Raw genomic sequence first — 217,619 nt, 5'->3', positions numbered from 1 at the left:
ACTTTACTGAATTCATTTATCAATTCCAGGAGTCTCTTGGCTGAATCCTTGGGGTTTTCTAGATATAATATCATATCATCAGCAAAGAGTGAGAATTTTGATCTCTTCTGCCACCATTTGGACGCCCTTAATTTTGCTCTCTTGCCTGATTGCTCTCGCAAGGACTTCCAGCACTATGTTGAATAGAAGTGGAGAAAGTGGGCAACCTTGTCTGATTCCAGTTCTAAGTGGGAATGCTTTCAATTTTTCCCCATTCAGTATGATGTTGGGTATGGGTTTGTCATATATGGGTTGTATCATTTTTAGGTAGGCCCCGTCTATGCCTATTTTGTTAAGCATTCTTATCATAAAAGGGTGTTGAATTTTCTAAAATGCTTTTTCTACATCTATTGAGAGGATCATACAGTCTTTGTTTTTACTTCTATTTATGTGGTGAATTACATTTGTAGATTTGTGTATATTGAACCATCTCTGCATCTCTGGGATGAAGCCCACTTGGTTGTGATGGATTATATTCTTGATAAGCACCTGGATTAGGATTTTGCTGAGAATTTTTGCATCTATTTTCATAAGGGATATGGGTCTGTAGCTTTCTTTTTTTGTTGCATCCTTTCCTGGTTTTGGTATCAGGGTTATGTTGGCTTCATAAAATGTGTTGGGGAAGATTCCAACCCTCTCAATGTTGTGCAATAACTTTTGCAGGATAGGCACCAATTCTTCTTTGTAGGTGTGGTAAAATTCGGGTGTGAAACCATCTGGTCCAGGACTTTTCTTTTTAGGATGGTTTTTTATTGCTGTTTCAATTTCAGTTCTTGATATTGGTTCATTCAGGAATTCTATTTCTTCCTGCTTAAGCCCAGGGAGGCTGTGTGTTTCTAAAAATTTGTCCATTTCCTCCACGTTTTCCAGTTTGTGTGCATAAGGCTTTTTGTAGAATTCATAGGTGATATCTTGTATCTCGGTGGCATCAGTTGTAATATCTCCTTTCATATTTGTGATGGAGCTTATTAGAGATTTTTCTTTTCTGCTCTTAGTCTAGCCAAAGGCATGTCAATTTTGTTTATCTTTTCAAAGAACCAACTTTTTGTTTCATTAATCTTCCATGTAATTTTCCTGTTGTCAATTTCATTTAGTTCTGATTTGATCTTATTAATTTAACTTATTCTGCTAGGTTTGGGGTCGGTCTTTTCTTCTTTCTCCAGCTCTTCAAGTCAATTCATTAGGTTGTCTATTTGTGATTCTTCTGTCTTTTGGATATAGACATTTATGGAAATAAACTTTCCTCTCAGGACTGCGTTAGCTGTGTCCCACAGATTTTGATAACTTATGTCTCTCTTGTCATTTAGTTCAAAGAATCTTTTGATTTCCATCTTGATTTCCTCATTTATGAAATAATCATTCAGGAGAAGGTTATTTAGCTTCCATGAGTTTGAGTAGAAATGAGAGGTTTCTGTTAGGATTGATTTCTACTTTTATTCCACTGTGATATCAGAAGATGCATGGCATAATTTCTATTTTTTTAATTTTTTGAGACAGGCTTTGTGGCCTAGGCTATGGTCAATCTTAGAGAATGTCCCATGAGCTGATGAGAAGAATGTATATTCAGTGGTTTTGAGGTAGAATGTTCAGTAAATGTCCGTCAGGCCCATTTGCTCTGGAGTTCTGATTAAGTCCATTGTTTCTTTGTTAATTTTCTGTTTGGAGGATCTGTCCTGTTCTGGCAGAGGGGTGTTGAAGTCTCCAGCTATTATGGTGTTGCTGTTTATCATTTTGTTTAGATCAATTAGATATGCTTTATGAATCTGAGTACTGTCATGGTAGGTGAATAAATATTTAGGATTGTTATGTCTTCTTGTTGAATTATTCTCTTTACTGTTATATAATGACCATCTATGTCTTTCATTACTTTTGTTGATTTTAAGACTATGTCATCTGATAGGAGAACTGCTACACCAGCAGTTTCTCTTGATTTCTATTTGGATGGAATGTTGTTTTCACCTTGAGTCTGAATGAGTCCTTATTGGTTAGATGTGTTTCCTGAAGACAGCAGATACTTGGCTTTTATGTTTTTCTTAATCCATTTGTGCAGCCTATATCTCTTCTGTGGGTAGTTCAAGGCATTCGCATTTATTGAAAGAATTGATAAGTGCAATGGACTTCTGTTCATCCTGTTGAGCAGATCTTTGTTGGTTTGTTTTGTCTCTTGAGACATTGTGGTATCTGGGCTTTGACCTTTAGCTTTTAGGTTTTACACTGGTGGGTGTCTATCGCACTGATTCGTGTATCATGCAGTTCTCAGTACTTCCTGCAGGGCAAGTCCTGTCTTGACAAATTCCCTCAGTTTTTCCTTGTCTGAGAAAGTCTTTATTTCCCCCTCATATATGAAACTTAGTTTTGCAGGATACAAAATTCTAGGCTGGCCATTATGCTGTTTGAGAACACTGAGAATGGGGCCCCAGTTCCTTCTGGCTCATAAGGTGTCTGTTGAAAAGTGTGCAGTTAGTCTGATGGGTTTTCCTTTGTAAGTTACCTGGTGTTTTCACCTCACTGCTCACAGGAGGGCCTCTTTCCTCTTTATTTTGGCCAGTCTGATGACTATGAGTCATTGAGTTTGCCTCTTTGCCATGAATCTCTCAGGAGTCCTTTGAGCTTCTTGTACCTGGACATCTACATTTCTAGCAAGACCAGGGAAATTTTCCTTTACTATTCCCTCAAGTAGGTTTTCCAACCCTTTTATGTTTTCTTCTTCACCCTCAAGGATACCTATGATTCTTCTGTGAGGCCTGTTTATGTAATCCCATATTTCCTATAGGCTTGGCTTGTTCCTCTTATTTCTCTGCTCTATCTCTGTGACTGACTGTTTAATTGAATGGTGTTGTCTTCAAGCTCTGAAATTCCTTCTTCTGCCTGATCTAACCTATCCTTAAGGCTTTCCACTGTGTTTTGTAATTCCTTGAATGAATTTTTCATTTCCAGAAGCTCTTTTTGGTTTTTCTTCAACATTTCAATTTCTTTACTGAATTTTTCATTCATTTGCTGCATGGTTTTTCCGCTTTCTTTGTGTTGGGTTTCCATTTTATCTTACATTTCATTGAGCTTTCTTACCATCCATGTTCCAAATTCTTCATCTGTCATTTCAATATTCTGATTTTGGTTGGTATCCATTGCAGGTGTTCTTTCACTTTGATTCTTTATTGTTCCAGGGTTCTTTCACTGATTCCTCATTATCTGGGGCAACTGTTGCTTCCTACATTTGGATTTTCTTTTGTTTAGATCCTGACATGTGCAGTTTAATCTCTGAGCCAGTACCTGGTACTTGGGGGTCAGAACTGACCACACCCTGTATGATAAGTCAGTAAATCCAGTAAAAGGGCATGCAAATTGACCTCCCTCACAGTAGGTGGCACTTGCTGGAAGGAACAAGCTGCAATGTTGTTTGGGGGTCCTGTGACCAGCTCTAGCTCCTCAGGAGAAGCACTCTAATGCCTCAGGTGGTGGGGGGTCCCTGGGACTTCCAGGTGTGCCCTTTTCTCCACCACAGCAGGGGCAGGTGGAGGAGTGAGGCTGGGCATGGTTGGGTTGGGTGAGCCTGACCTCAAGCTCCACAGATGCTTTTAGCAGGGACCAAAGGTCTGCTCGCCACCCCTGGGCAAAGCTGCCAGGGAGGGGATGAAGTGGACCCACTCAGCCAGAACGTCTGCATGTGGAGGTGGGGCTGTCTGAAACCCTCAATCTGGCAGTCTGGAGTAGGCCTCGCTCCTTTCCAGCCTCCCCTATTTTGTGGTTTCTCTCTGGCCTTTGCCAGCAGGCAGGACCTTAAGCCTGCTGAGCCCCCCACAACTTTGATGTGTGCTGGGAGGCTCCCTGCCTGGAATCCCGGCTGGCCTCCCATGGGAGGAGGGGCACCCCACAAGCACACAGCAGCTAGAACACATACTGCACTCTCCCGAACTGATGTTCCCCTGCAGGCACCCACGTCTTGTGAGACTAATTCACAAATATTCCTTCTGTCCCCCCGGGCAATGCAATTGAGACCTGAGTGTACAGGATCTGGCCTGTGGTCCCATCCCCGGGTCCCAAGAGGTCAATCCCCAACCACGCCCTGGAGAAGGATGCTGATCCTGAGTCACTCACATGTGCCCAAACTGTTTCAACGTCCCTCTGTCTCAGGGTGTGCCCCTCTCTGTTGTTGTCACCAGGCAAGCAGCACCAGGGAGGGCCAGCAGACAGGGAGCTCAGTCTGAGCACCCTTCAGTCTGGTGCAGGACCCCAAAATGAAAGGTGTGAGCTCCATTTCCTGGGGAAGCCTCCATGTAGTGGCTCAGTAGTCTCTCAAAGCAGCCATGTGTCGGGGAGTGGAAGGGGAGAAAGAGAGTCTGGATGGAGGAAAGTCCGAACTCTGGCCATCTCTAACCCTCTCTCCAGGAGGCAGTCTGCCCAGAATGAGGGGGCTCTGGAATCACGCAGATCACCTGGGACCCACTGGACCCCTGTGGCTCTTGCAGCCTGGGCCAGAGTTGGGAAATATCTGTGTAGAAATGAGCAAGATGGAACCTGAGGGGTTGAAGCCCCCTGGGGAGGTCAAAGGCGTCCAGTGGGTAGAGAAGCAATATGGTGCCTGCCAGCTGGCTCGGGTCTGTGGGGCAGAAGGTGCCCTGGGGAGGCTGGGAGCCTGGTGCTCTGTCCGCAAGGACCTCCCCGCTCACTGGCGGTTGCAGTCTCTGGGCTCCTGTGGTCAGAAGGCTTCTCTGGCAGCTTGGGAACCCACCAACAGTCTAAGATGTGAAGAAGGGGGACGTCAGCCACTCCACCTACTCTGCTTGCTGGTCTCCAAGCCTCTCAGGGCCTAATCCCCACTGACTGACTTTCTCCTTCCAGTTCTGCTCTGTAACCTCTTCCCGTGGAGTCTCCTGAAGGTTCAGGCACCTTCCTTCAGACCCTCGTCCAAATCTGTCTGTCTGTCTGTCTGTGTATTCTCTTTCATCTAAAACTTCTCCTTCGTCCAGAGACATTCTGGCCGGTGGTATCTCTGATATGTCATCTAAAGCCAGCGGCTTCCGGAGGGTGGGGAGGGGCAAACTGCAGCAGCCACCGGCGTCCTTCTCCTGCCGGAGGGGTGGCTGGGACCTTGAGGTGGGAAAAAGTACTCTTCAGGCATGATAATCCTAGCTCAGTCCATCAGTGCGGAAGTGTTTGTTCCAAGATTCCCAAAGAGTCTTTAACCAGGACCAAGATAGAGAAGGAACTGCCCTGTCCAGGCACTGCGGAGGGACTGAGATGGGAGAGCAGAAACATTTTCTGGCCGGAAGGACTGTGGCCCTGAGTCTGGAGCCAGAGAGGCTCAGGGTTGGCGAGCAGTGGAGATAGAGCATCCCCACAAGCGTTCGTTAATGAGGAACGTGAAAATGGACCTTGGCACAGCCCTACTCTGAATTAAGGTTCCTTAACTTTGAATGAGATTTAGCTTTGTCCGTACACTGGCTCCATCAGAGTGCTATGCTGCAGTCAACAGAAGAGAGAAATTCTCTACTCCTGGGACAAGTTCCCCCAGTACTGCGGGGAAGGAGGGTCTCATAGAGGGAATCTGTGCCATGGAAGGTGTGATCTTTACAGACACCTCCCTGAGCAGAGACAATGGGGAAAAACTTCGGTATCGAGACGGAGGTGCAAAGCACTTCACTTTGTTGTAGGCTCTGCCGGCTACGTGGTCCACATCAGAGGACGTGGGATCTAACCGGCCAGCAGTAGGTGGGTGCAGTGCCCAGGGCGTTTCACCCAGAGCATCCCAACAGCCCCGAGAGCCACCCAGCCGACGCGTTCCCACAGCGTGCCTGCAGACACAGGTGTACCCTTCATGCCAGGATGACTTCTGGACTTTTCTGAGAGTGCAGCCTCTTGGGTCAGCACAGGTGCTTATGCATCGTCAAACCTTCCTCCACACCCTGGCACAGCTGGTGTGACCTGCCTTCTGGACAAGCATGACTGAACCTGAACAACACCTGAATTACTAAAAGGGGCCTCTGCACTTACAGGTGGGGCCACACCAGGAACCGCTGGGTTGTTGCCTTGCTGTCCTCCCCCGCCCTCTCGCGCTCTGTCTTCGCTCTCCAGCCCCCGTCTCCTTGCAGCAAACTTGATTGGCATTGCGGGCATCACTTACAGCCCTGTGCTGTAAACTGCTCTCCTGGGCATTTGTTATGAAAACATGCACAAATCTTTCTGGAGACGTCCTTTTCTTTGGCCAGAAATGTAGGTTGTATAGCTCTGATTCTTCTTAATCTTACTCATTCCCTCTTTGGTTATCACAAGGCTTTGTTGGACAAGAAATGCGAGCACCAGGTATGGATGAGGATGTAGCTGTCACCAGGCTGCCAGGACCTGTTTGAGCCTGCTGCCTTCAGTGTGGCGGGCCCCAGGCAGTGGCGAGCGCTCTTTGTGTACAGTGCCCTGTGTACTGATGGAGTGGCCTTCCTTATAATGCCATCCGCTTAGAGGATCCAATAATTCAGCTCCTCTGTTAATAAACCTATGAAGAAATTAAGACTGAAAAGTTAGCAAATACTGGAGTGTCTCAACCTCTCCTGAGGTTTAACCTTCACATGGAAATTAAGTACAGGAGAGCTTGAAGAATGTCTGAGACCTGCTGTGAGGACAGCTACCACTAGCCTTCTCTTTGTAATCTTTGGTTTGTGTCACTTTTGAACTTGAGAGTTTCCCAGAGGATTTTGTCGGCAGAAGAATTTTAAGAATGTTAAATTTCCCGCCTTTTTTGGATAGGGATTTATGCCTGGTAAACTGACACAGACACTGCTGGTGTATTGGAAGATGGGTCTGGGAGAGGTTTAGTGCTTGTATCCAAAAATGTCAACATCCTAGTCAAATTGTGAACCAAAACTGCAAACAGTGCAAAGGCTGGAGAAGTTCACTGCGATCCTGTGGCTCTCCCTTGGGCAGGCTTCAGTGTCACCTGCAGGGCTCCTGGAATGCAGACTGCTGGGCCCTGGCCCAGAGCCTCCCAGGCTGCAGGTCTGGGGAGGGGCCTGAGGATTTGCATTGGTGACGCACTCCCAGGTAGATGCCCATGCTGCTGGTCACAGGCCTGTAGTTTGAAAACCAGCGTTCCAGCAGACTGGTAGTATTGTCCCCGTTTTACAAATGTGAAACTGCACCTGACGTAGCCTAAATTACTGTGAAGTCCCCATGATTACTAAGTGGCAGAACCAGGATCTAACGTCTAAAGTGTGGTACAGCTCAAAAACCACCCCAAAACTTCATTGCATCGTGTGTTCTCTCTGCGCTACACCATCTTCCCACCCAGATTGCTTCTTTACCCAAATTCCCACTTGCTGCTCAGAGCAAGCAGTGCTTGAATGGCTAAGAGCTTAACCCCATTCCCAAATCTAATGACTGAACATGCCTAAGAAAGATCAGCAGAAAGTTCCTATATTTGGAACTGGAAAGGAAGACGTTCCGGGAGGTGGGGAGGGGGGTTTTAGCGATTGGTCTGTCTCTCTGGGGTTACTGCATTGGCATTCAGCCCCCGTACAAGCTGTACTGTTGGGTTTAGCTCTGATCTCTTCAGTGTTCTCACGAACAGCCCACCCTACTAAAATGGACCTTCTCAAAGTCTAGAAAGCAAATGATTACATTTACAGGAGGAAAACTTAGAAGTTGAAAATCAGTATCCACCTCAAGATTCAAAGTAGACTCCTATCAGTGCTAAGAAGTAATCAGATTTAGATTTTTAGATTTTTTTCCCTCCAGTTTAAAATAAATCTGTAATATTTGTGTTTGTTCATCACTATAAAAGCCCCTCTGGGTGTTATGAATAGGAGAAAACTTGTCTTGACTCCAGAAGTTCTGATAAAATTCCTTCCCTAGACCACAGTGTGGCAGAATTCCTACTGTTGAAATGTCATGCCTTCAAAGGAAGACTCTAGAATTTTATGCAAATGTAGAATATTTTGATTTTTACATTAACTTTTCTCTACTGTGAGTATAGGTACTGTTTTGAATGAGTGAGTGCAGATAATTCCAATAAAAAATAAATTAACATGTATCTTCAGCATTCATTGTTAGGGTGTTGTTCATTAAAGTCCCTTCAGTGGGGCACTGTTTACTGTACAATCTCATATTGAGTTTGTTTACACTAAAGCTTAGTAAGGTAAATTCTAAGGTGTCTTGGAACCTGAGGACACGTTATAGTGATACTCTGAGTGAAACAGACATTTTCTACATATATCTCCTTCCTTCCTTCCTTCCTTCCTTCCTTCCTTCCTTCCTTCCTTCGTCCCCCCCCCCACCCCGTTCAAGGGTTCAGCAGATATTTATTTGTTTCATCTTCCATCCAGCCTTTTGGCCCATGCTTAGTGACTGCCTACTGTGTGTCCAGGGGCTAGTGCAGAGAAAAGACGCTGGGTTCTTGCTGTAATGGAACTTCTTTCGATCGAGGGTGAGGGCTAAATACAGGATCTGTTCGTTTCCTGCAGTGTGCTCTGGAGGGAGCAGAACTGCGTGGGGGGCCTGAGAGCATTTCATGGGTGGGGCGTGGGGCCTCCGGGACGGCCTCCTGTGTGACCTGAAACCTGGACGGCAGGAGCCCGGCCTGGAAGGTCTGGGGAGCTGCCTCCCAGGCAGAAGGAGCAGCAAGTGCCTGAGTCCCAGAGTCCGAAACTAGCTGGATGGACTTGAGGGACCCAGAGAGGGCGACTGTGTCCGAAAGGGCCTTGGGATGAAGAGTGCTCACTAACGAGGTCCGGGAAGTAGGTGGGGGCCGGGTTTAATTATAAGAACAGGAGCGTCAGAGGAGTTTAAGCAGGGAGAAGTGCAATTGGACCTTTGCTTTTTTTTTTTTTTTTTTTTTTTTTTTTGAGACAGAGTCTCGCTCTGTTGCCCGGGCTAGAGTGAGTGCCGTGGCATCAGCCTAGCTCACAGCAACCTCAGACTCCTGGGCTTAAGCGATCCTCCTGCCTCAGCCTCCACAGTAGCTGGGACTACAGACATGCGCCTCCATGCCTGGCTACTTTTTTGTATATATATTTTTAGTTGGCCAGATAATTTATTTCTATTTTTAGTAGAGACGGGGTCTCACTCTTGCTCAGGCTGGTCTCGAACTCCTGATTTCGAGCGATCCACCCACCTCGGCCTCCCAGAGTGCTAGGATTACAGGCGTGAGCCACCGCGCCCGGCCCTGGACCTTTGTTTTAGAAGCTCAGTCTGGCTGCTGTGTAGAGAACGGACAACAGGAGGGCGAGAGGGAAAGCAGAGTGGCCAGTCTAAGGTGTTAGGACCAGTGTCGTCATTAGTGTTTGTGCAGCTTATCTAGCGGTGAATTATGATGTTACATCAATCCTTGTATCTAGATTTTTTGCACACTTGTCTAATTACTAGTCCTTATGACAAATTTCTCGAAGTGGAATCACTGGGGCAAAGGACATACGTGTTTAAAATTCTGATCCTGTTGCTCAGCCACTTTGCAGAAAGGTGCCTACTGATCTTCACTCCCACCAGCACCGCGTGACAGTCCCAGTCTTCTGAACCACACCAATGCTGCGTGTCGTAAGATCTCCTATCCTTGCCAGTCTGGAAGGTGAAAACCCACCCAGTGACAGCTCAGTTACAGAGTGGGGGAGATGTGGTTTGACAGCACTTTGCACGAAGGATCATGGGGATCATTGTTGACAACAGCAGGAACTGGGGGATGTAGCACCCTGCCAAACACACACAGCAGAACCAACCCAGACTCCGTTTATGTAGCCTCTGGAGGACGTAGTCCCAGCTGTGCACCCTGGTGTTTGTGTCTGGATCCAGCATTTCTTGAAGGATATCTGCAAACTGGCGAGTATTCCAAGGTTAGTTAGCAGCCAGTGTAATTCGACAGACTCGCGGGCAGAGCTGGGGTAGGGGAGGCTGGAGTCGTTTAATTTTGGAAAGGAAAAACTTTGGAGAAATGCAGTCATGCCCTTGCACTGTTTGAAGGGCTGCCTCATGGAAGAGAATGTAGCAGAGGCTGTGTTGCCCCTGAGGACAGATAGACATTTAAAGCAAGGACAGAATCTCTGACTCAACATGGGGAAGATGGTTTTTAACAATTAGAACAACCGGTGAAAATGGAGAAGTCCTTGTTGCTGGAAGTATTCCAGCGGAAGTAAATGGTGACGTCTCCAGTCTGCTTCGGGACAGCACTTGCAAGAACTTTAAGAGAGGTTCAAGAAAATTATAAAGTTTTAAAAAGAAGTTACTGTATAATTTACACCCTGTATCTCTTAACTAAAATATTTTAAGTACCAATTCCAAATATAAGCAATTTGAAAGAAAGAAGTGAAATGACTGCTTTGTTAGATCACTGTGTGTGTGTGTTCTTTTCAGACATATGAAGATCCACGAGGACCCTAGCAGTGCCACAGCTGCAGCTCCTCCGTCTCCGCTGAAGCGCAGGCGGCTGTCCTCCAAGAGGAAACTGAGTCACGATGGCGAGTCAGAGAGAGAAGACCCAGCACCAGCTAAAAAGGTCCTCTCGGCTCCCAGCACAGACGCGCCTCTTCAGGGGACTGTTGTCGGCGTCCCCACCCGACAGCCGTCCAGTTCTGGGACTGGCCTTCGGGGCGAGGACCTGCTCCCGGGAGGGGCCGGGCTTCCCCCTCAGCACTGGATGCTGGTCGTTTGGTTCCCGGCCAGGACGGGGACCGTTCGGTGGGTCGTCAGGCTGGAGGCGCAGACGGGCCGTCCGGCTAACAGAGGAGGGTTTCCTCACCTCTTCAGTACTAACACCTGTGTTTGCTGAGGGCTTGGCTGGGAAGGTTGTGCAGCTTGGTGGAGACTCAGCCCCTCCAGGCAGCCTCCCATCCCCTGGCCGTGCAGCAGCTGGTGAGGGGACGGCTGGTGGAAAGAGGTCCCCGGCACCCATGTGGAGGTGAACAGCCCGTCCCCCGCCTGGTGGCTCTGTCTGTAACTGTTGCTAGGTGGGTGGGGTGCCGTCTGGAAACCAAAAGGAGTTGATTACAGAACATAATTTCCCTTTTCTCCTCTCTGCTCTGCCGTTCCCCGTAATAGCCTGCTATCGGAGGAGGCCCGGGGCCACCCGAGCCTGCGGGGCCTCGCCAGGCGGTGACCTGGGACGGTAGCTGGTGGGAGAGAGTGCTTGTTAACCCAGAACTAAAATAGACACCAGCTCCATTCCAAACCCCAAGGGCAGCAGAACCACAGTGGGATGCTCCCAGCTCAGACAGAAAGTTCGTAACTCCAAACAGCTGTTGCCTTCTCTCTCCTGCCCTCGTCTCCCTTCCCCACCCACCAGAGCTGGCACGGTGCCCGTTGTTCCTTAATAAAAAGCGTTGGAAATCCAAACTCCTGTAAACACCGAGTCCGTTTGCCCTCGATCCGCTGTGTTGCCAGTGAACGAAGCGTTGGTGTGGAACAAAAGGAAGACACGGAGCTGCTTGTAGAGATGCTCGCTCTTAGGGCCGGGTATTGGTTGCACCCTGGCACGACCAGCAGTAAATCATCCCCCTCCATACAGCTCCTGAGACGAGGGAAGAAGGCAGGGAAGGGGGCAGTGTCGGGTTTCTAGGGAGCTGGTGTTTGGAATCAGAGGCGAGGGACCGAGTGTTCAGAGAGCAGGTGGGTGCACAGAGGTCCCCTGTGTGAAGGCTTCCCTGGGCACTGAACACCTTGCTGGCTATCCGAATAGAATTCAGAGAAACAAGACATTGTGGGGTTTTTGTTTGTTTGTATTTGGAAAGTCCGGAAATTCCCCTGGTCTAGAACGAGACCAGCTTGTTCCTTGAGTTCTCTTTAGAGAACTTTAAAGTTTAAATGTTTATTCATTTAAGGAGGCTTTCCAACTCTGGGTGCCCATCTGTAAAGTGGATGCTACCAGTCCCCTTGCTTAGTTTAATGGCAAAGCCCTGAGGAATACAGAGATAGGGAGAACAAGGTGTAGCTGTCCCTCTCTCCCACCCTATGACCCTACCTGGCCATGTGGCCTTGATCAGGGCGGGGGCGCCTGCAGTGCTGAGGAATTTGACAGAGCAGCTCTTGAGGCCCCTTCCAACTCCCCTGCTCCTCTGATCCAAGGATACATTTGCCAAACTCCTATACCTTGGACCCTGCTGCCAAGAATTAAGCCGTCTGGGAATTGCGCCCCTTATCAATTTAGTGCCCCACAGCTCCAAGTTCATCCTTCATTGCCTGCTCTGAGAAAATGGATCTGGCCCCTTTAGATGTTGTTCCCTCACTGGCTGGCACAATGTTGAGCTCTGTCAGAGAGGGCAGTGGCAAGACCTAGCAAGAGGAGGGGTTTTCCCTCCTGGTCCTGTGTGTCCACTTGGCCTGGTCCTACCTTGCACCAGGCTCCTGCAGGGCACGGTGGTCAGCTGCAGCCCACAGCCAGCAGCCAGCAGAGTCCTCCAGCGTCCCACTCAAGTGGTTTGTGGTTGACTTCCTCCAGTAAGGCACTTCCCCTTCCAGGAACAGCTTACCCTGGCAGCCTTGAGCTGCATTTCCAGCAAGCCCCACCGGCGTGGCACCAACAGCAACTTCTCAGCCATTCAGCGAGCCTTGCAGTGGTCTCTAAAATGCAAGCTGATCTCAGCCTGGGGGGAGCGGCTGCTCCAAGTAGCTGTTATTCCTAGGTTACTCAGAGATCTCTTTACTTCTTCCTAGACAACCCCTCATTAATCCCCTGTCATAGTCACATCAAACTTCCCTGTTCAAACTGATGTGTGGTTTCCTCCCTGTTGATTGGACCCTGACTGGTACAGACTTGGTGCCATGAGTAGTCTCCGGACAAGACCTGCAAAGATGGCATTTGGAAATTGATTTGGTTGTGCCTTTGGGCTTGATCACAGTACTGACCTCCTTGCCTGTGGGAAATGGGGTGCTACTGAAAAAGACCTGTAATTTCAAGTGGGGCCCTATAGCAATGCTGTGTAGACTGCTAATAAACACCTCCCAACCTGGGACGCACGACCAGGCCCCAAGGGTGATGGCAGACACAGCCCTTCCAAGGGACGCAGGGGATTTCACCTATGACCCTGGGGGAACCAGGTGCAGGAATCTAGGCATTTCATGGATCCCTAGAAATGTTTGTCACTTACAGAGCCATGGGCCTCTGCAGCACTGCATGGGAGACAGCAGAACCCTGACCAAGGAACCCTGGCAGGGACTCCAGGACAGTTTGGCCCACGCTCATCTATCTTCAGGTCAGGGCACAGGGCATTGGTCACATGTCCAGAGTGCCATACCACTGTCACAGAGGGTTTAAAACCAGGATGTGCGTACAAATAAGAAGGCATATCTGGCCAAATCAAAATGCTTCCAATAATGCTACTGTCCTGGCTCCGCAGGGTCTCAGAAGAGCCAACAGGGCCTTCCTTCATTATGGCTAGATTCCTCAGGACCTCTCAAATCAATCTCCCTCTCAGAACTCTTGGGACCGGCAGTATTCGCATCATCCATCTGGTGATTTATCAGCAAAGCAGACCCCCAGGCCCTACTCCAGACCGACTGACTCGGAACTTCAGGGGTAGAATCCATCATTCTGTGTTTTGACAAGTCCTCCAGGCAATTGTGACACACAGGGAAGTATGACAATTGCTCATTTGACGCAGGTATGGACCTTGGCACTCCCCACTCAACAGTCGTTGAGTGGCTCCCAACACCTACCTGACAAGGCTTGCCTGCCCACACAAATACACAGCTGGTGCCAATCTTTGAATTCACTTGGAGAGTTTGTTCTAAAATGCAGGTTCCCGGGCCAGCTTCCCGAGATTCTATTTATTAGGGGTGTGTGTGGCGGGGGCTGGGGGGGGTGTTCCCAGTGATTCTGGTGCATGTGGTTCACAGGCTGACGTTGCGACACACTTTCTCCGTATGTGAATATGCCGTGCACAGGTATTAATAGGTCCGTATCGGCTGTCAGATGGAGGCATAACTCGCTTCCTGGCCTTCTCTTCCTTTCCTTAGCTGTGATGCACCTGTGTTCCTGCTTCTTCCTGGGTCCCCTGGGTCCTTCTTACCCTCACCTCTTTCTCTCTAAAATCCTCCCACTCTGTTCTCAAAGGTCCAGCTCAAAGATCACCTCCTCTCGAAGCCTCTAGAACCCTCCTCCGCATTCCCACCCAGCCACCCCAGGTGTGTCCCTGCCGCAAGTCCACCACGTCCCAGGTAGCGACGGGCCCAGCTAGCGCAAAGACAGGGACTGGCTCATGCATCTTTGACTCCCCAGGGCCTGGCACTCAGCAAGAGATTCATACGAACCTGTAGGCGTTTCAATCCAATTTATTTCAGTCCAATTCAATTTAATGCAATTCAACTCATTTCATGTGAGCACAATACAAGAGCCCCGGGAGCCCATTCCGAGCACCAACACAAAGACCGCAAGCCTAGAGAGTCCCGGCTGCAGAGAGCTCACTCGTTTCTAAGGTATGACACTCGTGTTCAAGTGAAGCATTATTCAGCCTGGACACCAACTTCTACCTCCACCCCAGGCCCGGCTGACTGCCACAGCTGCTAACCCTTCCGAAGTCCCCTCCCCGGCCTCCTCCTGAGGACTTTGAACACTTCCCCAAGATGGAACTGGAAGCTACTAAGGTATGTATTGCAACCGTCACATTGCAGGGTTGCTGGCTCACTTTGCACAGAGCCCTCTGTCTGCTGGCCTCAGGGGCCATCTACGTCATGCGGGGAGAGTAAGCTGACCCGAGTGAACCTTCTGCTTGGGTCGTGTGGTTCATCCAGTACTCACCGCAGGGGACCCACATCCTGTCCTACTGGCTAGCAAAGTTGCCCTGGTTTCCGAGAAATCTCCACCCAGAAACAATGCACAACAGCCGTTACTCATCAGCCACAAAGCCCTCGTCACACAGAGCCCCCAGCAGGGACTTCCCAGAGCCATCACACTGAGGATCCAGGTGAGTGAGTTGGTGCCATCCTAAGTTTCACAAATAGCAAAACGGTGCAGAAGATGGATGGGTCTCCAGAACTGCCTGTCCAGGGGACTTCCTGAAGCAGCCGAGGCGGAGGGCACAGCCCTGGCACCTGGAGACCAGAGGTGGCCACGCTGCAGGTGGGGCAGTCCAATGCCATCAGTGAGTCTCCCTTCTCCTGCGTCTGAAAGAGCAAAGGGAGAGAGTGACCTCCTGAGAGGCTTCAGGACGCCCCACTAGGCACTTCCCGACCGGTGTGAAGCGTGTGGCGGGACCAAAGCAACGGGGCAGGGGCCTGTCCCAGTGTCAGAGACTCTCTGTGCTGTTCTGCCCATAGTCAAAGACCCAGAGAACCTCCCCTCACTCCCACCCTTCCACCCATGAAGAAACAGATAGAAAAATCTAGGATGGGGTTCAAACGTTCTGAAACTGGTCCATTCTGTGATTCCCCAAAGAAAGGGTAAATACCATGCTTCTTCCTTGGGACTTAGTTAGAATTTCATGCTTTCAGTGAGAAACTGGCATAAAAAGAAACTCCCAAATTTAGCCGTGCTTCATGAGTAAAGCCATGAAAGATGACAAGACTCATCTGGAGAGATTGGGAGGTTTTTGCTTTGTAACAGAATCAGCTCCCAAGTATTCTCACTCATTCTTTCATTCACTCAACAAATATGTATTAAGTGCCTACTGTGTGTCAGGCCCTGGACCAAGAGCTGGGCCACCTCGGTGAGCAAGATGTGGCCCTTGCCTCCATGGAGCTTGCATCAAGCAGGGGAGAGGAGCACACCACGATGGCTCAGTCCGTGCGGAGCAGACGCCGCACCTGCCCGTGGCTGCCTGCAGGGTGGGCTGAGAAAGCTTCCTTAGAGGAGGTGCTATGAAAACTGAGGTTGTGAAAAATAAGACCCCACTTTTCCCAAGTCATCAGTGCCCGTGTCACCAATAACAGGACAACCCAGCAGCATCATGTGGCCCTGGAGATGCAGCTCAGAAAATGACACAGCACTACTTCAGGGCTATTCCTGCCAAAAAGGCAGAATCTGAATCGAATCTCAAGGAAACAGCACACAAACTCTCATTAGGCAACACTCTGCAAAACAACCAGCCTGTACTCTTCAGAAATGCCAGTTTCTTCTAATTTTTTTTTTTTAATTAGTCAGGCGTGGTGGTACGTGCCTATATCCCAGCTGAGGCAGGAGTATCACTTGAGCCCAGGAGTTCAAGGCCACAGTGAGCTATGATCCTGGGCAACAGAGCAAGACCCTGTCTCTAAAACAAAAATACCAATGTTGTGAAAGACACGGAAAAAGTGGTTGTTCCAGAATAAAGGAGACTAAGGAGACAACTAGATGCAACGTGATCCTGAACCAGTAAAAAAAATAGTTGTCAAGGGCCTTAGTAAGATAATTAGTGAAATCTGACCACAGCCTGTAGCTTAGGAAACATTGCATAAATACTACATTTCCTGATTTTGCTAACTGTAATTTAGTTATGTAAGAGAACATTTGTTCTTAGGAGATAAACACTGGTGTATTTAGGGGTAAAGGGACATGATATGTCTGTAATTTACTCAATAGCTCACAAAAAATAATATATATATGGTGGGCATGTGTGCGTGTGTGATACATGTACGTGGCAAAATGCTAACTATGCTCTGGGTGAAGCGGAAGGGCATGGGGAATTTCTCTGTACTATCTTGCAACTTTTGTGTAAGTTTGAACTATATCACAACTAAAGCTTACCCCAAACTGGGTGCTTGGCTAGGGGGTAGGGTTCCAGCCCTGCCACCTAGGGACAGAGGGCAGCCTGTGCAGGCACAGGGAACAGCGGTGCAGTGTGCACAGGAGCAAGCAGCCCCGCTGGAGGACAAGGTCAAAGGAGGACTAGGGAGAGAGGGTTCAAAGGGCAGGCAAGGCAAACCATAGAAGCTCTGGCCTTTGTCCTGCCAGCTGTGGGGAACCACTGGAAGGTTTTCAGCAGGGGGAGAGATGGGCTTAGAATGCCATTTTACAATGACAACAGCTAGTGGTAGTGGGCTGGAAAGGGACCAGACTGGCAGCTAGGAGGGTGGGACAAAGCTCTCGCGGTGCTGCAGGCACGGGCTGTGGCCCTCTGGCAAGCACTTACTAACAGGCAAGAACCAAGAGCTTGCCACGCGGGCGCAGAAGAGCTGGATTTAGGAGACTAAGACAAGAGGATGGAGGGAGTCTGCAAAAAGGCAGTTTCTTGTGGACTCGAGGTCAAAAATACTGATGAAGAAAGTGGTTTAGGGAAGGAAAATGACCAGTTCCCACACTGAGTCCCAGGTGCCTTTGGGACACGGGGTGTTTGGCTGCACAGGTCTGACACTCCCTGGAGCAGTCCGGGTGCTGTGGCAGAGCGTGTGGGGGCTGCTGGGGTCAGACCGCCTGCTTCTGCGTCCCGGCTCCCTCTCTCACTAGCTGGGTGACCCAGGCAAGTTGCTTAGTCGTTCTATGCCTCCATTTCCTCAGCTGTAAAATGGTGATATTAGAACGTATAGATAGAGAAATAAAAGAGTGAACACAAGTAAAATGCTTAGAAGCAGCCCTGGATGAGAGCTAAGTGCTCAGTAAGGGTCAGCACCCCCCCCAATTTCAGATGGTCTCTCAGCCATCCAACAAGAGGGTGAGAAATAACACGAAGGGGGCAAGGGATGCAGCCCCGTTTCTCTACAAGAAAAAGTCAGGTGGAGGCTCCTCACCGCCACCAGTGTGCTTGTGCCGTCCTGCCACATGGCCAGTTAGGGACATCATGGTGTAAGCCCCCGAACCCCCTGGAGCCACAACCCCTGCAGTGTGGTTGTGGGAAAACCAATAGTGCCTGTAAAAATGCAGATGCCTGGCTGGGTATGGTGGCTCACACCTATAACCCCAGCACTTTCAGAGGCCAAAGTGGGAGGATCGCTTGAGGCCAAGAGTGTGAGACCAGCCTGCGCAACATAGCAAGACCCCATCTCTAAAAAAAAAAAAAAAAAAACTTAAAAAATTAGCATGGTGGCGCACATCTGTAGTCCCAGCTACTCAGGAGGCTGAGGCAGGAGGATCCCTTGAGCCCAGGAGTTCAAGGTTGCAGTGAGCTACAATCACACCACTTCAGTCCTGCCTGGGCAACACAGCCAGATCCTATCTCTAAAAAAAATTAAAATTAAAAAAAAATTTTTAAATGGTAGATTCCTGGGTCCCAACCCAAAGGCACAGAATCAGACTTTCTGGGAATGGCACCCTCAACTTTGCACTTTAAGCAAGCCTAACCCCTGCCCCACAATCTTACAGGCAAGTCAATCTGCAAATGCTGCCTAAGAACAAGGACTAATTGTTGAAGTAACACATTTCATCTTTTATCTTGTCATCATTTGGACCGTTTCTTTTATATAACTCAGCCAGGTGCAGTGGCTCACGACTGTAATCCTAGCATTCTGGGAGGCCGAGGCAGGAGGATTGTTTGAGCTCAGGAGTTCAACACCAGCCTGAGCAAGAACGAGACCCTGTCTATATAAATAATTTCTATAACTCAATAAAATATGTGAGGTTTTAAGTGACCAGACAATTCCCATCATCTTAAAAAACACAGTAGTTCCTTGAAAACAAAATTATTCTATGGGAATATGTTTTTTAAAAGACGCAGGTAGGTTGAGGTGGTTGTTACTGCCTTTTACCTTAGCCTGGATGACAGATGATTTTTGACCAACGAAGTGATAGCTCTCTTCAGGCTGTGATAAGGGAGAGAAGGCAGATTTTTTTCTAAGATGTGCAGAGCAAAATTAGGACATGGACAAGGAACCTGATTTGTGTTTAAGAAGGAACTAATGGTTGAGCTGTCCAAAGACAGGACAGGCCACCTGGCCAGATGGAGGTGGCCAACAGCAGGCTATAAAATAGAGTCCTGCATTGGGCAAAAAGATGGACTGGATGACTCTTAAGATTATCTCCAGCTGGCCACCGTGGATCACACCTGTAATCCCAGCACTTTGGGAGACCGAGCTGGGAGGTTCACTTGAGGCCAGCTACAGCTGTGATCTACCTCCCTAGTGTTTCACTTCCCTTTGTAGAACTCCCCTAAGGGAACTTCACAGAAACCATTTACAGCGACTCCTGTGCACTTGGTTGCCAGTTTCCTCAGGCTTTGCTTTCGTAAATCCTTCCTGGTCGAGCTGCAATGTGCAACCAAGATGTACCTGAAACTTCTCACTCTTGTGTGGAATCCTCAAGGTGCAACCGCCTGCCCCACGAGTCTGGAAGTCCCCAGCCAGAGACCTGGGCATCTGTGAACCCACGGCATGGGAATTCAGCCTACCATCTCCTGGCTTTTCAGTGAATGGTAACCAGTGGGTGACCTGGAGAAAGAACCTTCCCAGTATGAGGCACCATGATCACATGAAGGCTCTGGACACAGACACACTTGGGTTCGAATCTCAGCTCTTCCACTTAACAGTTGAGTGATTTTTAGCAAGTTATTTAACCTGTGTACCAATTTCCTTATTTACAAAATAGGGATATACCTACTTCACTGTGTGGCTGTGATACATAATTCATATTAAACACCTACCATATGTGCCAGGTACTGTTTTAAGACTTGGTGACCTTAAATAAAAACTCTTGCTGTGGTGAAGCTTCCGTTTATTTCACAGGGGTGACAGGACAAGGTAGGAAGGACAAGGTAGCCTGACAGTAGTAAGGGCATGAGGACAACAAAGCTGGGTGTGTGACGCAGGATGCTCGGGTGATGCCTTCCCTGAGGGAAGTTGGTCAGGGAAGGCTGACAGCAGGAAAGACGGGGGCTGAGACCTGGGCAGAGGGTACTATGCCAAGGCCCTGCCCCTGGACACGCATGGCCGGGTACAGGATGGAAGGTGGCTGATGGGAAGCACAGGAGAAGGCGAGGCAGGGAAGTGCCAGAGCCTGGGGGGCCGTACAGGAGTTGCCCCATGAGAGCCAGAGGAGGGGCTCAGGCTGGGGGCAGGAGGCCAGAGAGGTAAAGGATGGGGCAGGAGGGGCTGCACTGAGCATGCACCTGGCACCAAATGGGCAGCAGCTAGTGGGGCTGATGATTTTACAAATAACATAGAGGATGCTGGGGTCCCTGCAGAGGAAAAACACTTTCAAGTGTTTTCTATTAATAATCTTGATTTTCTTTGAATATGTGAAGTGACAGTACATCCAAGTTTTAAAAAATTGGCTTATTTTCTTTTTTGGCTACAGAAAAGCTGTCCACAACCATTATGATTATTATACTCATCGTAGGAGGCTCAGATAAATTTAACATTGCATTTATTGCTTCCATTATAAAATATAAGCACATTACAAACATTTTGAAAAGGAAAATGTAAATCCACCACCCTAACACAAAAACTGCTTTAGCATTTTGGTGTATTTCTTTTTAAACTTTGGATTAATCCAAAATTTAATACTGAGGGTTTCAAGCACTGCAGAGAAGACATAAAAATGCTGGTTCTTACTGTCCTAATTTTTTTTAATTCTCAAAGCATTTTTTCCCTTTCAGCAGAAAAGACTGAAAACATTACATAGTTTACAAAGACTGATCTCTAACACATGTGCACAGCCTCTAATCAAGTTACTTATTCTATGAAGAACACATTCATTCAGTTCTACTGCTTTAGAATAAAATCTTAAACAAATTGTAGGTACTACTGACTCACTGGGTACAACCAAGAAAATTAAATCCAAGATCCATCTCTGTTTGCTTAGAAATGTTTAAATGGTCAGAATATTATTGGGAACCAAAACCCTCAAAGGTGGGCGGGGAATGGGGGCGGGGAGAGACCTTAGGGAGGAAGTGCCTTTATGGTCATTATCTGAAAAGCCAACTAGCTGACAGCCCAATAGCTCATGTAAAACTCATCTTAAATCAGCTTTATTCTAAACACCACTTTGTTATTTGAAATGTCTAAATTTTTTAAGTAGAGAACGTGTGAACTTTTAAAATAATTTCCAGGGAGAAATTCTGATCAATATCATAATGTTCTTTTTTTTTTTTTTTTTTGGCTTACTATTTTAGATTCCTTTAGTGCTTCTCATCGTCAAGACCAAGCAGTAATATGCATTGGTACTTTAGGAAACATTTCATGTTGCACAAAAATACTTTCAAGATTGGCTTTTTAATTAAGTGATACATAAATTAAAAGATGCATTTGACAGGACAGTAGACCAGTGTAAGCAGTAGGTCAGATCGATGAAAATAACCAAGAAAGAAAAGTGCTCACTTACATCTTGGGTTTACCAAACTTAAAAAAATATGAGATTTCCAGATAAACAGCAGGAACATTTCTCTAAGCTGCACAAAAATTTTAAGGATTCATTATTCCACTTTCATTAAATAGTCTCAAAAGATATCCAAATAACATTTTCAGACATAATTACCCAATAAAACTTCACATTGCAGAAGTTTTACCATAAACAAATCTGACGAAAATATGATGCCAGAAATCACATTTTGAGTTTGCAAGCACTAAAATTAAAATAGCAAACCCAAGACCTCCTGAAATCAATTAGAAAACATAAAAAAGTATTTTGAACCAGAGGTATTTTTGCCCAAACTGCATAAATTCAGATTTCCCTCAAGTTCTGTAAGTTGTTAGATTATGAAGTGGAGAGAAATGAAATCTTATTCACATCAGAGCTAAAATTAGTAATCATTTATTAAATACTTAACGTGCAAAATACCATAGTCAGGGGCTTTGTAAGATTTCAGGTTGGCTAAATGAGAGAGTCATGTTTCTGAAAAATGACAGGAAGTTAGACTGGGAAGGCTTATGGAGGAAAGTAAATATCTGTGATTTGTTGGTTTGGGGTTATAATAAGAACTTTAAGTGAAAATGAGTCACAGGCAGTTATAATGGCACTAAGGAAATAGTTTAGGTCTAAAAATCAGGAATGAATTAATCAAGAGTTAGCAGAGGAAGCCAAGAGAAGTACCGAGGTCTCTTAACACGCTAGTCCATAGGAGGGGAGGATGAGCCTGAGCTACCTTGGGGCTAGTGAACAGAATCGCCAAAAGAAAAAGAGCTCAGGGCAGGGTCATGCAGGGTCACAGAAGCAACGGTGAATTTGGGGGCCGGAGGTCAATGGGCTAAACGGGGAACTGAGACTGAAGTTGTTTCCTGCAAGTGGGGAGCCATGAGCTCCTAAGACAGCAGGTCTTCCTGGGCAGAAGCTAATTAGAAGGAAATTGAAAACAAAGTCTGGTAAAGAAAAGGAAGCTAATAGCATAGCAGCTGTTTTGACAAAGGGAAAAACAACAAAAAGCAGCTAGAGGCAGGAGAGTCGTGCGCAAGACTTAAGACAAGAGGGTTTTTGTATAGATAGCATGAAAGGAAAGAAGCCAGAGATGGAGAGGACATGGGAAAGGAGGTTTACAACTGGCGATAAGTCTTCAACAATCTGGAAGGGACAGGAGCTGGTTGGTGACAGCGAAGAGGTTCAACCATAAGGACTCAGCTCTGAGCACCTTGTGTTCACCTTTGTTGCAGTCGATGCAACAAAGTTCTCACCCTACAGAGATAACCATGAACGCCCACCAACAGGGTTATCTCTTGAAATCAAATCTCTGAAGCCGCCATTCGGTATGTGAAAAGCCAGTGTGACCAACGGGTCACAGATTCTTACAGGTGGTTCCTGAAATGTGACTACTTCTAGGCAGGAGGCTGCAGTATAAGCCAGATATGTGCTACTCAGGTGGACTTCACCTAAGGAAGAAGTAAAGACAAACATACTCATAGTCACTTAGAGTGGCCCTTTGGCCAGACTCTGCTTCAAGAGCAGATAGCAGCCTGCTCTGGATCCGACTTCCACCTGGGAGACAGCGGCATGGGCTCACACGGCCAGATGTAAGACACATCAATATGTTTCAGACATGAAAAGGTTGATGATTATGAACTGGATGAGATATTACATGCAAGACTTTCAAATGCACGTACTTAAACTGCTCGGGAGAGTTCCAGGGGATGAAATCTTGTTCTCATTATGTACTGGGGACCGATTGCTTTACATCTTCTACCAGGGATGATGGCAATGGGTCCTTTTATGAAAGCTATTGTCCAGACAGAGTATCTACAAATGTAGCTTGACTCTGGACTGTGATAGCATCAAAAAAAAAAAAAAAAAAGAAAGCACATCGGAGAATATAAAATCCCAAGCAAATCCTAAGTGTTGCAACGAGAACACAGGTAGGTGTATTTCATGCATTACTGTGAACGTGCTCCCTGTCAAACGATCTGTACACCTTATTCCAACCAAGCTGGAAAGAGCAATAGACCAAATGTGATCGGATGGATGCCTGGGCTCCTGCAGCCTGTTCATCATGTGATGATGAAATGAGGATCTACGTGAAAGAGGAGATGCTTGACAGACTCAATCTGAAACACCATTTTTGACTAAAGTACTTCTGATACTCCTTTCTAAAGTGCCTTTAGACGTTAAGCACCTATTTCCACAAATGTAAGATGGATGATCAGAGCAGTATGATTCCTGAAAAAACATTCAGAAATAAGACTGCTTTTCTTTGGGTGGTTCATATGCCGAAATTCTGAGAAACGAGTTTCAAAAATGATTTGAACACCAACAACTTCACTGGAAAATATGTGGGCTCTCCAAGTATTCTACAAAAGCAGCACTGGGCATGTAGGTGCTAAAAGATTTATCACAAAAACTCCCCTTGCTAGCCTTATTACTCTGGTTCATTGAGAAATCCACAGCGCTAGCCAGATTACATGGCCATCTTGAAACTTTTATTCTTTAGTTAAAAAAGAAAACTATTTTTAGCTCACATACTCAGAATTTAACTATTACTCCACATCAATGTCCAAAAAGTACCATATACTCTTTTCCCACCCCATGCTTCATGGGATGTTGTAAGAGCAGTGATTACACGGCTTACTGAGTGCCAGGCAATGTTCTAAGCACCTTCCGTGTATTAACGCCTAACAAACCTAGGAGGCAGGCACCAAAACCTGAAGCACAGTGAGGTTCTGCAACTTGTCTCCACCTAAGAGGAGAGGATCTGGGATTTGAACCCCTGCAGCCCAATGTGAGTTCTTTTCTGCTAAGTAAACAACTAACTTTAAAGAAGAACCATTTAATAACATTGCATTAAGGGTTTAGGGCTGACAATTCAAGTACCTCTCAATCTACAAAAGAACACGCTGAGACTCCAGGGATGAGCTACCTTTGGATAGTGGCCGAGGCAGACTAACAAAGGTCTCCTAATTCCCAGGCTGGCATACCGTATCACCTCTCTTTGTTCAGCCTCTCAGAATTGCCAATGACAATGGCTTACCACCAGGAATATTTATGAATCCCACTAATCACACAGAAGAATAGCAAATGAAAACTGGCCCACATTTTCTCTTCTTCCTTTGAACAGTAGTAAGTTCGTACATAATTGTGAGCTAGAAGCTAGGGATAAAAAACAAGATTCAGAGCTCCTAATACAGAGGGAGACAGACAGACTGCCACAGGTACTGACACAAGTCTACATAAGGGACAGCAGGGGAACAAACAAGGCAGTCAAATCATCTTTGACTGTGATTTAGAGACTTTAAAGGTTATCCTTCATGTGCTTTCCAGGTACACTGGATTCTTTTTTCAATGCCCCACTGTGCCTATTAAGGGAAATCCGTAACAGAACAGAAAGAAGACTAGAGAAGCCTAAACCTGTAACCACAGTTCTATCTGGTTGTATAACCCAAAAGCAGACACGTACGTCACTATCACCTCTAACATGAAGATGGACCTTTCAACCCTTTTCAGCTTGGAAATCCAATCAAGCAATTATTAAATCTAACTTGCAGAAAATGTTTTTAAAGACTATGATTCTGTTAATAAGGGAGATAAAGACACGTGATTAGTAGAGATTAAATAGGGTATTGTGGATAACTGAATGATTATAAACAAAAACGAAATGTCAATTTGAAATAACTATACATACATACCACAATAGACAAATCAATTTATAATAGCTCAGAAGACTCTTTGGGGTTTTATACACTATTATATCATATAGCAAGTATATATAGTATATTCAGTACTGAGGTTATTTGAACTTTCCATATTCAATATGTAACCTTGACCAAACTACTTAAAGTCAGGTTTTGTTTTTTCCATCTACAAAATGAGAATAATATCACCCTCCTTGAATTGGTATGAAGGTTTATGAGATGATAAATGGAAAGGCCCAAGGAACATAGCACATGACTGATGTTTAGTAAATGAGTTCCCTTTCTACTTCCCTAAAAAAGCAGCTAACTGGTACCTAAACCTAAGCACCATATCCCTAAACAACTCCAAAATCTTAAAAAAGAAAAACCCCAGAACTTCAAATCATATAATTAACACAGGCCACGTTTTTGTATAAATGAAAAAGGATAAAATCATGGAAATACTAAGTTCATAAGAGTCCTAAAGAAATTATTTAGATGATTCCAAGTCAGTTCTTAAGTGTTGTTCTTCCTTCCTAAATATCCTCTAAGGATGATCTTACAGATATACAGACCTCTATCTACATAGGTTTCTTAACAATGAAACCTAACATTTCACTTACATTAATAACAAGGATCTTGTATATGTTAGGATGCTCTTCACTAAGCTGGAGGTAGTAGTTCGAAGTAGGACTTTAAGAAAATCAGAACAAATTTATTATTTTTAGTTCTACAGCTGCAAATGATGCCATCTAAAACTGTGGAAGTACTTAAGTGTATCTGAAAATGTTTTTACATTTAAGCTAGTATCTAATTTTAGAACTAAAATAAAGGGCGTGGTCTATAAAAAATCTTGTTGTATTGGTGAGTTAAAAATTATTTCATTATTCAAATGCACTAACCAAGTAAATTTTCCTTCATACCAAGGGTATGGATATCATTGTACTGCAAAAGAAGAATGGTATATACGAGCCTTGCCTATTATTACATTTATCTACTGTACCTCCAAAATAATCCGTCATTAAGTAAAGGTTTCAATGTTACATTGCTACTATTTACTTCTCCCCAAAAGTCAAGACTACCGTTCTAGGCTGATGACCTACAAATGCACTCTTAAGACAGCAGTTCTTTAATATATTTTTAGGTCTAAATTTGCCTTTTCCTCCTATCAAAGTCACATTTTCTGAAGCTGCTTAAAATTAAAAACCTCATTAAGTCAATGTTTCTTTCCATATGATTTTTACTTTTACTCCTTCCCTAAGGCTTCTAACTCGGAGGTCCCATGTCCCTTTTCCCCTCCTTGGACAATGCTTCAGAGGGCAGGATTAGCCCTACAAGTCACTATGTAAGACTATGAAATAAATGATGAAGCTATACAACCAAAGCAAGATCCATGCTTTATGAACACATTATTCTCACACATTGAGGTGACAGGTTTGATACACAAGATCCTTAAGTTCATTTTACATATTCTGAAACCAAGTTGTTGAAAAGAAGAATTCTGAATCCATGGTTGGTGTAGCAAATGAATATATCAAAACAAAGAAAAACTTCATTCAAATATTTACATTTAAAAAATAGGCTACTTATTAAGTGTGCTTGAACAAACCATGTGTGGAACTGAATTCCATTCATTATGGAGTTAGTTTCTGCTAAATACTTACTGATGCTATAGACGACCCCTGGCATCTGAGCACTTAAGAGTTTTCAACTGTTCCCAATCTACACTAAAAGAATAAAACATGACAAATAATAAATTCTACATTTCTGAAGGCACTAATTTGAACCTCAGAAGTAGAAGGGCTGGTATGTAAGGCAAATTGCTTAGGAGTGAGGAGGGCTGGCAGCTCTATAGCTTGGTGTGATTTTGCAATGTATTACCACGTACTCAGTAAGACTCTCTACAGGCCATTGTACTAACAACTTGCTGCATTATATTCTAGCAGTTTCACAACTTAAATATTCACAAAAATGTTTTGGAATATATTCCTTGAGAATATGAAGGCTCTCCTATGTTACATTAAACAAAAAAACCATGCAGAGTTAGAGCTCATAGAGCTTTTTCAAAACAAACTACCAATCATACAGCCCAATTAAAAACTCAAACACTTTATAGTACAAAGTTTATAGTCCAGCAATGCCAATATAGGTAATTTGACAATTTAGGCTCTGCCTGCAAAGTGTTTAACAATTATACAAAAACTTCTATTGTCATTGGCTTTGGCTCAGATGTTTAAATACTTTAACAGCTCAGAAAGACTTTTTTTGTTTGTGTATGTATTTTGTTTTGTTTTTTGTCTGTGTGGGCATGGGTGTAGGGGGCATTGAATTGGATGAGAATGAAGAGAGGTCAGGAATTAATGAGCCACTAAAATTCCATTTACCATTTCCTTACAAAATATATGTGGGAGAATATGGCTTAAAGATAGAGAGGGAAAGCCTCTTATTTGTTTTTACTTTATCCTTTATCTAGTCTGACAATAATGCCAAACTTAATTTACTGCCTAGGGCAAGAATAACTCTCTAAGAGAATTTTATGAAGTCTAGTTTAATTTTGGTTCTAAGGTCTTAAGCACAATTTTTTGGAATTTTTTGAATTAACTGAAAAAAAGGTTATGTCAACAACCAAAACTCCCCAAAGTTTAGATTGGTTAGCAGCTTTAAAACATCCAACTCATTTTTTTTAAGACTAGGATTAGTCGGCATATATCTCTGTCCCCACAATTTAATTTTCTGCTTAATCTGTAGACCAAGGCAACTTTTCTTAAGAAGGGGTGCATCTATTAAGGAGAGAAAAATTATTTCTTTAAAAAAAAACTGAGTAGGTCTAAAATCATCCCAGAGCTATCTCTGGGTCAGAAGTACAGTAACAATGGACAACACAACCCAGTTTACACAAATGTACTGTTTTCTTTTTGTTAAAAAAGGGGTTAAGTTTTACATATCAAAGTCAGCAGAATTTTCATGTTTCACAATTTTGTTTGCTAGAGAGATCCCAAAATTGCTTGAATTCATTTGGGAAGTTTTCTGAAGGTGTGCATTATAGTAAACAGCAGCAAAATACCAAACAATTCTATTGCCAAAAAGCAGCTAATCCTGCTTGTGCCTTTAGAATACTAGTTGTTAAACAACAACAACAAAATACTAATTTGTGCCATCAATTGAAATTTGAGCTATTCCAAGAAAGAAACAAATTCTTCCCTTTAAAACTATTCAAGGCAGGACATCAACAATCATATAGAGCAAATATTCACTGAGTTTTGGGGGGGAGGAAAATCAGAAAATGTCAAAAAGGAAGAGACAAAAGCATAATATTTAGTATTCTAAAGGCTCATTTCAGGTAGTTCAACAATGATTCTGGTAAAACCAACTGCTCACATACACACACACACACACACACACACACACACACAGAGATTTTAATGGTTTTAAAAAAACCAGATTTTTACTTTAGAAAAACGAATGCAGTGCATTTTCAGCAATATTATCGCCACAGACTCTGATTTCTCAGTCCACACATAAGTAGTAGTTGCCTTCTATGGTGACATGGCTTCTCTGCACTAATTCCCATCAGGCTGAAAAACATTAGGGCAGGTTAAGCAAAGACTGAATTGTTGCACAAAGGAACATTTACTCATCAGATCCCACTGATCTCTTCTGTGCCCGTTTCTTGGGCAACCTTCTTGGTGAAGCTTTATCTGAAAGAAAAGAGAAAGTTTTGAGCTTGCCTATTACAAGTATATTAGATTTAAAAGACATTTAAAAAGTATTTTCCTTCAACTTTCCCACTAAGGTTAAAACACACAAACATGCAAGAATACTATCTATTAATAATAATAAATGTCTCCTATCTAGCTACAGGTTTTTAAAAGAACCTTTAATATAACCTATCAAGAGGTAACTATTAAAATGACACTTTTTTGCAATTAGAATAGGAAAAAGATCTAATTGTGGTTACTATACTATTGAAGATATCATGCAAAATCATCTTGAATTCTGTATCTCAACATGTTTATAACATGCACAAGTAAAAACTTTTAGAAACAGTTTAAAAGGCATGATATTTGAAGCTCAAAAAAAATTTACACTGGTTAAAAATTAAAAGATTTAGTATTTAAAAATGTAGTCATATTGTTTGCATAATTTTTCACAATTTCATAAATGTACCTGGAATAAGGAGCAGAATAAAGGACATTAGATAGTATTTCAATGCTAAAACTATTCTATGCACATAAGCATTATCTTTTTACTTCTTTCCCTTTATCTCCTATATAGACTCTTAGAGAGGTCTATTTAACAGAGAATAAATTTGTGGTGAGTTTTTCTACTTTTCTTCAGTAAGATGAACCATCTAGTTTCTTTAAAAAGTAAAAGGCTAGGCGGGGTGCAGTGGCTCATGCCTGTAATCCCAGCACTCTGAGAGGCTGAGGCAGGAGGACTGCTTGAGGCCAGAAGTTCAAGACCAGCCTGAGAAACAGCACCCCGTCTCTACTAAAAACAGAAAAAAATTAGCTGGGTGTGGTGGTGCGCCTGTAGTCCCAGGTACTCGCGAGGCTGAGGCAGGAGGATTGCTTGAGCCCAGGAGTTTGAGGTTGCTGTGAGCTAAGCTGATGCCATGGCACTCTAGCCTGGGCAACAGAGTGAGACTCTGTCTCAAAACAAACAAACAAAAAAAAAGTGAAAAGTTGGACATATCTTCTGACCATTAGTCTTTTTCTTATTTTCTAAAAATAATTTGCATATCAGGAAGATAAGCTCATTGTGGAATAAGTTAGAAATAGAAATAATTTTGCCAGTTGAAAAAAAGTGAAAGGTTGGAAAACGATCTTCACCAAAGTATGAGGTTTGTTCATACTCACCAAAACACACAAAATTCAGCAAAATACTGGTAAAATTGAATTTAAAATATCAGTATGATTTCATGATTTTAAAAATATGCATTTTAGTTCAGTTCACAGCAAAGGCTTAGAAACAATGGGCTCAGTATAAATGATATCCCTAAAGTCTAGATTTTAGTTTCTAGCATTATTAGAAACATAGCTAGCTTCGTGTCTGGGGCAGAGAAAGTACAAAATAAATTTGGATTATCTTGCTGACCCAGCAAGTAAGGGATCATTCAAAGATCAAAGGGATAAGATTAGGGGCAGTTCAAAAGGGCTCTCAACAGCTAAAACTGTCACAATTTGAGCTTAAGAAAGAATATTCTTGACTGAGACACACTGATCCTATGAAAATCTAAGTTTATATATGATTAAAAAAAAGGAGAAAAATGAGAAAAAACTCATCTGGGTGGATTTTATACTAACCCTTTACTTTGAAAATTGGTAAAGGGAAGAATTAAGCATCTATCCTGCCTTTTTAGCAGGAATTGTCAATTCGGTAACTAGAGTACCAACTGATGAGAGAAAACTCTACAAGTCTGACAGTTAGTAAAAACAAGAAATTACAACTGAAAACAATCAATTTCAACTTCTGACACATTACGGACTCATGCAAGGATTATCAACTGGTAAACAGTTCAGACAACTGAAGAAATTTGCAATGCCAAAGTAGTACTACACAGATAACCTCTAGACTGCATGAGGAAACATCTACTGGTTACAAGGAAAGATCACGTGGCTACCACCCTGACCTAATGCTCAATTCAGCTTCACTAAGGATGGGGCAACCAGAGACTGTGTTCCTTGATGTAATAAAGGAAAAAGTACTTATTAGCTATGATGTATGCTATCAGCCAAAATAATTAAATATAATCAAACCTATAGATTTAACATCCGGTCTAGCTTGAACTGGTTATAAATTTAAAAGGACTTCAGAGATATAATAACCAGATGCAGTTCATCATCCTGCAGTGGAAAACATCAATTGTAAAGGATATTTTTCAAACAATAGGAGAAATTTCAATGTGACTATTATATGTAATAAAATAATAACTTTCTAAATGTGATGTTATTTCAGACTGGCAAATGTTATTTCTTTACAAACTGAAATATTTTAGAGGTAGTGTGTCATAGCTGTAATTTAAAGTATCTCAACATTAAACAAGTTAATAAATGACTTTTGTAATAGAAAAGAAATCTACATTGTAAAACAGCAAATAATCATGTACAGCCAACTATACTTTTCATACCCTTCTCTCTCCTTGAACTCTAGCCCTTGGCCTTTCAGAAATGCTCTCTCATTGGATATCACAGCATGAGGACTCTTTGACTTCACAGGGTGAGGCTACAACTAGAATCACCCAGGCTCTAGGGTTTGATACAAGTAATAATAGGGAGAAAGGACTGTTTGTGTGTGTTATGTGTCTTCAGCTATTTTCAAATCATAAAAACAATTTAAAAATAACATTCCTCTCAATGATAAGCTCATAGAGGACAATGCATCAAAAGATTCTTGAATCTGATAAATATTTTATCATCTTAATTGGGTAACTAGATTAGCTTAATGCTTCTTAGAAGCTCTGTTGTTGCTTGTAAAGTTTTTTCAAAACCAGAGATTCATTTAAACAGGAAAAGAAAAGGAAAAATAGAAGTAACTTTGGTGGTAGATAAGTTCCCATGGTTCTAAAGCAAACTCAGGCTAAATAATCAGATTTTGAGAAAGATAAGCAAGTATTGTTAAAAAAAAAAACAGTGATGTTAACTCTACCCATCTTTAAGAAGTAAGTCTCACTGGGGAAAACATATGGACTTCATAATGAAACAAACCTAGTTGTGAATCTTGGCAAGGTACTTTTTCTTAGGAGCAATTTTCTCATCAATAAATACACAGCTTCTTATCTTGCAAAGTAAATGCCCAATGCACAAAGGGCATATAACATATGTTTAAAGTCTTTCCTTCATGAAGGCCTCCTCTGACTTCTAATAGGATCCTTTTTCTTAACTTTTAAACTGTCCATGTTATTCTAACAATCACATACTGCCTCTGACTATTCAAATTATTTTTATATGTACTTTATTTCCTTAAACAGAAATGTAAATTCCTGAAAAACCAGGAATATTCCAAACTTCTTTTAACATATCACTCATAACCTACAGAATAGTAGGACACAATAGATAGTCAATACTTGCTGAATACAATTATACTCAATCTGAATTTTGCTCTACAAGCGTAATAATTCTAAGCTTTTAAATTCAGGGACAACAATGTCAGAAAGAAAGGTACTATGAAACCAACTTCCCACACTCTTTGTCCTGTAACAATTCTTTGGGAGGGATGGCTCCATAGTTGTTACTTTGACTTTAGTTTTTAATTATATTTTTTATGCTTTTTAAACGCAGATTTAGCTAATTCTCTAAGACATTTAAAATTTAACTATTTTATGAAGAACTTGAAATAGGCCATGGTCTATACTTCTATCCAATTCTTCTTGCCATACTCAGTATCAGGACAGTATGTGTAAATATATAAGAAATTAGTAGCTACAGAGAAAGATTATTTCCTTCCATGATTTGAGCTGCCACCTATCCTATACATCCTGATGTCTCCAAATCGTGATTCATATATACTCTAAAGCAGAATTTTAAATGCTTCCTGGATATCCTCACCTGGGTGTCCCAAATGCTTTTCACACTCAACCTATCTAATCCAAACGAATCTTTCCCCATCCATATATGCTTCTCTTCCTTAGATTACGGGACATTTATGGGTCCCATCTTCCATCCAGTTCCCTAAGCTCAGAATGCTGTTTCATTCACTCCTAACACATCCTGTCACCAAAAGCCCTGTCGGCTTCACCTCTGAAGTACCTTTCTATTCCCTTTTACTCTTATCACCATTGGCTCTGCTTAGACCCTAATGATCTCTCCTGCGCTTTACTGAAATCATCTAAATTGGTATCCCTGCTTCCAGTAGTCCTTCACAAAGCTATCATAATTCCTTTTTAAAACACAAAATTGTAATTCCTCTGTTTTGAAGTGTGTGACAGCTCTCTTTTATCTAGAAGTCAAAAGTCCTTAGCACAGCACATAAAACCCTGAAGACTCCTTCTCACTCAACTTTTCAAGACTTCAGTCAAATGTCAACCCCTCCTGTGAATGATTTCCTACTCTCCTAGAGGGGGAAGGTCCCTCCAGTGCTCATATTACTTTGTACCTATTTTTATTAAAGCACTTGCCACGTTGTAATTATATTTCAAATAGAGAAAGCTAGCTCACAGAAAGCAATAAGGAAAACAATTCAGGAAGGGGACTGATCAGCCAATTCACAGGAAAGAAATATTAAATAGCCAATACAGTCGTCTCTTGGTATCAGCAGGGAATTGGTTCCAGGACACCCCCACATACCAAATCTGCACAATTATACTGCTTAAGCCCTGCAGCCAGCCCTGTGGATACAAAAAGTTGGCCCTCCCTATACGTGGGTTTTGCATCCCTCAAATACTGTATTTTCAACCCGAGTTTGGTTGCAGATGTGGAACCTGCTGATATACAGAAGACAGACTACATTTACTGAAAAAAATCCACATGTAAGTGGAACCTCACAGTTCAAATCCCTGTGGTTCAAGGGTCAAGTGTAAATACATGTGTAAAGAAGTTGAATCTCATTCTTAAAGAAATGTAAATGAAAAACAGCAAGATACTATTTTGTATCATAATGACAGATTAAAATATTTGATACTTAATACTTGAGAATGATTAGTGAGAATGGAGAAGAAACAGACTATTATTGCAAACATAAATTGGCACTTTTTAGGAGAGAAATGAAGTCCTTTCCATAAAAATTTAAATGTACATAATCTTTGACCTAGCTATTCTAAGTTATCTTATAAATTTATATGTAAAAATACTCATTACAGCATTATTTTTAAGTGAAAAAACTGGCAATAAGTTAATCATTCAATACAGAACACGTTAAATCTATCACAATACATTTATATAAAGAAATACTGTCTACTTATTAAGAAGAATGAGGTAATTATATATGTTGCTAGCATAAAGAGACATCTAAGACATGAAAACTGAAGTTGTAGAGCCATGTGGACTGCATGATGTCATTTGAACACTCACATAGAAACAACAGAAGTATATGCTTATAATGTATAGCAAATACTTGGGATACATAAACGTAACACCAATTATTTATGAAAGATGGGATTAGTAAAGGCAGGAGCTGACTTTAGTTTTTAACTTCTATATTATTTCATTTTTTAGAATGAGGCTGTACTGATTTTATAATAAATGTTTTTAAAAAGTCTCTCTACAATTGGAGAAAAAAATTCTACATTCCTTTATAGAGATCACTATTTTAAAAAATTGCATATATAACTGAAACATATCTGTTAGGTAAACTACCAAGTAACACTTTAGGTTTACTCTTTCAAACTGGAGTATGTATTTAGTAGTTTTTTAAATAAAATATAGTACTAAAAACTGTTCCATTACTCATTAAACTTACTATAAGGTATTTATGTGCTAGACAAGAGCCCCCAACATTCTATCAAACACCATTAAAAAATTTAAACACCTCACCTCTTCTACTTTGCACTGAAGCAAGGGGAAAGAAAAGAGACAGGAAATAGATTAGGAATATAGAAAATTCATACATTTATAAATAAACTGCAGATTTGGAAGCATTTTGAAATTAAAGCCTAAGAAATACTACACATAGAACAAATCTTCAAAGACTTCACTAATCATTATACTAAATTCTATACGAGTAATGGAAAAGACGCATCTTAAACAGTACTGACCAAGCACTTCTTGCTAAATCTATTTAATTTCCAGTTAAGAGAAAACCTTCCCAGCCAAGTTTGTTAGACTACTTACTGATCTGATTCAAAGTTTCCTGAGGAATCCAACTCATGTCAACGTCATTCTGACTTGAGGTACCCATTTCTACTTTCTGTATGGGTCTCTTGCGCTAAGAGAACATAAAAATAAAAAATATATAAAACTATATTTTAAAGTAGTTCTATAATATCGAATTTTCCCTTGCTATAAAGCTTCATATGTTACTATACCATTGGTAGACCAAATAAGACTGTCTGTCTATATAATGATTTTCTTTCCCTTTAGGAATCGAATTGTAATCAAAGAATAAATTTATTTCCACATTCAATAAAATTCAGGGTAACTGCTGAAATGTTGCACACAGGCGGTTCCTACATTGTAAGCTAAATAGAGTTAAACAGTTGGCACAGATAAAACAAAAACATAAAATCGCATTTAAGCTAACAACCTCAATTTAATGTAAGAGCCTCAAACTTTCTCCCTAGAGTATTTACAACAAAACTGCTAAAAAGTAAAAATGATTCATTTTTTTACCTTGCTCTAAAAAAACACCAAAAAACAATTAAAAAACTTAATTATCTACATAAGTATTATATAGCCCATAAATTAGATTCTGAATACACAGAAAGATAACTAAATAATGGTTTCATTCAAATGGGAAAAAAAGAGATGTAGTTATACCTAATAAATTTATAGCAAAAATTCCCACTAAAATGAGGCAATGAAGTTTTGGAAATTAACATTTAAGCACCTCTTTTAAAGAAAAGTGCTGGCCAGGTGTAGTGGCTCATGCCTGTAATCCCAGCACTTTGGGAGGCTGAGGCAGGAGGATCGCTTGAGGCCAGGACTTCAAGACCAACCTGGGCAACATAGTGAGACTCTATCTTTACAAAAAATTTTAAAAATTGGCCGGTGTGGTGGTGTGCGCCTATGGTCCCAGCTATTCTGGAGACTGAGACAGTAGGATCATTTGAACATAGGAGTTGGAGGCTACAATGAGCTATTGATCATGCCACTGTACTCTAGCTTGGGTGACAGAGCAAGACCTCATTACAAAATAAATAAATAAATATTTAAAAATAAAAAAGTGATTATTAATAACATTTATTGTTAATTTTAATATAGATTTGACTGCCTGACTTAAGGCTTAGTAAACATTCACTAAAATGACTAGCAGTTGTTTAGGGTCTAATAGATTATACCAACATATTATTGACACAATTTGCATTATACTTTCCCATTGAGAGGAACAGCAGAGCTATTGTTTTTGTGGGGTAAAAGGGAGAAAGAAAGAGATGGTGGAGGGAAAGAAGATGGGGAGTAAGGACTCAGTAGGGGACAACCAGAATGACAACCCAAGGTGATACCACTTTACTACACTGACCACAAAAACAGAAGTTTGACTTATAGAGCAAATATAGCCAAATCCTTTTTCTTTTTCATATGAAGAGACTCATCTATGAATTAAGAATTATCCCTGTAAGTATTAAGGCAAATATAAAAGCTGGACTGCTAACAGATAAACAGCATATCCATGCAAAAGTATAGTAAACAGAACAATGAAATCTTTCTTGGTTTGAGGAAAAAAAATTATAGCATAATTTGGAGTTACAATACCAGTAAGATCACTCTGGAGGGTACAGACAAAGGACAATAATTGTATATGTGCATGAAAGTCTAAATGAATCCAAGTTACATGTCCAGGGTCTCATCTTCAGGTTTTATTTTAAAAAGGTTCAACAAAGCTGTAAGTATACAAACCCACAGTCAGAAGCAGCCACAAAGAACTAGACTGTGCTTAATTCGGTATTGTAGTGACTTCTGAAGTATGATTGTAAGAGGTGTTTATCTATAATTACCTTTCTTGACTCTAGGAGTTGATGAAGGCCAACAACAACCAGAAGCCCAAGACCAGCAAGGAACATATACATAAAGATTCTGGCATAAAAGAAAATATAAACTGGCTTTAATTCATAAGAAATACCACAGCTAATTACAACTGTAATTCTAACACATGACATAGCTGTCCAAATAACTTGTAGGGAAAACGAGTATTTTTCACTCAACTTAAAATTCAGGCAATTAGTTTTATAAATTTAATTTATATTTGAGAGCAATTAGTCAATAAAAAAGTAATTCTATGATTTAAAATGAATAAAATTACATTATAATTTATGCTATTTTCAAAGCTCACAGTTTAAAATAATTGTGTTAGGTTTTATGTGCCTCAAACATTACATTATTTTGCAATTTAAAAATTACTTCAGGTGAATTACATTTAAGTCTGAAGTAAGAATGACTCTTCATTCAGAAAGAACATGTTTTTCAAGATAAAAACTTCTAATTTATGTTTTCAGCAGTAATTTTAGACTTAGCTTATGCTGGTGCATAACTTATGAGCATGGGGTAAAAAACAATTTAGAAGAGAGGAAGGACAGAAAGCCAACTACTATCTTTTAAAAAGATTTGTCAGTTTCACTTATCTTTCCTAACTTGATATTAATAGTTGTAACAATCATCTAAAGTAAGAATAATGTAGTAAGGATTTCACCATAAAGTCCATTTTCACCATTCAAAAAAAATTTGTTGAAATAGGAGCAAACCTTCCAGTCCTACCTTATGAGATGAAGATCTACATACTGTAACTTTCACTTACGTTTCTCCATCTAACCCATCTTCTCTTTCAATAACTGTAACTGTTTGATTGAAGACTGCATCTTGGAATACATTGCCCTATTTAAAAAAAAAAAAAAATCACAAAAATCTGAAATGTATTGGAAAGTATGAAAGCTTGTAAGATTTAAAACTGTTACCCTAACAGATATACTATCACTTTCTCATCACTTAGAAGGTCAGTAAACTCAACAGTCATATATAATTACACTATTCAATGCCAGGGACTCAACATTATAATGTTACTTTCGCCTATAAAATAAAAATGTCACCAGGCTGGGCATGGCAGCACCTGCCTATAGGCCCAGCTACTTGAGAGGCTGAGGTGGGAGAATCTCTTGAACCCAAGAGTTCAAGTCCATCCTGGGAAACACAGTGAGACTGCTCTCTCAGTTGTCCCCTACTTTCTTCGGGGTTGAGGTGAGTGCAGAAGGGAGGTGTTCGAGGAATCAGGAAAACAAAGTAAAAAATGAGATAACATTGCAGAAAGAAACAAAGATCACAGAGCATTCTTACATCAGCTCTACCTTCTGTTATCTGCAATCCTCCAAAACAAGGAAGGAAGCATGAAAACATACAGTAGTTGCAAAAGCATATCATTTTAAGAACCGGACCTGAGCAAAAGTCAAATTCATGTTCTAAACTGACAATGGGCTGGAAATCAATTTCTTTATAATTAATGGGTTGGTGATTTTCAGTATCAACATATTTTTCTGTTGTGGTCTTGAAACAATTTTGTCAGGTCAACACAATTTTAGTTTTCAAATATATCAGCATCACTGGGACAATACATAGCTCTGTGTTCGATGTCTCACAAAAATACAGTACTTTTTCAAAACTGTCGGTTACTGCTGAACTATAATTATATAAGTTTTACTTCAAGATCTTTCAGTTTGCATTCCTCTATTGACAATTCCAGGAATCAGAATAGACTAACGAAAATAACATTCAAAATGGAACTGAAACTACAAATATGCTTGTTGGATCACATTTAATTCTATGTGGAAGGAAGAAAACCCTTCCTTCCTGTCTACTAAGTAATTAGAATAAAAGGGACAATTTAATGGCAACACAAGAAATTTAACTCAGACATAAGGTAAACATGTTAACACTAGGGTGAATTAGGTTCCAAGAGAAAATGAAATTTCCTTCTCTGAACACTTTTTGAAAAGGGAATGGTTTAGAGGTGCTCTCATCTGAAGGAAACAACAATTAGCATACAGAGGTCAACTTCCAGCAGTAAAATTCTAGTGGGTTTCCTTCATTTAGTCACTGATGACTATATATAACACACAGTTTAAAAATCATAATATATCAGAGCTTATATTAGGACATTTGGTTCTCATAAATGAAAACTAAACCATAAATCTTGCTGCTAAAACTACCTTAAAAATATCTGATTATATCTTATCTGTGAGTGTATAAAATGATGGAAAAACAGTTGCAGAAAGTCTTTTTTTTTTTTTTTGAGACAGAGTCTCACTTTGTTGCCCAGGCTAGAGTGAGTGCCGTGACGTCAGCCTAGCTCACAGCAACCTCAAACTCCTTCCTGGGCTTAAGCGATCCTACTGCCTCAGCCTCCCGAGTAGCCGGGACTACAGGCATGCACCACCATGCCCGGATAAAGTCTTTAAAATTTATAAACATAAGCAGTAAAATGGGCAAAACAAGCAATAAAAGGAGGTACAAAACACATTATTTAATAGATCTTAACATCTAAATCAGTAGGAGACTACAGCGTGTGGCTTACTGCTCCTTTTCCTTTTAAGGTCCTGCTCAACTCCTTCCTCTCTCACACAACAGCACCTTATTGCACGTATCTCTAGTATGCATCCCTTATCACACTGTTTTACTGCCTGTTTTTGTCCATCTCCCCCACTGGATTATAGACTTGACAGAGATGTGTAATTTACCTTTGCCTCTTTGGTGCCTATCACAATTTCAACCACAAAATAGGCACTTGAATGAATAGAAGACTATTTATTAAACAATGTCAATTGTCCCCATTCATCTCTAACCTTTAAAAAAAAAAAAAGGTTTAAAGGCCTTACATTCAAATCTTTGTAGTTCAGATTGATGACCAGACCAAAGGGTCGTCCACCCATAGGCTCTGCAGGAATGAAGGAGTACTCAAAAGTTGCTTGTCTCTGAGGTGGCACTACAGTGTTCAGAGGAAGAGCTGTGAAATTCTGGATATAAAACTGGTAGTCCTGAGGATAACGGAATGAGGCATCTAAGGATTCAACAATGAAATCTTCGGTACCCTTGTTTGTAAAGCCTACCAGGAACTTCACAATGTTATTTGCTGGAAAATCTGAGAAACAAAATAGAGACAAGAAAATTTGAACACATACCAAGAGTTCAAAATAAAAAGATATTACTAATAGATTTTGACACCCTTTTCCTGCTGCTTATGGAGTTGGTTTCAGAATTCTTTTCAATAGAGCACTCCAGTCAGCCACTAAGTAAAAATTAATCAATTAGAGTTGTCATATAAGCTTTTTGTCTATACTCTAGCATTCCAACACGTGGGTTTAACTAAGCATCTCAATTTCAGACCAGATTACATTCAAATTACGTGGTCTCAGAAAGAGTTGTGTACTTTTAGCAGCAAGATTATCATGCAGCAGGGTTATACATCTTGGTGAAGTCACTTTCAACTCTAACTCAGTATGCTATCTGTGTAGATAAATGGAGAAAAGAATGATAGAAAGATAAAGTCCAAGAGGACCATCTGAAAACTAGTATTTTTAGAACATAAAAAATTAATCAGACAATCTATCTCTACTTTAAGCAAGTAGGCAAATGTAAATTTGAAGGTTAAGACCCAAGGAGGCAGATATAAAAATAAATGGAACAAAACTCACTTAATCAAATTATATTCTGCAGGCATAAAGTTGGAAAGTACATGGCAATTAAAACAAAAAACTTGAGAAGACCAAGAAAATTAATAACTTTCAATATTAAGTCTTCACTAATTATACTGTAGTCTACAGAGCTGAGTTTCATCCAGTACAGTACAGGCTGTGGGGTCAGACAGGCTGTCTCCATAATCTATTTATGAACTGGATAACCCTGGACAAGTTTCTTAACTTCTCTAAGCCTCAGTTCAACAGTAACTATGCTCAGAAGGTGTGTTAGGATTAATACATGCAAGGTATTGAGAACAGTGCCTACTGTATAGCCCTCAATAAATATCAGCCATTCAATTTATTTTCTTTTAATAAAATCTAGGCTCTAACCAAGGCATAATTGAAGAGATTTAATATTTCATTAATGTTTAACACTCAAAATATAATAAGTTACTTTGCTGTGGCAGTTTGAAAAAGTTTTAAACATTATCTTTGAAAAGAACATTTAATTTCTAGTCAAACTGAGCAGTATTTATTTTTCCCTTAGTTTAAATGCCAGCAATATTACCTTAAAGATATTGGTTTTCATATACATGAGAAAGTTTTTTCAAAATACTTGTTTGCATTACATTTGTTATGTAAAAGAGAATGTTAATAAGATCTTAAGCACTACCAATGCTTCCCAAAAACCCCAAGCTTGTCATTTTAAAATTCTTATATCTGAATAAAAACTAATACTTCTGTATTACCTTCTCCTTTTACAAACAAGATAGTAGTATCTGCACTTGGTGAAGCTTCAGGTTCACCAGATACATCTTCTTCCTCTTTATCTTCTGCCTAAGAAAAACAACATTAAAAATGGATTATTATGGGAGAAAAAAATGCATCATCCTTTAAGAATAAAGACTTCACTAGATTCTGGCAAAATATTGATTCTCCGTGGCTTTACTGGGATTAGCAATATGAATCCCACTGTCTCGTAATAGTTAAAATAGAATATCTAGGCTGGGTGTGCTGGCTCACGCCTGTAATCCTAGTACTCTGGGAGGACGAGGTGGGAGGATGGCTCAAGGTCAGGAGTTCAAGACCAGCCTGAGCAAGAGTGAGGCCCCGTCTCTACTAAACAATAGAAAGAAATTAGCTGGACAACTAAAAATATATAGAAAAAACTGGCCGGGCATGGTGGCGCATGCCTGTAGTCCCAGCTACTCGGGAGGCTGAGGCAGGAGGATCACCTGAGCCCAGGAGTTTGAGGTTGCTATAAGCTAGCCTAATGCCACGGCACTCTAGTCCAGGCAACAGAGCAAGATTCTATCTCAAAAAAAAAAAAAAAAAAAGAATATCTAGAGCAGTGCATCTTGATGGCAATGTGCATACCAATTCTCTGGGGATCTTGCAGATCTGATTCAGGTCTACACTGAAGCCTGAAATCCTTTATTTCTACAAGCACCCAGGATATGCCAAGGCTGCTGGTATTTTAGACCACACTTTGAATTGCAAGATTCTAGAGCAGTGGTTGATAAACTTTTTCTGTAAAGGCCAAATGGCAAATATGGCTCTGGAGACCATAAAGTCCCTATTGCAACTACTCAACTCTGTGACTACAGCGTGAAAGCAGCCACAGACAATATGTAAAGGAGTGGCCACGGCTGGCTTTGGCCTGTGGCCACATTTTACTCACCCATGTTCTCAAGCACCTTGTTACCAGCCTACAAAGATTTCCATTCACATAACAGAAAAATTTTCCTTTGAGAATCTGTCACATAATTTGCAAGAAATCATTAAAAAAAAAAAAAAGTTACCAGGGATCTTATTAGGGTAATAAGAATGTCCTAAAACTGAATTCATGTTGCACAACTGGGCAAATTTACTAGTTGTATGCTTAAAACAGGTGAATTTTACAATACATAAACTGTATCTCAAAGTCTTTTTTTAAAAGTGAACAAATTTTACATTTGAAACTCTAAACCTCAGTACAGCATCATTTTTCCAGGCATTAAAAAAGATTACAGAGATAATCGTATATTTGAAGTGTTCGGGCCCTAAAACTGAGATGCTTAAGGGCACCACTGTTTACTGGCAGTTGAATTTTCATTTATGTAAAACACTCCGTCCCCTAGTAGATAAGACTTCTCAAGGGCAAATACTGTCTTGTAATTTTAAAATTCTCCACATTGGGCTCATTCACTTGAAAATGCACTCAAACATTTGTTCAATGACTGTGCAACTGTGTTATAAGTTATATTTTAAGTATTCTTAATGATAGCATTCACTTGGTAAGAGTATGTCTACTTTCAGGGAAAGAGACTCATATCAGTAGGAAAAGAGACAGGGAAGCTGGAAATGTAAGCTGTAGGAATAAAGAAAAAAAGGTTTACTTGAGACACAGTTAAGAAAAATCATCCCTATGATTTCATTAACGGGTTTTAGAATAAAAAGAAATGAAAGACATAACAAGACAACAGCTCAAATCACTAGAGCCATATCAAAACAGGAAATAATTTATGGAGATGGAATGGATGGTAATACTGAACTCCATTTTGGACATACGAAATCTGTGGTACGTATGGAGCATCCAGATGAAGCTATACTGTGAAGAGCTAGAAATACAGGTATGGAGCTCAATAAGGTAGGTGGCTAGAAATCATATCTGAAAGTCACCAACAGAAGGTGGTTGTGGTTGAAACCACAGGTCTTACCAACATTAAGGGAGTGAGCAGAGGAAGAGAAGATAGTAGAGAGACCAAGCAGCAGCAGCTGGGCAGGGGAAACTAAGAGGGAGTGCCACAGAAGCCAACACGAAAGGATTCAAGGCAGGCATAACCAGCACATGCTAAAAAGAGCTCCAACAGGATAATCAAAAATAGGCCAGGAATTTAGCAATTAGGTTGCTTGCTGGTGACCTTAGCAAGAACAGTTGTACTAGGTATATGAGGTCAGACCATGGTTGAGAATGCATGTGAAGGGAGCAGACCAGAAGAGCTGGACAGACTATTCTTTCAAGAAGTAACTGGTGTTGGTGAAGATTAGAAAGCGGGTAGCAGTTTCAGGTGGATGAATAGTATATAAACATGTGTGTAGCTTAATATAACCAGTCACTGAGAAGGATCAATGCTTGAAGTTACAAAAGGAAAGATAATCTAACAAGATCCCACTGGAAGAGATGGGGACAATAGCACACATGGAAGGGTTAGCCTTAGAAGACACCAAGGACAACTCATTAAGGAGAAAATGCAGAAAGGATGGGTGAATAATATATTTAGAAGTGGACCATAGAAAATTTGATAAGAGTTCACACTTGATGGCCTTCTTCACTTTCCGAAACTGAAGGCAGTGTTGCTGCCAAGACTCAAGGACTGACGTTACGGGTTTAAAAGGGTAAAAGTCTGGAACGCTAGCTGTGGAAAACTGCAAAGTATATGTAAGTAAAGGCAGCTAACTCATTTATCTTATAGCTAATCAGCATATCATAAGATGTATAATGCTTACTACTTGCTACGTTGTAAAGCCCCCAAATATTTCAGCTATTACAAACTACCTCGGAAAGCAGAGTGAAGACACTGGTAGAACTGCCTACCTCTGGGGAGAAGGCTTCAGTGGCTGGAGGACAGGCATATGAGGAAAACTTCACTAAATATTGCACCTCTTAAATGCTGAGCCATTTGAATATATTATCTATTTTAAATAATAATTTTTAAAAGAGAGCTAGTGTTATTACTGCTATAGTTCTTGTTTTAATAAAAATAACAAGCCAGGTGCAGTGGCTCACGCCTGTAATCCTAGCACTTTGGGAGGATGAGGCAGGTGGATTGTTTGAGCTCAGGAGTTCAAGACCAGCCTGAGCAAGAGCGAGACCCCGTCTCTACTAAAAATAGAAAAAAATTAGCTGGACAACTAAAAATATATATAGAAAAAAATTAGCTGGGCATGGTGGCGCATGCCTATAGTCTCAGGTACTCGGGAGGCTGAGGCAATAGGATTGCCTGAGCCCAGGAGTTTGAGGTTGCTGTGAGCTAGGCTGACGCCACAGCACTCTAGTCCGGGCAACAGACGAGACACTGTCTCAAAAATAAATAAATAAATAAATAAATAAAAATAACAACAAAACTCACTATCATTTCTGTTTAAAAAAATACTTTCTGAAATGATGGCAAGCTACATTGCAACCCACAGCTTTATAGAGTTTAAAAAAAAAAAAAAACAGAGTAGAAAAGCCCCAAGTTACTCTTAAAAAGGTTTGTACTGTAAAATTTTATACCAATAACTTGTATCTAAACTAGCTCTTGGTATCTCACATCTTAAGAAAAACTTCCTTTCCTTCACTTGACTCCAGGACACAGGCCCAGCAGCAAAGGATCCTTCCATAATCTCCCAATTCTTTGATGCCTTCGCAACTGAGTATAAGCTGATAACACAGAAATCTTGGGAACAACAGGCAAAATTCTAGCTCATTCCAGAGGTGACTTCTGCAGCAGCTTTGGCTCTGTGGGCCCACTTTCTTAGACAGCCTACATACAAGCTTACCCCTGCTAGTATGGTTTAGTCCAAAGGAAGGAAACATTTTCCCTGCCTTCCTGTTTCAATCAACCCTAATCACTTTCTGATTTGAAAAAAGTAACAAAGAAGAGCTACTAAGATTTTTGTACTAATTGGCGAGGGTGGGAAGTGGACAATCGGAGTTGTTCTTTTTTCTCTAATGGTTCTCAAGGCACGGGAAATATTAAGGTATGGAAAAGTTCTGGCCAACATTGTAAGGATATCAAGGATCTAACAGTTCCCGTCTCTATTCTCTTCCTCCGCAATAAGTACATCCCAGTGTCAAAGAGCCTAAACAATTTCATATTAATGGTTATCACAATATAATCCATCACCAAATTTCTGTACATGCCCAAATTTCAGAGCCCCAAATATCATTTTTAAGCCTAAATTCCTAGATGAATTCCTTTCCAATAGTCACTCCATCAGCAGCAGTTTTAGAAAAGTCAAACATTTATGAGAAACAATGAAGCAGGAATGTATTGATCTAGTTTAAACTGTTCACTTAATGAACCAGTTTGAAGATGCAGAGCCCTAATATAAACCCTAAAAGCATGGGTGGGTATACATACATATGAAAGGCTTGACACACAGGTGATCAGTAAGGGGTTCCTATAGAAGGGGGCATTAGGACAAAGTACACAAATTAGTAAGGCTATTCTATTCAGATGAAATAGTTTGCCCAACGTATAAAAATAGTAACTCAAAAACATCAACAAAATAGTAAGCTGATTATCTTAGTTAGAAGGCATACTCCATAAAAATTAATAGAAGTCAAAAGAGAAACTGAAATCTACATATTAGGCTAAACATTTTGACACTGAAATAACAGAATAGGAAATGGGTGGTTTAATCTTGAAAGAAATGACAAAATCTAGAATTATGAAAAGCTCCGGGTTCAAGTGTGGTATGAAAGTAAAAGAAAAAAAAAATCTGTGTAGGACAGATTATAGTAGGAAAGAAACAAAACTGGCTAGCCAGACACATGCCGCAACAATCTTGATTCCACCCCAATATTCTTACTGTCATACTATAATTATACAGTAAAAATTTCAGAGTTGGATAACTTCTACGAGATCTTTCTCTAACTTCCTTACTCTTCACAGGACATATTTTACATATAGTTCCTCACCTCCTGCCACCAAAACACATATACCTGCCCCAGAAACGTTAAGTCCAAGACAGCAGAAAACAGTGCCTGGCACATAGCAGGGACTCAAAAAAATACTTACTTTTTAAATGAAAGCAAGCAAGCAAGAGGAAACTGAGACCCAGAGAGATAAGTCAGAAAGCTAAGCAGCATATATCCCAAATATACTATCTCATGGTCCAGTACTATGCCCACTACACTGTTACCCTCCTAGATTCCTGTCTATATGCTCTCCAATTGTTCTTTAACTATTTCATGTCTCCCTCCCTGTTCCAAAAAATACTTACGCTCCATCCTCAATGACTGGGCCCTATTTTCCCATTTCAATCCACTTGGATCACGTTAACAAACCTCTGAAGTCAAGAATTTCATATTTTTCTATAAAAAGAATAAATTCTACATGTATTATATACATTCTATATATACTAAATCCGCAGTCCCAAACCCCTGGGGCACAGATTAGTACTGGTCCATGTTCTGTTAGGAACCAGGCCACACAGCAGGAGGTGAGCACCAGGCCAGCAAGTGAGCAAAGCATCATCTGTATTTACAGCTACTCCCCATCGCTGGCATCACCACCTGAAATCCACTTCCTTGTCAGATTAGCAGCGGCATTAGATTTCCACAGGAGCACAAACCCTACTGTAAACTGCACATGTGAGGGATCTAGGCTGTGCATTCCTTATGAGAATCTAATGCCTTATGATCTGAGGTAAGCTGAGGCGGTGACGCTAGCACTGGGGAGTGGCTGCAAAATCATCCTGAAACCACCCCCCACTCCCAACTGCTTCCTCCCATCCGTGGAAAAAGTGTCTTCCATGAAACCGGTCCCTGGTGGTAAAAAGGCTGGGGATCTCTGTATTAAATCATATATAACACTAACCAAATCTGTGGGTTCATCTTCTTCGACCTCAGCTTCATCATCTTCATCTTCAATTATTGAATCTTCCACTGTTTCTTCATCCTCTGTAAGATCTTGAGCCACTGCTAATGAGCCTAATAAAATATAAAAGAGACAGTTAACCTTTATTCTGGAATACCAATGTTTTTTAAGATCAAGTATAGGCAAGAAAATTTTCCCCCTGGAATTACTCAATGCCCCAGTTCACCTGAATGATGCCAAATTACTATGCATCTAAGAATATTTATTTTATTTTACTAGTAGTTTTAACAACTGCATGTTGATTTTTAATGTGAAATGCTGTTGAATTTTAAAAAGTACCCTTCAGGTGTAAAAATGAACTTCCGAAACTAAAGATGACTTGAAGCCCAAATAAAGAACTTCAAGCAATTTTGTTAAGCAAAGTAAGGAAAATAAGTTTGTTGCAAAGATAAGAAACTCCTAAATTTAATCCCTGTCATTAACCATATACACCCAAAAAAACAGAGGTCTAAAAGAAAATAGCAACCTCAATATCTCAGCAAGAAACACTATTATTAGATTCTACTACAGGTGAAACTCTTAGGATTTGATAGCATATAATTCCTAGGAAAAAAATGTCTATCATATCCATGGTACAAAACTAGCTTGCACAAAATACATTGTTTAGTAAAAACTATATTGGTAACTTCAGGGGTGATAGCAAAGAATCCAATTATTTTTGCATACGGCTTCAGATATGCTTTAAGATTTTTTATTTTTACCCATACTTGTCACAAAGTATAGCTGTATTGTCAAAAAATATATAAATCATAGTTTTATAGGCAAAAGTACTCTAAATAAGTCACGTTAAAAAGATTTCGGGCAAGACGCTCAAAAGAATTTCCAAGTTCTAGTGTCTTCCAACATTTCTCAGAAAAAATGATGATGTGGCAATTCAGTAGAGAAAAAAATGTGGGAAGAGCGTGTTTGATACCCAGGAAAAATATATTAACAACCATGCATTTTAAGTCTTTTCCACATCTTTGAGTTCTTACTGGCTGCTAAGATTTCTACAAATATTAAAGAACATTGAACCATGCATTATAAACTGAAAAACATCTTCCACTGCTTGCTCAGCAAAGACTAAAATAGTGCATTCATAATTTACAAGTCATTTTCAAAAATCAAGTCATTTTCAAAAGCCAATTAAAAAGAAAATCCATATCTGACATGGTAATTTAAAGTTGTAGCTAAACTTGGTAACTTCTGAATATATATAACGGCCTTTCACCCTACATTTCAGTGGCTATTAAATAATTTTATTATTTCAATGTTAGCCAGTAACAACTTTGTCCCTAAAAATCTAACCAACTTTCAACTGGGAACTTGAGAAAACATTTTCTTGAAAGAAAAAAAAAATGTTTACAAGTTATTAATTCAGTTTAGTAACAAGTTGATTTTCTTAAAGAAGACGTTTTTAAAACCTGAAATATATAGCCTAAATTCTAAAACTAGAATCTAGTTTTAGTAGATTGGTCAAATTTTCTTTAAAAAGCTGAATGAGAACAAACCAGCAAGCAACTCCTAAAGGAAAAGAATCTCTATTTATACCTGCGATGAATTCCTTAACAGTTTTGGTTAATTCTCTCACTTGGTTTTCTAACCACTAAACAGAAGCCAGTCACTTCACTTTTCTTCCTAAAACAACTCCTGGGTAACTGTCACTATTGTTCATTAGGCCACACAGCTTGCTTATAGAATGGAAAAGCATTCGAGTGATCATTTAGACTAACTCCTTCACTTTACAAATTAGAATATCGCAGTTCATGACAAAACCAGGGCAAGAAACCAAGTTGCCACATCCTTATGTTCTAAGTTATTTCCACACCAGGTTAATGTTGGAAAGAATAAACCCATATAAAAAAAACAAAACTCGAAGTAGACTTTTTCCAACAATACGACGCTTCCACAAGCAAAAGACGGTTACATTAAAAGAGACGGACAGCAGAAATAAGAGGGAAATGCCACAGGGATTCTTCAGTCTGCCTTGCAGTAGGGGCGGATAAGGGGGTGAGTGAGGATGGGGAGTTTCCCTGAAATCAAGACTCCTGGTAATTCACAGGGATCAGGTGTTGGAAAAAGAGGCAGGTGACCATTAAAAAATAAAGCTCTAACAATTTCGATGTGTAGAAAACAAGGGTTTCAGCAAATGAATGAAAGCGGACTCCCAGCGTGGAAGCTAAAGACACGTCAGCCCAGAGCGCGAGGGGATGGGGGTGGAGCGGAGCTGGAGGCGGCCAGAAGAAACAAAACGGGCTGCGGCGCGCTCGGAGCGCAGCCGTGCCCACGGCCCCCTCGCTTCCCTCCTCGAGCCGAGGACCCTGTGGCTCTGGCCACCCCTGCAGGCGTGGGCCCTCGGACGGCCACGAAGCAAGGTCGCCCGGGCACTGCACCGGCGCTCCGCGAGCAAGTGGCAGAGGCCGCAGCGGGGTCTCGCCCTGGCGCGCGCTGCGGCCGCGTACTACGAGCTCGGGGCTGGGGAGGAAGAGCGGGGGAGAACCCGGAGAGGTGGACGCGGACACGAGGAGCAGGAGCCGCCGTCGCCTCCAACTTCAAACTTAACGTCGCCGGCGTCTTCTTCCGGGCCAACCCCCGCCGCCCACTCCCCTCGCCTTACCTCTGGGGCCGCCTCGGAGCAAGACAGTGGCGGGGAACACGAGCAAGAGAAGGAGAAGCAGGCGGGGCAGGAGTCTCATGGCGCGGCCAGTCCGGGGTCCAGTCCCTGTCCGCCAGGGTTCTCAGCGGCTCCGGCGGTAATGGCGATACTCTTCATCCGGGCTCCGGGCGGGGAGGGGCGGGGCACGTACCCCGCATGGCCTTCGCCACGCCCCTCCTCCGACCGAGGGGCGCCGCGACGTGGCTGCTCCAAGATAGGGCTAGGGGAGTGGCCGCCGCCGGCGGAGTCACGTGGCCGGTTGCCGGAGCTTCCGGAGTTCCCGCGAGAGTCGGCCTCCTGCTGCAGTCAAGGGTTGGACACGTGCGTGCGGTTTGCCGCTTGTTCTGCCCTGCCCTTTCCTGTCAATCAGTTAGCGTCCTCAGTGGTTACCTTATTTGAGTTACGGTAACAGTGATACAAGGATCATGAACTGCCTTTATGTGGCATTTAAAAGCAGAAAAAGAAATTGGTTGTTTTGGAATAGATAACATTGTTTCCCTCTCCCTAAAAAAAACGCGTTAAAATATATACAGTGGAAAAAGATATATAATGGAAAATCTTTTTCCCCTATGCGCCGGCACCCTGTCCCATAGTTAAGGACAGTTCTGAAATTCCTATGTGACATTCTAGAATTAGAAATCACCTAAGAACACTTGTTGGCATTTAGTAAGCATTTGGTAACTATATAGTGGGTTCAGCAATGGCTGTACAATCTTTAATTTCCTTCTCATCTACTTTGAACTTTGGGTTACTGCAATAATCTTGTATTTCTTGAAATTAATCTGAATACCAAGTAGGTTTGGATTGGACCAGCGTGAGTTGTCATGATGGAATAAGCTAGCTCTTATTAAGTCATTACTGTTGTCAATCACTGTTCCTTAGAACTGTGCTTTCATATATGCCTATGAGCTGTATATTATTACTAAGGAGAAGATAGACCCAGGGAGGTTAGTAATTTACTCACCCCTTCAAAAAGCTAGCAAATGGCAGGTGCAAGATTTGAACAGGACAGTCTGGTTCCAGACTCCACACTACTGGCCTAGGACACCTGCTGTTCTACTGATGTCTCTGCTTAAGGTCTCACTGTCCTTGGGTCCCTGTAAAGGCAACTTGTAGCTCCTGCTGCCACTATCTACTTCTGTCTGCTAAAGTCACAACCTGATAGTGCTGGGCTGAATCAACCCCATTCCAGCAGCCCAGCAGTGTGGCCACTGTTGCTGTTGCTGCTGCTTCTAGGGCACCCCGCAGAAGTGGAGGGCCTCCCCAAGAGGGCATCCTCTCACTTTGCTGCTGCCTTTGCTCCTGTGCCCAGCTACCAACTCTGCCACTCTGTCCAAAGCCACCAGGACTGCTGGCCCTGCTTTGATGTCACTGAACCTTGCTAAGTTCTCCACTGACAGGAGTAATCTCCCTCCCCTACTTTGAGGCACTTTCTGCTTCATAAGTTTCAAATGAGACCTGTTCTTAGCTCCTGATGTCTGATGGGTTGTTACAGAAACACAATCTTTTATTTAACTTGTGGCTTTCTCCTAGTACCAGAACCAAACTGATGGAGACTACATAGAAGGCAAAGTTATAGACCTCAAGCTGTACTCACAATCACCTCTGCTCTCCATCCCTGCCACGGGGATGTCTCACTGACTCTTTTTCCTTCAGAGAACAGACTTCTGATGGGAAGGACTTCTCATTCCTTATGTTCAAGAGATTCCTGGTAGGTCTGTCTCGCCAGTTGTCAGGAGATGTTTAGATGTAGCCTGAAGCTATTGTTCTCAAAACCACAAGGAAGTTTTGGTCTAGACCCAGTTGCTCATTGCCCAAAGATCCAATTATTGAGACAGCAAGGATTGCCAAGGAAGAAAGGAATTTTTTATACAACATATCTTGCCAGGAGAACAGGAGAAGTTGCCTCAAATCCATCTACCTAATGGAGATCATGGGCTTTTAAAGGAGAGGCCATGTGCCTTGGGGCAGGTCATAGTATAACTAACAAGGAGCTACATGCTTTGGGGCAGGTCATATGCATGGGGCATTGGGGCAGGTCGTGGGGGATGATGACTCTGGGCATCAGGAATCTTGCTGAGAGGCCTTTGGAATCTCAACTCCTTTGTCTTTCAGAACATCCACCATTTCTGGGAAATAACTCATTGAAATTTGTTCAATGCCTGCCCCCCCACCGCCTTACACTATGAGAAAAATTTAGTTTAGGCTTCAGCTGAGACTTCCACTCCCATGATGTTATCAAATGGTTACTGAAAGGACAGTCTTACTAATAAACTATCTAACACAGAAAAATAACTATCTAACTCGCTGTCTCTTAAGATTAACCACAGGGATCTTAACTTGCTGTCTTTAAGATTAATCACATGGGTCTTTAAAAATTAACTGCCCACAGAGATTGTATTATGGCATTTGAAAAGAGCTGAGCAGACAAAAAGGAAGTGTAATCCTCCTCTTTTACATTTGCCAGACAAGTTTGGTCAGACTACTGATAAGCCAGTCTCCAGGAGAAGTGAAAAAAAGGGGGAAAATGAACACCCTAACAACTCAACAGCTATCTCCTGTTAATCAGTCTACAAAATAAATTTTTCTTTACCCCTTTACAATCCCTACTAAAAAGCCCATGTCAGGCCGGACACGGTGGCTCACGCCTGTAATCCTAGCACTCTGGGAGGCCAAGGCAGGTGGATCGCTCAAGGTCAGGAGTTCGAGACCAGCCTGAGCAAGAGTGAGACCCCATCTCTACTAAAAATAGAAAGAAATTACCTGTCCAACTAAAAAAATATATATATATAGAAAAAATTAGCTGGGCATGGCTGCGCATGCCTGTAGTCCCAGCTACTCGGGAGGCTGAGGCAGAAGGATTGCTTAAGCCCAGGAGTTTGAGGTTGCTATGAGCTAGGCTGACGCCATGGCACTCACTCTAGCCTGGGCAACAGAGCGAGACTCTGTCTCAAAAAAAAAAAAAAAAAGCCCATGTCACTTGGCCTTGGAGTAGGCCAGCACTCCTTCTTTCTTTCTTTTTTGTGCTGAGCCCTTTTCCTTCTCTTTAGGAGAAAGCAAAATAAACTTTTTACTTCTTTTTATCCTAATCTTTGTGTTGAGAATTCTTTCTCCACCCACGTCATGAGCCCCCCCACGCCCTAACATCTGGTAGCCCATATGGGGACTCGCCTCTACCTCCATACGGGGAGGAAGTCACTTCTCTGCCTCTGTATGAGTTCACTTTTCTGCCTCTGTCTGGAGACTTCTCCCTCTTCTGCTACACAGCTCTCAGTACATCCTTCTTGGTGCAAATGTGCAAATGCAATTCGGAATTCAGTCAGTCTGTTGGGTTCTGGAAGTGGTCATATGCCCGAGGTTGGGAGTGGTAGCTTTTGTCTAGGTTTGGTCTGGAAGGGAAACCTAGCACCAGGTCTACCATTCAGGAGGGTGTCTTGGAGGGATGCCTCCTAACCACCCCCGCTGGTCTTCACCCAGACCCAGGGACACCTGGCTTGGGGGGAGAGCTCTTGGTCTTGGTCTAGGTCAGAACTCAGGGACTTGAGTTTTCTGACCAGATCTCTAAGTTTTAGTCTGACTCAGAGTCAGGGAAGCTGATGTCTGATCAAAATCCTGAAGGTCATCTGAGTTGGGGACACCCTTCAGACCTTTTTTTTCTATTAACATATGACCATCCCTTAAAGGTCCTTTTCTTTCTCCTAGTTGACATCAAGGGCAACCTTCAGTCAGCCCCACCCAAGGATTCCCCACTGGGATGTCTTCTTAAGACCTAAACATTTAGTCTTCTATTGCAATACAGCCTCACCACAATGTAAGTTAGACGACCAGGACGTTTGGCCCAACAATGGATCTCTTAATCCATTACTAATGGATTTTATTTGGGACTTGAATTTTAGACAACCAGCTACTAAATATGTAGCAGGAAAAAATAAAGTGTGCCTACTCTGGATGTTACTGATGGGATGAATTTAGAGAAAATGAAAACATAGACCTGCATGACTGTCCAATTAGTATAAAAAGCAGTAGCTTATAGATCAGGGAAGTAAAATGCTCACCCTGACTGGAGTGCTCACCAATTCTGCATCACTGTGCTTCACATTCTCCCATAATATGCAGCTTTCCCTCTGTGCCCACCCAGAGCTCTCCACCCAGTGGGTTCCAATCCTTAATTTATGGAATTAAGAATTCCATCTACTAATTTATTTAAGCCTTCCCAAGTATTTCCTCACAGTCTGGCACTCTCACCTCTGCACCTATCTCCTTGACAGTTTCTGTTTTCCAGGAATAGTCCACATCCTGGTTACTCTCATTCATGTAGCTCAGGCAAATCTGCCTTTGATTCTCCACTTCTGTCATTTTATTCCCTTAGAATTTGTAGGAGCAGGGAGTTCATTCCCTTTGATTGCTTAAGATTTCCCTCTGCATCCTTAGCAAATGTGTTTATTAAGCACTGGTTTTTGTCCTCTTGTGTGCTCCCAGGCAACTGTGTGGCCAAATAACTCCCTTGTGTCCTTTAAATCTTTGCTCAACTGTCATTTTCTCAATGAGCCTTATCCTGACCTCCCACTTTAAAATTACAACCCTCCTACCCTCAAACTCCCCATTCTCTCTACTCTCCTCTTGTTCACAGCAGTTGCTACCTTCTCACACAAGTTCAGTGTGTCTCCTGTTTTTCTCCTGTCTGTGAACAGCTTGCAGCCAAGGGACTTTGTGCCTTTGATTCCATGTTACAGAATAGTGCCTGATACCCAGTGGGAACTCAGTAAATATGTGTTGAATCAATGAAGGTATGATATTGTTGCAAGTCACATGTTTCCTCCATAAATATGAACCCAAGTTTGATTGTAGACCTAATAAGAAATGAAAAAACATTGAACAAAAAACCCAAAAAAGCTATGTTTATTTTTAACTTTGCAAGCAAAGACTTAAGTGCTCTTTCACATAGAAACGGCTAAAACAAGAATTGGGTTTTTTATACTATACCTCTGAGGAAAAAAATTCTTTTGTGATCCTTATAAAGCAGGGCACTGTGGGAAAATGAAACAGGAAATAAGGATGACTTTAAAGGGAGTCCAGCCCAACTCCTCACGGAGAAGGACGGCCTCCGGTCCTTCCCCAGCGCACACCTCGTTGAGCAGAGCAGATGAAATCACAACCACAGAAGCCCCCCACTCACCTGCATCTGCATACTTAGGCTCTGCCCTCCTTTCTGTTACAATAAAACACTATTTATAGGCTTATTTGTGGTTTAGATCCCATCTCCTGCTCAAGGACATGTGGTTCGGAAAATATCCCTCTCTCCTCTACCTCACAATAAATTTCTACTTCTCTAATTATTGCTCCCATCAACATACAAATACACTATAACATTGCCTGTCTTAAAAAACAAAACTCTTCCTTCGCCTCTATTCCCCTCCAGCAAGTCTCATTTCTCTGCTCCCTGGCATAGTAAAACGTCACTGTCTCACCTCTCCATTTCCTTCTTAGGCTATTCCAACTGGGCTTTCATTTTCTTTAACATTCCACTAAAACTTGCTAAATCTAATGGCCTCATCTTAACCTTCCCTCCTCCCATTCTTAAGCACTTATCTCTCTAGACTCAGTGGCAACCCCACTCTCCTGGTTTTCCTCCCACCTCAGCAGCCCCTCCTTCTCCTCTGTCTGGTCCCTGAACGTAGGCCTAGAATGCATAGAGTCGGCCCTCCGTATCCGTGGGTTCTGCATCCTCAGATTCAACCAAACTTGGGTTGAAAATATTAAAAAATTAATAAGTAAATAAAAATAACAATACAGTAAAAATAATACCAATAAAAATACAGTATAACAACTGTTTACATAGCATTTATGTCGGTTTAGGTATTGTAAGTAATCTAGAGATGACTTAAAGTATGCAGGACGATGTGCACAGGTTATAGGCAAACACTATACTATTTTATAAAAGGAACTTGAGCATCTGTAGATTTGGGTATCTGCAGGGGGTCCTGGAACCAATCCCCTTGGATAGCAGGGGATGACTGTATTACAGAAAGCTGGACACACCTGCTTGTGTTCTGTGAGAGGGCTTAGAGGACACTCCATTTACCAAAGGAATGTACTGGTGACAGGGGTTGAGAAGATCAGTGTCGGCCGTACTCTGGAGTTCCATAACAGCATCCCTGGCTGTTATGGAACTGAGCTGATAGCAATGAGGATGAGAAGATGAGACTGGAGCCCAGGTGGTACTGCTGAACTGTGAGAAACAAGGTGGGCACAATGATCTCAATGAGCTGTAGAACGGGAGTAGGAGGGAGGTGATGGGGAATGGCAGAGGCAGCAGCCTGCAGAAAGCTATGGTAATAGTGGATGAAGCATGCTCCTGGACGCAAGATAGATGGGCACCCAACAAGAGTATTGCCTAATTTATGCAATTAAAGAAATCAAGACAGACCAGGAGGCTGAGGGCAGTCATCCCAATAAAAAGTTATGATCCTGCTATTGTCTGAATGTGTCCCCTAAAATTCACATGTTGGAACTTAAACCCCAATGTGATAATATTTAGAAGTAGGGCCTTTAGGAGGTGATTAAGTCATGAGGCCAGAGCCCTCATGGATGGGATTAGCAACCTTATAAAAGGTCTGGGGGGAACTAGCTGGCTCTTTTTGTCCCTCCATCCTTTCTGCCACGTGAGGACACAGCATCCATCCTCTCTGGAGGACACAGCAACAAGGCACCATCTTGGAAGCAGAGAGTAGCCTTCACCAGACTGCAAACCTGTTAGCACCTTGATCTCGGACTTCTAGCCTCTAGGCTATGAGAAATAAATTTCTGTTTTTTATTAATTATTAAATCTCAGGTATTTTGTTATAGCAGCAGGAATGGATGAAGTCAGATCCTTTACTCAGCTGGTCCTGAGCCAATGCTCAATCCCAAAACTGAAACAGAAACTAGGTTCCTATGATGAAGAGCCCTGGCACACCACAACAATTGCCAATCAGTAGTTAATACCCATCCTTCCTCAAAGGGACCTATGGCCATTTACACACAGTAACTATGCATTGTGGAAAAGAGAACCCCTAGACCACTTGACAATTGTTGGACAGTCAGAATTGACATTATATCCAGGACCCAAAGTGCCCACATGGCCCCCTTTTGGAGCAGGATCATATGGGGGCCAGGTAATAAATGGAGTCCTAGCACCAAACTAACAGTGGGTACTTCAGGTCATCAGACCCACCCACACCTGGTCTCCAAAGGTACAGATGGAATGAATGGACATACTTGGTGGTTTAATGAACCCTCACGTTGTTTTCTTGACCTGCAGGATAAGAGCTAATAAGAGAATGAAAGGCCGAGTGGAAGCTTCTGAAATTGCCACCACTACTCTCCTCCCCAGCCAAGATAATAAATTAAAAACACAACTGCATCCCCAGGGAATGGTTAAGGTGTGTGTCACCTTCAGAGCAGTGGTGGTCTCTGTTCAATCCCAATATAATTTGCTAGCTAACTTCTACAAAAACTTGAGCACAGCCAAAACCTCGTTTCTACAAAAAAAAAAAAAAAAACAGAAAAACTAGCCAGGTGTGGTGGCATGCACCTGTAGTTCCAGCTGCTCAGGAGGCTGGGGTGGGAGGACCGCTTGACCCCAGGAGTTTGAGGTTGCAGTGAGCTATGATGATGCCACTGCACTCTAGCCCATATGACAAGGCAAGACCTTGTCTCAAAAAAAAAAAAAAAAAAAACTTGATAGATCATGGCAGATGACAGCAGAATACTAAAACTTGACCAAGTAGTAGCCCCAATGCTTCAAGCTCAAACACAGCAGTTGATCACAGTTTATCCTACTAACCCTTCTCTTGCATGTTCCTCAGGAGCAAGAATGACTAGAATCCTGGAGAAACACGGGGTAGAAGCAGTGATTGACTGCAAACAGGATAAAGGAGATTCTGAGTGGGGGTGATGGAAATATTCTAAAAGTAGATTGTGGTGATTATTACATGACTCTATACCAAAAATCATTGAGTTGTATACTTAGAACAGGTGAATTTTATAGCATGTAAATAATCTCTCAATAAAAGATTATATAAAAAGATACATTAGTCATAATAACTTCTCATGTATTTATGTACTATAGTTTTTATACCTATTCTTCCAGTTACCTAAGCTTTCTCATTAGGGATAATCAAATCCTCTCATCCAAACAACCAGAGGAGTGCTTCAGTGAGTAGCTGGGCTGTGAAATCTTTAAAATTCTCTTTTCATAACACCTTCTTTGGCCCTGGGCCCCATTTGTGATAGGAATCCCCCAACTGTAATATTACATTGAATTTTCACCATGTCATGCTCACTAGAATTTTTATAAAAACATATTCTAGGCCGGGCGCGGTGGCTCACGCCTGTAATCCTAGCACTCTGGGAGGCCAAGGCAGGTGGATCGCTCGAGGTCAGGAGTTCGAGACCAGCCTGAGCAAGAGCGAGACCCTGTCTCTACTAAAAATAGAAAGAAATTATCTGGCCAACTAAAATATATATAGAAAAAATTAGCCGGGCATGGTGGCACATGCCTTTAGTCCCAGCTACTCGGGAGGCTGAGGCAGTAGGATTGCTTGAGCCCAGGAGTTTGAGGTTGCTGTGAGCTAGGCTGACACCACGGCACTCACTCTAGCCAGGGCAACAAAGTAACACTCTGTCTCAAAAAAAAAAAAAAAAAAACATATTCTAATTGTTCTTTAAGCAAGTTTACCCTTGCTAAATTTAGGAAGATCTTTGTCCAGTTTGACCCCTGACCCCTGAGGTGCAATCATGAATTCATACTATTTTTTTTCAGACTGGATCTGTTAGGTTTGAATTATATATGGCTCACTCATACCAATAATTGCATCTGTGCAGGAAAATGTTAACAATCTTTTAAAGATAGACATAATATACAAAATATTTAGATTCTTTTATATTAACACACCTCTATAATTGTTCTTAAACTAGAGTAACCATGAACTCAGTTTCTCAAACCAGATAGTACAGAGGAGCCAGGACCTGAATCTAAATTTTCTGATTCCATGTTGTGTTCGTATTGCTTTTCCATACTGTCTCCAATGCACTATAATTTAGAGAAGAATGTGCTAAAAGGTCATGGATAAAATACTTTCAAAATGAGGATTAGGGTGATATTTGAATTAGGCCTTGAAAGATGCAAGTGTTTTAGATATGAGGAATGGCGTGGGAGAGATGGAAAGGGAGGACATTTAGTGGCATTTCAGGAAAAGGAAGCAATATTGGCAAAGGCACATAAGTAGTTTGGGAGACAGTGCACAAAAGGCAATGAAAGCTGACTATGGAGTAAAGACTTGAAAACCTGCTCGTAAAATAGAACTTAGTGAATTATAACATTTGTACTCCATGAAATAGTATATAGCCTTTAAAAATTGGAGCTGGGTGTGATGGCTCATGCCTATAATCCCAGCTACTTGGGAGGCCGAGGTGGGAGGCTCACTTGAGCCCAGGAGTTTGAGACCAGCTGGGGCAACAAAGTGAGACCCCGTTTCCACAAAAAATGAAAAAAATTAGCCAGGCATGGTGGTGTGCAGGATACTTAGGAGGCTGAGGTGGGAGGATGGCTTGAGCTTAGGAGCTCGAGGCTGCAGAGAGCTATGATCAGGCCACTGCACAGCAGCTTGGGCGACAGAGTGTGACCTCACCTCCAAAAAAATAAAAATAAAAATCAATGAGAGTTATGAAGACTGGAAACATGGGAAAACAGCTATCAGAAACACTAAGAGTTTAGATAGGTTACTTAATTAGGATAATATTTGAAGGTGCTTCATAAACTGTAAATAATCTTTCGCAAGGTATGCTGGGGAGTGAAAAAAGGGACCATGATAGCTTTGGAAGAGAAGTGGGTTGCAGAAAGGGTTTTTTAAAGCCAGGATAAGAATTCAATAAAGAGTTATAAAGTAAAATTGTGAGCAAGTGAAAATGACTGTTGGAGCAAGTCCTCAAGGAGATGAAATGCATCAGAGTCTAGGGGGCAAGAGATGAAAGGGACCTGAGGGAAGCAGAGAAAATTAGTAAAAGTCCACAGGAATCCAGAGGGGAGAGAAAACTGTGTCTCCTTGTAATCGGCTTCACTCTGTGAAAGCAGAAGCTGTGGCTGTCTCAACCTCCCCTCTCCCCCGAGCCCCTGCCACAGGAAGAGGCTGAAGCTTTCAGCCATGAGCTCCCTCAGCTTGCCGCGCCAGCACTCACAATTGCCCTGGACGTGCTGTCCTCATTCCCTGCCTTCCACCCTCAAAGGAAGAGGTGTCTCTACCCCCTGTCCTGGACTGTGTTGTGGAAGCCATGATCCCTGCTCTCTCCTTCATCTCAGTTCCTCCCTGCCCACTGGGGCCTTCTCAGCACAGGCGTCGCTGCTTATTAAATCTCCAAATGGATGCTTCACAGCAGCCGCAAACTGACCACCTCTCTCCCTGCAAACCAGCAGTCACTCTTGTATTCTCCACCTCCATTGATGTGGCCTCCATCCACCCAGAGCTCTTCCAGGCTTCCCAGACCCCTCTCTCTCTCCACTCTCTCAGTTAGGCCATGCCCATGTCCTTCCATTTCACCTTTGGAATCACTCTGCATCCACATCTTCCTTTTTATTTCCACTGCATTATTTTAGTTCCTGGCCTCCATTTTTCTTGCCTGGAGCACTGTCACAGTAGCTTACAGGTCCTCCTGATTCCAGCATCACTCAACATCAAACTACCCTGTCACTGTTAGGGCAATCTTTCAAAAATGCACACCGACCACTCACTCCTCTACTTAAAATCTGTCAGAGCTGGCCAGGCGCGGTGGCACACGCCTGTAATCCTAGCACTCTGGGAGGCCGAGGCGGGAGGATCCCTCAAGATCAGGAGTTCAAGACCAGCCTGAGCAAGAGCGAGACCCCATCTCTACTAAACAATAGAAAGAAATTAACTGGACAACTAAAAATATATAGAAAAAAATTAGTCGGGCATGGTGGCTCATGCCTGTAGTCTCAGCTACTCGGGAGGCTGAGGCAATAGGATCGCTTGAGCCCAGGAGTTTGAGGTTGCTGTGACCTAGGCTGACGCCAAGACACTCTAGCCTGGGCAACAGAGTGAGACTCTGTCTCAAAAAAAAAAAAAAAAAAATCCATCAGAGCCTCTCATCAAGATAAAGTTCAAATTTCTTAGCATGGCATATAATGCTCTTCAGGATCATCATCATCTCTTGCCCTGAAAAGTGTGGGTTTTAGACATTATTTGTAGTTCAGGGAATGTAAGAGAGTACTCAGGTCTCCACGCTGTGAGTGTGCTCTTGCTTTCCTCGTCTGTCTTGGAGTGACCTAGTCAGTGGGGAAGATCTGGCTCAGGTGTCGTCATTCCTGTCAAATCTCCCCTGAGGTTTTCTCATGTGGTCCAGGGCCATGTCCTCTCACAGTTATACCTGTCGATGTTCTAGAACAGTTTACTTCTCTATCTCCCCTGATAGTTTATGTGCTTCTTGTGGTCTTCACCTCATTTTCCTTTGTATCTTTGGCATCTGACACAGGCCTGTTACAAAGCTTATTGAACATCATTAAATGTTTATTGAAAGTAAGATTGGCTTAGACTCCGCATCCTTGAGCCATATGCCAAGGGAGGAACATTCATTTTGAGACAAACTGTATGTAAAAGATCATGAATGTCTCCTAATACACATGTTGAATGTAGCACTTAAGCACACAGTCCTGCTTGTAGACCACCTGTGTTAATGCTTCCCTTCCACCTGTTTCATCACATTTCTGTGCAGATTCCAGACACTGCATTACCCATTTTTATCTTAATAGCTGCCTTTCTCCTACCATATTTTAGTTTTCTCTAGAACATCCCATAAAACCACTACTGCTACCACAATAATGTCTCTTTTGAAAACTTGAATAACATCCAAAGCTTTCAATGCCTAATTTTCTAAAATGAAACACTGTTATAGCTGCAACTCACTGTGTATTTCTCATGGTTGAATTTATCATAAGTTATGTTCTAATGCTTTGAGCTTGAGAAATTAACACATTTTATGTTTCAAAATTCATATAAGGGGCTGGGCGGGGTAGCTCATGCCTATAATCCTAGCACTCTGGGAGGCCGAGGGCAGAGGATCACTTGAGCTCAGGAATTGGAGACCAGTGTGAGAAAGAGTGAGACACCATCTCTACCAAAAGTAGAAAAAATTAGCCGGGTGTGGTGGTGCACCCTTGTAGTCTCAGCTATTCAGGAGGCTGAGGTAGGAGGATCACCTGAGCTCAGGAGTTTTAGGTTGTAGTAAGCTCCGATGATGCCACTGTACTCTACTGAAGGCAACAGAGTGAGACTCTGTCTCAAAAAAAAAAAAAAAATCATATAAGACCCGTCTTAGAGAATTCCTCAATAAAAATAACATTGATAATAATTATTATAGTTAATAATATTAATACCATTTGTTTATTCAGGAGCAGATATAGACTCTACATATATTTTCCTCTTATATTTACCTGACTAATTTAAGTATAAAACTAACTTTGATGAGAGAAAATAATCTCTTCCCTTCCACTCAAGGCATATTTTGATCAATAATTTTACCTTCAGCCTGGTTCTGGGATTTATCAAAAAGATAATATGTGTATTATACACATTTATTTTTCTGATGCATCTCATAAAATCAGCTATCTCTGGCTCCTTTGTTTAAATTCAGAAGTAATTCCTCAAAACTATATTAAGGTGTTGAGACTATGCTCAGCAAGAGCGAGACCCCATCTCTACTAAAAATAGAAAAATTAGCCGGGCACAGTGGCACACACTTGTAGTCCTAGCTACTTGGGAGGCTGAGGCAGGAGGACTGCTTGAGCCTGGGAGTTTGAGGTTGCAGTGAGCTATGATAATGCCACTGCACTCTAGCAGGGGTGACAGAGGGAGACTTTGTCTAAAAAAAAAAAAAACTATGTTAAGGTGGACATTATAAGGGTTAGGTCTTAAGAGACCAGTCCTCTCCTTTCATCTGGGTTTTAATTCCAAAGGATTTCAGAATTAGTGTCTTTTAAAATTTGGTTGGTAGTAGAAAGAGCCTGCCTGCCTAGAGCAAAAAAGGATGTCCTACAGGGGAAACAAAACGTTGAAGTGAAATCCATGACTATTTTTGCACATCATTAAAGGCCTGGTAATATGGGAGTGGTATTCTGTGAGAATATTTGGAAAAGAAGCCATTGTAGTCATCTGTTTATGTGTAAGTATAATAGTTTTGATTGTTCACAGGAATAAATTATAAGAAAAGTATCACATTTTTTGGAATGTGAAACCACCGTTTATGCAGATTTTAATATATCATTCATATGTGTTGATTTGGGTAGTATACTTAGTAATGACTCTCCTGGAGTGGTTGACAAAAATGATAAAGATTTAATCTTCAGTCTTGTTTAATCTGAATCATTTCTATTTCCTTGTAAAGTATCTGGCATCTAAAAATGAAAGGAAAAAATATTTCATAAATTTTGGAAAACAACTGTCACTCAGTGACAAAACTCCCAAACAGCCAGGTTTTGATTACATATGGAAAGGTGTACAAAGAAAGCTTATAGATAGATGAACTCCATAAATAATACCAATAGTATATTTTAACTAATATTTTTGTTTGTTTGTTTCAATCTTTCTCCCACTAAAGAACACTATAAAGAAAAAGGCTGGCTGAGTTTCATCTTGCTTAGTTGGGTTGGAAGCTGGCAGAATGTAGAAAAGGGAATAGAAGCAAAAATCTGAATAATTCATGAGTGACTTACCAACACAGTATAATTAAAAATTGATAGTATTAAGGTACCCACATAAATCAACTATTAGAAACGCTGGTCTCAATCGGGTGTAGAGAGACATGCCCTATTGGTTATTCCCGTTTCCCCAAAACTATGTCATAAATAGGCCCTGGTATTTATGAAAACACACCCATGGTCTGGGCTGGGGCAAAGGTGGCAGCAGCTGCATCTTCTGTTTGGAATCACTCCAGCATCGGGCCTGGGTCCCAAGTCTAACTAAAATTCACTTCTGTTTAGTACCTATTATGGGATAGATGCTTGGGGATACCAAAATGAGTATGAGACAATTCCTGCACTAAAAGAGTTCTAGTCACATCAAGAGACACGTAAGCAGAAGAGAATTGCAATGACATGTTACAGGTGCTATTGCATCACATGGTACAGTGTGGACACATGGGAGGAAGCAAGTCGGTTCCATCTGGAAGACAGGCAGGAAAGGCTTCGGAAAAGATGCAGCTTGAGCTGGTAGATATTTGTGAGGTGGGAACTGAAGTACATGGGAGGAGAGAAGTTGAGGAAGAGCATACCAGGTAGGAGAAGCTGCATGGGCAGTAACAGGAAGGCACAGAAATAACACAGCAGGCATAGAAGTAGAGCATAGAATTGTAGTTATTATAGGCTGACAAGGGGAGCGGGGAGGGGTGGGTAGGAAGAGGTTGGCTAATGGATACAAAATTACAGCTAGATAGGAGGAATACTTTTTAGTGTTCTATAGCACGATAGGGTGACTACAATTAACAGTAATTGTGTATTTTCAAATAGCTAAATGAGAAAATTTTGAATGACACAAGGAAATGATAAATGTCTGAGGTGATTAATTTGCTAATTATCCTGATTTGATCATCACACATTATATACACATATCAAAATATCACTCTGTGTTCCATAAATGTGTACAATTAACACATCAACTAAAAATTAAAAAAGGAAATAACGTAGCATGTTTGAAAAACTACAAGTAGTTAAACATGTTTGGAAAACTACAAGTGTATGATGAGGAGAAAGCAGTGAATGATAATACTGATAGGAAGGCAAGAGCTACATCACAGAGGATGTTGTAGGCCATGCTAAGAAGCTGGGACTGCATCCAGAATGCGACTGAAAACCATCGAAGGGCTTTATGCAGGGGAGGGGCATGATCACACTTTGCTTTTGAAAGATCACTGTCTACTCTGTGGAGGAAGGAATGAAGGGGAGCAGAACCGGAGGCAGAAACACCAATTGGGAGGTGACTGACTATCCGAGGTCAGATGAAAAATGACGGAGGCTTGAAATGAAGCAGCAGGAGCGGGAATGGAGTTGAGGGGATCAGCACAAGTTCAGAGGGAGGGGCTTCCAAGGACAGGAGCAGGGACAGGCCCTCACCTGAGCGTGGAGGGGAAGGCTAGCTGAACATTACAGAAATGTGACTTCAGGAACTCATATTTAATCTTGTGTTATTGTCAAATTACATGGAAATATAACACTCTTTCTAATGACCATCAAGGTGACCTACCACGGTCATGGATTTCAGATGATTTTCTAAGCTTCTTGTTCTGTAGGAAATAGAAATAGAAAATAATGTCAAAAAAGGGGGGGAGGGAAGGACTAAAATAGTGAACATGATGAACAAGTATGCCATTATTTAGCAGTACATGGGAGCAATTGTCATTTAAGATAGAATTGCAAGACCCGGGTATATGATATATGGATCACTCTCATTGCACTTAAATAAAAATATTGAGCTACAGTCTCATTACATTTAACATTCTCTTAGATTTACTTAGGATAAGATTCTGGCTATCCCTTGAAAACATAAGAAATTTCTTTGAAAGTGATGAAGAACTAGAGGCAAAAATAAGGCATGACTCAAGTTGACTGATAAGGAGTTATTTTAAAGAATTAAAAAATAAAAATAAGACATCTGAGACTCTTAAAGTGCTCACTTTTATATCCCTATTTTCCACTATTTCCACTACTAAAGACAACTGACAAAAGCAGTACCATAATTTTGAGATGACACAGAGGTAGTCTAAAGCGTGTGTGTGCACACTGAATGTACTGAGACCAATCGGCCAATGGAGCCTTCAGAGACAGTGGAGGCTGCAGGCTCATGTAGGTCTGGAATCTTCTAACAACTGATCTTATTAGCTGGAAAGGGCCTTGAGAGCTCTTCTGCCCCATCTCACCCCTTTGCTTCAAGGACAGTCTAAATGAGCCTCGTATCCATCATGAAAACAGGCCAAGTAAACAAGTGGTTGAAGTGGTGAAACAAATGTATATTTATATTCAAATTTTAAAATAATTCTAGAAAAAATATTCCATAGTTTCTTTCAGTAACTTGGAAGATCCATATTCAGTTTAAATTAGCATTTACTGAGTATTTGTGATATCAGATCACGTCTCTCATATTAGGAAAAAAGTCATAATTAACCTGTTGCTTTGCAAACACTAGTTTAAATCTGCCAAGGGTTTCTGTTTTAAAAACATAGCTGTATTTGCAAATGGTATGTTGAACAACCATGACTCATGACATAATCAAAATACAACTTTAATTGTAGTCTCCTACTTCTACCTTAAGCTTTTTTCACTCAGGGAAGCTTTTCCTTGGCCATTGGGTGGATACACAGCAGGCCCAATGGCTTTTTTAGACACCCTAAGATAACAGTCCCCACCGTGAGGCACCAACAGTCTCAATTCAGTAGGTAGAACATCCAATCTTAATATTATTAATCAATCCTTTCATCTTCATTCAAAAGCAGGACTTCTCCTCCCCCTCTGTCAGCTCAGGCCTGTAGTTGGTGGACACCATTGCCTTTAGAGGCCAGTTTCTACCCTCTCTTTGCTCACCTCCTTTTCCATTTGCAAGAGGAGGCAGAAGAAGTGAGGTGGCAGGATAGCTCTTACTTGGCTGGTGGCTTCAGAGTCTCAGCTTGGCAAATGGCTAAAGCTGATTCTTTCTCTTTGGAGCTTGACATTGCTAGGAACTTCTGTCCTTCAATTCCCTTGACCCAAGCTTTTGCATTTCTCTTCCAGGTGGTCACTCGATGCTCCTTCCTCAGCCCCTAAGAGTCTGACATTCTATTCCAGTTTCTTGCTGCTGGTATCTTTTCACGCCACCTTTGGCAGAGCCTAAGGAAACTGACCTCTCACCTGCATGGTTCTTAGGGAATTATCACACCCATCCTTTGTCCTGACAGGCTCTAGAAGGAAAGCCACCCAACACAGCCCCTTTGCTGTGCTGCCACAGCTTGCCTTAGTTTTCTCAGGTGTGAATGAATCACCAGTCCTCTGTGTTTTGCAACTTTTAGGGAACACATTCCAAAACTCTGTAGGTGATTCCCTGGATATCTGTCATAAGGCTTTAGGTAAAAGAGGTAGAATTACCTGGGGGAGATGGGACCTCATGACATAATAGATCAAAGAAATCTCTTTTCCAATCTTCCCCGCTCTCTACACTTTGTATATCTTGGATCTGGCCAAGGGATAAGAGTCATGGAATGGGTTCTTTGAAATAATTTCCTTCAGAAACTCTGCACATGAGGAAAATTCACTCTGACTTTGGGAAATCATAACTGTTTTATTAGCACCTGAGGAACTGTGCCAGGAAACTCTCATTTTCATATCTTATTATGTTCCTAATGCCACAGGGTTTGTGCATATACCTTGTAGCATCAGATATTGAGAGTCTTCTAAAATAACAGATTATAAGATTTAATGTTAGTGTAAGAAAATCTGGTCATAAAATATACAGTAGGAGGTGGGAGGATGGCTTGAGGCCAGGAGTTTGAGACCAGTGAGACCTGTCCCTACAAAAAATAAAAAATTTAGTCAGGCATGGTAGCACATGCCTGTAGTCCTAGCTACTTGGGAGGCTAAAGCAGGAAGATTGCTTGAGCTCAGGAGTTCGAGATTATAGTGAGCTATGATCATGCCACTGCACTCTAGCCTGGGCCATAGAACAACAGACCCTGTCCCTTAAAAAAAAAAAAAAAAAAAAATACATAGCAGGGTAAGTAATTTTGTGGTAGAAAAAAAGCTTAGCTCATAATCTTTATAGTTTCTTCCTTAGAGGTGACTGTATGTTCCATAAGGGCAGGGAACCTGGCTTTCCATTTCAGGTTCTACAAAACATTAATCAAAGAACTATTTTATGCTAGGCAAAATACAAAGCATTTTTGTATAATTTATCTTAAATTGAGATAAGAAAAATAGTTTTTAAAAAATGTATTATTTAGTATATGTATTTTTAAAGTTAAAGAAATTGTTAATTTTAAAAAGGAAAACTTACCTTGGTTTCCTGGCTCTCTCTTTAGGCCTTCTAATTAAATCTTCCAAGTGTTTATTTCTCTCTTCCAAGCTGAAGAAAGAAACAATTGGATTTTATGACTAAAATTGACTTTTCTAGACTAAATTCTTTTAGATTCATTGGAGGATTTGAGTACATAAATTCAAATGGTAATCTAGTTATGTATACATCATCTATCCATCTCACCATATAGAAATTTGGGATCCTTTCCTAGCAACTAAAATTATTTGATTAGTTTTTCCCATTATAGGTTCCAGTGGTGAAGAAAGGAAGTAGATAGTATTATAGTAAATATATAAGTAACATTTAGATATTCTTCTATTTGTTCACACTGGGGTGGGTAGACAACTGATCCCTCTGTGTGAGGAAACCCAACATGATCCTGGGGGTAACATGTTAAAATCAACCCCCCTGAGCTGGGAACTGCTTTAACATGGGAAAATGTATGATAGTGTTACAGGATGGTCACAGCATTCAGGCAACCTACTAGAGATTTACTTGTGGTCTATTTCTATGGCTTTTTAGCAAGAGAGATACTAGTGTTTCATTATTGCCCCTAGCAGGACAAATTCAATTAAGATACTCTCCTCCCCAAACCCGTTTCCCATCCAGAGAGGTTGTGTGAGTTTTCTGTGGCTGCTGCAACAAATTACCACAAATTTTGTGGCTTAAAACAGCACACATTATTGTCTGTTGGAGGTCAGAAGTCTAAAATCCGTTTCACTGAGCTGAAATCAGGAAGTCCTCAGGGATGTGCTGCTTCCAGAGGCTCTGAGGGGAATCCTGTGCCTTGTCTCGCTCAGCTTTGGAGGCATCCTCATTCCTTGGGGGACGCACGGCTCCACATCACATCGCTTTTTCTCCCCCTGATTCCATTGTCATATTGCCTCTTCCACTTCTGTCATCAAATTTCTCTCTGCTTCACCCTCTCATAGAGACACTTGTGTTTGCTTTCAGGGCTGACTCACATCATCCAAAATAATCTCCCCAACCCAAGATCCATGTAATCACATCTACAAAACTCTTCCATATAAGGTAACATTCACAGGTTCTAGGGGTTAGGACTTAGATATTTTGGGGGGATATTCCTCAGCCCAGTGTAGAGGATAAACAGAACCTTAGAGGAGATGAAATTCTATTGCAGAGGTCTAAACTCAAACACCTATGGAAGGGTCAGGCAGGTTTGTGAAATGAGTGAAGCCAGCTGAATGGTGATTCAGACAAACCAAAGAGCACACACCGTTAGGCCTCCCCTAAAGGAAGAAGTTGCTCCCTCAGCTCTAGCCACATGGTTCCACGTGGGAACACTGGCAATGATGTCAGATCTTGTTTTTAAAGAGATTTTTATAGGAAAATTTCCCTTTTAAATTTTGACAATTAATTTTAAAATATTTTAAACATTATATGGACAAAACAAAACACATATGCCTCAGGAAATAACTTGTAGGTTGTCATTTTGAAACCTGCACACCTTTTGGTCCAGAGATATCAGGCTTTGTCTGCAAAGGGTAAAGAGGAGAAGCTGCCAAACCCAGGAAGAGAATATTGAACAGACCCTCGGAATACCAAAAGTCTGAGTCTATCATGCTTTATTATCAGAGAAATAGCTTGGAAGAAATCTTTTGTATTTCTAGAGTTGAAAATAATGGGCCCAACTCTTGGGGGAGGGAGGAAATCCAAAGAAAGAAAAAGCTTTTCTAAGCGTGCAACAAAGTAACAGTGGAATATAGTCACGCATTGCTTCTGCGTTCAGAGCTGAGCACAAAAAGCTACAACCGAAGTCCAGGCAAATGGAGCCCTTGGTTATTGTGGAGGAAGCGATGTCCTCCTCGGAGAGCACGAGAGGCCTGTGCTGACAGGTAGGCACACGAAGCAGCACCACTGAGTGGGGTATAAAGAGCGGTTTTAATTGGCGCTAATGATGACGAGCAACTTTTCTTTTTTTTTTTCTCTTTTGAGAGAAATTAAATGTTCCAATTTATTCCATCTTCATGATTATAGATATTACTGGGCAGGGTGGATAAACAAGGCAAATAAAGCAAAGGCCTTTTGTCCCCATTTAACCAAATGCAGCATTTTGGCATTTTTATGATATGCAGGTTGACTTAATTCATTGACTCGGGTTGAAAGCCGGCAGCAGTAAATCTTTGCAATTTAGGTTCTTCCTCCATAGCTACTCCAAGTATCTTAATTCCTGAACTACACTGTGAGCTCTGAAATGGTGTTCACTGCAACATTCTTGAAGCGTTCACATTTTAATCTGATGCCTCTCATTAAGGTAGGGAACTATCCATTAAAAGTTGTCTTCCTCTTTGCTACTCCAGGCCACCAGCCATCTTAACCATTAGTTACTATAATATACAAAAATAATACTGTGCTCCCAAGCATTGACTGAAACTGTTGTGCCCAGATCCCTTTTTACAGCCTTAGTTCCCTGAGAGAAAAAAAGAGGTCCTAAGCAATTGCTTTCATCAACAATGACCCCAGTACAGTGTACATAACGTCCTTTGCAGCAAAAATCAAGAGGTCAGGCAATCTTGATCATCCTGACTAGTTTATCACTGTCTACATACAAGGTATATTTAAAGCTGATCCAAGACTAAATATTGCAACCGTAAGCCCAAGAAATTATTCAATTTTAGCACATTGAGTTCCTGCCAGATGCCAGAGCAAGTGAAAAATCATCTCAAAGCAAAGAGTTCATCACCTTTGAAAAGTGAGAGGAAAACATCAAGGAGGAAGAAATAAAACTCCTCTCTCCTAAATTCCTTATCAGATCTGATGGCTATCTTCACAGCCTTAGTTGATAAAATCCGGAGTCCTCAATTTCCTAATTTGAGGAATCGTTTTCAAGGTGACCGTCAAAGTCAAGAAGAGTTTTCAGGCTTTTCTTTGCCATGGCCCATGAACTCCAGTCCTTCAATAGGAATCTCTTTCTCCTTTATTACTTTCTAACACATTACTGGTAATGCTTGAAGAGGTCGGTGCATGGATTCTCAGAGCTGTCCCCCCTGAGAAACTTCTTGGCAAACCAGCGATTGAAGCACTGGTCGTACTCGCACTTCATGTCTGCGCAAGCGTCCCCTACGCTGTTCATGGCGACCGCAGTGGCAGCAGCGGCAACGCTGTTGAGTATCTTTTCACGTGTTTATTTGCCTCCCATATATCTCTTGCTGATGTATCTGTTCAAATCATTGCCACTTTTTATTGGGTTGTTTTCTTACTATTGAGTTTTGAGAGTTCATTATATCGGGATAGAAGTTCTTTACTGGATACACGATTTGCAAAAATACGTCCTTTCAGACTGTGACTTGTCTTTTCATTTATTACCACTGTCCTCAGAAGAGCAGTTTTGAACTCTCACAAAGTCAAATTTATCAAAATTTTCTCTTATGGCTCATGCTTTTTGTGACATGTCTAAGAAATTGTTGCCTAACCCAAGGTCACAGAAATTTTCTCATACGTTTTCTTCTAGAAGTGTTATACTTTTAGCCTTTATATTTAGGTCTATTATCCATTTTGAGTTTATTTTGTATATGGTGCAGGGTATATTTCAGTACCATTTGCTGAAAACACCAGCCTTGTTGCGCTTCATTGCCTTTATACCTTTGTCAAAAATCACTTGTCCATATATGTGTGGGCCTATGTCTGCACTCTTTAGTCTATTCCATTGATCTTTTTCTATTTTTGTACCAGTGCTTCCTGTTTTGATTATCGTAGCTTTATGAAAAGTCAAAATCAGGGTTTCCCTCCCATTTTGTCCTTCTTAATCAGAGTTCTTTGGAATATCTGTAGGAGTTTAGTATCAGCTTGTCCATTTCTAAACAAGACAAAACATCAAAAAAACGCAAACCTGCTGGGATTCTGATAGGATTGCACTAAGTCTATAAATGAACTTGTGGAAAATCTTAACAATATTGAGTCTTTAGACCCATGAAAAAGGAATACCTCTCCATTTATTTAACTCTACTTTCTCTTAACTGTGTTTTGTACTTTTCAGTGTAAAAGTATTTTACGTATTTTTGTCAAATTTACCCTGATGTGGTTCATATTTTTGATGCTATCAGAAATTTTTTAAAATTTAATTTCTGACTGTCCACTGCTAATGTATAGAAGTACAACTGACTTCTGTACATTTATGCGACCTTGCTAATCTAAATTAAATGGTCCTAGTAGCTTTTTTGTAGATTCCATCAGATTTTCTACATAGATGATCAAGTTGTCTGTGAATAAATTCACTTTTGCTTCTTCATGTCCAATCTGGATGTGTTTTATTCCTTTTCCTTGACTGACTGCACTGGACAGAACTTCCAGTACAATGCAAACAGAAGTCTTATTCCTGATCTTGAGAAAGCATTCAGTCTTTCAACACTAAGTATAATGTTAGTAGGCTTTTTGTAGGTTCTCTTTATTGTTATTGTGGAAGTTCTCTTCTGTTCCTAGTTTGTTTAGGTTTTTTTCTATCAAGAATGATGCTGGATTTTGTCAAATGCTTTTTCTGTCTATTGAAATTATCACATGCTTTTTCCTTTATAGTTTTTTAAATATACTAACATTGATGGACACAATTGTTATTAGAGATAAAGCTGACCCTTTCTTGCCACATAAGGCAACATTCACAGATTCTAGGGATTAAGACATGGATCAGCCATTTATCTTTACCTACCCCTTTTCCTTATCCCAATGCTTTTTCACTAAAAAAGAAAAAGAATCAAAGAAATATAATGGTATTGTAACTACAAGTACAGCAGTATTAATGCTATTTTAATTTGCTATATATTTAAAAGCAGCTATTTTCTGGGGGTTACAAGTTTTTGAGGTAAACAAATATTCACCTTATTCTCTGTGATCAAGGTAATAAATACATGGATTTTTAATAGCATGTTCAAGGCAATCAAATATTTTGATCACCCTGTACTTAAACTATAATGAAACTTAGAAAGAAAGGTGGGTTTTTTGTTTTGTTTTTTTGCACTCTGAAATTTTCTGTGAATTTTGATTTGGTTTTTCATGGAAAAGCATTTACAGAGATTTCACGTGGGTAGAAACCATAGTTGCTGTGAAAGGGCAGTGAGCTGTCATCTGGGAATTCAGTGTTGTCTATAGGAGATAAGGCACTGGAGGTATTCTTCTAGGACTCTGCTGGTATTCTGTGGATGATGAATAGCAAATAAGTTAATGTGGAGGATATTGATGAATGACTTCAAAAACTATAGAATATGATCAGGGATCACATGATGCATAGGCAATGCACTAGAAGACAACCTTGCATAACAAGGTAGTGAGACTGGATAGGATGGGAGGATAGGGCAGGAAATGAACTGGAATATTTTTATGAGAGGCTCCACCTCTCACCAGGATGCTGTCAGAGTTGAGATAAATAGAACAAGTCTCAGACTTCACAGGCAGGTGTTCCAGAATCAGGAATGTATGGAGAAGGGACTCCCACCTGAAACAGACGTGGCCATAGGTGTTAGAGAGAAAGTGGTATTTGGAAAAGAGAGATGTAAGACCACCTGAATCTCTCTAGCCTTGTGGAAAAGCTACCTAATTCAGAGTTGGAAGACAAAGAATGCACCTCTAAGGAAATGGCATTTGAGCAGAGTTTGAAGGATAACATGAAGTAACTGGGGTGATGATCACCTGAGCATTCCAGGTGAAACAATATATGCTAAAACCCAGGGGCAAAAGGAAATGTGGTATATTTGAGAAACTATAATATCTCCATTGTTAAAAGCAAGTCAAAGAATGGTAACATGAGATTGGAGAGACAAGCAAGAGCTTGATCATGAAGAAACTTGAAGGCCATGTTAAGGATTTTTTTTTTTTTTTTTTGAGATAGGGTCTTGCTCTGTCACCCAGGCTAGAGTGCAGTGGTGTCAACATAGCTCACTGCAACCTCAAGCGATCCTGCCTCAGTCTCCCAAGTAGCTGAGACTATAGGTCCACACCACCACGCCTAGCTAATTTTTTTATTTTTTGTGGAGATGGGGTCTTACTACTCCCCAAGCTGGTCTCAAACTCCTGGACTCAAGTGATCTTCCCACCTTGGCTTCCTAAAATGCTAGGATTACAGGCATTGCCCCTCTGACAACTCTTTCAATAAAGCTTATAGAATTCAGATGCTGTGTCTCTTCTTGAACACAAATTGGATCAATCATTCAACTGAAATACATATTTAAACTTTTTTTTTCATTTTAAAAATAACGAGTAAAGCAATATTGCCAAAATGAGTTTGGTATTGTTTTAAAATATTAATTTATTTTTTATTTTGATATCAATATTTTTGGAGTCCATGATTATTAAGCATTGGCTGAATTTTCTTGGCTATGAGCTGAGGAGGGGTCTAATTTTACATCTCTTGAGTATACAGTGTCCTCTTCCCTGTTCAAATTTAAAATTTTCCTGCATTAGTCTGAAAAAATGGGAAAATTATTTTACCATTTGTTCTGCTTAGAAACAATAGTGAAAACCAAAGGCAAACTTCCCAAAACATAAATGCCTGCACTTTTAATTATCTTGTTATCTTAGTCCTATAGAAAGCTCATACTTTGGGAGGCACTTTCTAAGTAAGATAAGACCATTTGTTTAAGCTCTAGGGATAGCCAGCACTTATGCATAAACTGAGGATATGACAGAGGAAGAAGCTTGTTAGAAGTGAGTATCACAAATCAGTGGATAACTATGCAGAATTTAAGAACACTAATTTTGGAGTATTTCAAGCTGTACCTCATCCATAAGAGCATTTATCTGTATTTGATATTTGTATTGATATGTTTAATTTGGTATGCATTCAATAACGTTTCGTGAATAAATTCTAAGTACTGCAAGCTTATTTTACTTGAATACTATGATAACATACTCTAAAATTTTTGGATCTTTCTTACTAATTCCTTCATCACCCATCAAAATCAAAGGGAGCTCTGAGAAAGGAAGATGAAAATTTGGTTGCTTAACTCTGTTTGAGTAGTCCAGACATCAAGCAGATTAGCTATATTAATGAAGAATGGTCTTAATTTATAAAACTGTACATTTTTCCTCTTTCCAGAGTCTTACGAAATGAACTTAGAAGCCAGAGAGTGAAATAAAATGTTAGTAAATATTCACAAAATTAAAGATAAATTTGTTTTTTCAACTTACTGTGCAATCTGGGAGCGGGATATCTCAAGGCTTTGGTCAGCATATTCAATAATTTCTTCATATGATGTAATCTTGAAAAAATAAGCAAAGTCAGTTATTCTTTGATAAATTCTAGGATTTTTTTAAGATTTTTTTTTCCTTTTTATTTTTTTATTTTATTTTTTTTTGGAGACAGAGTCTCGCTCTGTTGCCCGGGCTAGAGTGAGTGCCGTGGCATTAGCCTGGCTCACAGCAACCTCAGACTCCTGGGCTTAAGCGATCCTATTGCCTCAGCCTCCCGAGTAGCTGGGACTACAGGCATGAGCCACCATGCCCGGCTAATTTTTTGTATATATATTTTTAGTTGGCCAGATAATTTCTTTCTATCTTTAGTAGAGACGGGGTCTCACTCTTGCTCAGGCTGGTCTCGAATTCCTGACCTTGAGCAATCCACCCGTCTCGGCCTCCCAGAGCTAGGATTACAGGCATGAGCCACCGCGCCCGGCCTTTTTTTCCTTTTTAAAATCACTAGAAGTTTAAGTTCAATTATTTGACTCCTATCAATGACAGTTTTACAACAGGGAAAACACCCTCCCTATATTTTGGGATCAGGAATATAAATAAAAATAGAATTATAACATGCCTATTCACCACAGAAAAAGTGTCAAAAGATGGCCAACTGTAGTAAGTTGAGTATAATCTAGTTGTCTTCCACACAAATAGTATATGTATCAACTAAGGGTTATAGTCCTTTTGGTTAAAAGTTAAGGCAGTTTTAAAAGGTAAACTAGGACACTAACTTGGCAAGATTTAGTGTTACCCTGAAAGTGAAATAGCAATACTAAGACTTTAAATTGCCTACAGCAGAATGGACAGATACACACAATGCTCCTTCCTAGCTTCTAGATAAAAGGCTAGTGGGGGTATTTTATAATGCCATTAGAAAGTAAAAAGGGTCAATATAAATGTGCTACATCATCACACAGACCTTTTTTAGCTCTAATATTTTATTATTCTAATATTCTATTATTTTAATATTTGTCATAGTTTCTAAAAGGCACAAATATTTCCATAAGAAAATATGTATCTTATTTATTAAGTTGCCTAAATGTCTTTGATACTTGTCATTTTCTTCAACAAGTCTGTTGCAGTGGTCTTCTTTCAACTCTAGAAGACTTCCCAATTTTGAGATCTATTGGAGAAATATCAGTAAAAATAATAACCTGGAAATAGTCATGAAAGCTATATATGGAGGCTAAGAACAGATAAGAACAATGAGTTATACTATATTCCAATATTCTCTTAAATTGAGTTCTACCACAGGTGAATCATGAGAATGCTATGAACCAGATCCAGATTAGATTCCACTTAGAACAGAAAAGTGCAATTATAATGTGGGTTTACCTTTTCTCTTATTTTATATTATGAAACTGCTTTGTAAACAGCTAAACACCTATTCATGCATGCGAATATTTACCAGCCCCAAATCTTCACTACCTTCTTTCTATATATGACCAATGCGTAGACATATTTGATTCTATCTGAAGTAAAGCATCAATGTTATGCTTCATTATGTATTTTCAGGTTTGAGAAATATTCTCCCCTGCATAAATGACTGCAAGTTTGTAAAAATATTTAGCTTAATCTGTTTCATGTCCTGACACCTATGGTCCAATTTTTACTTGCAAGAAAATCATTAAAAATTTAAAATCATATTTCTATAAATGACATCTATGACTACTTATCAGGATATAGTATTTTTTTAATTTCAGCATTTTACAGGAGTACAAATGTTTAGGTTACATATATTGCCTTTGCCCTGCCCGAGTCAGAACTTCAATCGTGTCTATCCCCCAGATGGTGTACACCATACCCATTAGGTGTGTATATACCCATCCTCTCTGCTCCACTCTCACCTGCCCAACCCCAATCAATGTTACTACTATATGTGCACATAAGTGTTGATCAGTTAATACCAATTTGATGATGAGTACATGTGGTGCTTGTTTTTCCATTCTTGGGATACTTCACTTAGTAGAATGGGCGCCAGCTCTATCCAGGATAATAAAAGAGGTGCTATATCAACATTGTTTTTTGTGGCTGAGTAGAACTCCATGGTACACATATACCACATTTTATTAATCCACTCATATATTGATGGGCACCTGGGTTCTTTCCACATCTTTACAATTGTGAACTGTGCTGCTATAAATATTCTAGTGCAGATGTCTTTTTTATATAATGTCTTTTTTTTCCTTTGGGTAGATGCCCAGTAATGGGATTGCTGGATCCAATGGTAGTTCTACTTTTAGCTCTTTGAGATATCTCCATACTACTTTCCATAGAGGTTGTATCAGTTTGCAGTCCCACCAGCAGTGTATGGGTGTTCCTATCTCTCCGCATCCATGCCAGCATTTGTTGTTTTGGGACTTTTTGATAAAAGTCATTCTCACTGGAGTTAAATGATATCACATTGTGGTTTTGATTTGCATTTCCCTGATGAATAGAGATGTTGATCATTTTATCATATGTTTTTTGGCCATTAGTCTGCCTTCTTAAAGGCAGAAACTGAAAAGTTTCATTCATGTCCTTTGCCCACTTTTTAATAGGGTTGTTTGATTTTTTTCTTGCTGATTTTCCTGAGTTCTATATAGATTCTAGTTATCAGCCCTTTATCAGATGTGTAGCATGCAAATATTTTCTCCCATTCTGTAGGTTGTCTGTTTGCTCTCATGATAGTTTCCTTGGATATGCAGAAGCTTTTTAATTTGATCAGGTCCCATTTATTTATTTTTGTTGTTGCTGTGATTGCCTTTGGGATCTTGTTCATAAATTCTTTGCCTAGGCCAATGTCTATAAGAGTTTTTCCAACATTTTCCTCTAGGATTCTTATAGTTTCCTGCCTTAGGTTTAAGTCTGTTATCTACCATGAGTTGATTTTTGTGAGAGGTGACAGGTGAGGATCCTGTTTCAGATTTCTATGTGTGGCTATCCTACTTTCCCAGAACCATTAATTGAATAGGGATTCTTTTCCCCAGTGTATGTTTTTGTCTGCTTTGTCAAAGATTAGATGGCTATATGAGGATGGTTTTATATCTGGGTTCTCGGTTCTGTTCCATTGGTCTGTATCTCTGTTCTTGTGCCAGTATCATGCTGTTTTAGTTACTATAGCCTTGTAGTATAGCTTGAAGTCTGGTAAACTGATGCCTCCCAATTTGTTCTTTTTTCTTAAGATTGCTTTGGCTATACAAGGTCTTCTCTGGTTCCATACGAAGCATAGAATTATTTTTTCTAGATATGTGAAAAATTATGTTAGTATTTTAATAGGGATTATATCAAATGTGTAGATCACTTTGTGTAGTATAGGCATTTTAACATGTTTATTCTGCTGACCCATGAGCATGGTCTGGTTTTTCACTTGTTTATGTCCTCTGTTATTTCCTTCCTCAGTGTTTCGTAGTTCTCCCTGCTGAGGTTTTTCACCTCCTTACTTAAATACATTCCTAGGTATTTTATTTTCTTTGTTGCTATTGTGAAGGGTATTGAGTCTTTGATTTGGTTCTCAGTTTGACTGTCGTAGGCCTATAGAAATACTATCGATTTGTGTACATTGATTTCGTAACCTGAGACTTTGCTGAGTTTGTTTATCAATTCCAGTAGTCTCAGGGAATAATCTTTGGGTTTTCTAGATATAAGATCATATCATCAGCAAAGAGTGATAGTTTGACCTCTTCTGCCCCCATTTTGATGCCCTTGAATTGCTTCTCTTGTCTGATTGCTCTGCCTGGGACTTCAAGCACTATGTTGAATAGAAGTGGTGATAGAGGGCAAACTTGTCTGGTTCCAATTCTAAGCAGGAATGCTTTCAGTTTTTCCCCATTCAGTAATGATGTTGGCTGTGGGTTTGTCATGTATGGTTTTTATCATTGTTAGGTAGGTCTCATCTATTCCTATTTTGTTTAACGTTCTTATCATAAAAGGGTGCTGAATGTTGTTGAATGCTTTTTCTGCATCTATTGAGAGGATCATGTGGTCTTTATTTTTACTTCTATTTATGTGTTGAATTACATTTATAGATTTGTGTATGTTAAACCATCCCTGCATCTCTGTGATGAAGCCCACTTGGTTGTGATGGGTTTTTGTTTTTTTTTTTTTTTTTTTTTTTGAGGCAGAGCCTTACTCTGTCACCCTGGCTAGAGTGCCGTGGTGTCAGCCTAGCTCACAGCAACCTCAAACTCCTGGGATCAAGCAATCCTACTGCCTCAGCCTCCCAAGTAGCCGGGACTACAGGCATGTGCCACCATGCCTGGCTAATTTTTTCTATATATTTTTTAGTTGTCCAGCTAATTTCTTTCTATTTTTTTAGTAGAGATGGGGTCTCACTCTTGCACAGGCTGGTCTCGAACTCCTGAGCTCAAACGATCTGCCCACCTTGGCCTCCCAAGTGCTAGGATTACAGATGTGAGCCACCACACCCGGCCTATTTTTTTTGATAATCACCTGAATTTGGTTTGCTAGGATTTTACTGAGAATTTTTCATCTATATTCATAACGGATATTAGTCTGTAGTTTTCTTTTTTTGGTGCATCCTTTCCTGTTTTGGTATCAGAGTGATATTGGCTTCATAAAACATGTTGGGGAGGATTCCTTCCTTCTCGATATTATAAAATAATTTCTGCAGGATAGGCACCAGCTTTTTGTAGGTCTGGTAAAATTCAGCTCCAGGACTTTTTTTTTAAGAAGGTTTTATATTGCTGCTTCAATTTCGGTACTTGATATTGGTATGTTCATGAATTCTATTTCTTCCTGATTGAGCCTAGGGAGGCTCTGTGTTTCTAATAATTTGTCCATTTCCTTCACATTATCAAGTTTATGTGCATAGAGGTTTTTAGAGTACTCATAGATGATATTTTGTATTTCCATGGTATCAGTTGTAATTTCTCCTTTTTCATTCCTGATTGAGCTTATTAGAGTCCTTTCTTTTCTGCTTCTCATTAATCTAGCAAAAGGTGTGTCAATTTTGTTTATTTTTTCAAAGAACCAACTTTTTGTTTTATTAATCTTCCATGTAGGTTTTTTATTATCGATTTCCTTTACTTCTGCTCTGATCTTTGCTTTTTTTTTTTTCTTCTGCCGGGTTTGGGGTTGGTTTGCTCATCCTTTTCCAGTTCTTTGAGATAATTCATTAGATTGTTGATTTGTGATCTTTCTGTCTTTTGGATGTAGGCATTTAAGGATATAAATTTTCCTCTCAGGACTGCTTTAGCTGTGTCCCACAGATTTTGATAACTTGTGTCTCCTTTATCATTTAGTTCAAAGAATCTTTTGATTTCCATCTTGATTTCCTCCTTAACACAATAATTGTTCAGCAGAAGGTTGTTTAGTTTCCATGACTTTGTGTAGAGATGAGAGTTTCTGTTGGAGTTGATTTCTAATTTTATTCCACTATGATCTGAGAAGATGCATGGTATAATTTCTATTTTTCTAAATTTGTTGAGACATGCTTTGTGGCCTAGAACATCATCAATCTTAGAGAACGTCCCATGAGCTGATGAGAAAAACATATATTCAGTGGCTTTTCAGGAGAACATTCTGTAAACGTCAGTCAGGCCCATTTGTTGTAGGGTTCTGTTTAAGTCCATTGTATCTTTGTTTATTTTCTGTTTCGAGGATCTGCCCTATTCTGTCAGAGAGGCATTGAAGTCCCTGGCTATTATGGTGGTGCTGTTTTATCATTTTGTTTAGATCAAGTAGGATTTGCTTTATGAATCTGGGTGCACCTGAGTTAGGTGCATAAATATTTAGAATTGTTAGGTCTTCTTGTTGAATTGTACCCTTCACCATTATATAGTGATCATCTTTGTCTTTCATTACTTTTGCTGGTTTGAAGACTAAGTTATCTGAAATCAGAACTGCCACGCCAGCTTTCTTTTGGCTACCATTTGCATGGAATATCGTTTTCTATCCCTTCACCTTGAGTCTGAATGCATCCTTGTGGGTTAGATGTGTTTCCTGAAGATAGTAGATACTTGGCTGTGTATATTTTTCTATTGGGCCAGCCTATGTCTTTTTAGTGGGCAGTTCAAGCCATTCACATTTATAGAAAGAATTGATAAGTGGGGCAGATTTCCGTTTGTCCTGTTGAGGTGAACTTTATTGGTTTGTTTCCTCTCTTGAGCCATTGTGGTATCTGGCCTTAGACCTTTAGCTTTTGTATGATTTTACACTGGTGTTTATTGTGCTGATTCACATGTAACGTTGTTCTTAGTACTTCCTAGAGGGCTGGTCTTATCTTAATGAATTCCTTCAGTCTTTGCTTGTCTGAGAAGGTCTTTATTTCTCCTTCAGATAAGACACTTAGTTTTACAGGATATGATTCTAGGCTGGACATTATTCTGTTTGAGAAGAGTGAGAATGGAGCCCCAGTCTCTTCTCGGTTGTAAAGTCTTAGCTGAGAAGTCTGATGGGTTTTCCTTTGTAGGTTATCTGCTGCTTTCACCTTACAGCTCATAGGAGGGCCTCTTTTGTGTTTATTTTGGCCAGTTTGATGACTATGTGTCATGGTGTCTTCCTGTTTGCAATGAATCTCCCAGGAGTCCTTTGAGCTTCTTGTACCTGGATATCTAGATTTCTAGTGAGGTCAGGGAAATTATCCTCCATTGTATCCTCTAATATTTTATCCAACCCTAGTGTATTTTCTTCTTCACCCTCAGGGATGCCTATAATTCTGTTAGACCTCTTCACATAATCCTAAATTTCTTGTGTGCTTTGCTCTTTTCTTTTATTTCTCTGCTCTATCTCTGTGACCGACTTGTTTAATTGAAAGGTGTTATCTTCAATCCCTGAGATTCTTTCTTCTGTTTGATCTACCCTATGCTTGAGGCTTTCCACTGTGTTCTGTAATTCCTTGAATAAATTCATTTCCAGAAGTTCTGTTTGATTTTTCTTCAATATTTCAATTTCTTTAGTGAATTTTTCTTCCAAGTCTTGAATGTTTTTTTTTGTTTGTTTGTTTGTTTTTGGTTTCTTTAGTTCCCCTAGCAGTTACTTTAATTGTCAAGTCAATTATAGAAGAAAAACTACAGAAACTTTCCCATTAAATAACAATGTTAAAAATGACTTTTAATCTTCTGATGTTTTAAATATACTTATGTGTCTGTAGCAAAGAATTTAATGAAAGCAATGGTAAGGTAAATTTGCTGCAGAAATAGCAACTTTCCATTTCTTTCCCTCTTATATAAATAAATTAATGGGAACAATATCAAATCAGTAGTCCTACTTCCCTGATTACCTACATTATTTAAGGTAGGTAGTACAGATATTATTATCTCAATTTAACAGATGGAAACAAAATGAAAAGAATTTTTTTTAAAGATTTCTGAAAAGATATATCTGTAAGTGTGAAAATGCTAGAATCCATATTTCTCAACCATTTCACAGGGCTTTTTCCATTCCATTCCATTGCATCTCCTCACTATATCCTGGAGGGTGGAGTTCCACTTTTACCTTCACATACTTCATGACATTTCACTGAAGCAATGTGGAATTCCTTTCCACTTCCTGTTTTTCATTATAGATTTCATGGCACATTTTGAACCTCTTTAATGGCTTTCAAGATCAAAGTAATACCCCTTTTAAGTCCATAGATTGAATTTTTTTACTTATTAACCTCAGAATAAAGAAAGAATAGCAAAATATTTCTTATACGATAATATGTATTTTAGAGATTAAAAATAGCTCTATAAAAGGTAGTTTTTCAGATTACCATGAAACGGAAGGAAAAAAATTTCAGTTTCTGCTAAAAAGCATTAAGTTTTAACTGCTTTAAGGGTATAACTGATATATGATAAACAGCAGATATTTAAAGTGTACAGTTATAAGATTTGACATATGTATATCTTTCTGAAACCATCACCACAATCAAGATAATGAACATTTCCATTACCCACCACCATCAAAGTTTCCTCTTGTCACTTGGTAATACCTCTCTTCTGCCTACCTGCCTTTCCTGACTCCCACACACTCTGCCAGTCACAGGCAACTACTGATCTACTTTTTGTCATTGTAGATTGCTTTGTATATTCTAGAATTTTATATAATGGAACCAACAGTATTTACTCCTTTTTGTCTAGTTCTTTTCACTCAGCATAATCATTTTGAGATTCTTCTATGTTGCATGTATATCAACAGTTCATCCCTTTATTATTGAGTAATATTTCACTGTATGGATATGCCATAATTTGTTTATCCATCCTCCTGCAGACAGACATTTGGGTTGCTTTCAGTTTCGGGCTTTTTTTTTTTTTTTTTTTTGAGACAGAGTCTCGCTCTGTTGCCCAGGCTTGAGTGAGTGCTGTGGTGTCAGCCTCGCTCACAGCAACCTTGAACTCCTGGGCTCAAGAAATCCTCCTGCCTCAGCCTCCCGAGTAGCTGGGACTACAGGCATGAGCCACCATGCCTGGCTAATTTTTTTTTCTATATATATTGTTAGCTGTCCAAATCATTTCTTTCTGTTTTTTTAGTAGAGACGGGGTCTCGCTCTTGCTCAGGCTGGTCTTGAACTCTTGACCTTGAGCAATCCACCTGCCTCGGCCTCCCATAGTGCTGGGATTACAGGTGTGAGCCACTGCGCCTGGCCTCAGGCTATGTTAAATAAAGCTACAAAGATCTCATATGTCTTTATATGAACACATCCATTTTGCTTGGGTAAATACTAAGAAGTAGAATGATGGAAGGTGTACGTTTAACTTTTTAAGAAACTGCCAAAATGTTTTCCAAACTGGTTGTACCGTTTTACATGTCCACCGACAGTGTATGAGAGTTGCAGTTGCTCCACATGCTCCTCTCCAACCCCTAGCATAATCAGTCTTTTTTATTTCAGACATTATAATAGGTGGGCAGTGGTATTCACTGTTGTTTTAATTTGCATCTTAATGATGCTGAGTATCTTACCATGTGATTGTCTGCCATCCCTGTATCTTTTTTTTTTAATTTTTTTATGAATATATAATGGTTGTACGTATTTATGGGGTGCACATGATATTTTGATACACGCATACAATGTGTAATGATCAGAGTAATTTGGATCTCTATCACTTCCCAGGTACCTTCTTGGTGAAGTATCTGTTCAAATCTTTTTGCCCATTTTAAAAATTGGATTGCTTTTTTATTGAGTTTTGAGAGTTTTTTATATATTCTAGATGCAAGTTCTTTAACAGATCTGTGATTTGCAAATATTTCCTCCCAGTTTGTGGCTTGCCTTTTCATTAAAAGCTCAATTTGTAAAAGTTAAAAAAAATTCAAAATAGAAAAGTTTTGGAAGGCACAGTCTATTAAAGTAAATCACTAAAAATACCTCTAAAACATTTATATAAAATCATGCCAAAAGTACGTTATTAAATGCAAAATAATATTTATGTAATAATTTATAGGGTGGTGAAAAGATTTTTCTTTTGTAAAGGAAGATACTACTAGATGATCTTGAACATAGGTGGTCAACTGTATCAATGAAAGCTGTCTTCTCTTAATGTGGTGTCTTTTCCTTGATGACTCAGAGGTGCTATACTGTTTCAGATCTGGATGCTAGGAAAACAGAACCCACTCAACGTTTTCACAAAAAGAAAGCAGAATTAAATAAAGAAAGAGAAAGTACAGATTAGTAAAGCAAATTGATATGCACTTGACCTCATACAGCAGCAGATACAGACCACTGTGAGTCAAATAGCTGATAGGTTAGGTGAGAATCAACATTCCAGAGCTTTGCTTTGCCCTGGACACTCCCACCCACCAGACAGTTCCAGAGGCAAGCCTTCTTCAGCTGGCTGTCTTCTACCTGGAACTGGATGTCTGGATCCATAGATACTGTGCCTGGTGCCACTGCACTCCCATCCCAAACTCCTACTTGGTACATGATTCTATTCTATTCCATTCTATTCTATTCTATTCTATTCTATTCTATTCTATTCTATTCTATTCTATTCATTTTTGAGCTAGAGTGCAGTGGCATAATCATACCTCACTGCAACCTCAACTCCTGGGCTCAAGCAATCCTCCTGCCTCAGCCTCCCAAGTCTCTAGGATTACAGGTGTGAGCCATATGCCCAGCTTCTATTACAATTCTTATTCTTTGAAAATATAATGCATGTGTTAAAATCTATGTTATATAAGAACTGTTAACATCTGCATGTAGCAAAATCTGCAGGTAAGACTTTCCCACAGATATGATTAGTAAAGCAAGATATTGAAAAATATTCCATCTCATAGACGTACAAATTAAAATAGTTTTATAATTTGTTTAGAAAAGTTTAAAGTGATAATATTTAATTCTGTCAAGGTTTGGTGAAATAGTACCACTGACACACTGATATCTGCAAGGTAAAGATAAACTCTTTTGAAAATTTACTTGATTTGTACATAAAGATCTATAGGCATATTTATACCTTTAAAAGCAGTAATTCCACTCCTGTAATTTATTCTAAGGAAATAACCTACAAAGGAAAAATGTCTCTAGATAAAAGTAGAAAAGAACCTAAATACCCAACAAGGGGAATGGTTAAAAAAAATTATTGTATGTCTACTCTCTGGAATATTATGCAACCATTAAGAATTATATATAGTCTACAAGGATTATACAGTAATGAGTAAAAATGTGTGATATATTAATAAAAAATAAAACTTAAGAGTATATGTATACTTTGATTTCAGTTCTGTAACAGCATGTGGACAAAGATCGGATGTGTCTGAAATGTTCCAGTATGCAGCTGTGATTTATTCACATATTAAAATATCACAAAGGAGTGAAAATGTGTAAATTAGAACTATAACTATTACAAGGAAGAATCTTGCAATTACAAAGTTGACCAAAATAAAACGTTACAAAAAGATATATAAGTTACTATAGCATTTACATAAAGAGAAAGACATGTAAAACAATATTATACATTGTTTAAAGATATGTATGTATGCAGTATATGAAGTAATGCATGGTAAAGGTAAATGCCAAATTCAGGATAACAGTTACCACTGGAGGGGTAGGGGAAGAATGCAATTGGAGAGGGGATATAGGGGCCTTCAACTATATTCATGTTTTCTTTCTTTTCTTTTTTTTTTTTTTTTTTTTGAGAAGAGAGTCTCACTCTGTTGCCCAGGCTAGAGTGCCATGGCGTCAGCCTAGCTCACAGCAACCTCAAACTCCTGGGCTCAAGCGATCCTACTGCCTCAGCCTCCTGAGTAGCTGGGACTACAGGCATGCGCCACCATGCCCAGCTGATTTTTTTTCTATATATATTTTTAGCTGTCCAATCATTTCTTTCTATTTTTAGTAGAGATGGGGTCTTGCTCTTGCTCAGGCTGGTCTCGAACTGCTGACCTTGAGCGATCCTCCTGCCTCAGCCTCCCAGAGTGTTAGGATTACAGGTGTGAGCCACAGCGCCCGGCCCATGTTTTATTTCTTAACCTGAGTGGTAGGTACATGTGTGCTTGTTATATTATTTTTTGTACCATTTCATTCAAAATATTTAAAATAAATATTTCTTAAAGTAGCATCACAGCCCGTCCATACGTGGAGATAAGATATAAGATCTAACAAGACTCCCCACCCCAGGCACTTGAAGGCGGGGAGTGGGTGCAGAGGTAAGCTCTCCCACCTCCTCAGCACCTCCTTTCCTGTGTGGCCTGCACATGTGTGCCAGAGCACATGGTGCACGTGCAGACCCACAGAAGTTGTGGTGGGCCTCACCAATCACCCTGTTGTAGACGCCAAGGGCAAAGCCAAATCAGACAGAGGGCTGTTGGTGTTGGATAAGGTCCACTCAGTCAAGCTGGGACTGCTCAGTCATGAAGCCCTCCAGAGAAAAATGTCCTGGGTTGGGTCTCCTCTGTAGTCCCCTCTGTATTCTGGATTTGTGGACATGGTTATAAGTTAATAATACTATTAACTGCCTCAATCCATTACAAGGCACTGAAATCCAAATCACCAAATAAATTTGAGGTCAACACATTTTGTTTTAGTTTTTTGTCGCTGCTAGAACAGATTGCCACAAATTTAGTGGCTTAGCACAACACAAAGTTACTATCTTATAGTTCTGTAGGTTAAAAGTCTGGTACAGGTCTCATTGGACTAAAGTCAAAGTATCCACAGGGCTGGCTGTGTTCCTTTCTAGAGGCTTTAGGGGAAACTTTTCCAGCTTCTAAAGGCTGCCCACATTCCTTAGCATAGGTCCTCTTCCTTCATCTTCAAAGTCAGCAAATGTTGTAGCTCTGAATATTCCTCAGTAGTAAAATCTTCCTCTGACATGGTTCTTCCTGCTTTTAAGGACTTGTGTGGTTAGACTGGACTCACCCTGATAATTCACTATAATCTACCTCCATATCTCAAGGTCCTTGATTTAATCACATCTGCAAAGTTTCTTTTGTCACAGCTGCCTATATTCCTTACTTTATTAAGGGATATAAAGTCCCTTCTGCCATGTCCTGGAAACTAGGGTGTGGACATCTTTGGGGTGCCATTGTCCCGCTACCACACACCTGTAAGAGGATCACTGAGGCTCCATGACTTGAAGTGTAAGTGGCCTGCCTGGATGGCAAAGCCAGGGCATTCAAGACGCTGTCCCAAAAAACAAAATGAAACAAAAAAATTAAACAAGAATGTACAGAGCAGGTAAAGAACAACATGCAGACCTGAAGACAAGACCTATACTACAATGCCATGTATTTTTGGTAATAAACTTCCTGGTAGCTAAAACAAAATAAAAGTCTGGTCAGCTACATGGTTGTCATTATTCATGTGATGAAAAGATACCTGTTTCTAAAGAGAAGCTTATCCTAGTAGGCCTGAGGCCTCAAAGGAAGTTCTCATCCAAGTGGCACTAAGTGAAAAAACAATCTCTCTGGAGCAAATAAAATGTTTCCTAAGATTGTTAAGGGCATAACACAAAAGCACAACTCAGTAAAAGCAATTCTGTGAGGGCCAAGATAGTATGTTCCAAGAAGCAGCTTTCAGATAATAAACATGACTCAAGTTGTATCTCTATTAAGTAATGAAATGAATTTATGACTAATATAAAAGATAAAATGGAATAGAACAAAATAGAATTTAAAAACCCAATGTTGCAGCTGTGTGTGTGCATGTGCATATTTGATCAAGATGTAAAGTGTATTTTTTTATTGAGGATTACTACTAGAGGAAAAAAAGAACTGCACAGATAATCCTTCAGAAATACAAGAGCTCTTAAATAATCTTTTGACCACTCTTAGTTGGTCAGCAAATAGATTGATATGATACATTCTGATGAGGGTCTGTCATACAAATATTGTTTCTTGTACTTGCTTTAGAATAGGACTCAGAGAAAACAGAACCAGGAAGGTAAGGAATAGGGTCAGAGTATCAGAAGGACTAGTATAAAATTCCCAGGATGCTTGAGAGGATGAGAAAACAGGTGGTAAGGTTGACATCTTCCTGTGGAAACTGAGGAACTAAGAGTCTGCCTGGCCAGACAGTCCTTCCACCTGTGTGATCCAAGTTCTAGTGACCCTACACTCTTCCTCAAGAGGTCAGTCAGCTGCAAAGAGGCCCCCACACTGTAAAGTATAATCAAGGTAACACTGTGGCAAATCAAGGAACTGATAGGTATTTTTCATAGTTCAGGTGGACTATGAGATACCAGGTCTTGATGGTTTTCTTTGGTTTACTTAGAAAATTTTTGCTAGAGCAGTAATTTCCTACTTTGCCTAACATCTGTTCTTTTCCTATTCTTGTGACTATGGAAGATGAATATGAAAATGAAAAGAATTTGCTACTTTCTAAGTATTTTCTTTTTTTTTAAACACACTTCTAATTTTAAAGGCTACCAAAACAATAAATCAGGTAAATGTTTTATGTAACATATGAATTGCCTTACTGAGGCAGCACATTCTAGGATAGCATTTGGTTTTGAAATTTTAACTAATATGTAATACTGGTTAGAGAATATCTTATTTTTATAAAAAGATTGTTACTGTACCGAAGTTGGGACCTGGGAGGAACTTACTGTAAGCCCAACTTGAACCGTGAACATCCATACTGTTAACTGGACTCTTGCCTTGTTCTCTCTGACCAAATTCCTCAATTTGGTAGACCTTATCAAGGTCTTCTAGGACTAGGAGACATTTTGCACTTGACAGTTAAATATCCAGGGTGCTAGAGCCAGTCAGAAGGCAAAGCTTCAGTCAAGGACCCTGTCTCAGGATGAGGAGGGCAGGAGGTTAATGTAGCAGACACAGGATCGCTACATGAAGAAGAACCAATGACAGGGGTCAGAAGAACCCCAAGAGAAGCACACAACAATGCCCTGGGACAGGGGTGAGCCATCACATTGAATTCCAGCAGACCAAGTCCTCCAGGCCCAGAGCTCCTTAGAGAATGAAGAGTGAGCCTTCTGGACCACGCTCTGCATTTCAAAAAAAAAAGAACAAAAAAATCCCCTTTTTATTTTGGAAAATTTCACACATACAGAAGTAGATTGAATAATATAATGAACCTTCATGTATACATCACTTAACTTCAACAATTATCAACATCTTTCCATTATTGTTTTATCTCTCTCCAACCCTACTCTGCCACCTTTTTGTTTTCCTGGAGTATTTTAAAGCAAACCTTGTCATCATATTAATTTATTCATAAATACTTTTCAATATGTATCACTGATAAAGGGTTTTAAAAACACAATGATACCACTATCACATCTATTCAAATTAACAATATTTCTTAATATTATGTAATAGGCAGACTGAGTTCAATTTTCCACTATTATCTCACAAATATATTTTCATAGATGTTTTGTTGGGTTTCACACACTGCCTTTGGGTCGTTTGCCCTTTAAGTCTCTAGTCTCTTTTAGTCTATAACAGTTATTCCCGTCTCCCTCTTTTCTCATGTCAATTATTTATTTATTAGTATTCCCCACATTCTGGATTTGTCATCACGGTGCCATCTAATATGCTTCTTTGCCCACTGCAGTTCCTGTTCACCGACAGAGAGGTCTAGCAAGCTTTTGGCTTCTGTGCTCTTGGCAAGAATGCATTGTGTTGTAGATGGTGTCGTGGGCTTTCTTTGCACCACATCAGGGGGCACAGGTCTGCCTGCCTCACCTTTAGCAGGTTTGGCATTGACCAGCAGATTCAGGTCTTTGTTAGTCTGACTCATTCATTAAAAGCTCCTTATCAGTCTTGAACCTGAAGGTTTCAGTAGCCATTATGATAACTGCTTACATTCCTTATTTTAATCATGGATACAAAATATAATTTTCCAGGTGTATCTTTTCTTCTGCTTTTAATAGCTTACATTACTCAATGAAGAACTCTCCCTCATCAGTTATTTGGTTTCTGTGAGATTGGTTTTGTGCAGCAAAGCCTGCAGCATGTTTTAAAGGTGACATGGTGTGTCCGACACTCTGTCATTTGTGACCTTGTTCCCATTCCAGCTCCCATTGCTGGGAAGATGAAGGTTCACTCTTGGCATCTCTGTATCACCAGGGCCTGAAGCACAGATGCTATTAATGAATGACAGAATGTACTGAGTGCTCTCCTCTAATCTCCCTATGCCCAAGTTTTACTGTTCTTCCAGGACCAACTACCGTCTCCTTCACAAAGCTGCCTTCTAGGATTCTCCCACTTAGAAGTCACCTCTCCCTCCTCTGAACTCCAGTCCTCTGACAACTATCTACTCTGTTAGATCCCAGTCACTGTATCTCTTTTCTAAAAACTTTCCCCTTGTAAAGGGTTATTAACGTATTTTATCTTCTTTCCCAGATTCCTTAGTAGCAGGGCTTATGTTTTATTTAGCTTTCTATCTCCATAGTTACTAGCATTGTTCAACCTTTTGTGGAAAGTCAATAATTACTTATTGAATGGGAAAAAATTAATAAATTAGAAAATAAAAACATTTGAACCTTCACATCATTGGATTTTTTTCTTTTCTCTTAAAGACGAATGGGTACATAATGAATTTAGTATAGAATGCTGCTTTTTAATAATTTAGAACTATGATGGTAGACTTCTCTAACTGCTACCAAAAAATCAGTTACTTTTCATTAGTTATTTTTCATTTTAGTGAATTGTTAAATTGCTCTATAACTATCTAGGTAGCAAGACCATATTTTCATTTTCTTCTAATACATTTTTCCTGTTTTATCCACCTTTATGTTTACATGCCATCTAAAGTAAACTATGGGCCAGGTGCAGTGGCTCACACCTGTAATCCTAGCACTCTGGGAGGCCGAGGTGGGCGGATTGTTTGAGCTCAGCAGTTTGAGACCAGCCTAAGCAAGAGCGAGACCCCGTCTCTACTAAAAATACAAAGAAATTAGCTGGACAACTAAAAATATAGAAAAAATTAGCCAGGCATGGTGGCGCATGCCTGTAGTCCCAGCTACTCATGAGGCTGAGGCAGTAGGATTGCTTCAGCCCAGGAGTTTGAGGTTGCTGTGAGCTAGGCTGATGCCACAGCACTCTAGCCAAGGCAACAGAGCGAGACTCTGTCTCAAAAAATAAAATAAAATAAAATAAAATAAAATAAAATAAAATAAAATAAAATAAAATAAAATAAACTATGAATGCTGTTTCCCAAAACACCCCTTAATCATGTTTGTTGTACAAAGCTATTATGGTAGCATATGCAACAACATAAATGTGCTTCAGGCACTATGAAAAATAGCACATATTTTTTATTGCTGCATTTTGAAAGAAATAAATCTGATTAGTCTCAATAGAAACAAGGTGGAACAATATTTAAAATTTCAAAACCCAAAAATGTAAACTTCTATTTTGACTTCTGTGGGTGGATAATACTCCCATCATGCCAATGTGTGACTATTTTAATAAGCAAATTTTTTGAAGGTTGATAACTTCGTAAACTTGTTAATAAAATGATGTTGTGTATGAAGATGACAGCAAGGCAATAAAAGGTCTTTCCTACCAAGAAAGCAAGCTCCTCATTAAGGTTGTGGTACTTGTCCAGTTTGACTCCCAATAAGATAGGTACATTTCTGACGTTCTTGGCTTCATCTGAATCAAAGTCTGTGACCTGAGATTAAATATATTTGTGCTCGCTTTCAATACTTTTACACTTTTTGGAACACTTGACAATAAATACTTTAATAGTTTAAAAATCAAAGAGATTATTGGTGCCTGCAATTATAGAAGTATAAAACTTAGAGCCATAAGGACTTCAACAAATTTACCCAAAGAACATAAATATCTGGAATTGTATTTTTCTACGTTAAAGTATGTAGTAAATGTTCAACTTACCTCAATGACATGATCCTGAAATGCTTTTTCATTAGCAATTAACTCTCTAAAGGTTATGATTCTGTCCTTATGTTTCAGTATCTAGGAAAAAAAGCATTTTATATTTCAGAGAAGGAGAGGAAATAAAACTACATTCTATAACATTTATAATAAAATCATCAAACCACACGCAGTTCAATCTCTGGTATCCAAAAGATAAACTGTTTTTACAGCTCTTGTGAGGAAAAGAGTTCACACAGCAGGCCTAAGACTAGCTGGGCTAAGAAAGGCCTACTAGCAAAGCTGCTCCTTGACTGGCATCTGGAGACTTGGATTGCAGGAGGGTTTCCATCATTCCCTGATATGAATGGCTCGTTGTGCCTAACCTGCTTGTCCGAAGCACCTGGTTAAAGCTAGGCATCTGCTTTCCTTATAGGGGGTCTGGAACTTCAGTATGTGCTAGGCAGAGGATGACTATGTGAACAGCTCCTAATAAAAACCCTGGGCATTGGGTCTCTAGCAAGCCTCACTGGTAGATAACACTTCACACTCACTGCTGGAGGGATGAATGCATCCTGAGTGACTCCTCAAAGATTCTTGGAAGCTTGAGTCTCATTTCCTCTGGACTATGCCCCAGGTGCCTTTCCCCTGGCTGACTTTGCTTTGCATCCTTTTGCTGTCACAGATCACAGCTGTGAGGACTACTCAGTCCCTTCAGCTAATCATCAAACCTGGGAGTGGTCTAGGTGTCTCCATGAAACTTATCCTAACATAAAATTGTTATTACAGTCAGGCTATTAAAGTTCTTCTTTAAAAGAAAAAAATAGCCAATTTTGTCTGGAGGCAATTTATAATCATTTCTTGTTTGTTCATTTGTTCCTTCATACAATAATAATCTTAATATTCAATATTGAAACTTCTTTAAGTTATTAGTGAGGTAAAGTGTGCTGCACAAAATGTTCTATTCTTTATTATGCAAATTTTCCAATATTTAAAACAGACAAAAAACATTAATGAAACCCCATGGAACTATCATTCAGCTTTGATAACTAACACCTAATAGCCAATAGCATTTATATCCCCAACCACTGCCCTCCCTCCTCCATCCCCCTTCACTGAATCAAATTGCTGACATCATATCATCTGTCAATATTTCAGTAACTAAACCAAAATTAACCAAAAGAACATAAATATCTGAAATTGTATTTTTGTATAATAAGATCCTCATTTGGGCTTATTTTTGATGGCTGTTTACAGAAGTGGAGGCCAGTAGTTTCTCTGCGTGGCTGTGTTTATGCCTTGGTCCTTTCTTCTTCAGGTTAGCTAAGAGGCAGAAAGATTCCCCAGAACACCTCCAACATGTCCATTCAGAGAAGTGGTACAGAACTGAATTTGTTATAATCCAAGACCCCAGGTTGTAATTTTACCCTTCAATCTCTATACCACCAACCCAAGAAAAGAGTAATTGAAGAAACTCCAGGAATCTTTGCCTTACCCTTCTCCCATCTGAGAAATAAAACTGTTTTCAGTGTTTTCATTGTCTCAAGTGATGAAGTTTGTAAGAATGCCAAAGTAAACTATTCTTCAGGAATCAGTAGTGTCATGCAAAATTAAAAAAATAATCATACCAATTTTTTTGTAGATGAATGAGATTTTCTAATACAGACTTAAGTTGTAAAACAAGTCAAATGTTGAACATTATATTTCCTTGATGAGGGGCATAGTAAAACTAATGTGGTCCCCAAAAATAATTCTTAAAAGAACCTAAACTTGAGGAGTTAACACTTCACTATCTTTTATTTTTCTCACCAAAAATAATACAATTTTTAGACGAAACATAAATATAGTACCTCTTTATCTAAAATTTTCTTTTTAAGATGAAAGCTCTTCAATTTTTGCAGCATTATATCACTAACGTTCTCACCCTCTTTTAAATGTTCAGCATCAGGATTGGTGATGTCCTAAGGGTAATGGTTTGAGAAACTATATTAAAAGGTTTTTAGTAAAGCTAAAAGGAAGAAGCAAAAACATAAATGAAACAAATCTCCCTTCCAAAATAAGTGACCAAACCAAAGGAGGTAATTGCATATTGAAGTTCATTCTTCAATTACTCATCAGAAGACATCTAATAAAGGGTTAGTATCAAAGACCATTAAATCACATCTGTACAAAAGTTGTTATTGAGACAGACTAATATAGTTGCTGGGAAGTTAATACTCATCTATAATAACTATGCATGCTTACATATTCATATATACATCCCCCGTTCAGCTTAGTCAGTTTACAAATCCTAATTTTAAACAAATTGCTATACCTAACACCAGAACAATCAGACATCCTCAACAATACTGAAACTCTAGATATTTCAAAGTTATCCTGAATAAAAGTACTTCTCCCAATATAACTTAGGGGTCAAAAGTGCATGGGTTTATATCTAAGTTGTGTGACTTAACCATATGTGAGAACTTGGACAAGAAACTCAACTATTCTAATTCTCAGTTTGATGAAAATCAGCATAGTAAACTTAAATGCCTCCAAGGATAAAGTGAGGAAGTCAGTGAATACTTGCTGAGTGTCTGTTACAAGTTTAACCCAGGCAAACCCTAACATGCCTACTTACATACCAAGTCTCAGAACTTAAAGCCTTATGTTCTAGTGGGAGGGTTACTTACACAGAATAGGCAAACAGGTAATATTTGTTTGGGGTGGGATGAGATCTACTAAGAAGGCTGATGACAAAATCTATCATTGAAAGATGTGGTAGAAAAGCAGTAGGCAGCAAGTAAGACTGTGAAAGAACAGTAGCCACCAGGGAGTCAGAAGAAATCCAAGCAAATATGGTGAACAAGGAAATGCTTGATGGGGCAAGGTGGGGTGGAAAGTTTGTAGCAAAGAAGAATCTGTGCCACATTCAGATTCAAGTATTAAAAAACAAAATAGTAGGTGGACATAGTCTGTGGGCTACCATTTTGTGATCTCTGCATAAAATGCTTAACCCAGTTTCTAGCATTCAATAAATGCTAGTGTTCAACAAATTTTAGTTAAGATAAAACAGAAACAGCATTTGTGCTGGATCAAGAACATTGGAAACCCATGCCCTCTAATCATGGCTCAGATAAGTGCACTTAAGATAAAAAAAAAAATGTACAAAAATAGGAGGAAGAGGAAGAAAGAGCTAGTTTGAGAACCTATCAAGTGTATGTCCTTTAATATGTTCTCTTTATTAAATGTGCTTATAAGCTCCCAGGACAGCAGAAGCATTTCCCCATCTTAAAGACTAGGAAACTAAGGCGGAAAAAGGTTAGGTTACTTGACCAAGTCACACAGCCAGGAAGTGATGAAGCTAGGATTTGAACTGACGAGAACTGTACTTTTCATTCTACTAATATACACAGCTCCGTACTCCCCTCCCTCCGCCCCCACCTCAAGCTCTATCTTAGATTGGGCTAAGAGCTCATTAATGTGAACAAACAATAATCACAAGTACAAGACTATTGCTCTAAGAAAGCATTCCTGAAATGTGAGAAGCACTAAATGAAGGGGTTCACTTGATGCCTTTATTGTTTACCTTATTACATTTTATCTTATACTTGTGGGACAAGACTATTGCTCTAAGAAAGCATTCCTGAAATGTGAGAAGCACTAAATGAAGGGGTTCACTTGATGCCTTTATTGTTTACCTTATTACATTTTATCTTATACTTGTGGGAATTAGATGTTCAAGAAGGATAAAGTAGGAGAAAAGAAGGGCTGATACATTGGTTTAGGGGTCTGTATTTTGTCTTCCATTTTTTTCTTCTGCAACTTAATTCTGTCACCTTTATTGCATTACTTTTCTTAGTCCAATCCCAATATTTTTTCCTCCCCTACTAAAAAATCTGATTTTTTTTTATTACTTGGCATGTGAAAAGTCCTACCATCAGAGGCAGAAGACTGTGCATTTTGGAGGCCAGCTGAGAAGTTCTCTTCATATCTGGGGAATTCAGGCCCTCTTCTTCACAAGGTGGGCAATTCAGGAACAGGTTAGAATTTATCATCTTTGTATCCTACATGTACACAATTTAGATTTGTCATAATAAAGATGAGGAACCCAGAATACCCTTTAAGTAAAATGCTGAATAAAAAAAATACCACTCTTAAAAACCTTAGGTGGTAATTCTCAAACTTTTTCATCTCAGGACCCCTTTATACTCTTAAAAAATTATTAAAGATACCCCAAACCTTTTGTTTATGTGGGTTATAGATATTAATATTTATTATATTAGAAATTAAAATGGAGAATATTTTAAAATATCTTTTTTCTAATTCATTTAAATAATAATACATCCATTATGTATAAATTTAAAGAACAATTTTTTAAACAATGCCACAATTTCTAAAACAAAAAATTAATGAAAATATTTTTGCAAGTATTTTTAATGCTGGCTTAATTGAAGATAGCTGGATTTTCATATTTGCTTCACACATTCCATCAGCCATGAGAGCAATTTACATAATCATGTCACATAGCTTCTGGAAAACTCCACTGTACTCTTGTGAAAGAAGGAGGGCGAAAAAGAAAAAAAGAAAATAATGACAGTGTAAAAGTCAATAATGTCTTAATAATACTATGAAAATACTTTTGACCTCACAGATGCTCTTAGGCCGTACTTTGAGAAAACTGACCAACAGTTAGTGAAACACAAATCTATAATCACAGTAAGTATGAATTTGGGGGTGTTAGAGAAATTGATTAGTCAAAATAAAACAAAAAACTTTACTTTTTAAAAAGAAAGCTCAAGAAGAAAATTGTATACCATACTAAACTTCTGTACAGTTAAGCTACTTCAATTCAGAGCTTACCAATTTAAAATTTGTCACAATTTGGTTAGGAGCTAAACTTAAGGTCATCTTTGCTTAGGTCAGTGGTTCTCAAAGTGTGGTCCTTGGATCAGCAGCAACAACACCACCTGGGATCTTGCTAGAAATGTGCATTCTCAGGCCCCACCCCAGACCTACTGAATCAGAAACTCTGGGATAGGACCCAGCAATCTGTGTTTTAATAAGCCCTTCAGGGGATTTTGATGCATGTTCATGCTTGCGAATCACTGGCTTAGATCATTCTTATTTCTTAGAGTTTAGAGAGATCTTAGAATTGTTTAAATTTAGGAGAACAATATTTTCCTAAGAAGCTTTAAAAATAATAGAATTTTTTTACTGCAAACAATACTTATAATGATTACAAATTCATAAGAGGGTCCACTAAGGACATCTTCAAGGTAACATCAGTTCAAGTTATTATAACAAATACAAAAAATAAATTTATACATTTTTCTAGTTCAGATTAGCCTTCTTTCTAAGCAGTCAAAGTTAATAGGATTTTACTATGCATACTTTAACACAGGCCTACAAAACTGAAATAGAATAGGTGTGCTCCAGGTTCTGAAAATTATCACTTCCAGAATGTGTTTTTCCAGGTTCCTGGCTACTAAAAAAGCTTTTTCAACTGCAGATAATAAAAGATTGCACCCTCTTCAAACATATCAATATGAGGTTCTGATGCTGTTTTTAAATGCTTTATAATTTAAATAATATATGATATAATATAGGTTTGTTTGCCTTGTAAACTAAATATGCAATCGTATTATTTAGTTCAGGGGTGGGGAACCTGTGGCCTTCTAGGTCCTTAAGTGCAGCCTTTTGACCAAATCCAAATTTTATAAAACAAATTCTTTTATTTTTATTAATATATTTTTGTTTTTTATATTTTTATTTTATTTTTAAAATGAATGTATTTAAAATACCAAAGAATAAAATAAGTTTCAACAAAATAATCCTCCTAGATTGACCGGCACAATCAGAACATTAGTAAGCCACTAAATTGACGGCTGCTACACTCATGATTTAGTTCTAACTTCCCCCACCTGACTAGAGCCACTACCATATGAGGCTGGTTGGCAAGAATTTATGGGGGTCGAGTACACCAGTCTGTTATCAGCTTTTGACAACGGTACACTGTGTTTCTGTTTGAAGTGTAATTTGTGAATAGTTGCATAGCTCTACACTATTTTTAAATTCTGTCTGCTTAACAGCTCATCATGTCAAAGAAGACCAAGAGAATGCCGAACGAAAAAAACAGATGTTTTAATGAGAATTGGAAATTACAATATTATCTTGTTTCTGCTAAAGACAGATTTGCTTGCTTTGTGGTACTGCAATATCAACATTAAATAAATTCAATGCTCATCAGCATTATAACATTCATAAGGACCACAAATATTTTAAATTAGAGAGAGAGGCACGAAAAGTTGTATTGCAGAAATTAAAGATCAAAAGCACAAGCAAAGATGATTCTTTCAAGCAGCAATAAGACCTGGAAATAATGCCATTGAAGCAACTTATAGAGTATTTTATATACCCAAGGGAAAAAAGAGAAGCCATTCGGTGATGAAGAAACTGTGAAAGAATGCATTGTCAAAGTTGTAGCATGCTTAGACTCTGACAATGTTTCAAACTACAAACAACTGCCTCTTTCAAGGAGAACCATAACTGATTGGCAGCATGAATTAGCCTTCAACTTAACAGAACAACTTCATGCAGTACTTCAAAAGGAAATATGTATTATTCAATCACTTTGGATAAATCAACTGATACTACTGACTCAGCACAGGTTTTATACTTCATTCAGGTCATAACAGAAGATTTTCTTTGCTACGAAGAGTTACTCACTTTGGCCACTCTTGCAAACAGAACATGGGGAATAGATATGTTCAACAACCTTCAAGATAAATGTCATAAAGTTGGGCTGAATTTGGTAAATTTAGTGAGTGTATTCTAGACAGTGCACCTTCCATGACAGGAAAACATGAAGGGTTTATTGCGCAGATAAAAAGAAGTGTTAACAGATCCAGATGCTCTCATTTCTTTTCATTCTATCTTGCATCAGCAAAATCTCTGTGCTAAAGCTGCTATTTTAAGTGACACTTTATAACAAGTTATAACTATTGTTAACTATATTTGTGCAAATGCAACATCAGTTTTGTAACATGCTAAAGCTGAATGATGAGGTATTCAGTGTGGATTTGCCATATCACTCTCAAGTGCATTGGCTATTGCAGGGCAGGTGGTAGCCAAAATTTTTTGTCTACAAGACCAGATAGTTAAATTTTATGAAGAACGGAATCAGCAATGTGAATTATTGAGAGGAGATTTCTATAGGAATGCAGCATTTCTGTGTGATATCAAGTTAAATTAAAATGACTTGAATATTTCTTTTCAAGGTAAAACTAAGTCTATATATGATATGTGGCAAAAAATTGAAGCATTTTCATAAAGGTTATCTTTTTTCAAAACACTTCTTCAAAAGGAAATTTTGGATGAACATTTTCCCCAGTTAGCAAAGGTCACTGATGAGCAGAATGATATATGTGAATCATTTGAAGAATATGCAGCTGTTATAGACCTATTAATTGGAGAACACAAGGAAAGGTTCACTGACTTTGAGAATCATGACTCAAATTAGCATTTCGGCCTCACCTAGTTGATACCACCAAGGCACCTAAAGAACTACAGATGGAATTGATTGAGCTGTCAGTAGATGACATTTTAAAGTCTTTGTTTGATACTAAGAAAGATCCAGTTGAAATATGGAAAAATGCAGAATATTCACACTTTCAGCAACATGCCCAAAAAATGCTTTCTTGCTTTTCAACCACTTACTGATACAAATCTATATTCTCCTACCTAACCCAAATCAAGATACCCTTAAGGTCACAAATGACTGACACCCATCTAGAGAGGATCAAATGAAACTGCAGACCTCCATGCTGCAACCAAATATTCAAATGGTTTCCAATAAAAAGCAGGCAATACAAAATCATTAAAAGGTTAGTTAACTTTAAAATTAACACATAGTTTTCATTTTTGAAATTATTAAGTACATAATAGTTAGATTTTTACAAAATAATGCACATTTTTAAGTATATCTAATTGAAGTTTCTTGAATGCAGCCTTATTTGATTACAGCTAAAATTAATGCAGCCTTCCAACATGAAAAAGGTTCCCCAGCCCTGATTTAGTGTTATTACTGAATAGGACTGACCACCACACTTCGAAAATCTTTTCTCAAAAGTCACTTCTGGGAGATGCTTCAGATGATTGGTAATGGGTACCCACATAATTCCCAGGTTAATTGTCACTTCTACCAAAATAATCACAAGACGCCATGAATGGCTTTAAGTTGAGTACTCATGAACCAAACTTCTCCAAACCTGTGATGTATCTTCCTTTGTATATCTGTATGTTTTTTTGTTAATAATTCTTTCTGCAAACAAACGTGTAAGTGGCATGGCTAAATATGCATCACTAGACTACTAGAAACTCTTGAAATTCTGTATAGTAGATTTGTAATCTGCATCAATACCTTGGCAATATCTGACTCCATCACTTCCGCTAATTGCTCCTTTAACTGAGCTCTCTCAAATTTTGGGACACAACTTTGCTCCTCACTTCTTGCAACCTGCTGCTTAAGTTTTGCATTTTCATTTTCTACTTCGTTGATGTGCTGCTGAAGTTTTGCATTCTTAGCCCTTTCATTTTCAGATACAAAATGCAAATTTTTAACTTCAGTGAGCAATTTCTCATGTCCAGATTTCAGTTTCTTTCTTTCTTCCAGGTTTTCCTTTTCACGTTTCTGGAATTCCTCCTGTAAAGAAAAGAACTCTTGTTCTCGGGTCTCTTTTTCCCTTTTCAACAAGTCCAAAGCAGAAGCTGTGGCCCTTTCCAATTTTCTTTTGAGTCGGTGCAGCATCTCTATCTCTTTTTCTTTCTCACTTAAGGTTTTGTCCATCTCTAAGCACTCACTCACAGATTTATTTTTTTGTTGCATTTCAGTCATGTACCTTTCCTGTAAACGCATATAATTGGCCTTTGTCTTCTTACATTCAAGGTGTAAGGCTTGCTTCTCATTTCTAGATTCCTGAAGATGTTTTTGGGTGTTAGCTAAAATCTCTTGCAAATTCTGCAATGTCTTTTTAATATCATGCTTCTCAAGGATTACTTTGTATTTGTCTTCAATTAATTCTTCAAAATTCTCCTTTAGCTTACTTATCATGTCAACGAATACTTGCTGTTTGGTCATCTTCAACTGTAGTTCTTTAACCTTCTTCTCTAAATACAGGTTACTACACTGGAGGTCTTGGATTTGTTCTTGCTGCTGCCTGTTAGTATGTTTTAATTTCCATAAGACTTCATTTAAAGCCACATACTCTTCGCGAGGTTGTAATCTTTCAAAGCTTTCCTCCATGTCAGGTGTCCTCCAGTTCTCCTGAGATGTTCCACTACTCCAGGAGATGCCTGCTAGAGACCAACTTGAGACAATGCCCGGCCTCTCCACACCCTCCGCTGTAACTTCATTTTGGTAACTGACTGACATCTCAGGAATCTCCCCAGAATTCTGTATTTCTTTTGAAGAAAATGCACTCTGTAAATGATAGTAGACAAAGTAGGTGTAAAAGAGTAGAAAGATCATGAGCTTTGAAGTCAGACAGAATTGACCTTGAATTCTAGATCCCTTTTATGGTTTCCTCAGCTATAAAATAACAATAATGCCTACTTCCAATAAAAATACCTACTTAATAAAAATTAATATCTAAGTATCAATCGCTAAAATGTATGTACAGCACCTAACAGCACAGTGGAGCACAAGCAGTAGGTATATAACGAGATAGATATATATTCCATTTACTTTGACAAAAGAAAAATTAAACTTTTATACTTTCACCATTTTCTATGATACAAGCTTTTTTGAACACATACAAAATGCTTTCTTTGACTTCAAATGAATTAAAACAAATAATAAATGTATCAACTACCTTACAGACTACAAGGTCTTTTTTGAATACTTTTTTTATTCCTTATGTAGATCATTATCTCATTGTGCTGTGACTCCTATGAACATTAGAATAGCAGAAGATCATGCCTCCTAACTGACTTTATGCCCCTAAGACAGGTTTTAGGGGATTTAATAAAGGACAGTAAATTGTGGTAAGAAACGCTAAAATGAATATAACATCAAAAACCCAGTAAAAGGTATCTGTAGGAGTAGACTGTATAATTCCCTAGAATTTAGAGCTAATGGCCCCCTGTGCACTTTTTGTTTTTGTTTTTTTGAGCCCATCCATCTGTAGAATCCTGTATTTTAGTGGTTTTTCATTATTCTGGGATAATGGCCTACAAGGCCCTGATATCTGCTGTGGTTTGAATGTGCCCCCAAAAGTTCATGTGCTGGAAACTTAATCCTCAATGCAAAAGTGTTGGAAGGTGGGGCCTAATAAGAGGTGAATAAAGATGGCTAAACGTTGTTATTGCAGAAGTAGATTAGTTATTGCAAGAGCAGATTTGTTATAAATGTGATTTTTGACCCCCTCTTACTCCCTCACTGTCACCCTCTGTTGCCCTTCCACATTCCACCATGGGATGACACAGCATGAAGGTCCTTACCAGATACGAGCACCACGCTCTTGGACTTTCTTGCCTCCAGAACTGTGAACCAAATAGATTTTTGTTCATGATAAATCACTCAGTCTGTGGTACTCTGTTATAGTAACATAAGATGGACTAAGACAATATCTGGCCCACTCCACCTCTCCATTCTCATCTACTACACCCCTCCTGCTTCCTCTAACCCTGATCTTTCTGGACGCCGGGCTTCCTTCAGGACCTAGTAGGTACCATGCTTCCTGCAGCCACAAGGGTTACAGATGTTCCTTCTGAATGGAATGCTCTCCCACCCACAGTTGCCTAATTAACTCCTACACCTCCTTTAGAACTCAGCTCAATGACCACTTCTTCAGGGAAGCCCTTCCTAAACTCCCTGACTAGAACGGTGTCCTTATCACAGACACCTATCCTACTTATATTTACAGCACCTATCATAGTTGTAAGTTTAAATGTAACTTTACATAGAATTATATACACTCTACATACATTTTATATGTAAATTTTATTCATGAAACTTAGTTTCAAGTTTACATCTATTTGTGTAGTTATTTCATTAATATCTATCTCCTATAGCAGGATGTTATTTTGCTTTGTTTTTCTTTTTTTTTTTTTTTTTTTGACAAGGTCTTGCTTTCTTGCCCAGGTTAGAGTGTAGTGTTATCATCATAGCTCACAGGAACCTCAAACTCCTGGGCTCAAGCAATCTTCCTGCCTCAACCTCCCAAGTAGCCGGGATTATAGGTGCATGCCACTGTGCCTGGCTAATTTTTCTACTTTTTGTAGAGATGGGGTCTCATTCTTGCTCAGGCTGGTCTTGAACTCCTGGCCTCAAGTGATCCTCCCACCTTGGCCTCCCAAAGTGCTAGAATTACAGGCGTGAGCCACTGTGCTGGCCACAATGTTATTTTCATGAGGACAAGAACCACATCTTTTTTTGTTTTTTAACCTTTATATAACCAACACATAGTACAGACCTGGCACATAATAGATGCATGAAAGTACCTACTGACTGACTAAAATATAACTAAATGCAATGGAAAGAGAAAGAACAATCTTGAGAAACCCTAATCAAGCAAATTTTTAAAATGCCGTTTTCCAGAAATCAACATGGGGAAATAAAGTTCTCTTTTAAATGCTGCCTTCTACTTTCAAATAAATGAAAAAACACTACTCACACTTCTTAATGAAACATAACAGTCATAGCTCTTTGCTCATTAAATTCACATCGAAAAAACATTATTTATACTATTCTTGAATTATATCTATTTGCCCATACCAATTCCTAGAATCTTTATTTTTTGTTCAGTGAGTACATGGAATTTATACTGTTGATACCTTCAGTGCCCTTAGGATACTTACTACATGTGTGCTCAGAATCAATAAACCAAAAGACAAATTAATGTTTTCACTTTGGTAGAAAAATTAATACTTTTTGCTTGTTAATAGAAGTCCAACATGATAGAAAAATCTTGAGCTTTTCTTACCAAATAATTTAATTAACATTGCTGCAAAACCTTTCCATTACTGTGAACTTCACTAATTCCAGCCAGTTTGATTCAACAAATATAATAAAAACTTATTATATATTCAAGAAGCCATATAGATGCTATGGTGCATAAAAGGATGAGTTAAGACAGAGTCCTAATCCTCATTTGGTACAGCTAATCCCAAATAGGGACTTGAATTTATTAGAAAACTTTGTTCCTGAATTGGTTACGATTTCAGAATGCATTTTCCCCAGAAAAGTCCCTCATGCTGATTAGATGATTCAACACTATTTAGGGAAAAGACTCAGATTATATACTTGTATTTTTTAAGTCCTTTAGTACTCCACAGGCTTTATTGACCATCAACAATCTTACCTCCTCTATTTCATAATTAACTCTCACATCAAGCAGGTTAAAGCTATTCTCTTTATAAAATGGTTTTTCAATGTTATTGTGTACACTTTCCTTATAGAAGAAGCGTTGAGGTTGACTAGGGGTGAGGGCAGATTCCTTGAAAGCACTGTTAGCCAGTGAGTTTTCTGTGAATTCCAGTGTCTCTTCACCACAGTGGAGTAGAGGTGGGCTTTCAGGAGGCTGTCTAACACACTCCTTAGCAAGTCTGTCTTTATTTGTAGAAATGCTAGCTTCCATTGGATTTTCTTCATTAAAGGAATCTTGCTTCATAATGGTATCTTTTGCATTATAATACACATGGCTTTGCAATTCTGTCTTCTCTGTCATTTCATCATTAAATGCTTCTGTCCAGTGAAACTGGCAGCTACGTTCAAATTGTATCAAGGAAGAAATGCTAGTAGTGTCAACTGGCTGAATTAGTACCTTCTGTGAGTAATTTTCAATGTCGTTATCTTATAAAGAGAAGGAAATAAAAATGAGTTGGTCACAAATTTATGTGGTAACAGTTATATTTATGAAATAAACTGGTGTAGCCATTTAAGAATTATATATTATTTCAACCTTACTTGTGTGGATTTTGGCATGGCTTTGTTCTGGCAAACAAAATAAAATATTTTACATGAAGGAAAGTCATACCCAAATGACTGCTACAAAAAAGCTTGTTATGTAACATTCTGGTTAAATACCATTACAGGAAAGGTGAGGTGGCTCACACCTGTAATCCTAGCACTTTGGGAGGCCAAAGCAAGAGGATCTCTTTAGGCCAGAGGTTCAATTCAATACCAGCCTGAGCAAGAGCGAGATTCTGTCTCTACAAAAAATAGAAAAATTAGCTGAGCATGGTGGTATATGCCTGTAGTCCCAGCTACTCAGAAGGGCTGAGGCAGGAGGATTGCTTAAGCCCAAGTGCTTGAGGCTGCAGTGAACTATGATGATGCCACTATGCTCTAGTCCAGGCAACAGAGCAAGACCTTATCTCAAAAAAAAAAAAATATATATATATATATATATATATATATATAATATACATATCTATATTACAGGAGCCAGGCATGGTGGTTCACATCTGTAATCCTAGCACTGTGGGAGGCTGAGGTAGGAGGAGGATTGCCTGAGCTCAGGAGTTAGAGACCAGCCTGAGCAAGAGTGAGATTCCATCTCTACTAAAAATAGAAAAAATTAGCTAGTCATGGTGGCGTGTGCCTGGAGTTCCAGCTACTCGGGAGGCTGAGGCAGGAGAATCGTTTGAGCCCAGGAGTGTGAGGTTATAGTGAGCTGTGATGATTCCACTGCACTCTAGCTGGATGACAGAGTGAGACTCTGTCTCAAAAGGAGAAAAAGCCAAAAAAAAAAAAAAAGAAGAAGAAGAACCATTACAACAAATGCCAAGATAGCTTCAAAATTCATTTGTTGTACTGTAATTATAAACTATTTTAAATTATACAATATTTCAAAAGGATAAAAAGGCACAGAGGATAGTATAATTGCAAACACATAGAAACCTATTTAATCTCACAACAATCCAATGGGATTGGTACTGTTATTATCCCTATTTTATAGGAAACTGAAACATAAGAGATATTAAGTCACTTACGTAATATCACAAAGGGCTAAGCAGTACAGCTGAGATTCTAGAATACTACTTATAAATGCTACGCTATACTGTTTCTCAATACGACAAGTTATGCAGATTTAATGCATGTTTTAAAAAATCAGAAGCAAATAAAACAAAATAAAAATAAAATGTTATAAAGTTAATTAGTAACCTCCCCTTCTAATTTTTGTCCTTTCCTCTTCCACAGAGATAACCACTATACTGAAGCCTATATGTATTCATTCTCCCCATCCATATTTTTCTACTTTTACTACTCATTTATGTACCCTAAATAATATAATCAGGTTCCTAAATAATCAAGTTCCCAGACTTCCTCATTTTGTGACACCCTTAATGTCTCAGTAAGTTTTTCATAGCACTTCTAAACCTAAAGAAATACCTAACAGTTCCATTTAACAAGTAGTTGAGCTCAAATAAGTATTCATCCTAAATTATCAGCTGTTTTAAAATACACACAAACTAAAAGAAAAATATAATATTTTATTTTGTTCTTAAGCAACCACACTTACTACTTGGATGTACACTGTTGGGCACCACACAGCATCTCAAACCTTGGAATTGGACACCACCACCCTCACTTCCTATTTCACATTGATTTTCACACAGGACTTGCTTTTTATCATAACAACCTTCAAAAACTTTAGCTTGTTAAATAAGACATCACAGGAAAGACCATAGTATAGGTTTGCATTGAAATAGTGAACTACCTTGAGCTAATAGTTTAAAGGGTCCGACAGATGTCTGTTTCCCTTAAATTCCAAAATACCCTGCAACACTCCAGACAGATATTATTTTATGTGTTTTTCTATTTTATATAAATAGCATCACATTATATATATCCATATAAAAGTCTTTATTTCACTCAAAATTTTGCTTTTGAGATCTAGTTCATTCTACTGAAAGATTATTATGTATTGCCTTTTTGTTAGCTATTTGTTTCTAATTTTGCTCTTAAAGACAGCACTGCAGGCTGGGCAAGGTGGTTCAAGCCTGTAATCCTAGCATTTTGCAGGGCTGAGGTGGGAGGATTGCTTGAGGCCAAGAGTTCAGTTCAAGACCAGCCTGGGCAATACCAAAATTCTGCCTAGAAAAAACAAAAAATTAGCTGGGCATGGTGGTACGCCTATACTCCCAGCTCCTCAGGAAGCTGAGGCAAAGGGTCACTTGAGCCCAGGAATTTGAGGTTGCAGTGAGCTATGATGTGATGCCACTGCACTCTAGCTTGGGCAACACAACAAGATCCTGAATCTTAAAAAAAAAAAAAAAAAAGCACTGTAATGAACATCCTTGTACATGTTTCTTTGTACACCAATGTAAGAATTTTTGTCTAGGCTCTGCGTATATACCTAGAAGTAGAATTTCTGGGCTATAGAAAATATGTATCTTCAACTTTACTAGATAGTGCAAAATTACTCCCCAAACTGGTTGTACCAATTTATATTCTGCCAGTACCCTAAGGGCTCCTTTGCCCTACATCCCTCCAAAACATGTAAAACTGGTATGCATAAAATGGCATTTTATTGTGATCTTTTAAATAAACAAACTTTCACATATTTAATGGTCTTGCAGGTTTCCTTTTCTGTGATCTGCTTGTTACATACTGTTATGGGCTAAATTGTGTGCCTCCAAAATCATATTTTGAAGCTTTAATCTCTCGTATGCTAGAATATGACTATTTGGAGTTAGGGATTTTAAAGAGATAATTAAGATTAGATGAGTGTTGCCCTATAGAGACATGTAAGATCTCAGGAGTTTTGCAGGGCTTTGACCTGAAGGAATATGTGAACGTGTTAGTTCACATATCAAAAGCTGCCTCGCCTCAGGAAGGCATCTCACCAATCAGTGGCACTTTCCATGGTGATGCTGTCTCAGATCTGTCGGATTGTGCCTGATGCTTCTGTACAACAAAGCTCAGTATGGGGCCACAGGTTGAGAACTGATCAAAGAGTGCCCGCCTAACAGACACCTGCGGCTAAAAGTAATTAGCCTAAGGGACAGTTCCTGCTTCACTCCTGACTACCTGTCTCAATCAACAAAAAACTAGATTAAGAAATATAGAGCCACCATATTTCTGTTTAGCCTTTCTGCTAAGTGATAATTTTATCTTAGGACTTAGAAGTTTGTCATAGAAAGATTTTGTAACCGTTTGCTCACATAGAGTTAATTAAGCGATCTCTAGAAGCTTTTTGGGAGACTTTTAACCTAAATGAACCACCTGTTATGCAAATCTATTACCCCTGGCAACCAATCGCTGTACCAATAAATACTGATGGAGGACTTCACTCATGGCCTCACAGCTCATGGGAATGCTGGAGGTCCCCCAGCTCCCATCTTTATAAAAACTGTACTTTTGTCTCTGTGTCTTCTTTTATTTCTATATTCTCTATTTTCTATTTTCTATATTTCCTTATCCCTTGTGATGACCCCTGCAAAAGGGACTTGATTTTTGCTGGGAGCGTAGCTAACTCCTCGCAGATGAGCTCATAAGGCAGGCTCTAATCCAGGATGACTGGTGTCCTTGTAAGAAGACAAAGACACCAGAGAGATGTGCACACAGAGAAAAGGTCAGGTGGGAACACAGTAAAAAAATGGCCATCTGCAAGCCAAGGAGAGAGGCTTCAGGTGAAAGAAACCTTGACCTCACATTTGCAAACTCTGGAACTGTGGGAAAATTAATTTCTGTTATTTAAGCCACCCAGCCTGTGGTGTTTTGTTATGGCAGCCCTAGCAAATTAATACATACTTTGCCTGTTTTTCTGTTATATACCTTTTTCTTGACTTGGAGTTCTTTATTATAGATACCAATTCTTTGTCAACTATATTTCTGCATGTATCTTCTCTCAGTCTGCAGCTTCTTTTTTACTTTGTTGATTATACTTTGGTCATATAGAAGTTTTTTTATTTTAGTGTAGTCAAATGTATCAATTATGATTTGTATTTCTCATGTTTTAAGAAATCTTTCTCTTTCCTGTCATCATAAACGCATTTTCTAAACTTTCTTTTAGAAAGTCTTTTTGTAGTTCACATGTAGGCTTTTACCCACAAGGAATTTACTTCTATATTTTGTGCGAAGTAAGGTTCTAATCATTTCCTACATTTAGAGGGCCAACAGTTCCAGCACAACTGAATGAATTCCCCCACTGGTTTATAATGACATTGCTCTCAAATATCAAGTATCCACATATATAAGTGGGTCTATTTTTGGTCTCTGTAGTCTATTTACTCCGCTGGTTTGGTACTTTTCTGCTTATTAACACATTGTTATAATTACTATAACTCTATAATAAATTTTATTATCTAGCAGGACAAGTCTCCACATCTTATTCAAAATTGTATTGGGTATTTAACCTTTTTCACTTCTAAATGTAAATGTTAGGACCACTTAGGATACTCGAAATTGCATTAATTCATGATTTCAGGAAAATTGACCTCTTTATAATATTCAACATGAAATATTTATTTTTTTATGTCCTCTGGGAAAGTTTTATAATTTTATTTCCCATAGAAACCTTACATACCTTTTGTTAGATTTATTTTTAGGTAGCTTAGTTTGTGCTGCTACTGGTAACAGTAAGTTTTTGGCTTTTTGTTTTTTGGTTTTTTTTTTTAAGATAGGGTCTCGCTCTGTTGCCTGGGCTAGAGTGCAGTGGCGTCATCATAGCTCACTGTAACCTCAAATTCCTGGGCTCAAGTGAACCTCCTGTTCCAGCCCTCCCAAGTAGAAGGGACTATAGGTGTGCGCCACCACGTCTGGCTAATTTTTCTGTTTTTTGTAGAGATGGGTCTCATTATGTTGCTCAGCCTGGTCTCAAACTCTTGGCCTTAACCGATTCTCCTGGCTTGGCCTCCCAAAGTGCTGAGATTACAGGTATGATTCACCATGCCCTGACTGCTATTGGTTTTTCATATTGATCTTACATCCAGCATTTTTCTAAACTTTCTTATTATGTTTAATAGCTCATCTCTAGATACTTATGAATTTTCTATGTATGAAATCAAATATTTGCAAATAATGATCATTTCTTCTCTTCCTAATACTTGATACCACTTACTTTTCTTTAGTACCTACATGTACTGAATTCCATAATTTCAATAAGGCTTACTGAATCTTTTAATTTTAGTATTATTTACAATTATTAAAAATAGAGACATTTCTATACAGTATTTGTGTTTGCTTTAATGAATATGACCAATGTGCCTCATTATATGATTAACTCCTAAATAGCATTCAACTATCAATTTAAGACTAGAATAAGAGTTTTTGGTTATATCAACACTCATCTTTTAAGATATTTGTATAGTGTAAAATTCTGGCGTCTGAGACTGGGACTTGAATCACAGCTCATTCACTTAAAGCTACATGATCCTGGGCAAGTTACTGAGTCTCATTTTCCTCATCTGTAAAATGGAGATAAAAACAGCCCTTATTTCAATAGGATTGTTTGTGGATTAAATGTGATAATGTATATGAAGTACTTAGCACAGTACCTGGCTATTATTATTGTTGTTATCACAAGACACACAAAAAAATCTGTTTCTCTGTTTTGCATATTGCCAACAAAGAGATACTTACCACCTAACAAATTATAAACATCTTCAGAAAATATGGAATTATGGTCATCTTCCCTTTTTAAATTCTTTATTTCGCTCTGTATTAATAAAAAAGCATTAACATTAATACTTCAAGCAAACATCACAAGCTTCTTCTAAAGGTGCATGTATACTGTTATGTAATTTTGCTGCTAGAATATTTTGTTGTACGAGTAGAATGTGCTTTCTAGTATCTTTCCTCCTTTACATTTGGCTCCCTTTTAGTAAAACTATGCTATTAGAGTCACAATTTTAAATGACGATAAAATAAATGGATTGCTATTTTAATATTTTGGTAAGTCAAATCATGTGACTATACATAGGGTTATATGATAGCATACATAGCTTACTGATAATTCTTTAATGTTTATTAAATCTGGTCTAAAAAGGATTAAGGTAGTGGTTATTCTAGTCTTTTAACATTGAAGATACATAAAACAGGATTCTAGTAACAAGGTGATATCTCATTCCACTAAGCAGAAATTTACAAAAATTCACGTGAGGCTTATTCTCAAAGTTACTTTAATGTTATCTAAGATGAAAGGGTGTGTTAAGTTAGTTACTAGTATAAATTAGATAGTAAGGAAAATATTTTAAATGTTAAACATTGGTTTAATTTTTAATAGTATATCAAGTATGTAGACCTAAATGATACTCTAAAAGAATTCTTCTCTTATTAAAATCAGCTGGCTACAAGCCTCTGTTCAATAATGCTTTTCTAAGACTCTTACAGACATTGGCCTAGGCAAAGAATTTATGAAGAAGACCCCAAGGGCAATCACAGCAACAACAAAAATAAATAAATGGGACCTGATTAAATTAAAAAGCTTCTGCACAGCCAAAGAAACAGTCACAAGAGTAAACAGACAACCTACAGAATGGGAAAAAATTTTCACATGCTACACATCCGATAAAGGACTGATAACAAGAATCCATTTAGAACTCAGGAAAATCAGAAAGAAAAAATCAAACAACCCTATCAAAAAGTGGGCAAAGGACATGAATACAAATTTTTCAAAAAAAGATATAAGAATGGCTAACAAACATATGAAAAAATGCTCAACATCTCTAATCATCAGGGAAATGCAAATCAAAACCACAATGAGATATCACTTAACTCCAGTGAGAATGGTCTTTATCAAAAAGTCCCAAAACAATACATGTTGGTGTGGATCCGGAGAGATAGGAACACTCATACACTGCTGGTAGGACTGCAAACTAGTGCAACCCCTGTGGAAAGCAATATGGAGATACCTTAAACAGATTCAAGTAGACCTACCATTCGATCCAGCAATCCCATTATTGGGCATCTACCCAAAAGAACAAAAGTCATTCTATAAAAAAGACACCTGCACCCGAATGTTTACAGCAGCACAATTCACAATTACAAAGATGTGGAAACAACCCAAATGCCCATCAACACATGAAAGGATTAGTAAAATGTGGTATATGTATACCATGGAGTATTACTCAGCTGTAAGAAGTAACAGTGATATAGAATCTCTTTTGTTCTCCTTGAGAGAGTTGGAACCCATTGTACTAAGTGAAGTATCCCAAGAATGGAAAAATAAGCACCACATGTACTCACCAGCAAATTGGTTTCCCTGATCATCACCTAAGTGCACATTTGGGAATAACACCAATTGGATGTCAGACAGATGTGGGGGGTGGGGGAGGGGATGGGTGTATACCTACAAGATGAGTGCGATGTGCACTGTCTGGGGAATGGACACGCTGGAAGCTCTTACTGGGGGGGGGGGCATGGGCAATATACATAACCTGAACTTTTGTACCCCCATAATAAGCTGAAATTAAAAAAAAGCTTTTCTAATATGTTCCACATATTGAATGTATTTGAAGTGCAATAAAACCAGAGTTATATCTTATAACAATGTTTTTCAGACTTGTCACTAATTCAGACCATTCCTCATAATTAGATTTTAAAATATCAAGAATAATGTATTTGAAAAATAAAATAGCACCGCTCACATGCATTGCTGTAATATTTTACACAACTTCTTGGGACTCTACTACTTACAGAATTTCAGAGGTAATTTCTAATTCTAGTCTTCCCAGATATTACTGTTTTAATTAAAATATGCTTTTTGTTCTTTTGGTCTATAAGTTTATTATAAAGTATTCTTTATATGCTTTTAATGCTCAATGAAATCCAAGAGAGAGGACTTCTTTACATAAGATATCCATTTTTTCAAATTTTAGTATATAGTATCTTGGACCCTGATTAACACTGTACTACTGTGACCCAATTTTTTTCAAAATGAAAAATTTTTTATTGTAACTATAAAAAAGAATCCTGAACATTGTTTTAAAAGAGAGATAAAGTAAAAAATACTCAAAAGCTCACTACTCAGTAAGAAACAATGTGACCAGTTATCTATGTTAACAAATTTCTATTATCATCTTTAAGGTTACATGTCCACTATATATCCGTACAGTAACTTAATTTTCCCCCTCCTGGTGAATATTTAGGTTATTTCCAATGTTTACTTATTAAATATCTTATTTGAATTCTTCCTAGAGAAAGAATTTTAAAAATGCAGTTTAACTCTTGACTTCCTATCACTAAACAGCCCTTTAGAAAGTCTTTGACGATTTATAAGCTGAATCACATGAAATTGTCAATATTTGTCCGTTTTGAAGTGCAAAAAGGCAATTTCATATGGCACAACTTAATACATTCCTGTTATTTACCTACAGTCTTGCTAATAACTATCAAACATTTAGAACATTCATGATCATTTTGGGACATTACGATCTTTTATTTTGTGAGAAAGGGCTCTAGGAATTTTCACGAAGATAGGAAGGGAGTCATTTACATGCAGGGAGCTGTCAACGTCATTATGAATGACAACTGAATTATTTGCATACTGACATAATGGAAGATACACTAGACCAGAGGTAACCCCTTAGGCTTTAATCCTGCCTCTGTGACTGAGTTGTTGTGGCCATGTCCCTGGCAGCACTCTTGGGACTTCATAAGGAAGCTAGAGAGGATCACTTTTAACACTCTGTAACATTGTGCCCTTCTTTGTTCAGTAACAGAACTGAGAAGACCAGGCCCTGTATTGTCGTTGTTTGTGTGACCACTGGAGAGTCTTTTATTTTTCCTTATATTTTTTGAAGAAACTTTCCAATGGAAGACAATGTGAATGCTGAATACATCTGAACCTCCCAGAACTTGTAAGCAATGCATACCTGAAGCGAGTCAGAAGTGATACTGCTGGTTTCTATACCGATGGGAGATTTCGAGAGAGTTAAACCTGGAAAAAGACTGCTGACATTCAAGGCATCCGATTCTGACATGCTTTCTAATTTTTCACGAGAAGTATCCACTTCAAAATGTATGGGATCTGAAAGTGACAGCCAAAATTTTTGATAGTCCTTATTCCTAACTGTTCAATGATTAAAGGCCTCTTAAAAAAACATAATTTTAATGTCTATCAGTATGTGGAAACAAAAACGGTTTTTTCCCATCCCTCTTCTCATTAAGAAATCAACAAAGTTTACTGCCCTAAATTTTATTAATAAAATGTTTTTTGTCAAGTTATTGGAAAAATCAAAAATGTTAGTCTATCATGATAATTTGTTGTGGTTATAAATACTGGTTTGGACAAAAACAAGTCAACATACGTGACTACTATCCAATAATTCCCTAAAAGGCTTGGGACCTAGAAGGTGAAGGGATTATCTCAGCTACTTAATCAAAGGATATTTACAAAATACTATCAGAAACCTATTAGGTTCCACAAAATGCTGTTATTTCTATTAACTTGATACCTTTTACTTGAACACCTCATTATCAAGTCAAATCCAACATTGTAAATCAGTTTTCTCTCCTCACTTCCCTCTGGCACACCTACTCTCTCAGGTACCTGGGTTTGAAAATTTGCAGGTGTCTTGGCATCCCTCTACCTCATCCATGGCTGCTATTCAGTTACCAAGTCCTGTCCATTTTCCCATTAAAAATGTCTTTCAGGCTGGGCGTAGTGGCTCGTGCCTATAATCCCACCATTTTGGGAGGCTTGGAGTTGGAGACCAGCCTAGGCAACACAGCGAGACCCTGCCTCTACAAAAAACAGGAAAAATTAACCAGGTGTGGTGGCACACTTGTAGTCCTATCTACTGAGGCAGGAGAACTCCCTCGAGCCCATGAGTTTGAGGTTGCGGTGAGCTATAACGACACCACTACACTCTAACCTCTGCAACAGAGCAAGATCCTGTCTTCAAAAAAAAGCTTTCAATAATCCATGCTTTCTCTCCATCTCCTCTGTCATCTCACCCTGGTTCATATCCTTGTGACCTCCTCAGGCCTGGTAGGAGCTGAGAGTAAAAAGGATGCCCAATCACACCAAGTCCAAATTCCTCTACTTGACCTTCTAGGCCTTCCATAGTCTACAACCAGATTATCTACTCAGTACACCCCTGCTTTATTCAGATCAGGAGCATTTCCTTTAAATAGATAATGTTCCTTGCCACTTCAGTAATCTGTCCTGGTCATGTTCGTCTCCCCTAAAGCCTTCCCATCTACCCATTCATCTATTTTTATTATTCCTGCAATGTCTTTAGTCTTTAAATCTCTTACAACTCAGCACCTATTCATTTAATGTTTTAAAGCTTTACCACAGTATCCAGGGTTCTAAGTGTTTGTATTTACAGATTATAAATGCCTTCAGAGTGGTCCACCTATGGCTTTTCAATCCCCTCACTGCAATGTTGTCTACACAGCAAATATTGTTTTCAAACCTTTGCCATCACTCAACAAACTATAAAATAGTAAGTCAAGCAGCCTAATCGAAACTGGAGAAAGGCCCAACTTCATGCTCTCCTTTTTCCTGTCTTCCAAACACATAAATGCTGCCTAAGTTGTGGTAAAGGGGATTTTTTTAAATCCTTGCTTTGTTTTTCAAATACAAAGGGCAAAGACCTTACTTCTTACGGTTTTTTTGTTTGTGAATCCAGCAATTTCACTTTTACAACGTCGTTCATCCCAGGCAGTTGGGCTCCAGCGCGCTGGACGGTCCCTGTGTAACGTCCCCTGTGTGACGTCCCCCCCCGCGCCAGCCTATCCGGGCTGAGAAACGAGCCGCCCTCGGGGCCGTCCGACCCCACGGCGGGTGCGGCGTGGGGGGCTTCGGCGTCTGTGTTCCCAGAGTAGTGACGTTATGAGGATATGACCCTCCCCCCAGACCGAATAGCCCGCAGGCTAGCCAGCGCGTCCCTCTGCGGGAGCGAACACAAAGAACAGCGCAGACAACAAGAGCTGTGCGAGGAGCGGCCGGCACAGGCCCTGACCAGGAAGCGACTCAACACACCGGCCTGACACTGCCTTCGGTAAGTCCTCCCCCCGCACCGTCCCGCGCGAGCTCCCGATGCGCCTCCTGGCGCGGGGGGCGGGACTTCCGGTCGAACCCGACTTCCGAACGGGGCGGGGCTTCCGGGCTGGGGAGCCAGGGCGGCGGCGGCGGCGGTGGCGGTGGCGGTGGCGGTGGCGGTCCAGACCCCGGTAGCACGTGGCGGGCGTAGCTGGCGTGCTTCTGAGCTGTTTGCGAGGCTGGGATCCGCGCAGGGGCAGTTGGATAGACCGCGGGTAAAGCCCTGTCTGTGCCGTTCCTGTCCCACCCCAGAAGGGCGGCTTCCGGTGGCGCCGAGAAGTCGGCGCGCGTCGGTCATGGACTACCGGCGGGTGCTGATGAGCCGGGTGGTCCCCGGGCAGTTCGACGATGCGGATTCCTCCGACAGGTAGACAGACGTAGAGCACACCGACTCTGTTCGGATTCTGCTCTCTCCCTCTCCGCCGTCTCGAGGAGTTGACACTTATTTGTGGTTTACAGGGAGGCTGGTGGTTCATCACTCAGTCTCTTGATAGCCTTTTTCTTCTTTGTGCATTCCAGTCGGGTCTTTCGTCCCAAATCGCGGCAGAGTTGAAAGCCACCTGTCAAGGAAGTCAGGGGTTCCCAGGTCATTTAGCGTCACTCAGGCAGAGTTGGATAGTGATTGGAAACATAGGTTTTTGCAATTTAACTACATTCAGTGTTCAACAGATGTTTATTGAGCACTTAGTATGTCTCAGGTTCTTTCTTTGGTGTTGGAGATAATGATGAACAAGATGAAGCAAATCTCTGCTGTCATGGAACTTTACCTTCTAGTAGGGAGGGCATACCATTAAAAAAATCAAATAATGTATACGACACATATAATTAAAATAGGTTGGTGTACTAAGTAATGACTGAGTGGTCAGGAAAGGGTTAAGGTCCAGATTTGAATGACAAGAAGGAGCTAATCTCGGGAAGAACGGAGGGAACTGCATTTCAGGCAGAGTGGACACCAAGTACAGATGTCTGACGGTGGGATCCTTCTTAGCTGTGTAAGGAAGACCAACCACCAGGAGGCCTAGAGCACAGTGGAGGATAGTTGAGAAGATTGGTAGGTGATGATAGAGAAATGAGAAGGGGCCAGATTATGTAGAGCTTTACAAGTGATACTAAGAAGTTGAAATTATTCTAGGTCTTATATTAATAGAAAGCCATAGGAGAATTTAGCAGAGGAATGACATCATCTGATTTATGATTTATGGGAATCATTCTGCTATGAGAAGATGGTCATGGGGGGCAAGCGTGGAACAGAGAGACCAGTTCAAAAGTAATAAAGTGATCAGATTCAAAGATGGTAGGAACTAGAGCTCAGGTCCTAGAGATATGTTTGGAGGTAGAAGTGGTAGGGTTTGGAGGTAGATTGGGTGTGGGATCTGAGGAAAGAGGAATGAAGGATTACTCCTACCTGAAAGTAAAATGCAACATAGAATTATTTTGAAATTCTGAAACAATGGTTTGTACTTTCTGTTTATAGTAAGGATTCATTACATGCAGATTTTCTTAACCAATTGGGGATATTTTCAATAAATATTTGTTGACTGCTTTCTGTGTGTCAGATCTAGTCTTAGGTGGTAAGTGTACATTGGTAAACACCACCCTGATCGACACAGAGCTTGCACTCAACTGGGAAAACTGATAATAAATATTAATAATTGGACAAACTATTTGTATTAGAATTAAGTAGTACAAAGAAGAAATGAGTGAAGAACAGGGAAAACTTCCCTGAGCAACTGACAGTAAGATGATATTGGAAGGATGAGTAGGGGTTAGCCAGAGAAATGTGAAGGACATTCCAATTTTGTGGTTGCAGATGAGTTTACAAAAGGCCTTAGGGAAGAAGTTAAGCAGGAAGAAGAAACAGCCAGTGTGGCTGGTAATAGTTAATGGTAGTGAGAGTGCACTAATTTACCATCCACTGCAAGATATTGTGAGGATAACTCAGTGGTTCTCCACTGGGGGTGATTTTGGGTGAATTTGCCATCCTCACTCCCACCCAGGAGACTTTTGGCAATTTCTGACTTTTTTTTTTGGTCACAACTGGAGGTGGTGGTGCACTGGTGGTAGCCGGTTCAGAGATGCTGCTAAACATCCTACGTTGTATGAGACAGTCTCCCACAACAAAGAATTATCTGGCTGAGGTTGAAAAGCCCCTGTGCCAATGCAGTTATAACTTTAACATGCCACCCTAGGTTATTGGCAATTAAAGGATCAATTTATGGATTATATTCATGAAGTCCCAGTAAATAGCAGGTATTTAGTGATAATTTTGTTTTCTTTCTACCCATGTCCATGGGGATTTGGAGCCCTCCTAGCCGTGACTAATTAATAAATCTGAATTTACTTAAACTCATGTCCGACTGTTAAGCTGGTAGTCCATATTATCAGTTGTTTTATATAGTTTCTGTCTTTATTCTCTACATGAGAGGTCAGAACTGGCAAGGACCCCTTTTAAATTTGGCCTGCAGATATATTTTGTTTGATATGCACAGTGTTTTGTAAAAAGTAAATATGTCAATTAAGTGGAAGATTTTACACAAAAATCCAGATTTCTGGCTTCTCTTAAAAAACTAAGATCTGGGCCTGATGCTCACATGGGGGAGAGGGGCAGGGAAAGACATTGTGTTTCCTTTATCCTGGACCTCTTCTCCCAGTTGAACAGTCTCCACTTCTGCTGTCTTACTGTACTCACTTGTAGTGCTTGGACCCTGTATTGACCATTCCTTCCCTTCATGAACAAGGGTGATTTGGAGTTTTGTGTAACACATCTCTTGATACAAACTTCTTTTGTTGCAAATGGTATTGCGCTCAAGGTAAGGCTGGCTGCCTTAGACTTATTCCCAAATTTTGTCAGAAAGGTTTTTTTCCCCATAAAGTAGCTCTGTGAATGATTTTCCTAGAGTCAAGTCTGGTGTACTGATCAAAGTTATTCAACAGAGAAGAGAACAATGTAAATTCTAACTTCACCAAAGCAGAAGTGGATTTAACTCTTGATGTACTTCTTCCTTAGTAGGCTTTGGGCATGGAGAATGAGCAAACAACTGCAACAGAACTGAAAAATAGGAGAACTTGGTATTAAGAAGATTGAGCTTATTGTGAGATATATTGTAAAGGAATCTTTTAGATTTACTGATATATGTTTAGTTTATATCTTAAATAAATATGTGAGCTCAGTTAGATTATGTCTAAATATGCCAAAACGTTGTTATTTCTAGTGAAAACACAGACTTGAAGATAATCAAAGAGGAGGATGACATTCTAGTTAAAGACCTTCAAGATAATGTGAGTGAGAAGAAGGATGAAGGTGAGATAGAAGATGATGAAGAGGAGGATTATGATGATGACGATGATTGGGACTGGGATGAAGGAGTTGGAAAACTCACCAAAGGTTATGCCTACAATGGAGGAAGTAACCCACAGGTATTTTATAAATGATTCTATACATCTTATATCTTCTTTTTTTAACAAACATTTTGTGATTCTCGGGTTGAACAGGTGAAAGATTTTCTTCGGGTTATATTGTCCTATAGCCCCAGCCTTTATTGATTTTCACTCTTTATCCATTCTATATTTCTGATAATTTCCTAGGTGTGGATTCTTTCCAGAATCAGTAAATTAAAAAGAGTTATTTAAGGCATCATAAGATTATGAGCTTAAAAATCTGCATAGGAAAGGACATGAATAGGCAGTTTACTACAAATCATTAATCATAAGTGAAGAAGTTCAGCCTCATTAGTAATTAAGGAAATGCAGATTAATTATGTACACATGCCATTTTTTCATCTGCGCAGCTGACAAAGACATAAAATATGTCATTGAGTGTCAAGTAAATAGGTGTAATTATTTGTAGGATAAATTGGTATGTGATAAAAACTTTAAAAGTTTACAAATGCTTTTTATTCAGCAATTCTAGGAGTATACCAAGATTTAGCTACAAGAATGATCGTTTAGGATTGTTCATGGTAGAAGAACATTGGAAACAACCTTGAACCTTGATTAAATTTACTGTGGAACTAATCCACACAATGGGACATTGTGCAGTCACCGAATGCATTGCAATGGAAGACTGTATTAATGACATGAGAATATGTTCACCATCTGCCATCATCTACCATATGCAGCAAACAAGTGACCAAACCATGCCTGCTTCTTAAACTGGAAGTACCAACTATGTTAGGAGTTTGCAGAGCCATAGGATTAACATGGTATATCTTCCTGGAGCATAAAGATTACTGAAAGAGGCCAGGTGCGGTGGCTCATGCCTGTAATCCTAGCACTCTGGGAGGCTGAGATGGGAGAATCTCTTGAGGTCAGGAGTTCAAGACCAGCCTGAGCAAGAGTGAGACCCCATCTCTACTAAAAATAGAAAGAAATTAGCTGGACAACTAAAAATATATAGACAAAATTAGCTGGGCACGGTGGTGCATACCTGTAGTCCCAGCTACTTGGGAGGCTGAGGCAGTAGGATTGCTTGAGCCCAGGAGTTTGAGGTTGCTGTGAGCTAGGCTCATGCCACAGCACTCTAACCCAGGCAACAGAGCAAGACTCTGTCTCAAAAAAAGATTACTGAAAGATATGGCTGGGGGAAAAAAAACAGTGATATTCCTTTGACTATTAAAACAGCTAAATCATGGACCAGATGCATGTGTTTGTTTATTTATTTATTTTTTTTAAAAAGCAATTTCACAGTTACTTATTGCCTTGTTTTAGTAACTCCTCTATTGATTCATGGTGAAGCTTTGAGCAATTTCAACATAGAGCATGATGCCTTTTAACAAAGTTTGAGGAAAAAAACTAGAAGTATATATATTTAAATGTTATCATTCTACATTTTCTACTGTGAACATGTGTTATTTTAATTTAAAAATTATTTTAGAAGGTTAATAGAATTTTTTTAAGTTCTAGCAAATAAGAAACAACTCAACCTCAGTGTTCCATGCTAAGATAAGAGGATTGATTCAGTAATTGTTATAAACTCTTTTTGATCTATTATTCTCTTATCTAAGTGTTTTGGATGTCGTCTCTCCTTTTTTCTCTTTTTGCCATTATTTAAGTTTGTGCATAGCACCAGTCCAAGGGCTAAGCCTCATACTTAAATCTTTCTCTTTCTTGAGATATTGGGCCCAAAATTAACTTATGAACCAGTTTAATGTTGATCTTAGCTCTTTATTATACCTGCTGGAGGAAAATGAACATTCTCAAATTTTAAATCTATAAACCAGTCAAATTACAAAAATGCATATAATTTTAATTTATTATTTTTAATAGGAATACGTCATAGAGAAGTAAAGAAAAAACAAACAACAGATTATGCAGACCCTTCTAGCTAGCATCTTTAACCTTCTATTTCACATGCCTTTTAAAAAAATTTCATGACCAAATTTGATTGATTTTTACCTTAGGATACTCCTCTAAGTATGAATGGTTTAATACCTAACTGTGTTCTAAAAAAAACCATGTGATCACGAACTTTAGGTTTGTGTTTCCAACTAGTGCCTTAGACTCTGGAACTCATTTCTTCTAGGCAAATCGACAGACTTCCAACTGCAGTTCAGCCAAGATGTCTACTCCGGCAGACAAGGTCTTACGGAAATTTGAGAATAAAATTAATCTAGGTGAGTTTACAAAATATATTACCTCACCGGGCTATGAGGAAATTCTTCGAAAACCACAGTGTTACACAATTATATTAGATCAAGAAATTAATACATTCAAGTGTCACTGACTCAATAATGTTTAGAGAAAATAAAACTTATAGTGATTTAGAAACATGGCTTCAAGGAAAGACTTTAGCTTGTCCTTTTTTAGTTCTGTTTTCTCACCCTGTTGTAGGAATATGCAGTTAACAGATACCTATTCAAGTTATTGTCTGTTCTGTATTAGATTTTGTAGTAGTAGGGTCATCTTGTAGTAGGATGTTAAATGCTAGAGTTTTAAATATAGTTACATTTTGTTTTACTGGAGACTTTTAATGTAAGTGTTAATTGTTTAGTGAGTTGTTTAATGCAGGGAATGAGAATGTTGATTTGAATCATCACCTCTTAAAAAGTACAAGGTCATATTTCTATTGTTGCAGACCTCACTTGTTATTATCAGCTAAGCACAGTGTCTGTTGTATAAGCTGTCAGTGCATGCTGAATTAATGTATTTTAGGGTCTTCATTGTCTATCATGTACCTATAGCTTGAAATGAAACTAAAGTTTTTAGAATTAAACTTGGAATTCAGGCAGTTATATTATCGCTATTAGTCCCAGAATATTAACAAGTATCTGAAATTTAACATACAGATACAGTCTTTTTGAGGAATTTCTGCATCTGTAATTCTGTGGTTCAAAAATTATAACTGTAGTAATGAAAGTAACACTTGTTATAAAGGAAACCGCTACTTAGTTCTTGCCTTTAAAAACATTAAAATTTTTTTTCATTACTAAAATATATCTTGTCTATAATAAAACATTTAGAAAGTATAGGAGAGAAGGAAGAGGAGAGAAGTATTCTATTCAGCAAAACTGTTAATAATGTCTTTTTGTTTTACATATTATTTACATTGTGGGTTTCTTGTATTTTTAGATAAGCTAAATGTTACTGATTCTGTCATAAATAAAGTCGCCGAAAAGTCTAGACAAAAGGAAGCAGATATGTAAGTAATGTTTTAATGATAAAACATGGATGATAGGGACTAAGTATCATCTTGGTCATAACTCTTTTACAAAGGATGTTCATTTGTATACTTAAACCAATTTCTGTTTGTTTTAGCTTAAATCAGGGTAGCCAGTGCCTTTGTAAATTGAAAATATTAAATGAATCTTCTTAAGAAATATATGGTGGCTGGGTGCCATCCATGTGGCTCACGCCTGTAATCCCAGCACTTTGGGAGGCTGAGGTGGAGGATTGCTTGAGGCCAGGAGTTCAAGACCATCCTGGGCCACACAGCAAGACCCCATCTCTACAAAAAATTTAAAAATTCACTTAGTGTGGTGGTATGCACCTGTAATCCCGTCTACTCAGGTGGCTAAGGCAGAAGGATCACTTGAGCCCAGGAGTTTAAGGTTGCAGTGACCTCTGATTAACACCACTGCACTCTAGCCAGGTCAACAGAGCAAGACCCTGTGTCAAAAAAAGAAAAAGAAAAATATATAATAAAACTGTAATCTTGCGAAATTCACAAATGTGCTCTCATTAGAATAATGATGTTTATAAATTTCAGTTTAAACTAAAATGTGTAAAAATGCTCCCTTTTTAAACTTTATTAAGAATTATTGGCCGGGCGCGGTGGCTCACGCCTGTAATCCTAGCCCTCTGGGAGCCCGAGGCGGGTGGATTGCTTGAGGTCAGGAGTTCGAGACCAGCCTGAGTGAGACCCCGTCTCTACTAAAAATAGAAAGAAATTATCTGGCCAACTAAAAATATATAGCAAAAAATTAACCGGGCATGGTGGCGCATGCCTGTAGTCCCAGCTACTCAGGAGGCTGAGGCAGTAGGATTGCTTAAGCCCAGGAGTTTGAGGTTGCTGTGAGCTAGGCTGACGCCACGGCACTCACTCTAGCCCGGGCAACAAAGTGAGACTCTGTCTCAAAAAAAAAAAAAAGAATTATTGGCCGGGCATGGTGGCTTACGCCTGTAATCCTAGCACTCTGGGAGGCCAAGGTGGGTGGATGGTTTGAGCTCTGGAGTTCAAGACCAGCCTGAGGAAGAGCGAGACCCCATCTCTACTAAAAATAGAAAGAAATTAGCTGGACAACTAAAAATATATGGAAAAAATGAGCTGGGCATGGTGGCGCATGCCTGTAGTCCCAGCTACTCAGAAGGCTGAGGCAGAAGGATCTCTTGAACCCAGGAGTTTGAGGTTGCTGTGAGCTAGGCTGACGCCACAGCACTCTAGCCTGGGCAACAGAGTGAGACTCTGTCCCCGTACCCCAAAAAGAATTATTCTTTTCCATGAAGCATTTTTTAAAATTCAAGGGAAGACTGAAAACTAAAACTAAATAATGATATAACTGAGAACTGATTCTGTTTACAGTTCTGTTCTCAAGCCATTGTCTAAGATCTGGCTAATTTCTCTTATATGCTAATAACTCTAAAATATAATCACTATATTATAGAAGATGACACTAAGATCATACAACTAACATTGTTAGAATTAAAAACCAAGTTTCTTCTGATTTACTGCTGTGTCCAAGAGATATCAACTTGTTGAGATACACTGTAGTCATTTGTTGTTTCACTGGTATCTGAGTCTTTGTCCATGTTTGACCCTGTATTAGTGACTAGACTGAGTCACTCTTTGTGAGCTGAAGCAAATCAGAGTCTACGTTTGAAGACTGTCTTGAAATGATTGAAAAAAAAACCAAAAACTTTGTATCTTTATACAAAATAATTCGAAAGAGAAAGCCTTATAAATGACTTTAATTCCACTGGGAGGTTGAGATGAAAGGATTGCTTAAGCCCAGGAGTTTAAGTCCAGCTTGGGCAACATAGCGAGACTCTGTCTCTTTAAAAGAAAAAAAAAAAGACTTGACTTCTGTACTACTAAAATCATTCAATAATGTGAAGGACAATACAGATATACTTGATGTTTTCTCTTTTTCAGAGTACTTCACTTTACCCTAGCTGCTTTTTTATTTAATGCTTCTGAAATATGGGTAGATTTTTTCTTCTTACTACATACGTACTCCTTTTGCCCTAGAGAATTGAATTGCATATTCAGGGGAAATGAAGGAAGTTTCACTGAATATTCAGTGAAGAATCTACAATCAGATCATAAAATCTGTTATTAAAGAAACTACCTATTTAGGAATTTTCATGAAATAAAGTACATTTAGAAGTTTTTGACTTCGGCTTCTCACTCAATTTTGAATATGTCAACTACACTTTTTTGTTTTTGGTTAGGTATCGCATCAAAGATAAGGCAGACAGAGCAACGGTAGAACAGGTACAGTTTAAATTTATTGCAAGCTCTTATTTTAAATTAGCATTTCTTTTCTCTTTGTAGTTTGCTTTCATCTTTCTTGCTTAATGCTAATGTTACTTAAAATTACTTCTATATAAAATTACTCCTTTTTGTAGTTTTGAGTTTAGAGATCTACGTTTTGCTTTATAATGGGACTATTGGTAGATTACCATAGCCATGCAAAAACCACCTTTCTTAGGGGAAGCAGAGAGATTATTAGATAAGGAATCTTTCTTAAGCAAGGGCTGCAGGAATTTTATGAGCTTTCCCAGAAGATAGGTTGGGTTATCTGCCACAAAGCAGGAGGTGTAGGTATGAGAGAGAGAGAGAGGCAGGTGATGCTTTCAAATTTCCAATTAGAAGTTCTTTTTTTGTTGTTGTTTAGAAATTATGCTTATTTTATTTTTTCTATTCAAGAAGTGGAAAAATGTACCCCTAATTTTTGTTCTGATTGGAAGTTAGCATTGGCTCACATTTTTGATGTGAGGAAAGTAATAAAAAGGGTCAGAACATAGCTATTGCCACCTACCACTTCTCTCTCCTTCCCTTACACATACACACAAAGACACATTTTGAAATAGAGTAGCCTTTTCTACCTGCAGATCCTTGATTTAAGACATAAGCACCCTTTCTGTCATATACCTAAGTCGCAGCACCTAAGCTGAGATACAGAACCATCTGTGCAGTTGAAGAATTCCACAGGTGGGCAGAAGCAGGGGCTGGGGTCTAGGTCTTCATTGTCCAATTCATTTTATGTGATTTATTTCTGTGGTTGAAAATAAAATACAGTCACCTCAGAGAGATGAGGCAGCTTTAAGTTTCAAAGACCATAAAATAACGTAGGCAGAAAATCCTTTGTCTCTTTCAAAATTAATTTTGAATGGTAGAGTATATGGCTTGAATCTTAAGTCATCTTTTAAAAATACAGACTTGTCCATAAGTTTATCATTTCTTTTTTCCTATTTTGTTCTTAAGCCGTTTGTTATGTTGTTCTTTCCTATGCCCCTCACTTGTCTAACTACCAGTTTTGCAGAAAGACAGGTGTCTACCTAGATTCCTGTACTCAACCAGCTGACTCCCCCTCTTTGCTTACCTTTGCAGTAGCAAGGAAATGGAAATCAGTGCCTATTCGCTCACTTTCCCTTCTTTCTTCTCTGGTTGCAATGGCTGTGGTTTGGCTTTTAGTCCTGCGATCTTCCAAGGTGGTTTTGTTTATAGCCTTAGGTTTCTGGCATAACTGGAGCCAACTTGTTGAAGGATAGACCCTAAAGTATTAGTTGAGTTTGGCCAGTTTACACTGTCTCACCCCGGGAGCTGGAGGGGCCCCATGAGCCAGGAGGAGCTATTGGCAGGTGTCCCTTGAAATTGCATTGAAATATTTGGCTACTTAGTTTCAGAGATGGATAAGAACAGACCTTAAATTCATTGCCTTCTGTTTGTTAAAAAGGGTTTTGAAATCCTTTTTACTGAAAATCAACTACTCTGACTTGGAAGGAGACTTACCCTGATCTACTCATCTATAATCACAGGAGTCTGCAGACTCCTGCAAGGGCCAACTGATAGGTATTTTAGGCATTGTGGCTCACATATTCACATACAGTTCCTGTTGAATATTCTTTTTTTTTTTTTTTTTTTTTTTTTTTGCTAAGGAGCCCTTATAAAAACGTAAAACCAATTCTTAGATTGCAGGCTATAGAAAAACAAGGAGTGGGCAGGGGGCAGTGGCTCACGCCTGTAATCCTAGCACTCTGGGAGGCTGAGGCGGGTGGATCACTCGAGGTCAGGAGTTCGAGACCAGCCTGAGCAAGAGCGAGACCCCGTCTCTACTAAAAATAGGAAGAAATTATATGGCCAACTAAAAATATATATAGAAAAAATTAGCCGGGCATGGTGACGCATGCCTGTAGTCCCAGCTACTCAGGAGGCTGAGGCAGGAGGATCGCTGAAGCCCAGGAGTTTGAGGTTGCTGTGAGCTAGGCTGATGCCACAGCACTCACTCTAGCCCGGGCAACAGAGCAAGACTCTGTCTCAAAAAAAAGAAAAAAGAAAAGAAAAACAAGCAGTGGCCTGGACTTGGCCCATGGGCCGTAGGGTGCTGACCGCTGGTTTAAATACAAGAATTCTGCCACAATTCATTTTTATTCAGCAAAGCTAGATCCTTTGGAGAGCCTTGTCCAATGCAGTAACCACTGAGCATTTGAGATGTGGCTAGTCTGAACTGAGATGTGCAGTAAATATGAAAGACATAATGGAGTTTGAAGGCTTAGTGTATAAAACAAGGTTAAATATCTCACTAATCACTTTCTAGATTGATACATGTTGAAATGGTAGCATTGATATATTGGGTTAAATAAAATACTAAAATAGTTTCACTTGTTTCTTTTAATGTGGTGACTACAAAATGTACTATTACTTTAGTAGTTTGCGTTACATTTCTATTAGCTAAGGTTGGCTAAGAGTCAATTTCTGTTTCTTTTGGACTTGGTGGACTTTGAGTTCCATGACTGGATAAATTTGTTGGTTTGTTGTCTCTGATTCCTTTGACCTTTATCTCACATTTTATTTGTTAAAAATTAGAGTGAATAAAAGCACCATAATAGTGACTCTCACTACTCTCTCGTAGTCAGCCAGGATAGTGTACTACAATTAAGCTCTTCAGTTTAATAATTGTCACAGGATTTAATGGGAAAGTTTTGGTACCATCTTTCTAAATTTTTAATTTTTTGCATTTCTTTTTAGGTGTTGGATCCCAGAACACGAATGATTTTGTTCAAGATGTTGACTAGAGGAATCATATCAGAGATAAATGGCTGCATTAGCACAGGGAAAGAAGTGAGCATTTCTTTGGATGACTGAATGTTCTCATGTTAGTTTTCTTATTTCAGATACGAAGTGAAACTAAGGCACTTAGTAAATGCATTGTGCCTTTAAAAAGAAAAGCAAAACCAAACCATAACACAGGTCAAGAGAGTTTAATACAATGTTTCTGAAACTGGCTTTATTAATATTTATGGCTAGGTAGAAGGTCATGCACATAACCATGCCTTTTCACTACCATTAATGCATTGAGACTAACTAGTTGTGCCCAGCAGTAAGCTTAGATGGTCAGCTTATTACAGGTGTGAGTCCTAATCAGAACATTACTGTGGTCTCATTTCTATGAGTCAGTGAGTCTTTCTCATTTTTTTCTTTATATGTGGATATAGAGAAGGATAGATGTGGTGTTTTTTAATTAGCTTATTCTGTGGGAAGCAGTTCTCAGTAAAATTCAATTTATAAATTACGAGATGTAAGAATGTATTTAAATATTTTCTGTATACTTGAGATATTAAAAAAGTTTGAAACCACTTCTCCCGTATAGTTAAATTGTATTTTACTGACAGTCTTGCGTTGCTTAATGACAGGGACACTTTCTGAGACATGTATCACTGGGCAATTTTGTTGTGTAATTACACAAATGTAGGTGGTATAGCCTGCTACACCTAGGCTATATAGTATAGCCTACTGCTCTTAGGCTGCAAACCTATACAGCATGTTACTGTACTGAATACTGTAGGCATTTGTAACATAATGATAAGTATTTGTGTATCTAAACATAGGAAAGTTTCACTAAAAATACAGTATTATAATTTTATGGGACCACCATCATATATGTATCTGTGGTTGACTGAAGTGTCATGCAGCACATGACTATTTGTGTATTGAAGACATATTTACTGTTCCTTTTGATAAGATGCTTCATATTTTAATTCACATCTTCAAAAGATAGTGTTGTTCTTTATGCATATTATTTCAGCTCACTTGACTTTTGAGGTTAGAATGAAATAGGTTGAAAAAGTAAAAAACTGTTTGTAGTTATTAACACAAACTTCATTTTTCCTGTTTTTGACTTAAAATAGGCTAACGTATACCACGCTAGCACAGCAAATGGAGAGAGCAGAGCAATCAAAATTTATAAAACTTCTATTTTGGTATTCAAAGACCGGGATAAGTATGTAAGTGGGGAATTCAGGTGAGCTCAAATTCTTCCCCCTGCCCTCAAGTTGGTTTAATTTCTGTTTCCTAAAACATTGAAACGGAACAATGGAATGATTGAAGTAACAAATACTTTTCTTGTTCAAGGTTTCGTCATGGCTATTGTAAAGGAAACCCTAGAAAAATGGTGAAAACTTGGGCAGAAAAAGAAATGAGGAACTTAATCAGGTGACCGTCTGGGATGTATTTACATCTGTGTTGTGCCCTGCATGTCACCTTGGGCCCTTCCTACCAGCAGATCCCACTGTGGGTCTGCCCAAATGTAGGGACTTCTTAGACTTCTTAGGGCCATTCAGTGCTACTAGATCTGCTGGGGTAAGCAGTGGAAGCAAATTTCTGGACAAATAAGAACTACCTATTCTCTATTTTCTGTTCTAAGAATCCATTACAGAAAAATTCTGACATGATTCATTTTTATTCAGCAACGCTAGATCCCTTGGAGAGTCTTGTAAGCCATGTGAAAACATTTAGATTTGTCCTGAGGATAATAAGGAACTGTTTGTTGCAGGATGTTAGATGTTAGGCAGGATAGTGACACAATCAGGTGGTAATAATGATGTGTCTCTTTGAATTGATATTGGAGTCCTAGACAAAATCTTGTTAGGTCCTAAACTCTTTAACATAGTTTCCTTTTCCTATTTCAGTATAGTTCTGGACACATTTTATATAGTCTTTGTTTGCACTAACAGCTATTTATCACATAAAGGCCTCTTACCTAGTTGAGATCAAATTTCTTTAAAATTTTGGAGGTTTTTTTTTTTCCTTTTTTCAGTGTCTTTTAACTTTTTATATGCTGTACACAGGTGATATACATTGGACAATTTAGTGTTAATTAAGCAAGTACTACTTATTTTGAAAGTCCTAAAATCTTCTTGTGCCCAACTAGCTATTAGGTATGGGTCCAACTATTTTTATGAAGCATTTTTTCCAGTCTGATCAACTCAAAGGCTAATTGTAGACATATCTATTCTATTTCATCAGTTCTGAGATGCACATTTTTTTCACAGTTTAACATTTCTAGAATTGGATTGGGTGTTACAAGATATGGGATAGAATAGTTTAATTACCAGTGTTTTGTCAGTTTACATAGTACATAATGGTACCACTTAAAATCATTGGTGTCTTAGAGTTTATGAAATATAATAATAAAATTGAGAGGTCTTGGTGCTATCTCCTAACAGTAATATTAATCCTGTGGTCTGTAGCTGTTGAATTTATTTAGATGCCTTTTCAAGTTTTTAATTGTCCTTTTATCTGTTATAATGTCACAGGCTAAACACAGCAGAGATACCATGTCCAGAACCAATAATGCTAAGAAGTCATGTTCTTGTTATGGGTTTCATTGGTAAGGATGACATGTAAGTATTTGGAAGGCCTAATAATTACATTCTTAAAACTGTATTTTTTTTAAATACTTTGAATTATCCAATATATCATATGAATGTTTCCCATTTGAATAGCTTTTTCATGAATCTTTCTTACTGTATTAGTGTATAAGTGTTTTCAATTTATTCTACCTTTTAAAGTCCTAAAATGCTTCAGAATAATAGAAAGGTAACCCTGTGTTTGAGGGATGTTTTATACAGTGTGTTGGGAAAGCACCTGTTTGTTGGCAGCTTCTTGGAATGGTTTATCTGTCGTGAGGTAAATTGTCCCACACACAGTTCACATGGTGAGTCAGGAGAAAAACACATGTAGCAATGTAGTATAAAGTAAGAAAACTTGTTCTTGATCATTTTATCTTAGTTGTTTATTTTATTTTTATTCAAGGCCTGCACCACTCTTGAAAAACGTCCAGTTATCAGAATCTAAGGCTCGGGAGTTGTATCTGCAAGTCATTCAGTACATGAGAAGAATGTATCAGGATGCCAGACTTGTCCATGCGGATCTCAGTGAATTTAACATGTTGTGAGTGTGTTTTGTCTCTTAGAAACCACCTATAAGTCATTTCATGTCCATTAAAACAACAAAAGCCCAATCCAAGAAGTCATACTATAGTCTAAAGTTTTAAAGTTGGCTTTCACATGGTAACCTTGTAAGATATGGTCCCTGCCTTCAGTGACGTCACCTTAGAATTGACCATTTGGATTAACAGAGCTAATGGACTTTGGAAATTTTGTTAGTTTCCATCTCTTGATAGTCAAGGTAGCCTCTTATCTGCCTTGGTCATTTTATGAATTACTTCTCTTGCTTTTTTTTTTTTTTTTTGAGACAGAGTCTCAGACTGTTGCCTGGGCTAGAGTGCTGTGGCGTCAGCCTAGCTCAAAGCAACCTCAAACTCCTGGGCTCAAGCAATCCTTCTGCCTCAGCCTCCCGAGTAGCTGGGACTACAGGCATGCACCACCATGCCCGGCTAATTTTTTCTATATATATTTTTAGTTGTCCAGCTAATTTCTTTCTATTTTTAGTAGAGACGGAGTCTCACTCTTGCTCAGGCTGGTCTCCAGCTCCTGACCTCGAGCGATCCTCCTGCCTCATCCTCCCAGAGTGCTAGGATTACAGGCGTGAGCCACTGCGACCGGCCTTCTCTTGCTCTTAAAGATTAAAAAATGTAGTAAAGTCATAGTATCCCAAAGCCTCTGTATCTGTGTCCCAAAAGGTACCGTGGTGGAGATGTGTACATCATTGACGTCTCTCAGTCCGTGGAGCATGACCACCCACATGCCTTGGAGTTCTTGAGAAAAGACTGTGCCAATATCAATGGTGAGTGGAAAGATGGCATTTTTTAACAGCTTGTTCTTGTATGTTAGTTCTGTACTCAGTTAAGCTGTTGGTGTAAGATCTTGTCACTAAATTGTTTGGTACAGTGACACTTAAACCATTTGCTAGGGGGTGGTATATATTTTTATCTCTTTGTTTCTCTGTAAAGCTGTTGGAATGATAATCCTTGTAAAAGCTGTCATTAATGTTTTTCCTTTTGACAGATTTCTTTTTGAAGCACAGCGTTGCTGTCATGACTGTGCGGGAGCTCTTTGAATTTGTCACAGATCCGTCCATCACATGTGGGAACATGGATGCTTATCTCTCAAAGGTAATAAGGCAGAAGAAGGAAAGCACAGAAAATAGCAGTACAGGGTCAGTATCCCTTATCCAAAATGCTTGGGACCAGAAGTGTTTCAGATTGTGGATTTTTCCCAATTTTGGAATATTTGTATTATTCTTACCTGAGTTGAGCATCCCAAATCTGAAAATCTAAAATGCAAAATGCTCCAGTGATCATTTCCTTTGAGCATCATGTTGGTGCTCAAAAAGTTTCAGATTTTGGAGCATTTCGGATTGTGGATTTTCAGATTTGGGATGCTCAACCCAAATCCAAATTTGTATTTGTATGACACTTCTGAGGAACTCAGCTTGTGTAGTATAATTTATTCATTTTGACCGCTTCCTGAGACCTTTTCCTTCTGATTTCACAGATGAGGAATCAAAAATATAGCAAGACATCCAATGGTAGAGCCAGGTTTCTTTCCTTTTTTCCCCCCTCATGAGTCACCTTGGCAGCCAAGTTCCTTGACTTCAATCACCTGGCAGATCACATAGACTATCAAAGTTCATGAATGTTTAGTAAGAAACTTGTTAGTTTTTTGGTCATTAATCCTTTCCCCTTGTTCCTCAGGGGCCTTTCTGATATAGAATTTTTTTAAATTATAAAGTACACATAACAAAATTTACTATTTTAACCATTTTTACGTGTGCAGTTCAGTGGTACTAAGTACATTCATATTGTGCAACCATCACCATTGTCCATCTCCAGAACTTTCTCATCATCCCAAACAAAAACTGTGTACCCTTTAAACAGCAATTCTCCAGCCCTTGGCAACCACCATTCTACTTTCTGTCTTTATGAATTCGACTACTCTAGGTACCTTTTGTAAGTGGAATCATACGATGTTTGTCTTTTTGTGACAGGCTTATTTCACTTAACGTAATGTCCTCAAGGTTCATCCATGTTGCAGCATATGACAGGATCTCTTCTTTTTAAGGCTGAATAGTCCAGTGTACGTATATACCACATTTCGTTTGTCCATTCGTCTGTCAGTGGACACTTGTGTTGTGAAAGTCTTTTGGCTATTGGGAATAAGCTCCTATGAACATGGGCATATACGTATCTCTCCAAGTCCCTGCTTTCAGTTCTTTCGAATATATACCCAGAAGTGGAATTGCTGGATCAAATGGTATTTCTGTTTTTAAGTTTTCATGGAACCACCACACTGTTTTCTGTACCACCATTTTACATTCCCATCAATAATGCACAAGGGTTCTAATTTCTCCACATCCTCACCAGCACTTTTTATTTTCTGTTTTTTCTGTCTCTATACCCTCACTAACACCTGTTATTTTCTGGGTTTTGTTTTGTTTGTAAGAGACAGGTTCTTGCTATGTTGCCCAGGCTGTAGTGCAGTAGTTATTCACAGCTGCCATCATAGCTCACTACAGCCTCAAACTCCTGGCCCCAAGTGATTCTTCTGCTTCAAATTCCCAAGTAGCTGGGACTACAAGTGCACACCATTGTGCCCAGCTTATTATTTTTTTTGACAGTGAGATACCATCTCATACCTGTTAGGGTCTCATTGTGGTTTTGGTTTGTATTTCCTTGATGATTAGTGATATTGAGCATCTTTTCCTGTGCTTCTTGGCCAGTTGTATATCTTTTTTGGAGAAATGTCTATTCAAGTCCTTTTTTTAATCAGGTGGTTTTTTTGCTGTTGAGTTGTAGGAGTGCTTTATATTTTCTGGATATTAACCCTTTATCAGATATGTGATGTGCAAATGTTTCTTCCCATTCCATGGGTTGCTTTTTCATTCACTTGATTGCATCCTTTGCACAGAAGTTTTTAATTTTGCTATAGTCCAGCTTATCTATTTTTACTTTGTTGCTGAATCATGGAATTTTGAACATTTGGCCCACATGCTCCTACACAGGTTTTTCAGGTTTTATCCTGTTTTTTCTTATTCAGCCCTTTCCCCTAGAATCCCTTCACATTTCTGCCTTTGCTCGCCTTGCTCTGCCTGGTGAACTTTAGTTAGTTAGTTAGTTACGACAGAGTCTTGCTGTGTTGCCCAGGCTAGAGTGCCGTGGCATCAGCCTAGCTCACAGCAACCTCAAACTCCTGGGCTCAAGGTATTCTCCTGCCTCAGCCTCCTGAGTAGCCAGGACTACAGGTGCAAGCCACCATGCCCAGCTAATTTTTTCTATTTTTTTTTTTTTTAATTGCCCAGCTAATTTCTTTCTATTTTTAGTAGAGACAGGGGTCTCACTCTTGCTGAGGCTGGTCTCGAACTCCTGACCTCAAGTGATCCTCCCGCCTCGGCCTTCCTGAGTGCTAGGATTATAGGCGTGAGCCACCATGCCCGGCCTGCCTGATGAACTTTAAATCTCAGTTCAGAAAGCTTTCTTGTTTTCATAGGTATATTTTCATATTATGTAAGCATAAGCGAAGTAGTCATACTGTGTCACTTCTTATTATACCAAGTTCTTTTTAATTCTGTCACCCTCTACTAGATTATGAACTCTTGTGGGACAGGGGTTTTATTGTATATTGTGTATTACCTGTACCCATTCAATACTGGGCACATAGTAGGTAATTGCACATGTCAATTGAATCAATAAATATCACATCATTTTTATAACTAAACTCTTTAATTTGACACTGATTTTAGTGTCTACACTTAAAAAAAAACCCTACTCCTATTATTCTTTCCTTTCTTCTGTATGAAGTAAAGAACAGATACTCATTTTTACAAGCCAAAAGAGCCCTTTAGAATCTTCCTCACCGTCTTAATTTCAGTCATTGTTTGCTCAAAGAGCTTCCTTTGGTGGCTTTTACTGCAGGAGCCTTAGAGCCACATACTCGAGATTCACGGGCAGAGCCTTCTTTGTGATTCCCTTCACTGACTGCTCAGGAATTAGAAATGGTTCTTTCAATCTTTGGCTCTCAGTTTTCCTTTAGTAAATACTTTTGCTAATCATTTAAAAATTAGGAAAGTAGTATTACTTTTGAAGAAGGGGGGCTAGGGATCCCCCTAGTCTAGAAAAGAAGAGTTTGGTTTATTCTGTTCCTTTTGGGTTGACAGCAGCCTTTGTAGGGAGGTCTGACTGGAGAACTCAACCACACATTAGAGCTCACTAAGTGCTTTCAGAAGTGATGAAGATGTGATACTTGTAAAGGTTAGAACAAGGTTGTACTTACACTGGGAAATGCATGTGTCTTCTGTAGGTTGAATGTAAAGGAAAGTGATTTTTGTTTTCTTTCCAAGGCCATGGAAATAGCATCTCAAAGGACCAAGGAAGAAAGGTCTAACCAAGATCATGTGGATGAAGAGGTAGGATTTATTATCCATTCACAGCCTTAGAAAACACTTGTGTTTTGAGATCTTTTTTATATGTTGCTAGAGCATGAACCTGATTTTAATAGTGAAGCAGTTTTTTAAATAGTAGCATTTCCTTGAGATGTATTATAGTACATAATTTAACTGAGCCAAGTTGCATAATTTATATTCCATTATATGGGTCCACTCAGCAACCTATTATATTAGCTCATTGTCCTGGATGGAGAAAATTTTTTAAAGCTCCTATTAGGGTATATGAGTGAAGAAGGAAAAGCCTGTTTTTAGTTTGCAAATGTGAATTTTTAAATGACTTAAGTGTTAATTCTAGAAGTATTATAGATTTTAAATATTTATGCTGTGGTAAAAATAACATTAGTTTAGTCTAGGCAGGGAGTCAGGGTATGTTTTTGTGAAGGATCCATAGTAGGCTTTTTTTTTAAATTCTCACAGCTCTTAGTGTGATGGGTGAATATGAGGGTACCCTATGTTTATCAGCAGCTCTTGACCTGTGTTCAGTTAGCAGCTGGGTAGGTGATTTCCCACGTAAGAACACGTTTCTGTGTAAACAGAGCCAGGCAGTGCTTTCCAACTGTAACTTCATCCCTTTCCCTCCTACTCAGAAAAGGTTTTAGGAATGTAAATGAAAGGGAAGAAGTGTTATTCTAAGGATAACTTTGAATCTGCTATAATGGTTCTTTTTCTTTCTTAAAATAAGTTATATGCAAAACTTAGTGTTTTGTCATTAGTAACGTAACTTTTGACACACCACATAGCAGGTGGAACACCAGTGCGTGCAGACAGCTTGGCTGAGAATCATGTTGGAGATGATGAGGACTGTGGATTCATCTGTGACTTGATGGGGTGAGGATGCTGCATGAACGTGAAAAGGCTGTGAATAACAGTTTCAATTTTGCTTTTCCTCTCTGCTAGGTGTTTAAGCGAGCATATATTCCTAGAACTTTGAATGAAGTAAAAAATTATGAGAGGGATATGGATATAATGATGAAATCGAAGGAAGAGGATATGGCCATGAATGCCCAACAAGACAATGTAAGTAGCTTGGTTTGTATGTAGCAAGCAGATTGACAAAAGAAAGGGACTGTCCCAAACCTTTCTGGGCTGTTGAAGTTCCTCTGATCTTGCATGCTGGCTTCTGAGCTAGTGAGATAACTGGTTCGCTTTGCATTAACATGTCCTCTGTACACATTGGGTATAAAGGGAATTCATTGGTATTTATAAGAGGAGGTGATGTAATTAAATGAGTCCAACAGACTATAATTACAGAAAAAGGAAGATTCATATAGAAGTCTAGGTTAATGGTGTAAATGGTTATTATACTAAATCATTAACGTATGTTTTTCTTAAATTAACATATTTCAGGAAAAATTTATTTCTGTTAAAAGTGCCAGATAGTAAATATTTTAGGCTTTGCAAGCCAAGAAACAAAATTGAAGCAATTATGTGGGTTCTTACGTAACAAAAGAGAAAAATTTTCTCCCAGCTTTTATTCATGAAACTAGAAGTACTTCAATAATAATTGAATACAACTTTTTATAATATAGGTTTACTAAAGAGAGAAGAATGGAATTATTGAGGGGGCAGATACCATTTCACTCAATTGGGAGTCAGTTAGCGTTTGCCATCATCAAATTGATTGCAAATATTTATCTGTAAAAACTACCAGGGGGCTGGGTGGATTTGGCTTGTGGGCCTGGTATACCTGGTGGGCATGAATAACACCCATATTATTAACTCTGTGTTACTATGAGATAAATTGTTGATACGTTTTTACAATCACAGAAGATACAAGTTAGCCCACAGTGTTCTTAATAGGTGCAATGTGTGTATTCACTATGTAGCTTTATATTGATTCCTGTCTTTTTCTTTTTGGTACAAGATTCTATATCAAACTGTCACAGGATTGAAGAAAGATTTATCAGGAGTTCAAAAGGTATGAAGAACATGTGTTACTGTTTATGTGAAAACTCTTTTAAAGGATATAAAACATAAAGTATTAGAATTAAATTACTTTCAAAGTCTATGGGCATTTTCAGAAATGTCCTTTTGTGTTCTTTCTAACTGTGATAGTGAAATTTGGAGATTGATTGGTTTATTTTTCATTCTGTCTCTGAATTGTTCTGTTGTTGTAGGTGAGACATTTTGTATCCTACTCTTAATTTGTGAAGTTATTAAGGATGGCCGTGTGTTTCTTGATAGTTTTTACAACCAGCTTAGAGAAAGACGGTGGAATGTGTGTCATACCAGTGTGTAGCTTGTGGAAGAGCAATGTCATGAGTTCAGCAGTCTTACCATGCTAGATTCCTGTAGTGTTCTTTTTTCTTAAAACAGTCCTGTTTTGTGTCACATTTTAGAAGGGCAGGAATTAAGTAATTCTAACTTAGGCAGCAATAAAAGCAGGCCTTATTTTTTTTTAATTTTCTAATTAAAGGCTTCAGTGAAGGATCACAGTTTGCTTTTTGAGAATTGTGTCTTTTCTGTGTGAAGAATTGATTTAAGGGAATCCCAGCATTTTGCATTTCTGGGTTTTATGTAACAGGTATTATAGGGAAGTTATGCTTTGAATTCCAGAGCAAGAAGATTTTGTAGCCACTAGCCAAAAAATCTTTTTGTACAATTGCCTTTTAAAGATTTGGTTTTATCTTATAAGAAGGAAACCTCACTCTTTTAAAAACTTCCTGCTGCTTTAAAAAACTTCAAATTTCAGGAAAAAAAAATCAAAATTTCTCACTCAGATATTGTTTTCTCTCAATTGGATTAGCTTATTGCTAGAAATGTGGTTTATAGGAAAATAGCTGTGAAGTTATCCAAATAAATATTTATTTTTGACTCTATGTGTATTTCATATCCTTCCAAATCCCAACTCAATCCTCCTGATTGGCTAGAAGAAGCAGAGCAGTTCTGTTGTTGATCTGAATCACTCAGTAAAGCCATGGCTCCTTCATTTAGCTATGTTCGTGAGCCTGACTGCCGGGGCTACTTTCAAGCTGCTCCTCCAGTGTTGATTCTGTTGTTCTGATGTTTCAGTACAGGACGTTATTTTTCAAAGTATACCTGCGATGCTAAAACCTGAATTCTGGCATTAACACATTTAATAACTACAAATAACTAATTAGTTTAGAATAACATGGTTCTATAATAATTTCAAGGTCCCTGCACTCCTAGAAAATCAAGTTAAGGAAAAGACTTGTTCTGATTCAGAAGATGCTAGAAGCTCTGAGTGCTCTGACACAGATTCTGAAGAACAAGGAGACCATGCCCATGGTAAAAAACACACCACTGACCCTGACATTGATAAAAAGGTTAGCCAAGAACTTAAATTTCTTTTTCTTCGATGCGATAGTGTGGCCACTCTCATTTTTCTTTGTTTAAGGATCTAGCTAAATTATGATGGCTGAAAACATTATTATTAAGTACCTCTAATTATAATTTTAATCCCTACATATGAACTTTGCTTTTGGTGGTAACATCATCTAGAGATCAGGCTGCTATTAAAAAGCTTTCTAGGCACTGCATAAAAAGACGATGCATTAAATTCAGTACGTTGATTAAAAATGATTATCACTCACTGAAGTACAGATGATGTTGGAGTTCACTCATGGTAAAATACTACAGGGAGGATTTACAGCCCAGCCTGATGTTTGCAGACATCTAAGACTATATAGTAGTCCCTCCTTATCCATGGTTTTACTTTCTACCATTTTGGTTATGGTCAACCACAGTCTGAAAATATTACATAGAAAATTCCAGAAGTAATTTGTAAGTTTTAAATTGCTTGCCATTCTGAGTGTCAAGACAACGTCTCACTGTCTTGCTCCCTCCTGTCTGGGACGTCAGTCGTCCCTGTGTCCAGCATCTCCCCGCTGTCCGTGCTCCCCGCCTGCCAGTCCCTCAGGAGCCATCTCAGTTATCAGATCAGCTGTTGAGTGGTGTTGCAGTGTTTTTATTTCGGTAACCCTTATGTTACTTACCAGTGGCCCTACAGCACGAGTAGTGATGTTAGCAATTTGGAAAAGCCATAAAGTGTTTCTTTCAAGGGAAAAGGTGAAAGTTTTCAACTTAAAGTAAGCAAAATAATCTTATGCTGAGTTCACTAAGAGATTCAGTAAGAATGAATCGTCTATCTGTGAGATTGTGAAGAAGAAAAAAGAAATTCATGCTAGTTTTACTGTCACACCTCAAACTGCAAAAATTATGGCCATAGTGTGTGATAAGTGCTTAGTTAAGATGGAAAAAGCAGGCTGGGCATGGTAGCTCACGCCTGTAATCCTAGCACTCCAGGAGGCTGAGGCGGGAGGATCGCTGGAGCTCAGGAGTTCCAGACCAGCCTGAGCAAGAATGAGATCCTGTCTCTACTACAAACAGAAAAATTAGCCGGGTGTGATGGCACGTGCCTGTAGTGCCAGCTACTCAGGAGGCTGAAGCAAGAGGATCACTTGAGCCCAGGAGTTGGAGGTTGCTGTGAGCTAGGTTGATGCCACGGCACTCTAGCCTGGACAATAGACCAGGACTCTGTCTCAAAAAAAAGATGGAAAAAGCATTAAATTTATGGGTGGAAAACATGAACAGAAAATATGTTCCAATTAATGGCATCATGTTGCACCAGGATACACTGAGCCCCATACAAAGACTTCAGCAAGGGATCCCCTAAAAGGAGTGACACCAAGCTATTTGCTGCAAGCAAGGGATGGTTACACAGGTTTAGGAGTAGGTTTGGACTGAAAAATATAAAAATTACTGGAGAGGCTGCATCTGCTGATGAAGAAGTGGCTGCCACCTGAGTACAGTACAATAAGATTTTGAGAGAGACCACACGCATTCACATAACCTTTATTAGTATATATTGTTACAATTGTCCTATTTTATTGTTAGTTATTCATCTATTACTATGCTTAATTTATAAGTTAAACTTTATCAGAGGTATATATGTACATGAAAAAACATAGCATATATAGAGTTCGATACTATTTGTATTTTCTGGCATTGACTAGGGGTCTTGGAACATAACCCCCACAGATAAGGGGGACTACTGTATCTCTTTAACACCTAACCCTAGACATAAGAGACACTGCTGATTGAATGGTATGTGCTGGCTATGTAACTATTATTTTCTGTCTTAGCTTAATCCTTTAAAACTTAGAAAATTTGGATCCTGAGAATTTTTTTTAATCTGTTTTTAAATTTTATTTATTTATTTATTTATTTCATGTGCGAGTGCACGCACACATGTGTGTTTAGAGACGGGGTCTCTCTATGTTGGCCAGGCTGATCTCGAACTGCTGGCCTCAAGCAGTCCTCCCATCCCAGCCTCCCAATGTGCAAGGATTACAGGCGTGAGCCACCATGCCCAGCCTGGATCCTAAGACTTTTGAGAGACATACTCAATTACTAGTACAATTTCTCTTTATATCTGCTAGAAACAAATATTTTGCTTCTTTCCTACCTTTATTTCTGTTAGAATATGGAATTTGTTAAAAAAAAAAAAGTAGTTGCAAACATTTAATAACAACCTCAGGGATATTTCTGTTTGACTGTTTTCAAATTTCCATTAAGAAAGCTCAAAGACAATTTTCATCCCAGGTTCTACCAACAACCCATAATCATTTTCATTTTTAATGTTATACTCATTTTTGCCCTTCTATATGTATCTTTTTATTTAGCTGTAATACTAAGATTACTCTGAATTAAATTTGTGGGTTTTTTACATGTTGTTTGTTTTTTACAGGAAAGAAAAAAGATGGTCAAGGAAGCCCAGAGAGAGAAAAGAAGAAACAAAATTCCTAAACATGTAAAAAAAAGAAAGGAGAAGACAGCCAAGACCAAAAAAGGCAAATAGAATGAGAACTATACTGTGTACAGTCATTTTCCATCAGTTATTTTTCTTACTTGAACTCTAAGCTGCATCTGGAAGATGGCTTATTGATTTTAACCAAATTGTTATGATGGTACTATGAAGATCGATTCAAGTGCTTTCATATAACTATGTAAAAAACTCTTAAGCTGTAGAGTCTAGATCCAGTCACTGACTCTGTCTAGTGTTGATAGGGTTTATTTAAGCTACTATTTTAATGAAGAACTTTGTACATTTTTATTTTTGTATTTTTTCTCTTGCAAATATGTTTTTAGAAGCATCATAAGTATTTAAATGTACTGAACATCTATAACATTTATGTGAGTATAAAGGCACTTTGGACGAACTTGGGAAAATTGATTTTGCTTTCTTTGTACGTGGCAAAGACCCATCTGAAATCGTTTGATTATAAGGCCATGTTGTATAAAAGGGAGTTTTACTTACAAAAGAATTTACATGGCTATTGCTGTAATCCTTCACTGCAGCTCTGCTCTTGGGTGCAGCAGTGATCACTTGCAATGTGCTTACAGTTCATCTTTTCAGATATTCTTTTTGGAGCTAGGGCCTCTTAGTTCATAATGTATTTTAAATTCAACCATTTGGTATGTTCATTTATTTATCAAATATTTGAGTTTTTTAGGTGCTGGGGATACAGCAGGAAACAAAACAGACAAAAGTGACTATCTTTGGGTAGTTTGCGTTTTAATAGGAAGATAAGACATGAAGCAAAATAAGTAACAAACACTGTATCATCAGGTGATAAATTCTAGGAAGAGAAATGATGCAGAGAAGAGAGAGTGCCTGGGGAGGGTGGGGGTTGCAATTTAAAATTAGGTTCCTGGAAAGGCCACACTGAGAGGGCGATATGGGAGCAGATACTTGAAGAAGATGAGTCATGTCCGTATCAGAAGGGAAGAGCATTATAGGCAAGGCAAGGACAAAGGCCCTGAGGCAGAAGTGTGCTTGACATGTTCCAGAAATAGGGGGCTGGAGGATCATAATCAAGGCAGAACATTGTAGATGAAATCAGATAGTACAAGGTGGGGGAGGGTTTTGAGCAGAGGAATGATACTATCTGACTTCTGTTTTACAAGGATCACTCTGGCCTCTATGGAGAATTGACCAGGAAGCAAGGGTGGGAGACCCCAGAGAGAGATGCTGATGGCTTGGTCTGAGGTTGTAGCAGCAGATGTGGAGAGAAGTGGTTGGACATGCTCAGGGAAGAGACGAGGTGTATGATAGCAAGAGTGAAGGGTGACGGTAGGGTTTGTGACCTAAGAAGCCACTGAGATAACTGGAGTTGCCACTTAACTGTGATGGGAAAGAATGTGGGTGGAGCACGTTTGGAGGTAGGAGGGTAAGATGAAATAAAAGCTTATATTGCAACATAGCACAAATATTGGAAGACATCATCAGTTTAGTTTTTAAAAAATTTTTTACCATATATACTGTATGTTAGAAATGACTATCGTAGCCTTGTATTCAGAAATGATTTCTGTAAATAAACCTCTACTTTCCACTTAAAACAGAAGCTTGCACCTGCTTATTTGATGGTGGGTTATTTGAGGAAATCAATTGACCTCTTTATTATGTTTATATCTGCCCTCCCTGACTTTAAAGTTAAAAATATGAGATATAATTTTAGTGAGACACAAAAGCAATTCCTCTAACACAACCTACAGTTCACACAAGAAAAGAAAAAGCAAAACCAGACTTAACAATTCTGTACACATATCAGGAGTTTATCTTCAAGATCTTCCAATTCTTGTGTTTGTTTTGGTGTGTTTGCATCAAGTGCTCAAGCTCCTCAGCTATCTTTTGCTGGGTGTAATGTTGTTTCTAAGTTTGGGAGCAATTCATTGTCTTTTGCATCATTACTGGGAGAAAGTCGCTTGTAAAACATCAAGATTTGGTACTGTAGGGGATTCCAACCTGAGAAATGTTTTTCTGATAACCTCTTTTGCTGATGTGGCTATTTCACTGTTTGGATTCTGGGCCACAAGGCTGTGGCTGAGTAATAACCACTAGTAGTAGTTTTGGCAAATTTGTCTGAAACTGCATTTTCCTTGTTTTTGTCTTCTCATTAGGAGGCTTGGAAGGAGCCTAAACTTGGGAAAACTACTTACTGGGCTACTTGCTAACTTTGATTATAATTGAATTTTGATTGCTTGGTAGGTTTTAATGTTAATGAATTATCAGTTGTACAGTTACTTTCCATATAGAAAGATGAAGTTTGGGTCTCTTGGCCCAAAGCTGAGGATATTATTTTGTCAGTTGTAGATATATCTGATTTTCTATCATATTTTGTTGATTTTTCTCATCCCTTAAAATAATGCAGATGTTTCTAAATTCACTGTGAGAAATCTTGATAATTTTTTTGAAGTATTAATACAAAATCACAGCTCTTTCATATGCTGCTATTGTTCTTCTTCCTTTGATAGGACAGTTTAGGGACATAACTTTGCTCAGCCCAGAAGCTCCACCATTTGGGCGTGGTCTCTGGGGGATGGAATAGGGTGCTGTGGCATCGTCTGCCTAGGTCTGTGTGGTCCAGTCTGATGAACCCATGGTTCTAGGCTGACATCAAGTTTTCTTCAGCTTTGTCTATAACTTGACGAAGATGGACTCAAGATGTTGAAAAACGTTATAGTTTGGTACAAAGGGTTTGAGATCTATTCTTTTCAGGAGTATTCTGTTTCATTCTGCACGTGTTGATGGTTGTTTCTTGGCTGTGGGCCCATCTTGTTTTGTGGCTCTGATTTCATTAACCTTTTGGCTTAGAAAATGAAAAGATAAAATAAAAGGTTCTTCTAGACACTGGTAAAAGTTAAATTTAAGGACATCTCAAATGCTGGGCTCTGAATGGTATCCTTAACAAATTCTTTTCATTTTCAAAAGCTTGGCAAGTTTTTTAAATGTTTAGTTGTCTATACACAATAAATACAGACCTTGAACATTCAGAGCTTTCCTTTGATTCCTGGGGTTTAATTTTTAATGATGGGAGAGTTGAAAGGGCTTGCAGCATGAGCAAATTTTACTCCTCAAGTATAGTTCCCATGACGTTTTTTGTGAGCACATTGAATGGATAAGGTTTCCAACCAGTGGGATCATAAACAAGAGCTGTCCACATTCTGCCCCTTGAGTTAGATTAGGTTATCACATTCCGTACGTCTTGGAGTTTATAACTTCCATATCCTTTGGGTTTGTGTTGCCCTGGACATAAAGACTTTTACAGTGTTGGGTATCAAGTCATTTGAAGCCGGTTTTTAAAGGAAAAGATTACTGTCTTGCATCTGTGCCCTACAGAGAGCTTAGTCCCAGCTGATGGAGTGGAAACCTTTGGACGAGAATTTGGAGAATTTAGGCTGCATTTGTGGAATTCTTGACTTTGGTTCTTGGTTTTCTTTCCTTTCTGCATCACCGCACGTCCTTCTGCCTTGGTCGCCTGTGATCGGGATCATGAGGAGGTGGCCCTGTGCAGCTAGAGCAGCCTCACTGCCGCAAAATCTTCTTCCTGTCATTTTTTTTTTCAGAATGGTAAGGGTTTCTTCTGCTGTATGAGCAGAGCTAGCTCCAGATCTCTGAGATAAGTCTCCATTTTCTTGTGTTGGTGCTACTTCTGGTTTTGTTTAAAGGTTGATCAACTTTCATCATCTTTGGGTGAGCTTTTAACCTTTACAAGTTCTGTACAGTATATAGTTGTCATGGGGTCATATAATTTGGCAGTGAAAAATGGTGGTAGGTCCTTTGGGACCGAGTCAGGATGTTAGAATGCTAAGCTGGCAAGGTAGGAGTCAGAGAATGGGATGTTTTTAAACGTCAGTTGCAGTATGGAGGGCTGCCCTTGCCGGGGGTATCTAGGGTGCCGCCGTGGGTGAGGCTGCAGTAGGACATCAGATAAAAGCGTGAAAGCTAGAGGGCAAGGCTGAGCCTGGGGTGAGGAAGGGTCATCTGGGTTCTGACAGGCATGGTTTGAATGTCAGTGAGCTAGAAGCTTAAGGTCTTCAGGGAGTGGGAGGAAGTGGGCCGGGGACAGAGTGGCACCAATGCCTGCAATGGAGGGGAAGTGAGTGGCCTCCGATGACTTAAGGTCGAAGAGGGTGGCAGGGGACAGTGTTGCCCTCAGAGGAGAGCCAGAGTTTAGGTTGAGTAAAGAAAGGGAACCCTCAGAAGAGAAGTCGAGGATAAAGGGGGTTTTGCCAGCGTCTGACCATGAGTGTCAGAGGGCACCAGGGAGTGTTTCAGGAGTTAGAAAGTAGGAAGTTTTTATTTGACCTTTGGTATAAGCCCCACTGTGGGGTTGGATGCATCAGGTTCCCAGATCCGGATGCCATTAAATAAGCAAAAATATCTGTCTCACCTACCCTGAAAAACATTGAGCCTGAATCTATTATATATGGCCTCTAGATGGAACCAGCAGCTTACAGGAAATAGGGACACAGGATCAGGAAAAATGATAGTAAAAGGATATAATCAACCAAATCCGAAATAAGGCAGAGTCCATACGAAAAAAAAGGCGGGAGAACTATTATAAAAAGCACAAGAGGTCTAAGGCACACTTTTCCACACTGTGGACTTCATGCACGTCCTGATTAGATCAGACCAATTGTAAAAAATTGCGGGTTTTTTTTTTTTTTTGCACAAATAAGAAAAATTGAAAGTGGTATAGGTATTAGATGATAGTAAAGAATTGTTCATTTTATTGGATCTGATAGTGATAGTGTGGTTACATGTTTAAAAATTATGTCCCCTCAAAGTATCTACTGAGATCTTTGTGAACAGTATGTCTGAGATTGCTTTAAAACGCTCCATCGCTGTCTCTAAAGAAAAGTGTTGGTGGATGAAATAATATGAACCAAGATTAGCAGAATGTTACTAATTGCTAAAGCTGGGTATTGGGTATGTGGGGATTTATTGTACTATTCTCACTATTTTTGTATATAAAAATTTCCATAAGAAAACGTTTTTTAAAAATGAGTTAAAGTATATCGAGCACTTAAAATGTCCTGTCACGTAGTAGGTATTGTATTTTATAAGAATCTGTATATTTATCATTTTACTTACTACTTTTAAGTAACTTCCTTTGCTAGGCATCAGGATTAACCATGTGTTCTAGAAAGGTAGATCAAGGCAGAACCGTAATGCCTGCTGGTACTGGCCTGGCTTGGTGTTACTTTTAATGCCCTTTTGGTTCTGAAATTCAGATTCTACTAGTGAATGCAGTTAGAGAATTTGTATATTGAACAAATGCTGATAGAATTTTTAGTTTTGCCAAATCTGATCCTTGTTTTAAAATATGAAGTCACCTTCTCCATGAGACCTGTCCTAACCACTCTGTTTGAAATGTGGTCTCCCCCACATGCTTGTATCCCTTATTCTATATTCTTCTCTGGCTCGTCCAGCAAACTTTGTAACTCACATATGGAACTCGCTTATACATACTGTGTGTCTTCCCTTACCTGCCACCTCTGACTGGGATGGAAGCTCCACAGGACAGGGATTTTTGTCTTGCTTCCATTTGGCATCCCAGCTTCTAGAATGTTGCCTGAACCATAGTAAATGCTCAATAAATATTTAAACGAATAATATGTTGGGTTTTCTAAGATGAGGCTATTAGATCCCTTGGACCCACTCCTCATGTTCATAACAGTGAAACGAGAAGACGATGTGAGTTGATTGGCATCTCTCATCCTGCCCCCGGTGACCCATGGCACGTGTTTTCAGGTGGCAGCCTGAGTCAGGTCTATGGGCCACAGTGCTACGCCTTGTCACAGAGCCTGTTTTGTCATCAGACCTTGACATGGACCGCATTCAAGCCAACAGAACTGATGCATTTCAAGCCAGACTAAGATGGTAGAGTGATAGTGCTATTTTGATCTTGACCATGTGAGACCATTGGGATATCATCCATGATGCTCAGCCAAAAAAGTGGATTGCCTAATGAATCCATCCTAGTATTCATCCCCAGTATGTGAGAAAATGGGAGGCTTTTGAAAAAAAGCTTATATTCACACATGTTGCCATTTCTTCCCAAATGTTAGGGACTGAAAACTTTAAAGATATTTTGATTTCAGGAGATGGTCCTGAGTTTAAACAAGACCTCTGCTTGCTTGAGAAGCTGACAAATTCCCACAGTGATACACCATCACTATCCTTTCCTTCCACAGAACATAAACTAGTACCCCAGCCCCGGGGGATCAGTGTGATTGTTAGTGAGCATGTAGTTGCCCAACCTAGTTTATTGCTTTTTAAATGATACCAATATCAACAGCAATGTTGGGAGGCTGCCTCCTGCTGCCTCCGCATGTAAACATTGTCAAGGCTGGCTCAAGGGGGACCGGGTCACTGGCTTTAACCCAAGATTCCTCTGGCTGTTTGCTAGTAGCCTGCTGTGAGCTGGGTAAGGCACTTTCCTTTTGGGGGAAATTCCTCATCTGTAAAGGGAATTGGACTTTCTAGTCCAATTTGGTTTAGATGGTCATAAAATTTTTCTTTAAAATTCTTTTTTTTTTTTTTTTTTTTTTGGAGACAGAGTCTCACTCTGTTGCCCAGGCTAGAGTGAGTGCCGTGGCATTAGCCTAGCTCACAGCAACCTCAAACTCCTGGGCTTAAGCGATCCTACTGCCTCAGCCTCCCGAGTAGCTGGGACTACAGGCATGCGCCACCATGCCCGGCTAATTTTTTCTATACATATTTTTTAGTTGGCCAGATCATTTCTTTCTATTTTTAGTAGAGACGGGGTCTCGCTCAGGCTGGTCTCGAACTCCTGAGCTCAAACGATCCACCCGCCTCGGCCTCCCAGAGTGCTAGGATTACAGGCGTGAGCCACCACACCCGGCCTAAAATTCTGTTATTTAAAAAAAAAATCTACCAGATCAATGATTTAGAAAAAGACTCTTCAAACATCATGGCCAGGTTGGAATTACTACATTTCTTTAAAAAGGTTTTTTGATTAAAAATAAATGGGTTTAAAGTGCCAGTTGTCACCAAGTCAGATTTGCTTTGTCCTTGAATCATACATAAGACAACTTTTACTTGGTGCTGTTTTCATTTTGTGGTAGGAATTCTGTTCATTGTCCTTGCAATAACTTTTGCTCCTCTAGAGGGTAGTGTGCTCTTGAATTCCAATTACTATTTACTTTGAGTAAGGTGGGTAGGTGGCCGAGTGCCAGAACTGTAGACTGCACTGGACACACGGTCCCCTCACAGAAAGATTAAGTTGACTGCCCCTGATGGGCTCATGTCTGGTAGTTGATTTTTAAGTTATCTTCATTAAAGGACTCGGGGCAGGGTGGTGGTGGGGGGGGAACTATTAATAACTCTTCAACATTTTCCAGAGGTTGTAGTTCATCTAATCAGGAGTTGTTTTACTTTAAAATAATACATAGGGAGTTGAGTCCAATCTCTCTCCCCCACCACAAGACCCCAATGGTTAATAAATAATAAAATGGAAAAAATAAAAAATAATACACATACTTTAGTAAAAGAATAACAATAAAAATAGACTTCAGAAGGGCCTTTGACTGGGATTTTGACATGCTATTAACTTGCTGAGATTCATTCCATCTTTCTGGGCTTCAGTTTCCTCCTTTAGAAAATGAGTATGTTGAACCGATAAGGTCTCTGATAGTTGCAGAGCTGCACTGTTCAGTGTGGGGCCACTAGCCATGTGTGACTGCTGAGCACTGGCAAAGGGCTGGTCTGGACTGTAAGTATAAGATACACAATGGATTTTGAAGACAGTATTAAAAAACATATAATTTTTAAATGTGTACATGCTGAAATGATAGTATTTTGCATATATTGGATCAAATAACTATATTAACATTAATTTCACCGATTTTTATTTTTTCTATAATAGAAAATTTCACATTCCATGTGTGGATGTGTGATATGTAGGATAGAATAACATATAAAGGAAGGAACAGGCAAGTTATTCCTGGTGTCTAACCCAATCTTCTATAAGACTTTTTTTAAATTTCATATTCGGGAATATTTACTATTCCTGAAGAACAAAAGCAATAAAAACGTAAAATTGCCATTCCAATTAATTTAAATGCAGACAACATATACAGTGTGTGAAGGACAACTGGGCTTCTTAAAAATAAATAAGTAAAAGGAAACAAAATACCTGTTTTTTCCCAGCAGTATTTTATTATTTTGCTCCTCACCTTTCTACCCATTAGACAGAAGAATGTCGCCCCAAGATCCCTTCCACTCCACCACCAGGCATGACTTTTTTTCAAATCTCTTGTTTCAGCTTAAAAAAAAAAAAAAACCCATGTGAATTTTTCATTCCACTTTATAATGAATTGCTGTTAAATTTTTTTGAAGTTTTAAATTACCACCGAGTAATATTGGTGCTCCAGGAAGTCATTTAACCTGTGGTTTTCTTGTGGCATATTAGTACTGTCACAATTTTTTTTTTTTTTTTTTTTTTTGAGACAGAGTCTCGCTCTGTTGCCCGGGCTAGAGTGAGTGCCGTGGCGTCAGCCTAGCTCACAGCAACCTCAAACTCCTGGGCTTAAGCGATCCTCCTGCCTCAGCCTCCCCAGTAGCTGGGACTACAGGCATGCGCCACCATGCCCAGCTAATTTTTTCTGTATATATTTTAGTTGGCCAGATAATTTGTTTCTATTTTTGGTAGAGACGGGGTCTCGCTCTTGTTCAGGCTGGTCTCGAACTCCTGACCTCGAGTGATCCACTCCCCTCAGCCTCCCAGAGGGCTAGGATTACAGGCGTGAGCCACCGAGCCCCGCCTGGTTTTTTTTTTTTTTTTTTTTTTTTTGAGACAGGGTCTCCTTCTGTCACCAGAGCTTGACTGCAGTGGCATCATCATAGCTCTCTGCAACCTCAAAATCCTGGACTCAAGCAATCCTCCAACCTTGGTCTCTCAGAATGCTAGGATTACAGGCGTGAGCCACCACACCCAGCCCTCATAATTGTATTTTAAAGCTTGTTGCTGGGGAGGACAGTGTGGCAGGAATTTTGTTGATTGGAGGATAATAGTATCTATTGTATTGCAGTTAGGATTAAATGAGACATAATACAGGTATGTCATTTAGGTCACGATAATGATTAACAAAAATAAGTATTGGTTACCATTCTCATTTGGTTCCTAATAGGTGCTATTCCATATAAAATGAAGGTGGGGCTGCAGGATTTTTTCTCACACTTGGAAAATGTTGACTAAGGAAGCATACTTTAAATTACAACACTGCATCAAGACTTCTCTAATCTGCATAGGAAACCCATTTCATTTACAGTTTTGTTAATATTTATGCAGGTGTTAGTAGGTAGCCATGTGCTATAACTGAGAAAAGTCCCAGATTTGAGTTAAGAAAACCTGAATTCTATTCCGGGATTCTTTTTATTTATTTATTTTATAATGTATACCCTACCTGAGCCCTGGAGTTTGAGATCAGCCTGGACAACATAGTGAGACCTAGTCCTTTAAAAAAAATGAATTTTTAAATGGTTTTCTTTAAGCAACATGCTCAATATTACCAATAAAAAACATCAAAGCCGTTAGAGGAACAGAGAAGTTGCTATAGCAAAAGCCAAATAGGCTAATATAGTTGTTGCCTGACTGAATTTCCGGAGTTATTGGGCAAAGGAGCAGAGAGTTAGGGGAAATCATTTGACTTTTCCAACCTAGGCTTTGTGCTAGGTCACCTCCATAGTGAGGAGGCTGGGCCGGGCGATTGCTAAGGCCTCCTCCAGTCTAGACTAGCTGGGTGAACATGGACAAATCTAACTTTCTGAACTTAGTCCTTCATCTGAAACGAGGACGGTGTGAAAGTGAAATGTGATGCCAGTGCAAGTTCAAAGCTTGACACTAGAAAGTATGTCATTAATGCCAGCAAATGGCATTAATCCTCCCCTAAGAACTCTGAGAGCCTAATACAATTCATTGTGGTGTATTTCATTGCTTTGTTACCCTCTGCCAAAATGAGTAAGTGTTCTTTGACAAGCAGGATCATTTGGAACTTAAAAACAGCACTGCAGAGCAGAGTGGCTGTGAAGTCCCTAGCACAGCCCTTGGAGAAGGAGGGGAGGGTCACCGTGGAAGTGACCTTCATTTCACCTCCAACACACTGTGGCTGGGAATATGTTCTCAAGAGCACATGAGGGCTTTTATTTCAACTGGACATAAATTCACACTAAATTGTAAATGGATTATTTCCGTGGAGCACAGTGGGGGGCAGTGGAAGGTGTGGCATGAAGTAAAGGGAGAAGCCCAGGAAAGAGGGTGGAGAAGTCCAAGACCAGATTCCTGACTGCACAGTTTTCCCTGGGCCAGCCCTGCCCTGGCCTAAAGCAGCGGGAGGAGCTGGTCTGCTTGCAAGGCCTCCCCACCCTCCTAGGAAGCCGCTCCTTACTCTGGACGCCCGGACGTCTGTGGCTGCTTGTGGCCCCAGGCGGAGCTGGGCCTGGAGTGGCCGAGCTGGCCTTCCCAGTCAGGAGGGGTCCGCTCACCTAGAGGGCGGGACTGTGACACCTGCTGAGCATTCGACCCACCCCACCTGGGCACCCCAGAGCTCCTCTGGCACCTAAGCCAACTGGTAATCAGGATTCTGGAGGAGAGCCAGGGTCTTTGTGGTGGTGTTTCTGGGCGCTTATGTTTGTCTTACTCTGTTTGGTGTCAGGCAGAAAGCTGGGAGCTCTTGCTTTGCTGGAAAGCCCAGCTCTGGTTAGGGTTCCCCTTCCCTCCTGCGGTAGCGTCACTGCTGCTTGTCATTTCCGAACGAGTACTCCTGTGCTTGCTGCCCTCGGTCAGCGTCCTTCGGGAAGAAAGTGTCCTGACCAAAGAAGCAGCGAGCAGTCCCGGGGCATTAGCTGGATTCGCTCTCCCAGCGTCTCTCTGAGATACCTTTGACCTTGGGGCTGGTTCTGCTCCCGGGATGGCCCAGAGTGGGCTTCGTGCCCCTGCCTCTGAGGCTGGAGATGGGGAACAAGGGGTGGATTCTCGGGGACGGCCTTCCAGAGGCAGAGGCAAAGTTTCCAAAAGGTGTCACAAAGACAAAATCCAGCTCTCTAACTAGACGGGCTTGCTGCTGACATGGCAGTTCTGGGAAAAAAATCCTCCAAATATCTAAATGATGGGAAAACATTTTTGTAATCAAGAAAGAACAAGCCCCCTCGATAAGGCAAGTCGGGGAAAGATCACTGAACGGTTGTATTTTGGGTTTGAAATTCCAGCTGCTTCTCTCTTCAAGCCAAGGGACCGGCTGAGCCCCCGCACCACCAGCCTTGGGGGGCTCTCTCTGGGTCAGCCCCTCCCTGGGGGCCTCACCCCTTTTGGTGTGGGCTTCGTGCCAGTGCTGTCAGCATCCCAGCAAGCACAGGAGTCTGTCTCCAGCACCATGTCTTCTGTGGCGGAGAAGAATCAGTCAAGCAGTGGGCAGCTTGGCTGCGGCAGCGGCGGCTGGGCGTGGGGGGCCGCCGGGCTGCTGAGGGGCGCAGGGCTGCTGGCTGTGCTCGGTGGAAAATGAAGTGTCTGCAAATACTAAAGGATACGAAAGAAGGCTGCCAATGTGTGAGAGCAGAGGTGGGTGCTGGACCCATCTGAACCCCCTGGTTTTTCAGACTGTGGGTGGCCAGTGCTTGCAGATGTTCACAGGGGCTGGAAACTCCAGACGAGGACGGCAGCTCCTCACAAGTTGGGGTGCCCTAGGAGGGTGGGTGAGGACCAGGTGACTCGGGTTTGTGGTCCGGCCCCTTGGGCTCCTCTTCTTGGTAGCCCCCGCTTCAGATCACCTCCTCCATGCAGGCTGCACCAGGCCCCGAGGCCCCTCCTGGCCACGGCCCATTCGGTTCTTCCCCACCCTAGGACTGTCACATAATCTATGCTCTAGTGTGGAAATGGGATCCACTTTTTGATGGCCAGTTAGGCCCTTTCCCTATCACACACAATTCTAAGAAGATGAAGGGAAATTGGAAGGTGCTGGCTGTGGCTGTGACTGCCAGCGTCATGCCCTAGTTCTGAAGTCAGCAGTCTGTCCCTCCCCAGGAGAGGCTAGCACTGCTCTGGAGCTCCTTCTGCACCCACAGGCTAGGGAGCTGCCAAAGCCTCTTGGCCGCCCGTGAGACTATTCTGATTGGGGTTTTTTGGAAGAAAATGTAAATAGCAAAATGAAATACCATCCAGTTAACTATCTTTCCTTCCTTGAGCTCTGGTTTATTACCTTTCATGCTGCATTTTTTTTTTTTTTTTTTCGAGCCAGAGTGTCACTCTGTTGCCCAGGCTAGAGTGCCATGGCGTCAGCCTAGCTCACAGCAACCTCAAACTCCTGGGCTCAAGTGATCCTCCTGCCTCAGCCTCCCGAGTAGCTGGGACTACAGGCATGTGCCACCATGCCTGGCTAATTTTTTTTCTGTATATATTTTTAGCTGTCCATATGATTTCTTTCTATTTTTAGTAAAGACGGGGTCTCACTCTTGCTCAGGCTGGTCTTGAACTCCTGACCTCAAGTGATCCTCCCGGCTCATCCTCCCAGAGTGCTAGGATTACAGGCATGAGCCACCACGCCTGGCCTCATGCTGCATTGTTGAAGAGACTTTTACTACATGGAGTCTGGGTGGAGGTCGAAACAGAGGTTTGACAGCTAGGAGTAAATGTTTACAATAAACATAGATGGCTTAGATTCTTTTCCCAACATCCATCCCCTCACCAAACTAAACTAAACACTAAAGACAACCCCTCCTCTCCAGCAAACAGAAAGTTGATGAAAATCAACAATAGCCATATAGTTCATTCACTGTATTTTTTTAAAAAATTGAATATTATTCTAAACCTATCAACAGTACATTATTGGGGAACATACAGGGTTATATGTTATCTCCTGTCCTTGATGTTGCTATTTTCTTATGGAATAATACACACACACATACACCAAACAATTTGGAAACAATATAAGGCTTATGTGCTAAATTGTGTGGCCCAGGCCATATATGCTACAGATGTACAGAGAAGGGAGCAAACTGCGTGGATTGGAGCGGCTGAGTGGAGCCTGAGTGAGGACTGGGTGTGTTTGGGTGAGGAGTAGGAAGGTGAAAAGCTGAGCTACATGGATGGATCACAGGGAAGCTGCTCTGCTTGGGTGGGAAAGTGCATCAAGTGGTGCCCTTTTGGTTCCAAGTAGCAGTGAACTCTGACTTGTGCAGCTTACGCAGGAAGGACAGAAATTTCCTTTTATGTGGTAACTGTTCCGACATGGAGCCTGCCCAAACAGAATGAACGCCGGGCACGGTGATGGAGCCAGTGCTGCCGGCCTCCACTGTGCCCAGTATTTACCCTTTGGTGGTGGGCAGAGAAGCTCGAACAAATTCCAGGGGCAAGACGAGGGGCTGGAGCGATAGAGGGACTCACGGGGCTCAGGATGGCAACAGAGCAGCACAGAGATATTTCAGTGTGCTAACGACCAATTTGGCGGGACCAGTGTACACCTGCCAAATGTGAGCCCCAAACAAAGCAAATGTATCATCTCATGCACTGGAAGTTTAGAGGTGGGACCATTCTGGGTGCTTAATTTAGCAGTCCAGGGATTTGTACGGTCTCTAAAACTTGATGAGGGCTTCAGCCATAACTTACTCCATTTACAAAGACACAATTTAATCCAACTATCCTTTTGAACTAGTGAGTTTTATCAATACTTGTCTTATGGGTAATATTTTAAAATCAAAGCTATAAAATCTTTATATATGTTTGTATACATATACTTGTACATATGTTTACATATTTTTCTTTTAGAGACAAGGTCTCTCTCTAGCCCAGGTTGGATTGTAGTGGTATTAAAATTATTACAGAGGTAATAATTTTACGGCCTTAAAACATCTATTAGAGACAGCCTAAACCTGTCTGACCAGTAGACTCAGAAGGAATGTTTGAATTAAGTTTTGAAGATGTTTTTATTTTGTTTTATCAACGATTTTAAAATTAGCTTTATTTATCTAAGATTAATAAAGTCACATTAATTTGAAAAGAATTTGGGTTTATTTATTTAGCTTATGAGTATTCATTTAATTTAGTACATATAGACAATATATAAACACAGACATGTATACATATATATATAAAACTATAAACTAGCCAGGTGTGTTGGCTTATGCCTATAATCCTAGCACTTTAGGAGGCTGAGACAGGAGTATCATTTGAGGCTAGGAGTTTGAGACTAGCCTTGGCAACATAGCAAGACCCCATCTCTACAAAAAATTTTAAAAAATAGCTGGACAAGGTGGCTCACACCTATAGTCCCAGCTATTCAGGAGGCTGATGTAGGAGAATCACTTGAACCCAGGAGTTCAAGGTTACAGTGAGCTATGATGATCTCACTGCACACTAGCCTGGGTAATAGAGTGAAAAAATTAGATTCAACATATATAAAAAGTTATAAACTAAAAAAATTATAAGACATTATAAAAAATTTATACAAGTTTTATATGGTCAAAACTGAATAAAATTAAATAGATCTACATATAAGATTTTATTAAAATTAACTTTAGCATTCATCATTTATTGATACACAGATAAAATGTGGTTTTCTTTTTTAAACAAAATTTTTATATAATATTAAAAAGAAATAGTAGAAAATTCTTACTTACCTTTTAAATAAACTGTAAAAAAAAGAAGGGAGAGAGGGAGAGAGGTTCTGTTTGTCTCATGCTGTCTTTATTAGACCTTTTGATTGTTTGAAAAACTGAGTCTTTTCTCTACCAGAGAATAAAGGTTTTTGAAATCTTTGAATTATCACTTTGGCTTAAGTAATAACTTTTGCTTTACAGTGACTTGTGATCCTATTTTGGTTTTTTGTTTGTTTTGAGACAAGGTCTCACTTTGCTGTTGGGGCTAGAGTACAGTGCTGTCACCATAACTCACTGCAACCTCGGACTCCTGGGCTAAAGTGATCCTCCTGCCTCAGCCTCCCAAGTAGCTGGGACTCCAGGCTGCGCCACCATGCTTGGTTAACTTTTTTTTTTTTTTTTTAGAGATGGGGTCTTGCGTGTTGTCCAGGCTGGTCTTGAACTCCTGGCCTCAAGCAATCCTGCCACCTCGGGCTCCCAAAGTGCTAGGATTACAGGCGTGAGCCACCATGCCCCACCTCCTAAAAGCTTTTTGCAAATCCTAAAGTATTGTGTCTTCAAGAAAACTCATAGAGGCCGTGTGCCAAGCAGTTGTGCCAAGCAGGGATCTGCCCCCCACCCCACCCCTCCACTTCTTGCAGCCGCCAGCTTTGGCTGAGTCCCTGACTAATCCAAGAGAGAACACAGCAGAAGCCAGTGGGTGCTGTGGCCTGACTCTGAGGTCAGCTGCTCACACTCAAGTCCTTTCCTGCCTCTGACAGCCAGAAGGAACGCATTGCTAAGACTCCAAGGTGTTTGGGGAGAGCTCCCTTTATCTGTTTCCTCTGCCTTCCACATTAGCTCCACTTTTCTAAAGTGCAAATTCCTCCATTTCCTAATTAAACAGTATTCTTGGTAGCTTTGCCCCCATGCCTTACGCATCATTCCTTTCGTCCTTTTCAACAGCAAAGGACTGGAGTGCTGTGGTTAGCTCTCTCCTGTTCGGGAGGGTGTTGTTTTACTCTTTACGGATTTATCACTTAACCTAGGCATGTAGGGAAAACAGATCTTGTCATCGAATGATGACATTTCCTGAAAATAACAAGAGTACTTGGCTCTTGGGTTCCCATATTGAATGCTAAGTTTCAGAGACCCCAATTGCCTTGTAAATGTGTCAGGAGGCTTGAAGCCTTAAACTATTTAGAAAGTTATCAGAGGGCCGAGCCTGTAATCCTAGCACTCTGGGACACCGAGGCGGGTGGATTGTTTGAGCTCAGGAGTTCGAGACCAGCTTGAGCAAGAGCGAGACCCCCGTCTCTACTAGAAATAGAAAGAAATGATTTGGACAACTAAAAATATATAGAAAAAAATTAGCCAGGCATGGTGGCGCATGCCTGTAGTCCCAGCTACTCAGGAGGCTGAGGCAGGAGGATTGCTTGAGCCCAGGAGTTGGAGGTTGCTGTGAGCTAGGCTGACGCCACGGCACTCACTCTAGCCCGGGCAACAAAGTGAGACTCTGTCTTAAAAAAAAAAAAAAGAAAGAAAGTTATCAGAGCTGGGTGTGGGGAGGCAGAGGCAGCACAGAACCGGTGGTGCCATGTTCTTATGGTTCCAGAGGCAGCCACGGGTTCAGGAGGAGAAAGAAGGGGCTGGTCCCACGGAGTTTCTCAGTCTTGCTCCTTGAGCTGCGTCTCTGAGAAACAGCCGGAGGCGCAGGTGCGTCCCATGGGCTGCAGGGCTGGGCGGCTGCACGGACCAGAAGGGAGGCCACTCAGACAAAGGTGATGCGGTGTAAAGAAACGACAGGCAGCCACAGTGTGGCTGGGGGAGGGTAGATTTTGACCAGATCTCTGAGCAAAGAGAAATGATAGTGAGTGAGGAGAGAAGACAGTAAGTCCAAAACCTACTTTAACACATAAGTCTTGAGAATAATCTGTTCATTTAAAGGGGGGAAAAAAAGGATTGAGTTCCACACGTGATGCAGCTCGGCTGGTCAACTTGAGTTGCAAACTTGTAAGGGTCGTTTAAATTTTATATCTAAACTGACATATGGGAAACTGGCCTTTGTAGAGATGTCTTTCAGTTCCGTAAAAAACGTTGGTAGGAAGCAGGTATCCTTTCTATGTGATTTACATTCCCATAAATATTTCACATAATTATTATCACTCCTTCAAAAATGTGACATGAACTTTTTCTGGAAATTGAAATAATTCCACTTGTTTTGGGTGAGATATCTTATTCCTTTTAATGTCAACCTAACATAGTGGTATCCCAGGGATTCTATTTCTTTATTGTTAAAAAAAAAGGTCTAAGCTTTATATGAATAAGTTGTTTAGAATTAACTTTTTTTCATATTTCTTTGTTTTACTTGTCAAATGTATGTATGTACTTATTTTTAAAAGTCAACTAAATTATTAAATTTTTTAAAAAGCCACTTCACCAATACCCACTCCTCAGTTTTTCCATTCCTAGTGTCACTTATGTTCTTTTGGCTGACTCTTTTGGTATTTACCTCAATAACGTGTATTCCTATTGCTTTATTTTTCAGTTTAAGGCGTTAGTGATTTGCTTTTGTTTATGACAGCTGAGGATATAGCTCCTATTCTCCACGTATGTGCACTTCTGTCCTCTTGCCCACACTCCCCAGTTGTAGTTTATTCTGATTTGCAGTATTGACATTGGTGTGACTACCTGCTGTTCAGAGCCAATCTTGTAGTATCGCAACTATTTTTTTCTTTTCTGCTTAGCTATTACTTTTCCCCCAAATTAACAATTGTCTTTATTAAAAGTTTGCTTACTTTCTGTGTGGCTGTGACTAATTCAATTCCCAGCTCTCTGCTCATTGTCTGGATCCCCTCCCAACAGGTTCATTTCCATCTCACAGCCTCCCAGTTTCCTCTTCACGCAGACCCTCAGGCCCAGCAGCCCCCACGCTGGTATACGGTGGTCATCACGAGTCTCCCTTCCCCACCACACGGGGATTTCCTTCATCTCTCCTGCATGGGGTCTCCAATTCCCTGACTTATTTCTCATCTGTCATTTTACTCTGAGAGATTTCCAATTTTATCTTGAACTTTTCATTTCTGATCTATTTTTAATTTCTGATAGCTCTTTTTTGTTCTCTGAATGCTAGTTTTTAATATCATCCATTCTTCTTTCATGCATACACTCTCTTCTCTCTGTATTGCTATAATAGGGATTTTGGTTTTGGTTTTGCTTTGTTTTGAGACAGAGTCTCACTCTGTCACCTGGGCCAGAGTGCAATGGCATTGTCGTAGCTCATAGCAACCTCAAACTCCTGGGCTCAAGTGATCCTCCTGCCTCAGCCTCCGGAGTAGCTGGGACTACGGGCATGCGCCACCATGCCCAGCTAATTTTTCTATTTTTAGTAGAGACAGAGTCTGGCTCTTGCTCAGGATGGTCTGGAACTCCTGGCCTCAATCAATCCTCCCACCTTGCCTCCCAGAGTGCTAGGATTACAGGCGTGAGCCAATACGCCGGCCCAGACTCAGTTCTGAGGCCCTGGCTAGAGATGATCAGTTCCCCTTCTTAATGCTGTAGGGTCTTCTGGAAGTTGTTTTTTCCCAGCAGTCATATTCCCCCCAAGTTGCTTTTCCTCCTTCTTTGTTTGGTCTCATTGATGTTAGAAACTTTTGTCAAATGTCTAGTAACCTTTGGTGGCCTACTTATAACTAAGAATTGAGCATAAGCACCTGACTGGGACCTCTGAGAGCACAGTGGGGTGTGTTGACTGAGAGCTCTATTGCAGGGTGACAAAGACGCGCCCTCTGACGGAGAGACCTCAGAGTCCATACCTCGGGCCTTTCTTTTGGGCAAGTTAGGCTGGGTGTGCATGCAAGCGGGCGCGCGCACGCGCAGTGGCTCAGCCAGTGTCCTGCTTGGAGGCGAGAGTCTGACCGCTGAGTGCTGGGGGCTCCGTTGCCTCATTCTTTAGAGCGTAAACATCCGCACCATCTTCCCCCTTCACTAGGGCTCCTCACTCCCCAGCTGTGCCCCGAGTGCCAGTCCAGAGACCCTCTCCATGACCCTCCCGTGCGAATAGATCGCCAGGCCGGGCTGCGTGGGAGAGGGGGTCCAGGGATTTCACTGCTTCTGCACTGCTCCCTCCTCCCCAGAAACCAAGTCGCTCCTCCACCCCTAGTGCCAGCGCTCCCTGGTGCTGCGACTCCCTGAGTCTTCAAGGATCCTGGGGAGTAGGTGTCAGCCCTCCCCATGTGTTTGGCTTTCAGCTGTTTTCAGGTCAGCGAAGTCCCCTACCACTGGCCCATCTGGTTTCCAGCTTCTGCAATTTTATCTCCTCTCTCATTCTCCCTGCCCCTGGGAGTTCTGTTTGTTTTGTTTTTAGCATTTCAAGAGGAAAAATTAGATGTGTGTGTTTGTTACCTATTGTTTACCCCGAACTACATAATAACAGAAGTGTTTATTGTAATTGAGGATATATGAACACTGTGGAAATGGCCAAGAAAATGTTATCTTATGGGTGTGTGCACCTAGGAGGAAAGGAAATTTAAAAAATTACATTCAGATAAATGCCCAGTTCTTTTTTTTTTTTTTTTTGGAGGGAGGGGGACAGAGTCTTCCTTTGTTGCCCAGGCCAGAGTGCCATGGCATCAGCCTAGCTCACGGCAACCTCAAACTCCTGGGCTCAAGCGATCCTCCTGCCTCAGCCTCCCGAGTAGCTGGGACTACAGGCATGCGCCACCATGCCCGGCTAATTTTTCTATATATATTTTTAGCTGTCCATATAATTTCTCTCTGTTTTTAGTAGAGACGGGGTCTCGCTCTTGCTCAGGCTGGTCTGGAACTCCTGAGCTCAAACAATCTGCCCACCTCGGCCTCCCAGAGTGCTAGGATTACAGGCGTGAGCCACCACGCCTGGCCTGCCCAATTCTTTTATCTCTATATTCTCTTAAGAATCTTGTCAAGCAAGCCAAGGAAGGTAAAGGAGAAGGTAGTTAGTGTTCAGTGGCTTTTTCTGGTCAATCTCTCTCTCATTGACAGAGCTGTAAAGGTCACATGGATCCTCACTTATGACAAGGAAAAGGAAAGTCACAAGAGGACAGGTTTATTTGGTGGGCAGAAGGACTAGAAGAATTTTATCACTGACATTGTTGACATTGTTTGGAATTGCCAGCCCATGGTGACCATAAAAAGCAAAGGGAGTTTTGATCGGTTTATTATCGTCTTTAAAATATTCACATATAGGCCGGGCGTGGTGGCTCATGCCTGTAATCCTAGCACTCTGGGAGGCTGAGGCAGGAGGATCTCTCAAGGTCAGGAGTTCGAGACCAGCCTGAGCAAGATCGAGACCCCGTCTCTACTAAAAAATAGAAAGAAATTAGCTGGACAACTAAAAATATATAGAAAAAATTAGCCGGGCATGGTGGCACATGCCTGTAGTCCCAGCTACTCGGGAGGCTGAGGCAGGAGGATCGCTTGAGCCCAGGAGTTTGAGGTTGCTGTGAGCTAGGCTGACACCACAGCACTCTAGCCCAGGTAACATAGCGAGACTCTGTCTCAAAAAAAAAAAAAAAAAATCAAAGTAAAAAAAATAATAAATAAATAAATAAAATTTTCACATATAAAGCCTTGTCTGTACCTTACTGCATGGTGGTTTTAGCTGAGGAAGCTGGGAAGAAGCAGCTCATAGTGATGAGGAGGAGGTTTTAGATTTCAGGCAGAAAATGGAATGTTTCTGGGATTTCGGAAATTTGCAAACTTCAGACACTGTAACAATTGTTTCTAGCTTTTTTTTATCCCATCTCTATAAAATTCCATATATGGAAATGTATGTTTTCTAGTATTTAACTCTATCCAGTCGTGTATTTAATACATATTTATTGAGAACCGATTACGTGCCAACCCTGTGCAGGAGCTGAGGGATATACAGCTACTTAAGGAGTTACTCTGTCGTGTAGCTGGAGAGAGACATCTTTTTAAAAAATGCAGCACAGACACAGTGTGATAAGTGGTAGAGAAGTTTTCTTAACTACAAGCTTCAAAGGAAGCCCAAAGGAGGGTGGGATTAATTTTGCCTGGGGCACCAGGGAAGCCAGCAGTTGGAGAGGCTTCCAGAAGGCAGCACGGCTGTTGCAGAGTGTGGGGCAAGGACGCTGAAGAGCAGGACTTGTGTTGGAGCAAGGGTCCTTCGAAGGAATTCGAAGATGATGTTTCAGGCAAGCGATTTTCCAACTCCACTAAGACTCCCTGGGGACCCTGACTCAGCCTTTCATGGACCCTCAGAATCTCCATTTTTTGAAAGTTCCCAGGTGTGTCAAGGTTTAGAAACCACTGCTTTAGGCAGTACAATTGACGGAAGGAGTTTAAGCAGGGAGAGAATGTAATCAGATTGGCATTTTAGAAATACCCCTTTGGCTAAAAGGTGGAAACTGGACTGAGAGGGAGATTGGAGGCAGGAAAGCCCCCTTGGAGCCTCACGAGAGAAACTGTGGAGGCAGGAACCAAGGCAGTGGGAGTCGGGATGGAAAGGACGGGGAGAGAAGGGAGCAGTCTTGCAGCTGACGCCCAGGTTGCTGGCTTGGAAGTGAGCAGGGTCGATAGCGCACCGCTGCGTCAAGGCAGGAAATCAGCAGAGGATGAGTTTTGGAGACAGAGTAAGATCCTTGGGGGCATAATGAGTCTGAGCTATCAGCAGGCAGGTGTGTAGAAGTGTGTGAAGATTTGGGGTCACCACTTGATGGGGTGGTACTGGACATCTTAGGAATGAGGGAGTTGCCCGGAGAGGGGGTGAGGAGTCTAGAAGGCAGGTAGTACAGCAAGTGTGGGGGCCGGGAGAATGTGGTAGGGTCAGAAAACTGGCAAGAAGGGGAGTTAGGAGGAAAAGGAAAAGCGTAGTGTCCCCCAAACAGGGGAAGGACAGCCATAAAGAAGAAGGGTGTGGTCAACCAGGCCCACTGCCTTCCCCAAGGCCACCTCCCACCCTGCACTGCACAGCCCCGAGGGAAAGGCAGGGAGAGCAAACCGGCATATCTCCCTCAATTATGTTTAATCTCCTTGCAGATTTCCTCAATGCTCAGCAGCATTTTCTCCCCAGACAAAAGCGGGAGGGTGCTGGGGGCCTGGGCGTGGCTCCAGCCGCCCTAATTGCTGAGCTCGAAGTTCCCACTGGTGTCCTGGAGAGCCAGTTGGAGGAGCTGCCCACCCCACCCTTCAGCAAGAGGCCAACTCAGAGCTGTGCGTGACTTTGTACATTTCTTCTGATGTTTTCTTCTGATTTTTGCAGCATACACCCATTGCTCAGAGATCATTCTAGATACCGCAAAAAGAGACATTTGAAGAGGAAAAGTGAGTTTTTCTCCATCATTCTATGCTCTCCACTGTTTGTATTTTTATTTACATTTAAAGGAGACATTTTACACCCATTAAAACAGGTTCTTGGAGGCCCCTAATACTAGGTAAAATATAAACTTTTTTTTTTCCAGTGAGCAAGATTTAGTGTTTTTCATCTGAAGAGCTCAAGTCTCATTATGTACACAAATGAATGGATCTAACCAGCACTCCTGGGAAGTGGGAAAGAGTAATTATCCCTGTGTTGTAGAGCTATGTTTTGCAATTTTCTTTTTTTTTTTTTTACTGCCTCTACTAGAACAGGATGTAGAGCTATTTTTTGGATAGATGGTTTTGGATAGGTGCTATGAGTACATTCATTCACTTACGCATTCAGCAGATATTTTTATTGACTGCCTACTCTGTACAAAATAGTGTACGTGAAACCATGCCCTGCCCACAGGAACACGCCCAGCTGGGGAGCAAGATGTAACATGCGTGGGGAGGTTTAAAAACATGGCACAGGACAAGGCCGGGTGTCGTTCCTTGCCGTGGGAAACGCAGAACATAAGAGCTCGGATTAGGTCTACTGTGATCTGGGAAGATTCTGTGCGAGGTGGGCCTTGCATGTGGACCCTGGGCACTCTCTAGCTCTGTGTCCTGTCTAGAACGCGGTGACTCTCCTTAGCTGAAAGAGTTGTTCAGAAGGCTCAGCAGGTGTAGCTCCTGTGACTCCTCCCTGCCCACCCCCAACACTGGTTTACTGTCCCCCAGCTCTGCTCCCCAGACCCCTACCACTTCTCATGCCAGGTCAGAGCTGTCTGCTGCCCTCACTAGCGGTGTCACCATGAAGTCTCTCCTCTTGGCACGTAGTGAAGACTTTGTTGAATGAGAAAGTGAGGAGCATTCTAGACAGAGAGTAGCGAGTGTGGGGCCGGCCTGCGCTTGAGGTGTTTGGGGGAAGTGAGTCAGCCTGTTGGGTTGGAGTTGAAGTGTGTGTGGGAGAACAAACAGTGGAAAGGCAGCCAGGACCCAACTGTGGCACGTCATGTATGTCTACACACCGGGCCAAGAATCGGGACTTTGTCCTGTTGGTACCAGAGAGACACAGAATGTTCTGGAGCAAGGGACTGACAAGGCATGCAGGGGGGCGTCAGCCTATGCTGCTTTGTAGGGTGGACTGCACCAGGCCAGGGCAGAGGAGGAGAGGCCAATGAGGACTGTCCTAACAGCTGGGGGGGACCATGCTGCCATTCTCAGAGCGGGAATATAAAGGAAAAGATAAAGTTAAGAAAGATTTGTGTCTACCTTCTGTTAAAGCACATGTTAGCCACTGATAGGGCAATGACATACATAAGCTAAAAATCCAGACAAGTTTCATTCAGGCCATAGCAGAATGGCCTCGGCTTCTGAGCAAGAATCGATCTGAAACTGACCTTTCACTCCTTCTGGTAAATACGGCCTGGTGGCCCAAGAGTGGGTGGCATTCTCCCTGGAAACCAGACAGGCGACAGTGGAAGAGTGGCAGCTCTTATCTTTTGTGTTAATGATTTGGTTTAGTCTACCCTGACTCTCAGGAGAGACTGGCAGCAGAGACTCCTCCAGAGGGTGCATATGTGTGCACGTGTTCGCATTTGTGCACGTGTGTGCATGTGTGTGTGCGTGCACATGCCTGTGACTTCTCCAGGTCTCCTGTTTCTCCAGATCTTATCTTGACCTAAACATGGTCCAATTGCTGCTGATCCTAATCTCTGTTGAGAGTCTGTTGGTTCGCCAGGCCCACTGCTTCCCTTGATGAGCCTTAAAAAAGAAAGACGAGCTCTTGGGGGTTCAGTAAACCCGGGCTTGAAAACTACCACAGCTTCACACTTCCCAGAGACTGGGGGCAGGACAGGTTTCAGCAACCGCCTGGCCTGCAGGCGAAGAGCTGATGGCAGAAAGGACTATTTAGATAGAGTTTGGGTGGGCCGGCTTTTCATTCTTTCCAGGATGAGTTAATTTGGCAGTGGTGATTGGGCATTTGGCAAACAGAGGAGAGAATGAAAATGTGCAGGGTAAAGGGAAAAAGAAAGGTGTTAAGCAGGAGGGAGAGGAGGGGAGGACTTGGAATGCAGAGAGAAAGGGCATGAGTGTCTCTACTGTAGCAGTAGCAGGAGAAGAAAGGAACAGCTACAGAAGAGCTCAGAGGATGGGTGAGAAGTGCGTGGAACTGGAAAGAGATTTGACTAAAGGAAATTTCCACTTTTTTCATAACTGGACCAGAATGTATTTTAAATGTGTTTTAAAATGTGTACCGCCAGGTGCAGTGGCGTGCACCTATAAACCCAGCTACTCGGGAGGCCGAGGTAGGAGGATCCCTTGAGGCCAGGAGTTTGAGACCAGCCTGGGCAACATGGTGAGACCCCTGTCTCTAAATAAAACAATGTGTATAGAAGACATCGTTGTGGGAAAGTACATGCCACCCTATTCTTGTTTTGAGTATTAGGATATCTTGGAATCAGTATGGATCAAAATTTTGCATTTCTGAAGCATTATTTCACAATAGCCAAAAACAACTCAAATGTCCATCAAATGATGAATGGATAAACAAAATGTGGTATACCCACACACACAACAGATTATTATTCAGCCATAAGAATGAGTGAGTTCTTTTGCAGCATGCAACAACATGGATGAATCTTGAAAACATTATGCTGAGTGAAAGAAGCCAGCTACAAAAGACCACATATTGTATGATTCTATTTTAATGAATGAAGCGTCCAGATCAGTAATCGTAGATACATAGAGCAGATTAGTGGTTGCCAGGGACCAGGGGGTGACTGCTAATAGGTATAGAGTTTCCCTTTGGGGTGATGAAAATGTTCTGGAATTAGATAGTGGTGACTATTGTACAACCGTATCCATACACTAAAAACCACTGCACTGTATACTTTAAAAGGATGAATTTCATGATATGTGAATACTATCTCAATTTTTTTAAAAATTTATGTTGCTATGACTATACTTTTCAACTTTGGGTCTACTTGTTTTGTTTTGTTTTGTTTTTGTTTAAATTTTTTTCTTCCTGGAAATAGTATTACAGTCACGTGATTCAAGGTTCAAAACATATGAAACGATATAAAGTGAAAATTCTTTCCCTCCCCCCTTCATTCTCCCACTATTCAAAAGTAAGCAATTATGTCCCAGTTTCTTTTCTTTTTCTTTTTTTTTTGGAGACAGGGTCTTACTCCGTTGTCCGGGCTAGTGCAGTGGGCTAGTTACAGCTCACTGCAACCTCAAACTCCTGTGTTCAAGCAATCCTCCTGCCTCAGCCTCCCGAGTAGCTGGGACTACAGGCACGTGCCACCACGCCTGGCAATTTTTTTAATTTTTTGTAGAGATGGGGTCTTGCTATGTTGCCCAAGCTGGTCTCAAACTCCTGGGTTCAAGCAATTCGCCTGCCTCGGCCTTCCAAAGCGCTGGGATTACAGGTGTGAGCCACTGTGCTTGACCCTAGTTTTTTTCTATAAAGGAGACTATCACCAGTAATTTATTCCTGACTCCCTCCTGATCTTGAGATCAAGCCTCTAAGTATCTCACCACACTTGGCTCATGTCATAGTCCTGCTATGACTAGTGATTTAGAGCACCAGCTTCCCTGACTGGTCTGTTTGCCCTTCCAGTGTCAGCGCCTCCTTCTTGCCTGTCTGCCCTCCCTCTTCTCTCTTAGCATGAGAAAGAAACTGGTCCTTGTGGTGTCACCAATTCCTTGAGACTCCTCTCTTTAAGAGGTGGAGCTTTAATTCCCCTCCCCTTGGCTTTAGGCTGGACTTAGTGATGAGAGTATGCAGCAGTAAAGATGTGTGGCTTGCCAGACTAGGTCACAAAAGGCATCCTGGCCTCTTCCTTGCTCTCTCAAACCCCTTGCTCTGGTAAATCGAGCTGCTTGTTGTGAGGACACCCAAGCAGCCTCATGAGGAGGTAACCTGGTGAGGCACTGAGGCCTCCTGCCCGTAGTCAGATGATTGAGCAATCGTGGAAGTGGGTCCTCCAGCCCGGGTCAAGCCTTCGGATGACTACGGCCCCAGCTGACGTCTTACTGCAACCTCATGAGAGCCAGAACTGCCTAGGCAAGGCATTCCCAACTTCCTGACCCACAGAAACCATGGAAGATGATAAATGTTCATTGTCGTTTTAAGCTGTTGAGTTTTGGGGTAATTTGTTATGCAGCAACAGAACAACAAAGTCTCTACTTACAGAAATTACGATTGACATGAATCTCAATCACCTGTAGCCCTTGTGCCTCTGGCATCACCCATGGTGGGTGCAAATGTGTCAGGAGTACAGTGGTACCCCAAATTTCAAAGCTTCAAAATGTCACCTAATTGAGTGTCAGGGAACACTAGTATTTTCCTAAACTTTCCCTCTTCCCCAGTTATTCCTTTTAGGAGTTAGTGCATGTCTCAGGAGTTAGTTTTGTTCACCCATATAATGGGAGTTGCTGCCTGTGCTCCGCTGACCAGCTATTGTCACCGGCAACAGCTGCATTCCAGTCCCCAACCCGCTCCCAGCCTGAACACACCTACTCCTTGCACTCCTTGTTCTCCACCCCTCAGATGAAATTTTGGGCACATCCCAGGACTTGTCCAGTCCCTCTCAGATAGTAAAAAGTGATCACTTTGAGTCCTGCAAACCGGTCCCATTTTAGCAGGTCGAAGCAGGGTGGGGAGGAGACAGACTGCAAAGGAACGGAGGGAGAGGGACAGAGAAGTACCCCCGGAATAGCTCTTTCTCCAGCAGCATCCAGGTTCTCTGGGCCGGGCAGATGGTTGTGGCTGATTCTGTCCAGTGGAACAATTTCCATGAGATTGTTAGTGATGCCCAATCTTATAAAATGCTGGAAGAGGGATCCCTAAAGATCCCGGCCTGAAGTTTCTCTAACACAGGTGAAGCATTTCCCCTAGCTTGTCACCTCGGCTTCTGTCTGCTGACTGCCCCTTGTCCCTCCAGGTGACACCCTTGGGCAGTTTCTCTGACAACCTCAGGCCAACTTTCTCTAGGCTGGCCCATCTCTGGTCCATGGGAACAACTCTCCAATTCTGAAAGTACAGACATTTCCCAGGGTTTCTTGCCTTGAGGCACCCTGAGATGTGGGTCTGGTATTACTCCGGTATGTCCCCTAAACTCGGGAGGCGCGGGGGCAGGGGGTGGAGGGGGCACACAGATCTGGTCCTCTTGAGGGCCCTCCCGCAGGCACTGAGGCCAGGGGAGGAGCTGTTCCCCTGGGTGGAGGAAGTGGGAAAATGCCAAAGCACTTCAATTTTTTCAAAGAAATTCTCTCTCAAATTTCCGACTCCCTTTTGGAGACTTCAGTTTTTTATACAGAATTGAAGTGGGTGGTCGGCTAAAGGGCACAAAGAGAGCTCTTGATGACTTCCTTATGAAGATCACCTTTGCTAGTTTGAAACAGAAAGTAATCATTGCCGTCATCCATTGAGGATTTTCTGTGCAGAAAGGCAGCCCGAAGGCAGCGCCTGCTGCTGCCGGAACATCCTGTCGCTTTCGCACATCGGAGCTTTGACTCCTTGGATCCTTTGGCCCAGAGAGCTGTTCTTCTGCGTCCCCTGTCCCTCTCCCCACCCTGCCACTAGAGGCAATCTTTCTCTCCCCCACACACCCCCAGTCCCTTTTCTGTACCTCAAATGTGACACTTTGCCCTGTCTTCCCCACATGCCTTATTTCTTCTACTCCACGGCAAGCTCCGGGGATAAAAGCTCCGTGTCTGCTTTTACTTTAAAAAAAAAAAAATTTCAATATAACTTTTTAATTTTATTTTAATTGTGGTAAAATACACATAAACTTTACCATCTTAACCATTTTTTTCTCCACGTGGTTGCTTTTTGTTTTTAGTTCTCATTTTTTTCTAAGAGAAAAGCAACAAGAAAATAATTCAGAGTTTATACAAAACATCTTTTTTTTTTTGAGACAGAGTCTTGCTCTGTTGCCCGGGCTAGAGTGAGTGCCGCGGCGTCAGCCTAGCTCACAGCAACCTCAAACTCCTGGGCTCAAGCAATCCTTCTGCCTCAGCCTCCCGAGTAGCTGGGACTACAGACATGCACCACCATGCCCGGCTAATATTTTCTATATATTTTTAGTTGTCCAGCTAATTTCTTTCTAGTTTTAATAGAGACGGGGTCTCGCTCTTGCTCAGGCTGGTCTTGAACTCCTGAGCTCAAACCATCCACCCGTCTCGGCCTCCCAGAGTGCTAGGATTACAGGCGTGAGCCACCACGCCTGGCCTATACAAAACAGCTTTACATTATTTCTCCTAAAAAAGACTATGGCAACATAAACAAAAACGAAAAACCCTTCTGACTGCCACCTAGAAGGGGCCAGCTACCCCACCCCCTCTCCCACCTGGCACTGGTGGCAGGAGGCAGTGTGGGGTGGATGGAGCTTAATCATTTTTAAGTGTACAGTTCTCAAAGAGGAGCAGTGCTATATATTATTTAGAGCATAAAAACAAATTTTATTCCATAACCATTTCAGTAAGAGAAAGAGCAGAGCTCTGTTCAGATGCGCGGAGGTGACGGGGCCATTTAAAGGGAGATGGAGGGAATCGGGAAGGGGAGTGAGTCGGGGCTTGAACAGAGCGAAAAGAGTGAAAAATCACAAAAAGCTGGTAAGAGGGTTGGTCACATAAATGCGCCTAGGCCTGCAGTGTCTGCTAACCATGGCGTTCATCAAAGCTAGGCTTCTATCCTCCCACAGAGACTAGGGAGACTGAGGCCCCATCCTTCCTGAAGATTACATTTAAATGGAATTGCTTTCAGGTCCTTAAAAAAGTTGAATGTAGCAGATAGATAAAATAGATATTCCAGCCTGAGCAAGAGCAAGACCCCGTCTCTACTAAAAATAGAAAGAAATTAGCTGGACAACTAAATATATATAGAAAATATTAGTAGGGCATGGTGGGGCACATGCCTGTAGTCCCAGCTACTCAGGAGGCTGAAGCAGGAGGATCGCTTAAGCCCAGGAGTTGGAGAGTTTGAGGTTGCTGTGAGTTAGGCTGACGCCACGGCACTCATTCTATTCTGGGCAACAAAGCGAGACTCTGTCTCAAAAAAAAAAAAAAAAAGATAGATATCCATCTCGAAAAGGACAAAGCAAAGATTTACAATTGTAAGCATTTTGGTTTTTTTTTTTTTTTTTAGTAAATGCACTACGAAAGGGAGGCCGGGGGTCTACCAATAAGTGCTGCCTGGAACTAACAGTAAATTCCATTTGTCAGCCTGGAGTTTTTCCAGACAGCAACTCAAGGGGGGCTGGATTTTCCCAGGATTGGGCTGTAGGCTACCAGAAGCCACACGGGAGTTTGATCAAGGCTCTTAGTGCACAGGTTTACATTAAGTCTTTCCTGCTGGGAGTTTTTGCAGTTCTCCCAGGACAGTGGCATTAAGTACATTCACGTTGTTGTGCAACCATCACCACCGTCCATCTCCAGAACGTTTTCATCCTGCAAATCTGAAACTCTGTACCCATTAAACAATACATCTTCATTCTCTCTTCCCTCAGCCCATAGCAACCCCCATTCTACTTTTTGTCTCTATGAATCTGACCACTCCAGGAACCTCACATAAGTGGAATAATACATTATTTGTCCTTGTGTGACTGGCTTATTTCACTGAGCATAATGTCTCCAAGATTCATTCATGTTGTAGACTGTCAGAATTTCCTTCCTTTTTAAGCTTGAATCATATTCCAATGTCACATTTTGTTAATTTCTTCATCTGTCCATGTGTGACACTTGGCTGGTTTTCATCTCTTGGCTACTGTGATTAATGCTGCTGATGCTATGAACATAGGTATCATGAGTGGTGCAAGGTCAGACATAACCAGGTCCACATATGTGTGTGTCTTGTCACAAGATCAAACTTTTACTGGTGCATATGCAGTCCTAACAGCCACGAGCTGCATGGAGTTCCCAAGGAGGCAGTTCTCCTTCGTCCTGTCTGTTCACTTGGTAGCCAGAGCCGCAAGCACACAGGCTCACGCTGATTCACAAGTCAGTCAATATTGCAAACCAAACACAGCAGTATACTTTATCAATATATAAATGTTATAGATTAAAAATTTCATATCAGGCTGGGTGTGGTGGCTCATGCCTGTAATCCTAGCACCAAGGCAGGAGGATCGTTTGAGCTCAGGAGTTCGAGACCAGCCTGAGCAAGAGCGAGACCCCATCTCTACTAAAACTAGAAAGAAATTAGCTGGACAACTAAAAATATATCGAAAAAATTAGCCGGGCATGGTGGTGTGCACCTGTAGTCCCAGCTCCTGAGGAGGCTGAGGCAGGAGGATTGCTTGAGCCTAGGAGTTTGAGGTTGCTGTGAACTAGGCTAATGCCACAGCACTCTAGCCCAGGCAACAGAGCAAGACTCTGTCTCAAAAAAATAAATAAATAAAAATAAAAAATGAAAATAAAAATTTCACATCAAACAGAGTAACATATAACATCAAGAGAAAAGGGATAGGAAAAGGAGTTACAAACCAGTTCAAGGAGAGCGACGTGGATAGGAAGAGTGTGCTGGGCTCATCTGGTTGGGTTGTTAATGGCTTGCAAAGCAGAGTCCTTGATTTGGGCAGAGCCTTTAGTGGCAGATGCTGGATGCTGATCATGAGTGACAGCAAGATGGTGCCTACTGAGATGGCTATGCCACCCTGGTGAGATTGGGCGAGGTGGTTCATGCCTATAATCTTACCACTATGAGAAGCCACAATGGGAGAAGTGCTTGAGGCCAAGAGTTCAAGACCAGCCTGAGCAACATGGCCAGACTTCGTCCCTACAAAAAATTTTTTAAAAATTTAGGCGGGTGTGGTGGCATGTGCCAGCAGTCCCAGCTGCTCAGGAGGCTGAGACAGAAGGATCCCTTGAGCCCAGGAGTTCAAGGCTGTAGTGAGCTTTGATCATTCCACTGCACTCCGCCTGGATGACAGAGTGAGACCATATCTCTTAAAAAAATAAAATAAAATAAAAATAAAAAACTCAAAGAAAAGAAACTGGTGAAATCCTGCTCTTTTAAAAGTCCCGGAGTCCTCTGGTGAGGGCTGAGAGTAGAGGGTTACATCCTTATCTGGTTGGGTGTAGCCAGTATTGATTAGGTGAACATCTGGTCCCTCTTAGCATGATGCCTTTTGAAATGTAAGGTGGAGTCTTGTTCTAAGATGGAGTTACTTATGTTAAGGGTGCTCTCTGCAGCAGGTGTACAAATATCTCTTTGAGACTCTGCTTTCCATTCTTTTGCTTCTTCAGGGCTGGCCACCTGGTTAGCTCCTCAATAAATGCTTGTTTAAAGTCTTGTTGAACTAGTTTCTTGGAAACAGGAAAGGCCACAGCAGCTCAGCTGAGGCTCAACATGGAGAGAGAGACCCCAGGAGGCCCAAGTGGAGATAAGGGGCTCCCAGATGAGGCCACACAGGCAGTGCCAGGAGGTCACAGAACTGGTTGTGCCGCCGGAGACCTGGGGCTCCTCAGCCTAGACTTTGGAGCTGAGGTTCAGTCCCCGGCAGCAGCATGTTGACTCTCTCGCTGGTCTCAGGAGCCTCTGCAGTTGCTGTTCAGCCTCTGTCTAGTAAGTGCCTCCTCCAGGTCTTCTACCTCTTTCTCCAACCACCTTAGAACCAGCATGCCTGCAACCAAGTGACTCTCTACCATAACCTCCTGTTTAGAACCTTCAGAGCCTTAGCCTAGTTTGTAATGGTTTCATTTGTTCACATGCTTACTTATTTATTGTCTGATCTGCAATGTTAAAAGGTAAACTAAGGCACATTAAAATATTAAAGAATTTATTTGAGCAAATAGTGATTCACGGATTGGGCAGTGCCAGACCACATGTAGTTCAGGGCTTCGCCAAAGGGGCAGAGGAAGGCTTTTATAGGTGAAATTGGAAGCAAGGCAAAGGAATCATTTCAGTGGGAACCCCCCAGTTAGAGGCTAGTTGACAGTTTCTGATTGGCCTAGAATAGGACCATTTACACTGAGTTGGGTTTCAGTTTGCTGTGTAGGAACCAGGGCACCAGAGCCTCCTCAGTCTAGTGACCTTCCAATTAATTATTTTAGCACTAAGCATTCTGTTAGCACCATGAAGGCGTGGGTCTTGTCTGCATCCAATCAGTGCTTGGCACAGAGTAGATGGTATTTTAAAAATTGTGGAATGACTATGATTATTTTGTGTACATGAGCAACATAGGCCTTTCTGGTTATAGTCTAAGCAGTGCTGGGGAGGAGTCTGTGACTCCAAGACCCTGGTCATGTAAGCCTCACTGACACCAGAGGAAGCTTAGGAAAGATCTCTGGAGCAAGCAGTTGGAGAAAGGCCCGGCAGGTGAGCAGAACTCAGGTAATCATGACCTAGACAGGGGTGGAGGGTCTAGGTACTTGACACAGCAAAGCCCTATGCTGGGGCTGAGTTCAGGTACAAGACTCCCTTCATTAGAAGAACTGATGAGAGCAGACAGGAACCAGCCCAAAGGAACCAGACCTGAGACTGGAGTCACTAGACTGGGTTGGGCCCAAGGAATGCTGCCGGGAGAGTCTGGTCAGTGGTCCTGGGACCATGAGATCTGAGTGCAACCAGCCAATGAACTCTGTGTTTGCCCTGATTCAGGCAGCGTTGGTCTGGAGCTGTGGTCCCCAACCCCCGGGCCGAGGACCACTACTGGTCTGTGGTCTGTTGGGGACCGGCCGCAGAGCTCCAGTTCAGTGGAAAAATTGTCTTCCATGAAACTTAGGCACCAGGGGTTACACAGCAGGAGTTGAGGCAAGTGAGGGAAGGCTTCATCTGTATTTACAGCCCCTCCCCATTGCTCCATCACTGTCTGAATTCTGCCTCGTTCCTCCCACACCCCACGGTCAGTGGAAAATTTGTCCATGAAACCTTTCCATGGTGCCAAAAAGATTGGGGACCTGCTAGCGGGGGTAAATAGGCTTAGCATCGTGCCTATGGAGCAATGGGAACCAGAAAGCAGGCCATGGTAACAAACATGGTACATTTCAACAGTGACGTTTTACAGCACATAAAACACAGACCGTGAAGCAAAGGGTGAAAAAAGTGAATGTGTTAAAATTGAAAAAAAAAGTTTTTGTAAAGCAATAGCATCAACAATCAGATAATAGTACACCAATGTTCATAGCAACGTTATTCACCGAAGCCAAACAGCGGAAGCAACTCAAGTGTCTATGACGGATGAACGGATAAACAAAATGTGCCATATACATACAATGAATATAATATTACTCAGCTTAAAAAGGAACGAACCGGGAGAATGGGGAGCTATTGTTTAATGGTTACAGAGTTTCAGTTTTGCAAGATTAAAAAGTTCTGTGAACGGATGGTGGCGGTGGCAGCACAACAGCGTGAATGTACTTAATGCCATTGAACTGTACGAGTCAAAACGGTTAAGATGGTAAGTTTCATGTGATGTGTACTTTGTCACAATTTTTTAAAAAGAAAGGAAGTTCTGGCACATGCTACAACATGAATGAATCTTGAAGACATTATGCTAAGTGAAATAAGCCAGTCACAAAAGGACACACTGTTCCACATAGACTCGGTCCCTGGAGTAGTCAAACTTGGAGACAGCAAGTAGAATGAATGGCGGTTGCAGGGCCGAGGGAAGGAGGGACGGGAGTTGGTGTTTACTGGGTGCAGAGTTCAGTTTGAGAAGACGGAGAAGTCCTGGAGATGGATGGTGGTGATGGTGGAACAATGCTGTGAATGTATGTAATGCCATTGAATTGTACATAAAAGTTAAAATAGTAATGTCTGTATATTTTACCGTAATCTAAAAAGAGCATAAACAAAGGGAAAAGACAAACTATGGAACAGGAGAAGATATCTGTTAAATTTTTATATCTATATTTGTTTATTTATCCTGCCTGGTGACATGAGGTTTCCGGATTTGCTCACCTACAAGTCTGAGTGCCGATCCCCCGTGCCCTAGTTCACCAGGCCGGCGCGGTGAGACCTGTACAAATGTACAGGCGTTCGTGCCACAGGGAAGACCTCCAATAGGACGGCTCTCAGAGCACAGAGAGAAGCTGCTGGCACATCTGTGCCCGCCTCCTGCTCTGGAGGTGGAGAGAGAGACCTTTGTTCTCTAATGTAAACACAACTCCACTCCAGGGAAAGGAGAGGACGTCTCTGGGTTTTTGCAACCCTTTGGAATGTAAGCTAATTGCTCTGGATTTATGACCCTTAGAAATGGAAGAGAAAAGGGCTCTGGGAAAAGGGAGGCGTTCTTTATTTTGTAGCATGTCAGAAAGGTCAGGAAGGTGCAGGAACACCGACTACTCCAGGGAAGATGGCCTTCCAACAATAGCTACAACATATGTAACCAAAAAAGAATTAATGCATGATTATTTAACTCCTACAAATAAACAAGAATAAGCAATCCTATCAAATACTGGATTAAAAAATATGTTGGTAATTTACAGAAGGGGAACTCTAAATGGCCTATTGGCATTTGAAAACATTGCCAGACTTACTAACAATTAGGGAAATTGAAATTAAAATGGGTACCAACTGCGTAATGAAATATTTCCCGATATTAAAGAAAAAACATAAGTGAAGTGTTATGGGAATTTGTGAAGAGAATGAAAGTATGATTCTACTTATATGGAAAGTCCAGAATAGGCAAACCTATAGTGACAGAAAGATCAGTGGTTGCCTGGGGTGGAGGAGATGGTGGAAGGTTGAGGGAGGAATTGGGGGTGACATCTAAAAGGGGTGGGATTTCTTTTTGGGGTAATGAAAATATTCTACAATTGATTGTGCTGATGGATGCACAGCTCTGGGAATATGCTCAAAGCCATTCAATTGCACACTTTAACTGGGTGAATTCTATGCTATATAACTTATATCTTGATGAAGCTATTTTTAAAAAGTAGGGGATGAAGATTGTATGTACAGCATGGTGACATAATAATACTATATTGTATACTTGAAATTTGCTAAGAGAGTAGATCTTAGGTGTTCTCACATACAAAAAAAATTGTAACTATGTGAGGTGATGGATATATTAATTAGCTTGATAGTGGTAATCATTTTACCATGTGTATATATATATCAAGATATTATGTTGTACACCTTAAATAGAGACAAATTTTATTTGTCAAATATACCTTGACAAAGTAGAGAGCTGGAAAAAATTTTAAGATAAAGAAATAAATAAAGGGGGTGGGGATAGCATTTCCTTCTCACTAGACTACCAGAAAGTAAACAGTCTGACCATTCTGTGTGTTGGTGAAGATGTGGAGAGATTGGAACACTCCCTCTCCTGGCAGAAGTGTAAGTTGGTACATATTGGAAGAGCAAATAATTGGCAGCATCTTGCAGAGTTAAAGATATATCTACTCTGTGTCCCAAAAATTCCACTCCTGGGTAAAGAAACTTGGGGACATGGGCACAAGGAGACATTTATAAGTATGTTCATGGACATGGACACCTTATTTGCAATAGTGAAAATTGTAAGGGACTTAAATGTCATGATCAGGAGAATGGATAAGTAAGTTGTTTTTCTTCATACAATGGAATACTGTTCAGCAAATAAAAATGAAGAAACTAGAGTTACACGTATCAACATAGCTACATCTCACAAACATAATGTTGAGTGGAAAAAATCAAGTTTCCAAGCAGATGTGTATGGTATGATGCTGTTTGTGTAAAGACATGCAAAACAATAACATTTTTATTATCATCTGTGAAGCAATAGTGTAAAATATGCATGGAAGTGGCAAATAGCAAAGTCAAGATGGTAGTTAGCTATGGAAAGGGGAAGAGAAGGAAGATTGGGAGGGGTACCCAGAGAATATCATCTATGCCTGTACAGGTTTGTTTCTTTTAAACAAAATTAATGTTGATGTTTGATAAAGCCAATATAGATATATTTGCAATATTAGCTGGACTTTTCAAGATAGTTGAGATATTTTCCAATACTAAACAAAAAACCAAGTAAAGTTTTATGACATCAGGCTGTAGGAATTTGTGCAGAGAATGGAAATCTGCTGCACGGCAGAAGCCGGGCCAGGAGGAGCTGCCTGCTCACCCCCAGCCTCCTCCGCCTGCCCTGAGGTGGAGCATGGCGGGTGGCCTGACAGCGATTAACAGTGTGGTCTCCATGGTCTTACCACACAAACGCAGGGCACAGGTGCTGGTGGGCAGTAAGATGCTACCAGGTGCAAACATCATCCCTACCCTGCGGGCTGCACAGCTGACATCCAGGCCAGAAGGACACACACAAGGATCCCCCTGTGGTTATGGCCTCCTGTCCTGGACCTACCTTGGCTTGAGATCTTCAACCTGGGAAGGGCTCTGACTTTGCAGTTTACCTTATTATTCAGAAATTGTACCCCAGAGCTTCGCTTCCTCTTAGTTTATAGGGTGACAGGCTGCAAAACTTAAAAAATGAGACTGCTTTGATGACTCCAGCATTCCCTGGGCGTTGAGAAGCTGGTTATCAGTGCTGCCATGACAACACCAGGACACATAAACAACATGGTGGAGGTGAAAGGTCATGGCACACACTGATAACTGAGTATTGTAAAACCTCTTAGGGGCCTGGACTATGTACCTGAGACACAGTGGCTGGTTGGTTTGAAAGGCAATTTTTCTTTTCATTCCAAGTGACCAATGAATTTTATTCTTTTTTCAGCCCATTGCATTGGAATGTTGCTTAGCAAACTTATACCTGGCACTACGCTTAAAGGGAGCGTGTCTATTAACTATGTTAAGTGCAGAGATAGTATCATCTCCCTAGTTTGTATAAGCTTTTAAACAAGCACGACTTTCTTACCTCCATAGAGTGCTGTGATGTGCTAACATTAGCGTGGTTTGCAAATTAGACTCTAAAGAGTCAGAACAATTAAATTCAGAATAATTAAAAGCTCAGAATGATTAAACTCCCAGAAAGCTGGAAGCGAGGGAAGGATAGGCTCTAGGTGTCATTTTCAACAGGGATATTGTCTATAGTCGGCTTCCTAGGTCTGGCTCCTTGCCACCCAGGGACCAGTGGCAGTTCCTGAGAGTTTATCAGAAATCCAAAACCTCAGGCCCCACTGCAGCCTAATAAGATCCCCACGGGATTTTTATGCACATTTAAGTTTGAGAAACACCGACTCTTTCAACCTGAGGTGAGGGCTTTCCAAAAAGATGCTGGCATGTGAGAAACGAAGCTTAAAGAAAGATCAGACGCTCCTGCGGAGTCAAGCAAGAAGAGCTTTGCTAAGAGTTGCTCCAACGTAGATTCTCTAGGCTGCCCGGAAGTACTGGGTTGCTATTTCTGGATATATTTTGCACAAAACTGTTACTCTGTTTCCTCCACCCATTGAAAATGAATGGAACCCATGAACTGAATTCTGGGAAACAGCAGGAAGGATGGAGATGGCAGGGTTAAAAATAACAGGGAAGTCCTGAGTTCTTGTTGGACCATCCCCTTGTATGATACTCAGCATGACCGTGGCCCCCACTGTGCCTCAGTTTCCTCGACTTTGGAACAGCCGGCCGGCATCATTTCCTAGCACCTGCGCGAAGATTCCTGAGCCAGCACTTGCAAAGGGCTTTGGGGGCCTGTTGCCCTCTGCGCAACCACTGCGCAGGCGCGATGTGTGACTGTGGCCGCCCCGCCAGCACCAGGCGGGCTGCCCGTTGAGCAGCCTCCCCGCGCTTGGGGCGCAGTGTGCCGACTTTTAGCTCGACTCCTGGCTTCCATGGAGGAAGAGATGGGGAAGGACTGAGGGAGAGGAGAAGGCGATAAAGCGGCTTCGTGCACGGATGAGTCAGAGGAAGCCTCCGTGTGGCTGGCAGGTCTAAGGCTCAGCAGAGCCCGGGCGTTCCCACCGGTGGCTGAAAAGAGCTCCAGGTTCTCACATCACTGTGATGAGGTGAGCAGGGACGACGCTTGCGTGGCCCCCAGCCTCCCAGTGGGAGGGGTAATTACAGGATGACATCATTAAGCAGAGGGTTGGCTGTCACACCTGTGTCAGCACATAGCAATGGAGGTGAGTGAATGGCTTTGACTCTCAAAGTGATTTTTAGAGACAAGCACGAAATAAAATGTCTGTGAATGAGTGAGTGACTCTTACAGAGTCTCACTGAGGAAGTGGTTGTAAATGGGCAACTCCCAGAGTGAAACATATCATAGGTGTGCCTGGCGTAAGGACATGCAATGTATACAAACCTGAACTAGCTTCCACAACAGATTAGGGGGGAGGAGGTGTGATTCTGAACATTGTATTAACACAAGAGACTTTGCTTTACAAAGGGAAACATCTCTGGTTGTTTTGGTTTTTTTTTTTTGGTGGACTATATAGATAACATGAGATTTACCATCGTAACCATTTTAAGTGTACAGTTCAGTAATGTTAAATACATTCACATTGTTGTGCAGCCATCTCCACCATCCATCTCCAGAATTTTTTCATCTTCCCAAACTGAAAGTCTGTCCCCATTAAACACCTCCCCATTTCCCCTCTCTGTAGCCCCTGGCAACCATCTACTTTCCGTCTCTATGAACTGGACTACTCTAGGTACCTCATATAAGGTAGAATCACGTAGTATTTGTCCTTTTGCAACTAGCTGACTTCACTAAGCATAATGCCCTCAAGGTGCATTCACGTTGTGTGATGTCAGAACTTCCTTTGTTCATTAGGCCAAATGACATTGTATTCCATTGTACATACAGACCACATGTTGTTTATTCAATCCTCTTGTCAGTGGATGCTTGTGTTGCTTCCAACTTGTGGCTATGAACAAGGTGTACAAGTATCTGTTTGAGTCCCTGCTTTCAATTCTTTGGGTATATATACCCAGAAGTGGGATTGCTGGATCCTATGGTAATTCTATATTTAATATTTTTGAGGAACTACCATACTGTTTTGGTTTCAATTTCTCCATATCCTCACCAACACTTGTTCTTTTCTTTTCTCTTTTCTTTCTTTCTTTTCTTTCTTTCTTTTTCTTTCTTTCCTCTCCTTTCTTTCTTTCTGCCATCCTAATGAATGTTATTGAGAGATGCCCGAGTTCTTTTAAATAGCAATATTTAAAAATAGAATTATGTCTATTGGCTGGCAGTTGTGGCTCACGCGTGTAATCCTAGCACTTTGGGAGGCCAAGGTGGGACAAGCATTTAAGCCTGGAAATTTGAGACCAGCTTGAGCGCATCATAAGACCCCATCTCTACAAAAAATACAAAAATTAGCCGGGCATGGTGGCATGCGCCGGTAGTCCCAGCTACTCGGGAAGCTGAGGCAGAAGGATTGCTTGAGCCCAGGAGTTGGAGGTCGCTGTGAGCTATGATGACATCACTACACTCTAGCCCAGGAGACAGAGTGAGACCATGTCTGGAAAAAAAAAAGAGAGAGAGAGAGAGAAGTCTGTCTATTAAAAACAACATATAACCAAATTTTAGACAACCTGAACAAATAATATAGTAAGATCTGCATAATTTCCTAGTTATACTTTAAAGGTGGGATGAAGCTTAAGATGCAGAAAGTGAAGTTTATTTGCCTTGGTTCTTGCTCAGCCTCCTCTTGAGTCTAGCAGGGCCCTCTTATATTCACTCCCTCCCCTTCTTCCAGTCCCAGGGCCTGTCCTGTTCTCTCCTGCCACAGACATGCAATGTAATGTGACTGCTAAGATATTAACACAGGATTGTAATCAGGGATCCCAACTGTACTTAAAACACTTTGAAAATAGCACTTTTTAATGATGTCACTGTTAATCTGTTATTCTTCTCACTCAGGCCACAGGGCTGGGATTGAAAGGCTTTGCTCCTGAGCTCTCACTACTCGCAGGGAGGACGCCTGCAAGCTGATGAGCGCTGCAACTGAAGGCCTGCTGGGGGCCGTGTGGTGCAATGGGAGCGAGAGAGAGGCACCGTCTTCTACTTGTCAGGGACCCGAGGGCTCAGAGGTGGTTCCTGGGAAGAAGTGACTCCCAAGCTGAGTCCCGAAGATCAAGTGTGAGTGAGCCAGGCAGAAGAGAAAGGGAAGAGAAGTATGTGCAAAGGCCCCATGCCTAGAGAGAGCTGATTTATAGGAAGAACCTGGAGTAGGTCAGTGGGGCTGGAGTTCAGTGCTTGGTAAGGGGTAGGATGGGGAAAGAGGAGGGAGGCAGGACCTCAGTCATGAAGAGCCTTAAAACTATGCTGAGTCTGCAGTTCATCTTGTGGGAAATGCACAGGCATTGATTTTAAAACGGCATGCCATGATTAGATTTTCTTTCTTTCTTTCTTTCCTTTCTTTCTTTTCTTTCTTCCTTTCTTCCTTTCTCAGAGTCTCTTGCTGTGTTGCCCTGGCTAGAGTGCAGTGGCACCATCATAGCTCACTGCAACCTCAAACTCCTGGGCTCTAGCCATCCTCCTGCCTCAGCCTCCCAAGTAGCTGGGACTACAGGTGTGCACCACAACGCCTGGCTCATTTTTCTATTCTTTTTTTTTTTTTTTTAAGACAAAGTCTCACTCTGTTGCACCGGCTAGAGTGCCGTGGCATCAGCCTAGCTCACAGCAACCTCAAACTCCTGGGCTTAAGCGATCCTACTGCCTCAGCCTCCCGAGTGGCTGGGACTACAGGCATGCGCCACCATGCCCGGCTAATTTTTTCTATATATTTTTTAGTTGGCCAGATAATTTCTTTCTATTTTTTTTTTCAGTAGAGACTGGGTCTCGCTCTTGCTCAGGCTGGTCTCAAACTCCTAAGCTCAAACGATCGACCCACCTTGGCTTCCCAGAGTGCTAGGATTACAGGCGTGAGCCACGACATCTCAATCTTGCTCAGGATGGTCTCGAACTCCCGGCCTCAATCAATCTGCCCGCCTCAGCCTCCCAGGGTGCTAAGATTACAGGTGTGAGCCACCATGCCTGGCCTAGATTTTCTTTTTAGCATGATGATTCTAACCCAAATGTGGAACATAAATTGGACAGGGGTGTGGAGAGGTCTTTTAGGAACCTCCTTCATCCTGGAAAGAGACAAAAAGGGCACTGGCAAAAAGAGAAGAATGAACATTTGTTTGCCCATTCCTTCCTTCATTTACTTATTTGACCTTTACTCAGTGTTTTTACTGAGCATCTACAATGTTCTCACATGGTGCCACGATGGGTGCTGGGACCACAAAGGTCAATAAGAGAAACATGGTCCCTGCCTTCCCAGGAGCAACACTTACTTGCCAGTTTCCGAGGTCTTAGTCCATTTTGTGCAGCTCTAACAGAATACCACAGACTGGGTAATTGAGAAAGAACGGAACCGTATTTCCTCATGGTCTTGGAGGCTGGGAAGTCCATGACTGAGGGGCTGGCACCTTGTGAGGATCTTCTTGCTGTGTCATCCCTTGGTGAAGGGCAGAAGGGCAGAGGGAGCAAGAGTGGGCGAACCCGCTCTCAGTAACGGCACGAATCCATTAATGAGGCAGAGCCCTCGTGACCTCTTAAATGTCCCATCGCTTAAAACTGTTATTAAATACGATGGCAATTAAGCTTCAGCATGAGTGTTGGTGGGGACAAACATGAAAGCCATAGCACCAGGCAGGAAGGAAGTCAACGACAGTGCGCAAGTGCTGAAATGGTACAGAGTGTTTGAGAAGTGTGTGTACCAGGAGTGCATTCCAAGAGATGTGAAGCATCAGAAAGACTTCCTGAAAAACTTCCCTAAAAACGACGTCTCAGCTAAGACCTGAAGGAGGAGCTGGGTGAAGGAGAGGCCAAAGGGGCTCCAGGTAGATGGGATAGCAGGTGCAACTTCCCAGAGATGGGAGACAGCAGAGCTTCCTGAGTGAATGAAAAGAGGTCTAGTATAACTGGACCGCAGGGATGATTAAGGGATGAAGCTAACGAGTAAAGTAGGACCTGAGCCCAAAGGGCCTGTAAACCACATAAAGGAGGCTGGGCCTTGTGAGAGGCGTGGGCTGTTATTGAGAGAAAGGATCGGATGGACATCTTGGAAAGATCACAGTCCCAAGAAAGCTGGAACATAGTAACAAGAGAGACTGGACAGAACTTGGTGAAACGTCAGTTAGATCAGGGTTTGCAGAAGGGCATGGAGACTTCCAAGTTTCTAACTTGGGTATTATTTAATGTAAAGCAACAAGAGAAGGGGAGGTTGGGAAAGGGAGATCTAAGTTCCATTTGGGCCTGTTGATTTTGGAACATTCAAGTGGAAGTACTCAGTAGGCAGTTGGCTATACATTCCACCTACAGATGGAACAGAGTCATTGCATGTAGGCCCTACGTAGTGCCGAAATCATGGGAGTGGGTGAGACCACATAGATGAGTCTGCAGGTGAGAAGAGAAGAGGATGGAAACTCGGGAAATTCCAACATTAAAGGTACAGGAAGAGGAAGAGGACTCTGCAGAAGAGGCTGGGAAGGGGCCGTCAGAGGACTCAGAGAAAGGAATCATGCATGACACAGAGTTTCCAGGAGGGCAAGGTCAAGCATATCAAGTGCCTTGGAGAGGTTAGGTGAGGCAAGGATTGAAACGTGGCCATTGAGTTTGGCAGGAATGGTTTCAGTAGAGGGATGAGGGTGGGAGGTGAGGAAGGGGAGACTTCAAGTCAATGAAAGGCGGAGGCCAGCACCATCCTTGATGGTAGAGTAACGTCCAAGCCAGCCAGGGGAGGGGCAATGGAAGCAGCAGCCACAAAAGCAGATTAAGTTCATGGCTGCAGGAGGAAAATGCTAGTAATCAAGGAGGCAAGACCCAGCCAGGGCAGCGGAGACTTTTAAGGGATTAAAGACCAGAGACCCTGAGCCACCAACCACATTCATTATTGCTCTTAATAATCTTGAGCTTTGAGTATGTTCCCCTAAACAGGAAGCAAGAGTTTTATAGATGTTATTTAAGCACTCAGTGAACATGAATCATTGAGCACTTACTATGGGCCATGGGCTGGAGTTATAAATATAAATAGGTGCCTGCTCTTGAGTGTCTTGTGTCCTTTGAAATACCTGCATTTTAAAAGGCAGAGTAGGCTGGGCACAGTGGCTCACGCCTGTAATTCCAGCACTTTGGGAGGCCAAGGCAGGAGGATCCCTTGAGCCCAGGAGTTTGAGACCAGCCTGAACAACACAGCAAGACCCCTTCTCTACAAAAAATAGAAAAATTAGCTGGGCATAGTGGTGCACACATGCAGTCCTAGCCACTCGGGAGGCAGAGGTAGGAGGATCGGGTTGAGCACAGGAGTCTGAGCTTACAGTGAGCTAGGGTGACACCACTGCACTCTAGCCAGGGCAACAGAGTGACACTCTGTCTCAAAAAAAAAAAAAAAAAAAAAAAGGCACAGTAAAACTCTAGATTAAGTTCTTTTTTTTTTTTTTTGAGACAGAGTCTTGCTCTGTTGCCTGGGCTAGAGTGAGTGCAGTGGTGTCAGCCTAGCTCACAGCAACCTCAAACTCCTGGGCTCAAGCGATCCTCTTGCCTTAGCCTCCCGAGTAGCTGGGACTACAGGTACGCACCACCACACCAGGCTAATTTTTTGTTTCTATGTTTAGTTGCCAGACTGATTTTTTCTAGTTTTAGTAGAGACAGGGATCCCACTCTTGCTCAAGCTGGTCTCGAACTTCTGACCTCAAGTGATCCTCACACCTCAGCCTCCCAGAGTGCTAGGATTACAGGCGCGAGCCACCGCCTCCAGCCTAGATTGATTTCTAAAGCATCAAAAACAATAAAGAATGTAGATTTTAATTGTCTTAGTTGTTTTTTGTTATATTGGGTACAGAGAAAAACTAGCCTTGTAAAATTTTGCCTTTATAACTCACGTCCCCAAGTTCCAAGGAGTCAATCAGAAAGGAATGCCAAACCTAAACCAAGAGCTCTGTGTGGGTAGAATTCAGGGTCAGGGTAGATGGAGAATTAGACCACAAGGCAAGGATGGGAAGATCAAGGCTGGTAGGCCTTTTGGGACAAGCTCAAACCAAACTTAAGTGGCCTTATCCCAAATGGATATGGATTGTGGGAAAATTTCTTTTGATTTATTTGCTCTGTAGCTTTTGGGGAAAAAAATGATTATACATAAAAATACTAAAAATGTCAATAGTGATTATCTCTTAGCAGACGGATTGGGGTGATTTGATTTTCTTCTTCATAACTTGTCATATTTTAAATATTTGTCATCAATAGTACCAATTTCATAATCTGAAAAAAGATGCTATTTTTAAAACATGAAAGAAAATATCAAAAAGAGACAGGTTTGTGTCCCAGCGGAGTCACCAAAACAAAATGAACACTCTCGCTCCCCAAAAAAGCAACAAAAAAAAGAGACAGGATGATGATAACATCGTTTCATCAAAACAAAACAAAACCAAAAGGTAGAAGATACAGTATTGGTAGGAGAAATACTCAGAAATAACCGAAAAATCTCATGCCATGCTTAACTTTGTCACAAATTGGAGATGATCCTAGGCATTTTCTTTAATCTATTACATAAAATTGAGAAATAACAGATCTGAAAGAGATGGTGTGATTTTGGCCAACACACTGTCTCTAGACGAGGAAAGTGACTTGCCTGGGTTTGTATAGTTATGATCCACATTTTCCCTCTTATGTGGTATGTAATTATGTATTGAAAATCTTGAAATTCTCATGGAGAAAGTGGAGAATGAGGGCAAAGAAATAGTGAATTACATTCTTAATGGTGACATTTTTATTGATGAAAAGAAAATGATTTGATGCCTATGATAAGAGGGTGGCATATTCTATAATAAAATAAAGGATCACTACTAACTGAAATAGAGTTTTTAAAGTTTAATTTGATTGGTAGAAGGGAAGTTAATTTCTTCAAAGACATGCCCGGCTATTCTTAAATTCAATTTTAATGAGTATTGGTGGGTAGGGACATGATGGAAAGGTGTTTTGGGTATATGTCCTTTTTTTAAATAAAATTCTCTTTCATTGACTTCATAGGAATGGGGCCTGCTTTTCTTTGTAACAAATCTCTAAACAGAGGAAGCGCAATGTCAGTCCTACAAGTTGCTGCTGGTGCGGGCAGCTCAGCGAATGCGCTGCCAGCGGTGGAGAAGAGAAGCCTGCAGGTTTCCACACCCATTCCCGAGTTGCCAGAAAGAAAACCTACCCCGAAGCTGGAAGAGATCCAGAAGGCATGAACAAACCCACAGCTTCTCCCTTGAGAGAGAGGCGTGTCCCTTCCTTTCTGGTGCCTACCGAAGCCTCTCGAAGATTAATTGGTCTGCCTGCCTTTGAGGGCTTTTCACTGGGGCGGCTCCGTGCTGATAGGCCCCACCCCAGGCTCTCAGGGTGGACACACACTTAGGCAGCTCGCTATGCGAAGCCCCCAAGCCACAGTGCCGACCTGGGATTTTGTAGACCCTCTCAACCCTTTAGGGCCGAAGATAGCCAGCAGTGAAAAGCGCTGTTTTCCTTGGCATGTCTTCAAAATTTAGAAACAACGATCACAGCTAAATGTGAGAAATTATTGGCATCGTTCTCAATTAAATTCTCTACATAGAAACCCCATTTTTCTTCTATAAAACAAAATCTGAGTTCAGTGCACTCTGGGGTCAATTTAAAAATCCCACTGCCTCCCTTCCGATGCGGATGTCTGTCAGGGTGATGTGATGGGGTTTCTTCCAAGGGCCTCAGAGCTTGACAAACCTGGTTACAGAGAGAAAACTGTTGGTAAAGGTGCCCGAAGGAGCCGGTAAGGCCATCCTAGGTATTTGGCTCAGACATTTGCATGAGAGAAGTAAACAAAGAGCTATTTAGTCAGGATTAAAAAAAAAAAAAGATTTTTAGCATCAGTGGAGCAACATTCTCGTGTGAGGTAAGGGCTACGGTTTTGTTTCCTTTTTTTTTTTTTTTCTGCTTTGGCATCTTTTTTGAATATCAATTGTTCATAAATGTCAGGGTTTATTTCCGGACCTTCTATTCTATTCCACTGATCCATATGCCTGTGCTTAGGCCGATACAAGATTACTGTAGCTTTACTCATAAGTTTTGAAATCAGGTAGTATAAATCCTCCAGTTTTATTCCATTCACATTGTTGTGCAATCATCACCACCATCCATCTCCAGAAAGTTTTCATCTTCCCAAACTGAAGCTCTGTCCCCATTAAACACCTCCGCAGTTCCCCTCTCCTCAGCCCCTGGCAACCAGCATCCTACTTTGTCTTTAAGAATTTGACTACTCTAGGTACCTTATGTAAGTGGAATCATGTAGTATTGTGCTTTGGTGACGGATTTATTTCACTGAACATAATGTCTTCCAGGTTCATCCATGCTATAGCAGGTCTCAGAATTTCCTTCCTTTTTAAGGCTGAATAATATTCCATTGTATGTTCGTTCTTTTACTATAAAGTTATTGCTAGTTGTAGGGTTTCCATAGATGTTCTTTATCAAATTGAGGAAGTTTCTTTTTATTCCTAGTTTTTGAGAGTGCTAAAAGAAAAACCTTAAACAAATTTATCAGAGTTTGAGCAAAGAACAATTCATGAATTGGGTAGCCCCTGAACCAGAATTGGTTCAGAGAGATTCCAGTGCTGCTGTGTGGTTGAAGATTTAGGAATAGAAAAAGGAAAGTGAGGTACAGAAAATGGAAGTGAGGTTTGGAAACACTGGATTGGCTACAGCTCAGTGTTTGCCTTATTTGAACACAATTTGAACAGTCAGCTGCCTGTGACTGGCCAAAACTCCATGATTGGCACTAGAGTAGGTTACAGCCTGTTTACAAGTCTCGTTAGGTTACATTCACTATGTATGGAGCAACTTTTAGGCCAAACTTTTTTTTTTTTTTTTTTTTTTTGAGACGGAGTCTTGCTCTGTTGCCTGGGCTAGAGTGCTGTGGTGTCAGCCTAGCTCACAGCAACCTCAAACTCCTGGGCTTAAGCAATCCTTCTGTCTCAGCCTCCAGAGTAGCTGGGACTACAGGCATGTGCCACCATGCCTGGCTAATTTTTTTCTGTGTATATTTTTAGCTGTCCAAATAATTTCTTTTCATTTTTAGTAGAAACGGGGTCTCGCTCTTGCTCAGGCTGATCTCTAACTTCTGACCTCGAGCGATCCTCCCACCTCGGCCTCCCAGAGTGCTAGGATTACAGGCGTGAGCCACCGTGCCCAGCCTGAACTTAAAATATATAAGGAGATATATATATATATCCTAAAGACAGCTTTAGGATAAACCTAATTTAACAGGACATTATATCATGAATGTAAATTGGATTTTTAGAAATAATTTTTCTGCAGTTGTTGAGATGATCATGTAGTTTTGTCCCTTATACTATTAATATAGTGAGTTACATTACCTGACTATTTGGTGTTAAAACAATCTTGCATTCCTGGGATAAATCCCACACGGTCATGGTGTGTAGTCCTATGCTTTTTTTCTAAGTGTTACATAGTTTTAGCTCTTACATTTAGGTCTGTGATCCATTTTGAGTTACTTTTTATGTATAACATAAAGAACCATTTCTTTGCATGTGGCTGTCCGGTTGTCCCAGCACCACTTATTGAAAAGACCATTGACTATTCTTTCCCCATGAAATGATATTGGCATCTTGTCAACAATTAACTACAAATATAAGGGATTATTTCCGGACTCACCATTCTGTTCCATTGATCTGTATGTCTTCCTTGTGCCATACCACACTGTCTTGATTACTGCAATAACTTTGTTGTTACAAATTTTGAAATCAGGAAGTATGAGTCCTCCAACTTTGTTCTTTTTTTTCAAGATTGTTTTGGTGAATCTGGTCTTACTCTGTTGCCCGGGCTAGAGTACAGTGGCGTCATCATAGCTCACTGCAACCTCGAACTCCTGGGCTCAGGCAGTCCTCCTGGCTCAGGACTACAAGGGCATGCCACCATACCTGGCTAATTTTACATTTTTTTGTAGAGACAGGGATCTCACTATGTTACCCAGGCTGGTCTTGAATTCCTGGCCTAAGGGATCCTCCTAGCTTGGCTTCCCAAAGTGCTGGGATCATGGGCATGAGCCACAGCACCTGGCCTGGATCTTGTATTTCTTAAAGTCCTTTTAACTGTACCACTCTCAGGGAAGACTTGCTTTCACTGAGTTGTGATTTAGGATCAGGCACTATGCCAGTAGTTCCTAAGCTTGGCAGTACCTAAGAATCATCTGGGAGGCTTTTTAACAGCAGCTGATAAATGGGCCTGTCCGAGACCAGTTAAATCAGAACCCCTGGGGTGTGAGGCCTGAGCATTGGTGGAAGAACCGCCCAACTGAGCTTAATCCAATGTGTTGTCCGTCAGAATCAAAAGCAAATAAAAGGATGATTGTGTTAAGTTTTGGGGTGATTTGTCACCACAGCGATAGATAACTGAGATAAAATGTGTATCCCAGAGTGAGAACCACTCTATTAACCTTTATTGGGAAGTTTTACTTTACTTTGCTGCTTTTGCTATAGGAATGTATGATCGAGATACTGTCTATTCCATCACAAGGGGGAAGGTTGAAAGCTAATATGAAATTGTTTGTGAGGTATATATTTTAGAAATAAGTTCTTAGGAAAGCTAAGCTTCTCCTGAGCAAGAGTTTCTTTTCCTCTCTAACGTAACTAGCCATGGTTTTCTTTTCAGTTTGGCTGCCAGAAAAAGAGAAAATTGAGGCTTAATTCTGGTGACTATGTAAGTTCTTATAGCCTGCATGGTTATGTTTTTTCTTCCCCTCTTCTGTTATTAACTTTTATTTTAACTGCTTATGTTTGTGTTATCCGTGGTTCTATTGTTTTATTCTTATTTATATTTAGTCATGTTATCGTATGTATCTTTGTGGTAAATCACTTCAAATCCCTTGGGAGGAGATTTGACTTTCCCTTTAGAGAGCCTAATACAGTGTGCAGAACTTCCTGTTCTCTGTTAAATAGGTTTTGTGTGCTGAAAAGGAATGAGAACTGGCTAAGAGTGAGGGATCAGGAAAAACTAGGTTAACCTGTATCAGTGTGACCAGGACGAGGCTCCAGCCACGCCCGTCCATCGTTTATCAAACACTGTGCTAGATGCTTGAGCAGAGCATTTGCTCTACTCTGGGCTGGATGAGGACGTCTGCTAGAGATGCCAATGCTACGGACTTTGTGATGACATTGACATCTGTGAAATGGGTTAACAATGCCTACCTCACAGGAATGTCCAGGGTAGTAAATGAGATAATATATTTAGAACACCCACCACAGAGTCTAGCACTTGGTGGCTTTGTAAATATTATCTTCCTTTCTCATCCCCTTACTCAGATGCTGTGACAACTTACTAAAATCATATTTACTTTACAAAAATAGTGTCATTTGTCGAATGTGCAAATGAACTTCGACATGTCTTGATTCAAGGGAATTTCTAATCTTTTTTGAGGGGAGAGTAAGAAGTAATAGACACCAGACAGTTTTGTGTAGAATCATCACTGAGGGCTTGAGTAGCAGAAACATTATGTCGCTGGAAAACATTAGAAGAGAAAATAGTGCCCTCGCCTGTGGAAGTGGCCAGGCATGGGATGAGACTTGTCAGCAGCAGCAGTCCTTAGAGAAGGAGTCAACTGTCCCCTCTGCAGGGGGCTTGACTCGATGGCCTTAAAGCGCTCTCCACTCTCCAGAGCTCCTCTTCACCTGCACCAGGACACCAACAGCAGGGCCTTTGTGACAATCAGGGAGCCCGTCAGGGAACTGCCCCCACGGTATCCACTTCTGGTTGTCCTTGTTCTGCTCCACCTACTTGTGAAAAAGGGACATATTTTTTAAAAATTGGGGATGGAAGGTGGCAAAGGAAACTCTTATGTGACTGGTTTCTAGACAGTAGAGCTGAGCTTTAAGGTGGTTGGTTCAGTGGTTCCTAGGCCTGCTGCTGCTACCTCCATCGTATTTTTCAATCCGGTAAGACAATTTAGGTTGTGTGTTTTAAGATGAGGACAAATGAACTGTTCAGTGGCTTCTTTTATTGCTCACTGAGGAGGATAATGCAGAAATCTCAGGGCTTACTCTACCTTTAGCTCCTACATTTGCAGTGTCACCTCCCACTAATGTATCCTCCACTCACAATAATGTAGATCTATAAGGAGTTGTCCCAAACCCACCACTCTGTGCCTTTGCACATGCTGTTCCCTCTTCTTCGGACGTCCTCCCAACTTTTGTATGCCTTGAAAACTCCCGCTCATTCTTCCATATCCACCTTAGACTCTAGCTCCCCCCGTGAAGTTTTTCTTTTTTTTTTTTTGAGACAGTCTCGCTGTGTTGTCTGGGCTAGAGTGAGTGCCGTGGCATCAGCCTAGCTCACAGCAACCTCAAACTCCTGGGCTTAAGCAATCCTTCTGCCTCAGCCTCTCCAGTAGCTGGGACTACAGGCATGCGCCATCATGCCCGGCTAATTTTTTTTTCTGTATATATATTTTAGTTGGCCAGATAATTTCTTTCTATTTTTAGTAGAGACAGGGTCTTGCTCTTGCTGAGGCTGGTCTCAAACTCCTGACCTTGAGCGATCCACCCGCCTCGGCCTCCCAGAGTGCTAGGATTACAGACGTGAGCCACCACGCCCACCCTTTGTGAAGTTTTTCTATCACCACTCTCAAACCCCTACTCACTTCTTTTTGGGCCTTTCTTGGACTTTATTTTCATCCTTTACTTGCATGTCAGCCTCCCTTGCTACATTGTGAGTTGCTTGAATACAAAATCTCTACATTATTTATATTCATATTTGCAATGCTATGGCTATCCCTTGCACATGTGGGGGTAATGAACGTTTCAGCAATTTCACATTAAAAGAAAAAAATTCATGAGAGGAATTCCTGAGTTTACTGTACCCCAGCAGGCTGGCAATCTACCTGTAGGATTATCCCCATCTTAGTTACTGGGTAGAGTGAAAATTACACCCTTTTAGGGACACTCCCAGAAAAGCTAATAAATTTTGCCAAAGTCTTTGTTTATCTATAAGATGGCATGATGCCATAAAATAAATAATTATACATGTGAAGTATGTAATACAGTGAGTAATTACAGCTGTGATGCTAACTGACTCCACTTCCCTGTAAGAGCTGTCTCTTAACAATAGTGTTTGGGGCCAGCTGTGTGGCGGATCTGCTCAATACAATTGAAACAGAATAAAGCAGCCAAAATAAAACCAAGCAAACTAGCTGTCATATCAAATCCATCCAAACATCACTTGTTCAGAAGTGCGTATCTATTTTAAGGCCCTCTTTTAAATTTTAACCAGTATGATATATTACTCAGACCTTTTTATTTGTGCTTCTCAAGAGGCACATTCATTTAGGAGGGAAAAAATAGTCTACATTGAGGAGGTTTAAATATTTGAGGACACATTTGATTTACAGGTAGTTGACCCTTGAATTTAATAGTGGATATCCCTGAAAATCCATTCCTGATCCAACTGAAGGCATAAATGAGGCTTGAAGTAAATAAAGGTCATATGGTGTCTCTTTTAAACATGTCCCTGTCTAAAAATTGAACTTAAACTTCATTAGTATTCCATGGATGTCATTTTTTTCTTCCTCAGATTACCTCTGTATGCTCCTTTCTCCATCTCATAGAGAAGTGGAATTCTCTACGATTCAACAAACATATTTTGAACATCTACTGTGTGCCAAGCGTTATGAGGCACAGGGTCCCAATGCTCATGCCACTCTGGGTCCTAAGTGTCGCAGCACTCCGGAGACAGCGCCCTGGAAGTACAAAGGCAGCGCGATTCTGGTACAGCTGGCGAATCCCTGAACATCCCACAAGGAGGGTTTAAAGTCAAATCTCTGTGCAGAGACAGCATGACTCTATGTAGTTTTCTCTTAAGATAACAGGATCTATAATGCTGCAGAACAGGAAACTGAGCATTTTATCCTCAAGAGTAAATAAAAAGGCTATTTATGCAAGGTATCATGGGTTTTTTTTCCTGTTTTTTCCTACGGAAGAGAGGCTGGAAGATTGAACATTTTCTAGCTAAGCAAGCTTTAGGCAACTATCAGCTGAGATCATTTTTTTATGTTCCCATATTTGATACGGGACTTTACCTTTGACATGGCAGAGGAAGTAAGTGCCTTCAGAATTATAAAACTTGGTCATAGAAAGTGATCTTAGAGATCATTATACTGGCATCTTGGGGTGGTCCACAAAGCCTGGAGGTCAGTCTCCTGACTCCAGTGGTGAATCTTGCTACTCCCGCACTTGCCAGAACAAATCTCCCTTGCCTATGATTTTTGTGCATTTAGGCATACTTTGGTGTCTACCACTAAACATCTTTGAAATAAGAGGCTGGTCATCACCACCCACTCTCCCAAAGAGTATCCCGTTCCAAAGAGCACCATATTCATTTTGCACCCTGTGATCATCTCCTGTATCTGCTAACTCTCCTTTTATTTTATTTTTTAGAATTTTCTTTTATTGTGGTAAAATATATATAGCCTAAAATTTGCCATTTTGACCATTTTAAGTGTACCATTCACAATATTGTACATTAAGTACATTCATAATATTGTACAACTATTTGTCACTGGTTCCAAGACTTTTTCACCACCCTAAATGGAAACTGTAAGTATGAACAATAACTCCCACTCTCCCCTTCCCCAGCTGCTGGTAATCTCTATTATACTTTCTGTGTTTACAAATCTTCCTATCCTAGATATTTCATATAAATGGAACCACACAATATTAGTCCTTTTGTGTTGCCCTTATTTTACTTGGTATAATGTTTTCAGGGTTAATCCACATTGTAGCATGTATCAGAACTTCCTTTGCATGGTTGAATAATATTCCATTCATATGGATATATCACATTTAGTTTATCCACTCCTCTGTTCATGAACACCTGGGTTGTTTCCATCTTTTGGCTATTGTGATTAATGCCACAATGAACACTGGTATACAAATATCTGTTTGAGTTCCTCTTTTCAATTCTTTAGGAGTGAAATTGCTAGGTCATACAGTAATACTATGTTAGGTTTTTGAGGAAATGCCAAACTGTTTTCCAGATTGGCTGCACCATTTTCCATTCCCATAACAATGTACCAGGTTACAGTTTCTCCACATCTTCACCAACACTTGTAATTTTCTGTGTTTTTGTTTTTTCAATATAGCCCATCCTAAGGGGTGTGAAGTAGCATCTCATTGTGGTTTTGATTTGCATTTGCTTAATGACTAATGATGTTAAGCCTCTTTTTATGTGCTTGGTAGCCATTTGTACATCTTCTCTGGAGAAATGTCTACTCAAGTCCTTTGCCATTTTCTTTCTTTCTTTCTTTTTTTTTTTTTTGAGACAGAGCCTCCCTTTGTTGCCCGGGCTAGAGTGAGTGCCGTGGCATCAGCCTAGCTCACAGCAACCTCAAACTCCTGGGCTTAAGCGATCCTCCTGCCTCAGCCTCCCGGGTAGCTAGGACTACAGGCATGTGCCACCATGCCTGGCCAATTTTTTCTTTTTTTTTTTTTTCCAGAAAATAAGCAGGTCATTTTTTATTTCCATGGTAACAAAATATTCAGTAAACAACATGTGAACACTTTTTGGAGTTGCCAAATCCAATCTCATAGGATTTACCATTAAACTCCAATATCCAGATAACACGATACAGAACAGAGTTATCAATGTCACAAATTCTCCCCCTGCACCAGAAAAAACTAATGTTTTCGTAAATCTTTGTAATTCAGCGATTTTTCTACCACACTTTCTTCTGGAAATGTATTCATTTTTCTGCAACCAAAATGGAAGAGATTTTTTTCTTTCTATTTCCTTCCCTGGGTACCATTCCCAAAGCTGAGTCCAGAAATTAACTTGAAAATTACTTCCAAATAAGAGGTATCTCCAAATAAGAGATACCTGTAATCCTGGCACATAGAGAGCCCAAGGTGGGAGAATTGCTTGAGGTCAAGAATTTGAGACACATCTCGGGAACATACTGAGACCTGTCTCTACAAAAAATAAAATAAAACAAAAAAAACAGCCACCTTGGTGGCACATGCCTGTAGTTTTAGCCACTCAGGAGGCTGAGGCAGAAGGATTGCTTGAGCCCAGGCATTGGAGGCTGCAGTGAGCTATGATCGTGCCACTGCAGTCTCTAGGGTGTGTAATTAAATCTCTGCCTCAAAAAACCAAAACAAAACCAGACCTGAGAAACTTACTATACTTACTCTAGGGAAGAAAACAGTTAAATCATAATTTTTGGCCAGGCGTGGTGGCTCACGCCTGTAATCCTAGCCCTCTGGGAGGCAGAAGCGGGTGGATCGCTCCAGGTCAGGAGTTTGAGACCAGCCTGAGCGAGACCCCATCTCTACTAAAAAAAATAGAAATAAATTATCTGGACAACTAAAACTATATATAGAAAAAATTAGCCAGGCATGGTGGCGCATGCCTGTAGTCCCAGCTACTCGGGAGGCTGAGGCAGTAGGATCACTTAAGCCCAGGAGTTTGAGGTTGCTGTGAGCTAGGCTGACGCCACGGCACTCACTCTAGCCCAGGCAACAAAGTGAGACTCTGTCTCAAAAAAAAAAAAGAAAAAAAATCATAATTTTTAACAAACGGAATATATGACTAGCTTTTTTCCTGAAATATGCCTTTTTCATGCCTCTCTGAAAGTATTTTCTTATCTTTTAAGGTCTACTGGTAAAGTTCATTTTACTGTTAATAAAAAACTGAAGTTGAAATGAATAAACAAATCTTTCCAAGGTGACAAACCCAGGGAGGAGCAGTGGTGACAGCAACACAGACATGTCTGAATCAAGTGTCAAGTCAGACCATCCTATTACTTGGAACATACACCCACCCCCATTCTGCTTGCTATAGTGCTCAAAGACCACCCTCCCAGAAGCATCTGTGCTGTGCCTGCAGCCCACTGTGTGCCTGAACTGCAAATTGCTTTGCAGGTTCTTGTACCACCTCACTGGGGAGTGTTTTCCTTGTCCTTGGGGATAGTTTTTCTCCCTTCACAAGTGTGAGAAGATCCAGAGAAATGGAAACCTTTCTGTCTTTTCCCCTCAAAACCAACAACCGATTGGCTGGCCACCAACGTGTCTGCAAGAAATGGAAACTGGGGTTGGGGGAAGAAAATCTTGATGTCGCAAGGGGCTAGCTTTTTAGATGACAGGTACACCAGAAGAGTCCTCTCAGCCCCCGGGGCATCCAGCAAGCTGCTCCCCAGAGACTCCTGCCCCATACCTCAAGCTGTCCTCGGTTCCCGGCCCCCGGCGGGTCCCTCCATCCTCCACACGGACCCCCGGCACGCGCGGCCCGCACGACGGCGGGAACCGCGCCACGCGCCCGCATCTCCAGACCCGGCAATGGAGCCAATTTTTTCTATATATATTTTAGTTGGCCAGATAATTTCTTTCTATTTTTAGTAGAGACGGGGTCTCACTCTTGCTCAGGCTGGTCTTGAACTCCTGACCTTGAGCGATTCACCCGCCTCGGTCTCCCAGAGTGCTAGGATTACAGGCGTGAGCCACCACGCCCGGCCTGCCCATTTCTTAAGTTGGGTTGTTTGTCTTGCTGTTGAGTGTTAGGAGTTCTTTATATATTCTGGATATTAAACCTTTATCAGATATACGGTCTGCAGATATTTTCTCTCATTCTTTGGTTGCCTTTTCACTTTCTTGAGAGTGTCCTTTGGTGTTTTAAATGTTGAAGGCCAATGTATTTTTTCTTTTGTTGATTGTGCTTTGGTGTCATATCTAAGAATCCATTGCCAAATCCAAGGTCATTATTTATCCCTGTTTTCTTCGAAGAGTTTCATGGTTTTAGCTCTTATACTTAGGTCATTGATCCATTTGAGTTAATTTTTGTATGTGGTGCAACAGAGGGGCCCAACTTCATTCTTTTCCATGTGGAAATCCTGTTTTCCCAGCACCATTTCTTGAAAAGACTGTTCTTTCCCCCACTGAGTGGACTTGGCACCCTTGTTGAAAATCATTTGACCATAGACACATGGGTTCATTTCTGGACTCTCAATTCTATTCCATTGGATTACAAGTCTATTATGCCAGTCTCATGCTGTTTTGATTACTGTATCTTTGTAGTAAGTTTTGAAATTGGAATGTGAGTCCTCCAACTTTGTTCTTCTTTTTCAAGACTCTTTTGGCCCTTTGGGGACCCTTGCAATTCCATATAAATTTGAGGATCACCTTTTACATTTCTGCAAAAATACTGCCAACTGTCCTTTGTCCTCTTCCCATAAAGAGCATCCAAACAGCTGCCTTCTTTCCCAAAGGCCACCCTGGCACCAGCTGCCCTCAGGCTCTCTGAATTATCCTTGTCACTGGTGTTGGTCCCATCTCCCTGCCAGGACAGGTTAATCATCTCCTTGGTTGCAGACTGCCAAGAGCCTGGTCTGCTCAACCCTTTTATCAACATTGTGCACGTGAGGATACGACAACTTTGAAGTTCCTTTTGGAGGCCTAAGAATCCTTTTTGACATGGGCCTAATGGTTTTTTGAGCTGTATTAAGAGAGCAAGGGGAGAGTTGGTGGGGCTGGGACTTAGGGACCATTTCTACGGATTGAAATGAATGTGCTTGTATTTTATCTCTGCACTTTTTAGCAACTAACCCCATTTCCTGGGCCAGGGAAAAAATCCCATGTGGACCTATGAGGTATTGGCTACCATCTCAGCATGAAATTGTTGAGCACCTGACATGTATTGGGTTAGACAGTGTAACAAGTGTACAAGAACCCCTAAATTCATAACCTCAAGGAGTTGGAGTCTCATGGGGAACTCTGCATGGCATATGAATGTTGCAAATATCTGAAGCATGTGCGTAATACATTATTGAATATCATGGTGCATTTTGTGGTACAGATGATGTGTGTAATTGGGGTGCAGCTGAGGGAGAGAACCACGTGAGCTGCAATCATCATGGGGGGCTGCATGGAGAAGGCAGTATATAAACCAGGATGGATTTCCAGAGGTAAGGAAGAAAAGAGAGGATATTCTAGTAGGTGCAAGAGGTGTGATGAGGGGAGTTGACAACAAAATCCAAGACATGGATTTAATGGATTTAAAGATTTAATGCCTCTGTGAACCAGTGACAATCTCAGTTTTAGTGAAAACTACTGATATTGGGGAAGAGAGAGAACCCAGCTGCAGAGCCTGGGTGGGGCCAAATTGAGAGGGCCTTGAATCAAAGGGAGGCATGTGGGATTGTTGGTGTTTTGGGACTTATGAGCTCCTCCTACACAGTTTTGATAGGCACTGCGTTCCCAGTTTCTAGAGCACTCATTGTTCTCAAGGTAAAGGTGGAATGGGGCTCTCGCCGACACATCAGCAGGTGCAGGAGCTTGAAACAACTGCCAGGCACACCCATCTGTCCCCAGCTTTTATTCTGTGGCCACCACCCTGGTCAAGACCCTCATCACCCCACACCTGGAATGACTGAAATAGCCTCTCACCTGGTCTCCCTGCCCTCAAGCTCACCCCTGCTCCAAACCACAGGGCAAACCAGCACCAGTCTGCTGTGCCTGCAACAATGTCACCGTCATGTCATTCCTTTGCTCAAAGGCGTCTCACAGCTTGGATCTGGACTTCTGTAACTGAAATCATACAATAAGGGGCATTTGGGCCAGGCGCGGTGGCTCACGCCTGTAATCCTAGCACTCTGGGAGGCCGAGGCGGGTGGATCGCTCGAGGTCAGGAGTTTGAGACCAGCCTGAGTGAGACCCTGTCTCTACTAAAAATAGAAATAAAAATTATCTGGACAACTAAAAATATATATAGAAAAAAAAAAAATTAGCCGGGCATGGTGGTGCATGCCTGTAGTCCCAGCTACTCGGGAGGCTGAGGCAGGAGGATTGCTTAAGCCCAGGAGTTTGAGGTTGCTGTGAGCTAGGCTGACACACGGCACTCACTCTAGCCCGGGCAACAAAGTGAGACTCTGTCTCAAAAAAACAAAAAACAATAAGGGGCATTTGTGTGTGGCCTTTTATAAAACAGAGATCTGATCATCTCCGGTTTCAGTCCCTCCAAGAGCCTCCGATTCCACTTGCGGTGAAGCCCACACCCCTCAAGGCTCTGGTCCTGATCTGACCCCACAGTTCAGCCTCTCGTCCCTGCCACTCACTGTGCTTTTGCCATCCTGTGCTCCTTGCCATTCTGTTAACAACCAAGTATTTATTGAGAAGCTATTTAGTGTAAGACCAAGTAGCAGATGTTAGAGGGAATATAACTGAGATTTAATCCCAGTCTTTAATTATATATATTTCTCTCTCTCTCTCTCCCTTCCTCCCTCTCAATAGATGGATAGATGGATACAGATAGAATAGCAGGGGCATTCACTCGAATGAAAATTCGATTATTCAATACAAAACTATGATCTGTCTATACCTTTTAAGTCCTGAGCTAAGCACTGGGAACACGAAGTCCAGCAAGACAAGGACCCAGAGTCCAGCAGGCAGGACAGCCTGGCAAGTCAGCCGTAGGAAGGGCAAACGCTGAGGGCCTGGAGCAGCTGAAACAAAGACAGTGCTCCCTCCTCAGCCCGGGAGGGTCAGGGAGGCCTTTCAGAGGTGGTGACAGTAGAGTTGTATCTTGAGGAGTGACGGAGCTGGCAAATGTAGGAAGTGCTGGCGAGTGTGGTGGAGGTGGGGCCGGGGAGGCTGAGGCAGCAAGAACCGCATGTGCGCACGCGCAAGGCTCAGCGCGTGGGAGGACACGTGGGAGGACACGTGGCAGGACGTGCCCCACGGGGGCGACAGCAGTGCACGCAGTCAGGGCCAGGCGGGCCACGTGTGGATGGCCTGACAGGCTGAGCTGAGAAACCACCTGCGCCCCCCAAAATTTTATTCGAAAGCGCATTCTATTTTATTACCATTAAAAGAAAAGTTACATATAGGATTATATGTGCCTTTGTAGAGCACTGGATTTTATTCATGTGTCACGGCAGCCAAGGACCAGTTAGAAAGTTATTTTATTAATTCAAGCAAAAAATCATAAATTTATAATATCATGAATACCTAGCATCCATGGTAGTTTCTCTCTCTCTGTTGGGTATATGTATACAGACAGGCTGAGCGGCCCTAATCTGCAAATCCAAAACCTGCAACGCTCCAAAATTTGAAACTTTTTGAGCACCAACATGTCATCACAAGTAGAAAATTCCACACCTGACCTCTTATGACGAGTCACAGTCAAAGCACAGTCAAAACTTGGTTTCATGCACAAAATTAAAATATTGTATAACATTACCTTCAGGGTATGTGTATAAGGTATATATGAAATATAAATGAAGTTTGTGTTTAGAATTGGGTCCCATCCCCATGACGTTGCATAATGTACAGGCACACGTTATGGAGAGATTGTGGGTTCAGTCCTAGACCACCACAATAAAGCAAATACAGTAATAAAGTGAGTCACATGAGTTCTCTGTAGCATCTGATGCTGGTTGATACCATATCACCCACAGTAGAACGTCTTCCAAAATGGGAGTCAGTCCGTTCAAACCCTGCCCTTAGCTTTATCAACCAAGTTTATGTAATATTCCAAATCCTTTGTTGTCATTTTAACAGTGTTCACAGCAGCCTCACCAGGAGTAGATTCTATCTCAAGAAACTACTTTCTTTGCTCGTCTATAGGAAGCAACTCCTCATCCATTCAAGTTTTATCATGAGATGGCAGCAATTCAGTCACATTCTCAGGCTTTACTTCTAATTCTCGTTCTCTCGCTGTTTCTACCCTATCTGCAGTTACTTCCTCCACTGAAGTCTTGACCCCCTCAAAGCCCTCCATGAGGGTTGGAATCAACTTCTTCCAAATTCCTGTTATGTTGATATTTGACCTCCTCCCATGAATCACAAATGCTGTTAATGGCATGTAGAATGGTGAATCCTTTCCAAAAGGTTTTCACTTCACTCTGCCCATGTTCATGAGAGGAATCACATCTATGGGTAGCTATACCCTTCCAAAATGTATTTCTTAAATGATAAGACTTGAAAGTTGAAATTGCTCCTTGATTAATGAGCTGCAGAACAGATGTGTCAGTGGGCACAAAAACAACATTCATCTCCTTAGACATCTCCATTAGAGCTCCTGGGTCACCAGGTGTGTTGTCAATGATCAGTAATATTTTGAAAAGAATCTTTTGTTCTGAGTAATAGGTTTCAACAGTGGGCTCCAACTATTTAGTAAATCATGCTGTAAACGGCTGTATTGTCACCTAGGCTTTGTCGTTCCATCTATGGAGCACAGGTGGAGTAGATTTAGCATACTTCTTAAGGGCCCTAGGCTTTTCAGAATAGTAAATGAGCATTGGCTTCACCTTAAAGTCACCAGCTGCATTAGCCCCTAACAAGAGAGTCAGTCTGTCCTTTGAAGCTTTGAAGTTAGGCATTGACTTCTCTCTAGCTATAAAAGTCCTAGATGGCATCTTCTTCTAATAAAAGGCCGTTTCACCTACATTGAAAATCTGTTGTTTACTGTAGCCACCTTTATCAGTGATCTCAACTAGATCTTCCGGATAACTTGCTGCAGGTTCTACATCAGCCCTTGCTGCTTCACCTTGCACTTTGATGTTATGGAGACAGCTTCTTTCCTTAAACCTCATGAACCAACCTCTGCTAGCTTCAAGCTTTTCTTCTGCAGCTTCCTCACCTCTCTCAGTCTTCATATAATAGAAATGAAGAGAGTTAGGGTCTTGCTCTGGATTAGGCTTTGGTTTAAGGGAACGTTGGAGCTAGTTTGATCTTCTATCAGCAATAAGACTGTTTTGCTTTCTTATTATTTGTGTGTTCACTGAAGTAGCACTTTAATTTCCTTCAGGAACTTTTCTTTGCATTCAGAACTTGGCTAACTTTCTGAGGCAAGGGGCCTGGCTGTCAGCCTTCCTCACTGTGGAGACAAAAGTGATTCCATCTTTGATGCTAATCCACCTTGTTGACTTCTGATTAGCCCCAGTCCAAGGAATGGCCTCCTGATTCCTACTTAATTTACTGGCCTTAGTGCAAGAACATGTCAATCAACCTTGATGTCATCACACAGATTACAGACTACGGCACACACAGCATTCCCACCTGTTCTGGGGAGTTGCCTTTAATTGTCTTGCTGGAGCACGTGCCCCTTCCCTGTGCTCTATAAGCCCTGGGTCTGGGAGCAACAGGTCAGAGGCCTGCCTGTCTTGAGGCCACCCAAGACCATGCTTCTGTCTGTCAATTCCCCAATAAAACACCCTGTACCAACAAACTGGATTTGTCTGCCTTGTTCTTCATTTTCTTGGCTCCTTTAGCATTTGGGGGCTGCTTTGTATATATGGCCCTTTCACGAAACACTCACTAAGCTTAGTCATTTCTAGCTTTTGATTTAAGGTGAGAGACCTGCAACTCTTGCTTTCACTTGAACACTTAGAGGCCACTGTAGAGGTATTAACTGGCCTAGTTTCACTACTGCTGTGTCTCAGGGAATTGGTCGGTGGAGGAGAGGGGGAGAGAAGGGGAGCGGCTGGCAGGTGGAACAGTCAGAATACACACAACGTCAGCGATTAGGATCTGGTCTTATATGGGCGAGGTTTGTAGTGCCCCAAAACAAGGACAATAGTGACATCCAAGATCACTGGTTATCATAACAGATATAATAACAGAAAAGTTTGAAATACTGTGGGAATCACCAAATGTGACACAGAGACACGAAGGCACCACATGCTACGGGAAAACAACGCTCATAGACTTGCCACATGCAGGGTTGCGACAGCCCTTTGATTTGTAAAAAATGCAGTATTTGTGAAGCTTAATAAAATGAGATATGCCCATATACACAAAGATCCCAAAATTCGAAAATATCTGAAATCCAAAACAGTTCTGGTCCCAAGTATTTCAGATAACGGATACTCAACCTGTATATACATATATATAAATTTTGAGAGTGTTTTTTTTAAACCCCCGTTTGCAGGTGAGGAAACTGAGGCTTGGAAACACTGACTAACCTTCCTGAGGCTCGTAGGTCATGAGAGAGCATAGAGGAGACTGGAGGTTGCCAGGCAGAAAATCCTGCCCAGCTCCCTGAACAAGCATGGCCCGAGCTGAGGGAGGCTGAACAGGAGGCCGAGAGGAGATTTCAGGGCCGGGCAGGGTGGCTCACGTCTGTAAGCCTAGCACTCTGGGAGGCCAAGGCGGGAGGATCACTTGAGCTCATGAGTTCGAGACCAGCCTGAGCAAGAGCGAGACCCTGTCTCTACTAAAAATAGAAAAATTAACTGGGTATGGTGGCGCGTGTGTGTAGTCCCAGCTACTTGGAAGGCTGAGGCAAGAGGATTGCCTGAGCTTAGGAGTTTAAGGTTGCAGTGAGCTATGATGACACCACTGCACTCTACCCAGGGTGACAGAGAAAGACTCTGTCTAAAAAAAAAAAAAAAAGGAAATTTCAGAGGCAGAGTTGAGACCATCTGAATGCGGGGTGAAGGAAAGGAAGGAATCTAGAACAATTTCTAAGTTTATGGCATGAACAACTGAGAGATCATGGCATTCCCTGAAGTTGGGGAAAAGGAGGCACAGGCAAGAAAACAAGCGCAGGCATCGCAGTGGTACGGGGCAGAAGAGATTAAGTGGCCCTGACCAAGCGCGTAAGGCAGGCCACCTGCCCAAGGTGTGAGCAAAGGCTCCAACGGGGCCGTGTCTTTTAAAAGGGGCCTTGGATGAGGATAGAGGAGCTTTCAGCAGGTGAAACTGCATGAAGAGCCTTCTGGGAGGAAGACACAGGGAGGGAAGCCTGAGGTTGTGTGCAGGGAGCCCCAGCGATAGGTTTGGCCAAGGTGCACCACGTGAAGCTTTGAAAGGCAGGCGGAGCAAGGTGTTTTAGGTGGAGAATTAGAAACCCATGACTGGGCTCGCTGACAGATGTTAGTCATGGCTGATCTCGGTTGACTTAGAATCGGGAGAGACTGGGAGTAGGGAGACCAGTTAGCAGGGTTTTGCAATAATACAGGGAAGAAGTAAAGGGCCCTTGGATTGGGTGGGGACCCAGGTATTGGAAAGAAGAGGACAGTGAAAAGAGACCAGGGCACATGGAGTCAACAGGCTTTGATAACTACAGGTGAGGCTAGAGGGTGGGGAAGTAGTCCATGACCACCTAGAAATATTTGAACTTGGGGTGAAAGAAAGAAATTCAGTTTGGGGAATCCTGGGGTGAGACTACAATGGCCTATCCAGGTGGTGCAGTCCAGGAGAAGGTTGGCAATGTGTCTGGAGAAAAGTCGGCGCCAGATTTGGGATCATCCGCATGAGGTTACCACTGACATCTTGACGAAGGCTGAGTTGTGGAGGGCAGAGTGAAGAGACAGGGAGACAGCAGAGGACACAACCTTGCGAAACTGTGAATTTACAGGGTGGGTGGAGGGGAGGCATCAAAGGTGACCAAGCCGATGTAGGAGAAGAATTAGGGCAGTGCAGAGGTTCAGAAGTCTAGAAGAGGAATTTCAAAGAGGGGGTGGCATAAATAAAAAAATCACTTCAAAACCCAGGATCTTACTATTTAGCATGCTGCCTCTTCTTCAGTATTTTGGCCAAAGAGTAGATTCGACCCTTTCCCTCTTTTCTCCCCTTTCTGTCTCTGTGATACACTGGAACTTTTTAAAAAGACCTTCTAAGTAGTACTAACAGAGAACAAAAGAGAATACACTAAGTACGAGGTTTGCAAGGTATGTGGCTCCAGGGCTGCCCAGGCGGGTTGCTTCAGGGGGCTCCCTCCAGGGGGGAACAGAGCTCTCCACACCCCCGCCCAAAGCTGGCTGGATCCTTCGAGGCCTTGTCTAGGCTCCCCCCTTCCAGGGGGTTGGTGGCTTCCACTTGGCAGCTCCCTCCCACCCCTCACGCGGGGGCAGCTGCCTTTACATCTGGCACTTGAGTCTGGACAGGACGGTGGGTGGCCTGTCCAGGGCCTGGCTTCTCTGGTCCTTTGGCCAGCATAAGTGACCCTTCGTCCTGGCCACAGTCACTCTCCTGACGAGACCGTGACTCAAGCAGGGCCGAGAGGACAATGAGAGATTAGAGAGCTACAGGCACCGCAAGCGAGTCACGATCAGCACCGCGAGGCTCGGGTGGGGGTGGCGGAGAGGAAGGGGGCCGTGTTCTCCCACAGAGGCAGGTGTCGCTGACCCTGCAGGGGTGGAGGAGGCCGGGCTGAGAATGAGCCCCAGGGAAAGGATGAGAAGGACACCCCTGGCTGTTGGCAAAAGTGCATTCGTTGTAGGGCAGGTTGGACCAGACCAACCGCAAAGGGTTACAGCGTGAGCGCGGAGGACACGGACAGACAGCTGGGGACGGTCGGCCCATTCCTTCTTTCTCTCTCACACCGTGCCGGGCCACTGCAGTCCTCGCTCTCGTCTCCCCAGCACACAGAAGCAGAGGCCACACCGATTCTCCCCGGCCCCTGTCCTGTGTGGGGTGGGGGCTGCCCCTCTGCCTGCCCGAGGGTCAGCTCTTGTGCCCATCTGGAATGTGCCCTCCAGTCAGGGTTCCCGTCTCCTCCATCCGACCTCTCCTGCCTGCGCCTCTGACTTACAGCTGGCCGTGATTTCTCAACTTTTGCCCGTTTGCCCTCCTGTAAAAGCCCTAAACCAGAGCTTTGAGCTCAGCTGCGCAAGTACAGAGAAATCACACTGTGGGGAAAAAGCGCGAGCATCAGAGGTCATTTGCTTGGGTTTTGGACCCACACTGATCGCAAGAGACAACAGCGCTAGTCTGATAACCTGCCCTAGATGATGGATTTTCAGTCTAATCGTCTTAGTTTCTTCTTACTCGTAGCCATGTCGATTCCCCAAGTCTGTAACAAGATATTCCACTTTCTTCAAGGGCAACCAAGCCTCTTATTGAGGATGTTACAACTACATGCTTGTGTCTGAGTCTGCCTGTTGTCTTCCACCTGAGTATAATAAGAATATTGCTCAATACTCAGCTCCAACTATTAGAGGGAATTCCAGGATGGCTCTATTAGTGGGCACCCTCTTTCTGCTGAGAACCTATTTTCAGAAGAACAATTTGCCCCTCACTCCCTGTGGATATTGCAATAACATCCTTCTGGATCTATTTTTGGACAGGATGTGGGCCTGGGTGACAGGGCAATGCTTTAGGTATCCACTCACTGAGATAGGATGCAAAAGATTTGGGCTCTAAATGCTGTCACTAATTAACAATGTGGCCATAGGTAAGTCATTCCCTCTCTCCGTGCCTCAATTTTCTCATGGAGGATTTGGATAAGATCAACGACATGCCCTTCGGTCTTTTAACAACCGGTTCTTGGTGAAGTAGAGGGAGAGAGAAGCCCTGATTTGTGGTGTTTGTCAATTTCTATGGTGTAAATAATCCCACCAAAAGCCCATTTCAAACTGCCACTGTGAAGTCAACCATCTCAAGAATTTCCTGAAAATTAAACCATCGGCTCTAGTGACCAGTGTGGGCCAGTTCCAGTACACTGGATAGGATCGATACTGCACATTATTTTAATCATGAAATTCCATCATATTGTGTGTCTAAAATCCCCTTCGGCCCTAAAACACTACAAGTCTATGATTCCAACACTGAGTGATTTTTTTTTTAAATTTTCAGGACACACCCCAAGCCTAATTAACAACACTGGCTTGCTGCATCAGCGCATTGGCATCCTGCTTAAAGCTGGCTTCTGTCCAAGACGCCACGGAACTAGAAGCTGCTCTGAAACTGTTGTCGTGCCTGTGAGTTGGGGAACCTGGGCCTTAAGCCGCCAATAGTCAATCTAGAGCTTTTGGCCAGATGGTGATGACTCATCACCACATTATTTCAACTACTGTTTCCCAGGGTGCCTGGAAGCAAGGCAGGGCTGGGAGTGTGAAGCAGACAGAGGGAAAACAGGGAGGAGGAGAAAGGGACTCACCTTGGGCAGGGCCCCTGCTGAGTTGTGGGCAGGTGTGAGTCAGTCCTCTCTGCCTGGGCAGCCACACCTTGTGTTCCAGTCCTGAATGCCAGGTGGAGAATCTGCCTACACCAAGAGCCCTTGATCAAGTCACAACAGGTTTCCTGAAAGATCATCCCCATTAAAATGAATGGAATCAGAGTAGCCTGGTTTCTTCTGAAACGTGATGTGTTTCTTTTCAAGGTGTTTTCTAAATTCTTATAGGACCCCTGAAATTGTAGAAAAAAGAGAGAACAGAGGAAGAAGCATGCTTCGACATCCGGGAGACTGAGCATTAGAGAGAGAAGGGTGGTGTTACATTGTCCACTCTTACCCTCCCAACCAACCACCGAACCGGCTTGCCAAAGGACTGACAAGCTGAGTGCAGCGTGGAACGTAATGGGCAGGAATCATGAATTGCCAGACTATGATCGAGATCTTTCCATTGAGTGTCTGTATGTGGGTGCGCACGCGTGTGTGCAAAACTGCAATTGAATTAAGAGGAAAAGGTTTAGAAGGGAAAGACTTATGTATAACTAAATTTCCAAACCTTTGGCACACCCTCTCACCCATAAGGATGGCTACTATTAAAGCAAAAACAAACAGAAATTAACAACTATTGGCCAGGATATGAAGACACTGGAACCCTTGTGCATTGTTAGTAGGAATGTAATATGATCCAGCCACCGTGGAAAACGGTACAGCAGTCCCTCAAAAAAATTAAACATAGCATTACCACATGATCCAGCAATGCCAGCTCTGGGCATATTCCCCAAAGAACTGAAAGTAGGGTCTTGAAGAGATATTTGTACACAACAGCCAAATGGTGGAAGCAACTCAAGTGTCCATCAATAGAGGAATGAATGAACAAAACATGGTCTATACATACAATGGAATATTATTTGGCCTTAAAAAAGGAAGGAAATTCTGACACATGGTACAACATGGAGGAATCCTGAAGGCATTATTCTAAGTGGAATAAGCCCGTCACAAAAGGACAAATATTGTGCAATTCCTCTTATATGAGGTACCTAAAGTAGTTGAATTCATACAGACAGACAGACAGTAGAATGGGGGTTGCCAGGGGTTGGGGGAGGGAGAAAAGGAGAGTTGAATGGGGACAGAGTTTCAGTTTTGCAAGATGAAGAAGTTCTGGAGATGGATGGTGGTGACAGCAGCACAACAGTGTGGCTGGGCTTAATGCCACTGACTTGCACACTTAAAAATGGGTAAGACGTGAAATTTTATGTTATGTGTATTTTATCACAATTTGAAAAAAATTCTTAGCCCCCCGCAAAAGAAAAATAACTGAAAACAACAAACACCAAAAACCTTGGGGACAAACTGCCTGGGTTTGGATCCCTATTTCATGGTTTTATACGAATAATGAGCTTGGATTTGAGCAATCTGAGCCTTCTGGTCATCTGTAAAATGGAGATGATAATGACACACACTGCTTATGGCTGTTGCAAGGTTTAAATGAGACAGCGCAGGTGAGGCCTTTGGCACAGTGTTGGCACGTGGTACGTGCCCAATAAAAGTTAGCCATTGTCATTATCGAGTCATCAGTCATCACGGTTGAAGGTCAACTAGAAGACTGACCATTGGCAGTCTTGTCTACATTAAAAAAAAAACTTGATCCCAAAAATGGAAACAATAATTTCCTGCCATAGGTATTCACATCCGTAAATACACCCATCATTACGACCCCCATATAGGCGGAATAAAGACAAGCTACTATCTCTAGTGAGCATTCTTTTCTTTTCTTTCTTTCTTTCTTCTTTTTTTGTTTTTTTTTTTTTTTTTGTCAGCTCTTACACAGAGCTAGTGGACATTCTTAATCTGTGTTTTCTGCTAATTCTAAATATCAGAGCCTCACTTTTCCCTCAGGCAAACTGCATTTGGGGCAGAGGTGTTTTATGTTTATCAACACCAGCAAAGACTAGACATTTGTTTTCTACAAGGAGCTACCAGAATAATGTCTGAAGTGTACGGTATCCACATGAGCTCCAGAGCAAGGCCCTCAGGAACAAGCCAGGTCACAGCTAAGGCAGCGGTGACAGTAGAGCACACCTGCATCCCCCAGGATCCCACTCTGGGACTCTCAGGCCCCCAAAGCCATCTCCATGCTCCCGGCCGCAGCAGCCAGTGTGCGACCTTCAGGAGGTCGCCTGGGACGTTTATCTGAAGAAGGCACCAAAGGAAAGGACAGGGGGAAAACCAGAGAAGCAATACTAGGAAGACCTAATATGTGGACTTGAGAGCTTTGTGGAAATATTTAGGGATGAAATATGGCAGAATGGGAACGTGTGGTGTTGCAACACCAGTGAATATTTCCAGAACACTGGCTCTCAACTGGGGGTGGTTTTGCCCCTTTCCCCCTCCACTCCCCAGGGGACATGTGACCAGACATTTTTGGTTGTCACACTGAAACCGGGCACTGTTGTATGTAGTGGGTAGAGGCCAGGGAGCCTGTGGAAAATCTGGCAATCCCAGGACAGACCTCCATCACAAAGAATGACCTGGCCCAAAATGTCAACAGCGCTGAAGTTGAGAAAGGCTGCTCTAGAACAACCAGAAGGATCGAAAGAAATCGTTTCCTCTTCACTGAGGGAAAGATGAAAGAAAGGAGCCATTAAAATGGATGGCTATAGAAGAGCCGCAAAGAAAGAGGGTGCCATTTGTACACTATTTGACATTTCTTAACTTTCTTACCTTTGTATTCTCTCTCTCACACATACACAAACTGCTCACCAGAGGCTACTCTTATTACATTTATTTATTATCTTTTTGCAGCAGAGATACATTTGAAACTGGATTTTGTGGTGGTGGTGGGGAATTCCTTTATACAATATCAAGGCTTCTTTATTTGCGCCTTCACTGTATTAGTCAGAACTTGTTTCTAACATTCAGAAGGAATTTGTCCAAACATGAAATCCTCTTAAACCTCACAGCGGGTTACCCTTGGGAAACAGTTTTATGGACACAGATTAAAGTGGGAAAAGGGTTTGGAAAAACTGCACTAAATGATCTGTGGAGAGCTATGAAACAATAAGAGGTTCCTCTATGCCCTGGAATCCTAAACCACATCATCATGTATGTGTTCCTGGAACACCATCCTCAATAGAACAAGGTAGAATAGTTCCAGCATGTTCTGTGTCTGAGTGCTTGGGTTTGGCTCCTGTCTTCAGGAAATAAGTTGTGTGGCCTTGGGGAAGTTACTGAATTTTTTTGTGCTGCTGTTTTTTTCATCCCCCCAACTAAGGATAACAATGGAATGTACCTCATAGCATTATTGGGTGGATTAAATGAGATAATACATGTAAAACATTTAGCACATGCCAGGACATTGCAAGCCCTCTAGAAGTTTTAGCTGTTACAATTAGAATGATAAAGTAGAACATGGTATATTTATCAAGGTTAAAGAACAGGGTCTATTTACTTTTAAATATAATCAACTTTTGTATGATTAAAATAAGAATAATCTGTTGGTTGTTTTAAAACTAGTCAAAACATAGTTAATTTTCTTTTCTTCTACTCTAGAAATGACAAGCCAAAATTATCCTGGCACCAAAGAATGCTTACAAAATTAGAAAATAGGGTAAGTGAAGAAGGAAGCCAAGAAAGAGAATTTAGATAATTTACTGCAAAAGAAAGTTTAAGAACAGGTTTTATGTTTGTGCAAATCCTAGACGCTCAATAAACATCTACTGACAAATGGAAATGAGTGATATTTTTATGGAAGATGAGAAGTAATACACGAAAGAAGAGAGAAATCACAATGAGGTGAGACACTGATCTTACAAAATACTACTGTGGAAGTTCTGGAGAGCTCTAGCGCTGACACTCCCAGTGTCTGTCACCCCTGTCTACACCCTGGAGCACCTATAAGAGTCCTATTGCTCAGGCTCCACCTGGACTGATTAAGCCAGGACAGGGAAGGAGGGCTGGAGCCCAGGTATCGGGACTTTTAGAATTTCCTATATGATTCCAAAGTACAGCCATTTGAAGCTGCAATGCACATGTGCTTTGAAAGTGGCTCTATGTAAATAAATGTGTGGAACCATGATAAAGTGCTACTACTGCTCTTTGAGAGGAATTCACTTGCTGAACAAACGTACTGCAGCCTCCTGTAGCTACGCGCCTTTGGAGGAACACAAGGTTGAGTAAGTGGTTCTTCCTCTCAAGCTGTTTACAATTCAATTTATGACAGATGACATTAAAGTTAAGCAGAAAATAAAACTTCCCAACTGTAAGGTTTTCTGATGGCCGTGAGATAGGATGGCTATTGAAGGATAGTGAAAGGGTGCTGAGGGGTATCGAGAGTGGAGGATAGATAGTAGGAGGGAAAGTTTTGTTTCAGGAAAGCACTGAAGGAAGGATATCTGTGTGAAGCAACAGAAGAAGTCAGAAAATCCAGGAAAGAGGAGGAAGAAATTCCTGGCAAAAGGAGATTGAGCATCAGAGTGTTTAAAAAGCAGTCACAGATGGTTATGAAGAGGTGGAAGATTCTGAGGAAGGGTAGCCTTGTCGCCAAAGAGCAGAGGACCTCGCTGCTGAATTTGAGGTTTCATTTGGGAGCTCCCACTGGTCTATATAAGTCACTGGGCTTCTCAGGTAAGCCAAGCACATAAACTCAGCTAGAATTTCTCTAAAAGATGCATGCATGTACCATTTGCATCTGACTTTCAAACTGAATAGATGTACCAATATTGAGACCAACTTTAGTCTAGTATCAGTACACAGGGGTTTGTATCCTGAATCAAGCTAGGAAACAGACACAGGTTGCTGGGAGCTTCATCTTTATTGGTCACCTAACACCAACTTTGCTGAGACTGGCAAGCTCCACAGTGGGCTTGCAAAATCCCCATCTGCTTAGGAAAGCACTAATGGACCTGCTGAGCTTTCAAACTGTAAGACAAACCTGCTCCTCCTCGCCTAAGTGCCAACAGATGCCTTTGACAATCATTCCCCAAGCTTGAGTATAATTACATTTTTAAAAACAAATAGTGTGTTTTTTTTCTTATTCAAAAGTTATACCTGCACTTGATAGAAAATTCAGAAAACAGAAAAGTATAAAGGAGAACATAAAAATTACTATAAGTTCACTACCCAAAGATTGGCCCTATTCATAGTTTGGTAAATTTCTTCCTGGTCATGTTTCTCACAAATGTGGGATTATGTAGCATAGACAGCTTTGGTATTCTACTCATTTAAAATTCTTTTTAAATAATGTTAAAGGGGAAATCATTTTTCCTTCCTAGTCGGCTCTTATGCATTAAGGAAAATGGCTCTTCAGCGGTGTGAATTCCCCCTCCATTATGTACTGGACACAGCATTTGGTCAGAGAATTCTCCTGCACTCTAGATGCCTTGTGCTGATTGCCATTAGACTTGGCAAAGAATGATTCCATCTGAGGTGAGGATCGTTAGGGTAGGTAGCATTTGCTCATTCCCTCTATCACAATGTCCTTGGGGATAATGATATCCCAGGTTCAGGACAGTAGTGTCTACTACCTAAGAGGGCCACCTGTGCGTGCGTAAAACAATCTGCGTAAACAATCTGTGTATTATCATAATATTTGCTTAACTATGTAATCCACCCTCTGGATATTTTCATATTAAATGCTCATGAGTTCTTAAGCTTGCCTTTTTCTTCTCATCTATTAGCATTGCTCTTCATTAGACAATTATTTCACACTGATAGCACTGGCATTTTCAGAACGCCGATGGTCAGATGATCAGGCCCTTCCCTGGGAGATGGTTTTAGACTAAAGATTGACGTTTTGGGGCATCTATGAGCAATGGTTCTCATTCCTGGCTGCACATTAGCATCACCTGGGAAGCTTCTGCAAAGGCCAGTGCTTGGGCTGCATCCAGACCAGGTGATTCAGCATCTCTGAGGCTGGGACTCAGGTAGCTTTTAAAGCTCCCTGAGTGATTCCAATATTCAGCCACGGTTGAGAACCAGTGCCAAAAAGCAATGATTCACATTGACTTCTCTGCACATTAGAATCATCTGGGGAGATCTTTTAATCAATTAAATTTCCTGGGCTCCACCCCAGGACAAATGAGTCAGAATCTTTGGAAGAGGGATCTGTGCTCCTTCAGATGATCTGATACACAGGTATCAGTACTGGGAATCATTGCTATAGGCAACCTAGTGAATGGGAACAATGTAGAGTTGAACCCATTTCTGGGTTCTTAGGGCTTGCCTGGCTGTGGGATGATGAGTTACCTCTGAGATGCTGTGTTGGGTAATGGAAACAGCAGGGCTGAGAACCTGGAAGCATGGGCCAAGTCTTGGCTTTGCCATATAACATTCGTTGTGCAATGTCAGATAAGTCACATAACCTCTCTGGGTTGGGAATCCTGTCCATCTCCTTATAATTCAGTGCTCTTTCTATCACACCTAGTGTTTTTTGATTTTTTTTTCTTCCTTGATATTTTACCAGCTTTTGTTTGGTGATCAGTACGTAGATATAACAATCCATTTGTATATAGTTTTTAATGGAAGTACTGAAAATATAAAAAGCTACACAATTATAATTCTTTTCCAAACAGTTATTCTATTGACTTTCCAGTTTAAAATCTGGAGACAAATTGTTCTTAAAAAGAGGCTCTCAAATGCTATTATCTTAAAACATTGACAACTTGTTGGGTCTAAAATTTGACCAATTCATGATTTAATATCATATATACTATATGCTCAAAAATGTCCAGTCTTGACTGGGCGTGGTGGTTCATGCCTGTAATCCTAGCTCTCTGGAAGGCTGAGGTGGGAGGATTGCTTGAGGTCAGGAGTTCAAGACCAGCTTGAGCAAGAGCAAGACCCCGTCTCTACTAAAAATAGAAAAAAATTAGCTGGGTGTGGTGATACGTGCCTGTGGTCCCAGCTACTGGGGAGGCTGAGGCAGGAAGATTGCTTGAGCCCAGGAGTTTGAGGCTGCTGTGAGCTAGACTGACGCCACGGCACTCTAGCCTGGGGAACAGAGTGAGACTCTATCTCAAAAAGAAAAATAAATAAATAAATAAACTTTTAAAAAAAATGCCCAGTCTTTCACAGCACACTGATAGAGTTATTACGAAAAACTGTACTACCAGGATCAAAGATGTCATGGAGGGTACTCAATTCTGTCAGTGGGAGCCCAGAGTAAATAATTTTACTAAAACACAAGGGAATAAAGTTAAGTAACAGAAAATGTTTACAACAAGTTAAATGCATGATTATGACTTCAGATTGCTATTTGATTATGCTTCTTGTTATTGGATATTAAAAACCGCCAACACATTTTCTGCCACCATCCCATCCCCAGCCTATAGTCAAAGTCTCCCTTAATTTGATTTCCACTTATTCTAGTTACACTGAAAAATATACAACCAGCCCATGAACTCACTTCTTAAAAGAATTATTTACACTTATAAAAAAGAAGTTTTTAAAGGATGGAGTGGGTTTCCTGCTTCTTACAAGCATGTTTGCAGAACTATTAAAAACACGCATTTATGAAATAGTTGATAAGAAGGCGATACTGAGATTATCTATGAGACTCCGTGTAGGATGTTAATGAGATTTGGCTTCTTTCTCTCCTGCTTCATCAGAGGCTGGCTTCTTCTGGTTTTAGCGTCTCTGTTTTCTGCAGATTGAGTCGTCTTTAACAGTTTTGCTTCCCATTTTTCTTTTGTTTGCACTTTCTTGCATTTTTTTTTTTTTTTTTTTCAGAGACAGTGTCTCACTCCATTGCCCAGGCTGAAGTGCAGTGATCATAGTTCACTCTTACTGCAGCCTCCAACTTCTGGGCTCCAGCGATCCTCCTGCCTCAGCCTTTGGAGTAGCTGGGACTACAGGTGTGAGCCTTTGCCCCGGCCCTGGTTTTTTTGTTTGTATGTTTTCCGATCAGTTTCAACATTTGCAGGAGCATGTTTGCATGCATCCCACCAGTCTTTCCAGTATTGCCTCTTCAGCTGAACTGTCGTTTTTCCTGGGCATCTTGGCAGAGGCTGTGGCCAAAATGGGGAACACCTGGGTGTCTTTGGGGACAGCCCTGCAAGAGCCTTTGCAGAGCTGGCTGCCTGGACATTGTAACTCTTGGTACCTCTCAGCTGCTGGGACTCTGTCCTCAAACTTCTTAAAAGTACCAAAACTCCTTTTTATTCATGAAATCTTGCACAGAATCCTGATATTTAATAGGGACCGAGATGGAACTGTCCCTCTTGAAGTGGAAGGCTGATACACTTTTGTAGAATGCTGATACACTGGACTGAAAATCCCACTACATCATCACATGATACTGTTAGATTTTCAACTTTGAATATGAAAAATGATAAAAAATCCTTTTGTGGATTTTTTTTCATAAAGAGAAATTACTGGTCACTTCTCCCAATTCTTGAGGTTGGAGAAAACAAGGAGAAGGGGTGGATATTGATGGTGAGGAGCTTGGGAACTAATAGCTCTCATAGTCCTGTCCACTCATGTCAGCGGAGGAGGTGACCCCTGGGTGGAGAACGTCATGGGAGAGGCAAAGTCAAAGCCTGACTAGGTTAGAAGGCAGGACCCTGTGTCCCATGTTGCGCTTGCCTTCTTCATCCACCAAGAGTGAGGTGGAAAGTGAGAGGTAGGAATATTTCCTCCTGAGTGGGAACAAGGCTGTGACACAGCCATAACAGACCTGGTCACCCCTGCTGTTCCATCAAAGACTACAGTAGAAACTACTCACTGAGCCATCACTATTAGGTGACCCATGACCTTGATTAATGACCACTAATCTGTATTCGTTGTTTACCTGCAGATTAGTAAGGCCTTTAGTAATACCAGAGACAAAAACAATTAGGAAAGTACAGGCTAGATGATCGCATGACCCGCACGCAGAGGGCCTATCGGTTGTGGCTCTGAAGTAAGCATAGCCCAGTATTTCCTTTAATTATGTAGGACTAATTTCCCATCCCCCTGGGAAGCTCCAAACACTTGGGCCATGATTAGGCACTCTTTGTCTTCATTGCTAATATTCTATCCATCAGCCACATTCTTTAAAGAAAATATGTTTTGAAATTGCTTATGCTTTTATATAGATTCAATTGCCAATGAAATAGCCTTGAAGTTTCCATACAGGTATTTTAAGTAAACTTTTTATTGGAGTATAACATATATATAGAAATATTTATAGATCATAAATATACAGTGGGACAAATTTTCACACTCATGGATGCACCATGTCCTCAGGTCAAAAAATAAAACATTAGCCAGGCATGGTGACATGTGCCTGTAGTCCCAGCTACTTGGGAGACTGAGGTAAAAGGATTGCTTGAGCCCAGGAGTTCGAGACCAGCCTGGGGAACATAGTGAGATCCCATATCAAAAAAGAAAGAAAGGAATAAAGAAAATATTACTGTTACCCCAGAAGAAGGAAGGAAGGAAGAAAGGAAGGGAGGGAGGGAGGAAGGAAGGAAGGGAACATTACCATTACCCCAGAAGAAAGGAAAGAAAGAAAAAGAAGGAAGGAAAGAAGGAAAGAAGGAAGGAAGGACAGAAGGAAGGAAGACATTACTACACCCCAGATCCTCCTGGTCATTCCCTATCCAGCCAAGGTAACCACTACCCTAATTCTAACACCATACACCTAATATCACCTGTTTTTGAATGTTTTTTTTTTTAAGTTAACCAGTTTGTATCTGTTCCAGTGTACAGAGAGCTTACTTGTTAATATTTTAACTTCAGCAATCATAATGGTAAAGAACACTATTTTGTTCACCTTTTCCCTTAGTGCCCTTGTACGAGTTGGCCCAGCTTGATATAAAGCTATAGAGCTCAAAGGATAAAACATCTTTCCCACAGATAGAGTTGGTCTTCTTTAATCATTTGACCAAGAAGTGTTGTGTGAACATCTCTTTGGCAGCTGGTGCATCTCAGTGCTTATGTGTGGATCAAATAAAAGATGTATATATTTCCATATTTTATTTTATGCATTCATGGAGTATGCCTGTGCACGTGTGCACAAGCACACCTGTTTTTCCCTCCTTGATTTCTCCTATCTTCTTTCCTTATCTACCCCAGGATATCCTTGCCTTGGGCTCCTCTTACAAACTTTCCTCCACAAATCCTACTCTCCAGAATCAATCACCTCTGCCTTGAATTGACTTACTATTTATCATACAAAAGGCACACACAACAGTGGAGAATCCCTTTTTACTTCTACTTTTGATGTAAAGACCATAAGCAACTGTTGGAATGCCCGGCTTCTCACCATGTGCCTAGAGCTCCAGCCTGAGTTTGTCTTGAATGAGGATGAAATGTCTGTGCTTATACATTCGTTTGCTGAAGCCATTGGCATCCTATTCATTAACTCATTCATTCATTCACTCATTCAACAAATCTTTCCTGTGTCCTATATGTGCCGGACATTGTGTTAGAGGCTGGACTTTGCAGGGGGGTGGTCTGTTCTTCAGACCAGAGGGAAACTTGGAAGCCCAAATAGAGTACAATATTTATAGATCTGACCTTTAGAGTCTAAGAGGCACCTAATTCCTTAAAATAGAATATTGTTACTTTTCATTATGCCATGCACACGGTAAGAGTTCTGTACATATTTTGGGATGAGGATGATAGTATTGTGCATGTTTCTCTAGAATGAATTGGTATAAACTGTGGATTGTTTAGATTTAAATGAATCCAGATCATTATTATTTTTTAAATTCAATCTAATCACTTGTCAGTTAAAGTCATTATGATGCATTTGCAGTGGGTTGTGTACAGGCCTGTTTTTTTTCTTGGGGTAATACTGATTTGTAGGCTGCTTCTTTAGATTCTACCTTTGTATACTGCCTTACAGTTGAAATTGTTATGGCAGAAGGATCTTACATATCTTTAAACAAATTTTTTTTTTTAGAGACAAGATCTTGCTGTGTTGCCCAGTATGATCTTGAACTTCTGGC

The 217,619-nt window shown here is 41.0% G+C and overlaps 4 protein-coding genes across 9 annotated transcripts; 1 reads left to right on the top strand and 3 right to left on the bottom strand.

Annotated features, from left to right (window-relative positions):
• Positions 1 to 14,264: 14,264 nt before the first annotated feature.
• Positions 14,265 to 49,630, bottom strand: SSR1 (signal sequence receptor subunit 1). Of its 2 annotated transcripts, XM_045551729.1 has the most exons (9): positions 49,361 to 49,630; positions 46,705 to 46,817; positions 40,885 to 40,972; positions 39,335 to 39,597; positions 37,267 to 37,343; positions 36,470 to 36,548; positions 34,647 to 34,740; positions 28,514 to 28,577; positions 14,265 to 15,111 (listed from the first exon to the last, which is right to left on the bottom strand). In XM_045551729.1, the coding sequence occupies exons 1-9, from the start codon at positions 49,437 to 49,439 to the stop codon at positions 15,087 to 15,089; spliced, it is 882 nt and encodes a 293-aa protein (XP_045407685.1). In that variant the 5' UTR covers positions 49,440 to 49,630; the 3' UTR covers positions 14,265 to 15,086. The 2 variants fall into 2 exon arrangements, with proteins under 2 accessions (XP_045407685.1, XP_045407686.1); XM_045551730.1 differs by lacking the exon at positions 14,265 to 15,111 and having other exon boundaries at positions 20,199 to 28,577.
• Positions 49,631 to 54,280: 4,650 nt separating this feature from the next.
• On the bottom strand, positions 54,281 to 115,837 carry CAGE1 (cancer antigen 1). Of its 3 annotated transcripts, none has more exons than XM_045551726.1 (13): positions 115,399 to 115,837; positions 113,665 to 113,819; positions 110,432 to 110,507; positions 104,205 to 104,695; positions 100,265 to 101,323; positions 95,781 to 95,909; positions 93,714 to 93,824; positions 91,885 to 91,965; positions 91,553 to 91,660; positions 74,623 to 74,693; positions 67,465 to 67,533; positions 64,690 to 64,729; positions 54,281 to 54,426 (listed from the first exon to the last, which is right to left on the bottom strand). In XM_045551726.1, the coding sequence occupies exons 2-13, from the start codon at positions 113,770 to 113,772 to the stop codon at positions 54,412 to 54,414; spliced, it is 2,358 nt and encodes a 785-aa protein (XP_045407682.1). In that variant the 5' UTR covers positions 113,773 to 113,819; positions 115,399 to 115,837; the 3' UTR covers positions 54,281 to 54,411. The 3 variants fall into 3 exon arrangements, with proteins under 3 accessions (XP_045407682.1, XP_045407681.1, XP_045407683.1); XM_045551725.1 differs by lacking the exon at positions 54,281 to 54,426 and adding an exon at positions 62,731 to 62,846; XM_045551727.1 differs by lacking the exons at positions 54,281 to 54,426; positions 64,690 to 64,729; positions 67,465 to 67,533; positions 74,623 to 74,693 and adding an exon at positions 89,759 to 90,114.
• LOC123638249 (TP53-regulated inhibitor of apoptosis 1-like) lies at positions 70,350 to 70,618 on the bottom strand. The gene is given in 2 exon segments (XM_045551728.1): positions 70,350 to 70,429; positions 70,432 to 70,618. Coding segments are annotated over 2 exon segments (228 nt in total). The 5' UTR covers positions 70,580 to 70,618.
• A 126-nt stretch (positions 115,838 to 115,963) lies between the features above and the next one.
• RIOK1 (RIO kinase 1) lies at positions 115,964 to 141,365 on the top strand. Of its 3 annotated transcripts, none has more exons than XM_045551723.1 (17): positions 115,964 to 116,208; positions 119,054 to 119,258; positions 121,363 to 121,453; positions 122,409 to 122,478; positions 124,728 to 124,770; positions 127,528 to 127,620; positions 128,688 to 128,800; positions 128,911 to 128,991; positions 130,095 to 130,181; positions 130,594 to 130,731; positions 131,423 to 131,526; positions 131,748 to 131,854; positions 135,079 to 135,144; positions 136,081 to 136,200; positions 137,048 to 137,101; positions 138,334 to 138,470; positions 140,894 to 141,365. In XM_045551723.1, the coding sequence occupies exons 1-17, from the start codon at positions 116,138 to 116,140 to the stop codon at positions 140,958 to 140,960; spliced, it is 1,647 nt and encodes a 548-aa protein (XP_045407679.1). In that variant the 5' UTR covers positions 115,964 to 116,137; the 3' UTR covers positions 140,961 to 141,365. The 3 variants fall into 3 exon arrangements, with proteins under 3 accessions (XP_045407679.1, XP_045407677.1, XP_045407680.1); XM_045551721.1 differs by having other exon boundaries at positions 138,318 to 138,470; XM_045551724.1 differs by having other exon boundaries at positions 115,987 to 116,056; positions 138,318 to 138,470.
• The last annotated feature ends 76,254 nt before the right edge of the window (positions 141,366 to 217,619 follow it).

Source organism: Lemur catta, chromosome 5 (genome assembly GCF_020740605.2).
Source record: "Lemur catta isolate mLemCat1 chromosome 5, mLemCat1.pri, whole genome shotgun sequence".
NCBI classification, from domain to species: Eukaryota; Metazoa; Chordata; class Mammalia; order Primates; family Lemuridae; genus Lemur; species Lemur catta.
The sequence above is the reverse complement of the archived record's forward strand: the minus strand, read 5'-3'. Positions and strand labels throughout refer to the sequence as shown.

What these genes read in the sequence shown, in the direction of transcription:
- RIOK1 (XM_045551721.1), top strand. Translation starts at nt 116,138, where the DNA reads ATGGACTACCGGCGGGTGCTGATGAGCCGGGTGGTCCCCGGGCAGTTC. An exon ending in TGGATGCTTATCTCTCAAAG is followed by an intron (nt 131,855 to 135,078) that starts GTAATAAGGCAG and finishes TTTCTTTCCAAG; the next exon opens with GCCATGGAAATAGCATCTCA. An exon ending in TGAATGCCCAACAAGACAAT is followed by an intron (nt 136,201 to 137,047) that starts GTAAGTAGCTTG and finishes TTTTGGTACAAG; the next exon opens with ATTCTATATCAAACTGTCAC.
- CAGE1 (XM_045551725.1), bottom strand. Translation starts at nt 113,772, where the DNA reads ATGTCAGAATCGGATGCCTTGAATGTCAGCAGTCTTTTTCCAGGTTTA. An exon ending in TGGAGTCAGATATTGCCAAG is followed by an intron (nt 95,910 to 100,264) that starts GTATTGATGCAG and finishes GTGTACATGTAG; the next exon opens with GATACAAAGATGATAAATTC. An exon ending in GAGAGAGCCAGGAAACCAAG is followed by an intron (nt 64,730 to 67,464) that starts GTAAGTTTTCCT and finishes TATTTCCTACAG; the next exon opens with AACAAGAAGCTTAGAAAATC.
- SSR1 (XM_045551729.1), bottom strand. Translation starts at nt 49,439, where the DNA reads ATGAGACTCCTGCCCCGCCTGCTTCTCCTTCTCTTGCTCGTGTTCCCC. An exon ending in GGAAACTTTGAATCAGATCA is followed by an intron (nt 28,578 to 34,646) that starts GTAAGTAGTCTA and finishes CTTTTCTTTCAG; the next exon opens with ATAAAGCTTCACCAAGAAGG. An exon ending in AGATCAGTGGGATCTGATGA is followed by an intron (nt 15,112 to 28,513) that starts GTAAATGTTCCT and finishes TTGCTCTTTCAG; the next exon opens with ACGCAGGAGAAGGGAGACTC.